Here is a 288358-nt window from a genome sequence, read left to right on the forward strand (position 1 = left end):
ATCAAACTAGAAACTGTGAAGAAAGAGTGAACTGAAAAATAAAGAGGGTAAGAACACGCCCTGGTTGTGAATATATGCAACATTCCTCCTCTAAAAAAATTTCAGAAAAAATACATCCCAAAATGAACTCTGAAGAAAACAAACCCTAATTTGACGAAAAATTGGCATGCAAACAGAAGAAAGAAGGAGAAAGCAAACCCAGTTGTGTCTCTGGTGGAAGACAGTACCACGAAAAGAAATCATAGGGGTAATGGTTGGATTCTTGATGGCATTTGGTATTTATACCACCACCCTCAAGTCCATCAAAATCCCTTGCCCATTAAAATCCTAGCAAATCTTTGGTATTCTCACTATCATAATCGATTACCCTTAGATTTGGATGTATTCTTTAAAATCCTCTTAAATCCTAATTTGATTACACCATGATTTCAAAGTCTTTAAAAATCCTCTTTCAAAATTATGATTGACTATTCCTAGATTTTAAACTCTATTAAAATCCTACGAAATCCTAATTTGACTACACCCTCATAAATTTATTAATTGAATAGAAATTAGAAGTTGAGCTTTTTTGGTAGAAAGATGTGTCTACTCAAATGAAGAGTTGCAACTTTTGACTCTTCATGAATAGTCACATACTTTCCAAAGAGGTATCTCACATTCTATAAATAGGAAAGCCCCCTATAATCACAAAATAACTTTTCATTGTTTTACATAATCATACATAGAGTGTACTAAATATTAGAGAGTCTCATTGAGTCCATATGAGAGAGTTTTCAACACAATCGTGGTTCATGGAGCTTTGTGATTTGGAGTGCTACTATTACAAGGATGTGGTTATTGTATCTTGGGAGACATGCACTGATCAACCATGAGCACCGTAGTGGGGCGTAAACTTGTTTTAAGGATAAAGTGTCTAACACTTGCCTCGACCGTATTTTCAGGTTTTTCTAATCCATTATATCATGTTCATTTAACATTGGTTACTCATGTGCATGCATTATTGTGATATATAATTGCATGAATTATTTCTTGATTTTCTATTGATTTATTATAGCAATTAGACCCTAATTTTTCCAACAATCTTAAGTCCCTTTGAACCTAGATCTTGGGATCTCCAGTCAGCTAGGTTGGGTTGCCATTATGGCGATTCTTAAGACGTAGGCTTTTAACCCATTTCTTTCGATGATACAACTTACTCTCTAGTCAAACCTTTAAAAATTGGTACCACTACGTTGACTACTCATTATATAGCCATCACAAACTTTATATAATTGCATGAATAGTTCTTGATTTTCTATGTGATTTATTATAGCAATTAGACCCTAATTTTTCCAACAATCTTAAGACAAGTTTATTGGTTTAACTTGCTATAATGTTATGGGAAACGGTTTTCTCAATTTGGTCTGATCATTTTCCAAGCAAACAAAACTTGATTTGGTTTTGTTTCACATATTTGATTCATATATTGATGTATGCATGGCTTTTATATTAGACTCATTAAAACAAGGATGCACATAATATTCGTGCACCATTTTATCTGTGTGAAATGTTCAATGGTGTATTATGAAATCTGGGAAATCATTCACGTGGATTTCGTATTGATGATTCGCATATATGTTTATATAACTGATGAAATGACTCACATATTCATAGATGACCCGTGTAGTGTGTATAAACTCATCTGGTTTGTTTAATAGTTAAGTTTATGCGTCTAGCGTTCATATTTGGGCCATGGCTGACAATAAGTGATATGCATGATGTTTGTAAGTTCTTGCAAAATTAAGAAATGTTGGTTTCAATTGGTATATATCTGAGGAGCGATGCATTGTTTGCATTCTAAATGCAGACACCTACTTGTATACCTTCTTGTGAATGCATAGTGTCGCATTCATCTGCTTTTGACTCGTTTGATGTGTCAGACATACTGCAGTTATATTAAATACTGTGTTTTGACTCAAGGCATGTTGCATAAAAATTCGTGTTTAACAAGCATCACTAAAACTTGGAGTGGTATCATGAGTATGGTCATATTCTTGATAGAATTTGACAAAACGGCATGATCGCTTCGATCGTGAGTCATTAATTTGGTCCGTCTCAAACTGTAACCTTCGGTTGCAGTGTTGGTGCCGTTTGAATGGCATCAGTTAGCTTTGTTGTACTTGAAAAGTCACTATGTGAAAGTTACATATAATTCTCTTAACTGTAAAAACGGAGGTTTTCAGTATCATCTTTATGCCAAAGACGTAAACGGTGGTGCATCACACTCATACATGTTATTGAAATGTGGTATATATTCACACTGGTGCCCTTTTGGAATTAGCTTCAGTAGTGGACACATCTTTAATTGTAGTCTTAACCATTATTATAATAATGTTGTGATTAATTTTATGAGTGTGGTTCTTGTTTAATTTCAAGAAACAAAAGGTCTGGATAACTGCATAAGGATCATTTGAGTTCGGTCATGTATCAAGCATCTGCAGACTGTGCAGTCACCTAACAATTATATAGTTGGTAAAGAGAAGGTGTTTGAACATTTTTAGGACAGAGCATGATAGTAGTATCTTGTATATTTGTTGCTAGTTATCATAATAAGGTGATGATGGTCACTAAAATTGAAGCATAAAATGCCTATGCTCTTTTTGCCATAAGGTGTTGCAGGGCATTAGAAGGAACATTTGCAGACCGTAACTTTGTGGCACTATAAAATGTGCAGACTACATCTTGAGACTAGAAATAATAGTAAAAACGTCAAGTATTATGAACATCATAATAGAGTCTTGCAGTTACCCCTATTAGTCACGGTGAAAGTCTTGCATTATTTGTTTATGTTAGTCATGGTTAGTTCAACAAATTTGATACCGGATTATGATCACGAAGAGTGATGTTGTCCTTCATCTTGATAGTTTCCTACTTCTTAAGTTTGATTAATGAGTTACTAATAGCATTAAAGCAACCGTAATATGTGTGAATTGTGTTGGTGGCTTAGCTATTTTGAGCAATAGGATATACTTAAAAGTAATGTAAAAGTAATTTGCTTCTAGAAAGAGACAACGATTATCTCTTATAATTGAAGTTTTAAGGTATTGAAAGGTTGGAGATCTTCTAGCAAATACCTTAAATGTGGGGGAGTTTACCCAAATGTTAACAAATTACTCAGTAAGTCCTAATATATGTTTGGAGGACTTAACATTGAAAAAAAACTACTTTCAAAGGAAATAATTTACATGCATGGATATAAAGTTTGTGATGGCCATATAATGAGTAGTCAACCTAGTGGTACCAATTTTTAAAGGTTTGACTAGAGAGTAAGTTGTATCATCGAGGGGAATGGGTTAAAAGCATACGTCTTAAGAATTGCCATAATGGCAACCCAACCTAACTGACTGGAGATCCCAAGATCTAGGTTCAAAGGGACAACCAAATTATGGATGATTCAATGGGAGCACTGCAGAGATAATCTCCTACCTATGTCCTATGATGAAACAGTGTTATCTGCAACGTATTTAGGATAAGCTTTGCTTTTAATGATTCCTATACTTGGAAATAACAAGTGGGGTATTGCATGATACTCTTAATGGGAAGTCACCTATCTTGAGTGAGGAATGAGGCCGCTCCTGTGAGAATTTTTTGAAGAACTTAGTTCTCTAAAAGCACTCATGAGAAACCAAGAATTGTTTAGGGCCAAAATGAACACAACCGAGCAACCATGGGGTGTCTGGAAGGGTATTTTGTGATTACTATTGTCTTAGTTTACACAAACGGCTGAGCAGTTCAAGACATCGCATTCACTGATTAGCCAAGTAAATCTGATAGTAATTCACTACGGAAGGTTCAAAGCCAAAAACCACTTATCCCAATGCGGTACTTTTCCTACTGAATTCTCTATCTAGTGTCTGCATTGTCATTTGCATGGTATTGAATCAATTTTCATTCATGTGGGGCATTGTTGGAAAATTCAAGAATAATAATATTATATTAAATGTATTAATTGAATGGAAATCAGAAGTGGAGCCTTTTTGGTAGAAAGTTGTATCTACTCAAATGAAGAGTTGCAACTTTTGACTTTTCATGAATAGTCACATGCTTTCCAAATTGGTATTTCACATTCTATAAATAGGGAAGCCCCCTATAATCACAAAATAAATTTTCATTGTTTTACATAATCATACATAGAGTATACTAAATATTAGAGAGTCTCATTGAGTCCATATGAGAGAGTTTTCAACACAATTGTGATTCATGGAGCTTTGTGATTTGGAGTGCTACTATTATAAGGACGTGTTCGTTGTATCTTAGAAGACATGTGCCGATCAACCATGAGCACCGTAGTAGGACGTAAACTTGTCTTAAGGACAAAATGTCTAACACTTGCCTCGACCGTATTTTCAGGTTTTTCTAATCCATTATATTATATTCATTTAACATTGGTTACTAATGTGCATGCATTATTGTGATATATAATTGCATGAATTATTTCTTGATTTTTTATGGATTTATTATAGCAATTAGACCCTAATTTTTTCAATAACACGTAATGTGAGATGATAGTTAATCGTAACGTGATACGGTACCACAATTGAGAAATATCTTTTTTTTCCAACATTGGTAAGTAAATTTTACCATTAATGTTCACGCTAATACGTTGGGTTTGACTAAAAAGGAAAATTGATAAAGGTAGGATTCCTACCGTAGGAAGGATATGATTTTGGAAGGGGCGATGGACCACGTCGTGCGATCAGTGGTAGATAGGCGATGCCAAATTGCCAAGTGCCAACCAACACCGGTGAAAAATCCATTCAAATGCAGAAAAGCAATTTTCCAGACCTTTCCAAACGACTCCACCTCTGCCTATCCAATTCGTTTTGTGCCGTCCCACTGAAGCACCTTTTATTGGGATAGGATGATGCCAAGGAGATTAAATTTAGTGATTAAATTTTATAAACTAAACGATATGTAAGTTTATGATTGATTTATTATTTAAGCGTTGATAAATGAGCTCATTCCTATTGGTAACATATCATTTAGTTTGCAAATTTAGTCTCCAAATTTAGTTTTCATAGCATTATTCATTAGAATAACAACTTACATAGAACAGTAATGTTCCGATCTAATAATATATTATTACTGTTCTGATCTAATAATATATTATTATGTAAGGAAAAATTTGCATATGACAATGGGATAAGGATCTTTTTAGGTAGACCTGGCATTTTCCACCCGACCTGATCCAACCCGTTAAAATTAGTATTCGGATGAGTGATAAAGAGGTCGGGTGGTTAATGGGTCAACCTGTTAATTACCCGTTAAATAACGGGTCATTTTGGATGAACCAACCCGCTAACACCCGTTAATCTTTTGACCTTCTTGCAACTGCGATTGCCCACCTCCTTTGGTCTCGGCATTTCTTCAAACACCTGAGCTGCACTACTTTGGTCTTCATTTACCGTGGCAAATAACCCACCATCCTTCAAAATTTCCACAACAAAAATCGAAAAATTACATTAAAAAACTTTAGCAATTTCTCAAACAGAAAGTGGGTAACAGATATATCTGGCATTCATGTCGTGTTTTCCGTGTTCGTGTCGTTTTCATGTCATACCTGATATCTTAACGGGTCGTATCATGTAATAGCTGTTAAAATAAACGGGTAAAATGACTCGACCCGAAATTGATCCGATAATATTAACAGGTAATATGACCCAACCCGTTACTCCGTTAAGGAAAATATATTTTAAACCAATAAATAATCAAATGAAAAACATAACACTAAATAAGTATATACATATCATATTGTCACATCTAAAACATAAAAACACATTTTTCTTTTAAGTATATTTTCACTTACCTAAAGTCTTTAATAGTTTTTTAATTAACGTAGAAGTGTAAAAAAATATAGAAAAAAATATATAAACGCTCATAATGACAAGCTTTACAACTTTCATGAAGAGCTTAACTTCGAAATTCGCCACTATAATCATATAAATCATAAATAAAAATTTAACCGTTGATTGTTGTTTACATTTACGCTTCATTGTTCTCATCAAATTTTGCTTTTTCAGATTTTCTTTTTTGAAAACTTGATCTAATAGAGGATGCAGGAAGATGAACGGTTCGGATCGTTGATATTATATTCAGAGTTTTACAGTTAGTGAAAATATTGCTTGATGTTTATAAAGTTTCTACAAACTATATGACATCGACTCATATTTCAGTTAACCGTAAATATCAAAACGTGATATCAAAGATCTGAACCATTCATCTTCTTACATCTGCCAGATGATCATGTTTTCAAAAAAGAAAATTTTAAAAATGAAATTCAGTAAGAAGAATAAAGCGTAAATGGCAATCAAAGGTTAAATATAAATTTAAGGTTTATGAATTATATTGTTGGATTTCGAAGCTTATCCCTTCATGAAAGTTGTAAAGTTTGTCACTATGAGTGATTGTATATTTTTTTTTTACATTTTTTACACTTCTACAATAATTATTATTAATTTTATTAATTTTTCCCTCAAATAAAAACATTATTCATGAAGGTTTGGAGGATTTTAAAAATCTAAATGATAATTTAAGTTTAACCATTATCTACTCGTGGAGGAATAATGATGAATCACGAGTGTTTATATATTCTTTCACATTTTTCATACTTGTATATATGTCTTCTTAGTTCTTGCCTATACATATACTGTATTAGTTTATTTTAATTTTGGACAATATGTTAAGTAAAATTTATCCTAGTAATGATAATAAGGAACTCTCATAATAAAAATAAATAATAACAAAAACTTTTTTTTAAAACTTATATAGAATAATAATTCAAAACTATATATTTAATATAGAATATATTGTATATATTAATATGACTATTGTATTTTATAATAAATCTTTTAGTAATTAAACTTTAAAATTATCAAAATAATTTTTTTCTTAACGGATCGAAATGGGTTGCCCACGTGTATACCCGTTAAGAACCCGTTAATAACGGGTTCTTAATGGATCACCCGATAATGACCCGATAAGTTATCGTGTTGACTCGAAATCCGTTATTTTCGTGTCGTGTCACTATGTCGTGTCAGAAACTGCCGGGTCTAGTAATAGAGTCCATAACCATAACGTCAAATTTTAGTAACGAATTGTTGAGAATTGCAAAAGGAGAGCGAATAAACCCTAAATTGCTAGGAGATTGGGAACTGAAATGAAAACAAAGAGAAATTGGGAGTGGAGAGAGCGTACCAATCTCCTCGATTTTGAAGAAGATCAAATGACATAAATTAACAAGAGGTGTGGGAGAAGTAAAAATGGGTGTGTGTGGATAGCACACCCCTTTTGAGAAAGGAGAGAAGAAGTCGTCGTCTAATTCTACAAAGTCCTTGCGCTTCATCTCTGCAAATTCAAAAACCCTAATTTGAATCTCTCTCTCGTCGTCAGCTTCCCATGTTTCGCATCATCTGGTTCTTCGTTTTGGGTTTATGTATTTTGTTTTGGTTATGGCGGGTGGTTTATTCTTGGTGTTTCTTCAACCTTCTTCCAAAATCCATGTTGGGTTTATTTATTTGATTTGGATGAAATGTAAAAAAAAAAAAAAATGTTAACGGGTGAAATGGGTGATCTATTAGTTTAACGGATTCGGTTTGAATGACCCGTTAGGTTAATAGGTTGTGTATGGGTGACCCGTTAAATTAACAAGTTGGGTTGAACCCAATCCAAATCCAATAAACCTGACTCGTTTACAGATCTATTTTTAGGATTCTCTTTGTAAGGATTCTAGGGATCTTCACATCCTATTCGTTCATCGTACATTATATATCGTAAGATCAGTTTTCATTAGGTATTGTTTGTGTTTAATTTTAAATAAAAAAATTTCAAAAAAATTTCTGACCGCACGATGTACGAAGGACGAATATGATGTGAGTAATCATAGAATCTTCAAAAAAAGATGGGATCCAAATCCATGACAGTATATTAATGAACAATAAACACTATATGATAGTGGATAAAATTTTCATTGTGATGTGAATATGGGGGTACACCACTTTTTTTATGCAAGTTATGAAAAATTTTGTTTTTTAAGTTATTAACTTTTTAACACGCACATTGACACGTTCCTTTCCCGATATTCCCCAAATACCAGGATAGACACGTGCTGGCCGACACCCAAGGGTGACGAAAGCCATTTATTGAGTGCAAAAGCTAAGAATAAGAAATAAATAAGGGTTATAAATTTAAAATACAATGAATTAATAATTTAGGAACGTGTTTAGAGCATACAACTAACTAGAGTTCTAAAAGAATTGATGTAAAATTTAATAAATAAAAGGATGTGGGTCCTACACCGAGAGGACTCGAATAAGCCAATGCGAAAGTATTGACGTTGGGATCGTATACCTCAATTCTAAATCCTGAAAGGGGGTGCAAAACAAGGGTGAGTGAACCAGGTTTATATATATATGCATAATACGAAAACAGCTATGAACATACTAACCCTTAGGTTTATAAATAATGAAAACTACCAGCATAATAAGTGATAGGTTTTCTGAAACTCTAGCATGCTGTAAATCATCTCAAAAGATATAATGCGGAAAAACATCATATAAATCATCGCATGCATCGTCTCGTAGATTGTCTCGTAAGCGCGGTGTGCTGCTGGTAGGATCACTGAATAATAATAATAATACTCTCGGCCCAATGCCTGCACCTAAGTCTCTGTGCCTGTAGCCAAAGATACCTCCCTCTCGGCCCAATGCCTGTCTCCGTGTCCCCCAACCTTTCGCTAAGGATTATTTATCTCGGCCTAACTGCCAACACCAGATCCTCGCCCCAGGCGGCATAGTGTCCACTAGGTACGCACAAATAGTTATGCCTCTCATAAATGACCACTTCATAGTATAAAATCATCTATCGTCTATACTATAAATAGGGGTTTCTAAAACATGTTCTAGCATTCTATCGTCATCTATCAGATAGTCTACCAATTCATGGTTTTTATAGAAAATACGATATTTTAAAATATAGCTCAATATAGGCCAACAATTAATTCCTCACAAAAAACACGAGACGAAAATTAACAATTTCAATAAACATGCTTAACATAAAATCAAATTATAAACTCGTAAGGCATGCTATTTGTTAGTACCATATTATATTGGGTCTTGTTACTTGGGCTTCCAGACATTGAGCCCATGATCTATGTAAAAGGGGATGAGCCCTTAGTTTATAAAAGGGACTCCTCACCCTCACAATCCTCAGGCCTCACATCCCCAAACAGAGGCTCTCATATTCAGAGCAAAGCTCTCTCAAACTCTCTTTCTCTAAGGGACCCCCCCTCACACTTGTAATCCATACATACAGTTACAGAGAAATACAATCAACATCAGTGTGGACGTAGCCCAAACATTGGGGTGAACCACGATACATCTTGTGTTCTTTACTTTCTTACAGGTTCACGGTTGGATTTACGTTGTTCCAAGACCCCTCCGGTTTTGTGCATCAACACTATTCATTTATGCAATTGAATTATAAAATCATGTAATTTTAAAAGGGGTCCACTCACAAATACTCTGTAGCGGTAGAATTGTGCGGAGAATGATTAAGGAAATCCTCACTAGCAACATCACCTAAGCACAAAAATGTACAATTTATCAAACTACCCAACTATAGAATTTCAAGTAATGGAAAATGGGTCTTGGGTTTAGATCCGGATTAGGGTGTAGGTTTAGGTTAAATAAGGTTAGGACCTATTGGGTCTTGGTTTTGGATAGGTTTAGGAACAAAAAGGGTGGTTTGGGCTTGAGCCCAAACCCACACACAATACATACTCACACACAGCAGCACATACACATGTATGCACATCACACATGTACACATGCACAGCACACACGCAACACCCACACACGTTCACTACACACCACACGCACACGCACACGCACGCGCACGAACACACACACACACAACACACACACACATGGACACATACACACACACACACACCATATACACAATACACGCACACACCTACACACACTCACGGCCCAACATGCCACACACACACACAGCCCACATACAAACCACACACACACACAGCCCACATACAAACCACACATACATGCATACATACTCAGAAATTCGTACTAACGTCAAATTTAAGACAGGGTAAAACGATTTTCTGAGGCTCACCTACTCATAAATAGTGAAGTTCGCCAGAGTTCATCATTGCACCCTCTCGGTGCTTGTCATGGAAAAGGGAAGAGAGAGAAAGATGAGGTTTTGATGGTGATGCCGTCGATGGAACGATGGTGTGAATGCAAGTGCACTCAGGTGATCACGGGAGAGAGTGTGAAAATAATGAGAGGGTTTCGAGAGAGAAGAAAGTGTGGAGAGAGAGAGAGTGAAGAAAGTGAGAGCTGAGAGAGGTCTCGAGGTGGGGGAAAGGAAAGGGGGTGTGTTGTGGTGCTACCACGTGGCAGTTTGAGGGAGTTTGATAATCAAGATAAATGGTCCAGATTTGGTTAAGAAAAGGGGACTAAATACAAAATTTCATTAAACTTTTGGGGAAAACACATACTTATACATATAATTAAAGGTTGGGTGTAACACACATCACATCACTAGTATAATGACACATGGTGTCTTATTCCATCTTCCGATCACACTGAAAAATTTCACATAATAGTGAAACCGTTCTATGTAAGACATTCTCTTGATTAGGACACATCATACAAACAGAAGGCCCCACAAGTCCCCATAGGACCACCCCAAGTAGGTCTGAACACGTGGCGCCATCCTACACCCTACGATCTCCATCACCATTTTTCCATGATCGCATTGTGTTTGTGAAATTTGCAGATATAAAAAATCAAAAATAGTGGGGCAGTGATGTGTGTGGGGGTGGCGGGGCCTCCATTCTTTTAATTTCTTCTCTTTCCGTTATATTTTTTTATTTTACAGTTCGATCCCATTCTTCCTTTCTTCGCGTGTTTGGATATTGGATAATATAGAACAGCAGAAAAAGAAACTGATCAAAACCCTTATCATTTTCCCGCAGTTTCTCGGCAACCAAACAATCCAATTCTCTCTCAAAGTTTCCTTCGATACAAATATTTTCCGTTTCTTCTGATTCAGGTTGCAAGAATGACGTCGTATTTGGAGGATCAGGACGAAAACGGAGGTGCCTCTGATCTCAGCACCAGCACCGGAGACCCGGGAGACAACGATCATACCAACGGAGACGGTGTCGTTTCGATGCAACCCAACTGCGAAGAAACGACGGAGTTCCATTCGCTGAAGGAGGAGCCCATTGACTCCGACCCACAACAACCGCCGCAGGGTCACCCCATCGGAATGCTCCCGGACACGATGCAAATGCCCGTGCCCATGTCCGTACAGCTTCCCGTCTCTGCCCCGACCCGACGATCCTCCACCAAGGACCGCCATACGAAAGTTGAGGGCCGCGGCCGGCGGATCAGAATACCCGCTACCTGCGCTGCCAGGATCTTCCAGCTGACACGGGAACTCGGCCACAAGTCCGACGGAGAAACCGTCCGTTGGCTGCTCGAACACGCCGAGCAAGCCATCATTGAAGCCACAGGCACCGGGACCGTTCCCGCCATCGCCGTCTCCGTCGGAGGGACACTCAAGATACCCACCACCTCATCCACGTCGGTCGAGGACAACTCCTCGCCAACCTCCGCAACCAAGAAGCGAAAACGCCCCTCCAATTCCGAATTCGTGGATGTGAGAAAGGACGCCGTGTCACAGTCGTCGGGCCTTGCTCCGGTGGGTCCCGCCGCTCCACAAGGTCTTGTTCCGGTGTGGGCAGTGGGCGGCGCCGGGTTGATCGTTCCGGCAAATGCGTTCTGGATGGGCCCGGTGGGGTCGGGGGCGGGATCTCCTGGTCCACAACCGCAGATATGGGCCCTATCTCCGACGATGACACCGGTTTTTAACATGGCGGGAGCAGCCGGGCCCATATCGAGTTTCGTGGTGAACAGCGGAGGAGGAGCAGGAGGAGTGGATGTTCGGGCTCCATCTCCAGCGCTGTCGAACTCGGCGGCGAGTACGAGCACGGTGGGAGCGAGGGCAGCCAAGAGGTCGTCAACGACAATGGCGCCGCCGAGCGTGAGCTCCTCGAGCAACAACAGTAACGGCAGCGGAAGCGGCGCGACGACCAAGACACAGATGCTAAGGGATTTTTCTCTGGAAATTTACGATAAGCAGGAGTTGAAGTTCATGGGTCAACCCATTGGACCGGCACATCAACAACAGACCCAGTGAAATTGAACCGAAACCGGTTCACGTCCGATTGAGTAATTTGGTAAGTTAGTTTTTGTTCCGAAAATTCAGATGTGAATGATTTGTGTTTTTATTTTGTGGTTTAATTTCGATCTAGCGATATTATTTTCTCAAACAAATTTGAAAAAATGCATGCAAAAATAATTGTCGACTCAAATTAATGCCGCGATGGGTATGAGTTCAGGAGTAGCGGAGGCGGAGGTGGAAGTAACTCTCCGTGTTTCTGGACAACCTTTTTTTGCGGGACGACCGTACGCACATGTGGTAAAAAATAAATTCAACCCCGCAAACACCCCGACGCTCCTCTAAGTTGCGTGTCATGTACGTTTAGTGTTTTTTCCCCAATACGGCCGATGTTTTATGAAAATAATATGAAAATATGGTATTTCATCTCGAAGAAATTATCAACATATATCATCGGTATTTCTAACATGTATATTAAATATTAGATAAATTTTTATATTTTGTTTAAATTAATATTTGACAATCTTTAAAATTTCATTTTAGTTTTCCATTATCTTCATTGAAAAAACCGATATCGATAATAATATTCGATTTATCTATCGATATTTTTACAAATCTGCACATCGATACTGATATTTTAATCAATATGTACGTTGCATTGTTATCGCGGTTGGGATGTGTAAAACACGCTCCTTGTGAGGGCGTTGATAAGGAAGGAGCATCAACGAGAGAGATGTGATCCCCGTGGATGGTGGGCCATCGTTGAAGTTGTCAAATATAGATGGTTGGGCGATGAGGTCGCGTGCACCGAGGGATGTGGTGGGGGTGGGGTTGGCGGGGTCCATTCGTTACACTTGGAGGATTATATGTTTACTGGGCCCACATTTGCACTCTTCCAAGTTGGGTTGGTTGCTCCGATCGAGATGGGGAGTGCACACAGCTTGGGGTCCACTCCCCTTCACCTCCATTCATCAACTACATTTATATGGGGCCCTTCCGTCCTACTATGGACGGCTCCCATGTCTGGTGGCCCATCACTAATATTTTATTTGTTTTGATATCTTCTGATTGATGAGTGGTTATGAACCGTTGATGTACAAATCCATGTTCACTACAGAGTCATGATCGGTGAGTGATTGTAAATGCTGTTTACATGAAGGATTTTAAAGCTTGTTTGAAAGTACTTCTGAAAGGGTTGAAAGCATTTTTGAAGAAAAAGACTAAAAGCGTTTTTGGGAAAAAGGTTATTGAATTAATCTTTAGTAAAAGTGCAAGTGAATTCTGGAAAGATACTTAAAGTGTTTTTTGTAACAAGCACATAACTGATGTTTTTTTATAAGAAGTACTTCAAATGCTTTTGGAAACCAAAACTATTTTATCTAAAAACAATTTCAATCACTTTAAAAACATTTCTAAACGAACCATTAGAGTCACGGAAGCACTTAGCAACTGAACATAGCATTTATCTATTAGGAAAAGGACTTTCATGCGTGAGAATAACTAACGTCGCATATTGTGTCCATGATGTCATATGTGAACTTGTGCATGTAGTTTTCTATACTCTATGATGGATGATGACCAGATCATGTTGATCATTTTAATCTTGAGTTCACAGAGAAAAATGAAGGGGAGTGATTTTTGCATTCTATTTTTATCTTCTAGGCTTCTACAAAGTTTCATTTAACTGCGATTCATGATTTTATTTTGATTTTGTTCAATTTAATACCATTTCTAAAAATAAAAAAGAAAAAAAAGGATAATTCCTCTCACACATTACATGTTTTACTATTTTGGAGGCCAAAATCGTGGCACTCATGTAGGAGCGATTTCTTTCCAAATAAGGGTGTCATGACGTACAGCCTATCACTGAGACGTTGTGATACCTCTAAGGGCTTGTTTGGTGGACTATATGAGATTGGTCCTTAGAAATATGATTGGATTGACAAGGATGGGTTACATAACCCAAGTGTGTGGTTGGGTTACATAACCCATCATATTTCCTTTATTTCGGGTTTGTAGTCAATCCAGTCGGTGTTACAATTTTATTGTCTCTTTGTGGCCAGGTGGCTTTGTGTTTCACATGAGGTCCATGGGACCGGCAGTTTGACCGGCCCAAGAAGAAAGAAAAAAAAAAGTGTTACAATTTTACTCATCAAAACATTGACTAGGTTACAAGTCTAATTTAACTTTTATGATCGACGATAATTAATCGACATGAGGTATTAGAGGAGGCCTTAATTGGTTCATCTCCTAGGAATTCTTGTTTCATTATCCAAACCAAGGTCTGAAACTGAACTCTATATCGATAGAGATGCCTTTGATACATAGGACACCGACCTAGCTTTATTAAATTATGCCCTCAAATTGCTTCATTATTAGATTATGCCCTTGCAAATTGATTAGGTACGTAGTTGGGCACATAATAAAAAATAATAAAAAAATGAAAAAACTAGAGTTCATATATTGTAATGTGTGGTTCGTTCTTTTCTTTTTTTAATTAAACCAGGGCAATGGTGAAAATATAAGGAATAATTGGAGACAAGGAAAGATGGCATTAGCTTACTATTAATTAAAAAAAATACATTAATTTTATACCTAATGAACAAAACATTAAGTTAATACTTAGTTTAAATAGTTTAATTTAAGAAAATAAATAATTTTACGTTTCAGCTTAGATTAATAGTTATTTAATTTTCTACTGTAGACATTTAAAATATTTTCTAAACCATAGATTATATACTTTTAACCTAAATAAGTTTTTGAGTAGAAATGATATTCAACCCAAAGGTCCAAAATTTCCCTTTCTTCATGCAAAATTCCGTTTGGAGTTCATGCTGCACAGCAGTATTTAATTTGGTGGGCCATCTTTACCATTTTAATTGTCCAAGAGGTCTACCATTTCAATATCTATGTAGTCCTTGTACGTGGGTTTATACACTAAGTATCCGATGAGTATCTATACTTTAAGAACTTACTTTCCAACTAATTAGAGATTCATTTTGTCCATATATTTGATTTTTACTTACTTTATACGGTGATTGTCCCTATATAAGGACTCCATTGGAGATGCTCTAAAGACTGCATGCATGGTGGTCTTTTATACTTGATACCCAAGTCAGTCTTCACTATTTTCAATACACATTGTTTTTGTTTTTATTTTTTGAACAATTTCAATACACATTGTTAAGAAACGTATTCTATATAGTTAATTTTGTTGGATTTGGCATTACATCAACATGCCTAAACTAAAAAGGATAAGGATATCTTGGACGCAAGATATTTGGATTTATGTTTCCTTGTTGGTTTGGGATTTGGTTTTAGTATATGTTTTATTTCTTATATTCTAGGGGCTGTGTGTAAACCTTGGACATCTATTACTATAAATAGATGGATGTGGGATGGAGTTTTGTGTGTGAAAGTTTTTGAGAGGCATAAGTTTATATACTTGAGAACACTTTGTGTTTATGAGTTCTCTTGTATTTGTTGGAAATCAATAAAACTTCCGTTGTAGAGACGTAGTCCTATATTTGAGGAACTTCGAAATTGTTATGTTTTGTTTATTGCTTGATTGGTTTTTGGTTTAGTTTATAACAAGTGGTATCAAGAGCCAGGTTCTTACGTGGGTTGTGACTATCAAGCAATGACGAAGACTGGTGATTCCACTAGTAGTGATGATGTTGAAGAAAAGTCTGACACTAGTGGAACCAAGACAAAAGTTCAGAGTGCTAGGTTTGAAATTGAGAAATTCGAAGGAACAAACAATTTTGCTATGTGACAATGTGAGATTCGAGATGTTCTGATACAACAAGGTTTGTCATGAAAAAAGACACTGGAAGAAGAACTGCCCTAAAATCAAAGAAAAGATTAGAAAGAAAAAGGATGACTCAGAAGCAAATATGGTTGAAGTCGAGGATGAGGAATTTGTTTATGCCCTAACTGCATCGAGCATTGTGGATTATATGAAAGAGTGGGTGCTCAACACACGTTATACCCATCACAAGACTTCTTAAAGGCATTGGTTTTCAAGCTTCAAAGGTATGAATGGAACTGTGTATATGGGAGATGATAACTCATGTACAACTCAAGGAATTGAAATAGGATCAAGCATCATGATGGTGTGATTTTAGAATTGCATGGTATAAGGTATGTTCCAAATCTAAAGAAAAATTTGATCTCACTAGGCACTCTCGAGTCACAAGGCTACAAGTTTTACTTCAATAATAACGTGCTTAAAGTTGCTAAAGGAGCACTTGTTATCATAAAAGGGCCTCAGAATGGCTTACTTTATATGCTACAAGGAAAGACTTTGGAAAATGGGGTGGTTATGGTAGCTGATGAAGTGCAAAGTGATAAAAGTGACTTGTCTGCATTTTGGCACATGAGGTTAGGACATATAGGAGAAAAAAGATTGCAAGTATTGATCAAGCAAGGATGTTTAAAAGGAGCAAAAATTGGAAAGATAGAGTTATGTGAGCATTGCGTTCTTGGGAAACAAACAAAGGTGAAATTTGTCTTAGCTGTTAATTAAACGAAAGAGATTTTAGACTATGTTCACTCTGATGTTTAGGGGCCTGCAAAGAATGCTTCTTTAGGTGGAAATAGATGGTTTGTATCTTTTATTGATGACTACTGTCGCAGATCATGGATATATATGATGAAACGAAAGGACGAGGTTTTTGACATCTCTTGGAATGGAAGAACATGGTGCAGGACAAGATTGGAAAGAAGATTAAGATACTGAGAAGTGATAATGGAGGGGAATATACCTCTAATCATTTCTTCAAAGTGTGTAAAAAGGAAAGGATTATTAGACATTTCAGCGTTAGACATACTCCACAGCAGAATGGGATTGCAAAAAGACTAAATAGGACCTTGCTCGAGAAAGTTTGTTGCATGTTATCACAAGCTAAGCTGCCAAAGAGATTTTGGGCAGAAGCTTTGAGCTATGCATGTTATGCGCTTAATCGACTACCGTCAACATCATTGGAGGGTAGAACACCCATTGAAGTGTGGTCTAGAGAACCAGCTCAGGACTACGATAAGCTACGAGTGTTTGGATGTAATGCCTACTTTCATGTGATGGAAAACAAACTGGATCCACGAGCCAAGAAAGCTATCTTTATGGGATTCAATAGTGGTGTAAAAGGCTTCAGACTTTGGTGTCCCGAGTTGAACAAGATTATAGTAAGTAGAGATGTGACATTTGATGAAAGTCACATGAAATTGAAAGAAGATGCTCAGATGGTGGAGCTTAGGGAACAAGTAATTGTGAATTCACAGCCAAGCAAGGAAATTGTAGAAAAAGAAAGACAAGATGATCAACTTGAACATGAAGAAAGTGATCACGAAGAAGAAATACCATCAGAAGAACTAAAGATACAAGATGATTGCATAGCAAAAAAGAAAGGAAAAAGAGACATATCCCTACCTGCGAGATATAAAGATTGCATGGCATGTATGGTATATGCATTGCCAGTAATTGAGGTTGAAATTCCCACTAATTTTGAAGAAATAGTAAATAGTGAAGAAGAGAGTAAATGGCATGATGCAATGGATGATGAAATGATCTCCCTTCACAAGAATAAGACTTGGGAATTGGTAGAGCTGCCTAGAGGAAGGAAAGCGATTGGCTGCAAATGGGTTTATGCAAAGAATGATGGAGTGGATGACAAGAGCTTGGTAAGATTTAAAGCTATGCTAGTGGCTAAAGGATATGCTCAGAATGAGGGAATATATTACAATGAGAAATTTTCTCCTGTGGTTAAGCACTCCTCCATTCAAATATTGCTTGCCCTAGTTGCACAATTCAACCTTGAATTGGTATAACTAGACGTGAAGACTACATTCCTTCATGGTAATTTGGATGAAGAGTCCTCGGTATCAAGTGAAGGGCAAAGAAAGATTGGTTTGTAAGTTTAGAAAATCTCTTTATGATTTGAAGCAGTCGCCCATGCAGTGGTATTTAAGATTTGACAAGTTTATGAAGGGTCAAAACTATACAAGAAGTCACTATGATCATTGTGTTTATCACAAGAATTTGAAAGATGGTTCGTTTTTGTACTTGTTAATCTATGTGGACGACATGCTCATAGCCTCAAGCAATATTTCAGAGATAGAAAACTTGAAGGAGCATATGAGAAGGGAGTTTGAAATGAAGGATCTCGGTGAAGCCAATAAAATATTAGGAATTGAGATCACAAGGGATAGACAAAAAGGTTTGGTGTGTTTGTCTCAAAAGCAATAGATGTTACAAAAGTTTGGAGTAACAAAAGACACTAAGCCTGTAGGAACTCCATTAGGTACACACTTCAAATTGAGCAGTCAACAATGTCCCAAAACTGATGAAGATGGATGGTATTCCATATGCTAATTTGGTCGCAGGATTAATGTATGCTATGGTGTGTACTCGTCCTGATATAGCACACGTAGCTGTAATTATCAGTAGATTCATGCATAATCCTATGAGAGAGCATTTGAATGCTGCTAAGTGGATATGAAGGTATTTACATGGAATGAGGGACAAAGGTATTTGATTGAAAAATGTGATGAAGGAATTGATAAGTTCTCAGTTGGATATGTGGACTCAGACTTTGCTGGAGACTTAGACAAGAGAAGATCGATGACTAGGTATGTGTTTACTATGGCAAAGGATCATATATGCTGGAAATCAATATTACAACCAACAGTGGCACTATCAACCACATAAGCATAATACATGGCGATCGATGAAGCTATCAAATAAGCAATGTGAACTCTGGGGTTGTTAAGAGATTTAGGTGTAGAACAACACAAGTTGGATGTATATTGTGACAGCCAAAGTGCCATTTATTTTGCCAGATATTAGGTACATCATGCTAGGACTAAGCACATTGATGTACGATATCATTTTATGAGAGAAATGGTAGCTAAATGTGAGATTCGTCTAAAAAAGGTTGCTACAAAAGATAATCCAGCTGACATGTTGACAAAGGTGGTTAATGCAGCCAAGTTTGAGCACTGCTTGGATTTGGTGCAATTAAAGCAAGTTTGATCTTGCGATATGGTGGAGCAACGGAAGTTGTTTAATGCCTCATTATGGATTTCATGCCAATGTGGAGATTGTTGGATTTGACATTAAATCAACATGCCTAAACTAAAAAGGATTAGGATATCTTGGACGCAATATATTTGGATTTGTGTTTCCTAGTTGGTTTGGGATTTGGTTTTAGTATAGGATTTGGTTTCCTATATTCTAGGGACTTTATGTAAACCTAGGACATCTATTAGTATAAATAGATGTATGTGGGATAGAGTTTTGTGTGTGAGCGTTTTTGAGAGGCATAAGTTTATATCCTTGAGAACACTTTGTGTTTGTAAGCTCTCTTGTATTTGTTGGTAATCAATAAAGCTTCTATTGTTAGAGAGGTACTCCTATATTGGAGGAACTCTGAAATCGTTGTGTTTTGTTTATTGCTTGATTGGTTTTTGGTTTAGTTTATAACAACTTTTATTCCTGTTCTAGAATTATTTGAGTATAAGGCTGTCTTTAACAGGGGGTGGGAAACCAAGAAAAAAAGAATATAAATTACATAATAACCCCTCAGGTTTGAGGTCTATTACAATCGCATACAATATCTTCAAAACATTTCACTTTCATACCTCAATTACTATTTTATTTCAATATAGTACCTCCGTTACATTTTCCATATATTAATCCGTTAAACGATGACGTGGCTGCCAACTGTGTGCCACGTGGCAAAAAAAAAATATTTTTTTATATTTAAAATATTATAATAATTTACCCTAAAAATAAAAAATAAAAAATAAACCCCAATTTGAAACTCCCCACCCCTGCAAACAAACCCAGAAACCTTCCCCCCGACCCACCTCCCTATCCTCCCATCACCACCGCAGCCCTTCCCCATCACCATCGCAGCCCCAGGCAGTGTGATGAACACCGACGATCCTCTCCGGCGACACTGCAGCAAGAATAAATTAATGATAAAAAATACACTCTTTCTCGCACGAGGGAGATCTCATCGATGGCTGCCATTGTTGTGCCATTCAAAAACTCTAAACCGGCGAACCCAAGGCCGCATCTCTCATCCCCTCTACGTCACGGCCTCCAACCCACCGCTCTGAATCGACTGGAGCTTCAACGTCGTTGGTCCTAACCTAGACACAATCTCCACCGCCAGCAGCGTTGATTTGTCGACTGAAGATAGCAACGACGCCATTTCGAGGCATCGTCTTCCTCGATTACTCTGCCTCCCTCAGTCGCGCTTGAAGCGCTCATTGTTTTCTGGTTAGATCAACGACCTACAATCATCCTGCACACACAGTCGCCCTCATTGTCGATGTCGGAGCAAACCCCAACAAGCTAAAATCAACATGTTGTGGTTTGGGTTGCCATCAACTCCGCTTTCTTCCTCACTTCGAAGCACCCACCGCCACTATAATCTCAGATCTTACACAACCTAGCAACCATTTCTGGCTCTCTCCCACCCCAACATCCCCAGCTGCAAATTCCTTTTCCTGTTGAATAAAGTCCCAATTTGAATGAGCTAAGAGAATATCAAAAAACAAACGGCAAGACTCATAAGGAATTTAATTGGGGTGGGTTGGGCTGAAGAAGACCGAAAAGATGTAGGGGGTGGTGGTGGGTGCATCGAAGTGAGTGAGGGAGGAGTTGAGGGGAACAGAGAGTTGCAAAGGGGGAGAAAGTGAACTGTTTTTCAGTTTTTTTAATTTTTGTTTTGTTTTAAAAAAAAAAACTTGATTCCCTACGTTTTTCAGTTTTATTTTTTATTTTTAGAAGATTCAAGTTTTTTTTTTCAAATTAAAAAATTATTTTTTTGCCACGTGGCACACATTTGGCAGCCACATCAGCGCTTAATGGATCAATTGATGGAAAATATAACGGAGGTACTATATTGAAATAAAATAGTAGGTGAGGTAAAAGTGAAATGTTTTAAAGATATTGTATGAGGTTGTAATAGACCTCAAACCTGAAGGACTACTGTGTAATTTACCCAAAAAAAAAAAAACAAAACTCAAATTTGGGGTCCAAATCATCTCTGTGGGCGAGCACACAATCTTTCAACAGTTGAGATTGGCATATAGTAAAGACCCTTATTTTAAATATATATATATATATATATATATATATATATATAAAATAATAATTAAAACTATTTGCCATTTATGAGGGTGGAGTATTTTTGAGAAATCACCAATGTGTATTATATAGTTATTTTTTACTAGATTATATTTTATTATTATATTTGTCTTATAATGTGTCAATTTCCCAAGGTAACCATTAGTAGGGAAAAGGATCATTGCCGGATCTTTTTCCTGAGGATCATGTGGATGTTATGATCGTGACCGTTCATCATATATCGTGCGATAAGAAAACATTTTAAAATTTAAAACTAAATATAAATAGTACTAATAATAACTAACTGCACGATGTACAATAAACGATCATGATCACGGGATCCTCAGGAGGATCCTTTTCCCATTAGTAGTGCTTACTAAGCACTCTTTCAAGTTGGACGTGTTAAGTTTATGAATGAGGATGGCTGGGGTGTCGCCAACAAGGTGCTTTAAGTGCTTTTTCGGTACTCTAAGAAGCTGCTGCCTTCTCCGACTATAAATAGGGAGCTGCATCTGCATTTTTTTCAAACATTAGTATCTTGCGGGGAAGAGAGAGAGAGGAGAAACTAGAAACTGATGGTGGCATGTGTGGTACCATATAGAATTGGAACTAGGTTTTCGAAGGAAGATGAAGATAAAGAATTGGACTATGAATTGATGAATCCAGTCGTCTGTATTCGTCTGGTTTTGTATGTAGGAGGATTGAAATGGGATATCTTTAATAGAAGCAATCAGCCTTGATTCGGAATGACAACTTGGCCTGGTATGGGTTGATTTATTGTGTGATCCTCTTTATAGTATGGAACCTACAGTATAGGTAACGATTCTCAGCTCACTTTGTTCTTCCACAGTTAGTTTTGTATCAATCTTTCTTATTACTTGCAGTCACTATTCTAAAAATCCTCACCTAACGCCGTCTAGCCGCTAGACGGTTGGTCATCATTCTGATTAATGTCTCGGCATTTGAAAATTATGAAAGGGTGCTAGACCTGCTGAGGCGCCTGCCTAGACCTGCTGAGGCGTCCGCCTAAACTACCTAGGCACCCACCTAAGCCACCCAAACTCGCCTAGGCACCCCTAAATTGCGACTCACTTAGACAAAAAGTAGATATCTTTCATTTTGCATTTTATTTTTTTCAATAAATTGTGAGAGACTTGTTGAATACTTAAATTAATACACATTATATGCATGTTCCCCTTGTTTTCATTATGTTCCAAAACTTCCTAATATATATGTCACTCTATTTTGTAGTTTATAATGAAATTATTTATATTTTAAGTATAAACACACTTATTTACACGAAATATAATAAATTTACTTAAATCCACCTAATCTGCCTAGGTGCCAGACCCCAACTCGCTGCCCGACTAGCAACTAGCACCTAACGTCTTTTAAAACCTTGCTTGCAGTTTATTATAATATGTATCATGTATTAATTAGTAACTGTTATTAATGCAAAATTAGTTTTATATGCATATACCTAAACCCTCTTTCGGTATATTAAAACTGGTATTCGTATTTGGTTATTATTTTCTAGTACTCAAAAGGCTATACATATGATATAAGTTTATCATTTGTTGGATATTCAGCTGGGGATATCTATTTTCCCGAAACTACAAACACGAAACATATCTTTATACTATTTGAAATAAAGCAGTCTATTGCATATATAGAAAGAGTTTAATATACAAACTTTTACATATCATTCATATTAGTAGATATATCCAACGTATTAATGCTTTTATCTATCATATATCGCTTGGCTAAAGTTGTCACATCTTGACCTGGGCTCCACCACATCTCGGACTCGACTTCGCCGTAGCACGATATTGTTTACTTTGGGCCCCAACCACACCCTCACGGTTTTGTTTCTAGGAACTCACACTAGCAGAACTTCCTAGTTAGTCATCCATCATAAAAATGCTCTGGCCCCTTTCTCGCTTAACTTCGGAGTTCTTATGAAACCCGAAGCCAGTGAGCTTCCAATAGGCCTCGTGCTATATGGAGGTGGGCATGTACATATAAGGCATAGATGATCCACTTCTCTGGGTGACGTGGGATCTAACAAAAGTATTTTAACATACGTATGTATTTAGAACTATACCTTTACTTATTTTATAAAAGTATTTTGGCACAAATGTTCCATCAGTGATGACCATGCTGTTATAAATCAACCAAATGTCCTTTTGATTATGAGTAGTGTGGATTTAGTATTCCCAAGTTATTTTATTAGGAATGGATATGCATTTGGTGATTTGCTTATACTTGTGAATATGATTTTATCAAGGTCGTGAACTCTTGTTATATAGAGTTGAAGTAATGCTTTGGAGTTCAGGTAGGGGCAATACAACAGACTTTTACAGAGATTCGTTTTATTAAATTTCGTGAAATATTATATTATTATTATGGATCTTGTTGGTTGATTAATGTGATCTAGTTGGCAAATTGGATATATACTGCTCTTGGATGTTTACTTGTTATTGGTCATGAAATTATTGGTGAAATGCTATTCGTTGAGAATATATTGTGGTACATGTGAATGATGAAATGAGATCACTTTTGCATCACTCATGTGTGAGAATAGTTGGAAGTTCAGTGTTGAGAAAGGAATTCTAAAAATGAGGATAGTTGGAAATGATCTTTTGTGTAGTTAAACCAAACTCTTAGCAGGTATCAAGTCTCAGGCGAGCCCACAATGCACGGATTCTTTAAGGGTAATTCAGGACTGGCGACGAAGAGTTTAGGTAAGATCAAGGAAGAAAATATCGATGATATCGGAAATATCGGTAGTCCGAGAATACGGAAATATCGATGGAAATATCGGTAAAATATCGATATCGATAAAAATTACATGGAAACCATGGAAATTGTAAGAAAAACTTGGAAATTTTTAATGAAACTTTGCAGAATGTTTATTTAGTCAATTATCTATTAGTTTATCACAAAAAATTGGAAGGAAATGCATTGCATGATGGATTTAACTGATTTAAGTTGATTATATAGCGAGCTGGCAAACATTGTGAGTGTAGAAAATATGTAGTAATTAATGAAAGAAGTTTAAACACACCATAATCATTTATATATAATTAATTAGTACAATATTGGGAGGTTTTATTTAGGATATTAAAAAAAATTGAAGTGAATAAAATGATGAAGAATAATGTGCCGAATTTGATACTTTAAATTTCTTACACATAAGCATGCGTCTAGGCGTTGAAATTCCAAATTATAGTATATCAATTAACGATTGAAAATCAATACGTTGAATAAGATTAAACTTTAATTTGGATGCCGATTATGTTTTTTCAAGTTTATATAAAGTAAAATAATTGAATTTTGAAAGCCAGGAGTGTGTCAATTGTATTATAATTCGTCTGAATACATATATCAGGTTGCTACTCAACGTAATTTGAAAGTATATCTAGTGCAAGGACTTGTCTTTTTTTTGTTGATAAGCAAAGGGTTTGTAGCTTTTTTTGCTGAGCAGTAGAACATATTATGTTTGTTTAATCTTTAGAATTTGATGAGTTAATGAACTAATAATCATAGTTAAGAGACTAATAATCACAAGTTTTTAGTTAATAAACTATTTCTCTAATTAAGTTCAAGTTAAAAGACTATTGCTATAATTTTCGCTAAAAGCAAAACCTAACATTCAAGATTTACTGACAAACAAAGGGACCAGGGTATCAAGTTGTAACCATGAAAGTGACTTTTGCCAAATTTTAAAACATAGGGGCCAAAGAGTTACAAGCCTCAAACTACGAGGGTGCAAACTGTAATTAAAATTTATTCAAAGGTCAAAAGGTAATCTTTCTTTTAATCAAAAGGTCAAAAGGTAATCTAAGCAACGCAAATGTGCAGGTCCCTCTTCTCCCCCAATCGACTCGGAACCGGTTAGCTCTCGTCATTTTTCACTTTCCCAACGACGGAACAGAATCGAAGAGTCGGATTGTTCGTCTCCTTCACCACCGGCGAGCCGGCGTACCCTTCGTGGTACTCCGTCGACGGCATCGTCATCACTTTCTACACGCCGTCGTCTCTCTCTCTCTCTTTCTCTCTCTCCCGTCGCTGCGCAACTCGACGAAACCCCAAGAATCTCCGGCGAGTTCTTCATGGGTTATGGTTAGGTAAGCCTCGAACCTCTCTTTCCGTGTTGGTTTGTTGCTTGGATGTGATTATTGAGGTTATTATGTCCTTTTTACCAAGGATTTAGCACGGAATCAGCCCGGAATAGGCGCACTCATCTCCGGCGAGACCGTGGGTGTCGAGAGGTTTTCCGACCACCACGGGTTGTTTCACGGCAAATGGAAGGTATAAACGCACTCCTCTCGTCTCGTGCTTTTGTTTGATACCTAGATCGGGGTCTAGAACCCTTGTTTGTGGTCGGCCGGAGCTGTAGCAGCTCCGGCGTTCTTCTCCGAGTAGCACGGTTAACAAAATATCTCGATATTTTCAAAATATCGCGATATTATCGAAAATATCGGTAATATTTTCGATATTATCGATAATATCGCGATATTTTGACGAAAACCACACGGATACCTATTTAAATATCCATTACCCGAAAAATCGATATTATCGGCGATATTTCGCCGATAATATCGATATTTAAATCCATGGGTAAGATGACTAACAAAAGGGGAAATTGGGATGATTGAATTACATGGGGTTCATTTGTATAATAGGACATTCGAACCATCACTGCAGAGGTAAAATGCACGGTATGGGACGTGTAGGTCCGCGTGTTTTATTATATGAATTAACGGGAATAGTCAAAGAGTTTGCATTACACTTATGCATTATTATTGCTAAAAAATTGATGTTTAAATATATGATTTCAGGATAAACACTTAATTTAATATAGTCAATTCACTGTGGTAAGGCTATGTCAATATGCCGTTGAAGCTCACCCCTCTGTTGTTATGCCGTTTAATAACTAAACTGTCAAGTGGGTAGACAGAATGAGATTGAATTAGATGTGAGGTTAGAATTTATGTTTATTTATTATTAGCCTTGTAAAGAAATATTGAATTATTTTAAATAAGAGGAATTTTATTTTCCACCTCGTTTTAGTTTCATTTTATTTATTTAGTTTTTAGCTTACGTTTCGGACGCGGGGTTATTTTCCACTGACCCCAGGTCCGGGGCACAACACATATGCTGTTGACATCCAATGGCCAGAGTGTACTCCTGGATTTTGAATTTTTTTCAACGGTTATTTTTTTAAATCCAACGACTCATATCTAATTTAATTAATTTTAACAATAAAAAATCCAACGATTAAAATAATAATATTAATCCATCCAAATTAAAAGAAATAAAACCACACCATTACATTAATAAAAAAACAAATTAAAGTAAATAAAAACACATCATTGCATTAATAATAAAAAAACAAGCTAACGTAAACAAAAACATAATATGACTAAATTCAAAAAAAAAAAAAAATTACATTACATTACTGGTTGGTTTGGGATTGTTTAATTTTTTTTTAAAAGTAGTTTCTTAAAAAGTTAGGGTTGTGTTTGGTAAATGAAAAATAAAATGCTGTTTTTTTTTTCAAACTCATAGCTCGAAAACAACATAAAAGTAGAAGCAACTCTACACGTGCTTCTAAAAAAAGTGTTTTCTTCATTGGAAACAAATGAACAGTATCAATTAAGGAAATTATCATATTAGCAATCTTAACCCCATCTTTTTTTTGGCCAAATCGGATAAATGGTCTCTTTGATCATAAGGTATTCGGAAGATAGCGTTTGTGCTAAAAAAACTCGGATTTAAACCACTGTTGTGTACTCCATTAGCAAATTTAGTCCAAATTTTTTTTTTTCGTTAACTATCTGTTAATACATAGATAAAATTATACTTTGACATCTTATTCGACACCCAGCTGTCGGATTCATCAGCGTTCGACTGTGACCCACCCAAAAAACTACCTCCTCCTCCTCGCTCCCTCCTCTCAAAGGAATTTCCCGGCATCAATTTCTTCACGGCGGTTGTTAGTAGCTTCTCGGACATGGTGTTGTTAGTAGCTTCTCGGACATGGTGTTGTTAGTAGCTTCATGCAACTGAGAATAAAGACGAGGCAGAGGTCAGTCCAGCCCCAGCGAGTGATGGAACCGAAACCAAGGGCCTGAAACCCCTCATCTCGCTCTACTCCAACTGTCTCTGGAACCACGTCCGCCTCTTCATCCCCGCTTCTGATTCCAATTTTCTCCGGAAAATTCCAATTCTTGCCGGGGCCGGGGAATCCAGATCACGGAAACGACGAGAATGTCTTCCCCTTCCGCTGCCTTTTAATCCACTGGAATCATCTGGGTATGCCTCTTATTACATTACATTACTTTACTCTCTGTTTTGGTTGCTTTTATGCATTTTCTGCACTTTGTGCTGGACACCGTGTAATCCCAATACACTAGTATACTAAACCCGGATTTACATATACACGTATAAATATATACATGTATACATACACGCGCACACGCACACAAGAGCCGCTGCTTCGTCATGATCACAAAAATTGGACAGTATAAAGACGAGGAAGTACAAATTACAGACCTTGTTCTTATACATTGGACAGTATAAAGACGAGGAAGAAGAAGGTGCACACGTCAAAGTACAATTTTACCTCGATATTAACATATAGTTAACGGAAAAATCACTTTTGGACTAAATTTTTTAACGGAGTACACCATAGGAGTTTAAATATGAGTTTTTTTAGTACATGGGCTATCTTCCGAATACTTTATGACCACAGAGATCATTTATTCGATTTGGCCTCCTTTTTTTCTTTTTTTTTGCTAAAAACAATCACATTACAGCGTACTAAACACTTAACTTTTATTTCACATCTGTTTATTCTCACAACACAAGGAAAAGATTTTTAAAAATACAAACAACCCCAAACTACATTACGTTAATAAGAGCACTTTGGTGGTACTTATTCATTCATTATCCACTACACATCTGATAGAACATCTCCTCTGTGATTCCAAAGGTGTTCAATCAAATCATTTCGAAGAGCGTGGTGAGCATCTGCATTTTGAATCCTATTATGCCAATCCATATTCTCCCCCAATTTATGCCTATCGTGGTGGGTTGTGGACATGGTCTTCACTCTCACAACATGATCATACACATACTCACTTTCATCTTTTGCTTCCTCATACTCATTCTCATGAATCATATAGTGCAATATTATGCACGTCATCATGATTGACTGTAGGTCGGCTGGTGCGCACAGACGGCAAGGCCCTTTAATAATTGCCCATCAAGCATGAGTCTTTTGAAGGCTCTCTCCACGTCTTTCCTATACGCTTCTCATTTTTTAGCAAAGAGTTTTGTCTTGCATGTATCAGGTGAAGGAATCGTTTTCACAAGTGTAGCCCACCTCGAGTATCTACCAAGTAATAACCCAACATGTAAGGAATACCATTAACCATATAGGCTACCTATGGTGCAAAACCTTAACAACCTCATCAAATAGAGGAGATTTGACCAACACATTGATGTCGTTTAGTGATCGAGTGATCCAAAAAACACATGCCATATCCAAGTATCGTAAGATGCCACAGCCTCAAGAACCACAGTCGGCCTACCATGGTGCGTAGTAAATTGGCAACCCTAACCGGAAAGGAAATTCCTCCACTCCCAATGGATGCAATCAAGACTCCCATGATGCCTGGAAAAACCAGGCGATCACCTTTCCTTGGTAACCTTTCAATGTCAGCGGGATTTGGGCGCCGGAGGTACCATTGTCCATAGATCTCTACAATGGCCTTACAGAACTTCATGAGAGCCTCAATAGTTGTGGCTTATCCACACCTAGGGCCAGTTTCGGATTGATGTGCTTTATTTTAAAACTGTTTTTTCTTTGCTTTAAGAATAATCAGCTACAAAATGAAGCAGTTCAACGTTTGATAAATTGTATTTTTAAAAATGTTGTGAGTAAGAAAAGGAACATAAAAGCATTTGGTAAATTTTAAAGTAAAAGTGATATAATGGTATATAATGACAAAATGGACATGATCGTGTGGGCAATGACGACAACAATGGTGGTGATGGTGGTGCCAATAAAGGGGTGTGGTGGTTAGGTTGCAGAAGTAGGGCGGCGACAACAACAATGGTGGCAGTTGTTATGGTGGTTGTGGTGATAGTTGTGTTCATGGTGGTGGAGTTGGCAGTGGTAGCAATGATGGTAGTGGCAATGGCGGCAACGATGATAGTGAGTTATGGTTTTGGTGGTAATGGTGGTAGGTAGGGTTGTGGTGGTGGCGACGTGATTGTGGTGTGGTAGTGGTGACAACAATGGTGGTGGTAATGGCAACGGTGGTGAAAGAGGTTAGGTTTGTAGTGGTAGGTGGTGGTTGGTCACTTTATGGTGGCTGGTACTTGGCGTTTCCAGGGCTGTTTGTCGGTGAAGTAGGTTAAATTGCTTGCTGTTAGGGAGGGGCTCAAGCTTGCATCTCAGTTTGGTTTTCTTCGAGTGCAGGTTGAGACAGATTTTGTTGAAGCTGTTGAGGCGTGCAAGAGTTATCTCGTGGACCTCTCCAACATTGGTTTTATAGTTACTGATATACAGGAGCCATTGACGGAGTTTTTGGAATGTACTTTTTCATATATTTCTCGTGCTTGTAATAGTGTGGCTCATTGCCTTGCTAAATTAAGTTTGGTAGAAGGTGCTTCAGTTAATTGGTTTGAGGAACCCCTGATGGTATCATGGTGCTTCTCAACCACGATATGTACCTCCTTAAGTTATTTTCAATAAAATTATCGTATTCACTTTAAAAAAAGAAGTTAATCAGCGTATTATAGAAATTAAAAATATTCATTGAAGGCTGAAATTGGCTTTTTATTAAAGCAACTTTTAAAAACAAGATGTAGGTTGCTTTTAAAAGCTTTTGTCTAGATAGTATTGCTTTTAAAATAAGTAGGTTATTTTATTTTTATCAAATACTTTTTTACTGCTTGAATCAACTTTTGATGAAAAATGCAATACCGAATTGCGCCCTAGTATATTGATCGGTGGAATCAGCTAGGAGGTTGTATACAAGCTGTTGAAAGATGCTCGTTAGTTTATGTCCTAACAACAACAACAACAACAACATCCCATTGATGGTTGTCTTCCTCTGTATCGAATGCTTCTAGCATTTGAATTCACTTGCCACGACTTGAAAAATGAAATGTTTAAGCAAAAGTAAGAGATTTAAGGAGGTGTGTGTGCGCGCCTAGAACTCCTTTTGCTCATAAAGAAGGAATTGAAGATAGCAAATGTGTAGAAAATCAGACGAGACGATAAAAGAAGATAGGAAATCAGAAAAGTAAGAGAAAAAATCTTAAAGATTAGATTTTCAGTGTGTAGGATATCCAGACAGATAGTTCACAATATATCAGAAATAATTGCAAGATGGATTTCAACAATATCCAACCAAAACATATCTAGACAATTTTTTTTTTTTTTTTTTGGAATTCGAATTTTTTTGCATCAAAATGTCTGTAAAACTAAAACAAGATAGATTATACAAAAACTAATTCCAAAATTATTAGCAAAAAAAAAAAAAAATCAAAGAAAGAAAAAGGTTTAACAAATTATAAAGTTGGGTGGGAATTATAGGTCCCTTACCCAAAGAGGATAAAACTGACTACCGCATACGTATAGATGAACAGTTGAAAATACGAAGCTAAATTTTGGGATTTTCCATCCTTGGGTTGGAGATTTCCTAAGTAACTTAAAATCTAGCCCAACAGGATTTAGAATCATAATCTGATTCTCCTAATATTCTCCGGTACACTTAGAGGGATAAGACAAACAAGTTTGAAACGAAAAAAATAAAAAGCTACTTGGACAAACTCTCAGTGAGAAGATTGGCCGGCTGATGAACAAAGGGAATAATACTGCTAGAAATTACCATTTGCCTGACGAAAATAAAAATTACCATCAAAGTCATCTACGTGTTCTCTCGTAACCCAATGCGTACTGTCTATGTATTAGGCTTAAATAAAATTTCACGTGAGGGAGCGTGCTAAAATGAACCACGCATAAAAAAAAATAAAGGGACCTTTTTTAACACACAGTTAAAAAGATTATTTGTGGCATTTCAATCTTATTAAACACCATGTTAGACCTTTGTTTGGAGACAATTACAAAACCAGAAGCATTAAGGACAGGCCTGCCTGCAACTGATTTCTACGAGGGAATTTGCAGTGCAGTCCGACCGGCGAGCAACGACATTGCAATCTTCCAAGTTTGTGATTATATAAATACACAATGGAGATCTTACAATCCAACATATCAACTTGTAAACTTAAACTAATTAAGTTGGTTACCAATGGCCTAGGCAACTCTTCTTTGGCTCATCTTAATAGCAACTAATGGAGATGGAACATTTGACCTTACAGTAAACTCATTGGAGCCCGGTTCTACAATAGTGAAGGAAACGACGACACCACTGACTTCGAATAGCCAAGAGACTCCGAAGGGCATGGAAGCCACACTGCTTCGATTGCTGCAGGCAGGGAGGTGCCAGCAGGTTACTTTGGGCTAGCTTCCGGAACTGCCAGAGGCAGTGTCCCCGATTCTAGGATTGCTGTCTACAAAGTTTGCTGGGTATCTGGATGTGCCAGTGCCAGATATCCTTGCTGCATTTGATGATGCAATAGCAGATGGAATCAACTTCACTTGGCTCTGACTTTCCACTCGAATACTTGCTGCTTGGTTTCTGACCTCTGCGGGAAACTCTGGGCCTCTTCCGAAAGCGGTTTCCAGTACCAGCACCATTGACAGAGTTTGTTGCGAAAGCATACTTGGGAATGCAGAAATTTACAGTGTGAGTTTGACACTGATCTGCACCTTTTATATCTAGCTGTACCATAACAAGTCATCGTCTTATTAATACCATACCATTATTGTTCAATGATGTAATGCAGGGAATCTCCGTTAACAATTTCGACCTTCTTAGGAAGTCATATCCCCTAATTTATGCAGGAGATGCTGCAAACTGCTAACCCAGCGATACCAAGCTATTGGATTAATGGAGTCATGAATTCACACAAAGTGAAGGGAGAGATTGTTTTCTGCGAAGCCATCGGGACTGGTTTTGGCATCGTAGTAGCTGATGGCGCGGGTGCAATTATGTCTGATTCGTTTTACACTGATTCTGCATTCAGTTGCCCCTTACCAGCAACTCTGATCACCACATGAGGACACAGTGTTTTGGACTATATCAGATCAACAGGGCAAGTATATATAAACTTACACAATTAAAATTCCTTTTTCTGCATCATGCATTTTAATGAAAGAAAACCGACCTGTTTGTTTCAAGAATCCAGTTGCAACAATTCTCGTTGCTGAGAAAGAGGAGGACATCATGGCACCGTAGGTTGTATCGTTTTCTTTTAGAGGACCCAACTCATAACCCCAGATGTTCCAAAGGTGACAAAATTCCGAATGAATGTCATGATTTTCATTTTCGTCATCGCTTAATTGCCTTTTAACTAGGCTTCTGAACACATTATATGCTGATTAGTTGTGATAAATGATGTACAGCCTGATCTCACTGCCCCGGGTGCTGATATACTTGCTGCTTGGTCTCCCATGGCACCGCCATCCACTGACTTCCATGACACCAGGGGTGTCGATTATAACATAATTTCATGGACTTCCATGTCCTGTCCTCATACTAGCGGTGCTGCTGCGTATGTCAAGACTGCCCAGCCAAAATGGTCGGCTGCCGCAATCAAATCTGCCCTAATGACTACATGTATGAACAGTCGTATAAACACTAGTTTTTGTTTTTCTGGAAACTAACCAGTTCCTGGTGTTTTCGACGTGCCTCTCTCTATTAAACTACTACCTTTTGTTTTTCCCATGAAATGAATAGCTCATGTCATGGACCCAAACCAACACAATGAACTCGAATTTGCTTACGGGTCTGGTCACACCAACCCTCTGAAAGCAGTAAAAAATGGGCTCGACTTTGATCTATCTGAGGCAGACGACGTGCATTTCCACTGCAAACAGGGTTACAACAGCACCACATTAAAGCTTATCACCGTTGACAATGGCAGCAGCTGTGGCAGAACAAAGCCAGGAAGAGCTTGGGCCGGCCAATTAATGCCGTCTTGACCGAAACCGTCACCAATGTTGGCTCCCGAAACTCGGTCTATTCCATCATCAATGTGGGATCTGAGTTACGCGACTCCAGCATTTCTGTAACACCATAATCGCTGCATTTTTCCGCAGTTGGCAAGAAGAAATCCTTCACCGTGAAGGTACCTAGTCCGCCGCTGTCACGGCACCCAATCGTATCTGGTTCAATCGTATTGACTGATGGGTCCATGTAGTGAGAAGCCCAATTGTTATATACACTCTCCTCCCTGGTGCTGCATTTTACTCCTTCATACCTGAGAAAACGCCAAGCTTCAAAGGCTCTTCCCTGTACGATATAAATGGGTTCCTCAGCCGCAGCCAACTACTAATTCCTTTCAAATCATAGCAACAACTCCGTCGGAGTGAACTCAAAACCCGTTTCACTCTCTACTGCCACCAAATGATTTCTTTGTAAGCCAATTCTTTTCGGAGTAAACTCAAAACTCAAAACCCGTTTCACTCTGCACCTGCCTGAACAAGATTGAAACGAAACAGAACTGGATATCTATGGTTGTACAACCGGGGACACTCGGACAGTAAATCACAGTTAAAAAATATAACAAAAATAGCTCCAGGCAATAAACTTTACTGCCAACAAGTAAATTATCAAGGACTAAACTTTATTTCAGTCGCAACATTGATCACACTAATCAACAGAATCAAAAGACTAAACCGGCAAATTCAAATGCGATAAATACATTGTCAATAACTTGAGGAAGAAAAAAAGGTTTGTGCTTGGTACAAACTTGTAACTAGTTTATTGATCGAGTTATTTCAAATACAACATTCCAATACAAACAAGGCAGACGTGAATGCCACCCGGGAGAAGGCGCTGTATAATGGGGAGATCACATGAACTGAATTCAATTAATAGCAACATGAATACCAAAAATCCAAACCTAAAAGCTTTTAAGCTGCGGCAGTCTTCTGATTTGGCTTGAAAACGTTCTTGATGAGCGATTCCTTGATCGACAAGAGTTCAGGGAATTCTTTCTTCAATTTCGAGGCGTCGAGCTCATTGTTGCTTCTAGGAGCAACGATCACCTTTGCCTGCTCCTCAAGAGTAAAGTTCTTGTAAGTGAAGCTGGGGTCAATGTATTCCTTGTACATCTCCAAGATCTCGTTGTGGCTGACCACTCCGGGGTTTGTGAAGTTGTAGATTCCGGTGAGGTTTCTCTTTGCCATCTCGATGGAAATGGGGAGGAGTTCGTCCAAGATTGTCATGGAGTTTGGAATGTCGACTACCTTCTCGTATCGAGTGATCTTCGTGATGAAGTTACGGGGGTTGGATAAGTCGGATGAAATCGGCATCCGAACGCGCAGAGTACAAACGTTCTCGAAATTGTTGAGCAGATCTTCCACCTTTCAAGTATCATCAAGTACCAAAATTAGTAACTCCCACTTTTTAAGCATTCTTATAGATCATGTTACATATTTGAAAACTGAAAAATTGTCAATGACATCAATATTCTACTACAAATTTTACGATATCTCGTAACGATAATGCTACATGTAACACGTTAGTAAGTCCGATTTTGATGGTAAAAAGTTACAAAGGCGAATATTTTTAACAATTAGTTGCATTAGTGGCAAGTCAGAGTTATCCATCACTTTGGATCCGGAGAGGCTACGAGAAATTACATCATGTTTCTGACCACAATTAAGCAGCCTCACCAGTTCGGAGCATCAAACCTGAACCTCTCACATTTATTTATTTATTAGGAAGCCGCATCCTTACTACTGGGTCCCTCGCTTGCTCTGTTAACCGTTGCGATTAAAAAACACAACATTTGCAATCCAAAAGGTTCACAACATTACAGATCCAACAGTAAAATCTTTAGATCTAAGACACCCAGATGAGATCCTACCAAGGGTAAATACGTAATTACAATGCAAACGTAAATTGGTAAATGTGAAATGGTAAAATGCGATTGACTCACCATGGCCTTTGTCTTGGAATAGAAAGATCCGATAAAGTTGGGGGTGTCCTCCTCCTTGAACCCGACGCCCGACCCGAGCGGGTGACCCGCATCGTACTCGAAAATGCACCCGGTCGCATAGTTAATGAGGACCAACCCCCGCTCTCTGCATACGTCAGCGAGGGTCAGGGTGCCGACCACGTTGGTCCGGATGGTCTCGACCTTATGGGATTCGCACCAGTCGACGTTGGGGCGGCCGGTGACGCCGGCGGCGTTGAAGACGTGGGTGGGCCTAATATTGGCGATGTCGGCCTCGAGCGAGCTGCGATTCTCGAGGCGGCCGGAGCCGTAGACGTAGTCGATTGATTGGGCCTCGCAGAGCTTGCCGAGGAGGCCGCCTATCCAGCCCGTCCGGCCGTAGATCAGGAACTTGAGCGGTTTCTGGGCGCCATTGGATGGGAAACCCATCAGTGCCACAACCAGAGAGAGAGAGAGAGCTGAGGAGGGTTTGAGATTTGGATCTGGGGATTGTGTGAGAAATGGAATGAGGGGTGTGGGTGGTGTATATAGGCAATAGAAAAAGAAGGAACACGAGAGGAGGGGTCGAGTGCGACTCCATCGGACACTGATGGTGTATCTTTATTTCTTCGCCTGAATATTATAGTTGGGTTGGGATGTGGGAGACCCTATAGAACCTTACCATGGACTTCACTTCTTTTTTTCACTTTTGATATTAGTGGAGATTTCGAGTTGACAAGTGATTTCTACACACGTATTTTTCTTGTACGTATTTATGTTTGTTTATAACAATTAGATTCATCAAATAGAGAATATTAATAGAAAAAGATAAACGTAAGTGTATAGAATCATTTGCAAATTTTTTGCTTAATAACTTGTTTTTTGCAACTTGGAAGAGAGTAAGAATGGAGCTTTCATTTAAAGGAGACTAATGAAAATAGCTTGAAAACTTTGAGTTTTAACAAAAATGACAAAATAAGGGATAAAGTGAATAGTATCATGATTGATTTTTCAATGTAAAAATGTGGTTTTTCATTAAAATGAACAGTACCGGAAACTTTTCGTTAAATGTAAGCGTGAATTATACTTAGGGGTGGATTTTTTTGCCAAATTACCGTGCCAACCGAATTACCAACCGTGCCATACCGATTTTATGCCAAATTTTTTGTGCCAATCGGTAATGGTACGGTATTGTACCGTACCGAAATTTCTTGGTACGGTATTGGTAATGGATATCATTACCACGGTATTACCTTACCGTACCGAACATATAATATAATATATAATTTATAAATTATATAATATATAATTATATAACACATATTTATAATATTCTAATAATTTGATATGATGAAAGAGGCTCAACCTCGGTTCAAGATTCCAAATAGGAAGAAGATTGCAGCCAATGTGTGGGATTTATATGTGTTGGAGAAGTCTAAGTTATTTGAAGCAATGCATAATCAAAAGGTAAGTATCACAACCGATACTTGGACATCGGTACAAAACATTAACTACATGGTAGTTACCGCTCACTTCATGGATAGTGAATGAAAGTTGCACAAACGGATCATAAACTTCATAAAGATCACGGGTCATAAGGGAGAAGACATTAGGAAAGTTCTAGAGGTGTGTTTGAACCAATGGAGGATAGAGAAGATCTTTAGCATGGGGGAAACTTCTATTTGTTTTGGTTCGTAACTTCTATTTGGATTGTAAGCTTAATTTTCATCATGAATCTTGATACATCATTTGAATTATTGTGTGTGTGAATTGTAAATTATGAATAATAGATGAATTTAGGCTACAATGTATGAGATAAAGGTACAATAAAAAAAGTTTTGCCATTGAATTGGGTTAAAAAAGCAAAAACAATTTTTTTCCCAAAACAAAGTGGCAATTACCATTGCCATACCATGCCAACCGAACATTTGGCAATACCGAACTTCGGTATACCGAAAGTTTGATATGGTAATGGTAATAGATTTTACCAAACCGAAAATTTGGTACGGTAATTGGTACGAGGGTTTTGGTACGGTAACCGTACCGAAGCGACTCCATCGGACACTGATGGTGTATCTTTATTTCTTCGCCTGAATATTGTAGTTGGGTTGGGATGTGGGAGACCCTATAGAACCTTACCATGGACTTCACTTCTTTTTTTCACTTTTGATATTAGTGGAGATTTCGAGTTGACAAGTGATTTCTACACACGTATTTTTCTTGTACGTATTTATGTTTGTTTATAACAATTAGATTCATCAAATAGAGAATATTATTAGAAAAAGATAAACGTAAGTGTATAGAATCATTTGCAAATTTTTTGCTTAATAACTTGTTTTTTGCAACTTGGAAGAGAGTAAGAATGGAGCTTTCATTTAAAGGAGACTAATGAAAATAGCTTGAAAACTTTGAGTTTTAACAAAAATGACAAAATAAGGGATAAAGTGAATAGTATCATGATTGATTTTTCAATGTAAAAATGTGGTTTTTCATTAAAATGAATAGTACCGGAAACTTTTCGTTAAATGTAAGCGTGAATTATACTTTATGAGTGAAAGGAGGGTAAAGGTAAGTGCTTTTACCACTAAAATTTTATACAATTAGATCAAATTATATTGTAAATGGGAATTCAAGTATGAGCATTTAGCCATTTAGTACTACAATATAGTGATATTCCTTTTCACTTGTAAATGAGAGATCTTATGTTTGATTTTCGTCAAAAAGGAAAATTTGAACCACATTATTGCTAGCCTATTATGAGGTTTAATCCACTCTCTCACCCCTTAGTGTAAATAATATCGTTTATTCAAAAAAAAAAAAAAGTACGGGTGTTTTTGTTTTTTGTTTTTTGTTTTTTGTTTTTTGTTTTTTGTGTATACTGGTGACAAAAGTTTGATAGTTATTAAATTGAGTTTTACCTATTTGGAAATTAGAATTGTTGTCTTAAAATGTAGGCACATTGGTAAGTTGGCTTCCTATTTTTCATTTTTGGTCCAAGTGAGTTTTCCAATTTGGTCATTCATTAGTTGATGCATTGTTGTGCCTTCTTTTTCATTGTTGACAAGTTTCGACTGTAAACGCCGATCACGTTAAGAGAGTAAGTTTAAAGTAATTAAGGGAAGTGGCAATAATTTATGGAGATTAAAGGGTCTATTAAATTTGAATTTTAAAGGAGTTAAGAAATTTAAAGGTATTCAATATGAGTTTTAAAGAATTCAATAAAATCTAAAAAATAAAAACCACATAAATTCATTAACTTTTAAACTTACCGAGCTGACCCTATGTAGTTGCCCAATGGATTAGAAGAACAAAGCCAGAAACTACGTGAAATTTCATGTCCAGGGTGAACAATCATTCAAATAAAAACAAAACTTTTCCTTAAAAAACAGATCTAATTAATGGGCTCGTGTTGGTACAAATTCATAATAATTCACGACTTATAAACCAAACTATCATGCTCGCTCCTGCAGAGAAAATTTCAACAAATTACTGATAATAAAAAAAATGGAAAATTAGGTTCACATCCTTCGTTTTGTTACTCCATTGATTAAAATCCTATTCATTTTCAATTTTTGATCAAGGTCATTAGGTATTAATAACATCATTAATTATTTGAATAATAAAATATTTTTATTTTTAAATATATTCATTTAGTGTTTAAAATGTTACAATTAGTATATTTATATTTATGGCTAAATTTTTTATCATATATTTTTATTTTTAGTTTCTACCTATTTTTAATTTGCAAATATTTTTTAATTTGTACCAATTTTCTTTTCATTTTTAATTTGTACCCATATATTAGTTTCTTTTTGTGCCCAATTTTTTTAAGTTTTATTTGTATTTGTACCCATGTGTATACCGTCATGTGATATTGTATATTTAATCAATGATAGAAAAATTACATATGGTATATTTATGTTTTATGTCTAAACTTTGTATCATATATTTATATTTTTAGTTTGTACCCACTTTTAATTTGCAACATTTTTTTGTTATAATGCACCCATTCTTCTTTATTAATTTTCTTTTTAGTTTTATAATGTATCCATTCTTCTTTATTAATGTACCACTTTGTTATATGTGAAATGTACCTATTTTTTTGTAAAATGTACCAATTTTTTTAACACTATGGATGTCACAGTCCGTCCCGAGATTTTCATCGGGAAATGTGAAATGACATAATTACCCTCGGACGTTATTTGGGGTGTGACTTACGTTTGATTTAATTTCGGGATCTTTGGAACCAATTAGAACTAAGATCCTTCTTAGTTTTGGTTGGTGGCTTTTTGGACCACACAACTCCCTATCACTCTCTCTCTCTCCTATCCCGTGTCTCTCTCTTCCCTCTCAGTATCTCTCTCTTTCGAACTGTACGGACACACTCACCATCGAGCCTCCAAGCACGGATCGAAGGTTTTGACGGCACCATTGTGCTCGTGAGGACCCTACGAACTCACCCATACCCATTTCAGGTAAGAAACCTTTCAATTTCACGTTGAAAACTCGAGGTCCGATTTGAGTACTATTCATGAACTTTGTAATTGTTGGTTTTTAGGACAATCCAAGCTCACAATGAGCTTTAAGAGGTTCTCACGAAGCTCGGGGACGTTCGTTTGAAGGTTTTGGACGTCAGGATCACAAGGTTCGAAGGTGGCCGATTTTGGTGAAATTTCCCGACGTGATTTCGAAGGATTTGGAAGTTTTTAAAGTATAGCCTTCTTCCTCTCGTAATTTGTGAAGTTTTGGTGAAAATTTCATGGAAAATGGTTGAGAATCGAGCGAGAAAATGACGATTACAGGTCTGCCCAATTTCCGGCGCCGGCGAGTTTTTCCGACGTTTGGAGGAAGGAGATGACGCGTGTGGGGGCGCGTGGACTCGTGCCTATCCTGGCGCGTGGGGGCGCATGCAGCATCGAACTTTTTTTCTAAAAATACCTTGACGTCCGTGACGTCGAGTAGGTCACTGTGGTATATTCATATACCCAATTTGAGCATCGTATGAGAAGTTATTACGTATTGTCGGTTATGTGCTTTAAATAACGTTTTTATAGTTGTTTCACATATAGGTGATACCTATCCCAAGGACGAGCACATTCAAGGACGTCACGGGGGTTACGACCCTTCGACATACCAGTGAGTGGGCAGCATTTTCTGTATTTACCTATATACTATTGATTTTTCCCAGAAATTGAATTTAAATGAAAGTATGTTTTAAAATGCCATGCATACATTATATGAATTGATAATTGTTGCATATATATGTTAAATGGTGTTGTGGACGCACACGTGAGTATCAGGTGAGTTTTATGTTAATCATGTGATTTATTGTGATGTGAATTATGTTGAGAGCTCATAACCTGCACCCCTGGTGTTAGTGCTTATATTATTCACCCCGCACCATACACTCACCTTGGATCCAAGTAGGTGCATGTCGTACAGACCATTAGAAGGTTCCGACATGTCGTACAGACCATTAGAGGTGGTTCCGACTTATAGGTGATCTTAGATTATTATACAGCTGTTGATGAGAGAAGCACTAGAGCGTATTCTTACACCATTCTTATCGTACAAACTACGTTAGGTAGTTCTGATTTATGTGCAGAGTATCGCCGTACAGGTCACAGTGGTGACTCCGGTTGGATTGGATATTGAGCTATAGAATTAACTGTACAGGACCAACTGCAGGGTCTCCGGTTGATTCCTTATTTCACCTGTTATAATGTTGCATCCTTATTATGTTATTGACGTTTATAGCATGGCATACTCTCTGGTTTTTTATAAAGATTGGTGAATTGAGATATTTGAAGAATTATATGCATATTATGTTATTTTCTGGAAAAGTATACAGGTTTTACAGTGCGGGGTTAGAAATGTTATTAAATGAAATGTTTTCGAAAAGTTTTGTTTTACTGACCCACTCAATCTTGTTTTGCGCCCCTCCAGGTTCTAGTTAGCGGTGTGGTGGCTCACGAGGATTCCCACGGCATTCTAACAGACTACATAAATGTAGGACTCACCTTCGGGTGTTGTAATTTGGTTATAGTCCTACTTGACTGCACCTAGTACTTATGCTCTGAATATGTGTGTTTCACACTTAAACTTACTCTAGCATGCTAGTTGGATATTATTGCTAGTAGTTGGTTTTTATTCCTTCGTATTTCTCTTATCTTTTGCTTCCGTATCGCACTTTTGGTTACGTCGTACTCACATGGCGGCTAGCACGCCTTGATTCTAAGATCGGGGTGTGTCAGTTTGGTATCAGAACCTAGGTTGCAGTCCTGTATAAATTGTTAATGCTCTAATGATCTTTTGGTGTCTTCTGTCAAAACTATGCCGCCTCGTAGGGAATCACGTCGTACTTCTGAGCCTAATTTCCCTGATATAACTCAATTAGAGGAAGCGATGGCCCATGCCTTTTAGAATGCAATCCGTCCTCCTCCTCCTCAAAGAACACCCCTGGAGACTATGTATAATCTGAAATTAGACCGTTTCTTGGGTAATGAAGGTCATGAAGGGGCAGAAAAGTGGTTAGACCATATTGAGAAAACTTTTCAAGTGAAGCAGAGTCAAGGGAATCTTCCTGCTAGTAGATGGGTTGAGACCACTACTTGGTTTTTAGGACGAGAGCCAGTAGCTTGGGCGGTAAATCAAACTCAGTTTATGTCACCTGAGATGGCATCTAATTGGGAAGTATTCAAAGAGAATTTTAAGAAAAGATTTGTTCCTTTGGAGTACATTGATCGTAAGAAGCAGGAGTTCACTCAATTGAAGCAAAAGAATATGTCGGCGCATGAGTATTACAGGAAGTTTACAGACTTATCTCGTTATGATTCTGATACAGCTGGTAATCAGGTAGAGATGTTTCATCGTTTTAAGTTGGGAACTAAAAGGAAATGGCGGACATTTGCTAGTGCGATTCCTTGCACCACTTATCATGAGTTTTCTGAGATTTTGGTTCGGATGGAGGATTCCGACAACCTTCCTAGTAATAGTGAGAAAGATGAAGATAAGAATGATAATCAAAAGAAAAATGATAGGGGTAAAGGTATCTTCACTCAGGGACCCCGTAAGACACATAATTTCAAGAAAAGTGGAGCGAGCTCGAGTTCTTCCAGCGGAGGATTTAGTGTCACAGGCCCAAGGAGAGGTGGAAGATTTACTGGTGGACCCAGGTTTCAGAGGCAGAGGGACTTTAGTGGTGCTGGTGGTTCTGGTGCTCCGTTATGCCGCCGTTGTAATTTCAGACATCATGGATAGTGTAGGAGAAGTAGTGGTAGTTACTACACTTGTGGACAGATGGGACATAGAGCTGCTCAGTGTCCCTAGAGTCAGCAGAGGTCTTAGCAGTCTGCTATGCCACCTCCAGCACCGATTCAGCAGAACTTTGAAGGATCAGGCAGTTATGGTCAGACGGGTCGTGGTGGTGCTTACCACTATCAGGGTGATGCTGCTCCCTATGCTTCTGGACAATATCAGTATTCTCAGGATCCTTATTTTCAGACTGGGTATTCCCAAGATCCTGGAGGTTATACTTCATATATTTCCATACCAGCTAGTGGATCTCAGTGGTATCAGGGAGGTCAGCCCCGACAGGAAGAGGTTGCTGCTAGTAGTGCAGGACCGTCTAGGCAGTCTAGCCAGACAGGACAGGGACATACTTCTCAGGGACGAGGTAATCAAGGTAATAGAGGTCGTGGTGGACGACAGCAAGCCCAGGGACGTGTTAATCACATCTCACTGCAAGATGCTCAGAATCATCCAGACTTGATTATGGGTACGTTCAATATCCTTGGTCACTTTGCTAGAGTTTTGATTGATTGGGGTGCTACACATTCTGTGATTTCTCATACATTTGCTCAAATGACACAACCTCACCCTTCACCTCTAGGATTTGATTTAGAGTTTGCTATGCCTAGAGGGGACAAATGTTATGTTGATAGTGTTTATCCAAGGTGTCCAGTGATGGTATATGGTGTGGTTATGCCAGCTAATCTTATCCCGTTAGATTTTGTGGATTTTGATGTGATTTTAGAGGCAGATTGGTTGCATTATAATCGTGCCCATATAGATTGTTACGGGAAATCAGTTACTTTTCATCGTCCTGGACTACTAGAGGTTACTTTTGTGGGTGAAAGAAGTGGGGTGAGACATGGTGTTATTTCTGCCATGAGAGCAAAAAAGTTGTTATCGAAAGGTTGTCAAGGATACTTAGCACATGTGGTGTTAAATTATGTTGTTCTTAGCAGTGTGGAGGAAGTTGGAGTAGTCAGGCACTATCCTGATGTATTCCCAAATGATTTGCCTAGATTGCCGCCAGACTGAGATGTGGAGTTTTCTATTGATTTGCTTCCAGGTACGGATCCTATATCTTTGACTCCATATATAATGGCTCCAACTGAATTGAGAGAGTTAAAAATTCAATTACAGGAATTAACTGATAAAGGTTTCATTCAACCTAGTACTTCACCTTGGGGAGCTCCGGTGTTGTTTGTAAGAAAGAAAGATGGAACTTTACGATTATGTATTGATTACAGGCAATTGAATCGGGTAACGATTAAAAACCGTTATTCATTGCCTCGTATCGATGATTTGTTTGATCAACTCAAGGGTGCATGTGTGTTCTCTAAGATTGATTTGAGATCTGACTATTATCAGTTGAAGATTAAAGATGATGATGTACCTAAAACGGCTTTCAGGACCCGTTATGGACATTATGAGTTTGTGGTGATGCCATTTGGATTGACTAATACACCTGCAGTTTTCATGAGGCTAATGAATGAAGTATTCCAGCAATATCTTGATAGATTTGTCATTGTTTTTATTGATGATATTCTGGTATACTCTAAGTCGAAAGCAGATCATATTCGACATCTTAACTTGGTATTAAAGAAATTGAGGGAACATCGGTTATATGCCAAGTTTAGCAAATACCAGTTTTGGTTGAATCAAGTGGCATAATTTTTGGGACATGTAGTATCGGCACAAGGAATTCAAGTAGATCCTCAAAAGATTGCAGCAATGGAGAATTGGGAACAGCCACAAACCGTCACTGAGGTGCGGAGTTTTCTTGGTCTAGCAGGTTATTATCGACGGTTTGTTCAAGATTTTTCTATGATTGCTTTACCACTAACGAAGTTAACCAGGAAGGATGTTAAGTTTGAGTGGGACGAGAATTGTGAGCAAAGTTTCCAGCAGCTGAAATATTTCCTCACTCATGCTCTAGTATTGGTACTTCCTGATGATAGCAGTAACTTTGAGATTTACAGTGATGCTTCCTTGAATGGTTTGGGATGTGTCTTGATGCAGCATAAGAAAGTGATCGCCTATGCTTCTCGACAGTTGAAGATTCATGAAAGGAATTATCTTACTCACAATCTTAAGTTGGCAGCCATTGTCTTTGCTTTGAAGATTTGGAGACATTATCTCTATGGTGAGAAATGTAAGATCTTCACAGATCATAAGAGTCTTCAGTATCTTTTTACTCAACATGATCTTAATCTTCGTCAGCGAAGGTGGATGGAATTACTAAGTGATTATGACTGCACTATTGAGTATCATCCGGGTCGTGCAAATGTGGTAGCTGATGTACTGAGTAGAAAACCTCAAGGTTGACTTAATGCTTTGTATGCTTGTCGTGTTCCTCTTCTTGCAGATTTGAGAGCTACTAGAGTAAAGTTGGAGATCGAAGAGCAAAGAGAAGCTTTTCTTGCTAGTTTCCAAGTCAGGCCAATTTTAGTCGATCATGTACTTGAAGCTCAGATGGTTGATGAAGAGATCCAGGAAATGATTCAATTGAGAAATCAAGGGAAAAAGAAAGACCTCAGAATTCGTAAATGAGATGGCATGCTTATGCAAGAGAACAGAATGTATGTGCCGAATAATGAGGAATTAAAGAAGGAAATTTTGGATGAAGCACATTGTTTGGCTTATGCGATGCATCCAGGAGGAACTAAGATGTACCATACCATTAGACCATTTTATTATTGGCCGGGTATGAAAAGGGAAATTGCAGAATATGTAAACAGGTGTATTGTTTGTCAGCAAGTCAAAGCTAAAAGAAAGAAACCTTTTGGGTGGATGCAACCACTTCCTGTTCCTCAGTGGAAATGGGAAAATATAACTATGGATTTTGTGTATAAGCTTCCACATACACAGAATGGATTTGATGGCGTTTGGGTGATTGTAGATCGACTTACCAAGTCAGCACACTTCATTCCAGTGAGGGAAAAGGACCCCCTGAATAAATTGGCTAAATTGGTCATCACGAAGATTGTGAAGTATCATGGAGTTCCAGTGAATATTATTTCTGATCGAGATCTAAGATTCACTTCTAAGTTTTGGATAGCTTTTCAGGAAGCTCTTGGTACGAAACTGCTTTACAGCACTGCTTATCATCATCAAACAGATGGACAATCAGATAAGACTATTCAGACATTAGAGGATATGCTGAGATCTTCAGTGTTACAGTTTGGTGATTCTTGGCATGATCGCCTAGACTTGATGGAATTTGCCTACAATAATAGTTTTCATTCGAGCATTGGTATGTCACCATTTGAAGCACTTTATGGTAGAGTTTGTCGTACGCCATTGTGTTCGTCAGAAGTTGGTGAAAGAGTGCTAGAGGGCCCAAAGATTGTGGATGAAACTACTTAAAATGTTTAAGTGATTAAGTCTAACCTGAAAGCGGCCCAGGATCGACAAAAGAGTTTAGCAGATAGACATGCTACTGATCGAGTATATGATGCGGGTAATTTGGTATTCTTGAAATTATCACCTTGGAGAGGTGTAGTGCAGTTTGGAAAGAAAGGCAAGCTAAGTCCTAGGTACATAGGACCTTATGAGATCACTGAAGGGATTGGTGAAGTTGCTTACAGATTGGAGTTGCCTCCGAAGTTATCTAAGGTACATAATGTGTTTCATGTCTCGATGCTTCGACATTATGTTTCAGATCCTTCACATGTGATTCCTCCTCAACCTTTGGAGATTAATCCGGATTTGACGTATGATGAGGAACCAGTTACTATCTTGGATTGGACAAACAAGGTTCTAAGGAATAAGACAGTGAGCTTAGTAAAAGTATTGTGGAGGAACCACTCAGTGGAAGAAGCTACTTGGGAGATGGAAGATCAAATGAGAGAGATGTATCCAAGGTTGTTTTATGAGTATTAAGTGGATTGATTGGTTGTATGAATTTCGAGGGCGAAATTCTATAAGGAGGGTAGATTGTCACAGCCCGTCCCGAGATTTTCATCAGGAAATGTGAAATGACAGAATTACCCTCGGACGTTATTTGGGGTGTGACTTACGTTTGATTTAATTTCGGGATCTTTGGAACCAATTAGAATTAAGATCCTTTTTAGTTTTGGTTGGTGGCTTTTTGGACCACACAACTCCCTATCACTCTCTCTCTCCTATCCCGTGTCTCTCTCTTCCTTCTAGTATCTCTCTCTTTTCGAACCGTACATACACACTCACCATCGAGCCTCCAAGCACGAATCGAAGGTTTTGAAGGCACCATTGTGCTCGTGAGGACCCTAAGAACTCACCCATACCCATTTCAGGTAAGAAACCTTTCGATTTCACTTTGAAAACTCGAGGTCCGATTTGAGTACTATTTATGAACTTTGTAATGGTTGGTTTTTGGGACAATCCAAGCTCACAATGAGCTTTAAGGGGTTCTCACGAAGCTTGGGGACGTTCGTTTGAAGGTTTTGGATGTCGGGATCACAAGGTTCGAAGGTGACCGGTTTTGGTGAAATTTCTCGACGTGATTTCGAAGGATTTGGAAGTTTTTAAAGGTATAGCCTTCTTCCTCTCATAATTTGTGAGGTTTTGGTGAAAATTTCATGGAAAATGGTTGAGAATCGAGCGAGAAAATGATGATTACATGTCTGCCCAGTTTCCAGCGCCGGTGAGTTTTTTCGGCGTCTGGAGGAAAGAGATGACGCGCGTGGAGGGCGCGTGCAGCATCAAAATTTTTTTCTAAAAATGCCTCGAAGTCCGTGACGTCGAGTAGGTCACTGTGGTATATTCATATACCCAATTTGAGCATCGTATGAGAAGTTATTACGTATTGTTGGTTATGTGCTTTAAATAACGTTTTTATAGTTGTTTCACATATAGGTGATACATATCCCGAGGACGAGCGCATTCAAGGATGTCACGGGGGTTACGACCATTCGACATACTAGTGAGTGGACAATATTTTCTGTATTTACCTATATACTATTGATTTTTCCCAGAAATTGAATTTAAATGAAAGTATGTTTTAAAATGCCATGCATACATTATATGAATTGATAATTGTTGCATATATATGTTAAATGGTGTTGTGGACGCACACGTGAGTATCAAGTGAGTTTTATGTTAATCATGTGATTTATTGTGATGTGAATTGTGTTGAGTGGTGTTAGTGCTTATATTATTCACCCTGAACCATATACTCACCTTGGATCCAAGTAGGTGCACGTCGTACAGACCATTAGAGGGTTCCGACATGTTGTACAGACCATTAGAGGTATTTTCGACTTATAGGTGATCTTAGATTATTAAACAACTGTTAATGAAAGAAGCACTAGAGCGTATTCTTACACCATTCTTATCGTACAGACTACTTTAGGTAGTTCCAATTTATGTGCAGAGTAGCGCCATACAGGTCACAGTGGTGACTCCGGTTAGATTGAATATTGAGCTATAAAATTAACCGTACATGACCAACTGCATGGTCTCCGGTTGATTCCTTATTTCACCTGTTATAATGTTGCATCCTTATTCTGTTAGTAACGTTTGTAGCATGGCATACTCTCTGGTTTTTTTATAAAGATTGGTGAATTGAGATATTTGAAGAATTATATGCATATTATGTTATTTTCTGGGAAAGTATACAGGTTTTACAGCAAGGGGTTAGAAATGTTATTAAATGAAATGTTTTCGAAAAGTTTTGTTTTACTGACCCACTCAATCTTGTTTTGCGCCCCTCCAAGTTCTAGTTAGCGGTGTGGTGGCTCATGAGGATTCCCACAGCATTCTGACAGACTACATAAATGTAGGACTCACCTTCGGGTGTTGTAATTTAGTTATAATCCTACTTGACTACACCTAGTACTTATGCTCTGAATACGTGTGTTTCACACTTAAACTTACTCTAGCATGCTAGTTGGATATTATTGCTAGTAGTTGATTTTTATTCCTTCGTATTTCTCTTATCTTTTGCTTCCGTATCGCACTTTTGGTTACGTCACGCTCACGTGATAGCCAGCACGCCTTGATTCTAGGATCGGGGTGTGTCAATGGATACATTCTTTTGCCATTTATTATTTCTTATTTTTACATAGTTTTTATCCATTTATTAAATCAAAATGTTTGAATTTTTTTATTGTAACCGTTTCTAATAGTATTATAATGAGGGATTTTAAATTTATAGGATTATAAATCACATAAAATATCAAACAATTAATGTCAAAATTATAAAAATATTAATATTAATAGTAATATAATGAGGTATACAAAGTCAAGGGATTTTGATCAAACTTTGAATACTATTAAGCTTTTAATCAAAGAATGTTAAGTATTAAAGACCGCATCCAAAGTATCCCTAAAAAAATACAATAATAAAACACCTCTTTTCTTCTTTCAAGGATGCAAAGGGAAGGATGGGAAAACATGTTTACCAAAAACATATGACATGGGAAAGCATTTCACACAAGTTTACCATCTTCGTATGATGTATCTCCCATTTACAATGTAAAACTTTCAAGAATTTGTCAGCACATAAGAGCTCTTTTAAGAAATTGTCTTTAAAACAAAAATTAAAACTTTTTTTCTCGGAAAACAAATTATACAGATACAAAAACACACGGTTGTGAGACATTTTTCAGTGTGACTGGAACACGGAGTGGAATATATGTGCTAAAAAGTTAATAACTTCAAAAATACAATTTTTCACTACTTATATAAAAATACGTGATGTATCACCTATGTTCCTGTCACAATAAAAATTTTCTCCACGGTTGGAAAATTTTATGTCTACCTTACACAAAAGTACGACTAAACAGTCCATGGAAAATCCCTTATGGTTGCACCTTAAACTTCTGAACTCTAGAAAAACTTGAAACTAAACGAAAAAACTTGATTGCCATAAATCCCTTTTTCCTTTCTTTTGTTTCTCACACATACTTGGGCTTGCAAAGTTCTTTTTTGCAGGCAATACACTCCTAAATTCTAAAAACATTGAAATCAAACGAAAAACACTTGCATAAATCGATTCATACCTTAGTTTGATGATTTAAAATTTCAAAATCACTATCCATTAGTCGAAAAGAACTTGTTTTTCTCTATGAGAGCGTCTTAGGGGTTTAGCCAAAATGAGCATAGGTAAAGATTGTGTAATGGTATGGTTTATATCTTAATTCAAAATTTTCATAAAATCAAGCCACTTGCTAGTTGTGGTATAAGAATAATACTTACATACTCACGAGTGAGTATTCACCTTTTAGTTTTATCCAATGATATTTTAAGACATGTTTTGTTGTTTAAAAAACTAATGCACATGTTATTAGTATTTTCGTTTTAAAAAATAAAAAACACGTGACATTTTTTAGTGGAACCAAATTAAAAAGTGAGTCCATAGTGTATCCATTATTGAGCAGTGACTACATAAGTATTATATGTAGTATAATATTTATTAAAGTAGAGAGTGGACTCATAGTTTCTCATGAAAGAGAAAGCCTCATTTGCATTGCATCTTGAACAAATTGCGTAAGCTTCAGCTCTACATGTTCTAATTAATTGAGGTATATTAATATCCTTCCTTGCTTACCTTTTCTTTTATTTTATCTTTTCTTCTTTCACTTTTATTTTATTTTATTTTTGTTGCTCTTTACTTTCACTTTCTTTATTCTAATTCCTCAAGCAGTGCATAAATCTAAGGGACTTAGATTGTCTGCCCTCCCATTTCGGTGCCCTTCCCGTGCCCTCCTGTTTTGTGTGATCACGGTTAAGTCACGTCAATATTTTATATTATTTTTTTATAAAAATAATAAAACAAAAAGAAATAGTAATATAAAATGTTGACGTGGCTTAACCATGACCACAAAAACAGGAGGGCACAGAGAGGGCACCAAAATTAGAGGGCAGACAATCCAAGTCCAAATCTAAGATCCAAAACTTCCAATGCAGTAAGGTTCCATAAAATCTAAAGGCTAACTCCAATAGGGGGTGGGAAACAAAAAAATTCTAAAATGAAAGTTCGAGTGCGGGCGAGCACACAACAAGCACTTTTTCTATTGTCCAGATACATGTGTTGTTCAGATCCAGTGACTAGCTCATCTCCTGGATTTTGATCAAATATGGCGCGCATAGTACATCCATTTTTAATTCCAACAACTCAAATCCAATTTAATCAATTTTAACGGTAATAAAAAGAAGGCTTATTATATTAGCACCCCACAAATTGTTAAATAAACCCCACATACTTAATACACCTCACATTTATTTTTTCAATTAAAAATTATCTTAATACACCCCACTTCCTTCCCCATAATACCCTCACACCCCACATTCTTAATATATACCTTACATTTTCTATACACACCCCACATTTTTTATACACCCCACATTTCTCAAATTTTATAACAGTCATTTTAAATTTTACCGAATGATTTCAAACCATCTAAACTTTATTTTGCCGAATGATTTCAAATTGAATGATTTGAAAAAAATGTTTAGGTTCATTTGAATGTTTTTTCAATATCAATAATAATGATTTTAAAGCTTTCGAAATATCAATTTCGTGTTGTATTCGTCAAAAATAATTTTTCTTAATCAACATGTTTGTAGTTTCATTGCTTAATCAACATGTTTGTAGTTTCATTACTTAGGGTTTTATTCAACAATGGAGGGTGTGAGGAGTTTTGAGAGTTGAAGTAGATAAATAATGTGTTAAAAGTTTTTTTATTTTTATTTTTTAAACCTAATAAGGTCAAAATTGTCATTGCATAGTAGAGTAAATAAGTCATTAATATTAAATTTTAATATGGGGTGCATTCAACATTTTGTGAGGTGCTAATATAAAAAACCTAAAAAGAATCCAATAGCTCAAATTCAATTTAATTAATTTTCATGGTAATAGAAAAATGCAATGGCTCAAAATTTAATTAATCCAAATTGGACCCAACACCAAAACTCCTCCAAAAATCTTATCAATTTGTTCACTAATCCATAAAAAATTCAATTTTCTCAACAATTGTTTTTTTAAGGTAAGATACAAAAACTAATTCCAAAATTATAAGCCATAAAAAAACCAATGAAATACAAAAGTTTAACAGATTATAAATTGGTTGGAGTGGGAATTATAGGTCCCTACCCGTTGAAGGAAAGAACATATAACCTCATACATATAGGTGAATAGTTGAAAATATGGGCTTAATTCTGAGATTTTAGCCCTTTGCGTTGGAGATAGCCTAAAAATCCTCTATATATTTTGTCTTTTGGTAGAATTCAAACTACTCATTCAAAAAAATTAACATAGTTTATGAAATCAAGATATGCTAACTTTTATATCTATCGATAATTTATTGGGGCTGGATCAGTAGCGCCACTTTTTTTCCACACATTTTTTTTTACTCACTCCGTAATATATTTTAACGATCTGAATCATCTCTCTTTTAGAATGTTGTTTATAGATCATCCTTGCAAAATATTTGACAAATCCAAAATCATTAAGACATTCACCTCTAGTCAAGAAAATAGACAAATATGATTATACAAAGAAACCCTAAACCATTAATCCAACAGTTATATGATTTTAGATTTGAGTATTTGTAGTAGACATGAGCTGTCACATCCCGGCCCGGGGCGAATCACTTCCAGGGCCCGTTCCACTACCGTGACACGATATTGTCCGCTTTGGGCTTACCATTCCCTCACGGTTTTGTTTTTGGGAACTCACGAGCAACTTCCCAGTAGGTAACCCATCCTAAGAGTGCCCTGGCCTCCTTCTCGCTTAACTTCGAAGTTCTGACGGAACCTGAAGCTAGTGAACTCCCAAAAGGCCTCGTGCTAGGTAGGGATGGAAATATACATTTAAGGATCACTCCCCTGAGCTATTGTGACATCCCACATCGCTCAGGGGAGTGATCCTTAAATGCATATTCTCATCCCTACCTAGCACGAGGCCTTTTAGGAGCTCACTGGCTTCGGGTTCTGTCGGAACTCTGAAGTTAAGCGAGAAAGAGGCCAGAGCACTCCCAGGATGGGTGACCCACTGGGAAGTTGCTCGTGACTCGTGAGTTCCCAAAAACAAAACCGTGAGGGAATGGTAAGCCCAAAGCGGACAATATCGTGCTACGGTGGTGGAACGGGCCCGGGAAGTGATCCGTCCCGGGCCGGGATGTGACATGAGCTTTGAGGGAAGATATAAAAGATAGACGGTTTAAATCGTTAAAAAAACATTACAAAATGGTGCCCACAAAAACGTATGTCAAAATTATATAAAAAGTGATGTCACAGATCTGTCCCTTATTTATTTAAGAGAACTCTTAAACTTGTGAACTGGAATAACAACATATTAGTATGTTCTACATTCACCTAATTAGTTCAAATAACAAGTTTATAAGTAGCATTTGGTCTAATATCTTAATGGATATAGATATAGTGTCAAGTTCTACATACGCGTCTCAGGTTCGAAACTCCCTACTCTCTTAAGTTATTGTAATAATTTCGAACACTCCCCTTCCCTTGGTATTAATACTTTAAAAAACAGTAGTTATCGAATTACAAAATCATCCCACATCATTTTAGCTAAGATATTGATATATATATATATATATATATAATATTAATTATGTATAATTGTATCAACCAATACAGATGACTAATGTGTACAAAATGTGGATGATTGTTGTGACTGTAGCTACAAGGGCAGGATGATTGTTGATGCACCTGCAACACACTGTAATCATACCTCGTCTGATGGTTAAATAGGATACGGATCTTTTTGTCCAAAAGAATGGGTGGTTTGAGGAAGAAAACACACACACCTTTAGCTCAAGTGTGAATCGTGTGATAACGAAGGCAAACCATGTAGGACCCGATTTTCAGCTACCACAATTACTCATGATTTTACTAATTTTCACGGCTCTGTTTTTCTTCTCCATCATTCTCAATCACATTATGGAAATAAACTACATGTATGATTACACGATAAGAGCGACAGACATAAACGAGATGTATCTGTACTCGTTACATATATTAATAAACATTTCAGGATTATAACGACTAAATTGCTCATTTGTTAATGTTTTACTCAAGCAAGGACTTTATTTTTTGTATACGAAATATTTCATCATACATTGATTACAAACTAATTATCCTCCTCTCTATGCAGTCTCAGTACCACATCAGGCGTAATGTACTTTTTGCATCTAAATGCAACAACTCGTCAAAGCAGAGCTAGTGGGTCACCTAAAGAATGCATCTTTGGAAGTTCAAACTCGAGCTGAGAGTTTCAAACTTTTACTCGCTTTCCACTTAACCAACCTCTTACGGTTAAAAAAATTGATTTAATCGAAAACCATGATGAAAATAAATTATAAGCTCGATTTCCTTTGTAAATTAAAAAATCTAGAAAGTGATTTATGCATGCCATTTTCCCCACTAACACCTAAGGTTTGACAGCTTGAGTATAAAATACCTCCACGCAGCAATCAACAAAAGAAAAATATTTAGTATCCCTTATATTTGTGATTCATAGTTTTGTTTTACTAGGTATTTTATTCTAAACAGCCCTAATTTATAACGAGAGAATTTAAACTCAAGTGTAAGGAAGATGACACATTACTCTAGCCAACTGACTTAACCTGCATTCAGGATTCAAATTTTCACCCAAAATTATTTCAACATTCTAAGCAGAGTTGGACAAACTAACTCACCACCAACCATATACATTACAACGCATGTGGGACAATGCATGTTCAAATCCTACCTTCCAATGTACAAGGAAAAATAGACAAGTTGGTGCCACATACTTGTGGGACAATTCATATGACCAAGAATTTGAGGCAGAAGCATACTTATCAACTGGGACTTCAAATCTGTACTGAAAAATCTGTTGTGATCAGATGGTGAGATTTTCTTGGATGGCTTTGAATGATCCCAGTATGTTGCCGCCAACGTCTGGAAACGTTTCGCAGCCCGGAATAGCCTTCACCTTGCCCATTGGATCGACTTCAACCGGATATTTCAGGAGGTGAGCCTTCATTTCTGTCATCTCATCCGTAACGTATTGCCTCCAGTTCTGCTCGCTCAAGGATCGCACCCGTCTCACGCATTCGAGACTCTCCGGCTTCTTGAAACATTCTTCAAGACATCCTGTATGCTCTGCCCACAGTGACATTCTATATCCATATATCTGCAATCATATAGACAAGCAAATTATTACAATTTTTCCCCTGTAGCCTACCATTTCCATATGTACGAATGGTGAACTCTTCCAAATTATAACGGAAAGTGATTTCCACGCACCACTTTTCTCCCCCTGCCCTGTTACTTCTCGCATTTGGATTGAATAAATAAAAAGATCAAGGGAAAGAAATAAATAGGGATGTGCAGAAGGAGAAAAAGGTTTCGGAAATCATTTCCCAATTATTCGACAGACAGAATTGAAAATCTTGCAGTTATATCTTGTGCTTAACACCAAAATCTGGACACTCGGACAACATATTTATGTTGGAAAATTTGAATAGTGCTATATGTTGCATTTTATCATGATTCAGAAACTTCTCTCAACCTTAAACATTCAGGAATCAGGTAGGATAAAACGATGCACCGGAAAACCTCTAGCAATATGGGTACAGAAAGCTTTGACGAGTAAGGCTTTACCTTTCCATGTGGACTAGAGAGTCTTCTAGCCCAGGTGTGATGAGGCTGGTATGCTCCCATTGCTATTTCGGTATCCCGGGTACCTTCCAAGGATCGCTGATTGATATTTGCAGATCCTATTATAACATATTCATCATCCACGATCATTCCTTTAGAATGGACATAAATCATAAAACGCCGATTCTTCCGAGTGAGTGCCTGCATTCCAGAAAACCAGCACAAGCAATTGAAATATATCGGAAAACCTAGCTTCATAAGCTAAAGGTGTATTCAAGAAAAAATTTAGGGGACATACCAGGGGAGTATTTGCTTCTTTTTTGTTTGCAGCACTAGTTTCTTCACCATTCGGTTTTTCGCGATTCCCGAGGCAAAAGAAATTCAAGTAGTCTTGTGGACAATACTTGTTTTCAAGTCCAGCCTCTTTTAGAGCCTTGTAAATCATTTCGTACATCATTTGCATTGTTTTATTCTGCAGAGAAGAAAAAAAAGCCATGGGAAAAACAAAATTGTGCTGCATTGTTATTGTTTTTCATGGATGTTTCATCTGATTGGTCACAAAAATGCCTTGAAATTGTTCTCGTGTTATTACGGCCTAGAAAGCTTCATAAGGCATGCTAGAACGCTAATGAGTCTCAAGCCAACGATAACTGCTCGAGTACAAGTACTTTCTTACACAGTAATCAGATTACCTGCCAAAAGAGAATTCTTTGAATAGGAGTGCTTGAAGGAACACCTTCTGGCCACATGGGGATAACAATATATGCAGAAAACCTCTTATTTTCTTTGATTTTGTTTACGATTTTAAGAGCAATTTCCATTGGTATTAAATTGTTTGCACCTGCATAAAAAGGCCTCATCACCGATGTCTCTACGACAATAAATCACATGGAAATACAATACAAATTTAGCTTCAAAAATCCCAATGCTACATTGCTGCTACATGGTGGAAAGGGAAAAATAGAGCACCGACATGTTTATGAACCACCTATATTCATTTTTCGGGTTACTTGCTTCAAAGGTTAGAGTCCTCACCCAAATCACTGTATAAGTTCCAATTATATGATGACCCAAGGAAGTACTGGTTTTCTATGTAAATGAAATGTTGAGCCGCACGGATTGCCTTGACATATGCTGCATGTATACTCATGTCTATTAGCACATTCTTCCCACAAACCAGGTTCTGTTGCAGAAATGGTGAGACATTAGTGTAAAGTGTGAGATACCTTAAATTAGTGCAAAGAAGTGAAGCCAAATTTCTCACCTTGCTTGTAGCATATTTTGAGTCCTTCGGGAATCCTTTCACAGAATTGGAATCAATTGAACGGAAAACCTTCAATTGTTTGGGGGGGGGGGAGGGGAGGGGGAGATTAAAAATTGACCAATTTGTTTAGAAATCATAGAAGACATAAGATAACCTCACACAGCTGATTGAGATCCAATATACCTGAATATCCCAAGCTTCTGGATCATCGCCACTCAGGCAAGGAACTTCCGCCATCCCAATAATTTCAGGAATTCTCTCAATCCTTAGTAGTGCATCATCATGCGGTGTTTTAATTTTTTGAAGCCCGTGGGGTTTTGAAGCCTTCAACCAGCGCTCCTCAAAATTGGCAAGGATGTCATATGCTGCTGGACCATCAATTTTACTGTGCAAATCATGCCATGGCTGCCTTGGACAACCAACAGAGCGCTCCTGTTTGTGTTGCAAAGGTGAATATGGTAAAGAAGAAAAATATTCGACATAACTATACTATTTATTGAATCAAATCATCAAGGTGATCCTCTATCTTTTCATGAAAACTCGACAGGGAGCTCGTAAACCAGTAACATCAATGACTTACACACTTCTTATAGGATCACAAAAGTATGAGAACTTTTTAAGAAGAGGGCATGTAATGCACTAATACTTAATAAGTATTCTTGCTCATGTTCCACAAAAAAAAAATGCTTATAAACTATCAATTTTTCATTGTGTGTACATCATCTAGCAATGGATGTTAATCCAACAGAAAAATAGGAAATTAATACAATGATTACCGAGAAAGTAGGGTTACGACAGTCATCTTTGTGCACTGTCTGTAAACTCCTAAAGATTGGATGATCTGGAGTGTCATAGCGCCCCAGGCATACATCAAGACCTCCAACAAATGCAATGATCTTTCTTTTAGAATTGCCTGCATCAGCATCCACAAGCACTGTTTTCTGATGATGGGTGTAGATAGTTTCGGCTTCCTACGACCAAAGACAAGAAGTATAAAGGTTAAAAGAAGCACTCACGCGGAACATTAAGCATGAAAATACAAAGAGATAGATACATGCAATTATACACCTGATGATTTCTTTTGATAAGTATCCGAACAGAACACGAAAACATAAATCAAATCTGAGTTGTGTTATATATATGTCCATACAGTTTTAACGTACTACTTGTGAAAAAACAAATTATTTGCACATATTAGCCAGAAAAAAAAAAAAAAAAAAACGACGATTTGACTTAAGCTTTAGAGCTCGCCAGCCATAGAAGATATCAATTCTTGTTTTCGCAGTTGATGATAATATCACCATGTCAAGAATAAGAAGCACTGATTCCTAGTCCTCCAAAAGATTGTGTGGGATTTACTTGATGTTCAGCCCCAAATTAGTTGAAGTGGGATAATTGTAATTGATATGCAACTTGGCATATCATAACAGAACTCTGGATTTTCAAGATTTCATTTTACAAGGTCCATTTACTGGTGTAATAAGTGAAGAAAACGCAAAATTTTAGCACGTATGAAAAACAAAATGACATGAACAATGTTCGCCTCTCAATTTGCAGCATAACTGAGGTGGTTATTTTATCTAACCTGCTTTTTGACCCAGCTACCCTTCCCAACAGATCGAGGGCAAAGCAGCACTTGGACTGAAGAGTGCTTGAAGAAACGCCGAGTTTCCTCATCAGAGGTTTGCATGACCCCTTCCTGCATCATATAGTCAATCAAAATGGACATTGATGTACAAAATAAAGATTAGCCTTCCCAAGCATTTATTCAAGCTATACTTTGGTGTCAGCCGGATCAAAAGCATAGCCTTTGTATCCCGTACATGTATGACAATCAAAATCAAAATTTAAAAAGTACGAAGGGAAATACGAGACTGCAGAAAACGGGCAATGTGTAGATGCACCTTAGAGTTACTTATTATAACGTTTTGGTTAATTAGCTTGGTACATCATACATAACTGCATCTGCTTTGAAGTACAACATCAGGCAAAAATCAAATGAATCTAGTAGTATTTGATAAACCTTATCCGAGCTCTCTATCATCCTCTCCTCCGTCCCGCTCTCATCAAGATTCGAGTTCATCTTCAGCTGCCCCTACATTGTCTCTATCTTCTGTTTTTAGTATTTGCTTCAACTTCTTATACACAATTCTCAACTCAAATAGTAAAACATTTAAGTGAAAGATAATTTTTTTTTTTTTTTTTTATAGAACAAACACAAACTTTGTTCTGTTTGTCATTTCGATGTTTGATGATTCGATCACTTTTATGTCTTGTAGAGAAATGAGGAAGTAGAACAAAGCATAACAGTCAGTATAAGTAGCAATCAGTATTCTTGGCGCCTAAGATGGACATATTTCAGATTTGCAAAAGCATTTTTTAGAGCTTCAACAATGAGCCAATAATAACTTGTTCAATCGAAGGGAAAAACTCATAAAATCATCCTTATATGTAAGAAAAGTATGATAAATTTGATGCGAACCGAAACTATGCTTCAGTGCAGAATGCCGAATTAATATATTTACTAATCTCGAGGGCCTTACCATTTTATATCCCAAAATTCTCCGGGAAGTTGGATCATCCCAAACAAGAAGCAGCACTCTCACACCTTCCTGTGATTTGGCCTTAAGAAGATCACCTAACATGTAATCCGAGGCATCATTCTTATCCCGAACCAATCTAACTCTGTGGTACACAGACCACCCTGCAATGTATATCAAGCGACGGGCCTGACTTATTGCATCGAACATGTCTTGCCAACAATTCCCTTGCTCATACTGAACACCGCCGTCAAGCTCCAAATTGGGAAGGCGACCATCATGAACATGTGCATCTTGATACAGAGTCACCTTACCGCCTCTCCTAAGAGGAAAGTAAGTGCCGGGGACGCCTTGATGATCAGGATCCGAACCTACTCCCTGATCATAAAATGTCAGTTTTTCAATTGGGATATACTGAATTGACAAGCTCAAAACGGCTCCAGGCTTACACGCTTTCCCGCTCGAATTAAGTATCGGAAATGTTCCCTCTACTTTCATGCCAGAAAGTAATTGCTCAACCGGGATTCCCACAGCACCCATGATCTGTGATCCCACAACATCACTATCTTTCACAACAAACTGCACCTCCGAAGCATAATGCGCGACTGGAACATCAAAATGCTGCCCCCAAACCGGGTTTTCGCTATTACTAATCACAAAAGTCCTCCCAACCACAGCACCTGACACAGAAATTGTTACATAGGGATCACTGGTTATCTTCTGCGGCGCTTGCCCTTCGGTCTTGCCGCCAAACTTCCCGGGAAATTTAGCAAACATGTCGCCGAGAGTCCTATGAACCATGTCCATGTTAGGAAGGTTTCTGGCCTCCATTACCCATATAACTAAGTTGCCATGTAAAAGACAGACCTTGAGAGACCCTTTGGCAGTCTTGAATGGCAAAACTTGTTGGCCCTGCCCATGCTCTGAGCCTCCAAACGATAGCGATTCGGTATACGCAGGATACGCCATATAATCAAGAGTACTTGCTCACCACTCAAAGCTTTTGAACTTGATGATATCTATATCACTTATATGTCAAACAAACTCAGCCAACTAAATACTTTCGCTATACAGGATTCGAAATCAAAAAATGGCGATAACCCAATTCAGAAAACACTCCAAAGATTCTTGTTGCTCCACCAGAAAAGAAAGAAACGGATGAAGGAATAGGCCAAAAAATAAGAGTAAACGTGGGGTTTAAGGGGAGGACAAAATAAATAACGTGGTGGGTTGGTTTGACTGAGTAAAATAAGGTGGCCTTGAAAATATGAACATTATAAAATACAAGCAGCAACAGTTGAATTTGAATGAGTGTGAAGAAAAAGGAAGAAGAAGACGCAGCCTTTCCCATTCTTTTAATTATTTGAAAAATGGAGAGTTATTGAATAATCAACACGACATTAAAAAATAGGGAGATACTATATATGATTGTCTTCGGTTTTGCGTGGAAAGTTCCTTCAAGTTTGGAATATTACATGAAGAACCCCTTTGAGGTTTTCAAGTTATTCCATGGTAATACCATGCTTGATAATTGATATAATTTAATTATTCTATCAACACTCTCTCAGGTTTTATCATGAGATTTTAAAAATAACACGAACACATCCTAAAATTTCAGAGAAGCATCTCATGCATGATATAGTCTAATTATTACATAATACGAGCAATATTAAAGAAGAAACAATCGAACACAAAATCTTATGCAAAAAATTGTGTTATAACTTATGTAGTGAGCATGTGATGTCATATCTTTAATAACTAGTGGAGCACTAGGACTCCTCCATTCGATGTTAATGAACTTTTATCATGCAGCTTATAAGGACCAAAGTATCCAGTGATTGGTGATTGTACATCTTTCACGTACTAATCCGGCCAACCGCGTGACACATCTCTTTGCTTATTATTGACGTAATTTGTGCACATGTCCTTATATCTTGTGACGTGATCAGTGATTTATGAGAACATTACTAGTGTTGGATGGTCAATTCCCATCCCTTTTTTTGCGTGAGTGTAGAACTCTGTGTTAGTTTAAGGTGCCTTGTCAAAGCCTTGAATAGGCCTTTAGGCTCTTGTAAACAATTTGATTTCTTTAGGCGTGCCACTGTTGCTAAGACTAACAAATTGATTGTTTCTTAAGTATTTGTCGAGTTTGTCTGCTTGCGCCCCAGGTAAACTAAGCTTCTTATCAAGGATTGTTCCATGAAGAGGTTAAATCCATGTTAAGTTCTTTTTATGCCTTGGTGACAAGGTGTGAAAAGGACTTTTATTTTCTTTTATATTGATGCTAAGAGAGAACCACTAACTGATCAAAAGTGATCTAAGTCAGTTTGCAATCTTTGTTATAAATGTAAAAACAGTAAGTGAAACGAAACAAAGTACAAGTAAAAAGGTGAAAGTAGGAAGCTGTCAAGAATTGCAAAACACTAATTAAAGGCATACTAAATTGCATGAAAATATAATAAATTGAAAATAAACAAATAATACAAGTGATCGGGCAAAGATTAAACCTATTAAGGCAAGTTTTATCCACATTTAGGCATATTTATCCACCGATCGGGCAAATGCTAGTACATGTAGAAAGTGTTTGTGAAAGAAATTTTAATACAAGGAATCAATACTACAAAGTAATGTAGCATAGCTATAAAGGTAAACGGTGCTTGAAGTACAAAAGAAATTTGTAAAAGTAGGCTTACAAATCTTTGAAGTCTTTTATATGTTGAGTTGAGTGCATTGTTTCTTCCCTTCTGTTGCCTTATATAGAACCGTCTTCTACTTCTGAGGTAAGCCTTTCTCTCTCAGTCCGTTCGCTCTGATCCAAGTTGCTAATGTGATGGCTAGTAGTGGATGAGTTTTCACTTGGTAACTCAAGCTTTTATTCTTTCCAATACATATTTTCAAATGTAAAGCACTTTTCTTCTATTAAGAGCAAGTCCATCGGGGCTTGATAGCCCGGCACCCAGCTAAAACCCCCCAGCCCAGCCTAATAGGCTGGCACCCAACCCAAGCCAGGCCATAGGTCGGCCCAGAATCGACAGACCAAAAAGTGGGGCCATCTGACGTCAAGCTTGTATCAGCCTGATGTCAAAGCCCACTGATATTTTTTTTTTGCGTCAGGCGCGTGTGATACACGCTCAAGTGGGGGCGCGGCCCAGACAAAAAAAAAATGGCATGGGGCCCACTGTTGCAGAGCATTAATTTGCGCCCGTGACTGGTCACGTGGCTCATTATGGGCTGTTGGATTTCCAACGGCTAGTTTTCTTGATCGTTAGATTTCCAACGGTAAAAAAAATTTGAAATTTGAACGTAACGGCTAGTTGACGTGGCTATTTTTGGGTCGTCCAATCCGAGATCAACGGCCGGCGTTTTCATTCCAAAAAATACAAAAAACAAAAACAAATGGTCAGAAATATGACCGTTGGTCCACGTGTCAACATCTGGGCTGTTGGATTTCAATCTTTTTCAACTCCAATGGTCCAGATTAATTAAGTTAATAATACATAATATTTTTTTTTTCCTATAAATACCTAACCATCTTCTTCCACCTTACACCACATTTCAATATTTTCAACACTTTCAACCAAAGCTTTCAAATATTTTTTTGTGAAAAAAATGACTACGTGGAAGCTCACCAAAGATGTTACGTTGTGTGAATGCTGAGTTCAAACTACTCATGACCTAATTACGTGTAATGTGATGGATAAGCGAGAAATGTGGAGTAAAATTACGGAAGTATTTTGCGATGTACATGGAAAAGGCGCCAAAAGTAGTCAAGGTCTTCAAGGTCGTTGGAAAAAAATTCAACGCATCATTTACTTGTTGGAAAAACGCTATCTCTCATGCTTCCGGTAATCTGCGTAGTGGAACAAGTTTAGCAGATCAAGTGACAATATTTTTATTTATTTATATGTATTTCACCCTCATCAATATTTTAATTTATTTATTTGTGTTACACCTACATTATAATATTGTCTTATCCCACATTAATAGACACTACAAGCACAAGCATTCTACAATGCGAAGAACCACAGCAAATGAGAATGTTGGCAAATTGTCAAAGATTGCCCTAAATACATAATTGTGGCAACAGGTCCAGAAGTTGTCATGCACAACATGGGTCTACACAGTTCGCCAGAAGCAGACATGACCGAACAAGAAGGCAGCACATTTGAAGATACGAAAGGGACACCTGAAGAAGTGTCGGAGACCCAGCCGACTCATCAGTCCCTCAAGCCTCAAGGTAAAAAGGCAGCAAAGAAAAAAGGTAGTTCTTCCGAAAATGACTTCAGTAAATATGTCGACAAACTTGCTCGCCATAGTGAACTGAACATGGCACGAGAAGCGGCTAGAGATGAGGCAAAAGCTGCAACTATGGCAGCAATATTAGCAACTATTGAGAGACGTGATGCGGCTAATGAGAGACAAAGAGAAATACTTAATCAAGAAAATCAAATGCTTAGAGAAGAAATGAAGGCTCAAGCAGATTGTGACACTATGAATAAGTCTCTAGTAGGGATGTCTCCAAACTCTAAATATTTTGACATCGAAAAAAAAAAAAGGACGTGGTGCGAATGAGGCGTGCAAGAGATGAGGAATCAAGTCGAGAGGGTGCAAGAGATGAGGCGTGCAAGATCCTAGCACCACATATCCTAGCTCCTCAGACTTTGTATAATTTCTTATTTATTTTTAGTACTTTATTTAATTTCTTATTTATTTGTAGTACTTTTTGTAATTTCTTATTTATTTTTAGTACTTTGTGTACTTTCATATTTATTTTTAGTACTTTGTGTAATTTCATATTTATTTTTAGTACTTGATGTAATTTCATATTTATTTTTAGTACTTTGTATAATTTCTTATTGATTTTTAATACTTTATGTAATTTCAAATTTATTTTTTGTACTTTATTTAAACACATCAAATAAGATTACATAAACTCACCAAATAAACTTCAAAAAAAAAACACCAAATAAAATTACATAACCTCACCAAATAAACTTTAAAAAAACGCACTTTATTCTTCAATCACAAGCTCATTTTAATTATCTTCACCTTGTTGCAATCCTCATTGATGCTCAATCAAGTCACTCTGGCAGCTTATGTGCCAGTATGACTCTTGCACTGAAGTGTACCGCTCAACGATCAATTGATTGTAACGTCCATCCCATTCCAACGACTCGTGTTGCACGGGATCTTCAATCCGGTCATGAGCATAGTAGTTATGTGTTCTTGAGTTGTTCATTGTATCCGGCTCGTATTCATCGACGGCATCATAATCATACTCATCTTCCACAATCATGTTGTGGAGAATAATACACCTCATCATGATGGATCGAAGAGCCTTGACATCAAACATTCTAGCAGCAACCCTGACAATTGCCCAACGAGCTTGCAGGATACCAAAACAACACTCCACATCCTTCCTACACCCATCTTGACATTTTGCAAAGTGTTTTTCTTTTTCACTCTATGGACGTGGCACTGTTTTGACAAACGTTGTCCAGCTTAGGTAAATGCCTTCTGCAAGGTAGTATGTTCCGTCGTATTTATGGCCATTAACCTAATATGTGCATCTTGATGATTTTCCTTGCAGCAGTTCGTTGAACATTGGAGATTAGGCAAAGACATTTAGGTCATTATGAGCTCCTGGAACGCCAAAAAAAGCATGCCAAATCCATGTATCAAATGAAGCCACGCACTTGGACAGTTTTTCCAAGTCCAGTGCATGCAATCGATGCTTCCAATCATGTCAAGGAAGTCTCGCATCTCACCCTTCCTCAGAAGCCTTCACATGTCCCTTGCCGTGGGTTTCTGAAGGTATCATTGGTGTATAAGGCTTCAATTGCAAAGCAAAACCACATCAAAGGACTCCAGAACAATTGTTTATGCAAGTATTCGCAAGGCAGCCGTAATTTTTTACTCAAGAAGAAGACATAGAACATGAAAAGCATCTTCTTTTTGCACAAAGTATGGATCATGGTTGCAAAGAGCACTTATGATTTTGTCGAACAAACTTCGTTGCATTCTAAAACAATGTTTAAAAATATGATCGGGGAATACACTGTCGGGAATAAAATAATCTTCCAAGAGATCTTTACCTTGTCTTTCCCTTTTTCTATCGAAGTTTGAGGCACGTCTAGGTTTGGCTATCTGACCCACAACTTCCATGACAGGATGGGAATGTGAGGCCTGAAGCCTTCTATGTTCATCATCCTCATCCTCTTCCATTGCAAAAGCCTCATCTCCACCTTCCTTGAGATTGAACAATTCTTCTTATTATGCTAATACTTTTTTCTATTGCTTATACAATCACCTTGACAAAGGCATTGTAAGAACTCAAGATTTAAAAACGATGAAGAAGGATTCAAAGCTAAAAAAGAAGGATTGAGTTTGTTGTGTGAATGAAAATGGATGTAGGGATGTAGGGTTTATATGGACAAAAAAAATAAAGGATGATGTTCTGGACCATGCCACGTGGCACTACATGATTGGTTGAAAATCTTATCGAAATCTTGGCTAAATTATTGTAAATAGATAGTGGCGCGTCAGGATTGGTTGACAATCTTATCAAAAATCTATTCCTCAAATAATATGTTCGGATAAGGACACGTGGCGTGACAAGATTGGTTGAAAATCTTATTGAAATCTTGGCTAAATTATTGTAAACAGATAGTGACACGTGACACGTGGCACGTCGGGATTGGTTGAAAATCTTTTTGAACATCTATCAACAAAATAGTATTTTCGAATCATGACACATGATGTGATAAGATTGATTAAAAATCCTATCCGAAATTAAAACTACATTTTTTAATTTGTTATTTTATAAAAAAAAACTAATAATATTTTAAATGGGCTGGGTGCTAGTGCATTTTGTAGGGTTGAAGATCGTTTATGCCAGTGCATTTTTTAGACTTTGCGCCAATGCATTTTTTAGGGATGAAAATGCTTTTGACCAATTCCTATTCATTGGGTCTATCATTGTTCACTGAATGATTAAATGGGTTAAGTGCTGGAGCATTTTTTTAGGGGTAAACTTGCTCTAAAATGGCTGAGCAACCTCTTCTCAATGTGAAAGTGGTTTTTTCGCCGCCCACAATACTACGTCATAAAGTGCTTTTCAAAAATTGGGCTGGGCACTGTTCATTCTGGTGAAAAATAAATACACATTAAGCTTTTACACTTACAAGTGTTTTGGGCCTTGGACAGCCCCGCCGCCCTCCTTGATTTCGGTCCAAACAACTAGTCCTTTGATGCCTGAAATTGGTCCTAGCTCGGCGCTCGGGGTCTTTACCCTACCAACAAGCATCACGCAGCCCTTATATTTGTAAATTTCAAAATGTTGCTCCAATGTAAATGTTAGAAAATGTTGCAGCAATTTCACAGAAACAAATCAACAACCAATCTACATTTGTGAATCATGTTGCAGCAATTTCACAGAAACAAATCAACAACCAATCTACATTTGTGAATCGTAAGTAGTGAAGAAATCAACTCAGACAAAAGTAAATGGAAATATAGTACATAAAGAAGAAGTACCATTATTCTACCGATCGAAATTTGGAAAACATGAATTTATACAACCTCTCACATGTAATTAGTTGGCCATTTGTTACTTCAATTTCTCTGTTTTCAGAGCGTTGGCTAATTAGACTATATATACTTCCCCAATGTCACACAATTCAGCAGACACAAAAGTCATGAGTTCATCAGTTTCTCCGATTATCAAACAAGATCCAACGGTGGTTATGGTGTTTTTGTCTATCTTTTGCGCTTGGACTTTAAGGAGGTGACCGATTGAGAGTTGCTGTGCCAGTTCCGCTTCCTTTGGTTAATGAACCAATTGTTTATTTGCTTCAGCTGCAACCCTGTCTCCTCCACAAGCTTTGCCTTGTCATCTTCCTGCATATATGATGTCAATCTTTCAATAATTCTTCGAGGAGTCAAATGACACTATTGTTATAGCAAACATTCAAATTATATCGCTATCATCTCGACACGATGTAAAAATGTTACCAAAATGCACTATTATCGTAACAAATAGTCTCTTTATACTGGTATCATCTAAATATGATGTTGATAATGTCACTATTAGACCTATTATAACGAATCAACGATAGTAACTAGTGCCACACATTCTTGGTATATCACATATAATGTATCAATATGCTGTCAATCTTGCCAATGTTGTTGATTCACTACAGTATTAGTGAGCTTCTCCCTGATTTCTGCCATCATTTCTGAACACTGTAGTCTAAGCAGAATGAGTGTGTGTGTGTGTGTGTATATATATATACATATACATATACATATATGGGTGTGTGTGTTTGTATGGAGTGCAATAAAATCATATATGAATGGTGAATTTGTTTGCTTACAGTTGGGTAGGGCCACTTAGAGTGTTGCTGCCACCAATTCTTCAGCACCGTAGTTGTGTCCCCCGGTAATTTCCCTGCCCTTCTTTTTCTTAGAATTTCCTCTCTTACATCTTCAATTCTTGACTTAAATCCCTGCAAATTTTTAACAATGCACGTTTGTTATATAAGATAGGAAACAGAAAGCTCAGTTTACATCCCGAAAGCAAAACAACTTAATTGCAGCAATGGTGTAATTTTTGTGTGCATATGTTTTACCTGCTTCAGCTCAATCTTCAATTCCTGTCGAACTCTTTCCATTAACGATCGTTCAGATTCAGTTGGGAGTAGGGGGCCAAATCCCATCATATCATGCCCTTCGCCGCTGGATTGATCCATTGTGAAATCCATCGGCATGTCATCCTCATCATCGGACATTGTTGCACCCGAAACTTCGCCCAGACTCACTCCTGAAAGAGATGAAACAGAGGCAATAAAGCCTTAAATATCAGTGATTAATTCTACTTTTTATTTGGGCTGGCTCATGTGGCTTTAGCCTAGCTTAGCTAATGTTATGCTAAACAGTTATCAGAAATGAGTCAACTGACTAAGAATTTCATCGACCGTTTGATAACTATTTAATTTTGAGTTTTTACTTTTTGTGTTAGAGATACAGGAGAAATACATAGAGAAAGTAAGGGATGAAGAAGAGTGAATGAATGATGGTGGGAGAGTTGTAGAAAAATGTATAAGGAAAGACACACGAAATGAAGGCTTTCCCATAACCATATGCACAAAATGTACAAGGAAAAATGTAGAAAAAATGTACAAGGAAAGACGTACAAAATGTACAAGAAATAAAGGATATGTATGATTGAGCTATGACTGCCGTAAGAACTCATGAATGATATATTCAAGATGATATCCCTTGGTGTATGTTTTTAGCAGATGATATAATGTTGAAAGATGAAACGCAAGACGGAGTAAATGCGAAGCTTAACTTTTGGCTGGAAGTGTTGGAATCTAAAAATCTTCGCCTAAGTAGGTTAAATAAAAAGTATTAAGAGTGCACATTCAATGCGAATAGGGGCCTAAATGAGATAGCATGAGAATTGGAATCAGGAAGTACCAAAGAGTGACAATTTTGTTATCTTAGATTATCTTGCGAAAGAACAAATGATTGGATGGAGATCTCAACCAAAGAAAACAAGTTGGATCGATGAAGTGGAAGAAGACATGGGTTGTATTTTGCAACCGTCATATACAATTAGAACTCAAGGGAAACTTTTATAGGACGACAATAAGGCTAAAAATGCTTATGATAAGGAATGTTGGGTGGTCACACTACAAGAAAACAGCTCATTTACCATGTCAATTTTACCACGAACATTATGTGCCCGTTATAAAAAGTGACCATTTACCACGGACTTAGTCAGCATGTTGTGAATAACAATGTTTTACAATAGGCATGTAATGGTCCGTTATAATAAAATAATTTACTACCACGGTCTTAATCAGCATGTTGTGAAAATATTAAACCACCACAAATATTAACTGTGGTCAATATTGTTAGTAATCACACCAAATTTTTTTATTTATCACAGACGTTAAATGTGATGCAATTACGCACATTATTTAAAAAATAAAATAAAAGTTGGCGGGACTAGAAAATTTTCGAAAATTTCCCAAAATTTGAAATCTTTCAAATTTCACACTATTAAAAAACAGATGCAAGGCGTTACTTTCCCTCGCTGCAAATAAACATACCGACAACCTCCTTCTGGTGGAAATCAAAACCGTCGTCAAAATCAAAGCCCTCAAAAATGTTTTTTTTCTTCCCTTTTTAATTGTCATCTTTAATTCATGTTTCTGATGCATAAATCCATCAGTTTTCCCTGTAATTCTCTTTCGGAGCCCCCAACAGAGGAAACGCTCTTACTTTCATCTCTCTCCGATCTTTAGGTATTATCGAAATTCCTCTCTCAATTGGTGCTATTGTATTTCTTAAAATTAGATATAGGGTTGGGTAAATTGATTTTAAGGATTTTGACTGTACTTTGAGTTCTGATTTTGTTTGAGATAGTCTCGTGTTTGGTTTAGATGTAAGGCCTGAAGCTTTTAGAGATGAATCTTAACCAATGAGGTCTAAGCAAACCCTAGCAGTCGTCACATCATGCTTCTGTCGTGGTGCCAAAGTTCATGCCAACCACCTGGAACTGGATGCAATGGCCGGCCCTGTTTTGGGAAAGATCTCCCTTAGGTAGTCATGCTCTCATTTTCAATTTTGATATCCTTGAAGACTCAACGATGCTATATTTTTGTGTCCCTAATTTTTTGCCATTTTGTAAAGGAACTGCTATTATGTGACTAATAGATGTAGAAAAGAAGGAAAAACATGTTGAAATTTGGCTTATGCTGCCAGTATAGATGTTTTTGCAAGTGGCTGGGTTATGCAGAGAAGGTGAATGTCGGATTTATTCTTGCTGAATGAGGTATGAATTAGGGAAACTCTGAGGTGCTTAGCTTGAATTTGATATGTTATTGTTCCTTTTGAGTGTGGCCTGATAGAATTGGATTTGGATTTATTATGTCGTTTCATTTTTTAAAGAACAATTTTGATCAGGTTTTCCATTATCAGTGAATTTGGTGTTTGATATTCTCAAATATTTTAGTATGGGGATCAATATTTGCACTGTTGAACTTCAAGCATCTAAGGATTCCAATTTTAAGGACTCATGTCTGTTGTTCTTTAAATACAAATTTCGTCGCCTAATTTGTTATTAGCTTAAAGGTATTAATGCCTCTTTTTCTTTTACTGTTGCTTTTGTTAATTTAGGGTTATACAATTTGCAAGTTACTATTGAATTTTATTTGATACAATACAAGGTACAATAATAAATATGTACGGTTCAATAATTATTTGGATTGTGATGATTCCTTTTATATTCTTGTGACTTGACATCGTTGTGTGAAATGTAGGTAAGAATGGCACAAGTGCCATGAAGATTATACAATTAACACAACGACACCAACTCTTTCACTTCACTGCTTTCTGAGAGCTCTCTCAGGTACTACCACTTTATTTCTCTATTTTGGGAGATTTTTTTTTTATTAAGACGAACCTCTACTCGTTTGTTTGCATACACTATTTGAATCCTAAGTTATGTATTTACTCCATTCATTGTATATGCAATGTTAATTTGACACTCATGCTCTTGTCAAAGTTGTTCTGTATATTTGTTCGAGTCTTTATTGGTTAATTTTTTGCTTCCTGTATGACTGTTGGAGACTTGTACATCTGTTCAAGTCTTTACTGGTTAACTTTTGGCTTCAAGGTTTGTATATCTATTCACTTTTCTTGATTGAGATCGAATATATAATTCCACTTGTAGATCTATATGCTTATGTCCATGCAGATAGAGAGAGGCAACAATTGTTGAGGCTCAAGCATTGGGGGCAATAGTTCACTCTGAAGGTCCTTTGTTTGGAGGTGTCAAAATAAATGTGAAGTTTTCAAGTGACAATGTTCTTGTTATTATAGGCATATTTGATACTTTGTGGGTAGTTTGGTATTTCTTAGTATAACTTATCGATTTTGTTGTTAGCTTTAGTGTATAGCTTGTAATATTTGAATCATGATTTTTTATGAACTTATTAAATCGTAGTAAATGTGCAATTTTGTATATAAATAATATATATATATATATATTTAGTAAATGATTTTATATTTTTTTTACTTTTGGAAATTTTTGTATAAAGGGCATTAGACATGATCAATTTGTAAACCACAACGGCCATAGTGCATGTGGTTTTAGATCCCAATTTATCACAGTCACAATCTGTGGTTATATCACATTTGACAATGGACATAGCTCGTGATAGAAACCGAGACTTTTTATCACATCTAGATGACTAACAGACGTAGTGCCCGTGGTGGATTGCAATCTATCACGGGCATTCACCGTGGTAGATGAGCTTTTTTCTACTAGTGTCAAACATCAACACGTGCATAAAATTAGGGTAGATGAGGTGAGAATGTTTTGTTGGATGTGTGGCCACATGATAAAGGACATGATTAAGAATGAGGATATCTGAGGTAAAGTAGGAGTGGCTACAAATGAAGATTAGATGAAAGAAAGTCAGTCAAGGTGGTTTAGACATGTGAAACGAAGACCTATAGATGTTCCAGTTAGAAAATGTGATTATGAGACAAAGGCTTGAGATGAAGAAGTAGAGGAAGACCTAGGAAGACTTGGAAAGACACTTTAAGAAAAGATATGGAGTACTTGGAGCTAATAGAAGATTTGATGCAAATCATAGCGCATTGACGTTCTAAGATTCATATAGCAACCCCACTTAGTGGGGTAAGGCTTCTTCTTGTTGAAAGGTGCACAAAACAAAAAATTAAAACAAAAAATTATTTCATTTAAGATTTTGTTTTCATTTCTTCCTCAATTTTTTTCCTTCTCCCATCATCCTTCTTCATACCTCCCCTACCCTATATACCTCACTCAAATCTCATGCATAAAAGGTGATAATCAAAAACTCAATCAAATGGTTATCAAACAGACCCTTAATTATTTGGGCTCAAGAAAGTCGTCAAGTTCTTGAGTCTAATCTTCTCACAACATGTATAAATATTTTTTATTTCATTTATCGAAAGCAACATATATAAATTCCATGTATAGTCATTTTTACGAGATCTCAAGTTTACATCACATGAATTGTTTGTTTTGTTAGTGGTTTAAAGAAAACAATAAAGGATACATGATATATAAAGGTAATATTGTAGTTTTATTCTTTAATTGCAAGTTATATCTTTTCCCTTGGTAAACTAGAATATATTTCCACGTAAGAAGAACGTCACATTAAACTGGTGGGCAAAAATTGAACTAGATAACTTACTAGATTTTATGTATGTTGGAATGACAAAATAGATGTCACCAAATTTTTGTCTAAGTTGGCCACAAGTCAAGTTATTATAGGTTCCTCCATCCCTCCCCGCCCCCTCTATACACATATATAATATACATATGTATATTATATATATGTATATAATCACCAGTTGGTTCTAGCTAGAAGGCATATACATTATGATATTCCGCATGCATGCAAGAATTGAAAAGAACAACAATGTAGGATTCTTCTTCTCTTTTTTCTTAGGTCTTGGTAAAACCTAGCTTGATCGAAATTTGTATTACATAGTTAATTAAATAGATATACTCGTCAGCGTTTGATAGTATATATCAGTAATAATTTGTCATCTTCCATGTTTGCTACTAATTTGTCTTTTACTTTACCTTGATAACAACTAAAACTCTTGTTTTATTAAACCCTTGTCAACATATCATCACTTTAAACTAAGGCAAACAGACAAGTCTAATTTGGACCATCCCAGTTAGCTTTATAACTCAGTGGGCTTTGAGTTTTTGTTCTTACCATGTATATGCAGCCTTCGATGTCATGAACCCTAAAATTGGCTTGAAAACAAGTAATTAATTAACCAATAATACTATAATCTACAGAGACTGCAAAGAATATATGAATTTTTCAGAGTGAGAACAAAACTTTTAGGGTTTATCTTTGATGTCTCTAGGCTCTAGCATTGTTGAAAATATCTTGTGCAACTTGTATTCTACCTTTTATTCAGTGTGTCCAACCCTAACAACCAATTAATCAGGATATAAATCCGAAAATGTAGTAGTAAATAATATTTAGAGGGAGAGAGGAGAGGGGTACGACAGAGAGATGGGAGAAGGGACTCAGATGTCTAATTTGATTGTAGTTTTTCTGTTCTTGTGTCGTTATTTATACTAATCATTATGAATTTTACTTACAAGTCATACAAAAAAAAATCTTTTAAATCATATAGGGTTCTTACTGGCTAGAATACTACTAACGAGGCATTTTTCCATAATTTAATAATTTATTGAAGCTTCGTAAATCTTATTTTATTCTTTTGGTATTAATAAATTTAGTGAAGAGACCCTGTACCAGTTTCAGCTACCGTCTCCACCTAGCAGGCCCCCCACAAATCCAACCCTTCTGTATAATCATCATTAACTAATGTAATGTGATTGGTTAATTATATGCACTTAGTTATACTCCACCACCAAATTAATCACCAAACTTCCAACATATGGATAATCCAACAAACAAAAAAGTTCATACATTCTATATTTATATTCCCAAAAAAAAAAATATTAATCGCTGCAATCATCAAAACCAAATATTCTACTGCAACCTTGTTAGTTAGGTCATGGAGACAACTCATGGCAGAATGCAAAAGTTTCTTAGTCTTGTCATCAACACGCTAAACACTACATAGAATTATCAATTTATTCATATTATAACATGTTTATTATGTATCTATAATTGATGATATTATATCTTAAATTTATCATATAACAATATTTTTGTCTACTCATATTATAATATATCGATTAATATTACTACATCACCGGTTGAACCTAATTAGCCAACCTCTATCCAACACTTAACTTTGATTAATTAGTTTTGGTAGACTCTACCCCATACCGCCCCCACTTCTTACAAGGGCAGTACTCAAACCTCCAGAACCCCAGAATAGCTGGTCCAGGTCCTTCTTATCTTTATGCCTTCCAAACACATTAAAACATCACAAAACGTCCCAGCACAGATAACAGAAGCAAATTTCATTCCCAATGACAAAACTAAACAAATATTCTAAACATTTCTAACACCAGCTGATGATAAAGCCAACATTTATACTTGTAACTCGTATATTCTAAACATTTCCAAATCAAACATATATTACGACATCTAATGTTCTTTGTCAGGTTTATAATACAAGTTGAACCACATATCAACACGATTAATAGTCGAGATTCAGAGTCTGATAAATTAACAATAATAGCTAGGAAGGTGAAGTTTTGAGAAAAAGCGAGGAGGGCATACCAGTAAGAGCCTGCAAGTTGCTTTCGATTTCACGGCAGGCCATTACAGCTTCAACCGCATGGACTCTGACATGTTGTTGAAGATGTTCTTTGAAAGAGCACAAAACTATCAGATATTGTGCCTGCAGTAACAATTAATAAACCACCATTAACCAAAAAAAAAGTAAATCATTAGCTAATAAAACCCAACAAGTACAAATTCAATTACTCAACAAATTAAACCAGATTAAAAAAAAACATAAATACAAATATATTAATTAGACAGTAACAAATTAATAAAATGGACAAACCAAAAAGTTGTCAAGCTCTTGGCGCTCGTGTGGGGAGACTGACTGGCCATGCTGCGGCTGAGAAGCGTAAGAGCGCAGGAGGTGGTGCGACTGAGACAGCTGAGCGTCTATGAGCGGCAACTGATCGATTGGCGTCGCCACCCTGAGACAGGACACGTGTGCAGACAGGAGCTGCTCGTAAAGAGGGTGCGTGGCTATCTCAGCTTTGAGCTGCCGGTTATGCTGGTCATGATGACCGTCGCCGCCGCCACCAATCATCATCCCCAACCCGGATTCTTGCATTTCTAGACGACCCGATTCAAATCCGTCGGAGATTCGGAGAAATGGGTTTTGTAGAGATAGAGGAGAATTATAAAGGGTAATCCAGAGCTTGGACCACAGAGAAAGTAGAAACCCTTGTGGTTTGAGAGTGGGACTTTTATGCCGTTATGGTGTATAACAGTGTGTTGGAGAGAGAAAGGAAGAAAGAGAAAGTAATTGATATAGGCTTTGAGAACAGTTTAAAATCGTTAATGGTGTAAGAAAGATGCCGTGGGGGAAGAGAGCCGTGTATTGGGATCTGAGACACACAACTTTCTGCACCACGTCTGAGAGAAACAAAGATTTTACATAAACACAGAGAAATAAAGATTTTAAAGCTTCGGTGTTGTGAGGTTTTCAAGGTCTTGTTTTGTTTTGGTTTTTGGGGGAGAGAGAAGATTTCAGAAATATGGGGCAATAGGACGAATCATTACCATGAAAGCTGTTGGAGGAGAGCTCGTAAAAAGAACAACAAGATAAAGCTGGTTGCTTCTGTGGCCTGACAAATGAAAGATTTTCCTCTGATTTTTGTTTTGGGTTTTAATTCAACTTTGGCCAGAGGTTTGATTGAGGTGGTTAAATACAATTAATTATAACTAATCTTTGGTTTATTAGGGTTTATTTTATTTCTGAACAAATGATACCGGCAGTGAGTTAACTTGTTAATTGTTATGGTAAAGAAGAATCGGTGAGAGTCAAACTCGCAGAAGCATTATTTCTTTTCGTCCCTGCGATAAAACACTATTGCTACCAAAAGTGAATTTTGATTAGGTATGCATCAACAGACAAATGAATTATTTTTAATTTGCCCTTTTCAAAATGACAAGTAGGCTTCAACCATCTATTTAAAGAAGTGATTTGGACACTTCACAGGATAATAAACGGAGCACTCCTTACCATCCGATTATTGTTGATTAACACTACACAGACACCAGATCCTTCTATCTAGCTCTTGCGGTCATACAGTATAAAGTTGTAGAACAATAAACAATTTACAATACCAATTAACTTTTAAAGGATTGGATGAAACAATAAGCATATGAATATGATACTAAGTTGTATATGTGTGTACAATCGGAGCTGTCCAACTTATTAATTTTCATTTTGAAGATCATTCTTAAAAAAAATCATCAAATTGTATATCGTTTTATCCTTCAAACGTATCAAATAAATGGACAGCTTATTATGAATATGTTATTTGGTACCTACACAGTTGATTTGTTCTATGTGAATGACTAAATGATCTTCGATTAATTATTTTTTGTTAGGGTGACCTACAAATAAAGATTAAGAAATTGAACGGTTCCCATAATTATTTTATTCGATCAAGATACATTATTTGCAAATGGATGCATATGTGCATCACCACATAAGAATGCAAGTATTATCCTTTTTTATATGTACTCATGCTCATACTTAAGGTTTCATATTTAGATTCATCATTGTGTATCGAATTTGAGAGGGTTGTCCCATAAGAAGAAAAATGAATGGAAGTAATTTTTTCACGTTCTTTCTCACACAAAACAATCATGTACGTCATCGCATAACATAATCTATCATCGTTTTATTTTCTCTATGATTATGTATTCCGTTTATAGAGTACCCAGAACGCATATATAATTGATATAAATTATGAAATATAATATTGTCATTAGCAACCCATAAGTGATTTTTGATCGTTCATGCCCTATGAAACATATGTGCATTAATGACCAAAATTTATTCATCCACGCGCACATGTACAGAGTTCACAAAAAGTTCTAATTTTTTAACGTTACACCCGTGATGTTTAAAATCCGGCCAATTTACACATTCTGATAAATTGTAGCCTTTGTGGTCGAAAGGGACACCGGAAAAGGACATGCCATATACATGTACAACCCAAAAACAAAGCCACATCAAGAGCAATGTGAAATTGAGGAGCATCATGACTTCACACCCAAAAATAATAAAAAAAATCCATAACAAATACAACAATGTAAATTAAACTTGGATAATGTGAAATGTACTTCGTTACGAAACGAAAAAGTTTGCAAGTACCAAACAAACTAGTTGATGTGGGAGGGGCGCTCCATTAATCAACACATTGGCACCGTTTGTTGGTACCAAATCCTTTGCAAGTCTGCATTTTCTAATGTTTTGTTATTTAAGAAAGTCGGCTGAGGGTTGAGCTGTCACTATTGACGCTTCCTTCCCTGCTGTATTAATATTATTATGCTTTTCATATTTTCAAATTTATTTTTTGTTAATATTATTTCCCACATCTGTCAAATATTTTGATTATTGTTGGGACAAAAAGAACTCAATAGAAAAACTAAAGGCACTCGTTTGTTGGGAAACAAAATGACCCACCACCAAGTACCAACTATTTCTATACAATCTACGTGGCATATTGTGGGTCCAAGCGATGAGTTGCCAACCCTTCGAATTTGTTTGTTGAAACTTTAAAAAAAAACAACTTGCCTAAAACGATTTAGTTTACCGCCCCATAATGTTCTAGTTTAATAATATATACTGTCGTTTGCGAGAAATATTTAGTTGTGACAAGAATACGGATGATACATTATGTGTTTTTATGTAAGTTGTGAAATTTTTTAAATTTTAAGTTATTAACATTTTAACACACATATCTCATTATTTATATAAGAACACGTGGTGTACTATATCGTGTGATGATCACACTGAAAAATCTGTCGTTGTTTGCCGACAAATTCACACATAACAATACATTATTAATATATTTGAGACCATGTCTAATCAGGTGACGTCGGACCCTTTGCATATAATTCATTATTATCTCTTATTTGAGACCATGTCTAATCTTTGAGTGTTTTCTTTTCTTTTTCCTTTTGGGTTGAGGATGTTAATATATTTGTTCTTATCTGGTTGGAGGGATGCATGAATTTGTACCAATAACAAATATATAAAATTTAGGCCCTAGGGGATGCTTGAATTTGTACCAATAACAAATATATATATTTTAGGCCCAAAATTTGTAGTCACATAAAACGAACACCTATAGTTATGAAGTATTTAGGATTCTGTGTTGGAGAATATGTTTCATTGATGTACCTAAAACTATTTAGTTTATGGCCTCTATAACATTCTAGTTTAATAATATAATGTCATTTGTAGAGTAACTTACATATAACAATATATTATTAAACAAGGACGTCAAGTGAAGTGGGACTCGTTCCATATAAATCATTATCTCTTATTTAAGATTATGTCTAATATTTGAGTGCTTTGTTTTCTTTTTCCTTTGGTAGTTGAGGATGTTAATATATATGTTCTTATTTGGTTGGAGGGATGCACGAATTTGTACCAATAACAAATATATAAATTTTAGGCCCAAAACTTGTAGTCACCTAAAACGAAAACCTAAGGTTATCAAGCATTTAGGATACTGTGTTGGAGAATATGTTTGATTGATAAAACTATTTAGTTTACCGCCTTTATAATGTTCTAGTTTACCACCTCTATGTATTATCAGACTAGAACGTCAGATGACGTTACACTCGTTTCATATAATTCATTATCTAATCTCTGAGTGCTTAGTTTTCTCTTTCCTTTGGTGGTTGAGGATGTCAATATATGTTCTTATTTGGTTGGAGGGGATGCATGAATTTGTACCAATAACAAATATATAAAATTTAGGCCCTTCTAACTTGTAGACACATATAACGAACGCCTATGATTATGAAGTATTTAGGATATTGTGTTATATATGGAGCCAAAAATAATCACAAGGCGACACGTGGATTTTTTAGTAAAAGATGAACAAACTAACCTTGAGGCACACCGGGATTCCTACACGCGAGCAGCTAAAAAATGCTCCAAAAATGTAACAATTCAATATTCATCTCATCAAATCCCATAACCTCCAAAATATTTATTCCAAAATTATATTAATTGGTTAATTAATGGATTAATTACCCAATTAACCCATTAAACATCAATTAAAACATCCAAATAACCACAACACATATCCCACTCAATCCCAAAACTAGTGATTGACCGGCCACCCCCTTTCTCCCTAGCTTTTCACACTTTTCTCCATTTTTATTACCCTATTTACACAACTATTCAATTTTGTAACCTCCTATTTATTTCTTTTATACTTAATTAGCCAATAAATTGGCTAATTAAGCCAAAACTATAACCACCAAAACCCATTAGTGGCCAGCCACACATTGGGAAAATTGGGCTAAGCCTAACCCTATAAATAGGCACCCATTCTCACTAAAAAGTTATTCCAACACTTTGGCAAAAATCTAAAAAAACTCTCCAAATACTTTTCTCTCTAAATTCTAACTTTGGCATCGGAGGTTCTTCGGCCAAAGCCCCCCATTCATCGTGGGGGCGTGAGGCTCTTGGCCTTGATCTAAGGTGTTAATTGTTTTGTAGGTGCAATTTTGTCCAAGAAGAAGAAGGCGGAAATTTGCATCCACATTATAAACTATGTTTGATTGATGTACCCTAAGTGGTGGTGATTGAGCCATCATGAGGAACAATGTGGGACCTTAATTTAACACAAGAAAAATAATTCTTGTTGGGGAGATTTGCATAAAATTATAACCTAAAGGCAATTAGCAAGATAAATATGGTTCTAATGTTGCTTTTGTTTTACGTGTAAACATTATGTTTGAGTAGGTAGCAAGGAAGCATTTTTTCCATATTTGATTTTCTGTAGTTTAACAGGTAACCACTCATTTCCAGTATTTCAACAAAACAAATGCATACAACAAAAAAGTATCGGTATCACCAGATGCCTATTTGGCACCAAGGAGGTGGAATGTCCGCATATAGTTTTTTTTTTTTCTTTGGAGATATGTGCGGACAATCCACCTGAATTGGTACTCTCCTCATCTTACATGTGGTGTACACAAGAATTTAAAGAAGAACTTTTTTATAATGGTCTACATTTCAAATGTGGTGTGGGTGTGACCAAGTGTCCATTGTCAGTGATACAAGGCCATGTGTAAAAAAGTTTATACATAATATTATAACATTAGCACATAACGCTACGATGATGGTGTAATTGTCAGGGCCGGCCTTGAGGGTAGCCCAAGTAGGCACCCGCCTAGGGCCCCCACTCCGAAGAGGCCCCCAAAATTTTTTTATATCATGTAAATAACATATAAATGGAGAAAAAGTAAGAGACATCATAATTCATTTGTTGGCGCAGTGGAAATGTTCAGCTTTCTTTTTCTTTGGGGTGTTGAGTTCAAAACATGGAGATACCTTTTTCAGTCATTAAATTTTTCTTGCTTTTCAAATTTACTGCCAATCCATCTGTCCAAATGCACACTACTACAAAAGGGTTTTATAGTGTCAGTGGGTGGTGTCGGTTTAATCTAATATAGTGGTAGATAAGACAGTTGCGACACTAACTGAACATGACGTCAGATTTACTATCGCTTATAAGTGTCATAAAATGTCTATGTCGCTTTTAAACCGACGTAAACATACATTTTAATAATTTTTAAATACTGGTGTCGCTTTTAAGCGACATAAAGTATGAGTGTGGATTGAAGACTAGTGTCGCTTTTGACAATTTTATACCACTAAAAACTATAATAATTATATATATATATATATATATATATATATAATTAATTAAATTTTAAAAATTGGTGACCATTGGATTGGCTTAAATATACATATCATTCAATTTCTTAAGTGTTATTATACATACAAAATAAATAAATTTAAATCTACTTAATAAATATATATATATACACACACCATTGAACTTGATTGGATACGAATTCTACGAAACTAATTTCGACGGTTATAAACGAAAAATCATGATTTAACGGTTATTTTAACTCTGATTTTGATTATTTTTTTACAGCTACACTCTTTGACCTTATATGAATACAATGAATGAATTCGATCTTCAATTTAAAATATTTACACTAGTGGATACCACAAATCTTATGTTATACTTAATGAAAGTATAAATAAACTCTAAGTGTTAATGAATCTATCATTTTGATGAGATACGCATCCTACAAAACTAATTTCAACGATCCAACCGTCAGACTTGTTTGTATATGCTTCGAGATCGCATACGCCAAAAATCGTAAAAAACAAACATTCAGAGATCAAGTAACGGGACAAAACTTTTTGACGGTTATAAACGAAAAATCACGATTTAACGGTTCTTTTAACTCCGATTTTGATGATTTTTTACAGCTACACTCTTTGACCCTATATGAATACAATGAATGAATTTGATCTTTTAATTTAAAATATTTACACTAGTGGATACCACAAATCTTATGTTATACTTAATGAAAGTATAAATAAACTGTTAAGTGTTAGTGAATCTATCATTTTGATGAGATACGCATCCTACGAAACTAATTTCAACGATCAACCGTCAAACTTGTTTATATGCTTTGAGATCGCATATGCCAAAAATCGCAAAAAACAAAGAGATCAAGTAACTGGACAAAACTTTTTTACGGTTATAAACGAAAAATCACAATTTAACAATTCTTTTAACTCCGATTTTGATTATTTTTTATAGCTACACTCCTTGACCCTATATGAATACAATTAATGAATTCGATCTTCAATTAAAATATTTACACTAGTGGATACCACAAATCTTATGTTATACTTAATGAAAGTATAAATAAACTATTAAGTGTTAGTGAATCTATCGTTTTGATGAGATACGCATCCTGCGAAACTAATTTCAACGATCCAACCGTCAAACTTGTTTGTATATGCTTCGAGATCGCATACGCCAAAAATCTAAAAAAAAAAACATTCAGAGATCAAGTAACGGGACAAAACTTTTTGACGGTTATAAAAGAAAAATCACGATTTAACGATTCTTTTAACTCCGATTTTGATGATTTTTTACAGCTACACTCCTTGACCCTTTATGAATATAATGAATGAATTCGATCTTCAATTTAAAATATTTACACTAGTGATACCACAAATCTTATGTTATACTTAATGAAAGTATAAATAAACTCTAAGTGTTAGTGAATCTATTGTTTTGATGGGATACGCATTATACGAAACTAATTTCAACAATCCAACCGTCAAACTTGTTTGTATATGCTTTGAGATCGGATACTTGACAATGAAAATTTCCTTACAACGTGGAAGAGACTCATTTTCATGAATCATTACCGTTGCCTACTAAATTTGTTAATTATGCCAATACCGACGACGACCTAACAGATGATGACTTGGAATAAATATATTAATTATTTTATATAGTGTAAGTATTAATTAGACTATGTTTCAATTAGCATGTGATGATATTTTATAATAAAATTATATTTATGTTTTTTATTACGTATTTTATTCAAGTTAAATTTTATTTATTAAAATTTTAAAATGTTATATGAGATAACACCGATGTGAAATAATCCAACACTCAAATTAAACCCTCTTGTTGACAATTGTAGTATGGATAAGTAAGGATCGTTCTGGACTAGGGATTAGGAGGGATTGCTAATCTACTCTAAACTGACTCAAAAACACAAAAATAAACTTATAAACACCTAACTAGACTCAAAGAACTCAAAACAAACTGAAAAGACTCAAAACTAACTAGAATGACTCAAAACAGCTTAAAACAACTAGATAGACTCAAACTAGACACTAGGAAGTGATTTAGACGAAATTGAATTAAACTTGACTCAAAACACTTAAAACACAAACTAAGACAGATTCTAACTAATTTGGCACACTAAAGTAAAGGAGATTGAGCTTTGGACGAATTTAAAGTAAAACAAGTAACTAAAAACTTAAGACAGATTTTGGACGAATTTGGGATAAATGGATGGGGTGATAGGCTAATTAGAGGGTTCTTCTCCACACATGACACACTTGTACATGAATCGATTCCCAATTGGTTTTCAATAAATTATGAATCTCAACACCCCAGATTAACCATGATGCACTAATTAACACTCAGATTTTCCTTTACTCATTGAATTTGATGAATGCATGCGACAACCCAAATCATTCTCCAAAGGTCCTCTACATGAATGCATAATAGAGATACAATCAGAGATCATTACGTTCCATGAAAATCATAAGTGTTGACGAGACATTTGTAACTATGAATGCATGATACGTTTGCCAAGAATGCAATTAACTCGATTGTGACTAGCAACATTCACTACTCATGAATATAAATTTATAACGATTAGGTGAAACTCATTTATATTCTAGCATCAAATTCATGCATGAAAACTAAGTATGCATCATTAATCAACATATAAGAATCAGTTTTGAAGAAAACAGTTAATTGAATTGCATTCACAACTTATCAAATCACAATTGGAAGAAATCAATTCATATTGCAAATATGTTCATGGCTTTGAAATTCCCCCTAGCCAAAAGGGGTTTAGTTCCTCATACTTGCAATTAAACAAAAACAATTGAAATTAAACATTGAAAACCAAAGTAGAATACACCTAGAATACTCCAGCAATCCAAATTGAATGGCTAGCACAACTCCAAGCAATCCTCCTTCCGTGCAAATATGTGGCACAAGGGTGTGAGTGGTGAATGGATGGTCTAAGGGTTGCGGTAGGTTATGTAGAGAGGGTTAGGGGTGTGTAGAGAATCTATGGTGATGGGTGATAGAGGATGGATAGGTAGATAGGTGGATGGAATGGCTGAGGAGAAGAAAAGAGAGCCCTAAAGGGTGCGGCAATATGTTATTTATAGGGCTAGGGTCGGAAAATAATAGGAAAGGTTTAGAACTTAGCTAATTTGTCCTACAAGAATTAAAAGTCAGAAATTAAAGAGAAAAGGAAAGGGATATGAGGCAAGAAAAGGGAAAGGCATTTAATTGTCAGAATTTAGGAGAGAAAAAGGAAGAAGGTGAGGCTGGGATTAGGAAAGAAAGGGAATGTGTTTTTAAGACATAAAATAGGAAAGGGGAGAGTCCCCTTCAGCGGCAAGAGATGAAAAGGAAAGGGAAAGATGTAATTAAGTGTCCTAACATATTTAGGACACTCCTTTGCAGCTGGAACCTTGATAAATTAGGATTAGGAAAGGTCAAAACCAAAGTAGGAAACATTGGCTAACATTCCTTCTTTGAGTAGGAATCCTTATTCTTCTAGGAATCCTCATTCTTCTACGAATCCTTCTTCAATTAGGAATCCTAGCATCTTTAGCTCTTCAATTTCGTCCATACCCTTTGCCCCAAGCCTATGTTATCCATTTCATGCCCAAAACTGCTCCAAAAGACTCCAAAATGCACTTATTTGCCACATTAACCCTTTGAACCTACAAACACACGAAAATAGCTTAAAATACTAAAATAACTAAGAACTAACAACATAAATGCAAGAAAACAAGTTAACTAAGTCGCATAAATATGCTCCTATCAAACACAAAAAAAAAAAAAATAGTTGGTTTTTTTTTTTTCTTTGGGTTAAACATTAGGCGGGAAATGGATGGATATCTTGAAATATTAGGAGGGAAATTTCCCAAAAATTAGACGGGAAATGGATGAATTCGTTGAAATATTAGGCGGGAAATTTCCCGCTTTGTACGGTTTTAACCGACACTATCATATTTTAATGCGACACAAGTTTCATTAAACAGACGCTATGTGAATTTGAAAAAGTGTGTCAAAAGTTGGTGTCGGTTAAGACCGACACCAACATTAATTTAAACCGACGCCGTATTTTTAATAAAGAGTGTCAGAAAGTTGACTGGTTAGAAAAGTGTGTCAGGTTGGCGTCGATTCATGTACATTTACTTCGACACCAGTGGTTTTTAATTCGACGTCAGTCAATCCATTTCGATTTAAACCGACGCCAACTAAGTACCCATATTTAAACCCCTCTCTTTCCCATTTCATCTATGCTTTCATTTCTCCCCCAATTTCAGTCCTTCTTCTTCTCCTTCCCCATTTCATCCTTGCGTCCCTTTCTACCTCCTTTTCAATTTTTCCTCTTCTCCTTCCCGATTTGCTATGGATCACCATTTTGAAGATCAACATTCTGAGGAACTCCAATCCGAACGTTGTCTATAGGGGAAAGCTCAACAATGGCCGCTTAATCATCGTCAAGCTATTCAACAAGCTCGCCTCGCTGGACAATCGCCAATTCCTCGTCCGTTAAACTCAACCCTCCCTCCACTTTTCAACATTTCGATAAATCTCAGTCTCAGATTTTTGTTTTTTGAAAAAATAAGGAAAGATTGAATCTTTTTTGTTTGCAGGAGGAGGCGAGGGTGGCGCTGTATCTTGCTCAGGCTCTCGACTATTGCAGCAGCAAAGGTCGTGCCTTGTACCATGATCTCAATGCCTTTAGGGTTTTGTTTGATCAATGAGGTTATAAAGTCTTCTGCTTTTTGAATTGGATTGAATTTTTTAGGGGTTAATCTGTTTTTTTTTTTTTTTTGTTTTGTTATAATCGAGTAGAAGGGAATGCAACACAAGGAATTTCTGAGAGGATGTGAATCGTAGGTTTATCTGTTTTTATTATTTACCATTTAGGTTTTTGATTTTGTACACAAGATGGTAATCCCAGGCTGTCAGGCTTTAGTCAAAAAGCGTTTATCCTTTAATTAACAGACATTTAACGAAAAAATTACTTTTGGACTAAATTTGCTAACGGACTAGCACCACGAGAGTTTAAATCCTAATTTTTTTACCACGAGGGCTATCTTTCGATTACCTTGTCACCACAGGGACCATTTATCCGATTAGGCCTAAAATTGTTTGTTTTTTCAATGACATATGGTGGGATTTACTTTTATATAATTTTTTTTAATTATTATGAATTAAAAACAGAAAAATGTTTTTTTTTAATTATTCATATATTTGGTGTCGCTTATGGACGACAGCAGCTAAGTATTTTATTTATCGAGATGGAAGGTAATGTCAGTTACGACCGACAATAGCTAGACTATTTTATTTATTTAAATGAGGTGATGTCAGTTTGGACCGACAGTAAGTGTGATATTTTAATTGTTTTTTTGTTAGTTAATGTCGGTTTGGACCGCCATCATATCATATTTCCATGTCGCTTTTAAGCGACGTAAGCACCGATGTCGCTTTTAAGCGACACTGTTGTTCTTTTTTATTTTATAATACTTTCCTTCTTGGTGGCGGATTAAGGGGGATAAGCGACGTCAATACCCTTTTTGTGACAGTAGTAATGGCATCGGTTTCACTATGCGACATTGCACGATTTAATGTCGGATTTTTACCAAAAATCCAACAGTAAGTGGTGTTACTGATATCCCCTTTTGTAGTAGTGGCATATAAAGTTATAAAACTCAAGTCCCTTTGCAATCATTGTTTCTTTCAACTTCCCAATCTCTCCATTTCTATCGAATTTTTAAACCATCACATGGTTTTGAAGATTGTACTTTAATGTAATCAAAACTTTGAATTTATATTTTGCTTTTCAATAATTTTTTATTGAATGGATTGTTTTAGTATTTGATTCGTTAGTGTGATGTTGATTTTAAGGATAAAACACAAGAAAAACAATTGGCGTTATTGAATTTATTATACTCATCAATCAAGTTTCATTGTTCTTTACTTCCTTGATCATCAAGTTTTATCGTTCTTCACTCTCAATCTTGGACTCTTGACTACAAACATTTAGCACTTTTGCATCTAAAAACATAAGCCGTGTAATGTTTAAGTAATGTTTGTGTATTTATCTTTTTTTATATTAATTTTTAATGATATTGGATGTGGAAATATAATTTTTATGTATTTAGCGAATTCTTTTTTATACTTATCAATGTACAAAGAACCGGAAATCAAAGAATTTAAGGCCCTATTTCAAAAACTAGCCTAAGGCTCCCAAATTCTCACGACTGGGCCTGGTAATTGTATTATAAAAAAGGAAAACTAATGAAAAAGGCTTGAAAACTTTGAATTTTAATGATAAGGACAAAATAAAGAGTAAAGTGAATAGTACCAGGATTGACTTTTAGTGTAAAAATATGGTTTTTCGTTAAAGTGAACAGTACCAGGTGCTTTTCGTTAAAGTTTCCTTGTTTCTATTGTGTAAGAAAAAAAGCCAATACATGGATCAATACTGTTATGAATGACATTAGATAGGTGATGGGAGTCATCAACCTGTCACCCCCGGCGTACCTTTGATCCATCAAGCGAATAGAAATGAAACCTAAGCTGATACGAGAAAGATTTTCATGTCATGATTCGGTCAATGACACAATATCATGTGAAAGCCAAGAAAAACCGGATGCACCCTCACGGTATGTTACTCACTCACTCTCTCTCTCTCTCTCTCTCTTCTATTGATCAGTTGTGGTCGTAACGTCGTCGTCGGTGGAGGTGGTGGTGGTGGTAGGAAAAGGAAAACAGGTAGTAGGAGTGGGTTCACCATCACAGCTGTAACTTTGTCGTTTTCTTATCTCCAACACCTTTTTAAAAATAATATTAGGATTTGAGGATTTTAGAGTGGTCCTCAATCTTCCATATAAAATTAATTTGGCAAAAAGAAAATACTTGGAACAAAAATTAGAGGAAAAAAACAAAAATAAATTGAGAGCGTGGTCCTGCCAGACCAGAAATAAAAGAGAGATATCCGGTGTGGTCGCTATCAGGGTAGGCCCCCACGAATGCTTGACCTTTCTTTTTCTTCCCCCCCCTGCCGATTGATCTTTTTTCAGTCTTTTGTCCTTCATCAATTCACTTCATCCAAAATTTGCCCCAGAAGTCAATCCGTTCTCTAATCATCTTCAATTGCGGATACATACCGAATTTTCATGTGTATTAACGGTCAGAAATTACTCAAAACAAGCACAATGATCCATTTTAATATGAATACATTTATTTTTATCTTTTATACACTCATAATCATTTTCATCATTTGATATTTTTTAATACATTCAATTCGATGATAAAAAATTAAACTACTTGAAAAAAGTAAGATAGCACCACTCTTTTAGCATAGTTCATTTTGATACATGATCAACTATTAGAGCCACCCATGCCAAAATTACCATGGCAAGGCGCAAGACTTGCCCTTAAACCCAAAAAAAACACAAAAAGGCTCTAGCGGTAACAAAAGTGAGCCCTACTTTGCTCGACCTGGAGCCAGAGGCAAATCCATCTTGGGACAAGAGGAGTTAGCTGAACTCCCAAACTCTAGAATTTTTTTATGGAAGACCAGGGTGCAACATTTTGAAAATTTGAAATGCCTTAGAAAGCTGCCCTCTAACTGTTCGACTTATGGCCTATATGGACACTGGGCAAGGTATCTGCTAGCCTCTTGCCAATGTCTGTTGTTGCTATGTGCATCTTTCAATAGGCATGCTTGCTCAAAAGTTATTGACATCAGTTGATATGCTTATTCGAAAGATGTTAGCTTATGTTAACAGGTGTGCAATATGACTTAGCAAATGATCTCAGACTTACCAAAACTCGATGAAATGCCAATTTTTCATGCTATACCGCTACGTGCACTATTCTTACTGACTCCCTAATAATATTTCATGGATCCGCCACTGCTTGAAGCCTAGGCAATTATAGCCTGAGCTGCTCCCTGCGGGCAATGCTGAATCAAGGCTAACATCTCATTGTCCATTCTTTTATGTCCACTTTTAAACGGGATGAAGTTGTACTAGGACAATTAGTATTCAAAGTGAGTAGTAACTGCCCTCCCTCTGCCCATTGCCATGGTAGAACGGATGAAATTGCTCTTGGAGATCATGCTATATAAAATACTTTCATTCAGCTTTGGAGAAAACGATTGGCTTAAGCACAACTCGATTGTTTTGATTAATGTCACCAAATATGGTTGAGTAGGAAAAGCTTACAGTGGAAGATGATGACTGAGCCTGAGGAGCAAGGTCAAGTTGATCAAGAATCTTGAGGGTTGCCAAAGTTGTCATTGGTTGGTTGGTGTGTGGATGTGGATCCTACGAGGAGCAAATTGGCCAATTATTGGTTTTTTTGGGGCCTCTCTCTCCAAAAAAATTATCACACCTTCCACGTTTAATCATTTATGTTGTGGTCCAAGCCTAGTATAGCTTAAGTCTAGTCTAGTCTAGTCTAGTCGAGTAGGTAGAAAAGACAAGACATTTGACTCGTTTTCAGGACCAAAAAGACCGGAAGTAAAATTTTATTGTTGACTAGTAAAAAGTAAATATAAACGATAGAGAAAGATTGACGACATAACCATTAGATATCAATGACATATTTAAAAAAAAAAAAAAAAAAAAAAAAAAAAACTAACCATTTCAACATTTGTGATTTGAAAAAACATGATAGGCCAATTTCCCGTCAAGTTATTCATTTACCTACCCATAAATTCCCATCACCTCAGCATATGAGATTGTTCTCAACATTTAAAAAGCAGAAAAATTGACTGCGAACAAAATTTCAATCGTTGAAATGATCTTTTCAACATTTCAAATCAATACAATACGTCGTCAATACTGAACTTTGATCCGTTCAACCATGGAAATTTGCAAGATGATCGTTTCCGTCGATACTTCAAAAGTGGTTTTGTGTTCCCATTGTGGTGATATTGAATGGTACTCAATCTCGCATTGCGTGAGAAGGTACGAAATTTGGCAGAAAATACAGGAAGAGTATTTTTCCAGATGTGGCTCTATGGATTTCATTAAGATTGATAGGAAAACATGCTACAGCGGCTCAGAATGTTAAGCGAACAAGAGCCCAGTTTCACCGTTATCCGATATTTCTCTGAACCTCTCCGACGAGTTAGAACACGGCCCTCATTCATCCGGTTTGAACAACTGCCAAGCTTGGGGGAGGGCCGACAAACGATTTGTTTATCTACTTGACTATATACAGTCAAAAACTTTCATCTAAAAAATCACATAAAAAGTTGGAGGGGGTTGATTCATGTCGTAAATAAATCGGGGCCAAGACAAACACCATTTACAATACAAACTTGTAAGACTGCTGGCTGCCGGAAGTCACATCAAAGTACACTTCTCCTTTTTTGCTTCGGGTCTTGCAGATGCGGATGCTGACGAAGTTCTGGCTTTGTTTCTTGTCGCCTGCATAATTTAAATAGTTTGCTCTTCAAATTCATATGCCAACCTCCGAAAATAAAAACCTACAATACTTCATCATGCTACGACTGGCTGCACCAACCCTATGTAATCTAAAACATGGATCACTGTGTTTATCAAAATTAGTAGGTCAGACGCCCTGGCACATATGTGATTGGATATGCTTATACAAAATTAGTATCTGACTAGTTCAATTGTTGTAAGATGGAGCATTACAATTATTTTCCCAAGTTTTTGCGGCAAAACTTTGAAACGGCTAAAACAAAAGAAATATTAGAACATATATTGAACAAGAAACTGTACCTGGGGACCTACAACCATCCTTGAATTGCCACTAATAGATGGTTGCTGAGAGTTTTGACGCTGCTGTGGTTGTTGTTCAAACTCTTGCTGCTGCAGAGCAATTGCCAACTGCATATCAGAGCTGCCAGAACACAATTTAACATTATTAGTACATTTTCAACTCTATAGGCCAAACCATATTTTAAATAGCAAGCTGTAACTTGTCTAATTGCAGAAACAGGCAAAATCATATTTTAGTGGGCAATATCCCTAAAACTTCATTTCTCCTTTGGTTTTAAACCACAGATTGTAAATCAACTACTAATCTCCAAGTAGAAGCAAAGTAAAATAGTTACTTCATATCGAATCCCGCTTGTCCTGCACTATCCATGCTAGCAAGATAGTCCTGAAACATTGATTTCATATTAGCATCCCAGAAAACTGTGCAGAGACTAAATATAAAAGTACCAAAGGTACTGCATACCGCAGTGCTGGTGACAGCATTGTTTTCATCCCACGTATCATTTGTATGACTTTCTACCTTAAACTCTTTGAAGTTGCCTGTCATAAACAATGTATCCCCATTGACCTGAAATGCGTAGGGAACCATCATTAGGATACTGAAAGCGGGAGGGAGGGAGAGAGAGAGAGATTGACAATATGAATGTAAGAATACCACTTTAAAAGTTTAAGCATCAAGGCACCCTACTATTTTGAACATCTCTCTACAAATGGAACTTTTATATTTCTATGGCAGAAAATAGCGGGATTGTTGATGAACTTCTTCACCTAACATTTCAGCTAACTAGAAAATTTAAGGGTAAAGTACAAAAAACTACCTCAACTATTGGTGTCACGACACTTTCATACCTCATCTTTTTAAAATGACAATGTCATACCTCATCTTACGAATTTGTGTCAATGTCGTACCTCCGTCAGTTTTTCTGTTAAATTTTATGTTAAGTGCTAACGTGGCTAGAGATACGAGGGCCACTCACTAATCCAACTGGATTAAAATATAATATTTTAATAATTAAAAATTAAAAAAATAATTTTTTTTTTATATTATATCTCTCTCCTCTCTCTCTCTCTCTCTCCCCCATCTCTCTCGCCTCTCTCTCTTCTCTGCATCCCCAAAACCCCTTCCCACCTAACCCCCCCCACCCCTTCCCACCCGTCCCCCCCTAACCTTCTTCCACCACCCTCTCTCTCTCTCGCCTCTCTCTCTCTTCTCTCTCTGGACACCCACCTGCATCCCTCAAACCCTTCCCACCCGTCCCCCCCTAACCTTCCTCCTCCTCACCCTTTCTTCCCCTCACTCTGTCTTCCCCAAACTCAAAACCAAAACCACCCAACCCAGATCCCACCCCGCTCCTGTCTTCTCTGTCTTCCCCAAACGGTTTGGACCACACCCAGAGGTGTACACCGTCCCATCGTTCGACACTGCCAATGCATTCACGGCGTCCTCATGTGCCTTGACCGACTTAACGTAGCGAAGATCCGAGTCCCGCCAAATCTTCAAGCTCAAAGCAACGAAGATCCAGAGGCATTTCTCGATGCGGTGTAGAAGAGGTTGTGGTTGACGGTGAGGCAGGTGATTGAGGGAGGGGTGGCGGGGCGGGAGTGGCGAAGTAGAGTTGGGAGACGGAGAGGTCGAGGGGCTCTAGAGGGGAGAGTTTTTGGAGGGAGAGGTTGCGCAGAGAAGATGGGAGCGATGGGAGCAGGGGGAAGAAAGGGTGAGGGGGAGGAAGGTTTGGGGGGGACGGGTGGGAAGGTTTTGGGGATGCAGGTGGGTGTCTAGAGAGAGAGAGAGAGAGAGAGAGAAGAGAGAGAGGCGAGAGAGAGAGAGAGGGTGGTGGAGGAAGGTTTGGGGGGACGGGTGGGAATGGGTCGGGGGGGGGGGGGGTCAGGTGGGAAGGGGTTTTGGGGATGCAAAGAAGAGAGAGAGGCGAGAGAGATTGAATAAAAAAAAAATTTAATTTTTAATTATTAAAATATTATATTTTAATCCAGTTGGATTAGTGAGTGGCCCTCGTATCTAGCAACGTCGGCACTTAACAGAAAAATTAACAGAAAAACTGACGGAGGTACGACATTGACACAAATTCGTAAGATGAGGTATGTCATTATCATTTTAAAAAGATAAAGTATGAAAGTGTAGTGACACCAATAGTTGAGGTAGTTTTTTGTACTTTACCCAAAATTTAAACTAACCAGGTTGGGCCAATGGGGTTCCTCAGTTTAAATATTTCCCTTAAAATGGTTAGGTTCCACCATAAGTATATTAATATAAAAAACATCAGCATGTATCTACTTTTAACTGAGATCAAAACCAGTGATCATTCTTTAAATACCTCCGAGCAATTCTGATTTGTCAATAAAAATAAATGCGATTTATTTTTTATTTTTCATTTGTTTAGCCAATCTATCATGATAAGTAAAAAGGCATAATGGATAACAATATCCTTTACTTAAAAACATAGGAATTACAGATCATACCTCATTTAGCTTTTCCCACACCAAATCAGGCTGATTTATGTAACCCTGATCAGTGGCCAAAAGATAAAGTTCACCATTGAACTGCAAAAGAAATGAGATCTGGTAAATATTTTCCCTAAAAGAAATTAAATCATGTATTTCAATTTTTTTTTCCCCACCCAAATAGATGATCCTGGCAGTTCAAGAAAAGCAACATCAGTCATTAAACTTCCAATACATACTAACCTTAAACAGGGTGCTGAAGTGATTATTTCGAAAGAAAACACATAGCTCACGCTCTTTAAGACCCTCTTGTAAGCAGAAAAGGCTGCACAACCACAATAACAATAAGTTAATTGAGAGCATGACTTTAATCCAAAAGGATTATAGGGCTACAAAGGTCAAAGTAAGCCAGCATACCCATAAAATGTCAACTGACTAGCATTATTCTTCAAAAAAGTCCTGACCAGTTCACCTGAACCCAGTTGGCAATTGCAATGGGAAATGGTTTATATCAGAACATTAAAAACATTAACTGAACGCAAATAGTCACCAAATTTACAAATGAAATAATGAGATCCACAAATAATCATTTTTCCGCTCTGATATGGTATAGTACTCACCTTGGTGTGGGGTGATTTCACCATTGGGCCTTGCATCTAAGGGGTTTTTGTCATCTTGTTTTGCAAGTACCACCTCACCTTCATATACAGGCTCTCTGTCTTCTAAAACTGGAGTTCTCGAATCCAGAATGCGCTCCTCTCCTTCATATATGGGCTCACCGCCTTCAACACTTGATGCTAAAGTTTCTGAAGCATCACCTTGCTGTTGCTGCATTCTGCCAGAAGATGAATTCAAACCCACATTTGAAGCAGATGAGCAAGATACCTCTGTCACGTTGCTCTCATTTTGCTTATCCAGATGTCCATGAGCATCAGGTGTAAGCTTGGCCTGACTCTCAAACTTTTCACCCCCTATTGACACATTTGTAAGGTTTTTCTCCACTGACTCAGTATCTTTCCCAGGAGAAAAAAAATTTCCACTTTCAATCTTGATTGATTCATTTGTAGTGCTTTTCACAACCAGATCAGAAGAAACAAGCTCTTCTGATTTCATATAAGCTGGCTGATCAGTATTTTCTGCCTTAACAGTCTCTGACAAAGAGAATGCTGTTTGTCCTGGAGTAGTACTGAAAGATATCACATTACTACTCTCATTCCTGGAGGCATTGCAATCTTCTGGTACAGACAGTTCTGACTGATGTACATTATTGTATACAGCAGCATGATTCTCTAATTCATCTACAGAATCTACAGGCATAACCTTCTCAGGAAGTGTACTTGCATCTGAGCTAATTGACAGAGGGGCTCTGTCAGTAGACTCAGTACAGACGACTGCACGTGGATCACCCGCTGAGGTTGTCAATTCGGCCACAGACATTTGTAAAGCCCTCATCAACTCCTCTTCTTCTTCACGGTCACCTTTTCTTGCCTTTGGTTCATCAGAAGCTGAACGTGGAGACTCGTCAAAAGATCTAGTTTTAGAAAGGCATGGTGAAGGGACTCCCAGGGTTGCAGTTGTTGCAGCAGCAAAATCAACGCAATCTTCTTCTGGAGTGCTCTTACATTCACTCTCCATATTCTGTGTTTCCAGTGCAACAAGCTCCCCCATGAGAGCATTATAAGACTTTGACCCAATTGCATTGGCAGTACAATCATCCTGGTTAGCATACACTAGCAAATTGATTACAAAAACAAAGACCATGATGTAAATACCAGATGGCATATTATTCAACAAAAAACAGAACAACATTCTAATGAAAAAAAATTATGAAAGAAACCATATAATGTTACAAACCAGGGAATAAAGGATGTGTGCATTGTAGCCTAGTAGCCTATTCAGAATATCATGAATTTTCCCGACATAAAAATTTAAATAATAAAATAAAAAATGTAGAACCATAGCATATGGTATCAGTAACAAGTTTCCCGAAAAACTTAAATCATATTAATGACTAACGAGTTACACCAACACAGAAAAATCATCAGAATTTTCAAACTATATGCTGTTTTCCCACCCCAGAAATTCGCAGAGATGAACTGCATGTCAAAATTCCAATCAAGTGATGACCAATTCAATACCTAAGCAACAGATTTTCTGAATTTGTTTCCAGTTATGATGTGATACATGTCATTTCATTACTGGAATTTTCCATATATACGAAGGGCTGGTTGAGATTAAATATATGTATGCACACAGACCTCAAATCCTGAGTTCAAATTCCATCGCAACCCCTTTGGTGGCCACCACATAAATTTTATCCCAGTAATTGCCTGCTGCATGTGGCACACAGGGACTACAAGTACCCAAAATCAACCAGATACCACCTTAGCAAAACATAAATGACACATGCATACAAATGTGCAGGACCTGTACATATTATGCAAGAGCAATTTTGATGTGTGGCTCTCTTGTGCTTGCCTGCGTAAGATCCAATTGATTATTCCTACCCATAAACTCAATATACAATCTATGTTCTTTCTTCGGCCAAAAAGTTTGTGACCCATCTTTGTGGTGAGGCTTTAGTCGTTTTATGAAGACACAAGATATCTTCTATTGTGGAGGCACACATTGTCATTCAGTATGTAGACACACGTGATGTACCTCAGCACAAGCACAAATCTATTTTGTTTAATGCTTTTCATTTAATTATGTCAGTTTCTTTTACGTTTCTAAGTTATTAATTAAATTTTTAAATTATGTAACAGGTAGGAGAATGATCATCAACCATATCCATATGCTACATCTTTGGGGGTATATTAAAGTATACCATAATTGGGAAATAAGAAGATTTTCTTTCCTAATTTGTTTACGGTGTTAAGTAGTTTCTACTTTGCATAGTATGGTCGTGATTTAGTATCTTATTGTGAATCTGTGACCAGAGTTAAACTATATTTACCCTTCAGGTTATGATTAGTTCATATAATTCTCTTCCCAATTTCTTAACTACTATATTATGTGAGGCAAATAAGCATTAAGGGAGCCTACCACACCAGACCCAATTGCATGAACCTCCAACAAATGTCAGACTTTTGCAATAAACAAAATTAGTGCTTGAATAACTCTACTCATGCTACATAAGGATTGAGAACTAAAGAAGCAAACCTGCGGATCAACGATCCAACCATGATATAGTGGAATGTCTAACAGGTCAAATATGGCACACTCTGGAGTAAACTCAAAATCATCTATCCTGCAATCATTAGTTAAATTTCAATTAAAACTCACAATGCAGAACATCACAATAAACTACAGGTAGAAATAAACAATGCCAACCTTCTGAATTTTATATTTACATCAATCCCCGTTGCAAGTCGAGGGAGAAGATCAATAGCATCAGCAATGTTCTGCTGTTGGTTTTCTACATATCCAGCATCTTTATTCTAAATCACAATAACAACATAGTTCACATCAATTTACAAAAAGAAAGAGAGAAACTCGGAAGTGGCAATGAAAGAAAATTGTTGTTAATTACATCGATATTACTGTTAGAATCAATCAGTCTTTCAGCAATGAGTGAAAGTAGTTTCTCCTGTGAGACTTCTGACGTGTCTGGACTCAAATTCAAGCTGTTCCTCAGCGAGAGAACGTTACCTGTAAGAAACTCAAATTTAAACCAACAAAAAGAAGGCATGAGTCTATTTCCCCAATAAAATAATAATCGCAGTATGCGTATCTTTCCCTAGGTGTAAGTCACAGGATTATTCATGTTCAAATTCACTTGCATGCATGATATTTTTGTTCCTACATAAGGAATCCATCCAGAACACTGTAATTTATCATAGGCCTGACCTCATTAAAGATTTTTTATAGCTAAATTGAACCATTCATTTAATTAAAATCAAATAGCAACGGCGCTTAAGATTCATAAAGTTATCCATTTAATCCGCAGATCTCCCAGCAACAAAAAAGCTAACCAGGGAATTAACAATCGAAAAATAATAACAATAATAATTGACAATTGATTAGAGAAACAGTAATAAACGGCGCGATTATTCCTTCTCAGCTTGACAACCAAATAGAGTAGTCATTCAATCCAAAATTCAAATCTAGTTAATCAGATATGTTATATGTCACCATTTTCTCAACAGTCAATCTGAGAAGGGGAAAAAAAAAAGAATTGTGCACATGGGAAAACATAGGGAGCTGCTATTGCCACTCCAAAAAAGTCATCCCTAGCGAAAATAAAGGAGAGAAGTGCATGATGACTATTTTGGAGCGCTAATAATTATTCCCCAAGCATAATTCAAATGATCCCCCCAGGCGTTAACTAGCAAAATAGTTCGGAGGGAGGGGGACGAACCCTAACATCAATGCACATTTGATTAAGGCTCAAAACCTAAATTCCTTGATTTCTTTTAGTTTGGTTCGATAATTGACACGATTGACGATCAGAAAACCCTATAAATGAACTGAAAATTTGATAACAGAACCCTCCAATCTTGAGTACATGAAGCATGATTAAGCAATATTTGCAAGGACCAAATCTCGATTTCGGACTCAAAAAACAGACCAAACAAATGAAGAATTCAGGGTATTGAGTGATCAAGTCGGTATTTTTCCTCCATGTTTGTTTGTTTGCCAAAAAACCAGCGTACGAAAAATAACAGAAATTTCGAATCTCAGTTTCTGACTACACTAACACACCTGCAACTCACACTTACAGAAAACCACGAACCAATTTCAGATTGCGAGTCAAAATACCAATCCCCTAATCATTTTCCTCTACTTTCTTGGCAACCAATCAATCCGAATCAAAAAGCAAGAAAAATCAAAAAGCGAAACCCTAAGCGAACGAGAGAGAGAGAGAGAGATGAATTACAGATAGCGAGGAGCGGGCAGGGACCATTGTCGTTCTGGAGGACGATAGGAGTGGAGCGTCCCAAAAATTGGATGAGCTTGGTCTTGTGGACACACTCTTTCACTGATTGTTGTTGCTGCTGCGGCGGCGGTTGTGGTGGCTGCTGCTGATCGGGATTCGATTCTTCGGTCGACCACGACGACGCCATGGCTCTAATTGAATTTTGATCACCACCTTCTCGGTTTTTCGTTTTCCTTTCTGTTCGTTAGATAGTGAGAGAGAGGAGATTGTGACTGGTGGAGCATTTGCATTATTTGTTTTGGTTCGACGGAACCGCCTGAGCTAAAGTTCTATTATTTTTTTGTCCTTCAATAATATTTTTATTGGAAACTTCATATTTAATTAAACAGTAAATTGTAGTGATGGTGCCTGAACTTTAATTAAATTAGAGTAATGGTCCCTTAACTAAAAACTCATTATCATTGGTCTCTCAACTTATCAAAATGTATAGCTATAGTCATTTTCATAAATTTCTTCAAAATTTTGTCAAAATAAGTTATGTTGGAATAACCATTTATATAATTAGGGTCCGTCAACTCATCAAAGTGTGTAATTATGATCATTTTCGTCAACTACATCAAAAATTTTGGGAAAGCGAGTTATATTGGAATGACCATTGTTACAATTGGATTAAAGTTAAGGGACTATTTCTCCAGTTGAATTAAAGTTGAGAAACCAAAGGTAATGAATTTTTAGTTGAGGGATCATAGCTGCACGTTTTGATGAGTTGAGGGACCAATGGTAATGGATTTTTAGTTTAACAACCATTGCTCCAATTGAGTTAAAGTTAAGGGACCATATCTACAATTTACTTTTAATTGAAATTAAATTTTTTATGATTGGCGTTATTTTCACATATTTGTTTATTTTATGTCATTAATCTTCTTCAATTTATTCAAATTCGACAGTTCAAAATTTAGAATGTGTGTGAAAAATAAAAATAAGCGTGCGGCACTATTTTTTTATTTCGCATCTAAAAATGAAAATGAAAAATTTCCAATAGTGTTAGGTCCAAGTCCAAAGACGTGATAGCAGCGGTATATCTCTACTAATTAATAAAACACTCATTGTCAACCAAAACTCTGTGAAATTGTCAGTTTAACCCTTTAATTAAAACAGAACATGAATAAGAAATATGGAGTAGAAATGTAATTCACACAACCAAATTTTACTATTTTTTTTTTCAAAAGCTCATCTACATGTAATCCTAATGTAAAATATAAGAGGCAAAAAGTCATTCGATAGCCCCCTTGCAAATTTCTCTCGTGATTTTTTTTTTTTTTTGTGAACAAATAATGGGGTGGGGGACTGGGCTAAACCGCTAGAAATAATGTGATTCAAATTCGCCATCAAATATAATCGAACCTAAAACCTCTCACTTATAAGTAAAGAATAATACCACTAAACTGTAGTATTAAATGACAGTCGTGATTTTAGAAACTGACATTTTTGGAAGAATGTGGTATAATATGGTAAGAGATCATCTCCGGATCTCTTCCGCCAAAGCCACCTAATCAAGTGATTCGGACTCGTGAAATCTGATTAAACGGCTAAAATTATTATAACCTTTAAAAGTAATCCCTGTGTTTAGCCGTTTGATCAAATTTCAAGAGCTTGGATCACTTGATCCGGTGATCTTTGCAGAAGAGATCTAGAGAGAATTTCTTTCCGTATAGTATGGGCTTCTACAATACTGTTTAAGAGCAGAGCCTTGAGGATGTGCAAAAGGTGCAACCGCACAGAGCCCTCAATTCGGAAGGATCCCCAAAATTTCTTTACATGTACACATATACATATAAATATATTAAATGTGCAAGAGAATACCAAAGTTATTTGCAAACGGTAGTGTTTTAGGCTTCCTACTCTTTCACCCAGGAGTGGGGTTCGATTCCCTACGTCCTTGCTTTGGAATTTTAATTTTTTTTGCATATTATAAACTTATTGAGCAGACAAATTTACACAAAAACATTCACCTTGTTTCGAATTCAAGACCTTTTGAAGATAGGAAAAAAAAACTCCTATAAAACAAACTTATTTTTTATTCCCTAATTTATAATATTTCAATTTTATTGAATAAATTGAAAGTTAAGAAATAATATAAAAAAATACACCATTAGAAAATAAAGGCCCCCATCTAAATTTTGCACATGGCCTCTAAATTCTTAAGGCCAACCCTGTTTAAGAGTACCCTTAAAAAAAAACTAATGGTATCTTCCTAACAAAAAATTGTACCATGAATAATTGTATAACGTTAAAATCATCAAATTCGTTGGCTTTATTTGGTCGTTAAATAACCCTTTAACTATAAGGCGTAGAGTGAATTCATATAGAAGTAGACAAGGAATCCGGCTTCTCTCTTAAATGTAGTCTTGTCTTCATACATCATTAGGAAACACAGCTTAGCTTACCAAATTGGATTACTTAGTATACGTAGGTCGCCACATTCTTAACGATTAAGATATGAAAATGTATATAATATATATTTGTATATGTTGTCAATAGTATTTTAGTGATCGTGTAAATTTAAAGTAAAATCTCAATAGGATTTGGAGATCAAATCCTCATATATAAGCTTTGTATTACTTGTAATGTAAAAAAGTTCATCATTATTAGTATAAGTAAAGCTATAAGATTAGGGGGTGAAGACACAATTCTTATACACCTGAGCCCTCTCTCTCTCTCTCTCTCCCCCCCCCCCCCATTTTTATAAGGGCTTGTTTTCACAACTGGTCTCTGAATTTGGATGTTGCAGATCAATATCATCATTTCATTTGTATTTTATTAAAAAAATATGTTAGTATTCTGACGTGACATATTATGATCCTCCACTCCACAATTATGGCGTCATGTGGATATAATATTTCAATAGTATATGAAACCACATAAAGCAGATAACTTCACATCGTATGTGTGGGGGAGTCTTCTAGACTCGTCATTGGATATATTTGAGCTTCAGGCCCAAGTATCGGGGCATGGGTATGTATGGTATCAAGCACATTCCAAAACCAAGGGGGCGCAGAACCAAATAAGGTTCGGAGGTTCCCATAAAAAACTGGGGATAAGGGGTATGTTCGGCATCCTACTACCGAGCAGGAAGATCAAGTTTGATACAACCCCATCCAAAACTAGGCGTGCAATTCGGTAGGCTCCTGTCCAAGCAAGGCACTTTGATTGGTACACCTTTGCCGAAGCACGGCATTCCCTTTTTGTGGACCACAGCCGAAGTTGTCAAGGTCATTTGATAGATTTCTGTCAAAGCAGGGTCTATATTGTTCGGTGGACCACAACCGAAGCTATCAGGGTCCTTTCTTAGACTCTTGCCGAAACATGGTCTATACTGTTTGGTGACTCCCAACTGAATCTCTGAAGAACCTTGCTCTTGTCGCGGTTGTAAGGCTAGCCGTTCCAAGCGGCGTCTGGGTTTCTGAGGTTGAGACAGAGGCTCCAAACCTCACCATCAACCTTAATTAGATCGAGGGAGGTGTTTTCCAGGCAAGGCTCCAGCCTTGGGCTCACAGTGGAACCCGATCTTTCACCATGGAGAAATCTCGACATCAGAGGGTCTGCAGATTCATCCCCATGGTTGTCAACGTCTTTGACGGATTATGGTGGTGGTTGAACGAAATTTGGGTCAAGGGTTTTGATGAGATTCAAAAGGAATCTCCTTGATTTCATCACCGAGGTAATCCCGAATCACAACCACGACAACTACATGTGTCAGAGATGGGTGCCATCACCATTAATGACAACAAAAGTCATTGGAGGTGGCTCGGGATCGCAACCCTCACGAATACACAAGGCAGGGAGGCTAAGGAAGAAGAAGATGTGTCAAACGAGATGTCATGCAACCTGGGCTTGGGACTGGCGCGGCTGAACGACTTAGCTCGGCTTGAAAGCAGGCGCGCTTCAACCTGCGACTTCTGCAATTTAGGGTTTTGGAATCCCTTCATTTTTCCTTATTTTTCAATATACCCCCACATATAATCAACATATAACATGCATATAGCATAGAACAATAATCATAGTATTCATGGCATAAATCAAACTGAAATGAAATAGCTTAGGGTTTAAGATTACTTGGATGTTGATGAAGATGGTGAAAAGCTTTCGCAAGGTTTCGTTAAGGGATTCTCTTATTCTCTTAGAGACAGGTGATTCTGATAATGTGTTGTAAACTAAATTTTAAAATGGGCGAGAAAGACAGATGACGACACAAGAGAAAAGAGCTCTCCTCACCCCTTGGCCTATACCTTTATTTATACCAATCATGATAGACTTTTTTACATTGCAAGTAATACAAACCTATAAGAATTTGATCTCCAAATCTGTTCAGAATTTTTCAAATTTATACAATCACATTTGTAATTAATAATACTATCTACAACAAACTGAGTTATTGTAATTTTCTTCCCATCTCTCTTTTGCTAACATTGGGAGAGAGTGTGTTTGATTTTATTCAAAATGTTGAAACTCATAATTTTTACATGAGGCAAAATATACAAAATGAGTTTATACAAACTTTAGCACTTCTAGGGGTTGGGATGGTGTAGCTCAACTAATTAAGAACATTTACCTCTAGACTAAAGGTTCTAAGTTTGATTCTCTTCCCCATTATTGGTTGTATAAAAATAAAAACTCTAACACTGCGTTTGTATATGGAGATTTAAGATTACTAAAAAAATTTAAAATAACAGAATTTTATTTTCTAGAATTTGTGAATTTTCTTGTTTAGTTAACTTAAAAACACAGTGAAATTTGAATACATAATTTTTTATTTTTAAACTCTCACTCGTAGAAATTTGAAAATGACACCTAATTATATGTAATTTAAACTTTGGGATTGAAGGTCCCAAATTTTAAGTTTTTTTTTCTTTTTGGGTGAAAATTTATGAGTTCAAACAAGGAAATTGGTGTATGCCAAAGTCTGACTCTCGTCAAAATTCCAAATTTATTTCTCTCGTCCAAACATAGTGTAATAGTACAAAATTATTTAAACTTCAGTCGTAGTTCTCCATACGTTTCGATAAAAATAAAAAAAGTTATCCATATGCTGCAAGCCATCAAACCAACTTTCGACAATTGAGATGCGCTTTGTCATGGTTCTTTCTTTTTTGCGCAAACCATGACGAGGGAGAAGCCCATCAAAGACATGATCACAGTCTGTAGACAACAGTAAAAATAGTGAATATCTTAAACTTAATGCAGAAGTTTAGTGCTTGCAGAAGAACCTTTCTGCTTGCAGTAAGATTAAGTGACATGATTTGAATTGGTGTAAAAAGAAAACAAAATTGGTATTTAAGCCAAAGATATTGATTCATAGAGATTGCAGATCTTGGAAAACTCTATTTGCAAGGGCCAGAAGATTTCTTTGCATTCCTGCAAAAGCGAATGATTAATAGTGCCATAAATTCCTAAATATTATGTATTGGTAAGTGATAAGAGAGAAAGGTAGAACCTGTCTCATAGGATAGTGTTCTTTGTAGAGCTTTAACATCAGGTGTCGTATGAAAGACCACGCCAGTAAGAAAACAGCCAGCTATAAAAGCCGTCAAATAACATGCGATAAAGAGCAACAAAACGGTTAGTCCAAAAGGAGACATAGCAGGCTCAATGTTAATGGCAAGTGGTGCTCCAACACACAGATAGTGGAGGCAAAAATGGCCGAATAGCATCACATATTTGGAGACGAAACCTGAAGGTGCAATATATAAGACAAGTCAGAATCTCTCCAAATGTACATTGTGTTAAAATCAATATTATCCAGAGTTGGTGTATCATCGATTCAAAAGCAAGCCTGCAGCAACTGGAAGTGACTACAATCTGCGGAATGCTGGACACCATTCCCCTTAAGTCAACAATCTCTTTCCAATGAGAAATAACGATAAGAATGGTGTGATAAATACTGCAGAAGCAGTAGATAATGATGCCATGACAATGCTCAGAGGGGCCACTGTCGGGTCCAGTCAGAAAAGTAGCATAGTTTGAGACTGGGCACCATTAACACAATATTCCAATATAATCCCAGCACCTGATCACAGATATAAGAAAAGGTCACACTTCATTCTAGTGTTCTGACAGGGAGGCAGGGTGAATCTTCTTACCTACTGGAGTTGGAAGACCAAATATTGCTACCGCGATAAATCCAAAAACATATCCAAGGAGTGGCTTGACAAGAAATTGACCAGTATAACCAGCTAGAACAGATGTCGGTCTCTTAAAAGCTTTGAGGAAATCCTTCTCACTGGAATTAACCCCAACTGCAAACATCAAAAACCCTAATGCAGGTGCATAGTACCTGGGCCGTAGAAAAAGGTTTATGTTACTTTAAAAATGAGAAAAAGAATCCACTTCTTTTGTATGCATATCTTTCCACCTACCAAAAAACATAGTCTACAAAATATTAAGATGAAAGGGGATTCTACAAAATATTGGCTGAATATAGTTGTTTAAGTCTTGGCATGTAAATCACCTAAAACTCAACCTTCTGTGGAAGTAGCTCACTTTCACTAAACACTTTCCAAACAAGGTTTAATGATGACCAACCAATTCATTTAAACAAGGTTCAAGAACCTGTTGGTAAACCTTGTGAAAGTAGGTGGAAGGACAAGAACCAATGTGTACCAGCAAGGGTTACATGTGCATGCGCACATTGTCATGCCACCATGGCCAGTCATGATCGACTTGTTTAAGGGAACAAGCCCAGGGTTTGGTGCCCCAAAAAAATGCATTGCAGTAGTTGCAAATCACAATGCTGTTTTATCGACAGCACAAAACGTTTAAGTTGATAAAAACCATTAAATGCATTGCAGCCGTTGCAAATCAAAACGCTGTTTATCGAGAGCATAAAACTTTAAGTTGACAATAATACCATTAGCTTTTCTTAGCATCTCTTCATCTGATTTCAGCGCAATTAAAGATTCAATTTTCTAGCATGAAAGAAAGATTTGAGTTTCTATTATTACTACAAGACATATATGTTTGCATCATCCTAATGATGATAAATTTGATGTAAGGACGTGAAAACTTTGTCCAAGTAGTAACCAAGAAACAAACAAAACCAACGAACAATGTCAACTAAATCTCTGTCACAATGTCACTTAGTACTAGATTAAATCGTCTGCTTGGATTACTCTCAATAAGTTTTATTTTCTTCCAATTAAGCACGTGAGCTCATTCCCACAGTTACTTATAACGTATCTTCACTGTAAAACTTTCACAAACGGAACTATTTTAATGTTCTAATCTTCATGTGAAGATCAACCCTAGGGCATCAGATATCATTTAGTCGTCCAAATATATGAAATAAATCTATGGTTCATCATGAATATGCTACTTGTTCAAATGATTTTCTGTAGGGATACAAATGAAGATTAAGAGATTGAACGGTTTCGATTATGAAATTTCTATGGTAAAGATACGATATTTTCAAGTGAACGAATGGGTTCGTCTCCTACTGGGAATGCAAGTATTATCCTCAATCTAATCTATTCGCGTCCCGACGTGCCACATTCTCTCTTCCCACTCTCACCCCATCACATTGCATAACCAATGCTCATGTGAGCCTTCTATCTAGTACAATCATGTGAGATGAATGCAATACCAAATTAATAATGATGGCTTAGTCCAATTTATATCTAGAGTAGAATATATTTGTATCAAAACAAAACGAAAACAATATTGGAACAAAAAAAGAGTCAGTAACAGAAAGAAATGCATCTGCGATGGTCCGGATGCATAATTGACCCGAATGCGAATGAAAAGAATCCGACAAGTTCTGCAATCGCATTGTACACAACAAACAAAAAATGATATATCTAAACGAAAAGATTATATTTTTTTATTCAAATAAAAGAGCAGAAAAATGCGAAGATAGCTACTTACACGGAGATATCGACCGAGAACGAAGGGAGCTCAGAGACTGTGAGATTGGGATAATGGAACAAAGATTTGGCGGCTGGGTTTGAGGTGGATGGTGTTGATTTAGACGTCGGTGAATCTGTAATTGGTAGTTGTTATTAAGAGGAGCATGCAGTTGCACTTGCAATTGCAAAGCCATTTTTGTGCATACTCTCTGCACAGCAGGGAAGGAGAGAGCTGAGATAAAAGTATACAGTCAGTCCACTAGCCAATACACTGCCTATATTTGTGGGTCAACGAATTCCGGGCCGGATCCAGGTCTGCCTCCCGGCAAATTAGGGTGGGCACATTCGTGGGTTTATAAACCAGCTCAATGAAATTTGTTTGGTTCGGTTGGGTTGTAAATTAAAAAAAATTATTTTTGAGGAGAAACACCACCATCCGTACAGTAATTAGATTGTATTAGGTTGAAGTATTATTAATCCTATTGAATCCGACATCCGAATATCAACAATTCTTAAACATAGATCTATTTTACATACACATATATATAAATATAATAGTTATTAAACACGCTTGGTTTATTTATATTTATGAAATTTAAATATTAAGTAATAAATAATGATTCTACAACACCAAATTCACAAGATAAGTTTAATACTACATTAGGGAATTGCTATTTGTATTAAAAAAATCTCATTTTGTGCTCCAAACTTTCTATAATTAAAAAGAAAAATACACTTGTGAAGAATGTAGAATTGGATTTTAAAGTGCTAATAATAGTTTTCTTACATTATTACATGAATATTTAGAGTGCTAATTTCACTTCACTTCGCTACATGTATTTTAGATTATTTGTCACTTATACTCTCTTTAGGAATAAGAAATAAAATAAATAATCAAAACCCGTTGAACCGCTCAACCCAACCCACCATAGAAATTAGAATCGTTTGAGTAAGTTGATTTGCACATTTTCTTGAGTAAAAATGAGTTTCAATAATGTAAAAATATATTATGAAGTAAGCCACCAAATATATGTCCAACGATCTCAATCCATAAATATATAAAACTAATCTTAGCTTAATTACGTGCGTAGCCTCAATTTTAATTTTCAAAATCTTTTATGGCCGCAACTTGCTTAATGCTTTACCATTCCTTTGACAAAATAAAACAAAAGAGTAAGGTCATCTCTAACCGAAGGGTCCAAAGGGCCAGAGGGCCGAAAATAGCCCTAAAACCGTCTCCAACCAAGGGCTAGGCCAGAGGGCTCTGGAATCTGGAAGGGCCCCACGAGATCGGAGAGGGCTGGAGGGCTGGCTGCTTTCGGCCAGCCAGCCAGCCCCGGGCTGGCTATTTTTTTTTTTTAATGTTTTCCTATTGCTGTCGGTTATAACCGACAGCGTTAAAGAATAATTTTTAATACTGTCGGTTATAACCGACAGTAATAGTTATTCAAAGGAAAATTTTTTATTTTTAATTACTATTAGTGTCAGTTATAACCGACACTAATAGTTTGAATTTTTTTGAATATAACGGCTTGTATTAACTTTTTTTTTTATATATATATATGAATTTAAACTTCTTTTTTTCCCCTTTTTTTCCTTTTCATATGAATCAAATTTTGTTTCATATTTTTTTTCAATTCTATTTTACAAAATTTGTTTCATTTTTTTTTAAATTCCATTTTTTTCCTATAACTTCTATTTCACAAAATTTGTTTCAATTTTTTTTAAATTCTATTTTTTTCCTATAACTTCTATTTTACAAAATTTGATTCATATTTTTTTTCATATAACTTCTATTTTACAAAATTTGTTTCATATTTTTTTAAATTCCATTTTTTTTCCTATAACTTCTATTTCACAAAATTTGTTTCATATTTTTTTTCAATTCTATTTTTTTCCTATAACTTCCTAGGCCATTTATACAACATTAAATTAAATTAAGTAACATGAAACAACATTAAACAATATGAAACAACATTAAATAACATTAACCAACATACAAATTATACAACATAAAAAAACATTTAGCCGTTAGATTTGATTTAAATTGTAGTTTTTAAATAATAAATTATGTTTGGCCCTCGGTTGGAGACGGTTTTTTGTGACAGGGCTAAAACGAGTCATCTGGCCCTTTGGCCCTTGGGTGGAGACGGAGGCCAATATGACCCTGTACTGTTCATTAAAATATTAATATCTTGGGGAATCTTGGAGGGCCAGAGGGCTAAAACGAGCCCTCTGGCCAGCCCTCGCTTAGAGATGGCCTAAGGGAAGTAGATATAGATTTTGGTACAATTGTTAGGAACTTAGGACCATTTGGCCAATGTATGTACTGCGCTGAAGGTTACTTAAAGAGTTGTCTCGCGCCCCTAGGTATTCTCTATCTACTTACATGTGTCGGTTTCAGGTACAAGTACTCTTTTATTGAAGGTTGTTCGATCTTTTATTGAGAGTATGACATAGGTTATTTCAACGTCGTGGCGATTGGTACTCCAACATTGACTCGATGCATTTTCTCTACCTCTTCTTACCTTGAAAAATCAGTTTGAGCAGCTTGTTCCTTTGGAACGTTAGCATCATCTTTCTGTAGTTCTGGCGTTCTACATTCTGGTGGAAAAGTCATATATGGTTTATTAGACCCCCTGCTAATTTCGTCGTTAGAATTAGATGGGATTAGACTCTTGTCCAGCTGAATCCTAGTAAGTAATGCTATTTTACTACGCAATATTTTAGATTATTGTCCAGGCCAATCCTAAATACTAATATATGTTTGTTGGAACTCTGGACTATTATTAAGATTATATTACATTTTAAGTATCACATATACTTTTAACTTAGTTAAAAAAATCATGACACGAATTTTTTTTTCCAAAAAAACTCCTTCGTGCTTACCCGACAATCAATCTTCGAAATTCTTTCAGGTTGTTACAAATGGATGACAATCCAACCCAGAAATTTCAAGATAAGGAAAAAATTTCTAAGAAAAAGAAATCTTAAGAATAAGAACCCAAGCCAAATGATGAAGTTGCTCCGTTAGCGGCGGGATTGCGCTTAAATAGTCCCACTTAAAGCTGATTTGGTATTGCTGTGCTTTGAAAAAAAAAAACTGTTTCTGCTACGCTATGAGAATAAGCTCATTTTTGTTGCTTCACGTTTTCAGTTTTATTTTTCACCAAAAACTATGAAAATAAGCTGTTTTTAAGTGTTTACCAAACATTTTTTTGAGCTCAGTTTTTTTTATACCCACTTTTTATAAAAGCACCTTAGTTCCAAACCAATACTTAAACTAAGAACCAGCTACACCAAACGTGACCAAATAAGGCCTCTATACAAAATATAGTATTACAATTTAGTAATTTTACTCTCTACTTATAAGCAAGTAATATCATATTTGACTCACATAGAGTACAAATTCGACACCTAATTATAACTGATTGATTATGTATGAAAAAACATAAGGAAAATAGCCATATATAATGACCACATATTAATCATATATCAATGCCGAAATGATGACATAACAACAACACAATGATGATATAATGACAAATAATAAATACTGATTATTTTTACAACGAAATGTCAAATATGTTTATTGTAGTTAATTTTCTCAAACATTTGTCAAAATACTAGTCCAATTTACTTAAAATAGAGGCCAACCTTCCAAGTAATCATCACCTACAAATAAGAAAATCTTTGTAATATATGATATTATATGACAAATATTTATTGAAAGAATGATATATTATTTGAACAGATGATAATTATCTATTGCGTTGGCGATACTACTTGGAGAAGGTTGAATAACAGGAGAAAGTTAAAAAAAACGCAACCAGAAATCCAAAAAATTCGAACAAAAAACACAACATTTAAATATCAGGACCAGCTGCAAGCACCTTAACAGAAAAGAAAAAAAAAGAAAAAAAAGAAAAGCAAAACCCAAACAGAGGAGACCTTTTACACAATAATGTCCTGCATTGAATGCCCTGTCTCTTCACATACTAGTTACCTTTTGCCTAACCATTTATTTTAACATTATTTTTGTGTGGCCTTGATTTGGTAGATCTCAAAATATCAACTCCACCAAGTCAACACTCATCCACTTGAGAAGGTCTTCGCCGAAGCTACCTTATATTGCAGGGTGTACCATGCCCATGGTTCCATGGTCATAGGGGTTTTGGATCACGCAGGTGGGACACAAATGTGAGATGTGAGGTCTCACCTGAAGCATAAGGCAACACACGTTAATGCGATAAAGAGATTTTTCAGGGACAAGGATTGTCTGCCCTCCTAGTTGTGGTGCCCTTTCATGCCCTCCTATTTTGTGCGATCACGGTTAAGCCACGTCAACATTTTATATTAATTTTTTAATGAGATAATAAGACAAAAAACAATAAAAATATAAAATATTAACGTGGTTTAACCGTAATCGCACAAAATAGGAGGGCATGGAAGGGCACCACAACTAGGAGGGCAGACAATCCTTGTCAATTTTTCAGTGTGATCGTTATAAGAGATAGTACATCAAGTGTTATTATATAAATTGTAGGATATATGTGCTAAAATATTATTAACTTAAAAAATAAAATTTTACACCACTTTTATTAAAAGATGTGGTATACCATTTGTGTTTCCGTTTCAATAATTTTTTTCTCTTTACAGAAGGCTAGCTATCGTGTGAATGATGGCATATTCGATATTTTGCATATACTAAAATTTCTCCTTTTTGTGAGTGCACTACCAATTTCGCCCCAAACTTTGTCCGCACAAAAGAATTCTTCTCGTCCCCAAAATGTTCCAAAAGATATAAAGTGGGAAAACTATTTCTTAAACTAATCACCGCGTGTAGATTGAAAGGGCCGGAGTGGTTTTTTGGGAGAGGGGGGATTAAATCAACAGATTTAGAGACGATTGTTGTATTTAAACGGAGGGGAGGAGTTCCCCGTCACACGGCAGCTCCTTCGTGTGGTCCCCGCTCGCCTTTTGCACCTGATCAAAAGATGGGAAAAAACCTGACACACCACACCCCTCTCAAGCAGAAGCCACGTGACAGACCTCGTGATGTTGACAACCGTCGACGCGTGGCAACACCTTATTGGACGATCACTCTATCCAATCGTACGGAGAAATTTCATGCCTCGGCCCCTCGTACGGACAAAGACTTTTAAAATGAACCATTTTTACGTTGCCCAACCGGTGCTCCAAATTTACCTGCAACTTGTTGTCACAGCGACGGTCCGGATATAACTGGCAACAGACAGGAATGTTCACTGTTTTCGCTTTAAAGCTCGTCACAGCCGAGCCGGCCAGTACCGGCAACAGTTGGTTGTCGGTCACTTTTTCCACGTGTCACCAAAAGACTTGATGGCATCGAGTTTCTGTGCACCCCAATAAAGGGTTTCAAATTTTTTTTCACCGTTGGGTGAAGAAATAGTGAGTGGGTGACATGTGTAGGCTGGGCAATTTATTCCCTTGTTTTTTACTTTTTTGGGAGGTGTCCATTAATTACCAAAAAAAGAAAGGGAGATGATGGATTAGGTTCAAATCAGATGGCCTCCTTTCCCTTTTCATTTTATTCCATGCTTTTTATATTTCCTCAAATATACTAGTTTACATATGTTCATAGGGTTCTCCTCTTAGACTTTGAGACCTAAAAAGGAAAAGAAGAAAGTAGGGCAAATCAATCTGTCTCTATTAATCTTTACTAATAATTCATCTTCTTCCTCCTTAAATTATTTTCCAGGGTTGCAGGGTTCTCTGGTCTGCCCCCTTTCCATATTTAGAAACCCTTTTTCTTGCTGTTGCTTGAGATTTTTCGGGAAATCGGCTTCTGGGGTTTTCCGGAATTCGATTTTCGTGTTCGGAAAGGTGAGAAAATGGTGAGGGGGAAGACTCAGATGAAGCGCATCGAAAATGCAGCGAGCCGGCAAGTGACTTTTTCCAAGAGAAGAAATGGGCTGCTGAAGAAAGCCTTTGAGCTTTCAGTCCTGTGTGATGCTGAAGTTGCACTTGTGATCTTCTCCGCAAGAGGGAAGCTCTATGAGTTTTCGAGCACTAGGTACGTTTAGAACACAACCATAATTTTATGTTTGATTTTGTTTTCTAAATCTGGCATTTTATTACGATTTATATCTTGTTGAATCTCAGTTTTTGACTGTAATCGATGGATAAAAGCTGCTTCTTGTGTAGTACGTGCAGCAGATAATAGATAGGAAAACGTCTATACTACCAAATATTGATCAGGCCTTAGATGTATAGGATCTTTTCTGATTCAATTTTTTGGTGCTACTTTTGTTTCATTGTTTTGCGTTTGGGTTGAAAGTTTTCTGGGTTTTAATTAATTGGGTTTGCTTTTTTATCTTTTGTTGCTGATCTTTCGCTCACTATATTTATTCAAGGGCCGCAAAATTTCTGGGTTTATTGAACAATAAAAAATAAATCTTTTAGATGTATTTCTCTCTACCGCATGAATCTGAGGACATAAATATGTACAGTAGTTTCTGCTATATCTATTTGTCATCAGTTTTGATTTGTTAATTACTGAATCTTTGTGTTTGTAGATCTTAATTTATTGAATCTAAATCAGTGATATACAATAGATGGTGTAAATGAACCCGAACAGTGGAAAAACAACTGATAATATAAGGTGAAATAACTGATAAATAATCTTGGAATTTTGTTCAGTACTGTATCTGAGGGACCTCTGGGCAATGGCTGTACTTGTCTTAAAAATCAGTATACAATTACCTTAATTTCATTTCTTAAATTAAATGTCAGTGTATATAGCTTTAGTTCCTGGCCTCCCCATTTGGTATATTGATTAGTACTTAAAATGAAGGGGTCTCTTTTCATAATCTCTACTGCAAGAGATACTCTAATTATGCAACGAAGACTTAGTTTTAATGATGTTATCGTCTAATAAGTACTTATAACGTTTTAAATAAAATCGCTACATGTTTAATGACGATTGAGACGTAATATCGTTTTCCCTTCAACCAAAAAAATATAAAGGGGTCTCTTTTAATAATCTCTACTAAAAGAGATTCTCTAATTATGCAATTAAGATTTAGTTCTAATGATGTTGTCGTCTAATAAATACTTAACGTTTTAAAATAAAATCACTACATGTTTAATGACGATTGAGACGTAATAAATTATCAATGATTTATGAAAGAATCTCTTCTCCACTCAGTAAATACAATCTGGTAAAGTTAAATTAATAATCTTGTTTGAAGTATAAGATGAGGTTGATTTGTTACCAACAATGATTTCTTTAATATTAGTGTTGAGAACTGCATGAATCTTGAGAACTGATTGATCCACATCGTGTACCCTAGAGCACACTCCAAAATATTTGTTCATTTAAAAAGTTTAATATTATATCTAAAGTACTTTTGCTAAGAGAATCTTCTTTGTGATTGAGAAATAATAGAAAGAAAAAAATATTACGTATGTGTTCGAACAAAATAGCATATAAGGATGGCTTACAGTAAAACTAATGCAGAATTTGACTATAATGGATATACAAATGTGTTCCAACTAAAATGAGTGCAAATATACCATTTGCTAGCTTCATTTTATCATATTGCATGCTTAATTAGGACAAGAGAATTAAGATCATCATTCCGGTGTAATCAAATATTGGTAAGGACGATCCTGGGTTAGGGAGGATTGAACTTAAAACCTCATGTACATGAGTGGTTGCTCTTAGCTACTTGAGCTACAATCTCTTTGCATAACAATAATTTTTGTTAACCATGCCTACTAAGAAGTTGTTCAATATGGAAAGTGATGTTCACACTCCATTTCTAACTTGTCACACTCCTCTTTATTTCTAACCATAAATCAAGCGAATTCAACCGCCAAAATTAATTAGGAGCGTTTGAAAGACTAAAAATGGGGTATGTTTATCATTTCCCATTCAATATATAAACAAGAGTACTAGGTTTCTTTGTTATTTTCATCAACAGAAAAATGTCCTTTTAGGTTATAAATAAATAACATCTAGAAACTATACCAAGTTAAGATGTTTCCATCTAGTAGACTAGCGCTAGGCGTATGTATAGTTTAGTTTTTTAAATATCCGTACTTTTTAGATATGTTATATCTTTACTTTTAGATAATTCTTCCATTCTCCAGGGATGACCTCATTTTCCCTATGCAAATAATATATACTTACCATACAAATTTTCTAATCGTAATCATGAATTTTTTTTAATCTTCATTTAAAGATCACCACTACAAACAAATTATTTGAGTTGGAAATCATTTAATCATTCAAATGTATAGAAAAAATCAATGTTGTTGGTACTAAGTAACATATTCTTGATGAACCATTCAAATGTGAAGATTAAGAAGTTGAACGGTTCCCATTATGACACTTCCACATTAAAAAAACATAAAACATTCTCCAAGGGGGAATGCAAGTATTATTATCCAAATAAATAATAACTAAACAATCATTTACCATGCAGACGGCGCTTTACTGTAGATTCAAAAAACAATAATGCCTATTGCGGGTTCAATACCCACCCATCCCCTCTTCCGTAACATTTAACAATTTAACTCACTAACGCTAAAAAAACAATCATTTGCCATGATCTCTCTCCCAACCTCTACCTTTTCTAACATCTTAATTTACATTTGTACTTCTAAAACTTAACTCAAGTCTCATTTTAACCTTCTAAAAATCAAATGTTTTTGCCTTAACTCCATCGTGTCTCAATTTGCCCATATCATCAATTTCATTAATAAATTATTCAAAACTATTTACCCGTCACAAATGACACATATATCAACTACAATTGGTCCTATTTGTGCAATGTAAACAATTTAACGAATTTCTTAGTAAACTTAACGTTAGGGGCACAATGAGACATGATTTGAATTTCATAGAATTAAGACTTGAGTTGAGTATAAATATGGCTTTTTTAAACACATTCCCAACGAGTTGTTAGAATCTGGAGAGATTTAGTTTTTTATTCTTTCTCTACTATAGCATGGCCTTCAACTCGATCTAACCTTTTCTTAAGTCTCTGTAAGTGTACTTTCACCTTGTTAAAAAACCTTTTGCATAACTTGAGTAAGGGGTGCCCGGCGTGGCCTTCAACTCGATCTACCCTTTTCTTAAATCATTGTGTGTACTTTCACCTTGATAAAAAAACCTTTGGCATAACTTGACCAAGGGGCTAGCACTGTGCCCGACCTGACTTCCCTTTGGCCACTGAATTATGATATATCCTCTCTTTCCATACTCGATATATATATATATATATATATCCTCAATCCATAATCTTATATATATATATATAATACTTAGTCATCTTATTAGCTTTTCATTTCAAACTCCAAATCACGACGTCCATGGCTTGTCACTGTTTATGAATTATGAATACATATAAATCTATTGCCCAACTTGAAACTTTTATTTGGGTTTAGTTTTGAAGAATTACTTTGAAAAATCTTCATATATAATTGAAGAATTAAATGAATAGTGGATCATCAATCTCACATCTGGACTTGCATGCAATTAGTTAATCTTGGTTAACATATTTAACTAGCACTGTTGGTGGTATTCTCATCTCTTCTTGTGCTTTCAGCATCAGAAGCACAATAGACCGTTACCAAATGAGAGTGAAGGATCAAGGCCAGCTCACTACTAAAGCATTTCAAGAAGATATGGAGGTAGTTCGAGTCAACTGCCATTTACACACTCGTTCTAACAATCCTTTCATACAATTTAAAAACATTAATTCTGGTGCTATATAATTGGCTAACTTTTATTGAAGAACTATCTTTATATAAAAACTTAAAATTAGACGGTTCAAATCATAACTGAAAAAACGCAGCTGACTCCACAGGGGAGATGGTTATCCTCTCTGGAAGGCTATTACATATATAGCTTCTTTTATCTAAGGCAATGCCTTTTCATTAAAACCTGCATCTGCATGCATGATAAACGTTACTAAATTTTTGACAATTATTGGACTGCATGCAGCATGAGACGAATGACACTCAAACCTTGGCCAAAAAGATCGAGTCTATTGAAGCTTCTAAAAGGTTTAATTCGCTTCTTAACTTGAAATATTATTTTAAGCTTGTTTTAATTAGTTATGTACTATATACTGCAGTCAGATTTTCATTTTGGTCGGAGATTATAGATAAATGCTATACGTATGGTGTAGGAAGCTGTTAGGTAATGATTTGGAATCATGTTCCATGGAGGAATTACATCAGACAGAGAACCAACTGGAGCGAAGCTTAAAAAAAATTAGGGCCAAAAAGGTACAGATTACATGAGTTCTATATAATGCATTCTTTTTCCTTCTTATGCTCTACACATCTGGTTTTCTTTATAATTATCATTAATATATAGGTCATCAATTTTTTACAAGCAGTGATACAGATTTCATTAATACGAACATAACAAGCACCAGATGGTGCCAATCGGTACATATTCTTGAGTGATCATTTTCCTAATCTGAAGGTCATATCGAACAATTAACAATAAAAGTAAACACCTATGCAGCCACCAAACCACTACAGTAACTATTAGACACTGGTGCAAATATACCACAAAGATGATGACAAACGCCTGCATCCATAGCCCACACAAAGCCACCACTGAACATCGAGGCCACAAAAACACCAAAAATACTAAAATCTATGCCTAGAAGGGTTGACACCGAGGGCGAAGAAGGGAGCCAGTGATTATGGGGGAGGATTGTGGAGGGGAAAACTCACAGGAGGAGTGCGTGATGTACGTGAACAAGGATAGGAGGTTGAGGAGACGAGGGGATAGGGCTTTCACCAACCCCAGCAAGAGCAAGGGATCGTTGCTGGAGGCACTAGATCTAGGGTTTGGGTTGGTGGACAAGAGGGTAGTGTTGAGAATGAATCTCATGTGTAAAGCCCAACGGCCACGCATGTTTCATGTCTTCCCGTTTGTGTTGCCCACATGTTAGGCTTGAAAATTTACCATACACGAGGGCTTGTTGAGAATGAATCTCACATTGATGGGAGGAGATACCATGTGAGACCATGATTTTCTAAGCCCAATACACCTGGCACTTAGAGTGGCTAAAAGGATTGAAAAGCCCTTGAAGTGAGATCAGAGGTACATGGGTATTCTGGATCGGATAACCACATGCCAAGATAGTCCGGCACGGATCCATTAGCTCTAAGCCCATTACTTATTTTCCAAGTAAGGAAACCCTAATTCAAGTCAAATTACGATATCTTGGGATTATGCAATGTAATCATAAGCCTATTAGGATTGGATATCTTATTCAAGATTCCCTCCTAGATAGTCTCCCAATTTAATTGGGATTGCGTCTTCCAAGATCTCTGTAAAATACCCTACCCTAAGTATTATTCTCTCTAAGTTTGTTATGATCCAGGACTCATTCTCTACGAAGGATGCACATATTCTCTCTACACACCGTTCGTCTATACATAGAAATGGATGAGCATCTCCTCCATGTCTAAGCCAATGCACCTTCACCGATGATGTATTTTGATGCAGCACACATTATACATACTCACTTTCTTAGAACTACACTAGTGATTTGATTCTCCATCCCCGCAGATATGTAGGCAGTCCCATCAACCCCCTTCCCTCCCCTCCCCCCAAATCAACCTTATTCTCCCTTCGCATGAGTTAAAGGGAAATTCCTCCTAAATTACGCCTCCAGTCGTGGAAGTGCGCAATTTTGGTTCCAAAAATTGGTGCTTTCATTGAGATATGAACTCATATTTCTCTGACACACAACCTCTACCAGGACTAACGACGAAAGCCTAAAAATCCCAATGGAGCTTTGATTAATGCTCCAGGAAATGAAGCAAGGGCTCTTTTCCCACATAGCGTTCTTCTACGTATTAGAGCCAAGTGTTTAATTCCTACCTTTTGTTGTGAAAGATTTTTGTTTTACGTAGTATTGTTATGAAGTTTGCGGCTTGGGTCTGGTTGCCAAAGGAGCAAGTTTTTTATTTATTTATTCAACTAAATATTTCCATTTTCTTCAAGAGGATCTTCTTGTGCATAGAAATTGAATGACAAGCCTAGGCGATCCTAGACTCCTGGGCCAACATGATAGGAGGTAAAGGTAGGTTTGGCTCCGTGTGGACCAACACCTCAACACACAACCAACTCGTAGACCTCTCGTTTGAAGTCTACAATCAGCTTTCATGAGTGGCAATGAAGCTTGGACACCATTCCATTCTCCACAAGCTAAAGTGCAAGTATTGGTTAATTCATAGGACATGAAAAGTGTGTTGGCAACTCTAGAGCAATGAGGGACTTATCCCAAGAACATGAAAAGTGTGTCTGTAATTGCAAACCCCCTAAGCATAGTTTCAACGCGGAACATGAACCAACTTTGGTGCGGAGTAAAAGGCAATCAACAATCTGCCTATGCACAGCAATCCACTTTGTGGACTAAACTGGAATTCCTCAAACATAATTGGACATAGAGGCTTATATCAATGGAAAGCTACCGATATCTTTCTATAACATTTTCCGGCCTATGATTCCAGTCCCTAATGAAGAAATATTGTCATTTAACTACGAGCAGCACAAACAAAGATTTTCTACGGATTTGCATAGTTCACCTTTTCAAGTTCAAATTGCGATGTAGAAAATAACTCGAAGGCCCATCTGTCAAGTGAACAACCTTGGCACAAGCTATGGTGGTGCTCCAAGATGTAAGTACCTTCGATTACTTAATTGTATACATGATTAAATTTTGAATTTTACATGATTTATAGATCTCATACAAAGACTGGGGCATGGAATCATAATGAGCCACGCGCATGAGTTTACACTCTAACTTGAGTTAGCCTTAATCATGTGTGGCTCACACCAAATCAGCCTCTAATTGGTTCAATTATAAATTCCATCAATCCACCACAAGCAAGTTTGCTTGGTCAAAGAAATAATGTCACATGGAATGAATCAGGCACATAGCATGGTCTAACATCGTGAATTGCATATTTAGAATAGAAACCTCAAATCTTAAATTGTCGCTACAGATGACCTAAGGAATGTGAATCCTTGCCACCTAACAACAACTAGCATCCCTTCTTGCATGAATGTGCACGTTTTGATCCTCGAATGACTTTGTTCTTTCTTGCATCATATTTTTGCTGTACACAACATCCCTCAATGTCCCAAATATCACACAGCTCTGCAACTTTGCAATAGTGCAAGTATAAAAATTCAAAGTAATAATGTCATAGGAGTCTCGTGTGATAAAGCCTATTCCATGGTGTTCCGGTTACCAACTTAGGAAACTTGAGTCATATTAAGCGTGGTTACGTTAGGCGAACTATGAACATTGGAACATCGCCCCGTTGTCCAGAAGCTTACAGTGCACCATCTGGCTTTTGTAAAGTTTATGCAACCTAAGAATTGTGGGTTACACACTCAAACCTAAAGTATGAATACTTCTATCCCGGATCATGTACTAAGTTAAGTATGTTTTGCGGCGATCTTGTGCCTAAAGTAGGTCCGAATGAGGCATCTAGATTAGGAAATCCTCAAGTGGAATTTTATTGCAGTGGAGCTTGATTCCAAGAAGTAGCTTAGCAAAGTTAGCTAAGTGTAATATGATTAGAAACACTTAGGTTTGACTCATATAGAGTATGTCAAAAGGATTCTGAAGGTTTTTTCAATCCCACGTGCGAGTGACCAAGCCCCCAACGAACTTTTGATTCAAGATTCATTACAAACAAACATGTAATTTGGGCTGGAAAGGGAACCCCTTCTTGGTTACACGTTGCTATAATTAAAATCCTCAGACCTAGAATGGGGCAAAGTTAAAGAATAAACGGAATCAAAGTCATGCTCAACCTTTCATACAACACTTAGATTAATCTTTTGTAAGTGTTAAAACAATCATCATTACTTAACCAACAAGGTTATTGAAACATATCCAATTGACATCAAAATCTGGAGGGCATTTTGAACAAGATTTGTCACTTTCTCATCCTTAATCCGATTGATGCATCAAAGAAAGTTTCGGAGCAAGAGATTTTTCATGGGCCTTAGACCTGGTGTTGGAGGACTGTGGTACTCTGATCATCTCAGTGGATCTTTATAAACTTTTATAAGTTTATGGATAATTGTTTTTTTTCAATGTTATCAAGGGGGTTTGAAGCTACCTAAGCCTACAAACTTATTTGTGTTTGACACCACCACCTATTAACTCTGAAAAGATTATTAGATTAAACTATATTATGTTAAAGGGAATCGAAGGATGACAAGCTCTTAAGTATTTTACTCTAACAAGATTAAAGGCTTGAGTGAAATAAACTTATTAAAATATCTCTAAAAGCATCTAAGTCCTAGGGACAAATAAAAAATGGTGCATTCCATCTAGCATCTAGCTTTTCAGCTATGCATTCGAAACTCTGACTAGGGCTCTACAATATGGTTGGGAACTCAGAAAGATCAAATCTTTGAGAGATAAGCAAGCAGGACTAGTTGGACTTTGCTAGCTTTGGATCATTAAGTTGTTGAAGTTCAAAGGTCATTCCAGTGTGTATTACAGAAAAGGTCATTTTGGCATGATTCGCTCATGTCCATTGATAACTATCCATCTTTGAGCGGAACACACTCTCAGAAGCATAGCTAGAGGCATTTGTGGGACCATTTGGTGGCACTAAGGGTAGTTAGAATGACCGAAAAAACCCTCAAAGTGAGATTAGAGCTCCATGGGTATTCCAGATCGGATTACCATAGGCCAAGGTAGTCCGGCATTGCTCCATTAGCTCTAAGCACATTAAAGATATCACTTGTCTCTCAAGTAAGGAAACCGTAATTCAAGTTAAAATTAGGTTATCTTGGGATTGGAAAATGTAATCATAATCCTAAGAGGATGTATATCTTATCCTAAATTCTCTCCTCGATAGTCTCCCGATTTAATTAGGATTGCACCTTTCAAGATCTCTACGAATACCTTAGTTTGGTTATTTATCTCTCTTAGTCTTTTATGATCCAAGACCCTCTCTAACATCTCCAAGGAACTTTGATGACACAATAAACTCTTTCTCTACAAGGGATGCATATATACTCTCTACATTCGTCTACGCGTAGGCATGGAGGAGCATCTCCTACGCACCTAATTCAAGGCACCTTCGATGAGGATATATTTCGATGTAGCACACATCATACATGTTCCTTTCTTAGAACTACACTAGTGATTTGACTCTCCATGCTCAGAGATATGTAGACAATCTAATTTGGATTCAGTCACACCGCCCAATCAACCTCATTCTCTCCTTGTCAGAGTTCATGGGCAATTCCGACTACATTACGCTTCCATTTGTGGATGTGCACGATTTTGGTTCCAACAAGCCTCGCATGGGTTTATAAATAAGTTGGACTACTCCTCATATTTTCAATTGATTTTATGATGGAACCTCAACTTTCTTTAATAAGGGTTTCAAAAGAGAGAGATATTGAAGCTGACTTTATTCACCTTTTGTAGTTTACATAATAGGTCCCCAATTAGGTGTACTTGATATAGCAATCGTTCTGGATAGGAGGGGAAAAAATAAATAATTAGTAGTTCTAAATGGCAAACGTTTAAGTTAGGTATGTTTTATTTGTTGAAAGTGTGAATCTCATGATAGGAATAAAAGCACACCACAGAGTAGTGCACAAATGTCTTATTAATTTTCTTTATTAACAATAGGATTTGTCAATTATAGTATATGAAAATAAGGATCTTTCCTGCAGAAGATTGAAACTTAACTACTTAAAGTATCACAAAAATTGGGTTGCTGTTCCTACTGATTAGCCACCGAAAAATAATTATTAGACTTACACTTATCTAAATTCAATGAAATTTTATATGTAGGCACTAAACACACACAGGCACTCACAAATATTTGAGATTTTTGGAGTTGGTTTGCTATTTAAATTAAATCCAACAAAAATAGAACAACAATGATAAAATAATGAAAACAAAGTTTTGTCACAAATTAAGAAAACGAGTTAGGGGTAGTGCTATCTACCACCAAATAATCATGCAAACATGTAATGTTTCGTTAGAATCCTTCTATTTCCGGATGAAGATGCTCAAGTTGGCTCACTGTTAGAACTCAACTTATTACTCTCTCTCTCTCTCTCTCTCTCTCTCTCTCTCTCTCTCTCTCTCTTACGTAGTATGTTAAGAGAATGATGTTTTCAACTTAACTTAGTTCCTAGCATGCAATCTAGAATGGCGTGTTCATAGTTTAACAAATAGAAATCATTAAGAAAAAAATGAGCTTGAGTCATCACAAAGCATCATAAGTACTGACATTGTCTTACTTGTCTTAGAAATTAGTTTATTTATTAATCACAATTAACAAGGTACTACTTTAGAACATATGTAAGTCCTCATTCGGTAAGAGTTCATAACCTTCAAAAGGTGTTATAGTTATCACCAACATGACTATTCAATTCTAATCAAAGCCAATTAGTAGTGAGAGTTGTGGTATCCTTGGCTAGTGGTAGACTTAAAAGCACACCACAAAGTAGCACACAGATGTCCTATTGATTTTCCTTATTAACACAAGGATTTGTGAATTGTAGCATATGAAAATAAGGGTCTTTCCTGCAGAAGATTGAAACCTAACTACTTAAAGTATCATAAAAAATGGGCTGCTGCTCCTACTGGCCAGCCATTGAAAACTAATTATAATTCAAAGAAATTTTATATGCATATACTAGACACAGAGGTACACTCACAAATATTTGGGATTTTTGGAGTTGATTTGCTATTTTAATTATTCAACAAAAACATGACAAACGAAAATGAAATAATAAAAATAGATTGTAGTTCACAAGTTGAGAAAACGAGTTAGGGAAATTGCCATCCACCACCAAATAATCATGAAAATATGTTATGTTTCATTCATATTCCCTTTACTTCTGGATGAAGATGCCCAAGTTGGCTCACTGTTAGAACTCAACTTACTACTATTTCTTATGTAGTATGTTAAAAGAATGGTGTTTTCAAATTAACTTAGTCCCTTGCATGCAATCTAGAATGGTGTGTTCATAAATTTAACAAGTAGAAATCATTAAGAACAAAAAAAGTTTGATTCATCACAAGGCATCGTAAATACATGCGTTGTCTTACTTATCTTAGAAGTTGGTTTACATGTATCGCAATTAACAAGTACTACTCTAGAACATATGGAGGTCCTCATTTGGTAAGGGTAGGCACACACATATTCATAGCATTAGAATCCTGAATATGTTTACTAAGTATGCATCCATAGAAAACACAAAGAATTCATCACTGACATAGGTAGTGAACTAATTTTCATCTTTCATAAAAGAAATTCAAACAAAACGTCATAACAAACTTGCAATCATAATCGGGACTTCAAAACAACCCCTAACTTTTGAAAATTTAGTTGCACATAATTCTTAAATTAAACCAAAAGAAATTCATGAGTTTGAGGAGATAAAACCAAAAGAAGAGAATGAGGTCTCTTCTCTTCTTTGATTCTCCTCCCTGCTGCCTTGCTTTCTCCACATTCTTGCTGCCTTTTTTCCTCCTCTGTCCACTTAGCTTCCTCTCTTTTCTTTTCATAATCTTCTAAATGTGTTATGTTTCCCACCATCATGACAATTCAATCCTAGTTAAAGCCAATTAGTATGGAGACTTGTGGTTTTTTAGCTGCAACAATTGTGGCTGCTAGGATTTATTATGTTTATTGCTTTCATTGCTTTCTTGTCAGTTACAAACTGCTTAGCATTTTGGAATCCTTTTAGTGTTAAAACGGACATAACTTCTGGAAAAATAATATTAACAAGCTGTAAAGTGCTCCAGAAAACAGACATCCGTAGCTTTCCAAGCATATAAGGCTCATTCTTTGATTCATTATGAGCTATTTGAAACTCGCAGCCAAAGTCAGCTGATCTGCACAGGCAGTTTTGATGAATTTGCTATTTAAAACCCCACTTGTCTCTTTTCCTCTACTTTGGTTGAAAAATCCTACAAAACAAAATAATAAAGTAAATAGCTCAAAAATATAAGTAACTGAGTAAGAAAAGACAAGTGAATTTGATGTAAAATATATATAAATATGAGCTTATCAGCTACATCAATTTTGGCTGCTAGGATTTATTGTGCTTATTACTTTCATTGCTTTCTTGTCAGTTACAAACTGTTCAGCCTCTTAGGAATCTTTCAGTGTTAAAACAAGCATAACTTCTTCCAGAAAAATGATATTAACAAGCCGTAAAATGCTCCAGAAAGTAGACATCCGTAGCTTTCCAAGCATATAAAGCTCATTCTTTGATTCATTTTGAGCTGTTCGCAACTCACTGACAAAGTCAGCTGATCTGTGCAGGCTGTGCAGGCAGTTTTGACGAATTTGCTATATAAAATCCCACTTGTGCTCTTTTTCTCTTCTTTGCTTGAAAAATCCTTAAAAATACAAAAACAAAGTAAATAGCTCGAAAATATAGGGAACTAACGAAGAAAAGAAAAGTGATTTTGATGTAAAATATACATAAATATGAGCTTATCATCTCACACCGGTGAATTAACCGACCTTGCATATTTTATAAGGAGTTGGGCCACCTTTATTACTGCCAATTGGTTTTGGTGTGTAACCTCAAATTCTTTCAATATGTGTTGTCTACATATCAATCTTAAAATGGCCTCTTACTTGACATGAGAGAGTGTGTTGAGATTGAATCTCACATCGAAAATTAAGGGAGAGTTGAGTCATATATTTTGAATCATTACTAAAACTTACTGACATGTAATGCACTTTGTTTTTCCTTTATCAGCATCAGTTATTGAGGGAGCAAATAGATAAGCTGAAGGAAGAGGTAATCACCAGTAGAAGTTTCTGTTACATATTATTACTTGCGTGCGTGTATGTCTATTTGTCTGAAAGTGCTGATGTGCCATGTTCTTAACCTTGCCATGTTCAGGAGAAAAACCTATTGGAACAAAATGCAAAGCTACGGGAAATGGTAATATTCCAGATTCTCTCTTAACAATGTTGAACATCAATATTGTATACACTCCTATAGTTAATGCGATTCTTGGCCACTTTCAATTAGGGTTTCATGATCTCCAATATCAACAAATGAATCACTTTGATATGCATAAAGGCTACTGTTATCATGGTTAAGTTATATTGTTGAACTGTAAATTTGATCATACATGCATTCAAATGAAAATCAACATAATTCAAATGGCCATGATTCGTAATCTAACAATATAAACATTTTATATGCCATATATATAGCATTATAAATCGACTAGAACATTCATTGTTGTCTTGGAATAAGATGAGTATTATTATTAAAACTTGACATTGGATATGTAGGTGTTAATTTTGGTACGTAATTAAGTACAATATTCTTGGTTAACTTTTTGTAGGCATAATGAACCTAATCAAAATCAAAATCTAATCTAACTATACTTGGGAATAGTAAAAAATAGCATTTTGTGAAAGGATGGAAATTCGAATATATACATAAATTTTATGACTATTAATTGTTTCAGTGTGGCATGCAACAACTTGGTCCTTCGAGAAAAAGCAAGCATGGAGATGATCGTGAAGTATTCCAGCCTCAGACACCAAATGTGGACGTGGAGACGGATTTGTTCATCGGGCCACCTAAAAGACAACAAAGTGGCCGAAAGCCATAGGATGACGACGATGATCTCAAATTCAACATTGTTAATAATAAAAGTTTGCTTCAAAAATCTGCCGCAGCAGTTCCACAAAGCTTCCTGATGGCTGTACGTGATTTTGGGCGTGCGTCTAAAATAATTCTGAAGTAAAACAGTTAAAACATCTATATAGTGTATGGATTCACGGAAAATTCTAACCAAGGCTAAATGCATACAGTTAAATGCGTGATTATTTGTTTTCTTAACACAGTACTTTAACTGAAACAACATACATTTATATATAATGTGTGTGTGCAACTGTATTTTAAGTAGTAAGAGGATCCTCTTAGGATTCACTTTGTGGGAATCCAAGAGATCTCCACATCTTAGCCGTTCATCATACATTGTATGGTCATTTTTCGTTAGATATTATTTGTGTTCAATTTTAAATAAAAAAAGTCAAATGATTTTTTACCGATACACTAAATAACTAGGATGTGGGATCTATCCCCACAAAGTAGATCCGGATGGGATCCAATTCCTTTTAAGTATGTTAAATTGAGAAACGAGATAGCTAACCTAGCCCAAGTTCTCGAAAAAGAGTTCCATTCCGCGTACTCGTATTGCAAGCAAATCCGTAGTTCTGGTTATCCCACTTGCCGGAGCACACTATCAAGAGTCTCCACCTGTATATCTAGATCCATTTTTCTGTTTGGATTGTACCAACTACCCTCTATGGAGTGCCCAGACTTTACGTACCGCTTCTCCGCAGCCGCAATTTCATGGAGTTTATTGGTGGTACCAGCACAGTCTGAGCAAGCAAAGGAGGTAGTTGATACGATCCAACTTGACAGATAAATACTGGTGACATTAGAGATAGTAGATGGAGGTTGAGACGTTAGCCATGAGGAAGAAACAAATGGTGAAATTAAATCTGGGCGAGCAAAAAAAAAATGAAGTATTGAATGTAGCAGGAAAGATGACTGAGGTTAGTGTTGTGTTCACTTTTATAGAAGGGACTTGCAAGATAGAGATGGTTGACAAGATAAACAGAATACATGAGATAATTACAAAATTATTGAGATGAACATCAGATATGGTGGACATATTTAAGAGATTTCAGATATGGAGCAAGAACTTCAAATGGATTAGGACGAATTTACCTTAAAATTAAAAATTTTATTCAGTTTAAAAATATTTAAGAGATTTCAAGTTCACATCCTCCTGTTTGAAAAGAGAAATGTTAGTTCTCATCCTCATCCTGCAATGTTTCACGATGATAAAATCATCAATTTTCGTTGTTCTTTAAAGATTAATTCTCTCAAAAATCAATCAAATTCAAAATTGTTTTGCCATCTAACGATTATCTAATAAATACACAAACCATGGTATTTAGATTAAAAAAAACAAAAATTTGACTTCTTTTTGGTTGATTCTTTAAAAGGTGAATTTTAGTAAGTAAAGATTTTTAAATTAAACTGCTTTCGGAATACAATCATGACTTCTTTTTTTTTATGGTCAAATAAAACACACTTTTTTTTTTGTCAAATAAAATCATAATATTTTTTTGAAAACATATTAAATTATCAAACGTCCTCATCATTCAAAACTGACTTAAAGGTGGTCTGAATTTCAACTGGTCGGATTTGTCTAACTCAAGGCCCACTCTTAATTGTGGTCGTATTATTTAGGCAATTATCGTTGGGAGATTAGTAATGTGGGCAGCTTACCAAACACATTGAATTGGGTGGGTTGTATGATAGCTACTTTAGTTTACTACTGTGTTTAAGAATGCGTAAATTTTAATAAAGACTTGAATATCAGTCTATCGTTATACGCGATATTTTCTTTACACTAAGTAATACTGAGTGGTTTGAAAAAAACTAATTGTTAGATTTTATATATAGTGATTTAATGAATTTTTACAACGGTCAAATCCAGCATAAAATTCATACCATTAAGTAGGATGTAGCATCTATTGAAATATCTCACATTGATCGTATCTTTAAGAAAATAAGAGTTTAAATATTCACATTCCCACTCATACTAAGACCTTTTGTGATAAAACCTCACATCTAATGGATTGTGTAGTTGGCAATTACAAAGTAAGGGACAATATCGGTATTGTTAGAGTGGGTCTTAGGCCCATCTCTTTGATAATTTCATATGGCATCAGAACCAGGGAGCGGCTCTGTATTGGCACGCGATGGGTGGGTCCTCTTGGCTCTGCGCGATGATGATGGGTCCATTGGCCCTGCTTGTAGGGTAAGTTTCTTTGGCTCCGCGAGGCTTGGCTTCTTTTCTTTATGTCCCACATGAAGGAGTGTATTGAAATATCCCACATCGATCATATCTCCGACAAAAGAAGAGTTTAAATATTTTAACCACACTCCAACTAATACCGAGACCTTTTGTGATAAAATTTCACACCTGATAGATTGTGCAGTTGATAATTATCAAGTTGAGAACAATATATCGGTGTTGTTGGAGTAGACCTTAGGCCCGTCTCTCTGATAATTTTAGAGCATCAGAGCTGGACCTTTTTATACAGCAAAGAAAAAAAAAAATACTTGAAATAAACTTGCAATATTAACTCTTCTTTTTCTGATAAACTATAGTTGGATAAGTTGACATAAACTTTTCTTTTTCTGATGTTGATAATTCATTTCAGTATATACGTGAGCTTTTGTAACTTGCAATTAACTCCTTAATTATAGGGAGTCGAGAAGTGACTTATTAGGAAACGTAAATCCATTTTGGTAGGAAAATCATTTTGTTTGGATACAGACTAATATGTAATGAATACAAGTATTATAAAGTATAGGAAGCATTTAGTCCACAACACAGACTACGTGTGACTAGTTGTGTACATAACACTCCTAAAACTTAGACCAAAACACAAATAATTTATTTGGTCCACAAAATATTCAAAATTATGATGGCAAGATAAAATTACACATCTTCAAAAGTATCTATATGAATTTCCATATCTAAAATATCTATTAATGGAACTCTGTTTGCGAAATGTTGAAGTCTTGAAGTAGTCTCGATAAACAATTGTTCTAGGATTATGTTGGAGAGATCATCTACTTGAACTATATTTTCTAAACCACATGTGTCAGTTAATAGTTAGACTTCTTCTTTAAATCATTAACGAAAGATTTCAACCACCAACCGCCACAATAAGGCGCGCCCAAAAATATGATGTGGCAATTGATGGCAGGTTTACAAAATATGATTTCCTTAGCATGCCATGTTTTTATGAGAACTTTAACGAAAAACTTCTGGTACTGTTTATTTTAACGAAAAATCATATTTTTACACTAAAAAGTCAATCATGGCACTATTCACTTTACTCTTTATTTTATCTTTATTGTTAAAACTCAAAACTTTCAAGTCATTTTCATTAGTTTTCCTTGTTTTTATTAGCATGCGATTGCGTGCAGGTGCGCCTTGAGGCAAGGAATCTCGAACGCCTTAGACACAACCAGAAAACGCACATGCTTTTCCTGTTCAGGCGTGCACAACTCCGGAAAAAGCACATGCTTTCACTGAGAAAGCATAAGGGCACTCGCACCAAATCTGAAGAGTGGGAGATGGAGTGAGTTGCAGAAGCAGACGATGTTGTGCAGGGCCGGCCCAGGCCCAGTGCGGGCATGGCGACCGTCCAAGGTCCAAAATAATTGGGGGCACCAAAATTATTAAGGTGGTATATTTTTATATGTTTTCATAAGAGTATAAATTTATAAAATTTGGTTCAATGACAAAGAAGTTTAACTAGAATTGGTGGTGATTTTGTTGTTTGAAATTAATGAGGAGGTCGTAGGTTCAAAACACCATGTGTGCTCGTGCCATCAAAAAGTTTAATTTTGTACAATTTATTACTTATACATATCAATTAAAGACTAAAAAATATCATTATTTTTTTAGTCTCATATTGACAAAGTTAGTAAATAAGAAAAAACACATCACCATTTATACAAAAACACTTAAAAGTTCATATGGAAAACAAAACTCATATCTATCTACTTGTAAACCCAGAGTTTTTTTGTTTCATTCTCACGATACAAAATAAATTAGTTTTTCCTTGTTTCTAAATTATTAAGTTTGAAGTGCTTTTCTAAGTATAATTTTATCGATACCTTACGTATGAAAACAAATAATTTTCTTATATAAAATGAGGGCACATTTTTTAACATCGTCTCGGATCTAAAAAATCTCTAAACCGACCTGATGGCAATCATGCAACTGACCGAACCAATTGAAATTGTTTGCTCCCTAAATCCGCCATGGGGCCTCGCGGGCATGTCGGAGATTTGCTCACATACGAGATTGGTGGGGTGCGGGCGTGCCACTACTAGATGCCGCTAGTAGACGGGATTTGAATGATTGAAGTTGCGCCTGAGTTTGACTTCGAACCAAGAGATTGTGCCATTGAGTGGGAGTTACTCAAATCAAGGTTCTTTCTTTGCCTTAAAAATAAGGACTTTACTTATATGGAGAAATAGAACAATATGTAAATGACAAGGTTGCTTGGAAATGTAAATGACAGAGGAAAGTGACTAATATTGCAGATTGCTTGTAATTTATATGATGGAAATGAGTACATAAAAGCTACAAATGAGATCGATACTACAAGTGAGTAGCAGAGCTAATAAACACGAAAAGCAAAGGATGCTTGGCTAAAAATAAATGTCTACAAGGAAGCTGATGAGCTAATTTGAGTAGAGTTTTGATTGGTTGTTTTGAGTGTCTTTATTCCTGGTTTCTCTTTCTTCTTATATAGACAACTCGGCTTGGCCTTCTGTAGCAGCAGCCTTGCCCGAATGCGGTTTGAGGGTGATGACTCATCAGCTATTTTACATGTAATGCCACCATAAAGTGCTTTATGGGCTGTGTAGCTGATCAGTCTACACCACTTGGCCTTTGGGTAGGTAAGCAAGTGGTCTTCATGAGCTGCACCGAGTCAGAAAAGGCATTTTCTGCCTTCTGGGCTTTGACTGGGCTTCGGCTGTCTTTCCATTCGGGCCTCCTTTTGGGCCAGCTCCTTTCTTGAGCCCAAAGTTCAAGTTTTGATCCAAACAGTGCCCCCTTCAATTAATGTTAAGGTTGGAATCCCAGGCGCCATCATTGATTGAATATCCGCATGCGTGTATCTCAATCTTTTGGAACTTCGTGTTTTCTAGACAGGATGAAGGCAACCCCGTGCCCCTCGCTCTTCTCACGACCCCTGAACTACCCTCTGGGGCTCTATAAATTCTGGCTCGGAATTTCTTCTATCAAGCCATCAAATCCTCTTCACTCTTTTCTTCCATCTTCCTCGAGCGTTTAGAATCTGAGAGATGAGTTCCTTAGGCTTTGAGTGGGGTTTCCTAAAACTCCATTTTCGTGAGAAAGAGGGCTTTCATCAAAGGACTGCTATCTCTAACACCCTTGGTCGAATACCCCGCTATCTCCAACACCCTTGGTCAGGCGGTTTCCTCTCGAAGGCTTGTCTTCCTGCTTGTTGCGGTGATAAGTCGGGCTTGACCATCACCTACAGTGATGGTCCTGTCTGAGGATCCTCTACCAGGCTCATGTTGGCCGTACAACCCGATCACCTGATCGGGTTCCATCCATGAAGACATCGGAAAATCAGCTGAAGATACCATTGCATCCAGGAGGAGAATTGATTGTAATACGTTGGCTTTGAATCTTTTTTAAATTTCATCAATTTGTCGAAATGAAATATACATTATCTCAGCAACTCTTGTCTTTCCATCTTCTTGAATGTTTGATAAATACACACTGCACATTGATATCCCGAAACTTGCTTTACCTTGCATCATCTTCAATATAACAATCTCTGACATCCCACAACGTAGGACAATATTTCTTTAAGAATTTAACGTTAATGGGATGTTTATACCTGTTTCCCTCAAGGTCCGCCAGGTAGTATCCCCCTTTATCTAAAACGTGACTAATAATGAAAGGACCTTCCTATGTCGGGCTCCATTTTCCAAAACCCCTGAGCTGAGCTCCTAGAGGGAGGATTGTCTTCCATACTAAATCCCCTTCCTTGAAAGATTTCATCCTCACCTTTTTGTTATAAGCTCGGGCAACAACTCGCTTTTCTTCTTGAATCTGGTTCAAAGCTTCAATTCGGGCGGCATCCAAATCTTCAATCCCTTGACACATGGCTTCGATATACTCTTCACTATGCAATCCAAACTGATTTTGAATTCTTACAGAACTTACATTGATTTCCACGGGGAGCACTGCATCTTGCCCGAAAGTTAAAGTATAAGGGGTTGTCCCTGTTCCTGCTCTCTTAGAAGTTCTGTATGCCCACAAAGTGTTCCCCAGATTTTCATGCCATTTTTCTGGACTATCAATCACCATCATCTTGATAATGTTGACCAGGATCTTGTTGCTGGCTTCTGCCTGACCATTTGATTGAGGATAGTACGGACTGGACTAGATCATCTTTATTTTGTACTCGCTTGCAAATTCCTCAACTTCTTTTGAAATAAAAGATGGCCCACGATCCGTTACTATGGTTTCGGGCACCTCATATCTGTGCAGAATCTTGGTCTCGATAAAATTCTTGACTGTGGCTGAGTTTATGGATTTTACTGCTGATGTTTCCACCCACTTGGTGAAGTAATCCGTTGCTACAATTACGAAGGTATGCCCTTTACTAGAAGCTGGATATATTTGCCCGATGAAGTCCATCGCCCATCCTCTGAAGGGCCAAGGCTTGACCACTGAATTTAAAGGCACCGAGGGCACATGCTGGAGAGGTCCGTGCCTCTGACATTCTTCACAACCTCGGGCATAGGACTTGCAATCTTTTTCCATGTCGGGCCAGAAATAACCATACCTCCTAAGCAACCATCTCATCTTCGTTCCATCCTGATGTGCTCCACATACTCCTTCATGTACTTAGGCCATCACCCTCATGGATTGTTCTTGGCCCAAGCATTTCAACAGTAACCCATCTGGAGTTTTTCTTAGCAAGTTCTTCGCCCATAAGACATACTTGGTTGCTTGCTGTCTATCCTTCTTGCTTGTAGGCGAAGAAGGATCCTTCAAATGATGAACGATATGTGACCTCCAATCTTCTATTTCGGCCTCTAATACCATTATATCTAGACTGAATCCCCTTTCTAAGATGGAAGGAAGGTTTCTTCTTTGGATCTCGACATCTACCCCATATTTCCTCTCCTGTATTGGCACTCTTGAGGCTAGTTGTGCCATCTCGTTGGCCGCTAAGTTGGATCCTCTGGGAACATGATTGACCGATATCTCAGAATCCCAGAAACTCAATAATTGCGTAGCTGCCAAGTAATACCCCGCCATGGTAATATGTCTGCACTTGAACTCCCCATTTAACTGGTTTATTACCAACTCTGAATCCCCAAAGACCTCTACCTCTACTGCCCCCAGATCCATCAAGATTTCCAGACCAATAATTAAGGCCTCATACTCTGCCCGATTATTAGTATTTCCTTGGTAGTCCAAGAGAAATGAATAATAATGATAAACTCCCTGAGGGTTTACAATTATAATTCCCGCTCCTGAAGCCTTCTGAGTGTGGGATCCATCGAAATACAACTTCCAATGAGTGATCCAGAGACCAACTACTCTTCTTATCTCTTGCTGGACCCAGTCTTCTTTGCCCGAAATATCTTCTCTTGGCGGGATCCAAATGCTAGTAACCTCTAAGCTTCCCGGGATATTGATCACCTCACTTGGAGATTCTTGATGCTCGGTCAGGAAGTCGGCAATTGCTTGACCTTTGACTGCCCTTTAGGGTACGTACTGAAAACTGAATTCTGATAATGCTAGAATCCATTTCCCAATCCTTCCTGTGAGCATTGGCTTTGACAACATGTACTTTATCACATCTGTCTTGGCGATGATGTGCACGTGACAAGGTAACATGTAATGCCTTAATTTACTGGCAGTGAAATATAAAGCCAAGCATAATCTCTCTACCGGGGAATACCTTGTCTCTACCTCGGTCAGAATTCTACTGAGGTAGTACACTGCCTGCTCCTTCCCACCTTCATTATTTTGGGCTAGCAAATTCCCGATTGACTTTTCAGAGGCAGAAATATACAGCTTCAAGGGTTTTCCCCTTTGAGGGGGCACCAACACTGGTGGAGAAGTCAAATAGGCCTTGATGCTGTCAAAGGCCTGTTGGTGTGGTGGTCCCCATTCGAAGTTCTCTTTATCTTTTAATCTTAGTAAGGGAGTCGGCGGCTGGATCTTGCCTGCTAAATTAGCAATGAATCTTCTCAAGAAGTTAATTTTGCCCAGTAACCTCTGGAGTTGCACCTTGTTGGTGGGTGAAGGTGACTCCATTATTGCCCGAGATTTGTTCTTATCCACTTCTACACCTTTTTGATGCACTAGGAATCCCAAGAAGTTGCCTGCTCTTACTCCAAACGCACACTTCTTTGGATTCATCTTCAATTTGTGGATCCTCATCCTTGCTAATGTCTGTTTGAGATCTTCCAGATGCTGTTCTTCTGTCTTGGACTTCACCACTATGTCATCGATGTATACCTCCATACTCTGGCCAATCAGATCATGAAAGATGGCATTCATTGCCCTCTGGTAAGTTGCACCAGCGTTCTTGAGCCCGAATGGCATGACCAGATATTCATATGCCCCCACATAACCGGGACACCTAAAAGTTGTTTTATGTATATCTTCTGGAGCCATCTTTATCTGATTATACCCGGCATTCCCATCCATAAAAGATAGGACTTTATGCTTTGCTACTGCATCTATGGATAAATCGGCCATTGGCATGGGATACTCATCCTTTGGTGTAGCGCCATTAATATTTCTGTAATCCACACAACATCGTACCGCTTTTGTTACAGCTTTTAAAACGGGTACAATGTTGGCCAACCACTCCACATATTTGGCTGGTCTGATAAAGCCAGCTTTCACTAGCCTTTCAATCTCTTCTTTGACTTTTTCTTCTATCTCATTTGACATCCTCCGTGGTGCTTGCTTGACAGGTTTATATCCCTCATTGATGGGCATTCTATGTTCCACCAAGGTTGGATCTAACCCTGGCATCTCGGTATAATGCCAAGCAAAACAGTCTTTGAATTCTTGCAAAAGACAAATAATCCTTGCCCGATCATCAACCCCCAATAAACCACTGATCTGTATTGGTCTCGGATCCTCATTTGTTCCTAAATTAATAACTTCCAGAGGATCCTGGACTTTTGGTGGTGGCTTATCCGGTTCTGTACACAAAAATTCGACCAGCTCCGGGCTCTCGGGCAAGTCGTCTGGCCCGTCTAGATCATATATGCACTCGGCCATTTGAATGGCCCTATCCAGTTCTTCTCTGCAAGATTCCTTGCTTTCATGCTGGCTGGTTGAAGTTCCCACCTGCCATTCCTGCTCTTCCTTGTCCAAGAGCTCCATTTCTTGTCTTCTTCCCTTCCTATATACCAGCAGTCTTTTAATCAGGGATCTGACTGCCATTACCTGATCTCTCTTCTTTTGTTCAGTCATTGATGTTGTAGGGGATTTGGGAGGATACAAGGTCTATCCCACTTCTCTCTAGTAAGGAGCATTCCTTGTTCCAAAAGCTTTTGGGCCGTCACCTTGGTAGGGCGGCCGTTCTCGTCAGCTCCTGAACATTTCAAGATTCCTACATTGGGGTTGTAGAAACTTTCTTCCGCAACATTGGCTGTGGGGAGAAATGGTCGTGATTCGGCCTCTACCATCTCCCAAAAGCCTGGTCCTTCTGTGCCCGCTTCATGATAAACAACCACTTGTTGATGAAGAGTAGAGGGTTGGCCAAACTTTGGTGGATCCAATCTCTTCCGAGTAAAGCCCCATAAGTGGAAGTGCAGTCCACCACAAAGAATGCCAGCATTATCTGTTTAGATCCCAAATTCACTTCTAGAGGCAATATCCCATGAGTCTTGGTGATAGCGCCTGAGAAGCTAGAGACCGTGAGGTATGTGGGAATAAGATCCTCCGTGCCTCTTCCCATTTTCTTCATCTGCTTGGCTGGTAACACATTAACAGCTTCTCCTCCATCAATTAGAATTCTTTTGAAGGGCACACCTTCTAAGTGAGCTGTAACATATATGGGTTTCAGATGATTGGCCAATGAGCTGTTCGGGCGGCTAAACACCATTTCGTCTGTGTAAATCCTTAGAGGACCACCTTTGGATGCTTATGAAGATTTAGCCTTATCCGAGTTTTCTTCTTCAACTACCTCTACATTGACATGTGCCATCATTGGCTCAGTTGTCAAGTAATCACCCTCCATAGTAGCGGGTTGATTAGGTCTGGCACCAAACGTGGCGGACAACACATATGTCATGTTGATATGGAAATTACTAGGCTCGGGCGGATTTTCTTTATTGCCCCCAATCTGGTCCATAAATTCATCCAACCAGGCCATCGCATCAGCTGAAAGTAATGGTTATGGTGCCCCCTCTTGTTGCTGTTGATTCATGTCCGCATACAGTGTTTATTTTGGAACTTCACCAAAAGGATCCACCAATGGCAGAGAAGGTGGTCTCCTTTCAGATGAAATAGTTCCAGCGCAAATAGGCTCTGGCTTCCACCCAGGGGTTGGCACCATGATTAGATCTTCTTGAGCTCTCTTCAAGATCCTATACTTCCTAGGGTGTTGGCTCTGCGGCACGTGATCCCCCTTGCCTTCCGTCTTGCTGTTGGCCTTTTCCACCTCTTTCTTACTTCTCCAACGGAGCTGACTACTTCCCTCAGATGATGTTTTCTCCAACTTTTGATTTTTGGAGGCTTCGGATGTTGTGGGGGTCTTCAGGGAATTCATGTAGGCTTTATGCTGCCTTTGAACCCTCCTGACCATGGAGGCTCCCATGGGTTTGGTAGGCTGTCCGTTCTTCCCGACTACGTACCATTTTCGCCCGAGGTGGACAGGATTCCCTTTTTTAACAGGATTGGTCATGCCATCAATCCTCTTGATTTCCCTCCCCATCTGGCCACATTGAGGATGATCTGTACCCCTTCGTATTTTGGCCTCCATGTCTTCTGCTTCTTTAGAAACTTCATGGTTTCGAAATACTTCTGACAAAGCTTTGGGTTGGGAATCACCTCCTAGTCGTTGAAAAACGCTTCGGGAAGTGTCCTTTTTTGTTGCCTGCTTAATCTTTTCGCGGGCTTCTCTTCTGACGTCTTCTTCCTTTCTCCTGATCAGTTCATGATCAATGAGGATTCCAGCCGGGGGAATTTCGAGCTCACACTCGCATTGGCACTTACTACACATAACCATCCCTTTGATTATGGCTGCTTTTGGATATTTGGGCGATTTAATCACCCCTCCTGTAGGTTTTTCAGCCAATCTCTCCTCTTCTGGTTCCCTTGTAATTCTTTCTTTTCCCTTCTCAGCCCATGTCATATTGATCATATTTACAGGGGCTTCGGTGAAGGGAACTACAGGTTTGACTATCACCGACTCTTCTGGCTGGCTGGCTCTACGTCTTTTTCCTTCGGGAGGAACCAAGCCTGTATCATTTCTGGAGCTTGTGGAGGCTTTCTCCAATCTTTGTAACATTTGTAGTAACGTGGTTTGCAAATCTTCTGGCATTTTAACATATATCTTCTGATCAAATGTAGTTATCCCACTGGGCATGCCAAAACTATGTTCGCTCCCTAAATCCGCCATTGGGCCTCGCGGGCATGCCGGGGATTTGCTCACATACGAGATTGGTGGGGTGCGGGCGTGCCACTACTAGATGCCACTAGTAGACGGGATTTGAATGATTGAGGTTGCGCCTGAGTTTGACTTCGAACCAAGAGATTGTGCCATTGAGTGGGAGTTACTCAAATCAAGGTTCTTTCTTTGCCTTAAAAATAAGGACTTTACTTATATGGAGAAATAGAACAATATGTAAATGACAAGGTTGCTTGGAAATGTAAATGACAGAGGAAAGTGACTAATATTGCAGGTTGCTTGTAATTTATATGATGGAAATGAGTACATAAAAGCTACAAATGAGATCGATACTACAAGTGAGTAGCAGAGCTAATAAACAAGAAAAGCAAAGGATGCTTGGCTAAAAATAAATGTCTACAAGGAAGCTGATGAGCTAATTTGAGTAAAGTTTTGATTGGTTGTTTTGAGTGTCTTTATTCCTGGTTTCTTTTTCTTCTTATATAGACAACTCGGCTTGGCCTTCTGTAGCAGCAGCCTTGCCCGAATGCGGTTTGAGGGTGATGACTCATCAGCTATTTTACATGTAATGCCACCATAAAGTGCTTTATGGGCTGTGTAGCTGATCAGTCTACACCACTTGGCCTTTGGGTAGGTAAGCAAGTGGTCTTCATGAGCTGCACCGAGTCAGAAAAGTGTTGGAAATGTGCCCTAAAACCAATCATATGATGATACTTTACGGACATTTCGCATGTTAAACTAATCTAGTTTAACTATAAAGGGCAAAGATTATTGTTTGAGCCGTCTCATATAAATGTTATATGCTTAAACGATAAAGTCCAAGGAATATGTGATTGGAAGAATGTAATCTAATGAAGTTAGATTCATGAGACCATTCTTTCGTAGACACATCCTAAATGTTCCTGATCATAGGATTGCCAATTGGGCATTGACAGTCCGTCAAGATCGGTACGTGCTATGTCTTCTCTCAGGGAGAGTGACTAGTCTCGAGTCATTGGTGTGTGTGACATCAAGACAAGTACGTAGGTGCTCAGTAAAGAATGAGTTCACTGAACGTGATCAACGAAGAGTTCTCATACTCATGTCACATGAGAACTCATGTTTGGGATAATGCAAATTAGTCCTTTGACCTGAGGCATCACAGTTGTCTTGTGGTTAAGTCCTTGATCTTTGATTATGTCAAAGTCACCCCATCGGGGTGTCCACGGCATCGTTGGGGTTAAGCCACTTAGCCATGGAGGCAAGTGAATGCGCAACAAGGGATCTCTAACCTTCAAACTGTTTGAGGGAGAATACTCTATGATATGATTTAGAATCTCTGGCCAGAGTATGAATGAGATTTAGAAAAGTCGTTCTAAATCACATTCAAGGAAATCAAATAAGCACACGAATCACATTGGATAATAGACATGAATAAATAAACTATCAAACCAAACAATGTGGTCAGAAGTATTAGATTAGAGAAAGACCGTATTGCATTTGTAATCCCAAACTGAATAGGTTTTCTCTACCTCTTCTGATTAGCTTGGGTAACCATGATATGCTGCAAGGTGTCACTCATGGTTTGTGGAAGCCCTAAACGTGTGTAATCACTAAAGGGAGAATTGAAAGTAAGTTTCAATTCACAATCGATATAAAATGGTTTTAATCGCCCACTGCCTCGCTAAAAGGAACCTAATGGATCGCACACCGTGTAAGGTGGAGATTGAAGAAACAATGGAGATGAGTAAGAATGATTAAATGGTTTAATCATTTATTTATGGCAAGGATTAATTAATATGTTAATTAATCAAACGAATAAGTTCGTTAAAGACCTCGGGATAGGTTTTGGACCTTAAGGCCCAATGGGCTTCGAACGTCAAGACCATTGACTTAAGTTGTATGACAACTTAATGAATAATGATTCACTAAGACCCAAAAGCCCAAACAACACCCCATGGCCGGCCATTTAGAGGAAGGGTAGTGAACTTGCTTTAATTACAAGTTTGCCACTCAAATGAATAAAGGTATAAATATGACTTTATAGCCTTTTATTGATAAGGGTTTCTTTTAGAGAAAATTGGTGAGAACTTGTCTCTCCATTTTCTCTCTAGGAGGCCGGCCCCTTGGGGGGTGCATCTTGCAATCCCACTACTCCAAGGTCACTCATTTCTTCTCCAATCTCTCCTTGGTGAAGAGACTTAGAGGTTCTCAATTTTGGGAACTTGGAGAAACCTATTCTTCCATCCAAATCCATAGATTTAAGATGCAAGGAATGAAGGCCCTCTCTTTGGGTGATTAGCCTTTGCTTATGCAAAGAGGAATCTACAAAGGTACAATTTCAACTCACTTTGTTTTGAGTTGAGTTTTGGTTCACCAATCTACTAGGCTTTGAATTTCTTGGTTAATGTTTTGTTTTTAAGTGCATGCTAGCATGATTCCGCCTTTAATTGTTAATTGCATGCTTATTGATGTTGCTTAAATGAACATGTTTCCCTAAAATGTTCCTTCAAAAAGGCCCTTTCTGCCTTCTGGGCTTTGACTGGGCTTCGGCTGTCTTTCCTTTCGGGCCTCCTTTTGGGCCAGCTCCTTTCTTGAGCCCAAAGTTCAAGTTTTGATCCAAACAGAAGTACCTATATGTCCAACTGCCACAGAAGCCAGACGTAATTACCAAAAAAAAAGGGCGAACGTAAAAGCAAAGCTATATAATCCTAAAAATAGGACAGGGGGTGGGTTGGTTTCGCATTGGTTAGATCAAATTAATACAAAAATTTGGGAGTTTTTGGTTTTTAGTCCATCCATTCTCGTTCTCTCACAAGGCAACCTCCTAAACACCCTCACCTCGAGTTCGGCGAGCAAAACTCGTCTCGGCATCCTGGCGCCTAATCTTTGAACCTAACCCATAAGCGGTGGCGTTCCAGGTTGATGATTCTGCGGCGGGCCAATAATTCGAGGGTGTTCATGTTCTCGAAGCGAGCAGGGAATTTAGCAAGGAGGTGCTGAATAGGGAAGGAGGGTTTGGGTTGGGTGCGTTTATAACAGAACCATCAAGACATGCTTTTTGATCCCCTTTCAAATTTTGTTTTGAATTTTTGGGTCTATAATTTTCAAAAATGTTGATGGTTTTGTGAAAAATTTGGAATTTTGAATGTTTTAATCACTAAAAATGTTGTATTGGATTTGCTTTACAATTTTGATGGCAATATTGTATATTTTTTATTTGAATTTCTCAAGCCTTGCACGTCAACTGTTTGGGAATCAATATCGTTCACTGTTCACCCTTGTGTGTGCGTGTACGTTTTTTTATTTTTTTTTATTTTTTTTCAGGGATCGTTGCTTTGTAGGTTTTGCTATGATCTTAGTCGCACCAAGGAAGAGAGAGAGAGAGAGAGAGAGAGAGACGTAGAACAGATAGAATCAGAAAGGGAGGAGGGAGAAAGAGAAAAAAATCTCCGGTCTCTAGAATTTGATGGGAGGGTGGCAATGTATGTCGACTTCACCGTGTTTCGGGAAATCAAAATTAGGTTTTGTGGGTTCGTGGATTTTAGGGTAAATTACACCGTAACTCTTCAGGTTTGAGATTTTACACAAACTCATACAACATCTTTAAAATATTTCACTTTCATACCTCACGTTCCATTTTATTTCAAAATAATACATCTGTTACATTTTTCATCCATTAATCTGTTAAGTGCTCACGTGGCTGCCACATGGTTGTCAAATGTGTGCCACGTGGCAAAAATATTTAATTTAATTTAAAAAAAAACCTAAATCTTCTATATAAAAAAAAAGGTTAATTAACCACCCCTGTAACCCCCACCCCACCCACCCCAGTTCGTCAAAGAAGAAGAAGAATGAATAAGTAGCCCCCCAAAACCTGCAACAAGAAGAAGAAGAGGGAGAAAAAAAAAAAACCCCAGTTCGTCCACCCCCAAAACCTGCAACAAGAAGAAAATTCCACCCGAGATTAGGTGGATCTACCACTAAACCAGTCCAAAAATCATCTCAAACTCAAAAGTATTTCCAAAACTCACCCACACTGAAAATCACAAGATCCTGGCGGCGGGGGGAAAAAAGGCGGGTCGCGGGGGGAATGGAGATGGGTCGCGGGTCGCGGAGGGGTGGGGGGAAGGGATCTGGGCTTTTTTTTTTCCCCTCTTCTTCTTCTTCTTCTAGATTGCAGGTTTTTTGCGGGTGGGGGACGAACTGGGTTTAAGGTTTTTTTTTTTTTTTCTTTTTCTTTTTCTTCCTCCCTCTTGTTGTTGTTGTTGCAGGTTTTTGGGTTCTGGGTTAGGTGGGTAGTCAGAGAGGGAAGGTCTCCGCGAGGAGGGGGGGTGTCCTTTCCAGATCTCGTTTTGTGGGGGGGGGGGGGACTTTTTTGCAATCCGGTTTTTTTTTTGGGGGGGGGGGGTTCTGCGTTTGGTTTTGTTATGGGGGGGACTTTTCTAGGTTTGGATATGTTGGGGGGAGGGGTTTCTTTCTGGGTGTTTTTGGTTTGGGGGGGTTCACGGGGGTTGGGGTTTTCTTTCAGCTTTTGATTTTTTTTTAAGAAGATTCAGGTTTTAAAAAAAATAATAATAAATTATTATTTTTGCCACATGGCACACATTTGGCAGCCACTTCAGCGCTTAACGGATCAATGGATGGAAAATCTAATAGAGGTATTATTTTGAAATAAAATAGTACGTGAGGTATGAAAGTGAAATGTTTTAAAGATGTTGTATAGGGTTGTAATAAACCTCAAATCTGAGGGGTTACTATGTAAGTTACCCTGGATTTTATCAATTTTTGTATTGATTAATTCTTTTTTGTTTGTTTTTTTATTAACATTTTGCAAAGCTGGCAGCCACATCAATAAAAATGTAAATTTATATTTGTCACGTTATTACTTAACTGTTAATTTGATAGATTTTATAATCGATGTAGGAAATTGAAATGAAATGATAAGTAATGTATGAAATTGAAATGTTTTAAAAATATGGTATGATGTTGCAATTGCACTCAAACCTGAAAGAGTAAAATGTAACCTACCCAAAAATATAATACATCTATTAAAATGTGAAACTTCAATCCCGGCCTCTCCTTATTATTGAATTTAGACAAAGCGAGAGCTATTCATGCATCATGCACATATGCATGGCCGGTCTAGAGATTTTTGAGGTCCGGGACGATGCCAAAAAATGTGCCTACACTTTATATAAGAAAATTATTTGTTTTCACACGTAAGACATCGATAAAATTGTACTTAGAAAAACACTTCAAACTTAATAATTTAAAAACAAGGAAAAACTAATTTATTTTGTATCGTGAGAAGGAAATAAAAAACCTCTGGGTTTACAAGTAGATAGGTATGAGTTTTGTTTTTCATCTGAACTTTTAAAGTGTTTTTGTATAAATCGTGAGATGTTTTTTCTTATTTACTAACCTTGTCAATATGGGACTAAAAAAAATAATGATATTTTTGAGTCTTTAATTGATATGTAAAAGTAATAAATTGGTACTAAATTAAACATTTTGATGACACGTTATATAATTTGCAAATTTGGTCTAAAAATTTGGTTAACGCATTACTCTTTGTGGAAGATTAGACTTGAATTGGAACAAACGTGAATCAACGCATTACTCTAGTTAAACTTCTTTGTTATTGAACCAAATTTTATAAATTTATACTCTTATGAAAACATATACAAATATATTACCCTAATAATTTTAGTGTCTTCAATTATTTTGGACCCCGGACGGTCTTCCTACCCGCACACATGATAGGTTCATGCATCGTGCGTAGATGATAGAATAGTTAGATACTTGTAAATTTCTTGCCATGATGCATCATGCATAGATGATATACTAGTTTGATACTTGTCAATTTCTTGACATAACGCATCATGCATAGATGACAGAATAGGTTAGATATTTGTAAATTTATTGGCATAACGCATCATGAAAATGCATGGCATTGGCAACCATGCAGCTGACCAAACCAACTGAAATACCCAACTGCCACAGAAGCCAGACGTAATTACCAAAAAAAGGGGCGGACGTAAAAGTAAAGCTATATAATCCTAAAAATAGGAGAGGGGGTGGATTGTTTCCGCACTGGTTAGGTTAAATTAATACAAAAATTTGGGAGCTTTTGGTTTTAATATTTTGTAATCATGCTTATGATAAAAATTATTTATATTATAAATTAAAGTCGTAAAAATTATTTTATAAAAAAATTAATAATATATAAAATCGTTCGGTGAAATAAGTCAATTCATGAAATAAGTTATTTCACCATCTAATAAAAAAAACACAAATCTATAGAAGTATTATTTATTATTGATTTGCTGCTGTTGTTTTACTAAACAACTTTAATTTAATTAAATTTTTATTCTAATGTTGATCCTTACAACTGTTTTATAATATAAGCAATTTTGATCACCTGCATAGATTCTAGTTTTTTTTATTCTAATGATGATCTTTACAACTAAAACTTACTTTTGGTCAGAACTCCACGTGACAAATTTGGAGGCCAACACATCACACCACACAAAAATGGTCCATGGTTCCATGATACAATATATAAAGGGGTGTGATATCCACACACCCATTTTTACTTCTCTCACATCTTTTTGGTTTTCGGCCGTCAGATCGGATGATTGAAAAAGATCAACGAACAGAAATTAACAAGGGGTGTGTGAGAAGTAAAAATGGGTGTATAGATAGCATAACCCTATATAAAAGGCTCTTTATACTAGCATCTCGCAAAATATTAAATGCACTTCGTATTAAAATTTAATATTAAATGATTTATTCACCTTACTATGCAATTGTAATTTTGACCTTATTAGGTTTAAAAAAATATTTTAAATACACCATAAATCACTTTTAACGTATTATTTATCTTCTTAAACTATCAAAATCCCTCCGACCCTCTATTGTTGAACAAAACCCGAACCAATGAAACTACAAACATGTTGATTGAGAAAAATTATTTTTGACAAATGAAACACGAAATAGATGTTTCAAAAGCTTCACATGAGGTAATACTTCATATTCTTTATTGTTTTAGTGATTTTGACGATATTGATAATTATTTAATCTTGTTTTTTCTGCGTTATTCAAGTTTCTATGTTTGTATTCATCTTTTAGGGATTACATGAAGAATTAAACACCTAAAATTACTACCAAATATTAAAACAGACGACATGAGTTTTAATGGTGGAATTGAAAACAACCCACATATGCTTTAAATCCTAGGTGACATCTTGTGTCAAAATTCTTGCCGGCATTTTTTGTCCAAATTAAAAGCTTTATAAGATTTGAGAAATGTGGGGTGTATAGAAATATGGAGTGAATGTAGAAAATGTAAGGTGTATATTGAGAATGTGAGGTGTGAGGGTATTATGAGGAAATATGTGGGGTGTATTAAGATAATTTTTCATTGAAATATCAAATATAAGGTGTATTAAGTACGTAAGATTTATTCAACAATCAGTGAAGTGTTAATATAATAAACCCATATAAAAAGGCCATAAAGAACTCGCTTTCTTGAAGCAACCGTGACCCCATCATCTCAGGCAAATATTGCCAAGCCGACACGTCACTAAGCTCAATTCTTTTAGAAATTTTTTATTATGACGGGAACATGGTATATCACGTGTTTTTATGTAAGTGGTGGAAAATTTTATTTTTAAGTTATAAATTTTTTAACACACATATCTCACTATTTGTATAGTGACACGTGATGTACCACCTCGTATGTCAATCACACTGAAAAATCTCTCCAATTCTTAACGTTTCAAATCGCTTAGCTCACAAGTTATTCTCGAAAGCAGAAGCAGAAGCAAAAGCAAAAGCAGAAGTACAAGCAAAAGCAAACTCTTACTCTTGTTGTTTACTTGATTATTAATAAAAGCAGCAGAGATAGTAGCTTCATACATAAAGTTTTACATAATTGGGTGCCTACAAGCTGAGAGGCAGAGAGAGAGAGAGAAAGATGGGAGCTTTGACTGCTGCTTCTGTGCTTCCTTGGGATTTCAAGCCTTCAGTCTCTCTCTCTCGTCATAGAGGCTCTTTGTTTCACTATACAAGAACTCCCAAGAAAAGAAACAGGGCCGTAGTTCCTGTAAGTTTCCTTTTACTTTTAATCATTTTATTCACAAATTCATACGAGCGACATTCAAATCTAATCTCACATGCGTAAGCGGGATTCTAATTTAGGAGCAAGGCTGACTGCCAACTTGATTACGCTCATGTCTACTTTTTGGTTTTCATTTTTTTTGTGTGGTGTGGGTTTTGATTTGATTAGGTTGCGAGGCTATTTGGGCCAGCAATATTTGAAGCATCGAAGCTGAAGGTTCTGTTTTTAGGAGTGGATGAAAAGAAGCACCCAGGGAAGCTTCCAAGAACTTACACACTCACTCATAGTGATATCACCTCAAAGCTCACTCTGGCAATTTCACAAACAATCGACAACTCTCAGGTTTTAAGAATTTTGACTAAGATTAATTTTTTTATTGATTACGTTAATGAAGAATTAATGGAAATCGGGAAGTTTGATGTTGCAGTTGCAAGGGTGGTACAGCAAGTTGCAAAGGGATGAAGTTGTTGCTCAGTGGAAGAAAGTTAAGGACAAGATGTCTCTCCATGTTCACTGTCACATAAGTGGAGGTCATTTCCTCTTAGATTTGTTTGCAAGGCTCAGATACTTCATCTTCTGCAAAGAATTACCTGTGGTAAGTCAGCAATTAATTAGTTATTAATAATTTTTATACCACTGAAATTCTAGTTCATCCCATTTTGTACGACAACTTTTTGTGTACTAGATACACAGTAGTGTATATTCTAGTTATAATATCTTTGAGTAGAATAATAATACGTGACATGAACAGTTATTTCGGTACATTAAATAATTATTGAGAGATCACACTAATGTAGCTACCCACATATTATTTATATGAATTAATTAATCGAGAATTAATTTCTCTTAATGGTTGATTAATTTGTCTCTATGATCTTTATTAAAACGTGATATTCCCTTTCCCTTGGTAGGTTTTGAAGGCCTTTGTCCATGGGGACGGCAACTTGTTCAACAGCTACCCAGAACTGCAGGACGCTATGGTATGGATCTACTTCCACTCGAGCATTCCCGAATTCAACAAGGTGGAGTGCTGGGGCCCACTAGTCGACGCAGCAGCACCTTCAAGTGGGTCATCAGGCGGTGCCCACCACCAGGAAAACAACAGCGGCGGGGAGGGGGAGGAGGCAACTTCTCCAAGCAACTGGGACTTGCCAGAGACGTGTCAAGAGGAGTGCAACTGTTGCTTCCCACAACTGACTTCGATTGCATGGTCCCAAGAGCTTCCCCGTATAAATCAAACTAGGGTTGGGACCCACCAGAGCTTTCAGGGGCAAACCCAGGAAACAAACTAAAGATTTTATTTATTTCTTTTGTTTATTTAATTAATGTAAATAGATATGTACCTATCTGTTAATACTATTGCAAAAATATTATTCTTGTCAGCTATTTGTATCATTATTTAAGTTATTTTTTCTTTAATTGGATTAAAATTTCCAACAAAGATTTTTATCAAGACCTTTAAAGCACACTATCATCAATTTGTACTGTGTTCTATAAGTATCGTTTGATATGTAGAAGGGACGAAACAGAATGAGACAGGACATGATAGAATAGGACCGGATGGAACAGAGAGGGAGCAAAGATGTCATCGGATGGAAACAAGGAGGAAGAAGAAGGAGACGGAGATGTTATAATTTTGTGTTCCACAAATGTGGAACGAGTCGTTCCCGAGGGTGAGGCAGAACGAAAATTCATCCAAAATTCGTCTTGTGGAATAGCGGTTTCCACCCGTTTTAGGTGCATCAAACGTGGGACGGAATGCCTTGTCCCACTCCGTTCCGTCCTGTCCCACGTAGCAAACGGTACCTAAGTTGATAAATATCGTACATTTTCTCCAAAAAGATTAAATACAAAAAAAAAAATCTATATTTAGATTTCTAAAAAAATGTGTAATTTCATGTACCCTCGTTTTGAACCTTAATCTATTGGGATTTGGATCCTCTCCTGAGCTAATGGAGAGGATCCTCCTAACCCATAATCGTGGGCCGTTGGATTTTTATCCAACGACTATCATTATTATAACTTTAAAGGGACCCCCCCTATTTGTAGCCGTTGGATAAAAATCCAACAGCCCAAGATGATGGGTTAGGAGGATCCTCTCCATTAGCTCAGGAGAGGATCCAAATCCAATCTATTGATACTTGTCTTTGTATTGAAATCAAAGCACATGATAGACTTGAACCACCAACACCACCACTTTAATTTCATGTAATTGGTTGGGGAAAAAATGAACCAGGCAAGATATGTGGAAATACTTTTGGAGAGTTGGCCTACAAAACCTACTTTTGGGGGTTGGTCGTCACTATAGTAGCGCCGCCTTGTGCGATCACATTTGTCCGCTCCACCTTGGCTAGAGTCATTTACAAAAAAGATGTTAAAAATGTCACATTGAAATATCATAGTAACAAATAACATACTATTTACATCATCTGAGATATCAAAGCTGACATAAAAAAAATACTTAAGCTGACATAGACAAAGAGATGTCAGATTTGAAGCTGCCTTTAAATATGATTTTTGCTATTTTCAAATGCATTTCATTTGCCTTACTTTAAATGCTAGCATATTTAAGTATTATTTTATTATTTTTAAACCAACAACAACCCAATTTTTATTATTTTTGTTTAAAAAAAATAAATGAAGCAATAAATTTTAGGAAAACTAATGAAAAGTCTAAAAAAACTTCTCTTTTAACGAAAGCCCTTTTTAAAGGTATAGTGAATAGTGCCAGTTAAAGGTAAAAATGTGGTTTTTCGTTAAAAGTGAACAGTACCGAAAGTGTTTTGTTAAAACTCCCATAAATTTGGCATATCAGGTGGAAGAAAAATATTGACAATATGTCAAATTGCTAAGTCAGCCATCAAATTAAAATTTGATGTTTTGAATTTGACATCTCCTTTAGAGATGCTCTAATCCTCCACATACATGAATCAAAAAATGGTTCCCTTCTTAGGGTGTGTAGCTTTTTTGTTGTCTTGCCGAGCGAGCGTTCTGGTCATGCTTCTACGATAGATCGCTGGATGTGGTCTTTCGCCTTTGAGCATTGAGTTATGTGCTCATCTTTCAGCGATGATTTTATGTGGTCTCACTCCTTTATGATGACTTTAAATGACCTTGCTCTTCAACATCTTCTGGAGTGTTCGCAAGTATGGATCTCTTGCGTCTATCGGTTTTGTGACAAATACGTATTGGTGGCATTTGTACGCTTGTGCATATAGTAGCCATTTAGAGATTTACTCAAATTATTTGGTCATCCAAATTCACTCAAAATCAATTTTTTGGCCATTGGAACAATTTATCCAATTGTCATTTCTGCATTTATTTGTGATGACAAAAACCAATTCTGGAATAAAAAAGCCTCCCACGTGAAATCTATGAGTTCTAGAATAGTTTAAATTAGAGTAAATTACATAGTAGCCCCTCAGGTTTGAGGTCAATTACAACCTCATACAACAACTTTAAAACATTTCACTTTCATACATCCAGTACCATTTTATTTCAAAATAACACCTCCGTTAGATTTTCCATCCATTAGTCTGTTAAATGCTGACGTGGCTGCCACATTTGTGCCACGTGGCTGCCAAATGTGTGCCACGTGGAAAAAATAATAATTTTTTATTACCCTATTGAACAAAAAAAAAAAAAACGAAACCATGTTCGTCTTCCCCACTCTCTCTCTCTCGAACCCCATACCCCTCAAAATCCCCAGATCCAAAACCCAAAATTCCCAGGTCCAAAATTCCCAGTTCTCGACCTTCAACCACCACGAGAATCTCATCCCGATTATCCACTCCCAAGCTCCCCAAACCGCCATTTTTCACCACACCCCCTCTCTCTCTCTCTTACCCAAGCCACTGCCATTATTCATTTCATCAACCCAAAAGACAAGAGCCACCCCCACTTCACCACTCGAACAGATGCAGCCACCCACCCACCCATTTTATCTCAATCCAAAACCAAAGCCTCTCTTAACCCACCCCAGAATCCAATAGTTTCAAGGAATTGCAGAACCTCACAATTTCAAAAACCAAAAACCCACTTCAAATTTCAATCTTCTCTCTCTTCGTCTTCTGGGTTTTTTTTTTTTTAATCAATTCTCTCTTCCTTTTCTGGGTTTTGCGGCAGAGGATGGTGGGTTTGTGCTTGACGGGAGGAATAGTGCAGGGACTCGGCATTATACATTGCCACCGCCCTCCCATTTGCTTTCGGGTAAGGATGGACAGAAAGCTTTGAGGAGTCCATATATGCCTCTGCGCCTGCAAAAAGAAAAAGTGAAGGAAGATACAGCAGCTGCCAAAGCCAAGGCAAAAGGGTTTTGCTTGTTGGGCTTTAGAAATTTGGATTTAGGGTGGGGAAAGATGGTAGAAAACCACACGGCAGCCATGCGGGGGAGGGGGCGATGGTCGTTTGGACGGGGAATGTTTTTGGAGGCGCAGTGGGGAGGGAAATGGTTGCAGGTGATAGGGGATAGGGGAAGGGGTGGGTGTTGGGGGGTGCGAGGGTGGGCACGGGTGGGGATTCTGGGGAAGGAGATCTGGTTTTTGTTTTTTTTATTTTTTTTGTTCAATAGGGTAATAAAAAATTATTATTTTTTCCACGTGGCACACATTTGGCAGCCACGTGGCACAAATGTGGCAGCCACGTCAGCATTTAACAGATTAATGGATGGAAAATCTAACGGAGGTGTTATTTTGAAATAAAATGGTACTGGATGTATGAAAGTGAAATGTTTTAAAGTTGTTGTATGGGGTTGTAATTGACCTCAAACCTGAGGGGCTACTATGTAATTTACTCTTTAAATTATGTGAATATATAATATCGCAAAATTGCATTAAACATTTAAATCTGCATCTCACCTAACGTGACATAATGATTGGGAATGAATTTCAGATCCGAATTCCACACGACATGTCTTGGGTTTAATTCTTAGTCTTGATGAATCGCATGCTGGTGGCTAGGAAAAAAGTGTCATGACGAAACGACCAGCTGGTCCTTTTTTAAAAAAGAAAAGAAAACTGCATCTCATCTTTCACGAAATTGCCCTTGGACATGCTGTCGTTCGTTACAAATCACACGGTGGCGATTCAATCTAGCTTTGATTGATCGGAGCGTTGGCACAAGGTTCTGAATCTGTCGCAATTCAGAAAAGAATAAAAGAACAGAACATCTTGAATCATATGATTAATGGTCCATTAGCTTAAGACAGCTTCCCTTTGTGAATTATTAACACTAATTAATCATCTAATTATATGTATCCGATTCCACAGTGACCGAAGGGAGAGCCTATATAAATCGAACACGTCCGAAAATTTCGCACGTGAGAATGCGATTACACGAACTAGAGTGGTAAAAAAAAATCACATAATGTTCAACTAAAATGTGAAAAAAATTGTGATCCATTTACAAAGAATGTGAAATAAACTTGCACCATACCGACCCGACTTATCTCCCAGTGCAGTGTATCCTCCTCTTTAAATATACAAAGTGAGGGAGCTCCGGGAAGGTGAGAATATTCATCACAACCCCTCTCTATACATTATATATAGTAGACTACTTAAGTGGGAAAAGAGAGTAAAAAATCGAAATCCTACCGAACCCATCACTTCATCTCTCGTCTTAGTCTTCTGAGGTCGCGGCATAATCTCCTGCACATCTATGGTATCATGTCAAAAAGAAATGGCATATCATTGCCCGGTTCCCATCCTCTGGCAGTCTGAGCAACTGTGAAGGTTGCCAAGTCAGTATTGATGTTATGTACAAGGTCACCGGATAACAGTTCTTCCAAGCGATGATGCTCCAATTTCACTTTCCGTGTTCTGCAATAACAATTTCATTCATATGACGTGAGTTGCATTCCTCTCAAGCTTGAAATACGATCAAAGGTAGAGGATATGAAACGGAACAACTGGATGCAATTTATTGTCTTAGATTAAACCAATTTCAATTCACATTATAGAATGTAAGATAACGTGATTAAGGATATAGAACCCAATTATTAAGCAATGCCAGGGAAGGAAAATAATCAATACCACCAAACTACCCTGTTATTCTCTAATGACCTTACTGACTTTGCATGCAGGTGGAACATCGACAGAAAATGACTTCTCAAGGAAGCATAATCAATTATGTATCCGTTATAACATACTCTGATGACTAAACAATTAAGGAAGAGCTATTAACCAAATCATTTGCATTAAACATTCCCATCAAGTATTGAATCTTTTACCTGGGACTTGGGGGAAGGAAACACATTCCAAAATCTTAGTGTTTCATCTCCTGCTCCAGTGACAATTGTCTGAAACAACAATCAATGACAGATCAGAATATTCATAAACAAATGAAAAGTAATTTGCACAACCATAAACAGAGGGCATGTACAATAAGAAGATTGGGTACAGAACCTGTCCATCAGGTGAGATGGCAAGATAAAGAACTCTGTATGAATGGCCCGTAAGAGTTGCCAGCTGCATCGTCAGATAGTGTTGAAGAATTAGAAACCAAGATAAAAGACATTTAATGGTTTTGGGGAATTGACAACACTTATTTACCTTTGACATGGTGGGATATCTCCAAACTATTATTTGATTTTGGGAGTATCCATGGGTGCTGACTAGTTCATTGACATTTTTAGACCACACAAGATTGCAAACCTGCAGATTACAGATCAAATGGATATAAGTATAGCTGCGCATAGTAATCAGAAAAAGGGACAGGTGAAAGGGAGGGATTTCAGTCACCAACAAAATTCATGTTTATGAACAGTGTATATCAACATCTAGCATCGTGAATGAGAAATCCTTGTAATTTTCACTGTAAAATAGTTTTCCTTTGATTTAGCACCTAGACGACGTACAGAGCGAAAGTAATTGGATTCAAGTTGTGAATGTGTTAACCCCTGTTTCCTCCTTTTATCAATCAATTATCATAAAATGGAAAAGGTCAAATTTAAAAAAAAAAAAAAAAGGGAAGATTTATATTTGTTGGAAATATCTACTCATTAGAAAAAGAACAACGTGATGAAACAACAACCAGGTTTGGAACTATTGAAATAATGACATTCACTGCAATCAGTTCAGGTTCTCTAAATATTTCTCACACGGCAAAGCTTCCATATTGCATGCATGTTTAAAAAAAAATCAACAGTAGAGTAAGCAGATTAAAACAAATAAGAAGTTTTTCACCTGACTTCCAGTGTCCATGCAGCTCAAGTGTGAGTTGGTGGTAGTATTCCAGAAACGAATACATCGGTCTGCTGTTCCTCCTCCAGATGCAAGAAGCCCATGCTGATGTGGAGACCATGCAATGGCTTTCACAGCTGCAGTATGCTCACAGTATTTGAGCACCGGTTGAGTTGAATGTTGATTCCAAACAAAAAGCTGTATATAGAGAGAGAGAGCAAACTATCAGTTATGAATTGGTAGCATGACCAAATTAAAACTGCACACAAAATAAGTCGGACTGAAAAAAAAAATTGCCATAACATACCCTGTTATCATTCCCGCCTGATGCCAGCTCACGATTATCATATGACCATTTCAGTCCACAAACCTAAAGGACAATCAAATATCTTCAGGGTGTGAAATATATAAATGAAACAAAATATGATATGCAAGATACATGGATAATAACAACACAACAAAGACAAATGGCATGTTACACGAAGTACAAGTTAGAAGAACTAAGAATTAGAATGAGTACACGAAATTTTAAAGTTAACAGTTTCTTATTGTACACAGTAGTTTAATCAAAGTGAACATGAACTCAAAAATTCTGACCTCTGACTTGTGTCCGGAAAGTTTGCTAACAAAATCGTCCTGAGCACGAATATCACGTTGAAGAATAGTTTTGTCCCGGCTACCAGAAGACAGCATAGATGAACTCCAGGCTAAGGCGCCAACGCGTAGTCGGTGGCCCTCCATGGTTCTTACCCTCCTACACCGGGATGCATCCCATATCTATACAGTAGATAGCAAGTGCATCAGCCAGTTATGCAGCGGCATATATACAATAAACATGCCACATATCTAACAGTAAAATTCAAATGGAAACAATTACACAAAAGTGGTACTAAATATGAAATTCCTGCTATAATGCAGCACAAAAACCAACGCATAAACTGCTGCCATGCAACTGTTGAATATCCAATTGTAACAATAAATACAATCCTAACCTGATTATCATATACACTGACCTGGTTCTGACAAAGGCCGAACACAGAAGAAGCATGTCGCATATAATCAGACCAGTAGTCAAAATTTTATTCATGTTTGAACAGTTGTGCAAAAAATCAAATTAAAGGAAGTCACCAAAATCAGAATCCTATTGTGTTCAGACTCATATAACCAAACATCGTCACAGATTCACAATGTAATGAGCAGGGCATGGAGGTTTCGACTTACCTATTCCTACTCCTATCTAAGGACCAGTAACATACATCTACAAAGCTGAACACTTAAAGCCAAGTTTGGAATCTGGACATCGGAACAAAACTTGGAGATTCTAGAATGAGTAAATAGATGACGTGTTGGTGGGACTGTCTGCACAACAGACCAGACAGGGATATGCAGCTAGATAGGACCTTGTTATTTGTATTAGTCTACATTCTAATAACAAAACATTTCCACAAATTCTGCAGTTCATGTAAGTATTTCAAGCATTATGTTGTTTGACGATCGTACTCCCCATACTAAAGTCACAAATTTGTTGCTTATACACCTATATTGTGGATGTTGTAGCAACTACACTTGTAATTCCACTTTGCAATATTATAAATATAAAATAACATCTCAATATCAAATCTCTAAGAATAAACCATGTCTATCAGATGTGAATAGGTCCAAGAATCACTTACTTGGACTTTCCCATTGCTAGTTCCAACCGCAAGATGAGTTCCACGTTGAGCCCAGCCAACGGAACAGACACTATCATCAATCCCCAAGTCACATAACTTAGTTACCTGCAAGTGACATCCAATCATAAAGTCAAAAAATATCACATCGGCAAAGATTCAAAGTGATCAATTTCATACATACACCAGGAAAAACACACACCACATGATCGAAAAGCAGTTACAATCATAAAAAGATAGAGACTTGTGACATCGAAAAACATCCACGTTTGCCTCAAATTACAACAACAATGTTAACATTAGAAATTTGTCGAAAAAAATGTTAAAATGTTAAAATTAGAAAGAGAAGCTAAGTTAGAGCTTACCTTGCTACTACAAGCATTCCATAAATAAACACAATTTCCCAACCCAACAGCAAGCACATTGTGCGAAGACCAATCGACAAGATTCAGATAGAAATCGTCCTGCAAAGCAGGTGCATCCAAAACCTGAACAAGAAACAAAATTTCCGTAAATAAAAAAAAAAAAAAAAAAAACCCAATTCACAATATCCAAAATCAAACCAAACCCAAATCGGCAAAAGACTAGAAAGTGATGAAAGTCACCTTATAAGGCGACCGGGGAACCTTCCGAGGAGCCTTGACGGGGCTATGGTGAACTCCGGTGACCACATCATCGAACCCAAAAGGGGAAAGCGAGTGCATTGACCGGCGAGTCTCGGTCTTGAACCGGAAGATGTTGGGGCTGGGCGGGTTCATCTGAATCGCGCTCCTTTTCTCGGGAGTCGCCGGAGGAACGACGCCGGCGGAGTCAGGTCCAAAGAGGGCAGCGCGTAGGAGAGTACCGTAGGCGCTTGACGAGTCATCGCGGCCCTCGGATGGAGTATTGGAGATGTCGAAGAGGGGGAAGTTGGAACCGGATCTACTGGGGATGAACCTATCGGAGTAGATGGTCCTGGACGGCGATTGGTGGTGGTTGTAGTTGATCAGGCGGTCGATGTGCCGAGATGGGGTTAGGGAATGTAGTGCCTGAGGAGTGCGGAGCAGAGCCGGAGTCGATGGGGTTGTGGGAGTGGTATCCTCCATAGAAGATCAGTGTGTGTGTGGGTGTGGGTTTGTTGTCTCTCTGTCTGTGGGAGAGCGAAGGAATTGGGATGGGAAGGGAGAGAGAGGATGGGAGGAGAGAGAAGGGGTTGATGGGTGCTGGTAATTTTCCCGGGAAAACGAGGTAAGAAAGCAGAGGAGATAATAATCCCGGGAAAATCGTAAGAGGGGGTTATATTGTGGTGCGTTTGGTAAGTCCTATTCGCTCTAGTAAACTCTTTTATGTTTTCTTTAACCAAAATTGAGTGGGACTTCCTTTTCCTTGGCAAAATTGGATTGAGATTTAACCAAATTTCAAATAATGCTTAGAATTTGGGTTTAAAAAACTTTTTTTATTTTGTTTTATAGGATTGACATTTACTTTAATCTAATTTAGATTGTTGGGAGGTCAGGTGCGTAAAAACATAAGCCTCGCTTTAGTAAATGCAACATGATGCTACTATTGCCTTATGTCATATCACATGTAAAATAAGGGGTTGAGAGCTTAAGATGAAAAGATGGATCACACAAGAAAAACTATATACCGTTAATTTACGTAAAACTTCTTGACTTTTTCAAGCCACTTATGTTTACAGGCAGGGGCGGATCCACAGTGGGGTCGTCGGGGTCGAACGACCCCTTGGAAACCATGGAAACAACCTTGAAGCTCCCATATGCGACCTCTTGGAGCTGGGGTCGTCGGGGTCGTCAGGAAGAGGAAGAAGAAGACTCGGCAGGAAGAGGAAGAAGAAGCAGCTCGCGCGACGTGCAGGTTCTGTGTAGAGTTTCTGACCTTTAATTCCCACTTCACAGAGACGAGAGAGAGAGAGAGAGAGGGAAGGAAAGTCCTCGGGGTGGTGGTGATGTAGACCTTCGTCGGGGTAGTGGTGTGGGTGTGCGTGGGTGTGGATTCGATCGGAGAGAGTGAGAGAGTTAAAGAGTGAAAAAGAGAGAGAGAGAGAGAGAGAGAGAGAGAGAGGAGAGTTCGGGGAGATGAGAAGGAGGACAATGGGGACTTTCCCCGTGGCAAGTTGTGATAGGTAGGAAATCCCAAAAAGGGATCCGGATAGGGTAAGTAAGTGGGGACCAAATTGTAAACTTCACTTAACTGTAGGGAAATTGTGAAATTACAAGGAAATCTTTGGGGAGGGGTTTTACAGAAACCCTTCTCAACACTTAAAAGCAAACTGCGTGCTTTTAATCAGGTTTGGCTCTATAATTGAACTTGTAACCATGCCTTTCCCTATGACGGAATTGTGATATGCTTTGCCAGATATTCACAAGGAATTCATTTTTCTTTTTCCAATTGCAAAATATTAGTGAACAAGTTGTTTCTTCTATGAGAGATCCAAGCATAATGGTTGGGTAGATGCAGATGAGGAAATCAGCAGTTGCTGTATTTGGCACAGTAAGATATTAACTCTTACATCTAAATTGAAAAACATGAAAATTTCCTAGTTCTCAAGGTCTCACGTGCATGCTCAGATACATTTGTGCTTCATATTTGTGTGTTTGATTCCGAGAAGGCCGACAAGTTGAAGCAATCTCTTCCTCCATGTTTGAACGTTCAGGACCTTTGAACAAGGATTTTGGAGTAGCTGGTTGCGCTATCCTACCAAGACCCGATGAAATGATGATATGCATGCCGTTTCTGTTAAAAAAAAATTTCGCGCTGCGCGCGCTATCTTTATTGACCCCCCAAACATTATTTCCTGGATCCGCCACTGTTTACAGGTATACAAAATGTTTGTTTTATGAAAGGTTTCGATTATAAGTATATATATGTCGTGGTGTAAAATGTTTACTTAATGTTAAATAGATTAGCCACATTTCACTTTTGTAAATATGTGTTTTGGCCCAAAACAACAGTTTGGGCTGAGGGAGGGATCACTTTCGGCCCTGGAAGACGTACGGCGAGAGAGTCATGGGGGCGTTCAGCTCATGGGCTTCTAGGCCTAGATCGGTTAAATCAGAGTGCAAGTCGAGTCCTAATACAATGGGGACCCTCGACGAGATCAGTAAAACTAGAAGGCGAATCCGGCTCAGTTAAGGACTAGATTCGTAGTCCTAGCAGAGATAGGACTGATTGAGGTAACGTTAATCCGGAGAGGGAAACCTAGTTCGAATAGGATTAGAACTCGGGCTCGGTGTTCTGCTACTATAAATACAAGACATTCAGCAATGGAAAAGGCCCCTGCAAATCAACACAAAATTGCCCTGCGCAAACTCTCACAACTTGAGATCTTTTTCTTTTCCTTTTTCGCTGACACATCTTCCGTTGGCATCAACAGCACTGTGGAAGCAACCGGTGATATCTTAAGTCGGCATAGATAGCTCTGTCACCGTAGAGTCGGTCGGTCTCGCAGTATCTTCCGTTGGCATCAACAGCACTGCGGCGAGAACGGTCGATTACCTATCCAAGTCTCGGTCGAGAAGGGTTTTCGAATCCTTGTTGGTCGAGGTCATCTCATTAGCCTTCTCGGCGAGGTGAGGTGTCATAGTTATTACATTCGGCACATTGCAAGCCGAATTCGGTTCGTGAACTTTGTAAGAAATAGCAGCCTTGTCTTCAGGCTCGAGAACCCAAGAGGCCGAGACGTGTTCCTTTCTCGGCCGCAACCGCAAGACGCAGAAGTCAGTAGCGCGACCCAACGCAGCATCATCAAATTTACTCCTCGGCCGAGCCTCGGCCGACGAGTTGGCACGCCCCGCAATCACCGAAGGACGTAGTTAGCTTAGAATATACTCGGCCTGCGCGCCACGTAGGCTTTGTAATTTCTAGGGTCAACATTTTGGCACGCCCAGTGGGACCCAGTGCTAAACTACGAAGTTCATGCCAATTGAAACACGATCGGTAAAAAAGAAAACAGCTATGGGAAAGTCGACAGCCGATTTACCGAGTCAGAGCATAGGACAGAGTGTGCCACAGGCGCAGAATCCCCTTGGCGTTGGTACACCTGAGTCCACGAGCGCGACTCGCCGAGAGAGAGAACTTAATCTCGGCGGTCAACTCCGTGGTTTAGAGATCCCCAACAGAAACACATGCGTTCTCAATGAAGGGATAATAGAGGAATGTGACGAGGACGGTGGTGAAGGATCAGACCCACCAACGAGGTCGTTTCTCCGAAAGCGACTGGACGAGCAGTCTCGGTCAGTCGAGCAGACGTTCAGTCGAGGCATTGACAAGCTGCATGACGCGATACTCAGTGCCAATGATCGGCAAACCAAGCTGCTCGAAATGCTGGTTAGTCAAGTTGGTGGCAACAGGCCTTTCGATCTTCGCCAACCTTGTTTACCAGGAAACAACCCGGCACCGATTGTACCGGCCGGGCCTATTCCTGCCCTGCCCAAACCAATTAACTTGGAGAAAGGAGGAGGGTCGAATAGTAGGTCAGACGGGACCGACCAGAGGGTCGAAGTAACACCTGTTGATATGACCGAAGTTCAGCGGATGATTGACTCGGCCATGAAGAAAGGGCCGAAGTTTCCTAAGTTTATTCATCCGTACCCAGCTTACGTGGAATCGTTTGGGTACCCGAAGGGTTTCAAGATCCCAGATTTTAGTCTTTTTGCCGGTGAATCGTCTTTATCTTCGTTGGAGCACGTGGCTCGTTTCACTGCGCAATGCGGAGATGTCAATAGTGACTTTCATAAGTTACGGCTATTCAACTTCTCATTGACCGGCTCAGCATTTGCTTGGTACATTAATCTACCCCCCAATTCCGTCCAGAACTGGGAAGAGTTGGTCGAGAAGTTCCATGAGCAGTTTTATCGACCAGGGATGGAGATGTCAGTTTCTTCCTTAGCAAGGATGGCTCAGGCATCTGATGAATCACCAATGGACTATCTCACTAGGTTCAAATCGGCCCGGAATTGGTGCCGAGTGCCCTTACCCGAAGTCGAATTTGTCAGGCTTGCATTGAACGGCCTCGACGTCGAATACAAAAAGAAATTCCTGGGGGCAAACTTTCGGGACATGTATGAATTAGCCCAGCATGTTGAACAGTACGACTACTTGCTCCGTGAGGAGAAGGTTTCGAAAACGCCATCTCGGGGGACGTTGTACAAAAATCCTACTGTCAGCTATGCGTCAACCGAGGATGAATGCGTCAGTGTGGATGCGGCCGAGATAGTGATAGATAAGCCATACGTTTGTAAGGCATTAACTCAGGTTGATTCTAGAGAAGTCAAAAGTCGCTCGGCCGCTGAAGGAGTGTTGAAACCATCAAAGGTCTACACTTTTGATATTACCAAGGCTGACGCAATCTTCGACCAACTGTTATCCGCAAGGATTATCAAGCTTCGGCCTGGTCACAACATTCCTAAGGCCGAAGAGCTTAAAGGGAAGGTGTATTGCAAATACCACAATTCAAGCAAACATACGACAAACAATTGTGTCGTATTTCGCGACAGCGTTCAAAACTGGATTGATAATGGCAAACTGAAATTCCCCGAAAAAAAGATGAGTGTGGATACTGATCCATTCCCCGCGGCAACAGTAAACATGGTCAACGCGTACCTGCCCAAGGACAAAGGGAAAGGCAAGGCTGAAGTGGTTGAGACACAACGCCCGCGGAATCAGAATGTTCGGCCACGGTTCATGGCCGATTTTCGTTCAAATAAACCACCTACGGCTTTAACGGGGCCCGCTATTGTCAAACCTATGGTGGATTATAGCGCCGGTGAAGACAGTGGGACGGCGGTTTTGTGCAGGAAATGTAGAGCGGAGGTCGACAGTGAACCAGAGGAGAAGCCTTCTTCGGAGCCTGTGGCCGCAACTCGGCAAAGGGTAGCCAGTGAAGGCCACCATCACGGGGTTTTTGAGAGGCTTGGTTCTAAAGTACGGATGGAAGAGACACCCCCGGTCAGGTGGCGCCTCGATTTTGATGCTTCATTTTATGACGATGATTACTATAAGCGTAATTCTAGCAGTTCAGGATCATCACGGAGTCAAAAGACTTTCAAGCCTCCCGAGCCTAGAGATCAACGTTGGTATACATATCATTCTTCGAAGGGCGTCTACACCGCGTTGTCCAAATCTCAGAAACGCCGGCATCAACGGATAGATTGCATGGCTCGCCGACAAGCAGCCCAAGAAACTTCGGCCCCTAAGTGGCGGCCGAAGGATACAGTTGCCAATGATGAGGAGCGACCACCTCCAGCAATTATGACAGAGTTGGCTCAGGGGAAACGGCTGGTCGATCAAGACATCGAGACCGTGTTTGAAGAAGCTGATAAACGGATTAAACTTCTTATTCGACCAGGGGAAATGAAGGCACGCCTTGAACATTTTCGGCAAGAGGCCGAAAGCAAATTATCCCCGCTAGTTATACAAGAGCCTTTGGTAAAAATTAGGCGGAATTTGCATCCCCCGTTCCTTGGGGAGTCTTTAGAGTATATGCGAGAATTTCATAAGAATCATTCGGCCAACGATCTGTATGGTTTGCCGAAGGCATGCCAGGACACCATTGATCTGATCTTGACTTGTCCGGATGCCGAGCGGATCATCCAGAAGACCTCAGATCCAGGATTGAAAGCAAGGTTCCAGCACATACGAGAAGCTCGTGTATTTGGATTTGAAGTTGACCCGTATACCGATATCGATGTCGCTGACCTTCCTTTCTCGCTGGAGGACCTTCAGTATTTACGGTATCACTTTGAAGTATTTTCGGCGGTTTCTCTCTTTGGCCTTACGACCAATGAGATAGCACGTATTGCCCGTTTGGATGCTTATCTCGACACTAGGGATGCTCGGCTACATTACCAGGAGCAGGTTCAGGTCTTGACCCCAAGTTCATTGTCAATCTCGACCTTACCTGAGGCGGTCACGCAGAACCAACAAATGGCCGAAGCAGCTCCGCCGAGTGACGTTGTTGAAGGGACGGAAGAATCTCGTTGTCCGACTCTGACGACAACTGAGTTCGTAGTCGCTGACCAACCAAACGAGGAGGGTCTCAACCAGATGGGCCCGTCGGTCCTGGATAATATGGAAATTAGTATGGTCCATGTTTTACCTGCCGATTTTCAATCAAGCACGGCTCAACCAAATTTCCTCGATGGAGATGTGGTTGTTGAGGAACCTGGCCATGTTGATTTTGTATCGATTGCTGAAGGCGAGTCAACAGCAAAAGATGATAGTCTAAAGGCCACTTTGGCCGAATTGTTCCCTCGTTTATCATCGGCCAAGCTTCACCATTTAAAGCCATTGTATGTAACGGCACACATCGAGGGATATCCGGTTTCTAAAGTTTTTGTCGATTGTGGAGCTACTGTCAATATCATGCCCCTGAACATCATGAAGGCTTTACGCCGTTCAAATGACGAGCTTATTCCGTCAGGGATCACAATGAGTAGTTTTGTCGGCGAGAAGTCCCACACCAAAGGTGTGCTTCCGTTAACTGTGAATATTGCCGGTCGCACCCATATGACCGCCTTTTTCGTGGTTGATTCCAAAACCGAGTATAATGCACTGCTCGGCCGAGATTGGATTCATCAAACTAGTTGTATTCCTTCCTCATTGTACCAAGTGCTTGTCTTTTGGGACGGCAAATCGGTCACTGTTCATCCGGCCGATAGCCAGCCCTTTGAAGCCAACATGATTCAAGCACGGTATTATGACGATCACGTCGGCTATATTACGTTGCAAGGCTTCAATGAAGAGGGACGGCCGACTCGGATTTCCGTTCAGAAAGCTATCGAGGTTGGCGCCGAGACTGTCCAGCAGGATTCGACGAGACTCGGATTAGCTAACTTTCTCCCCGAAACCGATGTTTGACGCTGATCGGGAAGCACGTAGGGCCGCGGTTTCATCTACTATGGAACGACTGCTGGCCCATTGGTATACGATATCTAAACAACCAAATTCGGGCGTCAACCTCGTCGAGTTCCTTGCTGAGGGAGATAATGGGCCTGTATTATCTTTTGATAAAATTCGAGCCGCCCCGGCCGAGCTCGAAGATCATCGGCCCCTTGTTAAGGACCCTTTGGAAGAGATTAATGTTGGGACGGCCGATGACCCACGACTTTTGTTTATTAGTGCGTTACTTCCTCAACAAATGAAGGACGAGTTGCGGGCCTTGCTTACGGAATTCAAAGATTGTTTTGCTTGGAGTTATCATGAAATGCCCGGCTTAGATCGTGCTTTGGTCGAGCATGAATTACGTATTAAGCCCGGATTCAAGCCTTTCCGTCAGCCACCTCGTCGATTCTCGACCGAAGTCCAACTCAGTGTTAAGGACGAATTAGTTCGGCTTTTGAAAGCCGGGTTCATTCGGACAGCTCGATATGTCGAATGGTTGGCGAATATTGTTCCTGTATTAAAGAAAAGTGGTGCACTGCGCATCTGCACCGATTTTCGCAATCTGAATCTGGCAACGCCCAAAGATGAGTATACAATGCCGATTTCAGATCTGTTAATCGATGCCGCGGCGAATCATGCGATCTTATCTTTTATGGATGGACATGCCGGATACAACCAAATATTTATTGCCGAAGCCGATGTGCACAAAACTGCTTTCCGGTGCCCGGGGGCACTCGGCACTTACGAATGGGTTGTCATGCCATTCGGCCTCAAGAATGCCGGCGCCACGTACCAACGGGCGATGAACACCATCTTCCATGATTTAATTGGCACCATCGTCGAAGTTTATATCGACGATGTTGTCGTCAAATCTAAACACCGACAGACACATCTGGACGATCTCCGACAGGCTTTCCTCCGTATGCGTCAGCACAACCTTAAGATGAATCCTGCCAAGTGTGCCTTTGGTGTATCGGCCGGGAATTTCCTTGGTTTCCTCGTACATCATCGTGGGATTGAAGTCGATGAGAACAAGGCACGCGCAATCATCACCGCCCCACCCCCAACAACGAAGAAACAATTACAGTCCTTACTCGGCCAGATCAATTTTTTACGCCGATTTATTGCTAATTCAGCAGGTAAAATGAAAGCCTTTTCCACACTTTTGAAGCTCAAGGACTCCGATAAGTTCATGTGGAATGAGGAGCACCAGGCGGCGTTCACACAGATCAAGGTTTCCCTTACAAACCCACATGTCCTGGTCCCTCATCAGCGCGGTAAGCCTCTCAAGCTGTACATTTCGGCGGCCGACGAGTCCATCGGTTGCCTCCTCGCGCAAGACAATGATGCCGGCCGGGAACAGGCTATCTTCTACCTCAGCCGTAATCTGAGTCCTCCGGAGATCAATTATTCCGCCGTTGAGAAGCTCTGTCTCGCCGTGTTCTTCGCTGCATCCAAGCTTCGGCATTACATGCTCCCGTCGGTCACCCAAGTCATTGCCCAGACCGACGTTATCCGGTACATGCTTACCCGGCCAATTGTGAAGGGCCGAATTGGGAAATGGACGATGGCGTTGTCCGAGTTTAGTTTGCAATACGTGCCGCAAAAAGCTGTGAAAGGACAGGCGTTGGCCGATTTCCTTGCCTAGCACCCTTCGCCTTACGATTTCGGGGGTGCTGATGTCGAGATTGGCATGGTGGTGACCCGCGACAACTATTGGACGATGTATTTCGATGGTTCCAGTACTTCGTCCTCGGCCGGTGCAGGCATCGTCATTCAGTCTCCTCACAACGATCGTTGGTATTTTTCGCTCAAATTGGATTTCGACTGTACCAATAATCAGGCCGAGTACGAGGCTCTGGTCATTGGTCTAGGCCTCCTTCTTGACCTACATGCTACTCGTGTCCTCGTCCTCGGGGATTCTGAACTAGTGATTAACCAAATTAATGGGTCTTTTCGCTGCATGAGTTGTACTCTAGCGCCTTACCACATGATCGCCAGCTATTTGGCCGAGTCCTTTGACGGTATTACATTCGAGCATATTTCTCGGGTTCATAATACCGACGCAGACGAGTTGGCTCAAATCGCCTCCGGTGCACAACTCCTGGGGGGCAAGCTAGGCCGGGAGATACCAATATTACAACAATTATACCCGGCCTTGGTTGATCAGCAAATCCTCCGTCGAGACAATGTGATATGCACCAGGGTCATGTCCTTGCCTTCGTTGTTGGATCGGCAGGACCAGGACTCTATAGAAATTTGCGCGGCCGAGGCAGTACCAGATGATTGGAGAAAGCCCATTATGCAGTACCTTGACAATCCTAACGGAAAACACAGTCGCAGGACACGGGCTCACGCCACGAACTATGTCACGTACCAGAGCGAGTTGTACCAAAAGGGCGAAGATGGTTTGTTATTGCTATGCCTCGGCCCTCAAGAGAGTGCTCGAGCGATCGCAGAGGTTCATGAAGGGGTATGCGGAGCTCACCAGTCTGGACGAAAAATGCGATGGCTACTCCGGCGACACGGTTATTTTTGGCCGAGAATACTGAAAGATTGTATCGAGTTTGCACGAGGATGCGTGCAGTGCCAAATCCATGGGCCTATACAAAGGGTCCCGGTCGAATCGCTACATTCGGTCATTAAGCCGTGGCCGTTTAGAGGATGGGCCATGGACGTAATCGGCAAAATCACGCCGACTTCTGGAGCTGCTAAGCATGCATGGATAATAGTCGCAACTGATTACTTTACTAAGTGGGTCGAAGCAAAATCATATGCCGAATTAACGTCTAAAGAAGTTTGCGATTTCGTGGAGGAACACATTGTGACCCGGTTCGGTGTGCCAGAAACGATCATAACCGACAATGGAACAATCTTCACAGCCGAAAGGTTTAAGGAATACACGGCCAATTTGAAAATTCGGCTGGAACAGTCCACACCGTATTATCCACAGGCGAATGGGCAGGCCGAGGCAAGTAATAAAGTGTTGATTGGCATCCTCGAAAAAATAATAAAAGAGAGGCCTGGCATGTGGCATTTGAAGTTGAACGAGGCATTATGGGCATACCGAACGTCGTCCCGATCGGCGACTGCAACAACCCCGTACGCATTGACTTACGGACACGATGCGGTGCTACCAGTCGAGTTGAGCATAAATTCGTTGCGATTAATTGAACAAAGTAGTTTGTTTAGCGCCGAATATAATCAGTCTATGAGACAGGAACTAGAAGATTTGGAAGAGGCGCGACTTGACGCTTATAACTTACTGGTGGCACAGAAACAGATTGCCGAGCGAGCCTATAATCAAAAGGTACGACAGAAAACGTTCGGCGAGGGTGAATTGGTGTGGCAAACGGTGTTGCCCGTAGGGATAAAAGATCCTAGGTTCGGCAAGTGGTCGCCGAATTGGGAAGGGCCGTTCATTGTGCATAAGGTATACGGTAAAGGGGCGTATCATCTTAAAGATCGGACTGGAGTAGTTCACAAATTACCAATTAATGGGAAGTTCTTGAAGAAATATTATCCGGTCACATGGGAAATGCGTGAATAAAAAGTTTGTTGTAGAAAAAGTCATTCCATTAAAATTGACAGGTATTACAAAAATGAGTAGGTCTAATACATTCAAGGAGATGAGGGAAGAAGAGTGCTGAGCAGAGCTTTCAACTCCAACCACCGCACGTCGGCCATGATGACTTCGGCTTGCCGGTTCTTTTTGTCCAGCCTCAGGCGCTCGACCCGTTTTTTGGCCGTCGCATACTCAGTTAGGCGATCCTTCCCGCCTGACTCGAAGTCCCTCGCAAGCTCAGAAGCAATGACCGACCGGCGTTTTGCTAGTTCGGCCATCTGACGGTCGAGCTCGGCTAACGCTTCTCCTTTTGCCCGTAGATCGTCAATCTTCGGACGGAGGGTGTCTTGAACGGCCGTGGCGGCTTGCAGGTCCTGTTCGGCCTGCAGAGCAGTCTGGAAGATGCTAAACGTCTCCCGAACGCGCTCCAAGGCAGACGATGCCCGAACAATGGCATCTCCGCTTAGGCGACCGTCGGCTCCAAGGTCGTTCAGACACACGCCGAGCAGATCAAGACCTTTGCGCTCAAGTACTTGCGATGGTGAGAGTGACAGGATTTCTCGCAACTGGGCTAGGGCGCTTGGATCGGTAGCCTCAGTCGGAGCGGCCGAAGGGCCGGACTCTGCGGTCGTGCTGGAGAGGAGAGCTTTGAATTCAACCTCCCATGAAGCCTGCACGAATAAACAAGGTTAAGCTTAAAGGAAGTCATGACAAGAATAGCAAGAGGGTGTCGTTTTTAACCTGCCGAGAGGAGACCTCGGCCATGTCCCCAGGGTCGTTGCTCGAACCTAAAGAACTCAATGGCCGAGCCCAGTGTCTCAGATTGCTTCTCACTTCACGCGGCCGATGGAGGTTATCTACGTTTGATGGCCACTGAGGCGGCCAGGAAATATAGATAACGCCCTTCGGCGCATAGAATTGACGGTGAAAAGAATGTACAGGCACCTGACATTTAGTTGTTCCTTGTTTAGAATTCTAAAGCAGAAAAGCAATCAGGAGGAAAATTGAAGGTACTTACAAAGGCCGAGGTAACCTCCTGTGGAGGGATATGGAAGCCTTGGTCTTGAGGATGGATCGGCGATTCCGCCGTGGCCTCGGGTTCCTCGAGCAGGCGTTTGCCACGGTCGGCTGCCGATGGGCCGACTGGCGCAGCTGCTTCAGTGGAGGCAGGGACGCCCTGGTCTTGAGAAGGAACGAGAGGTTCGGCCGCCGGGGTCGGTTCCTCGACCGTGCGCTTGCCACGATTAGCCGAGGAGGGGCCAGGTTGGACCGCCATCTCGGATACTGGAGGAGGTTGTTGACGAGTAGGAGGACGACGCGCCAGCGGGACCTCGTCGCTCCCCTCACTCTCTTCCAGCACGAAGACCGTGGGCTTTGGATTCTTGGGAAAGGTTTCCTCGGTCGTAGGAACCGCCTGGTGTGAGACATGGGCCTTCTCGACAGAGGGAGGTACGACTGATTCGCCGGCCACAGAAGCAGGCTGCGCTGAGACCGTCTCTATGGCCGAAGCCAGCTGTTTCTTGACCCCAGAATGGCCGGCGGCGGGAGAAGGGGAAGCACTGGGAGTCGTCGTGTGGCTGGAAATAACGTGGATCTCCCGTGCACCTTTCTTCGCCAGTTGTTTGACCCGCTTGGCAGGCGGGGAAGGCTCGATAGCCGGCCCGGCCTCTTGGCGAGGTCGTTTGATAAACCCGGCCCTACCAGCAGGTTTGTCCTTTTTGGACACGACCGATTTTTTCCCGGCCGTAGCAGCGGCAACTGCCTCCGTCTTTCTCAAAGGCCGACTACCTAAAAGGATAAAGACAATTCAGTAGGGCGTACAATATGCAAGGTTGAAGAAAAAGGGGGAATTGAACAACTACCTTGAGAATGGGGGGCCGGGGCTTTCTTAGGTCGGTCACCGAAGAGCCTGCTTAGCACATCTTCGACCGGCGCACCGAAGAACTCCTGAGTGTAATTTTCCCACCACTAACCGAAGGTGTCAGTGCAATGGGTTTCTGGGGTGGCCGGTCGTAGGCGAAATCTTTGGCAGTACTCTTGAAACTCCTTCGCGGCAGTCCTGCACTCGTTCTCTGAAGAGCGAGGCTCGCGTCCGCGGCTCAATACTGTGCGGGAAGAGAGAAGGGGGACGGGACAGCCCTGAAGATAGCCGAGCTGACGGGCAAGGAAGTTCGGATGATACACTTCCCACCCCGACCGTTTCCCGTCGCAGCCGAGAGGAAGGTCGCGAGCAAGCACGAACGACCCCCAGGTTTGGCGAAGAGCGGCATCCTCCTCTGCGGCCCACGCAGAGGTAGGCAGTCTGATGGAGGGGGGTAATCGCGACGACGACAAATCAGGAATTCGTCGCTTGAGAGATCGTCAAGGGCAAAGAGGTACCTAAATACCTCTTCGGCCTGATGAGGAGGCGTTGGTCGGGAGGCTAGCTGAGGACCAAGAGCCTCTGTTGCTGAGAAATCAGCTATAGCCGGCCGAAGGGAGGCGAAGTACACCTGCAACCAGAGCTGGAAGACCCAGAGAGGGCCATTCTGGTGGGGGTCCACCGTGTGGAGAGTCGCCTCGGCCAGGCAACGGAAGAGGTGGGCAAGAATATTGGAACTTAGCGCCAGGACGTGACCACTGGCCAGGGCTTCGGCCACTGGCATATTCTCGACCAAACATTTGTTTGACTTGGTACAACAAATGTATTTGTTGTACCAGTAGAAGAGGAAGGCTTCATGCTCTCCCTCTCGCAGGTCCTCTTCCCCTCGACCGGCGAAGTGAAGGTAGAGGGTGTTGTAGTTGAGAAAGTTCTTGTGGAGCTTCTGTATTTCATCCCTCGACGGGATGTGACCGTCACTGTTCAGGGTCTCGAAGGCTCGACGGTCGAAGAGCGTCTTCAGATCGATATTCGACGGGTGCCCGGAGAGGGTCGCGTCGATAGGGATCCCGGTGGCCGAGGTCCCCAAGATGGCGGTGATGTCCAGGACGGTGGGACCAATGGGACCAAGGGGAAGGACCATTGTGTTGGTGGCTGAGCACCAGAAGCATAGAGCGGCTAGGAGCAGCTCCTTGTCAGGGACAATGTCCATCGACGAAAGGAGGATGGCGTCGTAGATACCCAGGATTTTCCATTTTTCGCCGAAGAGCCGTTCCATTCGGACAACCCAGGTCGCCCAGGTGGTGGTCGTCGAGGGCCAGGAGCCTTGGGGCTTTGCCGCCTCCCATCTCGACCATTCAAACCCTTGGAGCAAGGGTGTAAGGCAGTGTTCCTGGAGAAGACCAGTGATGGTCGGCGGGATTGTTGCCTTGAAGAGAGGACCCAGGATTTGGTGGACGGTGCTCATGTCGTTCTCGAACCGTATAGTCTTGATCGAGCTCCGATCAAGGATCTTTTGATGATGGTCGCATTCCCGGGAAAGCTTGGAGATGAAGGAGGCCATTGTAAAGCACAGCGTAAGGAGGTTTTCTGGGTTGGGGATTTGAGGACGAAAACTTGGAATGGAGGAATGCACTTGAGAGCAAGGGTAGGGGATTTCAGGAAGTTTGAGAACGTAAAGTACAAATGAGGAAATTTCGGTATTTATAGAGTAATGGGAGGAAGAGCAATCGTTCGAAATTCAAAACAAAGGGCAAAATCGACCGGAGGAATCGTTGATCATGATGAGCATTTGGGAAATGCGGTTGAGAAGACCGACGGTTTTAGGTTTTGGGGGTGCACGATCGCGTGTGACGGCGAAGTTAATAACGAAAGACGGTTCGACGCCTGCACGATGACAGGTGGGCTCACGGACTGATGTAATGGCTCGCGGATTGAGATAGTGGTCATAATGGCGAGACGGTTCGGGCAGGCGCACACTTCAGACGTCATTATCGGGGATTGGCCATGTTAGGGGATGCCACGTGGCGAGTGGTTTAGCAGGATCAAGATCGTGCGATCATGTTCAATAAATGCGCCTTGGAACTCGGGTATTGGGATCCTGAGTGGTAGATTCGCTTCTTCAAGGCCGAAACTCGGCCGAAGGTTGCAGGCCGAGGACCTCAAAAGCGAGGGGGCAATGTTTGGGCCCAAAATAACAGTTTGGGCCGAGGGAGGGATCACTTTCGGCCCTGGAAGACGTACGGCGAGAGAGTCATGGGGGCGTTCAGCTCATGGGCTTCTAGGCCTAGATCGGTTAAATCAGAGTGCAAGTCGAGTCCTAATACAATGGGGACCCTCGACGAGATCAGTAAAACTAGAAGGCGAATCCGGCTCAGTTAAGGACTAGATTCGTAGTCCTAGCAGAGATAGGACTGATTGAGGTAACGTTAATCCGGAGAGGGAAACCTAGTTCGAATAGGATTAGAACTCGGGCTCGGTGTTCTGCTACTATAAATACAAGACATTCAGCAATGGAAAAGGCCCCTGCAAATCAACACAAAATTGCCCTGCGCAAACTCTCACAACTTGAGATCTTTTTCTTTTCCTTTTTCGCTGACACATCTTCTGTTGGCATCAACAGCACTGTGGAAGCAACCGGTGATATCTTAAGTCGGCATAGATAGCTCTGTCACCGTAGAGTCGGTCGGTCTCGCAGTATCTTCCGTTGGCATCAACAGCACTGCGGCGAGAACGGTCGATTACCTATCCAAGTCTCGGTCGAGAAGGGTTTTCGAATCCTTGTTGGTCGAGGTCATCTCATTAGCCTTCTCGGCGAGGTGAGGTGTCATAGTTATTACATTCGGCACATTGCAAGCCGAATTCGGTTCGTGAACTTTGTAAGAAATAGCAGCCTTGTCTTCAGGCTCGAGAACCCAAGAGGCCGAGACGTGTTCCTTTCTCGGCCGCAACCGCAAGACGCAGAAGTCAGTAGCGCGACCCAACGCAGCATCATCAAATTTACTCCTCGGCCGAGCCTCGGCCGACGAGTTGGCACGCCCCGCAATCACCGAAGGACGTAGTTAGCTTAGAATATACTCGGCCTGCGCGCCACGTAGGCTTTGTAATTTCTAGGGTCAACAATATGTTTTAAAGAATTCAAGCCCAAAGGAAAGTTACTTGTATCGAAAATTGTATGGACATAAAAGTTATTGGTAAATAACATATAAGTACAATTCATTGGTATAAATAATTATTTTGGATTAAGAATATTGGTTGGTATATGATGAGAATCACAAACGGAGAACAAAGATTATTATATTGCATATACAGATCACGAAACAATTAAGATAATTAAAATAACATAAAAAAAAAACAGCTAACAACTTAGAACACGATGCTACAATTCATTGGTATAAATAATTATTTTGAATTAAGAATATTGGTTGGTATATGATGAAAATCACAAACGGAGAACAAAGATTATTATATTGCATATACAGATCACGAAACAATTAAGATAATTAAAATAACATAAAAAAAACAGCTAACAACTTAGAACACGATGCAAGCATATGAGATGCCTCTCAAAATAACAAATGGGGAGTTGGAATCCTATTTAATTAAGGAATTCTTGTGGTTCCAAACAAACTAGGGATGGGAGAGTCCATCTAACGATGCTGGGCATCAAGTTTTCTTCGGTGCAACCACTGTGCCAAGGGTATCTCTAGTACCCCCCACTTGCACCCAAGAAAAATCAGCTGGTCGTCATCATTATTTACATAAGTTTGTTTTGAACTCACATAAAATTAAATTCATACGGTGCTTATATAATTATGAGCAAATCTGTTCTTACAAATATTGAGTAGTTTGAGGTATTGCTTATTCATTATGAGAATGTTATATAATTTTTTTTATGTCAAAGTTGTAACTGAATTGCTAGTCCATTGTGAGAGGTTTTAAGTTCAATTCTTGTAAAAAACGAATTTGAATCATATTATTGTTATCTCATTGCGAGGCTAAACCCCTTTCCCCGTTAGCATAGATAATATCGTTTGTTAAAAAAAAAAAAAAACTGAATTGCATGTTGTCTAGTATCTTAGTGAATAGGATGTTGGGTTTTTATCCCTGTGTTTTGGATTTGAAAAACTCGTCTATCCTAAATTATTGTAACAATTTATGTCACATCCTAGACCGGCTCCGCCGTAACACGATATTGTCTACTTTGGGCCACGCCCTCACGGTTTTATATATGGGAATTCATACGAGAACTTCCCAGTGGGTCACCCATTCTAGGATTGCTCTTGTCCAAACTCGCTTAACTTCGAAGTTCTGATGGAATCCGAAGCTAGTGAGTTCCTAAAGGCACATCATCCCACCTCCGTTAGTCGATGTGGGATGTTATAATCCACCCCCTTAGGGGCTCGACATCTTCGTCTGCACACTCGCACCACACAGCAAAGTGGCTCTGATACCATTCTGTCACATCCCAGACCGGCTTCGCCGAAGCACGATATTGTCCAGTTTGGGCCACGCCCTCACGATTTTGTTTTTGGGAACTTAGACGAGAACTTCCCAGTGGGTCACCCATCCTAGAACCGCTCTCGCCCGAACTCGCTTAACTTCGAAGTTCTGATAGAATCTGAAGCCAATGAGTTCCCAAAAGGCCTCGTGCTATAGGGAATTTAGGATATACATATAAGGCACATCACCCCCTCTCCGTTAGTCGATGTGGGATGTTACAATACATTTTGTCACATCCCAGACTAGCTTCGCCGTAGCACGATATTGTCCGCTTTGAGCCACATCCTCACAGTTTTGTTTCTGGGAACTCACGAACACTTCCCAGTGGATCACCCATTCTAGGATTGCTCTCGCCCCTAAGTTCCCAGAAACAAAACTGTGAGGGCGTGACCAGGGCCCAAAGCTTACAATATCGTGCTATGATGGAGTCGAGACTGAGATGTGACATAATGGTATCAGAGCTACTCTGCCGTACGGTGCGAGTATGTCGACGAGGAAGTCAAGCCCCTAAGAGTGGTGGATTGTAACATCTCACATCGACCAACGGAGAGGGGGTGATGTGCCTTATATGTATATGCTCCCTTCCTTATAGCACGAGACATTTTAAGAACTTACTGGTTTCAGATTCCATCGGAACTCCGAAATTAGGCGAGTTCGGGTGAGAGCGGTCCTAGGATGGGTGACCCACTGAGAATTTCTCGTCTAAGTTCCCATAAACAAAACCGTGAGGGCGTGGCCCAAAACGGACAATATCGTGCTACGGCGAAGCCAGTCTGAGATGTAACAATTTCAAACTTTTTTCTCATCTTTAATAATAAGGAATTAAAAAAAAAAGTCATGATTGAGGGTTGGTTTGAAATTGTGGTGTTTTAAAAAAAAACTACTATTAATGACAATATAAAAAAAATAAAAAAATAAAAAAGCTTTAAAAAATTGCTTTTTTTTTTTTCTTTCAAAGCATAGTAAGTAGTGTCATTTAATGAAATTTTCAAATAGCAAATATACCCCTACATGTCTTTGATAATTATTATATCACATTAAATACTATATATTTTTTAGTCATTTAACATATTCAAAGCAATTTATATAAAAGTTTACCAAACATTCAGACATAGTTTTTTTTTTTATTAAAAGCAATTTTACAAAAAAAATAAAATAAAGGTTTTCCAAACACTTAACAACTTTATTTTACAGCTGTTTATTCTCACAGCACAACAAAAACATTTTTTTTTTAAGCACATCAATACCAAACTAGCTCTGAATCATGGTTTAATGGTGTTTTTCTTTATTTGTAAGTAAGAGATATTAGATTTGGCTTAAATGATGATGATCCTTCATGGAAAAAGTTAAGGTTCCACTAAGCCTGGACAAAAGATACCGAGAACCGAACCAAACTCGGTCGGTTCAATTATTTTTTCGGTGCATTCGGTACCGGTAATAGAACGGTTCGGTTTTTTGCTTATTTGGTTTGGTTTCGGTTCTATGTTCGGTACTGAACCGTACCGAATCAGTTTTGCAATTAAAATTATCGCCCACGTGGCTTGTTTCTATTGGTTTATCCTGAGTTCACAAGCACTTGGTCACACTAGAGTGAATCCCTCTCACTTATCATGCCGTCACTCACTCACGGTCCTTCTTCTCAGTTGCCGACCCGCCGTCTTCCTCCTTTCCAATCTCTCTCACGATCTCACCTCCACCACAACCATTGTGACATCGGCTTCTCTCATGGTAAGTCAATCTCTTGAATTTGTTTGCATTTTATAAAATTAGGGTTTTAATTTTTAGATTTAGATTGGGGTTGGAATTAGGGGTTTCTTTGAAATTGTAGGATTTTGTTGAGGCTTTTGAGTTTGTCGTTGGATTTTGTAGTTTTGATGTAGTTAATCTCTTTTCCCTTTTGGGTTGTTTAGAAATTGGGTTTTCAATTTTTCATATATAAATGTAATAGGTATAATCTACACAATTTTAGATCTCCAAAGAACCCAGAAAAAACCAGCTTGGAAATGGATAATCTGCATGGACAATGGAAATGGAAATGGAAATTTGGAATTGCATAGACAATGGCGGATTGGTCCGTTCCATTTACTATTGATTCTATCACTTCCTTAGAGACCTAATAATCAACAACCATTTTGCATGATTCAGTGGATAATTTGCACTAATCTGCACTAATCTGCACAGATTCAGTGCTTCTATAATTGCTAGATTGACTTGTAATTGTAATCGTAATTGATATTTTGTATTGATTAGATGCAGGCTTCAGACCATGTAGACTCTGTAGAGGATGTAAATGATATGGAATATGAATCAAGGGGAAGCAAAAGTGAGTCCGAAAGTGAAAGAGATCAAGATGAGGTAAGTGTCTCCCAACTCCTAAAAGGTAAATGTAGTAAGGTTTGGGGGCACTTTAGGCCTTATCAAGTTAAGACCCTAGTAAGCCTCAAGGATCAAGAAGGGAATGTTGTAAAAGATGGAAATGATAAACCGGTATTGGTTCCAAATGTAAGACTTAGGGCTAAATGTGTCTATTGCCCGGAACATACAAGTGATGATGACTATGCCGCTGATTCAAGCACTAATGGTACATCCGGAATGAGAAAACATCTTAATCGACAATGTAAATATTATCAAGCCAACTTGAGGAAAAATCAAGAACTTTTTATGGGGATAAGAAAAGGGGTAAAAATTTGGTTACTAGGGAGTTTAACCAATCCAATTGTTTGGAAGCATGTGTAAAGATGATTGCTCTTGATAAGGTACCCTTTAGTACCGTTGAGAAGATCGGATTCAATAGATTTTGTAGTGTTGCATGTCCATTGTTTCGTGTGCCATCTAGGAGGACTCTTGTTAGAACTTTCCCTAGAATGTATGCCCAATCTAAGTATAGTTTGAAAAATGAATTGCATGCACACCGAATTTCTCTTACCACCGACACTTGGATAATCACTCAAAACATCAATTATATGGTCGTCAACGCACACTTTATTGATGATGAATGGAATATGCATAAGCGGATCATTAATTTTTGTCTCATTGCTAATCATTCGGGAGCCACAATAGCTAAGTTACTTGAAACTTGTTTGTTGGAATAGGGCATAGATAAAATACTCACCATCACGGTGGACAATGCTTCCGTAAATAAAGTTGCATTGGATCAACTTAGGCCAACAATGAATAGGTGGGAAAATTCACAAGCCATTTTGCATGGGGAGTATTTACATGTGAGGTGTAACACTCACATAACCAATTTAATTGTGAGTCAAGGGATGAAGAGGCTAACCAATGGCCTCTTAGCCATAATAAATTGTGTGAGATTTGTGAGGAGCTCTCCACAAAGGTTAGAGTATTTCAAGCAAGCCGTGTTTATGGAGAAGTTAACATGTAAAACAAGTGTTTGCTTAGATTGCCCCACAAGATGGAATTCCACATTTCATATGTTGGAAGTAACCATAAAGTTTAAGAAAGCCTTTGCTAGGATAGGGGGAAGTGATACTCCTTTTAGCGTGTACTTCAAAGAATTTAAAGAAGAAAATGATGATGATGGAATAGTTGCTACTAAAGGTCAAAGAAGGGTTGGACCACCAACTAGAGAAGATTGGGAAAAGGCGGAGGTGTTTGTTCGGTTTTTACGGGTTTTCTATGAGGTGACATTGCGGGTGAGTCATTCTTTGGTCCCCACAGCTCATACTACTCTCCATGATGTCATCAAAATAGAGACAGCTATGAATAATTTGGTTCCCCTACCTAATGTGCAAATCGGTTCACCAACGGAGGTACTTTTGATACAAATGGCAACTGACATGAGAGCAAAGTATGACAAATATTTTCTTTCTTACCTTCAATTGAACAATTTGCTAGTTGTTGCTCTTATTTTAGATCCAAGGTTCAAGTTAAGGCATATTACTCATATTATTAGAAAGCAATTGTTGGAAGTTGATGCTCATGTAAAAACTAAGGAGACAAGAGATGTGTTGGATGCCCCAAGGGTTTATGGGGGGAAGCATATGAAGGTCCCCACACCTCCTCGAGAATCTTCTTCTACTTCACGTATTGTTGAATCCTTTGAAGATGATTGTGTAGATGATTGGATTGATTTTGTAGAAGAGAGTGATGAGCAAGTGGTGGGAGATAAGGTGGATTCATATTTGTTGGATCCTTGGGAGAAGGTGGACAAAGAAACCAAGGGCGCTTTTAAAATTCTCTCATGGTGGAAGAATAATGGTTGCAAGTATCCTATATTGGCAGCCATTGCAAAAGACATATTTGCTATCCAAGCATTTATTGTGGCTTCAGAGAGTGCTTTTAGTACCGGGGGAAGAGTGATTTCGGATTTTAGGAGTTCTTTAACTCCTAAATCGGGGTAAGCCTTAATTTGCATGCATAATTGGATGAGGGGTGATGGTGTTATCACCTTAGAAGATGATGCACCTTCGTTGGAGCACTTAGAGTTCTACGAAAGTATTGAAGCGGGTAATTTCTTATACTCTTCTTAGTTCTTGTTTGTTATAATTTTTTAGATTTTATTCTTTTGTATTTACAAGTTGTGTATATTTTTGTATTATGTAGAGTTGTTGACATCAAGCATCTCTTCTCTCTCTATTAATAATCCAGAGCAACAAGCGTCATCTTCACAACCTCATACCCTACCTTCTCAAGCATCCGCTTCACAAGCTCCTACCCGACCTCATCGAGCTTCAAAATGCGCTCAATCAAAGGCCCCTTCAAAGCCTTACAAACCTCTAGCCACCAAAGGTGTCAAGCGTAAGGTCTCTAAGGGATAATTGCTTTTAGTTTATATTAATTGAACATATTAGTTATTAAGGCATTTAGTTTGATGTTTGCTATTACATTTGGATTGTATTAATGCCATAAGGCTTTGACTTGAACTTTGATTTTTCATTTTAGTTTGTACTAATGCCATAAGGCATTTACTTGAACTTTGTTGTTGGATTGAATTTTGTATGCTCAGATTAGTCATGTAGCAGAAGCATGGAGAACTCAATTTTTGTTGCATCAAATAGCTCAATTAGTCTGATTAGTCTAACGTTTACTTTTGTTAATTTTGATCTCCTTAATTTTGGGATGGATGTTTTCACTACATCCACATCTCAAAAGCAGGGACTATGTGGGTATGGATAAGCATCCAGAAAAACTGATTTAGTCGTGCACTGTGCTAGCTTTTGTAGGTATGGATGTTTTATTGCTTTTGCATATCAAAGTAATGGATGTTGTCAATAGGGAGAACTCAATAATGCTCGTACTAATTTAGTCACATGCACTGTGCACTTTGTTAATTTTGGGCCAAAAATTGATTCGGGCTTTTTTTTTTCTTCACGAAAACTGAAAAACACTAAACCAGGCCTTGTTCCTTAAAGGCCCAGAACCGAACCGAACCTATACCTGGACCGAACCAAACGAACCTATTTGGTTTGGTACTAAATTGGTACAACCATTTATACCATACCGAACTATACCAAAATTTTACTATGGGTTCGGTTTCGGTACTACCCAGGTACCGAACCGTGCCCAGGCCTATGTTCCACCATAAAACCAATTGATAATAAAATGAGTAGCTCAATTACTTATATGCACATGTAAGGTTCATTCTTCCTCTAATGTCAAGTTAATACTCTCAACACGCCCGCTCAAGCCTAGCATGTAGACAACACAGTTTAGGTGATGCGAATCACATGTGACCGTTGGACTTCACACATATGATAACCTGCTCTGATACCATGAAGAAAGTTGAGGTTCCACCATAAAACAAATTGTCAGTATGAGAAAGCCCAATTACTCATTACAGGTAATGCTAGGGATACCATCAATTTAAACCATATTTTGTCAACCATATGACGTGGTTGATGATGATTGGATTATTACTTAAATATTGATTAACGTGCTTATTTACTATTGGTGACACATAACATGGTTTGCAAATGTGGCTTAAAAGATTAGTTTACCTAACATTCCTTGATACTTTTAAGTACATGCAAGGTCCCTTCTTTTCCCAAATTAATACTCTCAATACTGTGACTAATGATTTTGCCTACACATGCTCAATTGTTTATTCAGTTTAACTCATGAAAGTATCGTAGAACTTATATCATTTACATGTTGTTTGAAAACTAATTCACATCAAAACAGGAAATCTCCCTACATCCGGATAACAGTATTTTGGTTCGTGTGGGTGTTTGAAGAGACGACGTTCTGACAGTGGTTAGGTCCCTCTCATCGCTTTGTGCGAATGGGAGGGTAGACTACTTTAGTAGTCCGATGACTTGGTCCTAGTGTGTAGTTCTTAATTCTTGCCTACTACTGTATTGCTCTCACTATCTATATATAAAGCCAATGGAAAAGGTGAATAGTGATTTTGGACTCACCAAGCTTCAACAAAAAGATTTGGACAAAAATGCCCTCAAGACAAAAAAACTTCAAAAGCATCCCAAAATAATGTATCAAATAAAGCAGGGGTGTTTTCGTCATTTTAACAGTGTTTTTTTTAATAATTAATTTTTTGTGGTTTTTTTTTAAAATTAGTATCTCACAATAGGCTAGGAATAATGTGATTCAATTTCTCTATTTTTAAACACGTTCAAAACATCTTAAGAGACGTGTAATGTCTGTTATAAATAAAACAGGTCATTCGCACGCAAATAATTATGTGATTAAATTAGTTGTCAAATGATTATTTTTTTTAACAAACGATATTATCTACACTAAGGGGAAGGGGTGAGCTTAGCCTCACAATGGACTATCAATAATGTGATTCAATCAATTGTTTATTAAATATTATTTTCTTTATTTTAAACACGTTCAAAACATCTTAAGAGACGTGTAATGCCGGTTATAAAAAAAGTATTTCGCAAGCGGATAATTAGTTGTCAAATGATTATTTTTATTTTTAACAAACGATATTATCTACACTAAGTGGGAGGGGTGGACTTAGCCTCACAATAGACTAGCAATAATATAATTCAATCAGTTGATTATTAAATATTATTTTCTCTATTTTTAAACACGTTCAAAACATCTTAAGATGCGTGTAATGTCGGTTATAAAAAAAAAATTTCGCACGCGGATAATAATGTGATTAAATTACGTTAAATTAGATGTCAAATGATTGTTTTTTTTTTAACAAACAATATTATCTACACTAAGGGGAGGGGGTGGGCTTAGCCTTACAATAGACTAGTAATAATGTGATTCAATAAGTTGTTCATTAAATATTATTTTCTCTATTTTTAATTGATTTATGAGAGGTTTCTTCTTGCATGATCTAAGATTATTCATTTACTTCAAATATTTGACTTTCCTTTTGTCAATTTACGCATATAAATACATTTAAAACGTTTAAGTCGCGCATAGAACGCCGTGTTTCAAAAAATACCTTTTGTGTGCAATGAAGGCTAGTTTCCTTAAAAAATAAAATAAAATCTCAGCTTTAGGAAATCCTTATAAGGAGTTTTTCTTTCACAATTTCAATGTAAAATGTTGGTTAAGATCATTTTGAAGTCTGAAGACATATCACGGGTTTTATGTAATTGCCTTTGACAAAATAAATTAGAAAGTGAAAAGGTGAGATTCAAGGGATTTAGGGATGATTTTGCTTCTATTTCAGGAGTGACTAGAGATTAAAGTATTGTTTTCTATTAGTTCTTAATCTGAACTAAGTAATGTAATAAAGCGATTTGATTGTACGGTGGAGGCTAATTGTCAAGTGAGTGAGAAGATCGTTGTCTTTTTACCATCACGATAAGGTCAAATTAAGCACATCCTAAACCCAGTTTGTAAGACAACTGGTAACTGCAGTTAAAGTTTTGTTAACCTGTGTCTCCACTCTGCAGTTTGACAAGTAATTAGGAAACATTCATAAGAAAAAGAAAAGAAACCTCATCCTGTCATGAAAATTGAAGGTAAAAAGAACAATGAATGGCCATGTATAGCTCAGAAAGTAGAATTTCCTTCTCCCAACCAATGGAGCCCTTGAAAAATTTGGTTAAATACAATTCTATCTCACAACAAATACCTTTCCATTTCAGCTAAATAATGTTAAAAAAGAATAATTTAGTATGAAAAACTGAATCCAATTCAGTGAGGAGGAGGTATATACTCATGCTCAATTGCTGGTGTTGTTCGAGTACCCGATGCGGTAGGAGCCCTCACATGTCCAACCATTGATACCTGTAAAGCTTCCTCTTCATAAGCCCTTCTCTCCATCTCCACCATCCTCGACTGCTTCTTCACCTTCACAAGCATTGCCACTAAAAGCAGTCCCAAAAGAAAAGCACCCAATGCAGATCCAACCGAGCTTCCAACCGCTATTTTCCACTGGCTCACTCTCTTCCTCAATTGCACCGGAATAGGCTTCTCGATGACCAACCCGAAATGTCCATGCCTTTTTGCAACACAAATGTAAGGTTTAGTTTCCCTTGCCAATGTCACTTTGCCATCACCTTCAAAACTTGCACATAATGGCCTTGTACCCAATTCATTGTTCACCCTTGTGATGTTTTTAAAATCAATGCTGATGGGTTTTTCTCCAGCTTCAATACCAAGCTCAAAAGGGTTGCTGAAGTTCACATCCGTACCGGCGTTATACGCTAAGAGGCCTAAAATTGGAGAAACAAGCTGATATCCAGATAGGTCATAGTTGGCATAATATATTGAGGACCAATTATATCCCAAATTTTGTCTAACTACCATGACCCTCTCAGCACATGGATGCACAGATACACCAGTGCCTAGATGAAATTCTTTTACCTGCGCGCCGTACCTTCGCAGACTGCCACATCTGTATCTTGCAGTATCAACTATGATGCCTGAGAAGTTTGCTGGTAAATTTACAGTGTGTAGTGTTCCTGTCCTGATGCGTGTGTCGTACGCCTTGAAGGTGACGTCTCGAATGAGAAGGTCGAGAAGACGGGCTGATTGGATCTTCTGAGCTTCAGATTTTGTGAACGCTACACATATGAATGAAAGAACAACCAATGTGAGATAGAAGGGAGAGCCCATGTGAGAAAATGAGCTTGATTTCGAAGAACGAATATAGTAACAATAAATCATAAATGTACAAAACGGTTTGGTTTGATTTTCTTGGAAGCTTGTACACTAAAAGAATGTGGCTTTGGCTTATCGAATTCTATGAAAAACTAGATCTAAACAGATACAAGGTTGCAAATTGTTAGGCTTAAACTGTTTGTGGACTTTATAGCTCAGAAAAAGCAAAGTTGGGTTAAAGAGTAAGCGAATAAAAAGAAAGTTCCTACTTTGTCTCTCCCTTTATGGAGGTCTTGGAGAGAATATATATGTTAATCCTAAACAAAACCAAGGTTCTACAACACCAAAATATATATGCCTGTTTGTTTCATGAGAAAATGGAAAATTGGGTTTCTGAGAAAGAAAGAAAGATATTGGGATGGCAAAGGAGATGGAGTAGTCATGCAGGATCATCATATGAGAAGGTTTGAAGAAATGATGTTGGAGCCTTTGTGATGATGGCACTTTGTGGAAAAAGGAAGTGGAAAAGGGAGGCTTGGCGTGCTTAGGGCAATGCAATGAGAGGGCATGGCTCTCTTTTGGGAGGGCATATTAGATAATACTCCTGATTGTGTTTGATAACATGTTCCCCACTTTAACCACTTTGTGTGTGGTTGTGCGTCTCACGATTATAGCAAGCATGGAAATTCATTTGATTCCTCTCCAAATGGCCCACAATTCACATGGATGAAATAGTATAAAAAATGAAAGACACGGTAGCAATGACCATTGTCTTGTCACTTGTGGGTGTTTTGAAGAAATAGTGTATTGACAACCGGTGACGGTGCAAAATATTGCGTTATCTGGTGAAGTTGAGTGTCTACTCTAGTTGTAAGTTTCAATTTAGGTTTTATTTTACACAAACGAAATTAGAGGAGAGGGGACGAGTATTGAGAATGAATTCCACATTGATGAGAGAAGACTTTGTATGTGCTTATAAGTAATGGCGCTACTCTTCATACTGCCAATTGATTTCATAGTGGAACTTCAATTTTCTTCAAGAAGAAAATATGACTTTAACTTCATGAATTCTTTTAACCAACCGAAACTCTTGCATTTTAATTTATGAGGGCAAACATAAAATCTTCCTCTTTTCTTCGATGATCATTTCTCAATCTGGCATCGACAATCTAGAGTGCTTTATTATGTGACACAACGAAAGTTATAGCATAAAGGGTTCACAAACGATCACACTTGAAGGTTCCTAGGAAGTCAGGGATTTGTGAGAGCAACTTTCGTTTTTTTGAATTTTATTGAATGAAAGACCGTCCAAAATACAACCATAGAGTTTGCTTAAATAATCTGACAGAAACCTTGACGACAAAAGGAATAAACGGGAAATAACTTAACCCAAATTAACAAAACAACCCAAATTAACAAAACAACCCAAATTAAATAAAAATGCAGTTTTGACCTTCCAAACAGCCTCGAATGCCCAAATTATCGTACATCGTGTCAAAGTAACGAGATTGTTTTGTCTCGTTTTTTTCTTTTCAAAAAGGTATCATGAAACAAAAACAGACACTAATAATCCGAAAACAGTAAACTTTGCATGTGCTATTGAGCAATTGTTCCACTTCTACGTCATTATTTGTTTGAGAAGTGCTTTTAGATCACAATTGACCAAAAGTACTATTAGATCACAAGGTCTTTTTCATGCCTTTTGATGCTATTTGCCGACAAGGCTGATGATGATGGTCATATCGGTATTTTGCAGGCCAACAGGATAGTCTTCAGATCCTTGGTAAGAATTTTGGAGATTCATGAATTATGTCCGTTTATTGTACATCGTATAGTTATTTTTTATTAAGTAATGAGTTTAATTTTAAAAAGAAATATTTAAAATAATTTTTGACTGCACGATATACGATGAACAGATACGATTGACTGATCTCTAAGATCTCCACAAAGAGAATACGACGACTAGCCAGATTCTTTTGCAGGGTAACAGAAAATGTTTTTTGAATTAAATATGTGATGCTTTAAATGTATTTCAAATATTATTGGGAGAAAAGCATTTTTCAAATTCATACACAACACAAGAGTGGAAATATATGATAGGAAATATGATATCAACTTCTACGTAGTAAGATGGAATTTGCAGAACACTTTTTTTTTTGTATGCATATAAAATTTTCAATTACACGTGATATTATTACTTTAAGCAACATTAAAAAGATCCTGAGACACATTGGGTTGAGAAAGACCTTATTCACTAGAACAATCTATTACTTGCAGAACACTTGTTTCAACCAAATAATACTGAAAACAAGCAATTGTACATATAGCATGTAAATATATTGTTCTCTCATTGTTGTGATCAGTAAAATTACTTTAGTAAGGATATATGAGTAACCAAAGGGAAATTTTCCAAGCCAAAGCTACAGATAAAGGCCTTGGGGCTTTATAAAAAAAGAAGGAAAATTAAGAAAAAAAAAAAGAGTGGCAATTAAGTAGGCATATTAAGTAATACAGAATCTCCGCATATTTGCGTGCTTTTGTGCATCAATGGAAGTTGGTATTTGAATTGTAAGTCAAACCCACATTCCAGCTTGAAGGAGCAACATTCCAAGCAATTATAGTCTCTTTGCTTGTGTAGGAAGTTAGCCTGAAAGAGAGAGCTTGGCCTTTCAAGGTTGCAAATGCCTGGTATGAAGCTCCCCAGTTATGGCTCATTTGAATCCACCCTGATCTGCTTCCTTTCACCCACATGCTTGCAATGTCACCTCCTCCTCCTACATTCATCACATACACCAACAACCAGTACCCGTTTCCTTGGAAAGAGAATCGAAGGCCGCCCGACCTCATGCACGGCACTCTGCAAGAAAATCACATAGAAGATTTATAATCCAATTGTGAAAATGTGATCATATAAAATCAACTATTTAGTTAAGGCCAAATCATGATTTTGGTTGCTATAATTTACGCAAAGTTTCATTTTAGTTTTTGTAGTTTACCAAGTGTTGCAATTTAGTAAAAAAAATAAAACCCTAATGTATCCTAAATTTTAAGGAGTACCTGCGATACATGACGGGAACAATGCCGGCCTTCCACTGAGCAATTTTCATGAAGGCAGGTTTGGCCATGTCGAAATGGGTGCGAGGAGGGTTGCACCAGCCTCCGGCATTGGAGTCCTGGGACCAGTTTGGCGGACAAAGGTTGGTGGCGGTGACGGTGGTGAATTCAACATTTCCAAAGCATGCACTTGCCCCGTAACATTTTATCTGGTAACAAGTTCCGCAAGCATAACCATTGTTGAATAGTGTTGAGCTCAATGCTGCTGTATCTGTACCATACCCATTACTGAACAAGTTTCCATAACCGCAAGCTCCTCCTGTACCAAGAAAACAGAATAATTAAGAATAGGGATTATTAATTAATTGATAAAGTACTTTATTTGAATATATATGTATTCATCGTTTTTGCTAGCTACACTTTTCTTGTGTGGCAAGTCACCGATATAGTCAATCGAGAGAAATTTATACGCAATTAGTTCCAACAAAAATAGTGTTGCATATGTACTATGTTTACTGACATATAAATGAAAAAATGGATAACTTATTTTATCATGTGTTTGAATATGCAGTATTAATTTTTAGTTGGATAATATAACATGTTAGATATTTGAAGGACAAATAATTTTCTCAACATATGTGAAATGAACATCATACATACCCATAGTCTCGGAGGCTGTCTCATCGCCGTAAAAAGTAGCGTGGGCAAGGTTCCATGGACTCGGCCGGTAAATGACCTTTGCAACCACTGTTGTGCTAATGGTTACCAGCATCAATGACATGAGAAGGAAGCTGAGGCTCGACGAAGGAAGGAAAGAAGCCATGTCTGTGTTGGTAGAGGTTCCTTTAAGACTCTGTAGGATGATCGAAGTACAAGTGCAATGCCAGTTGGTCCGTTTTGCATGCCTTATATAATGTTCAACTACAAAACATTTCATGTAGCTAGAAAAATGACTTCGTGGCCCCAACGATGTTTATGCTGAACAATTAGTCAAGTAGGAGTGTTATATTATTTGCTTATAAAATCAATAGTTTCAGTGAAATGTTTTCGTGGTATCTAACGTGCTGGCATGTATGGCTGTACTTGCATTAGGTGGTTGATATTTTAATTTTTTTTATATAATTTAATTTTATTAATCATCCAAAGGATTTTATGTTTATTGAAAGAATTAAGTTGGTGACTAATTGCATGAAAAAGGATACATTGTGTTTGATTACAATAGTATTATTTGCTCATGTTTTAAGTCAACGGACAGAAGACAAACATAGATTTGACTTATTATATTATAGAATAGTATTATAATGTCTGGAGGTTATCTAGAATGGAAAGGGATCTATCCCTTCCATCAAATCCATTTAGTTCATGAATCCGAGTCATTGAAATTTGATACAATAGCCAAAATTATTATAACTTTTAAAGAGACCTCTTGTTTTCCGCCGTCAATGACTGTGTGGATTTAGTGGAAGGGATCAAGAGATGATCCATTTCCAGATCAAATATAATTAATTGCGATCAAGGAATTTTAGTGGTTGTAACCAGAAAAGTTGTTGTTGGATAAAGAAAGTTGAGGTTCCACCTATGGGGAGTAGTCCAATATGTAAGGTCCCTCATCTAATTAATGTTGGATTCATTCTGGACACGTTATTTCGCGGCGAAATTTTAAACCTAACACATGGATAACACAACTCGAGTTACGTGGAGCATGTGTGACTGTTGGGCTTCACACATGATTTCCTGAGATTTTGTGTTAAGCTATTTGTAAGAAAACAGGTATTGTAAATTTTATTTTTCAAAATGGCAATCGTGTTTTTAATTTACTAATTTTTTGCTCTGTTTAATTTCTAGAAGTTTTAATTGTCATGAATATATAGCGTATATACAGAAGTCAAAGTGTATAATGATCATTTTGGATTGCCTACAACAATTTGCTCAAAAATATAAAGGTCAAAGTAAATATATGTATGAAAATACAATTATGGGTGTAGATGAGTCGAGCCAAACCAACTACAAAAGTGTTCAAACTAAACTCAAATGATATTATTTGTCCAAGCTCAAAAAAAAAAAAAAAAAACTTATAAATGTATAGTCAAACTCACCTTGGCTTGACTTAGGGGTGGTTTGGGAGTGAGGTACTTAAAAGAAAAAGCACCCATGAAAAAAAGCTGTGAGGGTTTTAGGTGTTTGGTAAACTGAAAAAAAATGGCTTATTTTGGAAGCTGCTGTGAGAATAAGCTGAAATCAAAGGAAAAAGTTGAAGCTGCTATTTGCAGCTTTGGAAAACTGGCTTTTTTTAAAAGCACACGGAGCTACAATGCTCATTTAATGAAAATACTCACTATCAGCCTGCTTATTTTTCCAAAAGCACTTTTACAAAAAAGTTTACCAAACATTTTACTGATTTATTTCACAGCCGCTTATTCTCACAGCACAACCGCTTATTCTCACAGCAGTTTTTTTTCAAAGCACAGTAATACCAAACCAGCCCTTAGCTCATTTGTAAAACGGATTCGAGTTTTTATTTGGCTCAACTTAATGAAAATTGAATTTTTTTGAAAATTGAGTAAATAAAAATAATAAAAACAAACTTGGAAATGATTACATGTCCAATATATGTAAAAAAGTGAAATGCTCATGGGTTTTATGAGCTGAACATACCAAAGCTCAACACTGACTCATTTTTCTACCAAGCCTAATAATTTGTTTGAGGTCAACTCGTTTAATTTACGAATCAAGCTTGAACGAGCCAAAACAAGTTGAACACGAGTCAAACTTGAACCGTTTGAGCCGATTTGTACCTCTAAGTGCAACCTATATGTTATTGAGTTTGGGAAAACAAGTCATTTTTCACATAAGTTTTTATTTTGCTTTTGGTATCTCCATAAAACTTGAATAATAATTTTGGTTTAGACATATTTGTCGATTTGTCCCCCAAACTTGCATAGAGCTGCCAATTTCCTCTTTAAACTTTAATTTTAGCTGATTACCCTTTTAAACTTTTATAAATAGCCAATTTTCCCCTTGACGCTAGATTTTAAAATTTTCATCCATTTTTTATCACGCAGGCAATACATGAAAACTGTATGGGGGGAAAATAATAGAAAATTGGATGAAAAATTCTAAAATCTAACGTTGGGGGGGAATTGGCTATTTATAAACTTTTAGGGGGTAATCAGCTATAATTAAAATTCAAGGAGAACATTGCCTAATAGTGAAGTTTAAGGAGAAAATTGGCAGTTCTATACAAGTTCCCGGGGGGTTGGGAAACACCCCTTTGGTTCATTTATTTCTTTATTGGGTTATATAGTGGTTGCAGACTTCTTGGGCTTTCTTGCCTTTTGATTATTTGGGCTGAGACCCATGACCCGTACCTATTTCTTTGTCATGACCCATGAGCCGCATAAATAATCAAGTCTCGTACACCACAAATTTCTGTTACATCGACCCCAAAACCCGAACAAAAAACCCGAAATCGTTCTCAGGCAAGGACTTCGACAATGGAGAAGAGAAACAGAGACGAAAAGATGGGCGGGCCCGGTCCCCAGACGCGAGGCCCACCCGGAAGACAACTTCCGCCACCTCCTCCTCCGCCTCACTCCAGGGGTCCGCCGCCCCCGCCGCCTCGCCCCCGCTCCGAACCCATCGACCGTGAAAAGGTACTCTCTTTAACTTTCAGCTCTGCTATTTACATCTTTAGGGTTTCTATATTTTTCATTTTTTTTTAAATTTATTATTTACTTTTTGCTAGCTGGTTTATAGGCATATATTTATGAACAGCTTTGTATTTTTGTATGTAATGCAAGACTTGCCCTCTGCTGCTTCGGGTTTTCACTAAGGTACGTGCAACTCCAGTTTTTTTCTGTTTTTAGGTTATTTTTTGCAGTTCTGGTATTAATTTTTAGTATTTTTTTAATCTTTTATGCTTGTGAAATTTGGCTTCTAAGTAATTGGAGTTAGTGATTTTTGTTGGAAATTCAGATTTTAGAAAAACCCATATCTTATTTTCTTTAGTGGTGTTCGATTCGAAGCAGGTTTTGCTGATTTTGTTGCAGAGGATAGACTTAGGAAAAATTTGGTGTTGGGGTATTTTTTGTTTTTTTGTTTTTTTTTGCCCAATTAACGGAGCGAAGGGAGAAGAATTGAAAATTAAGTTGGTATAATTATATGTCTCTCAATTTCTCTTGGCCTTGAAGGTCATTGCTCGATTTAGACTCTGAAATCAGTTCAGTAGAAGGTTATGGTGGTGATTCTGAGGTAGGTGTTAAGTTAGGTAATGAGGAGAACGAAGTACATTGGGTTTCTAATACCGTTAAGACTTTGTTTTGGAATTATGGGGAAGCTTTGTATAATTTGGAGCTCGTGTTACTAATGAGAAGATAGGAGAAGTTGGCGGTATTGGAAGTTTGGGAACTTGATGTTAATATAAAGGATTGGGTGCTGTTGACATTCCATTTCAGCCTTTTACATTTTCTTTTAACTCTTTTTCTTTGGCAGATTGGAGCTCATCACAGTGAGGTGGACTTTGCAGTGAGAGGCAATGAACCCAAAGATGAGGTTCAAATTTATACATGGAAAGATGCAACACTTCGTGAGCTAACTGATCTCGTATGTTATCTGTCTTTCATAATGTCATGGGTCATGACATCCTATCCTCTTTCCCATATTTGGTTGAATAACATTATATTACTTGCTCCGATGATGATTCTAGTTCTTTGTCAGGTCAAAGAGATTGCTCCAGAGGCTAGGAGAAGAAATGCTAGACTGTCTTTTGCTTTTGTATACCCTGACAAGCGCGGTCGTTTTGTGGTGAAACAGGTACTTGCTTCCTTCTCACGTAGTGATACATGCATGTATCACAGTACACTATTACCCTTTCTATTTTCAAATCTAGCTATCAAGATGAGGTAGATACCCGAGGACTGCTCTCTGTATCCTCCACTCGACAGATAAATGAGTTCCCTTTACTGCTTCAACTCAAACTTATGCTCATTCAAGTCAAAATAATAAATCATCTCAATAGAAAAAGCAATATTCCTTTGTACATTTTCACCTCTTTTCAGTAAAGAAAATTATGCTTACACCAACATGTGAAATTATATTTCAACCGTCGTATGCAATTATTAGTTTAAAATTCACCGTATGGCAAATTCCTAACTATATTTCATACTGATGTGATCCCAAGAAATTAGTTCCAGTTGGTTGGTTGACTTCTCTCTTTTCTTGTTATTTTGAAATTTATTTTCCATTACAATTGGAGGTAGTCTACGGGTGTGTATGCAGTATGATTTTACGCATTTTCCAGCATATAGCTAGGTGGGAAACAAAACAATTTTGCTTTTGTACATATACAATTGAGAAGTACTTATGCACATACAATTATGAACTACTTTCCCCCTCTCTTTTCTTTTTGTTAAAAATCGTGTATTTCTTGGATTTCTAAGGTTGGGATGACAAATTCTCATGGAAACGGGAGACAAGTGGATGAAAGCAAGGCACTGAATGATCTTAGCTTTCAGGTAAACTGAAATTTTATGTCAAAGTTTGTTGGAGTTTGACGAAAAAAGGGTTGTTCTCACATCTTTTCATTTTTGTAGATTGGAGATTATTTGGACGTGGCGATTCTATAGAGAAGATGGTTGTAGCATTAGCACTGATGTTTCTTCGGAGGCAGCATTTTGGATGGATCGAGTGGGAAGGAGCGTGTCACATGTTTTGTTGCCGTTAGAGTTTGATGCGATGCCCATTTTATTGGATGTCTTAAGCTTTAGCTGCCTTTACTCAACTGTCTTGTGGAGGCCGTTTGGTATGTTGTAAGGATGTTTAAACGCTTCGGAAGGATTTCTGCAATCTTAGTACTGATTTTAGTTCTTGCTGGATGTACAAGCATTTCGTATTTATTGAAAAACAAACCCAAATAGAAATGCTTTACAACTTGAGTTATTTTCCAATTTTCTTGCATCGGTAACTCTGTTTCCGACCCACAAGCCTCGTTTAGCATAGAGGGTCGGATTGAAATGGATACCCTCTAACCCTACCATTTGCTGATAAGTTTTCGGACAGAGTAATTCATCTTCTATCTCTGGCATATCTAGAAAACAGCAATTTCATTGATTCCAATCCAATTTTCTATACCGAACGAGAGAACTTGAAAACAATGCGCACACAGGAGCTGAAGACAACTGATAATGGAAGGCATAAGACTAGATCTGAACCGTCCGATCATGCTATCTTCCTCTTTCCTTGTATTCATATTCACAATCAACTGTTGAGATGTTCCAAAGAGACCCCAAGAACCAAGAAAATTACATATTCTTCTTCTGCACAAGAAAACGCTTACACAATACACGAGTGCTGATTATTCGTTAATTACATTTATGCTACATTTTATTTGAGCTCCCAAATTCTCATCATGCATTGCTTCCATCTGGCAACGTAATCAGGCGCGACTTCGAATCATATACCAGTGGAGTTCCGCAGCTGCAGTCAAATGTTACTCATCACAGTTCAAATTAAATGGAAACACACCTTTTGTAAATCATGTCCAAACAAACACAAAATCCAAACAAAGAGAAAAGTATAACGCTCGGCTCATGCCATGCCTCCTTCAATGGCAACGTGGACATCATACTTATCGTACAAATGTCATAATCAGAATGTTTCATTTTTATGGTCAACCGTCAATTTGTTTGATTCATATGAATGACTAATTGGTCTACAAATCCAATGATTTTTTTTCCCCATAAATGATGTTCAGATGATGGCAAAGAGAATGAACGATTGCGATTTTAATATTTGTATAATGAAATGATGCCACTATCATCAATGAAGGAGCCAAGTAGAGTCCAAGGGATAAAAAGCACACAAGTGGAAACAAAACAAAGAAACGTCAATAGTAGAATAAAATGCTACAATCAGTCGTTCACGCACGCTTGAATGATTTTTGACTATTGATGCACGTGAGCTCCGTTGTGGAACTTACATGTATCTAAAGACGGTCAGAAATCACCCACGTGTGCATGACGGATTGCAGCACTCATCTAGAATCATGATTAGGTTTATACTCACTTTGAGCATTTAAGGTTGTTGGTGGAACCTCCATTTGAAATGGAAAGTATGGTCCCAAAGAATGACAAGTTCTCTGTACCACAGTTCGGACAAGGGCCCTAGGCAAACAAATGTGAAATGTTAAAAACAATACAGTATCCACAATTTACGTACGTATTATTTTCAGACATCCCTAAGAAATGGCATTTGACAAAACGGAATCCTACCTTCAGGATCAAAACATCCTTGATAATTAGCTTTGTCAGTGCCTGAGCTAAGTAAACTACGGCAGGCACAGCAGCAAACCATGTAAAAATGAAGCTGAATGGCTCCGGCAGCTGCAATCCAAGAATTTACGAAAGGTTGTTTTGAAAGAGCGTAAAATGGATACGTACAGCAACCAAAACTTCATGTAGTTACAAGTTGTGTGTAATTAAAACAATATACCTCCAAAAGATATGTGATTTCAAAACCGGTCAGATCATCCAAAAAGAAGAACCTAGCAGATGAGGAAACAAGGGTGTTGATTAATTGGTAGATTAGATATCATCTATGTAAACTAGACGAAAATTTCGGTGACAAGAAGCTATTAGCTGGTTAAGCAGTTGACTATATTTCGTTTATGTGCACGGAGCAAGCAGGTTTAAGTAGATGACTTACGCTGCAAGTGCGACAACAGTCGCAGGGACATTCAGCAGGAACATCTTCAAATAATCAACAGTCAGGTCACTGTAAACCTGTTGGAAGAAAGTTAATCAGTACAACCAGAACTTAGTTAGCCTTTTATCCCCGATTTCGCAACCAAGGTATCTCACAGAAATTGTATTAGAGAATGAAAAAAGGACAGTAAAACATCCATGTAAGCTTAAGAAAACAAATTGTAGACAACTTAAACAACTCTTTCCATGGTAAATCAGCAGAAGTGCAGAGACATTTGGAGGACAAGCAAGAGAAAAATCTTTAGATCCGGTAATCAGTAATGGATTTTAATCAATACTTCTATAATCAAACATGCGAATACGAAAAACTAAAGAACTATTTTTTCCTAAAGAGATAATCCTTGTGATATTGGGTAATTACATTCACATTTTGCAGTACTTCTTATGAAACCACAAAATGAAGGGTGCACAAGGGTAATTCATACATGGATATATAGAGAAAGAGAGTGAAAACTCAGCGTTACGCACCTTTCTAGTACGGAGACTGCATCTTGGACCCTCGACTACAATATCACTCCCTTCCGTCTGAAAAGAAGAAAATTATGTTCACCAACTGAAGCAAATGGAAACGATGGATGGAAGAAACTATACTATTAATCATATTATGCGCGCCTAAACATGAAACCAACACACACTCACCTTTAGCCTCATTTTCAGATCATCATACTCTTGATCTGTCAGAATTGGTTTCCCAGACACATAGGCCATTGAGGCTTCCAGAAACTTCTGTTCATCAGAACCTGCACGTTAAAATTAAACACCAGAAACCGAAATTGTATCTTAGAAATATTACCATTATGAAATCCCAAGATATTGTGGTGCCAAGTCTCATTAAAAAAAAAAAAAATGAAACACTACGTACTTAGCATGACAACGCTGCTGCCTTCCCACATGAGTTCTTCCTTAAGGTTATCAAATTCCTCATTTGACATAATAGCTTTTCCGTCATAGTAGAACGACTTTACGAGCAAAGAGAAGAAGAAACCATTTAGTATCTCAAATGCGAACATCTATTAGTGCTTTGCATCCAATTAATCAAAACAATAAGTAGCTGACTTCTAGAAGAAGGTAACGAAGGAGCCATGACAGATTTTGCCGGCATAAGTTGTGAAAGTGGTCCAAGAACTAAGTCGGAACCTTGGTTGAGATCCAGAACTAGTACTTTCTTGTATCGGTTTATCTATGGAATCATAATGTGTTTAATAGCAAAACACTACAGTACTATAAAACATTAAAATGTAGAGTAAAATTACTTGTAGAGCTTGAAGAAAATCTTGTTCAAGTTCACCCAAAGACTTCTTCTTGTTGTCTATACTACAATATGGCAAAATTTTACTGTCCACAACGTCATCCTTTTCGACCTTGCCTGAAAAAGGACATTGGAAATGATTCAAGAAATATTCCAAAAACAAACCAAGAAAAGAGTAAATTTCTGAAAAAAAAAAAAAGAAATGACTTTCAAGAACTGACTGCAAAAGAGATCAGTATACGTGGTCTACATAGCATTACTCGTTAAATTGTACAATAAAACTTCGTATGCAAAAACCTTGTCCACACTTCATGGTGTCAGATAACATAGTTTAAGACTGAATCATGAATAAGTCCCTTTCAATCTGCATTAAAACTAAGAAAGTAAAACATCAAATTGAGCATCTTGTTTTTTTTTTAATTATTAAATACTATCATGGCTACTGAGACTTAAGAATTAACTCATTTGTATACTTAGGTTGGTGGTCCTATTAATCTGCCCCTACCTATGCAATGAAGTAAAAATTGTATCTTCCACATAATATCTGTTTACTAATTAATTAGCACACCCTGTATCATGAGTATGCCAGTTGGCTGGAGCAGTGTGATAGCCCCTTTGCACCCAAGTTCCAATTTTCGCCCTCATAGATTGGAATAGTTTAGAATATCGCCATATCGAACATAAAATATTAGGTCACCCTCTATAGTAAGCAAAGTGTGAAATTACCAAACCCCTGTAGTTTTGGTGAGATCAATACTGCACTGAACTTGATATGATTACTTAATCAGTTTGTTTCAATTATAAAAAAAATGCTCAATCAATTTCATTCACTGATTAATCAACACTGCAATCAAAGCAGGTACCACAAAAATATAATTCAAGGCCTTATATGGACAGATGATCCTGACCTTGTTGGTCAGCTGTAGCCCTAGCCGGAAGTACCAAAAGGCGGCGGCGGCGGAGGCGGAGGCATAGCTGTCTGCCACTGATCTGAAAAGACTCAACCCTAGTCGAGGAGGAAGAAGAAACGGAGACAAAGGGTCTCTGAATAGAGGGATTAAAAGGGGTTGTAGATGTTAAGGTGAACCCTAGTTTGGTGGCCATTGGAACTGAGAAAAGCCACTAATTCTCTGGTTACAGAGTGAGCTGAGTAGTAAATGAAGACAGGACTTTTTTGGTAATCTGAATTTTGGATTCATTTTTTTGGGTGGGGTGGGATTGTTTGGAGGGAAAGCAAAGAGAAACAACATATGAAGAGATAAGGTGAGTGGGGAATGTGTGGAGGGAAATGCAACGGCTCTATTGTCCTCTAATTTCAAAGACACTGTCAAAACTCGAAATAGTATCAAACAAAACACTTACAGTTCGACAGATGTTTCATCATCTTATAAAATCTGCCACGTCCTTATAGAAAACAAATAATTGTGAAGATTGCGTGAACAAGATATCCAATGCCTTGTCAAAGGAGAAATTAGGATGGGAGGATGTAGAGTGTTGTTCCATCTCGAAAGTTCAAAGACATTGCATGTGCTTCTAAGAACTAATCTCAATATTGTCAATTGCCTTGGTAAAATTCTTTTTGGGTAACAGAGCAACTTAATGTTCCATCTTACTTAGGGGTTGTTTAATAACCATCACGCTTTAGTTTGCGCGTTCTTCAGTGCCTCAACCCATTAATTCATTAGTCGTTCCACCACACTCGTCAACCCACATCTTCATTTCATCCTCATACCACACTAGGTCTGGCAAATGGGTCGTGTTTGCCGTGTTTGTGTCGTTTTCGTGTAACACATGTTATCTTAACGGGTCGTATCGTGGCACACCCATTATCTTAACGGTTCTTAACAGATCGGATCATTTTACCCAACAGGTAAAAATGACCCCTTAAGAAAATACTCTATTTTTTCTTCTTCTAAATTTGAACATACCATAAATGAGCGGTAGGTCGCACTTGGTGTGATGGCAAGTGCCTTCGCCCATGAGCGGTAGGTCTCGGGTTCGAGACTTGGGAGCAGCCTCTCCATAAATGGGGGTAAGGTTAGCCGACATTCACCTCTCCCAGACCCTGCGTAAAGCGGGAGCCTTATGCACTGGGTACGACCTTTTTTTTTTTTTTTTTTAAATTTGAACATACCATATTGCCACATAAATATTACTTCAAAATATCTTAACATTGCCACATACCACATTCCCACAAAAATATCTTAACGAGATTCGCTTGATCTAGAGAGAGAATCGGAGACAAAAGTAGTAGATTGACTGGTGGTGAGTTACTAGGTTGTATGTGGTGACAGTGGTGTGGTGGAGGGAGACTGAAGAGGGTGGTCGTGGACTTGTGGCTGGCCGAAGTTGAGGTTCGAGAGTGAGATTCAAGAGAGATATCAAGCGACTGCTTCGATTCGAGCCTTCGCGAATGAGAGAGAGTTTGATATAGGACTAAGAAAAACATTGGATGACTGGGTTTAAATCTTAGTCGATCCAACAATCATCAATTTTCTAAATTTAATTTGAATATATATATATATATATATTGTTTATTATAGTATTTTTTTAGTGGTATAAAATTATTAAATTAATATTTTTCTTATCGTGTAACAGGTTATCCACGTGTATATCTAGATTGATCCGTTATCTTAATAGGTGCATATCGAGTTACTCGATAATGACCCGATTCGTTATTGTGTCGGCTTGAAAACTTGTTAATTTCGTACCGAATTAACGAATTGTGTAAAAATTTGCCAGACCTATACCACACCATGGTGCTATGGTGAGAGCGAACCATCCTCAGTCATGATTCAATTTTTTTTTTCATTAGATGTTTTACTTTTAGTTCTTTAGTTGCATTACATCCTTTTTTTTTCCTTTTTTTTTAAAATTTTTTTTATCATAACATTATATCCTTAGTCATTACTAAAATTTGAATTTTTTTTTTTTTTGATGAAAGGTAAGTTCATTACCAAGACAACATAATTACAAGAGAGAGGCCCAATTACAATATCCACACAACACAAAAGTGGACTTCCAAAGTAAAACAGAAAACCCAAAACTAGGTTATGGGCCCAACACCGTCGGACCGCCTACCTACCATCTCAGACAGTCGCCCCCAAAAAATGCCTAAGATTAGGCTAAACATGGTCCCCGAGCTGGATGAAGAAGAAACACTTACATCCTCCAAAGAGCACCACCGAAATCTCCACCACAAATCGAAAGAAACACGCGGGAAGAACTAGCCTACAAATACTAATGCCAACAAAAGCAAAGAGAAGGAAGAAGGTGGTGGTGTGAACACTCGAATCGAAGCATTACGCACCTTCCAGGGAGATCGCAAGAAATCACGTTGAAGATTTGTGTGTGCAGACTTGGTTGATATCGATGAAGGATTGATTTTATGAAGAAGATTATGGAGTGGGTTGATCATGGAGGTAGAGGGAAGGGGAGATTTGGCCCAGAGGATAGTGAAATTAGAGGAAAGCAGGGGTGATGGATGAGACTTATCCAGCCAAATAGAGGAAAAAACAAGTTGAGGGAGAAAGAAAGGGAAGAAGAAAGAAGAAAAAAGAAACGAAGGACTGCCATCAGCCTTAGACAGAGCTCTGTCTAAGGTCGACGACTTCGAAATTGAGGATGAACAAATAAACACTCACAAACCAAAACCAGTGAGAAACACTCTCAGGGAGAGAAGGGCTCTCACCAAATGGGAGAGAACTCATATTTGTATGGAGTTAGTTTGGATGTAGTTGATTCAATAAACTTTCAAATGTTGACATATGTCTCAAAGATTGATTAATTTCCATAATTTTGGTGAATGTTGATGTTTGGGCCCAAAATACAAGTTTGGCCTAAAACAAGGAAATTGGAAGGAAGACCCAACATCGATTCTGCCGGGTAGAAGCGTTCCAATCAAAGACAATGTTAGCCCAACTGAGTCCTTATGAATGAAGGACCGTGGAGAAATTGCATTTGAGTTGGGCCTAGTTCTAGATAGACTAAGACTGTTGAGTATTGGCAATCAATTCTAACTAGGGTTGTTCAAAGAATCATAATTCATGGATTAAGAGTTCGTTTGAATATGCTTTTAAAAAGATTGAAAACGTTTTTAGTAAAATTGATTTGGGTTACAAAAAGAACTAAAAAAAGCACAAGATATGTGCTTCTAGCAAAAAGCATTTAAATTTTTTTTTAAAATCTAGGTGAATTTTTATTAAGGTGAGCTTAGAAATATTTTCACTAAATACGCTTTTAATTATTTTAAAAACATTTTCAAGGCAGATAATTTTAAAAAAAAAAAAAAAACCTATCCAAGTCTAGTCTTGTTCAAAAGAAATAATTTTTCACAAGGCAATAAGCTATATGTTGTGGCGGTAAAAAAAAGTATGGGGTGTGGATGCAAAGAATCAAAGCAAAAACCCAATGGAGGGCTCGCACGATCACAAGGTCAGCAAAGAGGAGGTGATCGGCTCAAGGACGTCGGAGACTTCGACAGACTCCGCCGCAGCATCATCCAGAAGCTCAAAAACAATGTCCGTCCCTTTCTCTCTCTCATCTGTCCTAGGATAAAAGAATTTTGCTAGTTTATGTATTTGTCTGTGCTAAATTCTTATGTATTTGTCCAAAACGTAATTGTAGAAATCAAGGCTTTTGTAAATTGTACCGATTCAGTTTTTTTTTTTCAAACTAATTTTCAGTGAATTATCTAATTACGCAATGATATTCGATTTGTATGGGGTAGATTGAAAGTATGTTTGGATGGTTGGAAATTGTTTATAATTTGTATGTTTTTGAACCAAATTTGTGTGGGTTTTTCTGAAAGAGGGGCAATTAATTGCAGGAAGAACTGCGAGAGGTTATTACTTTTATTGTGAAGCAATCGGCAGCGCTTAATCTCGAAGGTGCTGAGAATGTGAAACCCAGACACCTTTCTGAAGGTATTTATCTGGAGGTTGGGTAAGTAACTAATTTTTCACTTTCTTCGGGTGATTAAAATGTGACTGGTGACTGTTTAGGTTTATGTGGTGGTGGTTTTGTATTTCATCTAGGTAAGGAGATTATAGGGTTGGCCAGTAGAAGTTAATTATTAGATTTATATCAGCCGTTTTTTAACTGAACAACTAACATACAACCTTAAGTTGGATGGGAGAAAGTGCATTGCGTTATGAGATTATTTTTACCGTTTAGTCTTTGGCATCTATTTTGCACCATTCTTCTTTTTCCACATCGCGTCTATTGTTGTTAGTCTTTATTATTATATTTATGTTTTAATTATTTTTTCGACGAGAAGCAGATCCAAGATTTCTATATCATATACCTGGTATGTGAGGTTTATTTCTGTCCTAGACTTAGATTGTCCGAGTCGATATCTCCTTTAAAATATTGCCATGTTATTGAAGGAAAACATAAGAAAATGAGTACATTTAAGTTTGATCGCATAGAGCTCCATGAAGTTTGATGACATTGCAAGTCACCAGATGCCCACTATACGATAAGCATCCATTACTCACTGTAATTTAACAGAAACCGGACTCCTAACAACATATTTAGCAGAAACCCACGTTAAGAATCCTCGAGTGAATTCACCAGCTTCACCTTTTGAACCAATATGGCTGAATGTCACTGAATACGACATCTTCTGGTTCACCTTTGTGAAGTTAAGTGTTTTGGGCTTGACACTCACATGTACTCCTTCTGGTGCATTAACCTTGACTGCATAAGATGAATATGCCTCACCAACATTTGTCAGAGTTCGTGTGAATGTCTCAGATGGTCCCAGTGTGACAGAAAACGAAGGGTAGTTCAGCTCTCCTTCAGGTATGCTCGATACCATTGAGCATTTTATTTGTCTATGCACAATGATACTGATTTCATCATCTTTATAGCCCAAGCCACAAAGATAAGGGATATAATCATCAGGTTGAATATCATAAATTAATCCCGGGTCATTTGCCTTTGATGGGTTGACCTGGCCTGCACCAGTGGCTAAAACATCTGCAGGCTGAAGTTGTTCATCGAGAATAGGTTTGCCTTCTAAATTTAGAAGATCAGCAGAAGTCATTATAGCAGATTTAATGGCAGCTGGTGACCAGTAAGGGTGTGAGCTCTTAAGCAAAGCTGCAATTCCACTGAGATGCGGGCAAGACATTGAAGTTCCAGACATTATGTTGAAATTGATTTTTGATTTTGTGGTATTGTCAACGGGGAATGGCCATGCAGCAAGAATGCTTACTCCAGGACCAATAATGTCTGGTTTCAGAATACCTGGACTTGCCAGGCTGGGGCCTCTTGAAGAGAAGGAAGCAACCACTGGAGTAGATGAGTCTCCGATGACAGTTCCTTTGAATAAGATTGTTGCTGTTGGTGTTACTGTTGAATTTATATATGCTTTGATCTTCAGTCCAGCTGCGTAGCTCACATGTGTTGCGGGAAGAACATGAACATCAGCTGAAATACTGACACCGTCAGTTTCTTCATTCAAAAGAATCATGGCAGCGCCTCCAGCGTTTTTCACTTCTTCTCCCTTAGCAATCCTTCCTATACCTCCCCCTCGCTCACACACAACTACCTTACCTTTAACAGGGAGACCTTTCAAGGATCCTTCAGCACACAATGCCGAATCATTACCATTTACTCCAGCATAAATAAGAGGCATTAATGTTGAAGGGAAATCACTGGGCTGAAAGAGAGATTCGCCATCAAATACTTGTCCATTTCCAAGTTTTGCTGTGGCTACAACATGTCTGTCTATTGTGCTTGCTCCAACTGTTAGCATCCAGGGGGCTTCATTAGATAGTGTGCCGTTAAATGGGCCAGAATTTCCAGCTGCACAACTTACAAATATTCCTTTTTGGATTGCTGCAAATGAGCCTATTGCAGTGGTGTCTTGGAAAAATGGAACTGACGCTTCACCAAGGGAGATTGAGATCACATCAACACCATCCTGCACAGCGGCTTCAAGTGCAGCTAATATATCAGCATCTGGGCAGGGGTCTCCGAAGCACACCTTGTATATTGCTAGGTGCGCATGAGGTGCAATCCCGACTGCCGTACCTTTGGCATTCCCTAAAACATCAGCATTCTGCACAAATGCACCAGCAGCGGTGCTTGCTGTGTGGGTCCCATGTCCATCTATATCGATCGGTGCCTCAGGCTTCTCTCCTTTCAACGCCTTAGCTGCAAGATTGAAAGCCCTTGCACCGATTAATTTGTTGTTGCAGTCTGATGCGTTAAAGTCACACCTCCCTTTCCATTTAGCAGGTGGAGGTGGAATTCCTGCACCACTAAATGAAGGATGGTTGGGCTCAATTCCACCATCCAGCACTCCAATGATCACGCCCTTCCCAAAATTTGAATCCTTCCATATTCCGGTTTGTTGGTGCAGCCCCAGGAAGTAGGGTGTGTGTGTAGTTTTCCGACGGAATACTCTTTGAGGATATGCTGCAACAAAGCCATCCATCTCCTGCATTGCTTTTACTTCATCCTGAGTTAGTCTAGCAGCAAAACCACTGATCACTTCTTGGTATGAGTAAAGCAGGCGTGGCGGTTCATCGGCGCTTGCTGTGGTAACGGGCAGAAAAGATTCGTGCCAGCTCTTCAGGTCTTCTGTTTGAGCAAAAACTCTGCCCTCTGGTTGCCTTACATGGACAATGTATGTCTGTAAATTGCTTGTTTTAGTAGTTGCTGGTGAGAGCTCCTTTTTCTGAGCGGTAACATAACAGAAACTAAGTATGAAAATAAGAAAAGGCATCACAGCCATGGTGAATAAAACCCTACTGAATGAAGTAGCAAGGATAGTCAGAGATGCCTGTGTTTCTGTTATGAGTTGATATTCTCAGGAAAGCATCATATATAGTTGAAGGAAGCGGAGAATGGCCGGCATTTTCAGCAATATATCTGTTGGAGCTTTATGATCTGGGTCCGTGCAAATTTGATCCTATTCTAGCCTTATTATCGTCTTCTGTCCCACGGAGAATTTTATTTAGTGATTCTACTTTTCCTCAAGGCGGCTACACGGATCTGTGCAGGTTTTATTTCTACTTCAAGTGGTACTGCTTTATTTGCATATATTGCTTAGCTGGTTTAGTTTTATGCAATTACTGCATGTCTGACCAGTTCAAGGATTGAGTGAATGAGTCCATTTTTCCTTCCTTTTTTTGTTGTGAACCGGACGGTTCTTAGCATGTGTGGAGGTTATTCTCTTATAGCAGGAAGCCATTATTAATAAAATGGATGTCACATTAGCGAGCCATTTGCATGATTTTTATTGCGTTTAGACGTCGCTGTCCTTTTTTGCTGGGTTATATTTTGTCCATACTCTGTGTACAATACAATACCACACTTTGTGTGATTTTGTCTTTTATCCTCCGGAATATTTTTCTTGACGCTTCTATTTCATGCTGTTTCTTCAATGGAATAACAAGCCTGATCTAAACAAACCCTCATTCTACAAGGCTTTCTAATTTATTAGTATTTATCAATTTAATTTGTTCTTTTTCCTTTTAGGTGTCACCCTCCTCATCTAGTTATAGTTAGCATGAACTGTAAATGGTGAAGGTTGCTGGAAATGAATAGGTTGATCCTCGAAGGTTTTTCGTGGAAGGCAATGATGGTCTTTCTTCCGGGTATTATTGTGAATATCAATAATGAGTACAAAGAATAATCTTGCCAAGTCTTTAGAATTAAGACTAGACGAAAAACTTGAAAGAACAAGAAATACACACTTATTTTTTCTCTCGCAAACACTTTGCCCTTACAATATTCTCACTCTAGTTATGAATCCTAATTGGGAATACCACTCCAATTAGGAGAACAACCCCAAATAGGAAAACAGTTTAATCCTCTTAAGACTATAATTCATAATAGACTTACGACAACTCATTATGGGCTGGAAAAACCCAACAATATCCCCATCCAAAATATGAGGAAGGTATTCCAAAATAGGATTGCTCCTTTTGATCAAACTTCCATTGATCGAACTTCTCATAATTAGGCCCACCTTGATTGAACTACTCATGACCAAACTCTCTCTGATCGAAATTCTCTAGACCAAGCGCCTCTTGATCAAACTTCTGTTGACTAGGCTCAAGTATTCATGATCGGACTCTCCCTGTTTGAACATCTCTTGACCAAGATCTCTTGATTAGACTTTTATTGACCAGTCTCTCATGATGAGAACTCTCCTCTTCATTAGTGTTGGAGCCCAAAATTGTACATGCAAGCCCAATTATGTCTCAAAGCCCGATTGTTGTAAAATAACCCAAGCCAAGCTTAAACATATGCAAAGGTGTGGAATCGAGAATATATACGCCACGTTAATAAAATAAAAATTAGGGAGTAAGTGTTTGCATAATCACGCCAAGCTCATGCCCATGCATATTCATCACACCAAGCTTTGACATGACATTGCTGTCGTGTACAAATCATGCTAACTACAATACATGCTCACTTAAGCCCAAGCTACGTGGCGGGGCTTGCTTAGTGGATTGTGATGTGGATGATTACAAAAGTTTATCGGGCCTATGTGGAATAAACAATATGGAAGACTTTGGGCTAGTTAGGAGTACCAAAGATCGAAGCCCACAACCCTTGAGCTCCACGTAGGTGAGTCTAGGAATACCAATATTTGTGACCTTATACTTAACCCATCAGCATTTATAGTACCAATATTGATTTATTTTGTAAATATTCTTACACAAAATGCCAATTATTTACTTGGAATTATGTAGATGTGAATTGTGCATAGTGAACAATCGTACACTCTATAGCCTCGTTCGTTATCCAAATAAGTTTTCTTAATGGCTAATCTACTTTATACCTTCACTTAAACGAAAATTGCAAGTGGACAACCAATTCTCCGTTTGTCATTCCATTAAATCTAGTGGGTTGTTCTATCCAAACCAATCCTAGACTGCAAATTGACGCCTACGATTATCTTTTAGCCGACAGCATATTTATTCTTGTCATGCATGGAAACCGTTGCTCGCAAATGAAGATACTGTCCATATAAACAAAGTTCAATTTTTACTAATCTTTGTAATTTGTTTATATTTTCCATTTCATCCCCATTTTAGTATTTAGTTAGCGTGAATGCTAAATAGTATTATCCTCTCAAACATCTCAATAGGTTTCTTGCATCCCAAGTACCGTCACCTGTTTGAGTACATGTCACAGAGAACGTTGCTGTTTGCTTCGTCTCCATGAACGTAATTACAATGGGCACTACACGGTTGTCAAATCCTTTGGCGGAACAACCCATAGTAAGGTGAGAAAGCAGAGCCAACATTCGTCGCTGTCCTTGTAAATGTCTGAGGACTCGGATCAAATGCAACGGAAGATGAAGGATAGTTGTGCTGCAGGTATGCCTTTTGGACTTGACATTTTATGCTTTGTTGTGTGATCATGCCTATCTTTCACTGCCTGTAAGATTCAAATCACATAAGTAATTGACATACTCATCAGGATAAATGTCACAGATTTTTAGTCAATTTTTTCGACTTTTACAATTCTAGCCTCTAGAGGGCGCACTCAGCTTTTCTTGAAGGGGGTTCAAGGAGCGTTGCTCAAGCGGGGATTGGAAGTGGCCTGGAGTTGCTATATTTCTAAATCACGAATGAAGGTAAACTTGTTTAGTCATTAATATGTCATCCATAACCTCTACTCTGAACTCTGGAAGTGAAGAGACTGATGGAGCAGACCCCACTGCGATATAGCAGAGGGTGTACCTGCATTGTGGAACGTGGGCTTCTGAAACTCAATTATCCAAGTCACCAGATCAGCTGCTCGGTTGGCTTCTCTACACACGCTAGAGGTACGTATCATCTAAACCTTTGAAGACTTTGCTTGAAGCTCTTTAGTTTATTTTTTATTTTTTATTTATCATTATGCTAGACAATCCCCAAATTTGTATGTTGGTTAATGCTGTTAGATTATTAGTTCTATGTGGAAAAAAAAAAACCCGAAGAACTGTGGCCATCAGCTGATACAACCGCAAACAATCCATTTATCCATTTACTTCTTTTATCAATTTCAATTCTAGTATGTAAGCAATGATACAAAGGGCTTGCAAATCAAAAATTAAATCTTGAATGTCTAAAATGGCACCGCTGGAGTATCACTAATTTTTTGGGTTCAATTCCTTCTATCGTTCTCTGCAATCTTGTGATGTCTTTTCCTATGTGTCAAAGATACAGATATGGGGATAGTAACAGAATGCTGATCAGAAACCCATCTCAGGTACCCCCGATCAAACAGTATACCATCCTTCCTAGCCCCGTCTTGTGCAATAAACTCCACACTGAACGTAATCTCCTGGTTAACCTCTGTGAATGTTAGAACCTGAGGATTCACACTCATGTCCATTTTATGTGGCACATTAAGATCCAGCTTGTAAGTTGAACTAGCTGTCCCAACATTCTTCACTGTCCTTGTATAGTGCTGAGACTTAGACTCGTTAGATGGCGTAGTTATAATAGAAAATGAAGGATAGTTTAGCTGTGCTTTGGGGATGGCTCCCACTTTAGAGCAGTTCACTGTTTGTTGGGTGACGATCTGTATGGGTTTGTTTGTGTAATTCAAACCGCACATGTAAGTAATGTAATCCGCTGGTTTTATGTCATAGATGAGCCCCGGGTCATTTTCTTTTGAAGGGTTAACATGGCCTGCACCAGTGGCAAAAAATCTGCTGGTTTTAGTGTTTCATCAACAATAGGCTTTCCTCCAAGGTTATTTACTTCTGTGGTTATCATGATTGCAGACTTAATGGCAGCCGGTGACCAGTCTTGGTGGGAACTCTTGAGCAAGGCTGCAATGCCACTTAAGTGAAGGCATGACATCGAAGTACCTGAAACCATGTTAAATGTTGCCTTAGGATTAGGAAGTGTGGCATTGTCCACAGAAACGGGCCATGCTGCTAGGATGCTAACACCAGCTCCAATGATGTCCGGCTTCAAAATTCCAGGGCTTGCAATGCTTGGTCCCCTTGACTAGGAGCTAACGGATCTCCAATGACAGTGCCTTTGAACAAGACTGTGGCTTGAGGTGTTGTGGTTGAGTTTATGTACGCTTTGATCATCAACCCCGCATCATAACTCACGTGTGTCGCGGGAGGACATGAACATCAGCTAAGACGTTGTAGCCATCAACCTCTAGGTTCACAAGAATCATGGCAGCACCACCAGCTCTTTTTACTTCTACCCTTTTGGCAACTCTTCCTCTTCCTCCCTCGCACAACATTATTTTCCCCTTGACATTTCCAAGGGATCCTGGGGCACACAAAGATAATGATAGGTTGTCGTTCATGCCTGGATAAACAAGAGGCAACAATGTTGAATTAAAATCGTTAGTCTGGTTCAAATATATGCCGTCAAGTTCTCCGTGATTTCCAAGGAGTACTGTTGCTCTTATGCTTCTGTCAATGGTGCTTGCTCCAACTGTGAGAATCCACGGGGCCTCGTTGGATAAAGACTTGTAGTCAGGACCAGAATTTCCTGCTGAACAGCTGACAAAAATTCCCTTTTGGATTGCTGTGAATGCACCGACATCAATTCCTTCGTTATAGAAAGGAAATGAAGTACCAGCAAGTGAGAGGGAGAGGATGTCAACGCCATCTTTGACAGCAGTATCCATAGCTGCTAAAATGTCAGCATCAGAACAACCCTCCTCACCACATACCTTGTACATTGCCACGTGAGCATAAGGTACCATGCCAGCTGCTGTGCCATTGGCCATTGCAAACGCATTGGCATCTTTCACAAAATTTCCAGCAGCTGTGCTGGATATGTGTGTGCCACTTTCACCCAAACAATGTAAGTTTGCATGCTACTTTCCCCCTCGTGAGTATCAGTAGCTGCTGCAACCGATAAACAAAACAAGAAACTTAAACCGAGCAGATATACAATCTGCAACAACTTTAGACACTTTCTTTTCGTTTAAGAACTACTACGAAGTGCAAGTGTTTTGTGTTAGTCTACCGCACATGAGCAACTATATATAGTCGATAGCAATCGATCGAGCTGGAATGTGCCTGCATTTCTTATACAGATAATTGAAGAGATGCCAAATGGTAGCTGTTGAGGAATATGACTCCAAAAATTGGGAGCTAGAGTTGTTCGGGCTAGACCTGTCCCTCGCACAACTCCATTGGGTTTTGCCTGTCGGGCAAGGTTTACTGCTTGATGTACTGCAATATGAGTTTGTTATTAGTTTGAATCGTGCATTTGTGGGGCCTTTGTTAGGCCTTAAGACTCACAATCAAAACTAATATGGGTCCAAGTGTGCCACCGTTATCGTTGTATAACAAATTGTTCTTTTTTTGGTTATTAAATGGGTTGATTACTTGCACCACAAGTTATTTAGACTTCTTAGTTCGATTGGATTGTTTACACATTGGTTAAGTCTGTATAAATTTCTTTTTCTTGCCTTGTAAATAAGGATTTTTACTCATAATATCATATGTCCAATTAAAGGGAGTTTAGGGCCCTTCAAATTATTTCTTTGGTTACGGTTAATACTAAAGAAGCAAGGTTAATTAGTTTAGCAAGATTAATCATAGATGAAACTTTGAACGAATAGAAAATGATATAGGATACAATGAAAGATGCATAAATATAAAAGTACAAACAAAAGAGACTCGGGCAAGATTATGATCTTGTCAGGCAAGGTTCGTCTTCTTGTAACCACTTTTCTTTGTGTTTTACAGGGGTTGTAATCTTTGGAGAATGAAGTATAAATCGGGTTTATTAAAGGGATTCGATACTACAACATAGGGGAAAGGTAGAAGAGTTTCTAAAACTTGATAAAAAATGGCTTTCTATGATGGACCTGCGACCAAAAAGGGTAACTAAAGCTTTCTGGTTTCTTGCTTTTTGGAGTGCAAAGTTGGATGTCTTTTGATTGATTGGTTAAGTGTTCTTCTTCCTTGTGTCCTTTGTTGCTTTTATAAACTCTCTAGCCCGATTGTCCAAGCCTCCCTTTTTGGGGATGACCTCTAGAGTATGGTGAGTCACCATCTACTTTTGTTATTTACCTATCCATACCTTGAAAAAGTACTTTTTGCTGGGGGTGAGCTATCCTCTGTAACCTGTCACTTTCCACATAGGCTTGCTGCCTATTTCTTGGCAAAAATAATTTTTAATTCTTCCTGGGCTGCCAATTGCCCAAGCCCAATCTTTCTCCTACTTTTTGCATTCTTGGACCTCCAATCACACTAAGCTCGGTATTAAATATCCACTCAAACATGGGTTATAGTTAACATGAATGTCAAACAAACAGGCTCAAATAGTTGAGCCTATTGGCTGGGACGGCCTAAATAGTCATTTGGTAGGAGGTGACCGCATGAATACAATAGTCAAAGCTTTATTTTTGGATGGGGTGACCTTAGGGATATCATATTTAGTAGATTGTAGACCCATTTCTCTAATAAAGATAACGTCTACAAATATAAGTATGTCATACCTCTATTAGGGATGTGATTTACATGTAGTCTACTAAATTGATCTCGTTAGCATTTTCCTTTTAAATAAAACACTTACGTAATCATGTATTTTGAATTTGAATGATTTTTTGCAGAAATAATTTCAAAGTGTGAGAAAATTAAAGGCTTGGATTAATGAAGCCACGTCTTAGGTGGAATAAAAAAAGGGGTGTGTGTGTTTTTTTATTTTTTGAGATTGAACAAAATGATGATTTTTAAACTTGAATTACTGAGATGATCAAATCTTTTAGTATGTCGTTAATAGCTGATAGCTATACCGTCAATCTTTGATCACTATATGGGTTTATATTTGATCGATGTGTCATCTATATTCAATTTTGATCGGTTTAGTAATTAGAATTATATATATTTTTTTATCCTTTTAGCCTTTTTTTTTTTGGTTAATATCACATTATTATATTATGGCATGTGTTTCAAAATTTGTTTTTATATTTCTCATTATGGACGTGCCATTAGCATTACGATGTAATGATATTTTTCTCATTTTTCTCAATGTATAAGTAGAAGATCTCAAGTTCAACTCTCATCAATTATGAGTACGATACTTAATGGCTAGCTCATTGTGTGGTTTAACGCGACACCTACCCTGATATTATTGCATCAAAAAAAAACTCTGGATGGATATCAAATTAGCCAATCGCTTAATTTCTTTAAACTAAACAAATTACAGTTGTTCGGATCAGTTTCAACACTATAAACGTGTAATCTTGGACCAAATCGAACCAAACCAAAGCTTAATTAGATTGATTCGGCCTATATGGGAACGAGGGCTGTCCCTGGCTAATTGGAGCCTTGGGGCAAAAACTGAAAATAGGCCCATGAAAATTACCATAATACCCAAATTTGTTGGGTCACCATCTTCAACCTGTATTTTTTTCATCTTTTTTGTCCCACTTCCAACCTCCAAGATCCGAGGGTGGGTATTTGTCAGCCACCAAGCTGGTTCGTGATCATGGCTAATACTCATACGGTGAGGGACTTTGGGATGGGCTGAGACATAAATTCATGGCCACTATTCTAAAAATCTCCGCCTAGGTGCTAGGCAATTGGCTATCGTTCTGATTAGCTAGACATTTAAAAATTAAAAAAGGGCGCTTAAACCTGTTGAGGTGCCCGTCTAGACCTGTTGAGGCACCTGCATAGACTGCCTAGGCACTCGCTTATCCTGCCCAGACTTGCCTAGACACCTGCCTAGGTTGCAACTCACTTAGATAGAATATAAATAACTTTCCCTTTGCATTTTATGGTTTCCAATAAATTGTAAGAGACTTAATGAACACTTAAATAAACACACATTATATGTTTGCTCTCCATATTGTTATTATTTTCCAATACTTCATAATATATATGTCATTCTATTTTCTAGTTTATGATGAAATTATATATATTTTAAGTATAAACAAACATTTATTTATACGAAATACAATAGATTTACTTAAATCCGTCTAGTTCGCCTAGGCGCTATGCCCCAACCCACTGTCCGACTAGTGCCTAGCGTCTTTTAGAACTTTTTTCATGGCTACTTGGTTTTCTTTATTTATATGTTAAGACTAACTTATAGAGTCACTTAGTATTACGATTTAGTGATATTCATCTCACTAGACATTTTCTTGTTGGAATGAACATTACTATTATGTTTCATCGCACACATTAGAGACTTCTAACATAATTATCCATGTAGTTTGTTATTTTAATGGCTTGTTTGTGCTAAAATTTTATTTATTAGAATAGTGAATGCAATATTGTTAAGTTTGTTAGGTAGACGATTTTAGATTCAGAATATAACCACCTTTTATTTTTTTTTCAACTTTCAAGTTGACAATGACAATGCTAAAAAATCAAAATGTTCAAGGATTTGAATTGCATGACTGGAATTGCTCTTATTTTGGGCTCTGTTTGCTTCTGTTATTGTCTGCAAGCTTGTGATAACTGTTGCTTGTTCATTTTCCATTCGAGCCGGTGTCAAAGATGACTGATATTGGACTACTAACAGAATGCTTATCAGAAACCCATCTCAAATATCCCTGAGCAAACGGAACTCCATCCTTTCCAGCGCCGTCTTCTGCGAGAAACTCCACATAGAACGTAATCTCCTGGTTAACGTCTGTGAATGTGAGCACCTCAGGATTCACACTCATTCCCATTTGACGTGGTACATTAAGATCCAACTTGTAAGTTGAGTTAGCCAAGCCAACATTCTTCACTGTCCTTGTATAGTACTGAGACTTAGACTCATCAGATGACCCAACTATAATAGAAAATGAGGGATAGTTTAGCTGTGCTTCTGGTATGTTTTCTACTTCAGAGCAGTTTACTGTTTGTTGGGTGATGACTTGTATCTGTTCGTTTGTGTAGTTCAATCCACACAAGTAAGGAATGTAATCCGCTGGCTTTGTGTCGTAGATGAGCCCAGGGTCATTTGCTTTGTAAGGGTTAACATGGCCTGCACCAGTGGCAAAGATGTCTGCCGGCTTAAGTGTTTCATCAACAATGGGCTTTCCTCCAAGGTTATTTACTCCCGCGGTTGTCATAATTGCAGACTTAATGGCAGCCGGTGACCAGTCAGGGTGGGAACTCTTGAGCAAGGCTGCAATGCCGCTTAGGTGTGGGCATGACATTGAGGTACCTGAAATCATGTTAAATGTCGCGTTAGAATCCGTGGCATTGTCCACTGAAACGGGCCACGCCGCTAGGATGCTAACACCGGGACCAACGATGTCGGGCTTCAAAATTCCAGGGCTTTCCATATTCGGTCCCCTTGATGAAAAAGAAGTGATTTTGGGAGCAAGTTTATCTCCGATGATAGTTCCTTTGAACAAGATTGTGGCTGCAGGACTGGAGGTGGAGTTTAAGTAGGCTTTGATTCTCACACCTGCAGCATAACCCACATGCGTTGCGGGAAGCACATGAGGGTCAGCTAAGGTGCTATCACCATCAGTCACTGCATTCACGAGAATCATGGCAGCTCCACCAGCTCTTTTCACTTCTGCCCCTTTGTCGATTCTTCCTATTCCTCCACCTCTCTCACACACCACTATTGCCCCTTCAACATTTTCAAGTGATCCGGAAGAGCAGAATCTAGATGATTCCTTGCCATTTGCGCCTGCATACACCATAGGTAATAACTCTGAACCAAAATCTTTAGGCTGGAATAATGATTCACCGTCGTATTCTCCCCCATTTCCTAGCTTTGCTACTGCTCTTATGCTTCTGTCAATGGTGCTTGCTCCAACTGTGAGAATCCACGGAGCCTCGTTTGATAAACTACCATAGAAAGGACCAGAGTTTCCAGCTGAACAACTGACAAAGATTCCCTTTTGAATTGCTCCAAATGCACCAATTGCAATCCCATCAGCATAGAAAGGAAATGATGGACCTCCAAGTGAGAGGGAAAGCACGTCCACACCATCTTCGACAGCAGTATCCATTGCAGCTAAGATGTTACTTTCAGAACAGCCCTCCTCCCCGCAGACCTTGTACATTGCCACATGTGCGTAAGGTGCCATGCCCGATGCTGTGCCATAGGCCTGACCAAAGACGCTGACACCTTTGACAAAATTTCCTCCAGCTGTGCTGGACGTGTGTGTGCCATGACCTTCATCGTCAACTGGAGGAGCTCCTGTACTTTTCCCGCCTTGGAAATTTCTTGCCCCAATAAGCTTGTTATTGCACACTGTTCCATTAAAGTCACACTTGCCTTTCCATTTTGCTGGAGGAGGGGGCATTCCTTCATCGCTAAATGATGGATGATCAGGTGTTATCCCAGTATCAAGAACTCCGATTATTACACCTTTACCGTAGTTTGCTCCTTTCCATACTCCCAGTCCTTGGTTCAATCCCAAGAAGTTAGGACTGTGAGTAGTGTGCAGAGGTAGAATTCGCTCTGGATGAGCGGACACAAACCCCTCTTTCTTTTCCATGGCCTTTACTTCCTCCGGAGTGAGCTTTGCTGCAAACCCGGTGGCCACATTGCGGTATACATGAACCATCCGTGGATTCACCATCTTGTTTGAGCTTGATATAGTTGTCGGCAAAAATGTGTGATACCAACTCTCCAAATCTTGATGAGATTTTGAAAAAAGGAACTTCTGCACTGGTTGGTTTACCCACACAATATAAGTTTGCATGTTTATATCTTCGTCATCTGTCTCAGGTAGTGATTCTAGCGCTGCATCTTCATGAGCACCTCCTACAGATAAGTATAACGCGAAACTCAAGCCAAGAAGGAAAGCCACAAACCTTTTGCTTTCCATCTTTCGATTGAGAAGAACCCGAAAGTGGAAGTGATTTGTGTTAGTCTGCTATTAGAGAACCTATATATAGATATATAGTAGCTACACAAAAGAGATGGAGATGAAACGCGGGGTTTGAAGGGACATTCGCCGGCATTTCTTGTACCGATCTGACAATGACCCTCGAGGTTAAGGTATGCTTGTTGCGACTTGATTGACTAAGGGGATGCCAAATGAGGCTGAGCATAAGAGTCTAAAAATGCAGGATTTTGGAATTAAAATACAGAACTTGGTAATACTCGCTAATCGTTTCAGTTATACCAATGTAGCGAAGGATCTTATGTAAATTAAATAATACCAATACCAATATTTGTTTGTTTGGATTTTGGAGGTGCTATGTTGGTCTGGTGTCAACTTAGTTGGTTTATTGTTCTTCTTAATACCTGGATTTTGGATTGATTAGTAGTTAACATTCTTTCTTGGTTACGACTCTCTTATCTGGCTCTATCTTCGTGCTTGTAATTTCAAGATGGAATAAAATAAAAAATAAACAAGCTGTCCCCATAAGTTAGTCGGGAAATTTTTGGGATTTAGGCGCTTTTAGCTATTTAGCCCGATTGTACACAATGGACTTTTCTGTGTGACCGTAGATGTTACGACTCGTTATTCACCTTTTTGCTTTTTTAGTGAAATATCATATTTTTTTAACTCCTCAACTTGCGTTCATTTTTTTATTTTTTTGTGCATTACAAGTATTTCTAACATTTTCATCACTTCTTTTTGCTTTCATTGGAAAATTTTGAGATTTTGTTGTATTTTGATGAAAGGAAGGAAGGATTTGGACTTGGAGAGGAAGAGAAGTATCACTAGATTAAGACGTAGTTGTAAACCTCACTCGTCCAAGGCATGATCACCCCTAAGTATAAATGGCCATAAGGATCCCTCAATGCAGATTAACCAAGTGCGATCCATATATAGTATGGTCCCCCAATGCGGATTAACCAAGCATGACCACTAGTGACCCCCCAATGCGGATTAACCAAGCAGGATTATAGTCCCCTACTAGCCCTCAATTTACAAAACATTTCAATATGCAATTCGAATCACCTTTTTCACAAATATTACCAATCCATGAATCAAATCACATTTAATAAAAATAGATTGATGGCCAATTATAAAAGAATCACATTTTAACAGAAAACACATTTATAAAACCATGTCATATCCACAAAGGATATTAATATAAAGAATCGGGTAATCACCATATCACATATATTAAAGTCACTCATCGAGAGAAGTCCACAAAGCTTCACTGAGTCTCTAGTAATACTAATTTTAGTAATTCAAATGGTTCAAGACTTGTTGACCAAACGTCAACGGTGGGGTCCACACCCTAGCAATTTAATCCGGAAGATCCACACATCATAATCTAGATCTGTAACTTCCTAAGGTCCACATTACGCTCAAAGAACAACATACCAAAATCTCATCGCGATTCAACGGTCGGATCTTCACCAATTGCTAGAATTAGGTGGCGGTTAACAATTAATTTTACTAAGTTAGAAATCTAATTCTGGAAGATCCGTCCATCTGATTCCCGATCTTTAAATTCCAGTTATCCTCAAATATTACGTACTATAACATATTAAATTTTGATGACGATCCAATGGTCAGATAGTTAAATCATAAAATGATCAAGTAAATTACTTCACCATACTAGGTTCAGACTATCTAACTATATCAAACGGTCATCAATTTTGGAACTAGAACATTGAATTCAACTTAAAAAGACAATGTTGGTCCATTGGCCCTGTGCCGCCACACGCGCCGCTGCACGTGGCTACGGGCCGACCTGGTTCATCGGAAAAAACCAACTATTTCCAAAATTTACCAAAATTTACAGAAATGAAGATCTCAATGAGTATAACAAGTTTTATACCAGTGGAAAAGTCCAATTTGGTTGGGAAAGGCCCCAACTTCCCTCGAACCCGCTGGAACCCTAGAAAAGGGTGTGCTTCGATTCAAGCTCCATACTTGCTCTGATGCCTCCACCATTGCTTGGGCTTTGTTCGTGGGAATGGGAGGAGTCTATTGGTGTGGTAATCTAGGGTGAGGTTTCCAGAGTGGCGGATTGCTGCAGTGGTGTCCCCGGAACCCACGATTTTGTTCTTTGTCATATGGGGCCAAAACCCCATCGATCTTGGGTGAAAAATGGAGAATGAAGGTTGGTGAAGAGTTCTCAGGTGGTGGCTTGGTTAAACTCGTAGGAAAATCGCAGGAATTTGACCGGGAACCCAACGGGTTCCATTGTTTCACCGGGTTGGGTTACCAGAAATGGGTAAGGGATCCATGATCCCGTACATCTCCACTCTCTCATTTCCCTCCCTATTCTCCTTCCTGATTAGTCACCCTCATTCCTGATTAGTCACCCTCATTCCTCTATCCTTTTTCCATTCGTCAAGCCCCTAATTTCCTCCGTCTTGACACTCTCCTTCTTCTTTTTCCCTCACTGCCATCAGGCAGCTTCTATCTTCTTTTTTTTTTTTTTTTTTTAAATTTTAAAGAAACTTCTAAAACGTTCGTAACCTTCCTTTCTCGTCCCGATTCACATACAACATTCGCCTAAACACTCGTGGGGTCAAGCCCAACTAAGGAACATTAAAAATGACCCTCGAAGGTCTGCGGATTTAATAACTATTTTAAAATATTCAAATTTTGTAATTAAGTAATTAAAATCTAAAATTAATTTAACTTCACGAAAATACTATAAATTTAAACATTAAAACAAAGATAGAAAGCACCTAGAAACGCTCCACAATCCAAGCTCCTTGAATGGCATGCACGGCTCCAAGTTGTCTTCCTTCTTCTCCTTGCAAACTCACGGCACACAAGGTATGTTTGGGTGAATGTTGTAGTGAAAATATGGTAGAGGATGGTGACTAAATGGTGCAGCAAAGGATGGTATTTATAGGCTGAAATTCGCAGCCCCTATGTAGCAAAGGAAAAGGATTTAAAGGCCTAATTTGTATAGGATAATAACACACAATCCTTGAAGGAAAAGGCTAAGGCTTTTAGAAACCAAGGGGGAAAGGAATAATCAGTTTTCTAGAAGTCCTAGAAAGGTTTAGGGCGCCAGATTTTTAGGAGAGGAGATAAGGCCTTCTAGAAAGCTTGTTTTGTGGCTGATTTCCTAGAAAAACAAGGGATAAGGTGCAACACCTTTGTAGGAGTGGATAAGGCTTCTAGAAATCAGGTTTTAAGTCTCCAAATAGGAAAAGAAATCCCTTTTGTAGCTGAAATATAGGTAGATTAGGATTAGGATAAGATAAGATAGGATAAGGTTATGGATAATGTTTTGGATAAGGTTTCTTCACTTGAGCTGATTTCTTATCTTCCTTGACTTGGATTTATTTCTTCACTCATTTCAGCACATTCCTAGCCTCTTGAACTTCAAATTCGTCCATCCATCTTGCTCCATTCATAAGCTATCCATTTGGTGCCCAAAACTGCCTCAAAATGCTCCAAAATGCACTTTCTTGCCAACTTTGTCATATGAACCTACAAACCCACGAAAATAGCTTAAAACACTATAATAAACATAAACAAACTATGAAAATGCAAGAAAACAAGCTAACTAAGTCGCATAAATATGCTCCTATTATAGATTACAATAGTGAAATCCAGGAACGGGATTTCACAATTATTGTATGTTACATGCTGTATTCAGAACAAGGTTATAAAAAAAGCTAGGCGCTAGTCGGGTGGTGAGCAGGGGCCTAGCGCCTAGCGCCTAGGTGGCTAGGTGGGGCCTATGTAGATTTATGTAAATTTATTATATATCTTGTAAATAAGTGCCTATTTACACTTTGAGAAAAAACTATACTTGTATGGATAATAAAAGAATGATAAAATGCAAAAATAGAAGTAGAAAAATACACAAAGTACATCCATCCAACTAGTTCAATATTTATAAAACAGTAAGCATATAATCATAATGAGGAGTATTCTTGGATGATAGATTAAATTCTTCTTGTTCATGATCCTTGCATTGGATTGGACATGTACTAAATTATTTAACCCTGTTGTATTTAGTTTATTTCTTTTCATTGTATGTATCCCCTAAAAAAATGCTCCAATTCATTTCACAATTGGATGAACTTGTAGTCAATCCATTGTTTACAAATTAGGTACATCATTTCCATAAGTATACCACCATGAAACTAAAAAAGAAAAAAAAAAGCACACAATTAATAAAAAAAAAAAAACAAAACCAAACCGCCTAGGACTGCCTAGCTCTAGACCGATTTTTTGAAATGATTTGCCTTAAATCACGGCGGGCCTTCACTGCCAAGGCTGATTTTTAGAACACTAATTCACAATGTGAAAGGTTTTATGTAAATTACATGTACTCCATTATGATTTTACATCTGACATGCATATTTTTCGATTTCTGATGAATTAACAGCTTTTAGTAACGGTAACTTTTTTAAGGGAATTGCTATTAGCACTCTAAAAATCTTATTTTGCACTCCAAACTTTCTATAACCAGAAAGAAAAATCTACTTTTGGGGAGTGTAGGATGAGATTTTTGGAGTGCTAATAACTATTCCCTTTTTTAATGTTTCGATTATGACAGTGGTAGACCCTAATAGAAGAATGTGACCTAAAATCATCAGCTAGCTACTTAGAGTTAACTTGAGGAGCAAGGCTCCGAATAGCCTTGAGTTTATTATGTTCATTATTATCAAATCATAAATTTACATGTAGATTTTCATAAGTTATCTACGTAAAATTCAAATTTCACCTAGAGCCAATGACCACAGATATTGGACTTGTTACATTATAACTTGCAGAAAACCATCTCAAATATCCTTGTGTCTGGATATTATTATCGTTGTCAAGTGCAGTAAATTCCACCTAGTACATAATCGTCTGGTTAACCTCCGTGAATGTCAGCACCTGAGGGAGTCACGTTCATGATCGTATTACTTGGTACTAAAAGATCCGAGTTGTAAGCTGAATTACCCAGGCCAACATTCCTCAGCCTTTGTGTAAAGCACAGACTTGGTGATGCAATACACGACATTAAACATAGTTTTTATATTAAATTTGATTGTTTGCGGCTTTTCATATTTCAAATCTATATTTTATTAGGTTTCTAGTAACTATAATCGTTAGTAATAAGTATTTATCCTACCAATGTTTGTAATCTCTCTATTTAAAGGACTCCGTATGTATGTTTAGGAAGACTTGAATGAATTAAAATATATTTTGCATTGTGAAGTGAGTGATTTCTCCTTCCCCAATCAAGCATTTGGCTCGGTCGTGTGAGCGAATCCACGATTAGCGACGTGAGCTAGCTCCGTTGCCCTTGGTTGAGCGAATCCCAGGTTATCTATTCCCCTCTCCTTGATACCTTGGTTCTGTCCTGCATCAAGTGGCATCAAAGCAGGTTTTCCGCTGCAGTTGAAGACCATGGCTGTGATTTACAATCTGTTTGAAGAGCACACTGTCGAAGAAACTAGTTTCGTCGATTGGAATTTACCACCAATTTACGATGAGTACATTGATGAAGACGAAGTCAATAGTTGTTTTGTGAATGAAGTTGATGAGGATGAGGTAAGCAAGTTATACTCCTCAAGTTTGTATAATTTCTTAGAAGATGATATTGTTATTCACGTGATCAATGAGATTCTTGAATGCAGTTTCTTGAATGTTGAGCACCAAGTAAAGATTGTGGATGTGAAGGAAACTTTACGGTTTATGAGCGAGGTGGTAAATTCAGACTTAATTAATGCACAACTTCTACAATGATAAAAAAATGATGAATAATTCGGTTGTGTTTCTTCTATGGTGCCGATTTGAGAGCAGTTCACTGTTTCTTGGGGCATGGTGGTTATCTATTTTTTGGTGTAATTCAAGCCACACAAGTATGAATGCAGTCCTCTGGTTGTAGATCGTGGTTGAGCCCCAGACCATTTGCTTTCGAAGTGTTGACATGTCCTGCACCAATTGCAAAGATATTCCCAGTTTTGTTCCATTAATCAACAACGGGCCTGTCTGCAAGATTTAGAACATTCGCAGTTGTCATGATGGCGGATTTGATGACCAATCAGGGTGTAACTTCTTGAGCAAGGCTGCGATTCCACCTAGGTGAAGAGTTAAAGTTGAGGTACCCGAAATTATGTTAAATGTTGGCTTAGGAGAAGGAAGTGTGGAGTTGTCTACTGATTCGAGCCATGCTGCCAGGATGTCAACACCAGGTCCAATGATGTTAGGTTACAGAATTCCGTGGCTTGTAGTGTTTGGCCCTCTTGATGAAAAGGATGCGATCTCGGGATGAAGTGCGTCTCTGTTGCCATTGGACAAGATTGTGGCTGTAGGTTGTGAGTTTATGTTTAATATTATGTCGGTTGTTCTTGTTCCAACTGTGAGAATCCGTGAGAGCTCATTTGACAGAGAACCGGGTTCAAAACCAGAGTTTCCAGCTGCAGAGCTGACAAAAACTCCCTTTTGAGTTGCTCCAAATGCAGCTTGCAATCACATCCTCATACAAAGGAATTGTGGGACAGCCAACTGAGAGGGATAGCACGTCCACTCCATCCTCAACCACAACATCCATTGCAGCCAAAACATAACCTTCAGCACACTCAAACTCAGAGACTTTGTACATTGCCAAGTGAGCATGATGAGCCATGCCAGTAGCTGTGCCATTGGCCTCTCCAAACATGCTGGCACCTTACCCGAAATTTCCTGCAGTTGTGCTAGATGTGTCGCTCCCATCGCCATCTTGGTCAATTGGAGGTTTTGGATTAGGTATGCCTTTGCCTGTGCCAATGAAATTTCTTGCACCAAAATTATGTTAGGGTGTGATCTCTTGAGCAACACTGCAATGCTACTCAGGTGAGGACTTAACATTGAGGTACCCGAAATTATGTTAAATGACACCTTAGGATTAGGAAGTGCGACATTGTCCACTGATTTAGCCAAGCAGCTAGGATTTTAATGCTTAACGTCGGGTCCAATGATGTTGGGTTTCAAAATTGAAGGGCTTGTGCGGCTTGGTCGTCTTGATAAAAAGAAGGCGACCCTAGGAGCAAGAGCATCTCCAAGTACAGTGTCATATGAGTTGAGCTTCTCATCTTGTTATTTTAGTATTGTTTTAGCAGTACTTGCTCCAACTATGAGGAACGATAAGGCCTCATTACTAGACTTTCCAATTCCATGGCTAACGAGAATTCCTCTTTTCGTTGCTACAAATGCACTAATTGCAATATATCATCGTAAAACGGAAGTGTGGGACCTCCAATTGAGGCCAGCTAAGATGTCACCGGACCTACAATGCAAAATGAGCACAAGGTGCCTTGCCATTTGACTTTCCAAACATGCTAAGCCCCTTGCACAAAATTTCCAGCAGATGTGTTAGATGTTGCAGCATAAACATGTTGCTAATGAAGATCAAAGGAAGTGAATTGCATCACATTGCAGTTCAAAATGAATTGAAGTGTTCTTAGTTTAAGTTTGAACTTATAAGTTGAATGTAATTGATAACTAGGATTAAAACATCCAAACGATGGAGAGCGTGCCATCTATCCAAATCTGTTAAGTTTTTAAGTAGTCCCATGTGGAGCACGTGAGCACTCTTACACGAGTGAGGTGTTCTGTTCATTTCCTTCACACCTTATGTATCTGTGTGTGATCGAATGCCTCTGTAATCGAATCCAAGAGGAATAGAAAGAGAGCAATGTACTCTCCAAGTTTTACAGCACCGCTGTTCATCTTAGTGTGCTTCATTTTTTTTTCCTTCCAAAAAACTCATTTTTCTGAGTGAGGTCTATGCTAGATGCAATATGTGCATTTCTAAACCAGAAGGTTTTGAAGAAAAAAAGAATCAGACATGGGAGCTTGTTGATAGGTCTATTGAGAAACAATGATCGGTGTAAAATGGGTTTTCAAAACCAAATTGAACTTGGATGGTACAATTCAGAAGCATAAAGTCAGATTGGTTGCCAAAAGGCTATTCATAGAAGCCTGGTATTGGCTTCAACGAAACCTTTGCCCCAGTTGCAAGGCTTGACACAATCAGAACCCTGATTGTTCTTGATGCACAGAGAAATTGGAAGCTATGTGAGTTGGATGTGAGTCTGCATTTTTGAATGGTGTTCTACAAGAAGAGGCTTATGTTAATCATCCAGATAGTTTGGTAAAGTCTGGAACTGAAGACAAGGTGTATAGATTGAAGAAGGCTCTCTATGGGCTAAAACAAGTACCCAAAGGTTGGTATGATGAGATAAATACTCATCTACTAAGCTGTGGTTTTCAAAGGAGTCCTAGTGAAGCCACATTATATATCAAACTGAGAAATGAGGAATCACTGATTGTATCCATCTATGTGTATGACATTGTGTATATTGGAAGCTATGCAATGTAGATTGAAGAATTCAAACAGGATATGATGAAGAAATATGAAATGACTGATCTTGGATTGCTCTATCATTTCCTTGGAATGGGAATTGTCTAAGGTGAACTAGTATATTCATAAACCAAAAGAAGTATGCTCTTGCTCTTAGGGATAAATTTGACTTGAAGGATGATTTTAAACCAGTGAGTATACCTCTTCTTGTGAATGAGAAAGCGAAGAAGAAAGATGGAAGTGAAACTGCAGATGAAGCTCTTTATAGGAAAATGGTTAGTAGCTTGTTGTACTTGACAACTACTAGACCTGATATATTCTCAAGATTCATGCACAACCCTACCAAAAAATACTTTGGGACGGCTAAAAGAGTACTAAGGTACATTAAGGGAATCTTGAATTATGGAATTGAATATGTCAAAGGTAAGAAGGCAATGATTGTTGGCTAATGTGATAGTGATCGAAGAAGTGGTGAGAATGATTTGAAAAGCACATTAGGATATGCATTTTCCTTTGGAAGTGGCATTTTCTCTTAGACTTCAGTAAAGCAACACAACGTAGCACTCTCCACTGTAGAAGTTGAGTATGTAAGTGCATCTGAAGCCACAACTCAAGCAATTTGGCTTATGTTTGTCTTGGAAGATTTTGGTGAGTTGCAAACTAAGGCAACGTCATTGTATTATGACAACAGCTTTGCCATTGCCATGACAATGAACCATGTTGCCATGACAAGGAACCATGTGTTTCACTAGAGGTCCAAGCATATCAACCGAAGGTATCATTTCATTAGGGAAGCTTTGCAGAACAATGTGATTGACTTGGTGTACTGCAAATCTGAAGAACAACTTGCAAACATATTCACCAAAGCTTTACCTAAAGAAAGGTTCAATTATCTTAGAGGAATGCTTGGAGTCAAATCAGCAACAACCTTAGAAGGGAGTGTTGTAGCATAAGGATGTTGCTGATGAAGATCAAAGGAGGTGAATTGAATTCACAGTGCAGTTCAAAATGAATTGAAGTGTTCTTAGTTTAGGTTTGAAGCTTATAAGCTGAATGTAATTAATGACTAGGATTAAAACATTTAAACGATGGAGATGTGCCATCTGGCCAAGTTGGTTAAGTTGGTTAAGTTTGTTAAGTATACCCGTGTGAAGCACGTGAGCACTCGTACACGAGTGAGGCGTGTGGCTCCCCAACATTTATATTTTGTCCTATTCATTTCCTTCACAACTCATGTATGTGTGTGTGACCAAATGCCTCTGTAATCGAATCCAGGTAACGTTATCTCGGGATGAAGCGTCAAAAACCCTTCTTTGTTTTGCATTGCTTTCACTTCCTCCAGTGTCAGTTTTGCTGCAAATCAAGTGACCACACTGCGTTATGCATGAGCTATCCTCTTCTGGCTTGCGTTTGTAGTAGCTAAGGCAAAACTGACTGATACCAACTGTCTAAATCTTATTCTACAGAAAATTTCGAAAAGACTGGCTTTTCGAAAAAAAACAAAGTAAGTTTGGAGGTTATTTTGCTCCTATTGTGGAACTGTTAGGATCCTCTATGCTTCTTTACTCAATGTACAAGGAACTGTAACTTTCTATTAAGCAATACAACTTTTACAATGACTTCTTTTATGTAAAAGACTTACTATTTATAGTAGCAGATAACAACTTAGCTACTAAGACCTTCTTATTAGTTACAATCAGTAACTAAGCAATATTACAACTGCCACATTGTGATGATGCCAAGTGGCATCATCTCAGAAAATACTAGTGATGAAAAAAGCATGATCAAAATAAAACCTTTTTAGAAATATATGACATGCAACGTTGCGCCATTTTTCTTCTCCGTCTTTTAATTTGGTCAAAGCAAAAACTTGGATGAATCAGGGCTTGTTTATATAAATTAAGAGTGGGTTTCTAAATGCTTCTGTGAGTTTTTATACGCCAGATGGGGATCAATGCAGTTTCAAGTTCTGGTGGTCAAGTTGGACCTGGATAAATTGCAGAAGAAAGTTAATTGCGTTACATGTTCGTATCATGCATCATTATTCTTTGTAGAAAATCGTAGGTACATTACCTACGAGTCTACGACATAGGTCATAGCCCGAATGAAATAGTGAGCCTTAACAGATGGGCTTCTACAACTATAAGACCAAATTTTAATCTTCCGGAGTGTCAAAGATGACAGCTATAGGGGTAGTAACATTATGCTTATCAGAAAACCATCTCAAGTATCCCTGACCATAAGGTACACCATCTTTACCAGCACCGTCTTGTGCGATAAAGTCGACACGGTATGTAATCTCCTGGTTAACCTTTGTGAATGTAAGAACCTGCGGATTCACACTCATCCCCATTTGGTGTGGTACGAAAAGATCCAAGTTTACGTTGAAGTAGCCGGGCCAACGTTCTTCACAGCCCTTGTATAGTACTGGGACTGAGTCTGATTGGGACCTGCTTTAATAGAAAATGAAGGGTAATTGAGCTGTGCTTCTGGCATTACTCCAACTTCCGAGCATTTAACAGTTTGTTGGGTGATGATCTTAATCGCTGTTTCATTGTAATTCAAACCGCACAAGTAAGGAAAGTAATCCTCTGGTTTTATGTCGAAGATGAGCCCTGGGTCATTTGCCTTTGCAGGGTTAACATGGCCAGCACTGTTGTGCGGAAGCGTCAAATATGAAACCAATAAGCTAATACGGTAAAATATGACAAGACAAATAATCCAAAGAACACAATAATTTATACTGGTTCGGCGTAAGCCTACGTCCAGTTCCGAGACGGCGAGGAAATTCCACTAATATCAAAAGGAGATTACAAATAGAGTTCAACACTCAAACCCAAATCTCACATACACCCAATAGCTCTCACTCTCACAAAGAACAAATGGAGAAGATGGAAACATATACCAAATTCCTTCTCTCCCAATAGCCACAAAATGTAGTACAATTATCTTTGGTTCAGTGATCACTAACAAAGGGAAGAATAGAAAACAGCAACCTTTCTATTTTTCTCTCTAATCTGCCATTTTTTCTTTTCTCGGCTTCTCCTCAAACATATAGCAGCTGCTGCCTTGAAAATACCAAAAGAAAAGCTCTTGACTTTTCTTCCCTGAGCCAACATCCTAACAAATTACATCATTGCTGCCTTTTCTCTTTTTTGCTTGCTTTCGGCTGCACTTCTTTTCTGCTACCTTTCTGCTGCTTTTCTGCAGCTTGTCTTCTGACCAAAAGGCATGAATTGCCTTATATAAGGCTGGTGCCTTTTTAATTAATACCCTAGCTGTCATGTGGCTTTCACATGGGTAACAAAAGGCCAAACCTATTTGGGCTTGAGACAAAAAAAAAACTAAAGGCCCAAGAAGTATTGAGCCACAAAATCCAACAATCTCCACCTTGGCGAAATTCCCGAAAGCAACTCAGAGTTGACTCAACAATCATCATAAGCACCCAAAATACGAACTACAGACAACGGAAGCTAAATCAAATTCACCAAACTTTCCGGTACTCATAACAATTTCCACCTCGACTCAAACTGTACCAAAGCCAAAGAAAGTGAACATTTCTCTACCGTCTTCTCCAAATTTGCAAACCATAAGTGCCTTGATCAAAACAAAAGTGATTCAAACGAAGAACTGAAATTCTTCAATATCACCAACAAAAGATCAAGCACACCATACCAAAATTGGACACACAACGAACTCCACCTGCTCACAAACACCATGGTTTTAAACTGCACCAATAGACTCATTCACATAGCATGGCACATTCTCCAAATCAAAACTGATTACAAATTTGGCAACAAGGTCTCACATACCACATACAAAAAATATGCCCTTCACTCAAGTTTACCATCATCACATGAGCACCAACAGGACAACCAAAATTTCAAATTCAAATAATCAGCAGGAGATCCAAAACCATACCTCAACTGGAGTCTTCAAGAAAACTAATTGCAGATGATGGAGACCAACAGACCAAATAGCAGTGGCAAACAAATCCAACCAAATGTCCATAGACCAAAGTTAGAAAGCATATGACTTGCCTTCTACAAGAGGGTTCCACACAAATGTTCTGCAGTGCATGTGGTGTCTCCAAAATAGTGTGGTGTCTCACTAACCAAACTTGCAGAACTTAACAAATTGGCCCTCACTAAATTCAACTTTACCAAAAAAGCAAAACCATACCAATATCCAAAACAATAAAAACACCGATGAAGAGCAACTGACATAACACAAACATACATAGAGGCTACTAAGCAACTTTCTCAAATCATAACAAAGAGTCCTTACAAACTCTTAAATCTCCATATGTAGCAGAGAGATTTAAGAGTACCCACAACACCAGATTCCTTTTTTTTTTTTTTTTTTTTTTTTTTAATTTCAAATCTGGTGTAGCCAACTGTCATCATAGAACAAAGTCGAAGTCGTCATCGACGACATTCGCACTCGCACCAGCATTATCTTTCAGTTTTGGGCAATCAACTTTCCAATGCCCTTCCTTGCGACAATAGTTGCATGTGTTGTTTCTGGTCTTAGACTTCGATCTCAAATTTCCTTTATTACTCCCTGAACCATATTCCCTATCTCTGCCTCTTGCTATCAAAGCCTCAGAATGAGAATCATTCAAATTTCCAAATACTTTGTTCTTTAACTCTCTTGAATTCAAAGCAGCTTTTACATTCTCCATACAAATAGAATCTCTCCCATATAACAAAGTTTCAACAAAATTCGCATACGAAGGAGGTAAAGAACACAACAAAATCAAAGATTGATCCTCATCATTAATTTTATTATCCATACTTTTCAAATCCATAATAACCTTATTAAACTCATCAAGATGGTTTTGAATAGGTGTACCTTCAGTCATACGGAGAGTGTACAAACGTTGCTTCAAATACAAACGATTGGTGAGGGATTTGGTCATGTATATACTCTCCAACTTAAGCCACAAACCAGCTGCAGTAGTTTCATTTTCCATCTCACGAAGAACTTCATCAGATAGTGATAACATAATTGCACTATGTGCTCGATTCAAAGCGTCTTCTTTTTCTTCAGCAGACCAATCTTGTGGCAAGGCTTCCACACCCTGTAGCGCCTTAAGCAACCCTTGTTGAACTAGCACAGCTCGCATCTTAACCCTCCACAGGCTAAAATCATTCCTCCCATTGAATTTTTCAATATCATATTTCACCGACATATTCGAAGGTTTCATAGACATATTAGTACAAAGCCCCAAGTCGAAACCCGGAGCTCTGATACCACTTGTTGTGCGGAAGCGTCAAATATGAAACCAATAAGCTAATACGGTAAAATATGACAAGACAAATAATCCAAAGAACACAATAATTTATACTGGTTCGGCGTAAGCCTACGTCCAGTTCCGAGACGGCGAGGAAATTCCACTAATATCAAAAGGAGATTACAAATAGAGTTCAACACTCAAACCCAAATCTCACATACACCCAATAGCTCTCACTCTCACAAAGAACAAATGGAGAAGATGGAAACATATACCAAATTCCTTCTCTCCCAATAGCCACAAAATGTAGTACAATTATCTTTGGTTCAGTGATCACTAACAAAGGGAAGAATAGAAAACAGCAACCTTTCTATTTTTCTCTCTAATCTGCCATTTTTTCTTTTCTCGGCTTCTCCTCAAACATATAGCAGCTGCTGCCTTGAAAATACCAAAAGAAAAGCTCTTGACTTTTCTTCCCTGAGCCAACATCCTAACAAATTACATCATTGCTGCCTTTTCTCTTTTTTGCTTGCTTTCGGCTGCACTTCTTTTCTGCTACCTTTCTGCTGCTTTTCTGCAGCTTGTCTTCTGACCAAAAGGCATGAATTGCCTTATATAAGGCTGGTGCCTTTTTAATTAATACCCTAGCTGTCATGTGGCTTTCACATGGGTAACAAAAGGCCAAACCTATTTGGGCTTGAGACAAAAAAAAAACTAAAGGCCCAAGAAGTATTGAGCCACAAAATCCAACAAGCACCAATTGCAAAGACGTCCACGGGGAAAAGCCCTTGGTCAATGATGGGCTTGCCTGCGAGGTTTAGTACATCAGCGGTTGTCATGATGGCAGATTTAATAGCAGCTGGAGACCAGTCAGGGTGTGATTTCTTGATCAAAGCTGCAATGCCGCTTAGGTGAGGAGTTGCCATTGAGGTACCTGAAATTATGTTAAATGTTGCCTTAGGATTAGGAGGTGTGGCATTGTCCACTGATTCAGGCCATGCTGCTAGGATGTCAACACCGGGTCCAGTGATGTCAGGTTTCAAAATTCCAGGGCTTGATCTGCTTGGTCCTCGTGAAGAAAAGTGAGCGACCTTGGGAGCAAGTGCATCTCTGATTATACTGCCATAGGTGTTGAGCTTCTCATCTTCCGATTTAAGTATTCTATCAGTGGTACTTGCTCCAACTGTGAGAATCCATGGGGCCTCATTTGATAAAGATTTATGGTGATTTCCTGCTCCGTTATTTCCAGCCGCACAGCTGAAAAATATTCCTTTTTTAATTGCTGCAAATGCACCGATTGCAATCACATCATTGTAGAAAGGAAGTGAGGGGCCTCCAAGTGAAAGGGAAAGCACGTCCAAGCCATCTTCAACAGCAGCATCAAGACCAGCTAAAATGTCGCCGTACGTACAACCACGCCCATAACAGACTTTGTACATTGCCAAGTAAGCATAAGGTGCCATGCCTACAGCCGTACCATTGGCCTCTCCAATACGCTGGCACCTTCCACAAAATTTCCAGCAGCGGTGCTAGAAGTGTGGGTGCCATGGCCAACAAGATCAAATGGATTTCCTGTAATATTCCCTTCTTCTGCACCTACGAAATTTTGTGCACCAATGAGCTTGTTGTTGCACACTGTTCCATTGAAGTCGCACTTGCCCTTCCATTTAGCTGGAGGAGGGGGTACTCCTTCATCACTGAATGAAGGATGATCGGGTCCAATGCCTGTATCCTAGAGTCCTATTATCACACCTTCACCGTAATTTGCTTGTGGAAAGTCCGCATCCTTGGTTTAACCCCAAGAAGTCAGGACTATGAGTAGTTAGCAAAGGAACCGTTTTCTCGAGATGAGCCGACAAAAACCCTTCTTTGTTTTCCATTGCTTTCACTTCCTCTGGTGTCAGTTTAGCTGCAAATCCAGTGACCACACTGCAGTAGGCATGAACGATCCTCTGCTGGTTTAAGTTTGCCGTAGTTTCAGGCAAAAATGACTGATACCAACTATCTAAATCTGATTCTTCAGAAAATTTCGAGGAGGCCGGCTTTTCGAGAAAAACAATGTAAGTTTGAAGGCTATTTTTTTCCTCTTGTGCAACTGCCTTTGATAAGTAAAACATGATCAAAGTAAAACCAAGAAGATATATGACATGCGTTGGTGCACCTTTTTTGTTCTCCATCTTTTAATTTGGTTGAAAGAAGAACTTTGGAAGTAAAAAAGATGTGTTAGTCTACCATTTAAATACGTATTTATATTAGATAATTGTGATTAGTAGAGATAAAAATGTGCAGGACTTAGTAAAGCTCGCAGGTGGTGGCGATAGAGCTTATGCGACCGTTCTTGCATAGTGCGTTGCTAACTGGTTTATCATTCTTGTTAAAACCTCGAACAAAGATGGTTGCAAAAATTCATTCTTGAGAAGTGTTGAGGATAAAAAAATGTATACGTACCAAAACGAAAAAAAGAAAGAAAATGGTCCCTCCATTGAAGGAGAGAGGAGTGTAAGAGCAACCATATAAGCTCTATAATAAACTAGCCAAGAACATAAGATTTAACCAACTAAATCACAATCATCACTCCAAATATATTCTGTATACGCAAATACTGAAGTAATATCTGCAACACATACCTGCAAACTGTTTGCCGAAGTCTTTCCTGTGTGTTCTATCATAATAGTCCTTCATAGTTTGTTGTATGATCTTCCTATCCCACACATGGTGAAGATTGGATTTGTGTCTGTACCAACGCAAGGCTATTGAGTTTCCTCTCTCATCTGATAGAACCCGACATGCATTGGCTGGTGAATATCTCCCACAACAACACACATGTTCTTCACGGCATTGATCACAAGAAAGAATAGTGCTAGACACCATATCATAACTATGTTCAACAAATTAGGATTAAGAGCCATTAGAGAAATTTACACACAACCTTCTCCTCTTTGTAAAACTCAATGCTCTCGAAGTTATAGGTAATTGGAACAATAAGAACGTATTTTTGTGAGAGCAGGGGCTTGTGGTTTTATACTACAAGACCTGGATGACCCTATAACAATCCCACAAGAAATACAAGACTGCATTCCTTATATCAATATGAGTCCTATAAACGAGCAAACACAAGAGTCCTCAATATACCAATATGATTGGATTAACTCTTGTCAACATGATTTAGACTTCTTCATAATATCAATTAGGGAGTTTTAATGAAAAGGGCTTGAACTAAGTTTATTTTAATAAAAAACCACCCTATACTATTATTTAACCAAAAGGGCTTCATATTTAATCATAAGGACAAAACTAATTTATATTAGACCCACAAACATTTAACACACACGGGCTGAACTAAAAACCCAAAACGAAATGATTTTTTTTTCCACCTTTGCCCCTAACAGCGATGCTATTCTGTCAGCCAAATCTGTTAGAAATAAACTTTCCCTTATTTACAAGTATGCCATTATGTCAGCCAGTTCTTTCTTTCTTTCTTTCTTATTTCTTGTGGCTGTTCGTTCCCCCTTCAGGTTTTGTATTTTTTTTCTTCTTGTCGTCCGCCTTCCTCCTGAAAGGGAGGTAAAACTCATCGTGGGTGATGGAGAGTGGCCACATCCTCAAACCATTTTGCACGTTTAAAGAAAATGGGAGCAATTGCTTCCCCTTTATTATATATATTTTAATATTATTTTATTAATTGATCACTTATTTGTAATTAGGTGGTTTAGATTCTTTTGTTGATCAATTTTCACCCTTAATTTTGCTTACCACATAGAACCCACTTTCCTAGAATGCAGGAGCCACTTCCATTGAAAATTATCCCAGTTTCATTTTTAGTTTTTGAGACTTTGTAGATTTGCCAGTGGGGTCTCAACTCTTGACGGATAAAACAATGGTCTTGTAGATTTGCCTGTAAAGCTTCGGTATTTTCACCGCCTCGGGTGTTTTCAACACCACCACCTTCTCCTTATTATCTGCCTTTACCGGAAGTGTTGCTTGTGGCTTTGTTCTGTCCCAGCAACAACAACAAATCAACAAAAAATGCATTGATATCATACTAACAGTTTGATACTTTACATCTTCAAATAAAAAAAAGAAAAAAAGATCAAATAGCTACAATATTTCCCCAAGTAAACAAAATTATCAATTATAAACATTGAACACTAACTATTTCTCGAATTGGATAGGGGTACCGTTACTATATCTTAAATAGAACACTACTACTATTATATCTTAAACTGAACACTAGCTCTATCACTATTTTTTAAACTAAGCACTGGTACTATCACTATTCTTAAATTGAACACTAACTATTTCGTAAACTGAGCACTGGTATTATCACTATTTCTTAAACTGAATACTCACTATTTTGTATACTGAACACGCGTATTATCATTATTTCTTAAACTTAACACTAATATTATTACTATTTCTTAAACTGAATACTGATTATTTTTTAAGCTAAACACTAACTATTTTTAGAATTAAACACATGTACTGTCACTATTTCTTAAACTAAATACTGATTATTTCTAGAACTAAAAAATTACTATTTATTAAATTGAAAACTTGCTCTATCATTATTTCTTAAACTAAATTCTAACCATTTTTCAAATTGAACAAGAGTACCATCACTATTTCTTAAATTGAGCTATCACTAATTTTTAAACTAAACACTGACTATTTCTTAAACGGAACACTAGTACTATCACTGTTTCGTAAACTAAACACTGACTATTTCTTAAACGGAACACTAGTACTATCACTGTTTCGTAAACTAAACATTGACTATTTATCAAACGAACACTAGTACTATCACTGTTTCGTAAACTAAATACTGACTATTTCTTAAACAGAACACTAGTACTATCACTGTTTCGTAAACTAAACATTGACTATTTATCAAACAAACAAGTACTATCACTGTTTCGTAAACTAAACATTGACTATTTATCAAATGAACACTAGTACTATCACTGTTTCGTAAATTAAACACTGACTTTTTATCAAACGAACATTAGTACTATCACTATTTCGTAAACTAAACACTGACTATTTCTTAAATAGAACACTAGTACTATCACTGTTTCGTAAACTAAACATTGACTATTTATCAAACGAACACTAGTACTATCACTGCTTCGTAAACTAAACACTGACTATTTATCAAACGAACACTAGTACTATCACTATTTCGTAAACTAAACACTGACTATTTCTTAAACAGAACACTAGTACTATCACTGTTTCGTAAACTCAACACTGACTATTTATCAAACGAACACTAGTACTATCACTGTTTCGTAAACTAAACACTTAATCATATCATCTTCTTAAAATCTCACTTGAAAAAGATATGAGTAAAATATTGCAAAAGGCCAGAAATAGTCAACATAATCAAAACTAGAAGACCCCAAATATGCAGAAAATAAATAGAGAAAAAAACTTTTTAACAAGAATGATTATAATGATTATAATGTCAAAACAAAATAAATGTGGGAGAGAGAGCAGTACAAACATAATTCCTATAATTAAGTATAGTTCAATTTGGTTCTTCTAATAATCTGGAGAAGCATCTCCCAATCTCATTGACATTGCACAGCCCACAAAAACAAAACAGTAGAAAGCATTGCCTGCCGGCAGTGGCAGCAGCCTCTAACCCACTAGCGGTGCTAAAAAACTGACGTTTAGTGCACGGAATCCACCAATGGTGACGGACCCAACCTAAATTTTTAAGAACCAATAATTATAACAAAAAAATATATGAAAAAATTAAGTTAACTACCATAAACAAAGAAAAAAACAGAATAATAATTCTGGAATTTGTCCAATATTTAGCAGCATATTTTCAAGATTTCAAGCAATATATTTCGCACCCAAATGCTAATAACCAATTAATAATCCAATTTATCTTTTGCGGGCAAAGATATGGAAGGAAAAAAGAAAATTGTATTGTAATTTGTTTCTGGGAAATACAAATCCACATTTTTTCACAAATTCGAAACCAATGTTAGAGGTACCTCTTGGAGTCCATCTTTAAGCCATCTCTGATGATTGTCAGCACTCGCTCGAACCTCTATTTATCAATGGAAGACTGGTCGGGAGCATCGCGAACTTCTCGAACACTTCTTGGTCTTGGCTTCCTCATGGATCACAAGGGTGGCGTCATCTCCATCGTCGATGATCATATCAGAATTATAAATTGAGAAAATAGCAGAGAGAAAATGACATGAGATATGTAGAAACTTGTAGAAACCGTACAAAAGCATTTTTTATTTCGTCTGAAGTGAAACGGATTAAATAAACAGGAGAAGGTGTTGTCAGGGTATAATTGAAAACTCATTCTTTGGATCAGTTGTATTAGGCTGATTTAATGTTGGGTTTGTCCTAACCATTAAATAAAATTAGTAGGTGGTTTTTGGTTAAGATTTAAAGTTGTGAAACCCTTTTCATTAATTTTTCTTATCAATTATCCCAAGACTTGTAAGAAAGGAAAACTAATGAAAATGGCTTGAAAACTTTGAGTTTTAATGATAAGGACAAAATAAAGGGTAAAGTGAATAGTACCAGATTGACCTTTTAGTGTAAAAATGTGGTTTTTCGTTAAAATAAAACAGTACCAGGTGCTTTTCGTTAAAGTTCCCTTGTAAGAATCATACTCATACTCTTACAAGGAGATGATAGTGGCAATAAAGATTAGGTGGAGATTAAAAAAAACAAAACTGAAATGGGAGTTGGCTCTTCCCATCTCTGAAAACTACAACAGATCGGAGGTGGTTCCAATTCCACTACCAGACCCACTTTCTTGCATCCAAACTGTCAAGAGAAAGTCTATAAAAGACTTGTCTCTGTCAAGAAAAAAAAGGAGGAGAAGGCGCAGAAAACACAGCAAGGGGGAGACGGCAAAGAGCTGTTAGAGGGCAGGGAGAGTAACAGAGGAGAGAACACAAGGGGCTGCTCAGATTCAAGAAGGTTTGCAGAGTAAAAGTGAGAAGAAACAAACTGTTTCTCACAGTCACCAAGGCGAAGCACTTCAAGCAAGCAAACAAATTGTAGGAGGTTGACTCCTCGAAACGGAAGGTACAGAATTTTCTTTGTTCCTTGTAGTGCAGTAGACCAACGCTCGCTGCTCCCAACTCCCGCTCCACGTTGGAAATACCAACTCAGGCGGTCAAACAAGGCACTCTGCAACCAAGCATCATCGCTGTCAAACTCTCCGACAAAGTTCAAGGCCAAAATCTCCACTGCCCCCTTTAACCGTTCTCCAGTAATCAAAGCCGCTGAGCAAGAAGAAAATCAGCAGCGAACAACGACAAAAGAAGCCCGTCTCCGCTGTCCTTACTTGCACTTGCAGCAGCTCCTCTTCGTGCTCTCCTCTCCCAAGTCGCAGCACCACTGTCACAGCGATTCCGAACCCGAGAATAAAGCCATTGGCCTTTGGAAATCTGCCACGCCTCCGTCTTCTCCATCTTTGCGATTTCAAAACAGAGTATAAAGCCGTAGGCCTCTGGAGATCCGCGACCTGCACCCGCAACCGCTGCTAATCTGCACTGCCCTTATTATGCCATCTCAGCACCGCTTAATAGGATTTTTACTACTCATGTGAACAAGCTTAAATCTCCTATTTTACTTGCAAGAATCATAAGGTTATTGTAGTATAAACGGATCTCGCAATGTCGTCTACACAGGGACTATTAAATAATTCGAAACTAATCAGATTCTATTTAATTATTGTAAAGTAGAAGTTTAGGTGATTGATTTTATAACCTAATTAAAATAAAAACGAAATTAATGAATTAAAATAAACAATCTGCAATATTAGAACAGAGAGAAAAGAAAACAGTTGTGGGAGAATCAAATTAAGAAAGCACTAGGGTTCCACCATCACCTATCAATCCTATGAACTTTTACTAATTACTCATGATCTACACATGCCACTTTGAAGGTTATATTTTCCTAATTCATATTCTACTTGGAACCTCCAACATAGAACGTATATCTAATATGCAACCCGTCCGGACGTTCGGATCAAATATGAACATGAAAGACTCATTATGCTTTATGAAAACCCTTTGAAAGACCATGCAACCCTTAAGACGTGGTGTTCATCCTAAGCGAAATTACAATTATTAATCACAAGAAGCCAGCGTCAATTTCAGGGAACCTTCCGACCAAAATTGCATCAAATTACTTTTCTAAAGATCCTAATGGTGATCAGATATTAAAACAATTAGATAGTTTTTATCCTGGTGATTAACAATTCAAAGTATGCATGAAATCAATCATAAGCAATTAAATAAAAATCATATAATCATGCTAAGGCTCAAGGCTTCGCCCTAGCAAAAGAAATTAGTTACGCATATTCATAATTGAAATCATAAAAAATATTATTAAGAAAAGAATTGAAAACACCTTTAAGTAGAAAATCTCCAAACCCCTAGCAATTCTCTTTGTCTCCAAAATTTCATAAAATAAAGCGTAATCCAAAATATGGTAGACGGCCAAGCAATATATCTGCTAAGCCCCCTCACAAACCCTAAAAACAGGTCCTTTATTCCCACTAGGAAACTAATAATAATAAATAAAAAAAGAAACATAACCCTAATTTAAATGGTAAAATTCGTCTAAAAGCTGAACAGCCACGTTTTGGACCCATAAGCTGCTCCAAAACTGGCCCAATATAGCTGGATTTAATGTTTGGAATATTTTGAACACTTCTCCAGAAGGCCACGAACCCATCTGAGGTCATCTTGGGCTCCAAAAACGCAATTTAAGCCCAAAAACGTCATTTTCCAGCACTGCGCACTGCTTCTTTATTCCATCGCCAGAAAATAACCGTTTGGTGAAAAAATCCCAAATTTTGATACGATCAAGCTAAGTGACTCACGAACGTCCTCCAACTAGAATTACTCCAAAATTCATCCATTTGGTTCTGTTTTGCTCCAGAGGAAGTCGAAAGTCCTATATTGAAAATACAATTCTAAGCATCAAAATTCTTCCAGAATATTAACCAAAATATACTAAAAATAGGGTAAAATATATAATATAAAATCTACTCATCACCGCTCTCGTCACAATGAGAGCAGGCAAAAAATGCAACACCAATCGCTGCGAGCCATTCCCCTCCCACCGACAGTGGCGAGAATAAGACATCCGAAGGCAAGAAAGCCGAGAATTTGAGGAAAGATAAAGTCCCCTGGTCCAAAATCGTCTCTGCCACCGTGTCGGTCAAAAAGTAGGGAATTGAAATGGCATTCATCCTATTGACGCAAATACAAGCTGCAGCAGAAGTGGCTCTAAAGTTGCACTTTGAAACAGATTGCAGAAGCTCAAAAGCTCTCTGTGAAGTTCCTGCAGCCATACCCGACAGCCGTGCAGTACTATTCGAGACTTGGAAAATTCAAGTCTTCAAAGATGAGAAGAAAAAAAAAAGCTTGCTGACAAATTGGAGATAAGCTCGGGACAAATGGGTTTAAAATCCCATGTTAAATGGGATTGACAGTTCAAAAGAAGAATATAAAAAAAAAAGGGGGCTCTTTTGAACAGAACCTGTGTGGGATAAATCTAGGCATGATAATTCCTAACATGACTCGATAATCTGACAGGACACGACACGACACGATACGAAGTTAACAGGTGTTTGGGTTGACACGATAATGAATTGGGTCGTTATCGGGTAACCCGATAAACATCTGTTAAGATAACGGGTTGGTTCGGGTATATATGTGGGTAACACAATAAGTAAAATATTAATTTTATAATTTTATAACCCTAAAAAAATACTATAATAATTATCTCTACTAATTAATGAAACCCTCTTTGTCAACCAAAAGAGGGTGAAAAAATAACTTAGTCTTCTATCACACAAAAAAAAATGATGGACAATAATGTAATTTCATAGGTCCAAATTTTATTGTTTGTTATTGAAACCTCACCTATATGTGATATTAAAATATCTCCAACATTAAAAAAAAAAAAAAAAACAAAGCCTCCCACTCCCCCACGTTCTCTCTCTCTCCCTCTCTCTTCTCATTTTCTAAAAAAATGTGTTCATACACACCAAGTGTGTAGGTAAATGCTAGTATATATTAATTTAACAAAAACTATAATAATTATTATATATATATTAAATTAAATATTAAAAATTGGTGACCATTGGATCGGCTTAAATATACATACCATTCAATTTCTTAAGTGTTATACGTACAAAATAAATAAATTTAAATCTACTATATATATATATATATATACCATTGAACTTGGTGGCATACGAATTATACGAAACTAATTTCAACGATCTAACCGTTAAACTTGTTTGTATATGCTTCGAGATCGCATCAGCAAAAAATCGCAAAAAATAAACATTCAGAGATCAAGTAACAGAACAAAATTTTTCAACGATTATCAACGAAAAATCACTATTTAATGGTTATTTTAACTTCGATTTTGATGATTTTTTACAGCTACACTCCTTGACCCTATATGTCACAGCCCATCCCAAAGATATATATTCTTTTATTCTCAAGGATGTGAAAGGACGATTTTACCCTTGGACGTTAAATTGTGTTGTGTGGTTTAAGTTTAAGTTTTTAGACCTATCCATTATTTTTCCTAAGTTTTTGGAACACTTAGGACTTAAAGTGTTTGTTTTGTTTGGTTGGAAACCAAACTGGGACCACACACACACCCACACATTACTCCCGTGCTCTCTCTCATCCCTATCCCTCTCTATTTTTCAGCTATTTCCGTACAACCGTACAGACGACACCCAAAACCCTTTCAAACTTCACGGATCGACGTCAAAAAGGTAAGATTCTTATTCCTTGCAAGCTTCTGAGTTCATTGGTACCATTTTTGAGAATGGAAAGCTTCGAAAACCCGAGAAACCCTAACCCCGACTTTGTGCACTGTTCATGCACACGTAAATTTGAAGGTTTTAAGGAATTTGGAGCTCATAGGTAGCTTAAGGAGGTCCTTACGAGGCTAGGAGTGGTTCGTTGGAAGAGTTTGGACGTCGGAATAGCGAGAACGACGAGTTGCAAGTTTGGCCAGAATATCGAGGAGTTTTCCCAACGAATCTCGTGGGATTTCGGTCCTAAAACTGGTATGGGTTTGTTCTAATTGTTCTAAGCTTCATTTTGACATAAAATTCATGAAATTTGGTGAGATATCAAGGTTTCAAGTTTTGCCCAGTTTCAGGCGCCGGCGACGGTCGCCGGAGTTCTGAGGTTAGGGATGACGAAATATTCCGTCAACTTTGACGGAATACTCCAACGTGTTAGTTAACTTTAACGGATTCCGTTACTATTTAAAAGAATATTCCTAACAGCGTCACTGTTGCCGTGGGTGTGCCAGGCACGTGCCCGCGCGTGGGCGGCACGTGGGTGGTCGGAAAATTTTTCTAAAAATATGGGGATGTTCATAAGGTTGTGTAGATCACGTTGGTATATTCAAACACCCCATTTGAGTATTGTATGAGAAGTTATTAGCTAGTTTTGTCTATGTACTTTAAATAACATTTTTATAGTTAATTCGCATATAGATGAGACTTATCTCGAGGACGAGTGCGTTCAAGGGTGACTCGGGAGCTACGACCCTTCGACATACCAGTGAGTGGGCTCTTGGTTTTCAGTATATATTTATATACTTGATATTTTCCTAGAAAATATGTTAAATGAGATTATGCCTTGAACGCCATGCATATAAATTTATAATTCGTATATGAATTGGTATATGATGCATTATATATATAATTGTGGTGTTGTGGACGCTCATGTAAGCTCAGGTGAGTTATGTTTGGCTATATGAATTATCAATGATGTGATATGTGATTGAATAACGTTGAGCTCATAAAACTGCATCTAGGGTGATTGTGATTTAGCCAGAGATATGGCACATGTCTATTTATAATGTCACCTCCCGCACTATATGCTCATATTGGATCCAATTTAGGTGCATAGTCTTGTCGTACAAACCTTTATTATGGTTCCGACAAGTAGGTGACTGGCAATTTATCCCCTAGCTATCATGTGAGGGTAGTATTGAGCATAATTATATTACACCTAGTATTGTCGTACAAACCTTTTCATTTGGTTCCGACTCTTGTGCAGTATAGTGCCGAATAGGTCATTGTAGTGACTCCAGCTAGATTAACTTTTGAGCTATGAATTCAGCCGTACAGACTACCATAGGGGTTATGGCTAATATGTTATATTTCTATGAAGTTATTCTCACCTGACTTACTTACTCTGTTATATCTTGGCATGATATACATATGAATATGATTATGTGAAGCATGATTTGAATTGATATATTTCATATATATTTATGTATATGCTTATACTCTGATTCTGGGAAAAATTATACATGTTTTACAGCGAGGGGTTAGAAATGTTGATAAATGAAATGGTTTTGTAAAACATTTGTTTTCGCCCACTCACATTTTATGTTTTGCGCCCATCCAGGTTTTAGGTAAGCTTGCTATTGGTGGCCTTCAGGACTTCGGCGGTTCTGCATAATAAAATAATTGTAGGACATCTTATGGTACTGTATAATTAGTACTTGTCCTACTGGACTACACCTAGACTTTCTATGCTCTGATTAGGAGTACTTACTTTTGGATCTTACTCCTAACACTTCCTGTTTAGTAGTGCACTCTAGTAGTTTTGGTTTTTAATTATTCATAAATTTCTTATCCTTATTGCTTCCGCACTGTACACATGGCTACGTCACCCTCACGTGACGGTCAGTTGATGCGAAAATTAACTTAACGCACAAATTAAACCCTCTTGTTGACAATTGTAGTATGGATAAGTAGGGATCGTTCTAAACTGGGGATTAGGAGGGATTGCTAATCTACTCTAAACTGACTCAAAAACATTAAACTAGGCTTGAAAACACTTAACTAGACTCAAAGAACTTAAAACAAACTGAAAAAAACTCAAAACTAACTAGAATGACTCAAAACAGCTTAAAACAACTAAATAGACTCAAACTAAACACTAGGAAGTGATTTGGACGAAAATTGGATTAAAGTTGACTCAAAACATTTAAAATCACAAACTAAGACAAATTCTAACTATATTGACACTAAACTAAGACAAATTCTAACTATATTGACACTCTAAAATAAAGGGGGATTGAGTTTGGACGAATTTTAAAGTAAAACAAGACAGAAATTAAAACTAGACAGATTTGCACGAAATTGGTTGAATTAAATGGATGATGGGCTAGCTAGAGGGTTCTTCTCCACACATGACACACTTGTACATGAATCGATTCCCAATTGCTTTTCAATAAATTATGAAACTCAACACCCCAGATTAATCGTGATGCACTAATTAACCCTCGGATTTTTCTTTACTCATCGAATTGGATGAATGCATGCGACAACCCAAATCATTCTCCAAAGGTCCCCTACATGAATGCATAGTAGAGATACAATCAGAGATCATTACGTTCCATGAAAATCATAAGTGTTGACGAGACATTTGTAACTATGAATGCATGATACGTTTGCCAAGAATTCAATTAACGTGATTGTGACTAGCAACCTTCACTACTCATGAATATAAATTTGTAACGATTAGGTGAAACTCATTTATATTCTAGCATCAAATTCATGCATGAAAACTAAGTATGCATCCTTAATCAACATACAAGAATCAGTTTTGAAGAAAACAGTTAATTGAATTGCATTCACAACTTATCAAATCACAATTGGAAGAAATCAATTCATATTGCAAATATGATCATGGTTTCGAATTTCCCCCTAGCTAAGAGGGGTTTAGCTCCTCATGTTCACAAAACAAAGATACATATATTTAGACATTGAAAACAAAGATTGAAAACACCTAAGAATGATCTAGCAATCCAAACTTGAATAGCAAGCACTCCAAGGGTCCTCCTTCTTTTCTTTGTTGTAGCACAAGGTATGGGTGAAGGTTTGAGTGGTATTTTGTATGGGAGAATGGCTGAAAGTATGTATGGTGGTGAATGGATGAATGATGGCTACGGCAAATGATGGTTTGACGTGTTTTTGATTGTGTGAATGGTGGATGGTATGGTGAATAATTGATGGCTTTTCCTAATGAAATGCACGGCTATTTATAGGGAGAGGATGAATTAGGTGAGTGCACATTCCATTCAATTTAGGTAGGTTAGGTGAGTGCACCAACAACTCAAATTCTAGTAGGTTAAATGAGTGCACCAACAACTCAAATTCTGGTAGGTTAAATGAGTGCACCAACCATTCTTGCAACTTGCACTCCAGATTTGTAGCATGTTTATAGCCTCATTTAAGCACCAAAAACGTCTATCCAACTTGCTCCCCATGCATGCACTCCAATTCAATCCAAAACTGCACCAAAAGGCACCAAAATGCCTTTTCTTGCCACTTTAGCCCTTTAAACCTACAAACACACGAAAATGGCTTGAAATACTAAATTAACTAAGAAATAACAACATAAATGCACAAGAACAAGCTAACTAAGTCGCATAAATATGCTCTTATCACCAGCATGCCTTGATCTCGGTCGGGGTGTGTCACTATATGAATACAATGAATGAACTCGATCTTCAATTTAAAACATTTACATTAGTGGATACCACAAAATCTTATGTTATACTTGTTGAAAGTATGAATAAACTCTTAATTGTTAGTGAATCTATTGTTTTGATGAGATACGCATTCTACGAAACTAATTTCAACGATCCAACCGTCAACTTGTTTGTATATGCTTCAAGATCGCATACGCCAAAAATTGTAAAAACCAAACATTCAGAGATCAAGTAACGTGACAGAAGTTTTCGACAGTTAACAACGAAAAATCATGATTTAACGGTTATTTTAACTCCGATTTTGATGATTTTTTACAGCTACACTCCTTGACCCTATATGAATACAATGAATGAACTCGATCTTCAATTTAAAATATTTACACTAAATATTATGTTATACTTAGTGAAAGTATGAATAAACTCTTAAGTGTTAGTGAATCTATTGCTTTGATGGGATACGCATTCTACGAAATTAGTTTTAACGATCCAACCGTCAAACATGTTTGTATATACTTCGAGATCGGATACGCCAAAAATTACAAAAAACAAACATTCAGAGATCAAGTAACGGGACAAAACGTTTCGACGGTTATCAACGAAAAATCACGATTTAACGGTTATTTTAACTCCGATTTTGATGATTTTTTACACGTACACTCCTTGACCCTATATGAATACAATGAATGAACTCGATCTTCAATTAAAAATATTTACACTAATGGATACCACAAAATCTTATGTTATACTTAATGACAGTATAAATAAACTCTAAGTATTAGTGAATCTATCGTTTTGATGGGATACACATTCTATGAACTAATTTCAATGATCTAACCATCAAACTTGTTTGTATATGCTTCAAGATCACATATGCCAAAAATCACAAAAAACAATCATTCAGAGATCAAGTAATGGGACGAAACTTTTCGACGGTTATCAACGAAAAATCATGATTTAACGGTTATTTTAACTCCGATTTTGATGATTTTTTTACAGCTACACTCCTTGACCCTATATGAATACAATGAATGAATTCAATCTTCAATTTAAAATATTTACACTTGTGGGTACCACAAAATCTTATGTCATGATGATCGATGAAAATTGAGGATTTTGTAAAAGGAATAACATGCAAGCTTTGAGTTCCATTGGCAAGGTTTAAACTTTTGAGAAAAGGCTTCACAACCTTGAAAACAAAAACTCTTTCACTTTGCATATCCTTGCACATTTCACATTTTGTAATAGACTAGTAGTGTATGGATGTTTGTTTATTAGACTCTTAGTTTCGAGTGTAGATGTAGTACTTAAACGATAAATGTGTTTTAATGTTTTGAAGTAATATTTATGTGGCAATGTGTGGTATGTGCAAATTTAAGAAAAAATATATTTTTCTTAACATGTCATAACGGGTCAGGTCACTTTACCTGTTGACATGACACGACCCGTTAAGATAACATGTGTTACATGAAAATGACACGAACACGACAGACACGACCCGTTTGCCAGGCCTACATAAATCCCATGAAGGAATCAGAGGAAATATTTTCTCTATTCCAAGCATGATTCTCTACAAATTTGTCAGAAGAAAGAAGCTGTAAAAGAAGAGAAATAAAATACCTCTTACGTGGGCTTTATGAATATAGCCTCCGTCAAGTTAAAATTATTCATGAAGCTAGAAATGCAAAGACAAAAGATGTAGCACGAAGCCAAAGTCAAATGCTAAAACTAAATATTAGTGGGTTTATTACAAATATATCCGTTAATTTCATTTGACGACGAAGTGGTACAAAACCACGAAAGCTCTTCAATGGTCATCCAACCATCAAGTCTTCTCAAATGGCACAAAGCCCCTCAAAAGGCACGAAACCACATCAAACATCAAATGACATAAAGCCGATTCAAATTGCAAATGGCACAAAGACGCCTCAAATGGCACGAAGCCACATCAAATTTCAAATGGCATGAAGTCGCATCAAATTTGAGAGGCATAAAGCCAAGTCAACTCTCAAATGGCACGAAGCCATGTCAAATCTCAAATGGCACAAAGCCCCGTCAAACTTCAAATAGCACGAAGCCGCAACAACTCTTAAAAGGTACGAAGCTGTGTCGTGCTCCAATGGCTCAAAGCCCTCGCCCACACGAGCTGAAATTGCGTAAAGCACCAAATGTTCCTTGCTTGCACGAGCTGAAACTGCACAAGGCAACAAATTCCCACAAAATATTTTCGAATTGTGCCGATTTGATTTCGTCAAAGATATGTAGGCAGTCTGGTACCACATTCTAGATGCAATCGTGAAGCCCAAACACAAAATCTAATCCCTGGTTCACCACAACCAAATTCAACACAAATTCAAATTGAATCCTTGGTCCATTTAACCCAATTCACCACAAACTCAAACCGAATCCCTAGTTCATTCAACCAAATTCACCCAAAATAAACCAAAACACCAAATCCTTTTAGTGGGTCATTCACTCACTAAAAATGCAAACCAAATCAAAAGAACTACGAGTGACTTGATACCTCGAAAGGGTATGTAGGCAATCTAGGGCTCGACCTAGGTGCAGTCACAAAATCAAACAAACACACCAATCCCCAAATTTCATATTTTTCATGTTAGAATTAAAGGATATTCCTTTCCCAAACAAAAGGTTGTAATTAACAGGCGCGTAGCCTATGATGGGTCGAACTCAAAATAATAAAACCCTCTTTGTAAAAATGAACGAGGGTGAAATTGTGTCGAGTAAATTATTTGTTATCGTGACAATTTTTGCTCAACAAGAAGCATTCTAGTTGGTATAAAAGTTTTGTTTCCAAATATTAAATTCAAATTTGATCATTGACTCACACACCATCTTTATCCTTCTACACAACTTTGTTTATTTTTGGTCATCGGATTGGAAGAATCATAGTAAAAAAAAATTAACAAAATTAAACAGAAGTGTGTAGGAAGTGAAAAAGTGTTTGGTCATTTGTCCCTATTTATATATTGAGTGGGTAATTACATGTTTCATGGCCCTACTTTCCCTAACCTAGATCGAGGCATGTTGGCCGTCACGTGAGGGTAATGTAGCCATGTGCACAGTGCGGAAGCAATATTAATATAAGAAATGCGAATAAACAAAAAAACCAAACCAACTAGAGCACTAGATAAGAGAAGGTGCAAGTGCGATATTAAGTGTGATTGCACAACCAGAGCATAAGTAGCCTAAGTGCAGTCCAGCAGGACGAATACTAATTATACAACACCCAAAGATGATCCTACATCGGCGATAATCTATCATAACCTCCATCAAATCCTCGTAAGCCACCAACAAGCACTCCTACCTAAAACCTGGAGGGGCGCAAAATAGAAAGTGTGAGTGGGCAAAAATAAAGTTTTCCAAAACCATTTCAACATCAAAGATAGTAATCCCTCGCCGTAAAACCTGTATAATTTCCCAGAAAATAGAATATATACATATCTCAAAACCATGCTCAGAATAGTAATATTCAAAAGTATGCCATGCCAAATATCTCAAAATAACTGAATAAGTAACTTAGGTGAATAAACTCATGAGAAATAACGTATTAGCCGGATCCACCTAAAGTGGCTTGTACGGCTGAATCTATAGCTTAACAAGTATGCCTGCACATGAGTCAGAACCACCTAAAGTGGTCTATACGACAGGACTGGGTGTAAATAAATACGCTTTAGTGCTACGATCACGTGAAGACTGTACGAATAATCGCGGGTCACCTACGAGTCAAAACCACCTATAGTGGTCTATACGACAGGACTATGCACCTAACTTGGATCCAAGGTGAGCGTATGGTGCGGGAGGTGAACATCACGTGAAGAACTGTGCCCTAACCACAGGCGGGAGCACTAACACCGGGGTGCAAGTTTATGAGCTCTCAACATATTTCACATAATCATCAATTCACATAAACAATCTACAACTCACCTGGTACTTACCTGAGCGTCCACAACATCAAATCACATTTATGCATACCATACAAATTCATAGTCTAAGCATAAATCAATAGGCATGGCATTTCAAAACATAATTTCATTTAAACACATTTTCTGGGAAAAATATCAAGTATATAAGTATATACTGAAAACTAAAAGCCCACTCACTGATATGTGGAAGGGTCGTAGCCCCCGAGTCTCGCTTGATTACGCTCGTCCTCTGGATAGGTCTCACCTATATGCGAAACATCTATATAAACGTTATTTTAAAGCACATAACCAAAACTAGGTAATAACTTCTCATACTTGCTCAATTGGGGTGTTTGAATATACCAACGTGATCTACTCAACCTCACAAACATCCCCATATTTTTAGAAAAATATTCTGAGCACCCACGCGCCCTCACGCACTGGCCAAGGCACGGCCACACGCGAGGCCACGCGCAGGCACATGGCTGGCACACCCAAAGGAACAGTTAACGCCATTAGGGAATATTCCGTTAAATAAAAGCATATGCAGTTAAATATACCTAACACCGTTAGGAATATTCTGTCAACTTTGACAGAATATTCGCCTTCTTTTCTGGCGAGTCTCCGAATTTCGTCACCGTCACCGGAAATTGGGAAAAACTTCAAATTGTCAAATCTTCTTCATTTCTCAACCAAAATTCATGAAATTTGTACCAAATTGAAGCTTAGGATGAGAGGAACAAATCCTTACCACTTTTAGGTCCTAAAACCTACTAAATCTCACTAGGAAAACTTCAATACTCTGGCCACCTCTGTAACTCCACGAACTTGGACTTCTTAACGTCCAAAACCCTTCAAAACCATTCCCTAAGCTTCATGAAGCAATTATAAGGCTCCCTAGACCCTTAAAACTCGAAGAAATGTCCGTGATCACGTTAGATGAACAGTGCACCAAATCGGGGCACCTTGATATCTCGAGTTTTCGAGGTTCTTAAGTCCAACCAAAGCTATGGTTCGATTCCTGGACTTGCAAGGATTACAAAAACACCAACTACAACCTCGATCCATGAGAGATGACGAGAGTTGAGGACATGACTGTACTAGTGTACGGACGAATGGAAAAATCCGAGAGGGAGGAGAGAGAGAGGGTCAACGGGAATGGTATGGGTGTGTGTGTGTGTATGGTCCAGGTTAGGCTACCACCCAAAAACAAAGAAAAGCTTTGTTCTAATTGGGTCCAAACAATTAGAACTTAACATATTTGGTCCACAACCAAAGTGCATGTCACACAACACCATCTAATGTCCAAGGGTATATAAGTCATTTCACACCATCGATAAAATATTTCGGGATGGGCTATCACAATTAAGCAATGAAATCTTATTAACCAAGCATATAAAGGGGCGTCATAGTCCACATAACCCTCTAAATTCGTGGTACATATATTAAAGCTAGGAGAGAATATTTTTCCTAGGAGACTAGAATAGGATCAGAAATAAAGAAAAGTTTTTCTTTCTAATCCTATCATTTTGGGAGGGATGAAATTGGTAATTTAATTTGGGAATTGTTATTACCACTTCAAAAATCTCATTTGGCACTCTAAACTGTCTATAATTAGAAAGAAAAAAATACACTTGTACGGAGATTATAATGAGATTTTTGGAGTGCTAATAACAGTTCCCTTTAACTTTTATACAATTTCATAGGTCAGGGTGGATCGGATCAACACTTAACATGTAAGCCAACCCATCCTGGTTGGGCCATGATTCGACGAAACCGTACTTTGACTCACCCAACCCAACTAGTTTCGGTTTGGGTTGGATGAGTTTGCGAGTTGAATATGGACTATGAGTTTCGAAAATCTTGAGATTCTTAGAGCCAAAATGGTTGAGGATGTAATTAGAAACTTGGATGAAATTGGCCGTGGATTGATTCAATAATATGGACAACCAATAACTCACTCCTTCCTCAAGTACAATTCAACCAACAAACAAAACCCATTGGAGACAAGTCACAAATGAAATACTTTTCATGGTTGTAATAAAAAGTAATAGGTCCTTTATGCCATTTCCAACCAAAAGGGCTAAACATAGCCTTGTTTAGAATTTTAGCTTGGAAAACATTAGTTTTACAAGAATTGTGTTAGGCCATACTGATATGCCATCTCCAACCAAAGGAGCTAAACATAGCCCCCTCAATAATTTAGTACTTTTAAGTTTATACTTTAAATTTGTTAGTTAATTAATTAAACTACGTTAGATGGTTTCAAATCTACTCGTTGAATTTGAATCAATTATTGCAACTGAGGAGCTGGGCCCAAAAAAATGGGCTAAAGGGGGGACTACATTTGACCAGCCTGATGCCCATTTGGCCAAATAAGGCCATCTCCAACCAAAAGGGCTACGTTTAGCCCTGTCCATATTATCGCTCGACAAGAAATTATTTTTTAATGAACAGTGCCATGCCATATCTATATACAATCTCCAACTAAAGAGGGTTATTTTTTAGCCCTATCAATAATTTATTATTTTAAGTTTGTTATTTAATTTTCTTGGTTAATTGAATTAAACTACCATACTAAAATATGGTTTCTAAACATATTTTGAGGGCCACTTGTCGCTAAATATTTTTTCAAGTTTCATGTTATTAAATATTTTGATTTTACTTGCATGTTAACAATTTAGACATTAAAATGAGCTAAGATAGAATGAAATGGTGAAAATGATGTCAGAAATGGTGTAGAAATAACTTAGGTATTTATACGAAAAAAGTTAAAAAATTAGAAATTAATTAATTTTTTTTTAAATTTTGTCTGAGGAAAAAAAGAAGAAGGTTACATGACGTCAGCTAGCACCACAGTTGGGCCCAACTTTCAGGGCTGGTTGGTTGGCTATGTTTGGCCAACCCTCTGGCTATTTGGCTATATTTTGGCCTAATAGGTCCCAAATTTTTTTGGCCCAGCCCTCCATTGGAAGATGGGTGATGTGTCCAAACGGGCTATGTTTTGGCCTATAGCCCTTTGGCCGGCACGGTTGGAGATGGTCTAATGGCCTAGTGAGCTCCATAGAATTATACTCTAGCCTTTAGTTAGAGGTAAGTTGTTGGACAAATCAGGCCATTTTTTTTTTACATTTGAACTTTTAGTCCTCTCCATTGGAGATGCCTTAGCTCCTCTTGTTTCTTTCTCTTTTGTGTAGGTATCCTTGTTGCACTTGCCCACAATTGGCCTAGCATCCTTGAACTTTTCCTTCCCGGCTCATATGTGTATGTATATTTGTTTTTAGAAAACCTAGGTAGTACGAAGGGTATTTTATTAATAACGAAAAAAAAGTTAAATTTAGTCAAGGGGACATAAATCTTACCCCTCATAATTAAAAAAAAAATGAGAAAAAGAACATGAATAAGAAGGGGGCACATAGACCTTACCCCTCTAGAAACCAAAAAAAAAAAAAAATGATACAAGGAAAAGAGGGGGGAAGGGGACATGAAACCTAATCCCTTTAAAGCCAAGCCTAAAAGGTCTAAAATTAGCAAAACAAGTCAAACAACACCACGAGGTTAGGAAAAAAAAAAGAAATGGAGACATACCTGCATGGTGAGATGCACATTAGTTTGAGAAGCGGAAGCCAAGCAAGCCAACATAGTCTGAAAACAAAGCAACATGAGCTGCTAGTGGAGGGGAGTCATGCCACACCAAAGTTGGAGAAGACAGGGCCATGTTAGCAAATTTATCCGCAACAACATTTCCTTCGCAATATATGTGAGAGGTGTAAAAGGTCATATTCTGAAAGCGATGCAGACAAGTAGACCATTGTGTACAAAGAGGTCAAAGAGAATCAAAATTAGTTGATTGGAGAGTATAATAACACTAGAAGAGTCACTTTCCAACCAAAAGCAATGCCAAAAATGAACCTGAGCCCATAACTAGCAGGCTTGCAGCCTTGCTGGGCTTTTCGCCTTCACACTGGCCTACTTCCAGCAAGCCTGATACTTGACGGGCCCTGTCCCCACTTCACGACTTGCCTGTAGTAGCCTCTGCACTGCTGGGCTAGCCCTATCTCGGCCCATGATAGAGGCTAGCCTTTGGTTGGGTTTCTCACGCCATAGACCCATAGCTAGCAACTCCTTGTTAATGGGCTTGTCCAAGACCATGGCCCACTAGCCTGCAACCAGATTTGGGCTGTTAGGCATCTTTTCCATGGCCCAACAGGCCTGCAGCCACACATTGTAAGGCCATGCCCTGTGTATTACAGCCGGCCCAACTAAGTTGGGCCGTGTTATTTTTTCAACCCGATGCCATATTTTGGCATCCCCACTTCATAACCATACCCATATAATTTTTTTGGATGTTTTTGGTTAAAGCCAATCAAGCTATAATTTCATTATTGCTTGGCCTGACTTGCAAAGCATGCCACTTGGAGAAATTGAATACTCAGCCCTCATTTACAAAGATTAATCAGAGTCTTGCCAAGTTTCTTCAGAGGATTTAAGGGGATATTTGTGGACCTATCTAACCAACATGTGGACCATTTAGATACTTCATGGTGTTGGTTGATGCATCGACATGTTGGTCATATGTTTACTTACTGTCTTCACGCAATGCTACTTTAGCAAAACTCTTAGCTCAAATCATTAAGCTTAGGGCTTACCACCCAATTATCTGATTAAGTCAACTCGACTAGATAATGCTGGAGAGTTTACGTGGCAGTCTTTTGATGATTATTGCATGTCAGTTTGGATTGAAGTTGAACAACACGTACCCCATGTTCATACCCAAAATGGCTTGGCAGAAGCTTTCATAATGTGCCTTCAATCGATAGCTTGTATGACATGCCATAACCCAGATATCTAAATGACATTTGGATGGCATGTGCTGGCTGCCACTCAAGAGTGATAAAAGCCATGAAAATATGAATATGCGAGGACAAGAGGGAACAAGTGATTCAAAAATCATGCAACAAAAAATAATCACAAGGAATAAACAAACACTAAGAGGCAATAATAATAATCCAAATTAAATATGAATGAAAAATAATGTTCAATGGCCACAAATCTGAAATAAAAGATGTACGAATATGTCCAGAGCTTACCACTAAACGGAAAGACTAGTGAAAAGTAAGACATCAAGTTACAATGAATCATAAAGGAAGCCATACGCAAGTGGAAGAACGCAAGATCACTAGTAGGGAAATGCCTCGATGCTCGAGTCGTACTCCTCGTCACTATGTCCTGAGGGGGTGCAAACACAAAAGGTGAGTGGATCATAATTTATATTAATACTAATAATAATGAAAATTGATTTCTTTTTTAACAAACTAACCCCCTATTTTGAAAACTCATATAATACTACATATAGGTTTTTCTAAAACTCTACATGCCAAAGATATTTGTAGTAAGAAAACTATCTCTAAAAGCAGTATCGAAACAATGGTACTATTGTCGCCCGAAGGCAGTACCTGTCCATCATCTGTAGGTGAAGCTGTACGACACTGGGTTACACTAATGAAAAAACATGGTAGGCCCCACCTCCTGAAGGTGAAGCTGTATGACTCTGGGTTACGCCAGAGAAGAAACATATACATATAACATCACACACCGACACTAGTTATGGCTAGTGAAGCTGTCCGACATTGGTTTCGCCAGTGAAGCTGGGAGTATGGCATAAATATCCTCAACTATGTACTATGGCCATAGACGTCTACATACCCATGTTGTGTGGATGTGCTGTATGATAACCCATTAGATAAGCACCGAAAACATATCTCAAAATCTCATATCAAATCCATAATAAAACATATTCGTACATCCATAGAGTTTCATATATGAAAATCCAATAATTCATAACCTTTTGTAAAACGTAAATTCGATAACTCATAAATAATGCATAAAATATAAAATCATAAAATCATACTTTTCTAAATAACTCATAAATTCTCTGTAAACCATAATTATCGAAATGCATAAAACATAATATAAAACATAATCAATTCGTAAAATACGAAATGCATAGAAGCCTAATATTTTATAAAAGAACATGCAATTTTAGAAGGGGTCCACTCACAGGTATTCAGCTACCGAAGAGCCACTCGAAATAGGGATAACTGGGTCACTTTCAACCGATGCACCTAAACACAAATGGATACCATTTAATAAAACTCTACTAAAATGATGGAATTTAGGAAAAAGAACAACAAATTTGGATTCGGCACGTCGAAAAACCTAACTTGCCCCCCTGTGGCTGTGGCTCGGGAGGCCACGAGTCGAGTTAGGTTACTAGAAAAGTCGTCAAAATATTCACCGGCGCCACTGTCCACGGCGGTAGAGCACGGTACATCCGGTAAAGGCGCGTGTGCTCCACGCACTGGCCCAAGAAATTGAGACTGGGTTCGGGTCGGGTCGGATATGGGCTTGGGTTGTTGGGTTGGGTCAGTGATGGGTTGGCCTTGAGTTATTGGGTTAGATCTGGGTTAGGGTCAATGGGCCAAGGTTTTGGTTAGGGTTAATGGATTGTATGGCCTAAAGATTTGGGTTGGGTCTTTGGGGTTACGGGTCTGGTTGACCCGGTTGGGCTCACGGGTGAAAGGGAAGGCTGTATTCTAGAATTTTGGCCAGGAAACTTCCTCGGCTCTGATTTAGGGTGAAAACTTAACCAAAACTCGTCATTCAAAAACCAAAATAAAGCTAGGAGAGTGAGGATTTGAGTCATACCAAGATGAGGTTGAGTTGAGGTCGGGATCAGTCGAAAAAAGCTTGCAACGACTGGGTTCTTCGTAAAAAAATTAAGGAGTGTTCTCCCGAGTGGTTTCAGCATCCAACAACCACAAAACTACTCAAAAACATCCAAAACTTACTCCTAAACACGATCTACAAAGATTTAAGAAAGTTTTCAAACTTACCTCGCTGGATTAGCTTTTTGCACAGTGAAGGTACTATGCAACGAGGAAGAGATAGAAAATGAGGGGTTTTTCCTCGTTCTGGGCTCGTATGACTCACAGGGGAGGGAGTGATGGTGGTTACTGTAAACATGAAAATTGTATTTAGAATGAAACGAGAACACGTGTACAAAGTAGATTTGTATTGATTTGAATTTGTAGGTTACAATCTCTGTTTACAATTTTCCTCTGATTCAGTCTTCAATTTTGATGTAGATGCGTAGGTTGTTGATCCAAGGGTCACGATGACTTGATCTCGAACGAACGATTGAACGATTGCTTCAAGTTTTGAGCTTGAAACAACGCGTGGATAGTCTTCACCTCAGGTTTAAGGCTACAACAAATGTAGTGTTGATGTAGGATTTCGATGATTCAAAGGTCTTAGCGATTTGATCTTGAATCGAACGTTGTTACAAGTTTTGAGCTTGCAACAAAGTCTTGAAGGAATCAACACGAGTGCTTATTGATTCTTCAAGGGAATGCTTCGTCTTTGGTCGAATGAAAGCTTGAGCTTTGGTTGTGCATTCTTCAAAAGGAGCTTTAACAATGTATTAGTCTTCAAAGATTTGGCAGAGGTTCTCCTTTTGTGAGAATTTCGGCCCTTCAATGTATAAATTGTGGACCTTTATGTGTGTCTTGGGACCTTGTATTTATAGACTTCTCAAAGCTTGCCTTTGTATGGATTTGGCTTTGATTTGTGTCTTGATTCATCTAAGGGAGAATTTAGGCATGTTTTGTGTCTTAAATTCAACCACTTTTCCTTACCTTGGCCGAATTATAGGGCTTATTACCTATTTTGTGAGCAATCTTCAATTCTTGCTTGTTTTATAAAGAGTGTTTTAGCTTTCATTCTGGTTTTGGGAGCAATTTGGGCCCCTTGCCGATTTTAAGGAAAGATCCCCCCACCTTTTGCAGAAATTTGAGGAAGGTCTTGTACTTCCTTTGCTTGATTTGTGCCAAATGTCATTGATGACTTGTCCATTTGTGATGAGTCGTATGCCACGTGGAGCTTTGTGATTTATCATTTGTATGCAACGAAATTTACATGTCTACAAATGCCCCCACTTCAAGGTGCGTTGTAGGCATGTGCTTGTCACTTGTAGGAAACGTGTTTTGAAGTCCTGCAATGTGAATGTTCTAATTCAAGGGTCGTCGAGACTTGATCTTGTATTAGTTTACTTCTTCAAGGGCTGTAGAGGTGTGTTTCTTGAACGAAACATTTCTTCAAGGGATGTTGAGGCTTGGTCTTGAATTGAAGTGATGAATTTCGTCAAGAGCCATTGAGGCTTATTTCTTGGACCAAACATTTCTTCAAGAGTTGTAGAAGCTTGATTTTGAATGAAATGAAAATTGTATTAAAAAGCTGTAGAGGATTGATCTTGAAAGAAAGTGAAATTATTCTTCAAAGGCCATAGAGGCTTGATCTTGAAAGAAAATGAAATTTATCTTCAAGGGCCGTAGAGGCTTGATCTTGAAAGAAAATGAAAATTTTCTTCATGGGCTGTAGGGGCTTATTCTTGAAAGAAATGTGATTTTTTTTTTCTTCCAGGGGCGTAGAGGCTTGATCTTGAAAGAAATTTTGAAAATGGATAAATTGGCACATACTTATTGTGCGTATTGATTTTCCATAATTTTGACAAAATACATTTGGTGTATTTTGAGACTTGGATTTTTTCCTTGTGGTTGTGGGAAAAAAATGTTTTTCCTTTCTTAGGTAGGAACCTCCTTCAATTTTGGTAATGGGGGTGATTTCCTTCAAAGTGTTGGAAAGCTTTGGTGATTTCCTTTAAGGTTTTAGAAAGATTTAATGCTTGTCCTTGTGTAATTAGGATGTGCATTTTTTCCTTTCCCTTTCCATTTTTTCGGCCAAGGGAAACTTAAAGGCTTGTCCTTGCTTTGGAGGGATTCCCTTTTGCGTTTTGGCAAGGAAAGGTATTTTCCTTTGATGTTTTTGAAAATTTGAAGCCCTTTCATTATTATATTTTTTTGTTTCCTTTTCTTCTCTTTGCTGATTTTTGGTGCAAAAACATGTATTTCCCTTGTTGTGGCCGAAATCACCTTCCTTTTTTTTGCTTGGAATTTACATCCTTCTTTTGGTTGGAATGTACTTCCTTCTTTTGATTTTCCTTTTGCTATGTACTTCCCTTATAGCTTTACGAAGCAATTGACCCTTATTTATAGGACAATTAGGTATGTATTTTTGGCACAACAAACCCTTGCCATGCACTGCCATTGTGCTTGCTACTGCCGTCCGTTTATGTGTTTAGAGCTTGTTGCAGTATGTCACTTTTTACCCTATGGTGATTTGCAAAAGACTGTAGCAGGGTTACAATGTGTAGTGCCTTTTGGTCACAGTTTTCCCTCGGTGGTGACGTTGCCGTGTAGTGCAAGAAACTGCTTGCGTAATCAATGAGGGGTTGCGTAGTGCGATTGCTTAGCATTTGGTTTTCTTTGCTACTATAGCGTGCTTTGAAGGACCGTCTTGTAGCTGGCCTCTTTGCCGTGCTATTCAAGCTTTGTGGTTGATTTCTTTTTGTCGTTGTGACCTTGTCATTATTATCTTCCAACATTCATGAGGTTTGTCTCGCATGTCTTTTGTTTGGTTTAGGGGTAGTAATGCTTCAAGAATCTGCCATTGATGGGGCCGATCTTTAAGCCATCTTCCACAATGATTAAGTAGGAGCGTTGGTGTAGACCTCTTGTATTACATAAGGTCCATCCCACTTTGATGTGAACTTGCTTTTTATCTTGTGAGTTGTGATGATATGCCTTCATAATGCCAAGACAAGATCTCTAGTTTGGAAAGACCTTGGCCGGACCTTCTTGTTGAATGCCTTGGATAGCCGTGATTGGTAGCATTCCAAATGTTGTTGAGCTTCGAGCCTCGTTTTGTCGAGTGCTTCCAACTCTTGAAGTCGCAGCTTTGCATTTTCCTCTTCAGTCAAGCCTTCTTGTATAGCCATCCTTATTTGACTTTCGAGTGGCAGAACAACTTTCACGCTATATACGAGAGAATAAGGTGTAGCTTGGGTATGAGTTCTATGTGTTGTCCTATATGCCCAAAGTGCCTCTCTTGTTCTTTCGTGCTAGTCTCTCTTTGTTTGGCCGATTACTTTCTTTAAGAGGTTGCACAACATTTTTTTGAATGCTTCCACGAGACAGTTGGCCGAAGCATGATACATAGAAGACTTGTGCTGCTTGAACTTGTATTTCTCACATAGCTTGTTCATGAGTCAGTTGGAGAACTATTTTTCGTTGTCAGTGATGATGTAGCGAGGCACACCATATCGGTGGATGATATGCTTCTTGATGAAACAGACGACAATTTCCTTCTTGACTTCCCTTAGGGGTACAAGTTTAGCCTTTTTGGAGAAGTAGCTTGTTGTTGTTAAAGCACCATTGAACCACCAACCATTTTGAGTTATGACTAATATCTACAAATAAAGGCCACAAACTAAGCCAAATAGAAGACCGTTTATAATAAGAGCATACTTGACCTGTACTAGTAAAAAACCGTGCAAGAAAAAAATAGTAGCCATTGAAGTAGTAAAAAAATCTCAAAATTTCTTTAAAAGAAAGGCCTTATTAAGAGCTTGAAATTCCAAACTTCAAGACCCCTTTCCTAGGGGCACAACATTTCTTCCAAGAAATGAGGAAATAGGCCTAAGAATTTGTACTCCTTGTCCAAATAAAATTGCGAGGCTAGTTGTGAACTTCTCATAAAACAGTCTTACGCCAAGCATAGAAAAACTGTGAGATAACATGATGACAAGTACAGAAAAAATGTGAGAAAAAGGTGTACCGAGTTACTAAATCATTGGAGGATTTCACGGAGGCTTATATGAGCAACCTATAATATGCCTTGCATGTGGTCCAACACTCTAGTGGATATGGTATTGGGTTTCCACCCATGCATCCATGTTTGAATCTCTCTCATTTCTTGAATTATTGTAATAATTTCAAACCTCCTCCTCTTCTTTATAATAATAATAATAATAATAATAACAATAATCTAAAGTACCTATTAAAACCAAAACTTTGGAAAATTATTATTTTAACCGTTTCATCAAAACTAAACAAAAATATAAAAAAAAAACATGGGCAATTTGGTAATTACATACAACATAAATTTGATTAAACTTTATAGACAGGTAAATATAAGGGAGCCTTACATATAAAGACACAAATATATACCATATTTCACACAACTCCACACCTTTTAAAACATTTCAAGGAGGGATAAAAAAGCCAATAACAAAAACCCAAGCCCAACCCAAAAAGAAACGGACCAACTAAATTACGGCCTGTGCCCCTCGACTATAATCGTTAATAAACGGACATGTTAACCACTACATGACAAAAAATAAAAAAAAATAAACGAACTGGTTTCCCTTATTCAATACCGCGAACTGACAGTTTCATCTTCCCCAAACTTATCATTTCAAACACTATCACACAAAATATACTTAGAAAAAAAAAGAACCCTAGAATCTCCATAGATTCCAACACTTTCAAGCCGGATTTTCACTAAGTAATACACATGTCCAACCAGATTTCTAGAAGATCAATGTTTCAAAGGTTTTTCTATTACTCAAAATCGTTCTTTTGCAATATTATATTTTGAACTCTGTAAAAAACGAATGCATTATCAAGTGTTTTTGCACTTGTCTTTGCAAAAGACACTTTCAGAAAACTGTAAAAAACGCATCCATTATCAAGTGTTTTTTGCACTTGATTTTACAAAAAAATTCAGTGTTCCAGTTCGAGAAAAAATAATTTCAGTGTTTTAGATGTTTCAATTTTGCTTTTTTAGTTTATATGTATGCTGATTCTTTAACAACATCTAAAAAAAATGAATATGCTTCTAAATTTTGTGAGTAAAAACATTAACCATCTAGCTTGGTGCTGTACTTTATACTGATGCTACACTTTGTAAATTAATTATGGTTATACTTTTTGTTTTAAATTGGTTCTGCATATAAATATGTTGTAGAAAAAGAAAAAATGAATCTGCATCAAGCTTCTGTTAAAAACAATTATACATCTACATTGTGTGTTAACAACCAATTCTACATCTACCTTGTTTGCTAATTGATGATGCATCTACTTGTGCACTAAGTGATGTTGTATATAGCTTGTGTGTTAAGTGATGATGCATCTAGTTTGTCATTTATATGACATCATATTATTTGATTAAAAATTATGCTCATTATCATTTCATTTTTTATGAAGATGCCGCCAAAAGTAAAATATTTAGCAACCAAAAAGAAATCAGCTCAAAAACCTCTTGTTGTAAAGCGTCGACCAACAGATGATAACTATGTTCAAATAAGACTGATTCTCATGGCCTTCACAGAAATATTACAAGAGCTCAAGCCAAAACTTGATGAAAAACCAGAAATCTTGGCATTCATATATAAGTCACCTTTTAGTAGACTTGTGAAAGCTTACGTAAAAGGTGAATTACAAATGAAAAAAATCAGACTGGGATGTCATACATATAGTGAACTAGTATGATAGTGAAAAAAGGATGTTCAAATTCAAAAATGGATATTGCTAAGTAAATGCTGATGATGTTCAACGCATAATTGGGATCCCAAACCGAGGTAGAGAACCTCTCAATCAACAAGAGACTCAAGAATGACAAGAATCGGTAAAAGAGAAATTGCACAAGCAATTCAAGTTACATTTGATATTGGGACAACATAAGGGAATCAAGATGCAGCTTGCCTTATAATTCTATATTTGCTCAACACAAATTTGCTTGGGAGCTCAGCAAGGAAACTTCCTTTGAGTTTGGGCAAGAATTGTAACTCCATCAATAACATAAATTAGTACAACTAGGCCAAGGAAATAACAAGATACTTGATGAAATCAATTGATAGAACATAGAAGAGGAAAAGAGACAAACAACCAATCGTTAGTGGCGCTGTTGTACTTTTACTGGTAAGCAAACAAAAACTAATAAAAAAAAAGTTTTTGTCTTATTTTACAAAAATATACAAATCTTTAACTTTTAATTTGTCTACAATATTGGCTTTGTGATCACATCCCAATCATCAAACCAATATAAGGAAAGGAGAAATGCTTGCCAACAACAGTGAAGTGGGATTTGGCAGTTTTGCATGAAAAAATCTATAAAGAAGCAAATGAAAATTTGGACGTAAAGCTAATACTGCATATACTTTTATGTAAAACATGATTCTACATGTACTTTGTGTGAAAAAAATATTCTGCATGTGTGATTCTGCATGTGCTTGTTGTGTGTTGTTTTCAAAGTATCAAACAACATAACTCTTAAACCTTTCACAAATGGACAATGCAAAACCAATTGAGGAGTTATAAACTGAAGCTTTGTCATTATAATCCATAACTGATGTTGCATACTAAATCTTTGTATAAGTAATCATCCATACTAATTCTTGATTTTGAATACTATTAGGAGGAAGAGGGTGGAGAACAAAATGAAAATGAAGATCACTTTGACACACTGGTTGATAGTCATAGTATCTTTGGCACCCAAATTCCAAATGAGCAAGTCCAAGATGACCAAAATGTTGCACATGATTTTGCCTATCCAACTGTTGAAAATGAAGAAAGAAATGCAGACATCAAATACTAGTAGAAACAATAGACATCTCCTTCTTAGCATGAACATAAACATCAGCAACTAGATATATATATATATATATATATATATATATATATATATGCATTTTAAAATGTAAATATAATAATCAATAAAAACTGATTCTCCACAAAAGCTTTCAAAATGATGAAACTCTTAGAATATTCTGTAAAATTGATGCTATACAAATGACAATAAAAAAAAAATGTATAAACACTGATGCTACATAAAATGCCAAAAATGATCAAATAATCCATTAACTAGTTGCTAATCCATTGTCTTTTCAATAAACCAATAACAATCGATTCTTTGTGATTATATAAAACTGATGCTGCACAAGTATTACGTTGAAAATTATTAAATATTTATGGGGGTGCCCCCCCCCCCAAAAAAACTTATGCCAACTGATTCTGCACAATTCTATGAGCTGATACTGTATAAATATTAATAACCTTCGCCAAATACTAAACTAACTCATAATCCATTTCAATTCTAACAAATATACATGATAACCATATTGCAAAAAACAAAAGGAACTTCAATGAAAACAAAAGAAGCACAATGAAAAATCACCTTCGCCAAGCACTCGATCAAATAAAAACTGAATCAAAATCTTCAAAACTAAAACACCTTGCCCACAAAAAACAAAAACAATCCAAAAAAACTCAATGCGACCAATAAAAAATTGAAAAATCAAAGACTTGTTTCAAAATCTAAATCGAAATAAATTTAAAAACACACAACACTTCAAAAAATCTAAATCGAAGCAGATAAAATTCAAAGAGATAAACTTGAGATATACACTTACCTTCAAAGAAAACTTGAATGATTCGAACACAAATTATGGTGAGAGATAATTGAGGGAGATGACAAGATATAAATCGGAACATAAAAACTTCAGAGAGAAAGAAAAATAGCAGAGAAACGGAAAAAAAAAATTGAATGATTTGAATAAACGAGAGTAAATTCTGTCAATCACCGCCGATCACATTTAATAGAAAAAGGAAGAGCAAATACATAACTCTGTTTCTAATGGAAAAACAGGACATGATGTCATCTTACGCAAATTTAAAAAATGTCCTTCCTTGAAATGTTTAAAAAGTGTAGTCTCAATATATAATTAAGTATTGAAAATATACTCTAAGTGTAATTTTTCCTAAATATAACACACTCTATTTAAAATAAAAATTTTGTTGTAAACATTCCTAGTTTAAGTGTGATTGTGTAAATCCTAGATTAGATTTGATTCTAGCTATCCTTTCCTATTTTATCTTGTATTCCTTGGGGAAGAAGGAATATTGTGACATCCCGTCCCAAATTTTACATTTTCATAAATTTTAAAAGCGTGATTTTACGAAAATGGCCTTAGAGGCGAGGGTATTGACCTTGGTGGACCAATGCTTAGTGAGACGTACGAAATATTTCTATAACGATCCAAGGTGGGTATGTTACTATTTTATATCTTTCTTTATATTTTTTCATTCAAACTATATTATTATATAAGGTTATAAAAAATAAAAAATAAAAAGAGAAAATGGAGGGATGGAAGCTGCCTGAGGGCAGCGAATGAAAGGGAGGAAGAAGAGAGTTATTGGAGAGAAAGGGGAAAGGCTCGGCCAAGGGGAGAAGGAGAGAGAAATGAGGTGACGAATGAGAAACCAGAGAAAGGAGGGAAAGAAGGGAGAAGAAAAAGGAGAGGAACGGGCTGGGTTACTTTGACCCGCGCGATGACTCGGTTCCCTTAGTGTTTTCCGAGGGTTTTCCTCCCAAATTTCTGGCTTTCTTCAACCTCCCATCACCACCAAGCCTCATCAAAACATCTTAGCAGCTAATTGTAAACAAAATCGATGAGTTTTAGTCCCAATATTGGAGAAAACCCACCGACGGGTCCGAGTGATTCTTGGCTTCGAATCACCATTTGTGAAACAATTTCCTTGGATCGCCAACACCAATAGACCTTCCATGAACCTAGAAACAAAGCCCAATCAACCTTGGAGACGTCGGAGCTTGTATGGAGTCGAATCAAGAAGGGTGCCGACGGGTTTTAACGAAATTGAACCTCTTCCCGGCCTAATTGGCCTTGGTCATAGGCGACGATGGTTCGTGATGTCTCGATATGCGTGCTAGGGAATCGTAGCGCGGACCTCATGTAAGTGGATCTTTTCCTTTTTATCGTATATTATATATATATATATATATATATATATATATATATATATATGTGATTGACAATTCCACAACGTTTATAAATTGCTTCTTGCGTATAATTACTGTGAATGCTTTGAAGTACTAATGTGAACTATGAATGGCTTGATCCTTGTTTAGGGTACATAGGCAGTCTAACGAGATGTTAGATGCAGCCATACAATAATTGAAACAAAAACCTTGTTTGGGAATTGCGCAATGTGAAGGAAATTGGTGAAAATATGAGATTTAACCTTATGTTTTTAGTGATTGGATGTTGGTCATAAATCAATGTGGAAGGAATCAAGAAATTGAAATATGGAAACGTAAGTAATGATAGTTAATTAAACTAGTGTTTAGTTGGACTTATCCCCGATAATTATTCCTGAAAATAAATAATTCGGGAGTAGGGCGTTATAGTTATGCATTTTTATGCCACATTATATATATATATATATGTATATAATTGGAAATGCTATAATGTGGTTGAGTATCAGATTTCATCATAGTTTATCAATATGTATATTACCTGGACACAATTATTATGAACGCTTTGAAGTGCAAAGGTGAACATAGGACACCTAGGTAAGTTCAGGTGAGTTTCTAGTATTAGTTGAAATGATGGGGTTATGGTATGACTACATGTATGTTTAGGGAACTCCGACCTTGTTGTGTAGGTTGCAATGATAGGCAACTCCGACACTGTTGTACAGGTTGCCTATGAAATGTATATATGACAATAGATACAATTAGAGCTAATAAACCTGAACCCCAGTGTTAGTGCTCCCGCCCGTGGCCAGGGCACATTCCTTCACGTGATGTTCACCTCCCGCACCTTAAGCTCACCTTGGATCCAAGGTAGGTGCACAGTCTTGTCGTACAGACCACTATAGGTGGTTCCGACTCGTAGGTGATCTGCGATTATTCACACACTCTTCACGTGATCGTAGCACTTGAGGGTATTTATTTACACCCAATCCTGTCGTACAGACCACTTTAGGTGGTTTTGACTCGTGTGTAGGTATACTTATTGAGCTATGGATAAGTTGTACAAGTCACTAGAGGTGACTTTGACTTATAAGCTAGCATATATGATGAGATATGTGATGAGCTAGCATATATGATGAGATATGTGATAAGCTAGCTTATATGATGAAATATGTGATGAGCTAGCATATATGATGAAATACATGTGATGAGCTAGCATATATGATGAAATATGTGATGAGATAGCATATAGGATGAGATATGTGATAAGCTAGCACATATGATGAGATGTGTGATGAGCTAGCATATATGATGAGATATGTGAGCTAGCATATATGATGAGATATGTGATGTGCTAGCATATATGATGAGATATGTGATGTGCTAGCATATATGATGAGATATGTGATAAGCTAGCACATATGATGAGATATGTGATGAGCTAGCATATATGATGAGATATGTGATGAGCTAGCATATATGATGAGATATGTGATGAGCTAGCATATATGATGAGATATGTGATGAGCTAGCATATATGATGAGATATGTGATGTGCTAGCATATATGATGAGATATGTGATGAGCTAGCATATATGATGAAATATGTGATGAGCTAGCATATATGATGAAATACATGTGATGAGCTAGCATATATGATGAAATATGTGATGAGATAGCATATAGGATGAGATATGTGATAAGCTAGCACATATGATGAGATATGTGATGAAGTATGGATAAGTCGTACAGGTCACGTGAGGTGACTCCGACTAGCATGTTGATGAGATATGGATCAGCCGCACAGGCCTCTATAGGTGGATCCGACTAATATGCCATTTCATATTGATTTATTTCACCTGAGTACTTATTCTTATTGAGATATTTGACACGGTATAATTGTGAGACTATTATTTTGGTTATGGTATTGATTTATAGTTATGCCTTTTATTTTCTAAGGATTTATACAGGTATTACGGTGAGGGGCTACTGCTCTTGGTAGTTGGAATTGGTTTGAAAAGTTTTGTTTCACTCACTCACCTTTTCTATTTTTGTACCCCTTCAGGTTCTAGCAGCAGAGTTCCGTATTGACGAGGATTTGTGGCATTTTTTGATACAGATGTTTTCTTGTGATTGTATGCTCTTTGTCTCACCTTACTGTACTATACCTATGCTCTGTATCACGCGTGAAATGGGTCCAGATCCGCTCACCGCGTACTCGTGTACTTAGGGACTTTTAGGTTTTAATTTATTCACATTTTATACATTATCACACTTTATGGCTTCATCACCTTCCAGGTGTCAGCCAGCACAGCTCGATTCGGAGTCCTAGTGGACATCCTGGGTCGGGGTGTGTCAGTTTGGTATCAAAGCATAAGTTGGGCAGTATTGCTTTCATCACATACATGATGGGAGCATTCTTGGTTCTCGAGTCTAATGTTTGAATCTTGCCACCTCCTCGAATACGGAAAATATGTTAGTTGTTCCTAAGTTTTGGGCAGATTTGACGACTCGTTGATCTCTAGAAGATCATTTTAGCGAGTGTTTCTAAAGTATAAGCAAAGAACTGTCTGCTAAGGAAAGGTGTGGGATTGAGAATAGTTGACGACCCTAACATGGGGTTAATGTATTATTATTGGTGTATCGACAGGGATTTATGGGTCAATCTCATCACTATTGTTAACCGTCATTATTAAACCTTTTGAGAGTAGAAATCAAAAATAGTTTTGATTCCTTGGCGATATTCGGGAGAATGCCACCATTTCATTTTTTGTACTACATTAGTTTTCTTACATCTTTTCGCACAAATCCTATTTCAAATTGGTGGTCTATGTAACAAACTTTTGAAACTCGGAGTTTTCTCGTGAAGCATGTTGAATTCATAATAGTCTTATCAATGTATGGAGTCATTTGGAATGAACTATTTTATCCGTGATTTAAAATTAGCAATTATCATATTTGCTTGGAAATCGAATGACATTTCTTTATGGAGAACGTGTCTAAAATCTTTATCCACCTTAGAACTTCTTAAATACATTTACTTTTTGAAAAGGACATATTTATTCTTAAACACTTTCAGTTTATCCTATTCTATTTCAGTTGGAAAATACGAGTGTCGATATGGAATTACCTTTAACCTATCGAGAAATGGTTTGAATGATTATAATCATTTTGTTATATGAATGGATTTGGGAAGTACCATTATACAACTTTCAGTAGGAAATATTTTGTGCGTGTTGAGAATGTGAAAACCAATAATCATGATGCTGAACCAATGCTATGCTTGTGTGTTATTCAATTGGTGGTAGCTTTACTTAAGTGGAAAGCTATGTTCTTCCAGTCTGAAAGCTTAAAGTGTTGACGATGATTTCTTTCCTTAAAATGGGCGTTGAAATTTCAACAACAAGACACTTGTGAGAACAACTAAGATAGAAGTGGAGTGTTGTTAATTTATCCGTGGGACGTAATCTAAAAGTCCTCTTTCGTGACATGATCAAATGTGGAAATAAATTTTTGCAAGGATAATCTATGAATTGAAACTTACAAAATAGACGGCTCGGATTGTTAAAATTTGATATGGTGTGAGCCCCACACCTAATCCCCATTTAAAAAAAAATAAGGATCCCTTTGCATAAAGAACATGATATATATATTTTATGCTCCTATTTCGAGTGTAATATAGCAATGAAAATTTTAGGGATGAAATTTCCTTAAGGGGGTAGATTGTGACATTCCGTCCTAAATTTTACATTTTCATAAATTTTAAAAGCGTGATTTTATGAAAATGGCTTTAGAGGCGAGGGTATTGACATTCGTGGACCAACGTTTAATGAGACGTACGGAATATTTCTATAACGATCCAAGGTGGGTATGTTACTATTTTATATCTTTCTTTATATTTTTGCATTCAAACTATATTATTATATAAGGTTATAAAAAAAAAAAAAAGAGAAAATGGAGGGATGGAAGTTGCCTGAGGGCAGCGAATGAAAGGGAGGAAGAGGAGAGTTTCTGGAGAGAAAGGGGAGAGGCTCGGCCAAGGGGAGAAGGAGAGAGAAATGAGGTGACGAATGAGGAACCAGAGAAAGGAGGGAAATGAGGGAGAAGAAAAAGGAGGGGAACGGGCCGGGTTCCGTTGACCCGCACGATGACCCGGTTCCCTTAGTGTTTTCTGCCCAAATTTCCAGCTTTCTTCAACCTCCCATCATCATCAAGCCTCACCATAACATCCTAGCAGCTAATTGTAACCAAAATTGACGAGTTTTAGTCCCAATATTGGAGAAAACCCACCCACGGGCCGGGGTGATTCTTGGCTTCAAATCACCATTTGTGAAACAATTTCCTTAGATTGGTACCACCAATAAACCTTCCATCAACCCAGAAACAAAGCCCAATCAACCTTGGAAACGTCGGAGCTTGTATGGAGACGAATCAAGAACCTCCCACTTCAAGGGTGCCGACGGGTTTTAACGAAATTGAACCTCTTCCCGGCCTAATTGGCCTTGGTCACAGGCAATGATGGTTCGTGATGTCCCGATATGCGTGCTAGAGAGTCGTAGCATGTACCTCAGGTAAGTGGGTCTTTTCCTTTTTATCGTATATTATATATATATATATATATATATATATGAAAATTCCACAACGTTTATAAATTGCTTATTGCGTATAATTACTATGAATGCTTCGAAATACTAATGTGAACTACGAATGGCTTGATCCTTGTTTAGGGTACGTAGGCAGTCTAACGAGACGTTAGATGCAACCATACAATAATTGAAACAAAAACCTTGTTTGGGAATTGAGCAATGTGAAGGAAATTGGTGAAAATATGAGATTTAACCTTATGTTTTTAGTGATTGGATGTTGGTCATAAATCAATGTGGAAGGAATCAAGAAATTGAAATATGGAAACGTAAGTAATGATAGTTAATTAAACTAGTGTTTAGTTGGACTTATCCCCGATAATTATTCCTGAAAATAAATAATTCGGGAGTAAGGCATTATAGTTATTCATTTTTATGCCACATTATATATATATATATATATATATGTATATAATTGGAAATGCTATAATGTGGTTGAGTATCAGATTTCATTGTGGTTTATCTATAAGTATATTACCTGCACATAATTATTATGAACGATTTGAAGTGCAAAGGTGAACGCAGAACACCCAGGTAAGTTCAGGTGAGTTTATACTATTAGTTGAAATGATGGGGTTATGGTATGACTACATGTATGTTTAGGGAACTCCGACCTTGTCGCATAGGCTGCAATGATAGGCAACTCCGACACTGTCATACAGGTTGCCTATGAATTGTATATGTGACAATAGATACAGTTAAAGCTCATAAACCTGCACCCCGGTGTTAGTGCTCCCGCCCGTGGCCAGGGCACAGTCCTTCACGTGATGTTCACCTCCCACACCTTACACTCACCTTGGATCCAAGGTAAGTGCACAGTCCTATCGTACAGACCACTATAGATGGTTCCGACTCGTAGGTGATCTGCGATTATTCGCACACTCTTCACGTGATCGTAGCACTTGAGTGTATTTATTTACACCAGTCCTGTCGTACAGACCACGTTAGGTGGTTCCGACTCGTGTGCATGTATACTTATTGAGTTATGGATAAGTCCTACAGGTCATTAGAGGTGACTCTGACTTATAAGCTAGCATATATGATGAGATATGTGATGAGCTAGCATATATGATGAAATATGTGATGAGCTAGCATATATGATGGGAAATGTGATGAGCTAGCATATATGATGAAATATGTGATAAGCTAGCATATATGATGAGATATGTGATGAGCTACCATATATGATGAGATATGTGATGAGCTAACATATATGATGAGATATGTGATGAGCTAGCATGTATGATGAGATATGTGATGAACTAGCATATATTATGTGATATGAGATGAGCTAGCATATATGATGTGATATGAGATGAGCTAGCATATATGATGAGATATGTGATGAGCTAGCATATATGATGAGATATGTGATGAGCTAGCATATATGATGAGATATGGATAAGTCGTACTGGTCACGTGAGGTGACTCCGGCTCGCATGTTGATGAGTTATTAATTCAACCGCACAGGCCACCATAGGTGGATCTAGCTAATATGCCATTTCATATTGATTTATTTCACCTGAGTACTTATTCTTATTGAGATATTTGACACGGTATAACTGTGAGAGTATTATTTTGGTTATGGTATTGATTTATAGTTACTCCTGTTATTTTTTAGGAATTTATACAGGTATTACGGTGAGGGGCTATTGCTCTTGGTAGTTGGAATTGGTTTAAAAAGTTTTGTTTCACTCACTCACCTTTTCTATTTTTGTCCCCCTTCAGGTTCTAGCAGCAGAGTTCCGTATTGATGAGGATTTGTGGCACTTTTCGGTACAGATGTTTTCTTGTGATGGTATGATATTTGTCTCACCTTACTGCACTATACCTATGCTCTGTATCACGCGTGAAATGGGTCCAGATACGCTCACCACGGCCTCGTGTACTTAGGGGCTTTTAGGTTTTAATTTACTCACATTTTATACATTATGACACTTTATGGCTTTATCACCTTCCAGGGGTCGGCCATCATAGCTTAATTCGGAGTCCTAGTGGACATCTCGGGTCGGGGTGTGTCAAATATCTTATCTCCTTTTACTACTATAAATAAAGGCACAATGTAGGAGGGATAACAACACACACACATTCCCCTACAATTCTACAAACACCTATTTTCTCTCTTTTACAACATGTTATCAGCACGCTGCTACTGCTGTGCTTAGGAATTTGACGTTGAAGAAATTTTTTGCATCAAACCAGTTCATCCGTATCATCACACAATCATGTTCTTTCAAAACAATGATTTTTATCTCGATATTTTTGCAGCCCTAATAGCATGAACATTCAGCATGATGCATGACCCAACTTTACACTTTACGAATTTTAGATTCTACATAAATTATGCATGCATCATAATCATAATTGTTGAATTATGTGAATTTGATATTTGCATGAATTGCATCAAATATATATGAACATGCATTAAACTATTGCATTGTATATGCATCAAATTGAATTAAATGAACATATTATTGTTTTGAATATGCATATAATTGAATTACATATGAATGAAAAAAAAAAGCAAATTTTTGCAATCAGGAAACCTAGGGTTCATTTGAACCCGTGCCATCACCCATCCCTGTCGATGGGCCCCTGAGCCAAAGAACACAACTGGAGCTTTTGCTCCTCGTCCAAAACCGTAACCTTGACACCCAAAAGGTGTCACCACCCCTCAGTCACCGTGTGATAGGAACATATTTTTGCGACTTAGTTAGCTTGTTCTTGTGCATTTATATTGTTATTTTTAGTTAATTATGTATTTTAAGCTATTTTCGTGTGTTTGTAGGTCCTAATAACAAAGTTGGCAAGAAAGTGCATTTTGGAGCAATTTTGGGCCAAGATTGGATAGTGCAAGCATGGAGACATGAGCATGAACGTTTTTGAAGATTAGAAGGCTAGAAATCAGCATGTGTGTGTGCAAGTGTGTTGACCTACAACCACAAACATCATAGCTGCCATGTGATGGCAGAAATTGTGTTGGTTGCTAGCTGAAACAAAGGGGAGCACGACACATGGAAGAAAGATGGACAACACACACATGCAAAGAGGTGCATGCACATGGAGACATGAGGATGCACGGAGAGAAAGGAGCATGGCAGCATACACATGGGAGAGAAATGAGTATGGTAGCACACACATGGGAAAGAAAGCCACGAGATGGACAAAAAGTGGGTTGATTTATGGCTGAAATGATAAAGAGCATATGTGTGTGCAAGTGTAACAGCTTGTACATGTGGAAATGATGATTAGATGACAGCAAACGCACATGCAAAGAGGGAGGAATGCACAGACAGCTTGGAGGGCAGAAAATGGGTTGATTTGTGGCTGAAATGATGAAGAGCATGTGTGTGTGCAAGTGTAACAGCTTGTACATGTGGAAATGATGATTAGATGAGAGCACACCCACATGCAAAGGAAAGGAGAAACATGGGCAGAAAATGGGTGGATTGGTGGCTGAAATGATGAAGAACATATGTGTGCAAATGTAAAGGGAAACATGGACAGCCACATTCCCACATTCACAAACACAAGTCAGCCATTATTCACTCCCTTGCCGTGACCTACACCTATTCATCCAGCCATTCACCTATTACATCCACTCATTACCATAACACTCACCCACTACACCCATTACATCCACTCATTACCACAACACTCACCCACTACACCCATTACATCCACTCATTACCACAACACTCACCCACTACACCCATTACATCCACTCATTACCACAACATACACCACTACCACCTTCATTAGATGGTGGTCCTCTCCCTAGCCTATAAATACATCCACCCTTCACCATAACCAGATCTATCAAAAGACACTACATTCATATCTCACAACTCCATACACTTACACTTTCATTCCTTGGCCGTGAGCACCATCCATTCATCCATTCATTTCCCATATATCTCAAAACACAACTCCATACACTCCCTTCCCTTGGCTGAGACAATACAACCTTCATCCAAACACATCCATTCATCTTCACATCCATTCCTCCATACAAACAAACTTTTAAGCGCTCACCAACACCTTGTGCCGTAGCAAAGGAAGGGAAGGAAAGTGCTTGGACGTGCTTGCTCTCCAACTTGGATCGTTGGAGCGTTTAGGTGTTTTTTTTTTTTTTTTCAATGTCTAAATTTGTTTATCTTTGCTTTGTGAGTATTAGGAACTAAACCCCCCTTAGCTAGGGGGGAATTCGAAACCATGTTTATGCTTGCAATATGATTTGATTACTTTTAGTTGTGATTCATAAGTTGTGAATTCAATTTACTTATCCATTTGAATTAAAACTTATTTGTGTGTGTTGGTTGAGAGTGCACGCTTAATTTTCATGCATAAATCCGATGCTAGGATATAAGGGAGTTTCACCTAATCATTATGAACTTATATTCATAAGTAGTGAAGGTTGCTCGTCACAACCGTGTTAAGTAAATTCTTGGCATAAGTTTCATGCAATTCATAGTTACAAGTGTTTCGTCAATGCTTATGATTTTCATAGAACTTAATGATTCTTGCTTGTATCTCTATTATGCAATTCATGTAGGGAACTTGTGGGAAATGCTTTGGGTTGTTATATGCAATCATCCAATTCAATGAAATTAGGAAAATCTGAGGGTTAATTAGTGCATTTCACAGTTAATTTGGGGCGTTGAGAATTCGTAGTTTATTGAAAAGCAACTGGAAATTGTTTTGTTTGCAAGTGTGTCATGTGTGGAGAAGAACCTCCTAGCTAGCCTTACATCCATTCAATTTACTCAAATTCGTGCAGATTTCATTAGTTCTTTAATTTACTTGTTTTGTTTTCAAATTCGTCAAAACCAAAACCCCCTTTACCTTGTTGAGTCATATTAGTTAGAAACTGGTGTAGTTTGTGTTTTTAAGTGTTTCGAACCAAGTTAAAACCAAAATTCGTCCAAAAGTGTGTTTAGAGTCCAAATCGGCCTAGTTTGTTTTTTAGGCAGATTTGAGCGTTTTTAGTTTGTTTTGAATCTTTTGAGTTTGTTTTGAGTTTTTTGAGTCTAGTTTAGTGTTTTTAACTTTGTTTATATGTTTTTAAGTCAGTTTAGAGGTTATTAGCAAGCCCTCCTAATCCTCGGTCCAGAACGATCCCTACTTACATTTTTTACTACAATTGATACTAGAGGGTTTAATTTGTGTGTTAAGTTAATTCGCATCACCGTGCTGCACGGCCTGTAACCTTGCCTAGCCACTTCGGCTACCTCCTTGACGACCTGAAGATCATCCATGGTGTCCTATGGTTGAAGATTCCCTCGAATCTCATTGGATTTCTTGAAATTCTGATTTTAATTTCTAGTGTTTTGGTTGAATCATTGAGATTTCCCAATCTTTGATTCGTAATTATGATAAAAAAAACACCCATCAAGGGTGCCCTGAGTTTCCCTTGTCCAAGAATTAGCTACTTGCAATGGCGGCACCGACCACCTTCTTCGGCGACACTCCCTAGCTTTACTAGGACTTCTTGGTTCAACCCAACCCTAGTTTGGGCTTGGCATGATCTCGGGCAAGACAAAAGAGGTTTTTTTTTCTTTCACTAGGCTTGTTATTCCTAGCCAACCTGTCCCCAAACTACTCCAGCCCATAGATGGCATCCTACTCCAGCCCGCTGAGCTTTGGAGCTTCCCTGGCTTGATGGAAAAAAAAAAAGAAAAAAAAAACAACAAATTTTTCTTGGGCTCACTTGAAGCGGCCCGTAAAAATGTTTTTGTTTTTTTTCTTGGACTTGCCTGCAGCCCCACCTGAGACACCCTAGCCCACTTTTAGGCCTAGGTCACACGGCACCATGTTATTAAGCCACCTCGTGGGCTTATATTTTTTTCTATTGGGCCCTGTGTTTTATTCGCCTAATTATTTTAGGCCCAATGGGTTTTATATTTTGTCACCCACACTTTAATTTGGCTTGAAGTCCAAATAATTAAATTCAATTATAATTGTAAACCTAAAGTTCTATTTTGCATATTCTTGTCGCATATATATATTTGTGTTTGCCTGCAGGAATATATAAACCTAAAGTTCATAATTATTTTGAAACCTAAAGTTTCATATATACATACCTTGTTTGAAAACTTGAAGTTTTTCATTTAAAAACATCACCCATGAAAACCCGTAGTTTTTCATGCAAGATTAAACCAAAACATGTCTATTAGAACCTGTATGTTCTACTCCTATGTGAATGGATTGATTTTTTCTCCATTACACTAACCACATCTTGTCCATCTATTTTATGATGGGAACATGTCGAATTTGAACAAACTCGACTTCACCGCTTTAGAGGTCTCAAGAAGGAACTACCTCAAATGGGTTCAAGATGTGAAGCTCTACCTCACTGCAAAGAATTTGCGTTCTGCTATTGAACAAGCAACGGACAAGCCTGTTGGTGAAGCTGAAAAAGTCACTGCTATGATCTTCATCCGAAGACATATCTATGACACTTTGCAAACTGAATATCTTGCTGAAGAGGATCCACGTGCACTATAGGTCACTTTAGCTGATCGTTTTGATCACCAAAAGGACATATTTTTGCTTGAAACAAGACACGACTGGCAGCACTTGTGCTTCCAAGACTTTAAGTCTGTGAATGAATATAATTATGAACTTTGTCGAATCCGATCACTTCTTAAGTTTTGTAACCAAACTTTGACTGAAGAGGATCTCATGGAGAAGACCTATTCGACCTTCCCTGTTTCTATTATTATCCTGCGGCAACAATATAGAGCTAAGAAGTTCACTAAGTTCTCAGATTTGATCTTTGTTTTATTTTTTGTTGAAAAGCTGAACCAGCTGTTGATGAAGAATCATTAAGCTCGATCTACTGGGTCGACTGTTATGCCTGAAACACATTATAGCACTAACCAAAGCCCAAAATGCCAAAAAAGGCATGGTAGGGGCGGCCATAAGCTATCCCACCAAGGCCGAAGCACCCAAACCTCACTCCTAAGTCCCCGAACTTCAAGAATAAGGGAAAAGCACCTGAAACCATGGACGCGGATATGTGCTATCGCTGTGGTTCAAAGGACCATTGGTCCTGTGTTTTCTGAGCTCTTAAGAAGGTTATAGATGAATATCATTCTCGTCGTAAGAAGTGTGAATCAAACTTCATGCAAGTGGACGAATCCGAGACTACAAAGATGGAGGTTTCTGACTTTCAAGAGGATACCACCCCTATGGAAGATTAGAATCTTAGACATAAACTTATTTTTTAGTTGAAATAAGACAATTGGGGCTGAGTTCCACCAAATGGCCGAACCCCCCTTTTTTTGGTTGATTTTTGAACAATTTTCCTTTATGCTTGGATTATTTGTTGGTGATTTGTTTTTGGATATTAAGTTTTAATTAATTACCATCCTTGAATAAATGAAATTATTTTGAATTGATATTTGTTTTTAAAACTTTTATGCATGTGACCGATTCAAATTAATTTTTCATTCTAGGTATGACTAGTGGGAAAGTTAGTTGTCTGGCAGATAGTGTAACCATGCACACTGTTTTACGTGAACACATCTATTTCACTAACTTCATACCTAAGAATGCACCTCTGACAATTCTTTCAGGCCCATCCAACCTAATAGAAGGATACGGTAAGGCCCTTATAATGTTGTCCAAAGGTACAATCTTGACCATTTAAGAGGCACTCTATTCTCCACGTTTCGGAAGAATGTTGTTGAGTTTCAAGGACATTAAACATAATAATTACCATGCTGAAACCCACTTAGAAAACAAAGTTGATTTTCTGTGCATAACTTCCTACGAATATGGCCAGAAGCGTATTTTAAAGAAGATGAAGCGTATCCTGAGTGGTCTATATACTATGACCATACGCCCCGTTGAATGCCACTATATGGCCGGCTCTACTACTGGGACCGCGCATGAAATTACACTTTGGCATGATCGTTTGGGACATCTTGGACGAATAGCAGTCTGCCGTATCCTCAAATCTTCACACGGGCATCCACTAACCAGAAGTTTAGGTTCGATCCAAGGAATCGCATGTCAAAAATGTTCGATGGGAAAGCTTATTACTAAGCTTTCTTATGACAAGATTCGTTCGAATCCTCCAATTTTTCTACAACGGATTCAGGGGGACATTTATGGATCAATTCACCCTCCCTGCGGACAATTTAGATACTTTATGGTTCTGGTTGACGCTTCCATACGTTGGTCACACGTGTGTTTGTTGTCCACAAGGAACATTGTATTCTCTAAACTGTTGGCTCAGGTTATCAAGCTCAGGGCTCACTACTCTGATTATCCGATCACATCTATTTGATTGGATAATGCTGGAGAATTCACATCTAAAACTTTTGATGACTATTGCATGTTGGTTGGGGTTGAAGTTGAACATTGTGTACCCCATGTTCACACCTAGAAAGGCCTGACAGAGGCTTTCATAAAGCGTTTACAAATGATTGCTCGATCGTTGGTCATATGTACCAAGCTCTCGATCGCTGCTTGGGGCCATTCAATATTGCACGCAACAAAATTGGTCAGCATGAGGCCTATTACGTCACAACCATTTAGTGCCATTTAGTTGGTTACCGGATACGAACTCAACATATCGCATCTGTGCGTTTTTGGTTGTGCGGTATATGTGTCGATCTCGCCACCTTTACATACAAAAATAGAGCCTCAGCGAAGGATGAGAATCTATGTCGGATATGATTCTTCTTCGATTATTCGTTACTTAGAACCTTTGACATGCGATCTGTTTACCGTTCGTTCTGAGGATTGTCACTTATATGAGATAATATTCCCGTCATTAGGAGGAGATAAGAACGTCAACATTCCTGAAGAACGACGCGAATTATTATGGACGACTCCCACTCTGTTTCATTTAGATCCCTGCATCACTCAATCTGAAACTGAAGTGCAGCGCATATTAGATCTCCAGAGCATAGGTTAGAGTATGCCAGATGCTTTCACGGATCTAGCGTATGTGACAAGATCACATATTCCAGCTGCGAATACGCTTGCAAAGATGGATGTTCCAAATGTACGACGGATTTCCCTCCTGGATGCCCGGGATGCCAATTTTGGTGATCCAAGTACATTAGTGGCTAGCCAATCATCTGCCCCTACACAAAAGCTTGGCAGACCCCTTGGTTCAAAGGATTCACACCCCTGAAAGAGGAAAACCATGACACAAGGTCCTGAAGAGCCTACTGTGAATTCGACTATCGCTTACTCATTCTACCTAACTCATAAGGAAATTCTAGATTATGGAAGCGTCCTTGAAGAGATGAATCATTCTCCTGAGAATCGTGAGATTTCGGTCTATTATGCTAGCTTAGATGATGTGTGGCATAGAAATGAGATGATTGTCGATGATGCATTAACATTTGCAGTAGCTACTGAGATCATGTTGAGCGATGACATTGAACCGCGTTTCTTTGATGAATGCCGATGTAGAACTGATTGGTCAAACTGGAAACAAGCAATCCAAGTCAAACTCGATTCGCTTGTGAAAAGTAAGGTGTTTGGACTTGTAGCTCCTACTCCTCCACATGTGAAGCTCGTTGACTACAAGTGGGTTTTTGTTCAGAAGCATAATGAGAAGAACAAAATTGTGCGTTACAAAGCTCATCTTGTTGCACAAGGCTTCTCACAACGCCCCAGGATTGACTATGACGAAACTTACTCACCCGTTATGGATGTGATTACTTTTCGCTACCTTATCAGTTTGGTAGTTTCCGAAAAACTAGATATGCAGCTAATGGACGTAGTAACAGCGTATCTCTATGGAGATCTTGATACGAAAATTTATATGAAAGTTCTCGAAAGACTAACATTGACTGGTTCAAATATTTCCAAACCCCGGAACACGCTCTCAATTTGGCTAAGGCGTTTACTCTACGGTTTTAAACAATCCGAAAAAATATGGTATAACCGTCTAAGTCAGTATTTGACTAGTCAGGGATATGTGAACAAAGAACTATGCCCTGGTGTGTTCATTAAGAAGTCACATTCCAGATTTGCGATTGTTGCAGTATAACCTCATCGAAACTCCTGAAAAGCTCGCGAGAACTGCCGCGTACCTGAAGTCAGAATTTGTGATGAAAGATCTAGGTAAGACTCGATACTATCTCGGTCTTGAGATAGAGCATTGTTAGGATGGAATTCTAGTACATCAATCGAACTACACCAAGAAGGCGTTGCACCATTTTAATGAAGATAAAGTGAAGCCTTCGAGTATTCATATGGTCGTTTGATCGCTAGATGCAAAACGAGATCCCTTCCATCCAAAGGAGGATGATGAAGAGATTTTGGAGCCTAAAGTTCCTTATCTAAGTGCAATAGGTGCTTTATTGTACTTAACTAAATGCATTAGACCCGACATCTCCTTTGTTGTTAATCTTTTGGGGCAAGATGCAGTAGTGCACCTACATGCAGACACTGGACTGGCGTAAAAGACATCTTCCGTTACCTTAAGGGTACTATGGATTTGGGCTTGTTCTATCCCTATGAATCCTTGAATGATGCCGCACCCTATGGTCCTCGAGTTGATTCTCGCCTTGTTGGTTATGCTGACGCAAGATACTTGTCTGATCCGCACAAGGCACGTTCTCAAACGGGTTATATCTTTACCGTTGAAGGCACCACAATCTCTTGAAGGTCAACTAAACAGACCTTAGTTGCCACTTCATCTAACCATGTTGAAATTCTCGCTTTACATGAAGCAACTCGAGAATGCTTTTGGTAGAGAACAGTAATGGGCCATATTCGAAACTCCTACGATCTTTATCCTGCCGTTGAGGTCCCGACAATGATATTTGAAGACAATGATGCATGCATTGAACAATTCAAGAAAGGTTACATCAAATGAGACAACACCAAGCACATTGTGCCGAAGTTTTTCTTTTCGCATCAACAACAAGAGCATCAAAAGATTGAAGTCACGCAAATCCATTCACAAGACAATCTGGCCGACCTCTTCACCAAATCACTGCCGAAGGCGATGTTTCAGAAGCTTGTTCATGGAATTGGTATGCCTAAACTTTTTGAGTTGTAACTTTGCTATTTCTCTTTGGAACTATGTCAAACTCAGGAGGAGTATCCTGAAGATACCTGCTTGATCTTAATGTACTTTTTTTTCCTACAATTAGGAGCATTTTTCCTACTGGATTTTTGCTACCTAACTAGGTTTTAACGAGGCACCAAGTTTGGGCTGGTCATATCCCTGATGACATCCCGTAGATGTTTCTTTTAACTTTGCATTTCCCACACATTTTTCCTTAGACTATGGATTTTGTCCCTCCTCGGGTTTTTGCCATAGCCTTAGGGTTTTTTTAGTGAGACTTACTACTTATGCAAGTTCCTGCCTTATTGAGAATAAGTGTTGTTCCTTAGAATCAGTGCCGATGAGTCGAATTCCTCAACTTCTGCATGATGCTAAATCTACCTTGAGTATTTACATACTCAAGGGGGAGTGTTGTAAACATTCCTAGTTTAAGTGTGATTGTCTAAATCCTAGATTTGATTTGATTCTAGTTATCCTTTCCTATTGAATCTTGTATTCCTTAGGGAAGAAGGAATATCTTCTCTCCTTTTACTACAATAAATAAAGGCACAATGTAGGAGGGATAACAACACACACATTCCCCTACAATTCTACAAACACCTCTTTTCTCTCTTCTCCTTGCCGCCGACCCTCTCTCTCCTTGTCAGATAAAATAGACGACAGCAAATTTTAAATAAAGAAGGTTATTTTTTTCCCACATCTCCCACTTCAAACCCCTCCAGGGTGGGGGGAAAGAAAACTTCCACGCCTAATTTTATTTCCGTTTTTTTAAATTTTTGATAGGAGCATATTTATGCAACTTTGTTATCTTATTTCCTTCCATTTACTTAGTTAATTTCCATTTGTTTTGGTAATTTAAGTTATTTTTGTATTATTTTAGGTCTAGTTGGTAAAGATGACAATAAATAGCCAAATGGAGCAATTTGGAGCAGTTTTGGACTTGGATTGGATAACATGCATGGATAGCATATGGGCAGGATGGTTTTGGTGTTTAATTGGTGCTAGATATGTGCAAAAATCTGGAGAAATTAAAGTTGAGGCTTGGAAGACAAGGAGTTACACAAGAAAGAGGAATCCTAGTTGGGGAGGAACATTATCTTATCCTATCCTATCTTATCTTATCTTATTCTATCTTATCCAACATAATCTTATCTTTTATTCTATCTTATCCAACATAATCTTATCTTATCTTATCTCCAGCTGCAAGAAGGAATCGTAATCACATTCCAACACTTTCTACCTGATTTTTAGAGTCCTAAAATAATTCAAAATGCCAAAACCCTTTCCCTCCTGGATTCATCCGTTTCCCCCTATATATATGAAATTCCTGCAGCGATTTAGGGGGTGCCATGCCTACCATTCATCCATTGAAGTTGCTAGAATTTTCAGAGTTCTTTCTATCTTTGTTTTAAGTTTCAATGTTTATTTTAGATTGCTTTTTAGTTATGATGAACATGTGTAACTAAGTTTCTCTTTAGCTAGAGGTGAATTTGAAGCCATGATCATATGTTTTATATACATTGATTACATCCAGTTATTGTTTCATAAAACATGAATGTGAGTTACTTATCTGCTTTATTGAAAACTTATTCTTGTATGTTTATTAAGGGTGCACACTTAGTTTGCATGCAGGGATTTGATACTAGAATATACGGGAATTTCACCCAATCGTTATGAACTTATATTTGCAAGTAGTAAAAGTCAGTAGTCATGATTGAGTTAAGTAAATATTTGCAAGTAGTAAAAGTCAGTAGTCATGATAGAATATAGGGCTAACTCACTGTGGTTTGGCCGGAAAACGGCTCAAAAGTGGCTGTCTTGGTCTCGAGTTAGCCACTTTCGAGCCATTTTCTGGCAAAAACACGGCTAGTTAGCAGTAAAAAAAGGTACCATTCTCTTAGGCTCGTCGAGAAGTATGATTTTTGTTTTTGAATCACTTGATTTCGTTGAGTATTGAAGAAGTTATGAACGTTTAAAGTTAACCCAGTTTCCGGTGAGTTTTCAAGTTTTAACTCGGACCAGTCAGCTTTGAGGCTATTTTCTGGCCATCTCTGGCAACCATTGGGCTTTGAAATAGGTATAATCTTATTCTACACTTTCCTATCTTCATTTTGATATATTATGGGTTGAAATTGGTTAAGAAACGATTGAGTTACGAAGCTTTGAAAATTGCCCAAACTTCTGGCTAAGAGCTCCGGGATACTTAATGAAGTTTTTAATGGAAGGACCAAAATGATGGATGGTGGACAATCTCAGGGATCACTTTTATCGATTTGCAATCTCAGGGACCAAAGTGATGAGTTATGCAAATCTCAGGGACCATTTTGGCGATTTACCCTTTTTTTTTCTTTAACAAAGTGACATAAATATCTTCATAACAAATAATAGACAAAATTAATTACACACGAATGTGCGGCCATACGACCAGTAGTAATAATAATAAGAAGAACAACAACAACAACCACGGATAAACGCCATGTTTTATTTCATAATGCATTATGGATGAACATTTGTTTTAATTGGACGAGGCACGTTCTTTTTTTAGGATGACTGCTGATAGCATCTAAAGCAACAATCTTAATCTTGCGGGGTGTCAAAGATGACAGCTATAGGGGTAGTAACATTATGCTTATCAGAAAACCATCTCAAGTATCCTTGACCGTATGGAACGCCATCCTTCCCAGCACCATCTTCTGCGATAAATTCGACATGGTATGTAATCTCCTGGTTAACCTCTGTGAATGTAAGCACCTGAGGATTCACACTCATTCCCATTTGATGTGGTACTAAAAGATCCAAGTTGTAAGTTGACGTAGCGGGGCCGACGTTCTTCGCAGTCCGTGTATAATACTGAGACTGAGTCTGGTTCGGGCCTGCTTTAATAGAAAATGAAGGGTAATTGAGCTGTGCTTCTAGTATGACCCCGACTTCAGAGCATTTCACTGTTTGTTGTGTGATGATCTTTATTGCTGTCTCATTGTAATTCAATCCACACAAGTAAGGAAAGTAATCCTCAGGTTTTATGTCGAAGATAAGCCCCGGATCATTTGCCTTTGCAGGGTTGACATGGCCTCCACCAATTGCGAAAACATCCGCGGGTGTAAGATCTTGATCCACGATCGGTGTGCCTGCAAGATTTAGTACATCAGCGGTTGTCATGATGGCAGATTTGATTGCAGCTGGAGACCAGTCAGGGTGTGATTTCTTGATCAAAGCTGCAATGCCACTTAGGTGAGGAGTTGCCATTGAGGTACCAGAAATTATGTTAAATGTTGCCTTAGGATTAGGAAGTGTGGCATTGTCTACTGATTCAGGCCATGCTGCTAGGATGTCAACGCCGGGTCCAATGATGTCAGGTTTCAGAATTCCGGGGCTTGAAAGGCTTGGTCCTCTTGACGAAAAGGAAGCTACCTTGGGAGCAAGTGCATCTCCGATTATACTGCCATAGGTGTTGAGCTTCTCATCTTGTGATTTTAGTATTCTGTCAGTGGTACTTGCTCCGACTGTGAAAATCCATGGCGCCTCATTTGATAAAGACTCATGATAGGGACCAGAATTTCCAGCTGCACAACTGAAAAATATTCCTTTTTTAATTGCTGCAAATGCACCGATTGCAATGACATCATTGTAGAAAGGAAGTGAGGGGCCTCCAAGTGAAAGGGAAAGCACGTCCAAGCCATCTTCAACAGCGGCATCAAGACCAGCTAAGATGTCGCCGTACCTACAACCAATCCCATAACAGACTTTGTACATTGCCAAGTGAGCATAAGGTGCCATGCCAACAGCCGTGCCATTGGCCTCTCCAAACACGCTAGCACCTTCCACAAAATTTCCAGCAGCGGTGCTAGAAGTGTGGGTGCCATGGCCAACGAGATCAAATGGATTTCCTGTAATATTCCCTTCTTCTGCACCAACGAAATTTTGTGCACCAATGAGCTTGTTGTTGCACACTGTTCCATTGAAGTCGCACTTGCCCTTCCATGTAGCTGGAGGCGGGGATACTCCTTCATCACTGAATGAAGGATGATCAGGTCCAATGCCTGTATCCAAGAGTCCTATTATCAAACCTTCACCGTAATTTGCTTGTTTCCATAGTCCGTATCCTTGGTGTAACCCCAAGAAGTCAGGACTATGAGTAGTTAGCAAAGGAACCGTTTTCTCGATATGAGCCGACAAAAACCCTTCTTTGTTTTCCATTGCTTTCACTTCCTCTGGTGTCAGTTTAGCTGCAAATCCAGTGACCACACTGCGGTAGGCATGAACGATCCTCTGCTGGTTTAAGTTTGATGTAGTTTCAGGCAAAAATGACTGATACCAACTATCTAAATTTGATTCTTCAGAAAATTTCGAGGAGGCCGGCTTTTCGAGAAAAACAATGTAAGTTTGGAGGCTATTTTTTTCCTCTTGTGCAACTGCCTTTGATAAGTAAAACATGATCAAAGTAAAACCAAGAAGATATATGACATGCGTTGGTGCACCTTTTTTGTTCTCCATCTTTTAATTTGGTTGAAAGAAGAACTTGGAAGTAAAAAAGATGTGTTAGTCTACCATTTAAGTACCTATTTATATTAGATAATTTTGATTAGTAGAGATAAAAATGTGCTGGACTTAGTAATACTTGCAGGTGGTGGCGATGGAGCTTATGTGACCGTTCTTGCATAGTGCGTTGCCAACTGGTTTATAATTCTTGTTAAAACCTTAAGGATCCATTCAATAATAATTTGTTAGATACAAACATAGTAACCTCGAACAGCGACAGCTGCAAAAATTCATTCTTGAGAAGTATTCTAGATGTTATAAATGTATTGTTTCCAAATATTAAATTCAAATCTGGTCAGTGACTCATACACCATCTTTATCCTGCTACATAACTTTGTGTATTTTTTGTCATCGAATTGAATAAATCATAAAAAAAATTAACAAAATTAAACAAAGGTATGTAGGAAGTGAAAAAGCGTATTTATATATTGAGTGTGTAATTACGTGTTTCATGGCACCATTTTCATCGTTTGCAAGGATTAAGCAATGAAATTGTATTAACTAAGCATATAAAGTGGCGTCACAGTCCACATAACCCTCTAAATTCGATGTACATATATTAAAAGTAGGAGAGAATATTTTTTTAGGAGACTAGAATAGGATAGAAATAAAGAAAAGTTTTTCTTTCTAATCCTATCATTTTGGGAGGGATGAAATTAGTAATTTACTTTTATACAATTTCATAGGTCAGGATGAGTCGGATCAACACCTAAACCGTAAGCTAACCCAACTAGTTAGGCCATTATTTTGAGAAGACCTTACTCCCACTCATCCAACCCAACTAGTTTTGGTTTGGGTTTGACGGGTTTGCGAGTTGAATATGGACTGAGTTTTGAAAATCTTGAGATTCTTAGAGCATAGGTCTTTTAGGCCATTTCCAACCAAAAAGTGCTAAACGTAGCCTCATCCAGAAATATAAAGGTCGTACCCAGTGCACAAGGCTCCCGCTTTACGCAGGGTCTGGGAGAGATGAATGTCGGCTAGCCTTACCCCCATTTATGGAGAGGCTGCTCCCAAGTCTCGAACCCGAGACCTATCGCTTATGGGCGAAGGCACTTGCCATCGCACAAAGTGCGACCTCTCTCATCCAGAAATATAGCTTGCAAAAAATTATTTTTACATAAACAGTGTCAGACCATACTCATATACTATTTCCAATCGAATGAGCTAAATATAGCCCACTCAATAATTTATTAGTATTAAGTTTATACTTTAAATTTATTTGTTAATTAATTAAACTACGTTGGATGGTTTCAAATCTAGTCGGTGAATTTGAATCAATTATTGCAACTGAAGAGTTGGGTCCCAAAAAAGAGACTGAGAGGGGAACTACAATTGGCCAGCCTGATGCCCATATGGCCAAATAATGGCCTGATAGATTCCAAAGAATTATAGCCGAGTCATCGGTTGGAGGTGAATTTCTGGACAAATTAGGCCATTTTTTGACTTTTGAACCTTAAGCCATCTCCATTGGAAATGGCCTTAGCTCCTCTTGTTTCTTTCTTTTCTGTGTAGGTATCCCTGTCGCACTTACCCACAATTGGCCCAGCATACAGGAACTCTTCCTTCCTGGCTCATGTCTATATAGGACCACCCTCTTAAATTGAAAACAAGTACATTTAGAAACAAACTATTGAAAATGAAAATCCTAAATAAAATGGTTGGAAAACAAGAAATGAAAAAAAAAAACGATGTGTGAAACAAAGTGAAAATTTGCATATGCTGTTAATGCTTGGTATGTATGGTATGGTATCAGTCGGGGAAACTAAAATGACTGATTTCGTCTAAATGATATTACAATTAATATAGGAAAGGATCTCCCAATTCTCCCTGGTGAAAGGTTTTTGTTCGTCATGATTTCCAATTAAAAAGCAAAAATTTACTTTCAGATATTCATTGGGTGATGCTTTTGTACTATAATTATCATCAAGGGAGGCTATTATTTTCCAGGCCGTAGAGAAATCATGAAAAATAATTTAAGAAAATCCTAAATAAAATCGTTGGAACCAAGAAATGAAAAAAAACAATGTGTGAAATGAAGAGAATATTACATCAGAAAAAAAGTTTCAATTTTTACTAATTTTTACCTAATTTTCAGTTTACTGCTATTATGATGCATATCATCTAACAATAAATTAGTCTTATACCTTTGTTTCTCTTTTCTTTGTTTTCATGAGAAATTAATTGTCATTAGCAGTGTTTGTACCATATTTAGGGTCTTTGTATTGAGACCTCGTATAAATACTCGGGGGACTCAAATCTAATTATGTAATAAATGAAGGGGCAAATATGTAATAAGTGAGGAGCCCTTATTCTATTAAAGGACTCCTCACTCTCCTCATTAGGGGAGGTCAAGGTTTAGGCCATGGGAAGAGAGAAAACATCTCAGAGAGGGCAAACACAGAAAATAGGCTAGAGAGCACACTGCCTCTAGCCTTCTTGTATATTCACAATTTAGAGTGAAACAATATCAACATCAGTGTGGACGTAGCCCAAACATTGGGGTGAACCACGATGCATCTTTGTGTTCTTGAGCGTTTGTGTGATTCACGACCGGATTTACATTGGTCCAAGATCCTCCGGATTTTGTGCATCACATTTGGTGCCGTCTGTGGGAAACGACACGAAAAGCTATGTCGTTTCTCTTTCATTTTTTCATCTCACCACCTTGAATCTGCAGAAACCCAAGAACCAAACACTTGCTCTGCCCGCTGGATTCTTCTTCAAAGTTCCTGCATCCTCCATTTGAAATCCAATTCTCGCGGTCGCAGAGGATTAGTGTAGGTTTCAGCGACGAGGCCGGCCGACGAGGTAGTGGTGGAGCCGTTGAATCAGATTTGCTGGGCTCAACCTGATGGTGAAGGAGCACAACCTGTTGACGGTGGATGAGCACAACTTGCTCAGCGTCGCCTACAAGAACGTCATCGGCTCGCTACGCATCCTCTGGTGCATAATCTCGTCGATCGAGCAGAAGGAGGAAGGCCGCTGCAACGAGGAGTACGTGGCATTTTTCAAGCAGTACATATCCAAGGTGGAGACCGAGCTTTCCGCCATTTGCGTCGAAATCCTGAAGCTCCTACAGTCGCACCTTATTCCTTCGGTTACCACCGAAGAGTCCAAGGTCTTCTACTTAAAGTACCTATGGGGCCCATTATAGAGAGGCAAAAATCTACCAGTCTGGAATAAGAACCAACTAAATCCCATATAAGACTATTCTTGGTCATCTTTATTACGTTACTGTCTCGTTCATCCTTTCCAAAAAAAAATGGCGCCACGTGTTGGCTAACCGAGTTCTCTCTCTCTCTCTCTCGCTCACGGGAACTGATAGGAGCATATTTATGCGACTTAGTGAGCTTGTTCTTGTGCATTTACGTTGTGTTTTCTTAGTTAAATTAGTCTTTTAAGCTATTTTCATGTGTTTTCAGGTTTTAAGGGCAAAGTATGCATGGAGCAAAATTGAGCTTGGAATGGATATCACATGCTTGGAACGAAAGGAATGGACGAGATTGAAGGAGTCCTAATTGAAGAAGGATTCCTAATCAACGGAGGAGTCCTAGTCAAAGATGGATTCCTAGAAGAATGAGGATTCCTACTCAAACAAGGTTTCCTACTTGAAGTAGAAAGTTAAGCCTAAAGTTTCTTATTTTGGGTCAACCTTTCCTAAACCTAGATGGCCTTAAGTTTAAGCAACATTGAAGGCTTCCTAAGCATTTTTGGACACAAAGAAAGGTTCTAGAACATTTTCCTATAAGTGTCTGAAGGATGTTTTTGTGAAAACATGTTCATTTAAGCAACATCATATAGCATGCAATTAACAATTAAAGGCGGAATCATGCTAGCATGAACTTAAAAACAAAACATTAACCAAGAAATTCAAAGCCTAGTAGATTGGTGAACCAAAACTCAACTCAAATCAAAGTGAGTTGAAATTTATACCTTTGTAGATTCCTCTTTGCATAAGCAAAGGCTAATCACCCAAAGAGAGGGCCTTCATTCCTTGCATCTAAAATCTATGGATTTGGATGGAAGAATAGGTTTCTCCAAGTTCCCAAAATTGAGAACCTCTAAGTCTCTTCACCAAGGAGAGATTGGAGAAGAAATGAGTGACCTTGGAGTAGTGGGATTGCAAGATGCACCCCCCAAGGTGGCCGGCCTCTTTAGAGAGAAATGGAGAGACAAGTTCTCACCAATTTTCTCCAAAAGAAAACCCTTTTTGAATTTTAGGCTATAAAGTCATATTTATACCTTTATTCATTTGAGTGGCAAACTTGTAAATAAGTCCAAGTTCACTACCCTTAGCATCATGGCCGGCCATTAGGATATTTTAGACTAATTGGGCCTTTGTGAATCATTATTCATTAAGTTGTCATACAACTTAAGTTAATGGGCTTGACGTTCGAAGCCCATTGGGCCTTAAGGTCCAAAACTATCCCGAGGTCTTTAACGAACTTATTCGTTTGATTAATTAACATATTAATTAATCCTTGCCATAAATAAATGATTAAACCATTTAATCATTCTTACTCATCTCCATTGTTTCTTCAATCTCCTCCTTACACGGTGTGCGATCCATTAGGTTCCTTTTAGCGAGGCAGTGGGCGATTAAAACCATTTTACATCGATTGTGAATTGAAACTTACTTTCAATTCCCCCTTTAGTGATTACACACGTTTAGGGCTTCCACAAACCATGAGTGACACCTTGCAGCATATCATGGTTACCCGAGCTAATCAGAAGAGGTAGAGAAAACCTATTCAGTTTGGGATTACAAATGCAATACGGTCTTTCTCTAATACAATACTCTTGACCACATTGTTTGGTTTGATAGTTTATTTATTCATGTCTACTATCCAATGTGATTCATGTGCTTATATGATTTCCTTGAATGTGATTTAGAACGACTTTTCTAAATCTCATTCATACTCTGGCCAGAGATTCTAAATGATATCATAGAGTATTCTCCCTCAAACGGTTTGAAGGTTAGAGATCCCTTGTTGCGCATTCACTTGCCTCCATGACTAAGTGGCTTAACCCCAACGATGCCGTGGACACCCTGATGGGGTGACTTTGACATAATCAAAGATCAAGGACTTAACCACAAGACAACTGTGATGCCTCAGGTCAAAGGACTAATTTGCATTATCCCAAACATGAGTTCTCATGTGACATGAGTATGAGAACTCTTCGTTGATCACGTTCAGTGAACTCATTCTCTATTGAGCACCTACGTACTTGTCTTGATGTCACACACACCAATGACTCGAGACTAGTCACTCTCCCTGAGAGAAGACATAGCACGTACCGATCTTGACGGACTGTCAATGCCCAATTGGCAATCCTATGATCAGGAACATTTAGGATGTGTCTACGAAAGAATGGTCTCATGAATCTAACTTCATTAGATTACATTCTTCCAATCACATATTCCTTGGATTTTATCGTTTAAGCATATAACATTTATATGAGACGGCTCAAACAATAATCTTTGCCCGTTATAGTTAAACTAGATTAGTTTAACATGCGAAATGTCCGTAAAGTATCATCATATGATTGGTTTTAGGGCACATTTCCAACAATCTCCCACTTGCACTAGAGCCAATCAACTTGGTCATCAGTGATGATACCTGTTCTGTAGTCATTTCATAAATGGCTGAATAGTAGGCCTAGACAATGGATATCTATATGTTATCCATAGAAGCAACCTTGAGAATAACGACGTCACCATTATACATGATTCTCAATCATGTGGTTCAGTCTCTCATATGAGTTCGGACCTTGATAAGACCTTGATTCCCTGGCTTGAGCTATCGCCCCATTAGTGTCATAGTGTCGATACACTAGATACACTTTCTGGTTGGAACCGAATAGAGAGTTCATGAATGAACTTTCAAATCCAAACAACATTGTTGTAAGCTTCTTTATGGCAATATATTTTGCATTCATAATGGAACACACTAAAGTCATTACTTTAATGTTTCCATCCAAATATCTCTTTAGTCATAATAAAGAGATATCCGTTTATCTCTTCATTCATAATGAAGAAACATCCAATGATGGATTAGATTCATAATCTAATACATTTACGCTTCCTTTACGTTACTCTAATTCTTCCTCGTTCTTTGAGGAATCTATCCTTTAGTATTTCTTAAATACTTAAGGATTCACTTGACAGTTGCCATGGTTCTGATCCTGGGCTTACACTGACATCGTCTTGTACCTGTTCTAGGTACAACTCATATCAATGTTTTTCATACAATATGAAATACATAAATCACCTTTCTGCGTATGCATAAAGGATTCTATTTACGCATTATTTCTTTGGGAGTCAAAGGGTACGTTCCCTTTGAGAAGAGCTACCTCCTAGTCTCACTAGAGTTGTTCTTCTGATTAAAGTTTATCATCATATGAGAAACTTCCTAGCATCTTTTGTCTATTATTAGGGATTGATATAATCAAATTATATCCTAAAATCTATCAATATAGATTTCCATCCCATGTATATAGACTATGTCTCCCATATACATTCTATCTTTATAGAATGTTTAAAGTCATAACTTTAACGAAGAAATATTCTTTTCATTTCCAAAATTAATATATCATATATACATTCATATATATCACATATATATATTTATATATATATATATATTTATATATATATATATATATATATATATATACAAATTTAGGAATATGATTAACTCCCACTAATCTTTTGTAAACCTAGTAAACAAAAGATTCATTTACATCTTTATGAGAAATCAAACGATTTGACCTTTCTCTCATAAGACGCTTATAGCTCCCACTAGCTTGCTAAGATCCATGATGGATGGATCTCTACAACTTACATGTCTTGTGATTCATAGTTTTAGACATATATTATCAAGACTATCTTAATAATGGTTTCGAAAAACCCATATATTATGTCCAAACATTGAATCACCATTTAGTGGTAGCTAGCAATCTTCGAATTAATTGAAACTAAGACTACGTCAAAAATGGTTCCTTCAAAGTCAACCATTCTCTTTGATTGTAGTCACCTTAAGCTACCAATTAGCTTATGAAGGTTTCATTATTTCGGGTCAAATGGTACTTTACCATTTCCTTGAGTATATATCATATATACACTCAATGTAGTCATAAGGATTTTCATTCTTATTTCTTTCGAATTAAGAGGTGCAACTCTATGACATAGTTATAAAGTTCAAACCATTCAACTGAGACGGTTTATAAATCCTTCTCGACTACCTTGGAGCTTTTGGTATAGGAGCTAGGTTGTTATATTTGTTGATTAATTTCTTGTCTCTCAAAGAACCCATTCTTTGAGTTCTATCTCTCGTTCATTTGCTCTTAGGCAAATCACATTGTAGGATTACAATGAACTATCCAACAAAACAACATTTGTTAATTGGTATATAGAAGCGATATCCAAAAGTTAATTTAAGGATATCCTACAAGATTGTTATCAAACAAATATTGCTTATAAGCACACAACCCCAAATCTTAACATGCTTAAGATTTGTCTTTCTTTCCAACTACATCTTATGGAGTCATGAAAAATTTGGAAGATCTTCTAATTGACAATCATATTGTCTTAGAAGCATATATATCCTATATATGGGTAATTGATAATATCCAACGAACTAAATCTTATTCAAGTTCGTTCTTCTCCTAATGGAGAAATCTATTATCTTATGATGCTTCTTTCCTTGATATCTTTCAAGAAAACTATTCTAAAGTGTTACCATTCCTTGGATCAAATCTAAGGATGTAAATACTTTAGACGTCTTACTCATCAACTTACATTTCTTGAATTCTTTGAAACCTTTTGCAAAGTATTCGGACTTGTGTTTATTTAAAATAAATTATAGTCCAACCGAGGGTGATCTTCGGTGAATGTCATACAACATGAGTAGTATTATGTTGTGGACAAGTGCCACTAACATCTAAGTGAATTAACCTCAACAACTTTGTGATTCTTTATTCTTTCCAAAAGAATGAAGATTCAAACATTTTGCCTCTATACAATTTTAACAAGAAGGCATTGGATCCGGATCTAACGATCCTAAGTATCCATCTATGACTAACTTGTAATTTATGTTTTTAGAGGTATCACAACTTTAGTTGGGATTAGTCACTACCTTGCAACCTTTTGGGTTTTAAGCATCGTTGTATTCTAAACAGTTAACACTACCATATCATCTCTACTATAGAGACAATCAATTAGATTACTATAATCCAATCATTGATTAATAAAGAACAATGTTTTGTCAAACAAAACATTCATCCATCTCTACTATAGTGACGGAATTAAATTCCTTAAAATTGGAATGTAAAGACAATCTTTGGTTTTTCCAATTTCTTTGGTAGTTCATATGAGGAAGTAAGTACCATCTGCTTTCGCAGAAATCTATATTTTATTCACTTTCCGAATGTGAAGTACTTTCTCTTCTCTCATTAATCTTCTACTTCTTATTAGCCACACTTTTACAACGATTGTAAAACATAGTTACTAATACGGAATCAAACATTCAAGTAGAAGAACCAATTGTTTTGAACTATTCAAGAACAATTTACAACACCTTCGAAAGGTGTGTTCTTGACACTTGCAAGACATTTCTTGCAAATACCCCTTCCAATGTCCATCCTTTCATAAAGAAAGTTTGTTCCCTTGGAGTTATTTCGCTTTCTTCATTTGACTTCTCCTTTGACTACTATAGTCAAGGTCCCTAAACTCCCACTATCTCTCTTGAAACTTATTTCAATTGTGTTATACACATCAAACATTTTGGAGAGCATGTGTTTATTGTACACTACATAGTTTACA

The 288358-nt window shown here is 38.0% G+C and overlaps 19 protein-coding genes and 3 pseudogenes across 23 annotated transcripts; 6 read left to right on the forward strand and 16 right to left on the reverse strand.

The window, feature by feature from the left end:
* Window positions 1–10889: 10889 nt before the first annotated feature.
* Window positions 10890–12698, forward strand: LOC103444756 (transcription factor TCP9-like). 2 transcript variants are annotated; one of them, XM_029100720.2, is made up of 2 exons: window positions 10890–12310; window positions 12473–12698. In XM_029100720.2, the coding sequence occupies exon 1, from the start codon at window positions 11128–11130 to the stop codon at window positions 12268–12270; it is 1143 nt and encodes a 380-aa protein (XP_028956553.1). In that variant the 5' UTR covers window positions 10890–11127; the 3' UTR covers window positions 12271–12310; window positions 12473–12698.
* A 17000-nt stretch (window positions 12699–29698) lies between these two features.
* On the forward strand, window positions 29699–33885 carry LOC103444785 (subtilisin-like protease SBT4.6; annotated as a pseudogene).
* Window positions 33886–34267: 382 nt separating this feature from the next.
* Window positions 34268–36222, reverse strand: LOC103444758 (bifunctional dTDP-4-dehydrorhamnose 3,5-epimerase/dTDP-4-dehydrorhamnose reductase). The gene is made up of 2 exons (XM_008383706.4): window positions 35480–36222; window positions 34268–34901 (listed from the first exon to the last, which is right to left on the reverse strand). The coding sequence occupies exons 1-2, from the start codon at window positions 35924–35926 to the stop codon at window positions 34449–34451; spliced, it is 900 nt and encodes a 299-aa protein (XP_008381928.2). The 5' UTR covers window positions 35927–36222; the 3' UTR covers window positions 34268–34448.
* Window positions 36223–54319: 18097 nt separating this feature from the next.
* Window positions 54320–60541, reverse strand: LOC103411956 (phospholipase D beta 1-like). 2 transcript variants are annotated; one of them, XM_029101030.2, is made up of 11 exons: window positions 59162–60370; window positions 58642–58713; window positions 58204–58317; window positions 57395–57589; window positions 56802–57050; window positions 56619–56687; window positions 56390–56537; window positions 56047–56195; window positions 55653–55826; window positions 55358–55555; window positions 54320–54887 (listed from the first exon to the last, which is right to left on the reverse strand). In XM_029101030.2, the coding sequence occupies exons 1-11, from the start codon at window positions 60125–60127 to the stop codon at window positions 54594–54596; spliced, it is 2628 nt and encodes an 875-aa protein (XP_028956863.1). In that variant the 5' UTR covers window positions 60128–60370; the 3' UTR covers window positions 54320–54593. The 2 variants fall into 2 exon arrangements, with proteins under 2 accessions (XP_028956863.1, XP_008348788.2); XM_008350566.4 differs by lacking the exon at window positions 58642–58713 and having other exon boundaries at window positions 59162–60541.
* A 6096-nt stretch (window positions 60542–66637) lies between these two features.
* On the reverse strand, window positions 66638–75154 carry HD13 (homeobox protein HD1-like). The gene is given in 5 exon segments (NM_001293846.1): window positions 66638–67057; window positions 67534–67665; window positions 67789–67979; window positions 74446–74566; window positions 74735–75154. Coding segments are annotated over 5 exon segments (867 nt in total). The 5' UTR covers window positions 75017–75154; the 3' UTR covers window positions 66638–66916.
* A 14475-nt stretch (window positions 75155–89629) lies between these two features.
* Window positions 89630–98055, reverse strand: LOC103444786 (uncharacterized). The gene is made up of 12 exons (XM_029101033.2): window positions 97707–98055; window positions 96360–96478; window positions 96161–96267; window positions 95990–96077; window positions 93448–94543; window positions 93245–93299; window positions 93071–93152; window positions 92846–92926; window positions 90831–90935; window positions 90703–90752; window positions 90368–90488; window positions 89630–90049 (listed from the first exon to the last, which is right to left on the reverse strand). The coding sequence occupies exons 1-12, from the start codon at window positions 97891–97893 to the stop codon at window positions 89966–89968; spliced, it is 2175 nt and encodes a 724-aa protein (XP_028956866.1). The 5' UTR covers window positions 97894–98055; the 3' UTR covers window positions 89630–89965.
* A 4851-nt stretch (window positions 98056–102906) lies between these two features.
* On the reverse strand, window positions 102907–105739 carry LOC103444763 (probable sodium/metabolite cotransporter BASS6, chloroplastic). The gene is made up of 3 exons (XM_070820326.1): window positions 105627–105739; window positions 103847–104040; window positions 102907–103773 (listed from the first exon to the last, which is right to left on the reverse strand). The coding sequence occupies exons 2-3, from the start codon at window positions 104010–104012 to the stop codon at window positions 103709–103711; spliced, it is 231 nt and encodes a 76-aa protein (XP_070676427.1). The 5' UTR covers window positions 104013–104040; window positions 105627–105739; the 3' UTR covers window positions 102907–103708.
* Window positions 105740–111239: 5500 nt separating this feature from the next.
* Window positions 111240–125702, forward strand: LOC103444762 (agamous-like MADS-box protein AGL19). Its single transcript, NM_001293849.1, is given in 7 exon segments — window positions 111240–111662; window positions 115204–115288; window positions 115602–115663; window positions 115789–115888; window positions 124401–124442; window positions 124548–124589; window positions 125128–125702. Coding segments are annotated over 7 exon segments (660 nt in total). The 5' UTR covers window positions 111240–111480; the 3' UTR covers window positions 125275–125702.
* A 6460-nt stretch (window positions 125703–132162) lies between these two features.
* LOC139194980 (uncharacterized) lies at window positions 132163–134673 on the reverse strand. Its single transcript, XM_070820145.1, has 2 exons — window positions 133229–134673; window positions 132163–133027 (listed from the first exon to the last, which is right to left on the reverse strand). The coding sequence occupies exons 1-2, from the start codon at window positions 134671–134673 to the stop codon at window positions 132163–132165; spliced, it is 2310 nt and encodes a 769-aa protein (XP_070676246.1).
* Window positions 134674–134971: 298 nt separating this feature from the next.
* On the reverse strand, window positions 134972–135397 carry LOC139194981 (uncharacterized). The gene has a single exon (XM_070820146.1). The coding sequence runs from the start codon at window positions 135395–135397 to the stop codon at window positions 134972–134974; it is 426 nt and encodes a 141-aa protein (XP_070676247.1).
* Window positions 135398–144657: 9260 nt separating this feature from the next.
* LOC103444765 (protein STAY-GREEN homolog, chloroplastic-like) lies at window positions 144658–146410 on the forward strand. The gene is made up of 4 exons (XM_029101034.2): window positions 144658–145013; window positions 145197–145370; window positions 145456–145623; window positions 145940–146410. The coding sequence occupies exons 1-4, from the start codon at window positions 144885–144887 to the stop codon at window positions 146318–146320; spliced, it is 852 nt and encodes a 283-aa protein (XP_028956867.1). The 5' UTR covers window positions 144658–144884; the 3' UTR covers window positions 146321–146410.
* Window positions 146411–150372: 3962 nt separating this feature from the next.
* Window positions 150373–155122, reverse strand: LOC103444764 (B-type cell cycle switch protein ccs52A-like). Its single transcript, XM_008383711.4, has 10 exons — window positions 154482–155122; window positions 154242–154364; window positions 153880–153984; window positions 152804–152983; window positions 152514–152576; window positions 152210–152404; window positions 151577–151678; window positions 151430–151492; window positions 151255–151323; window positions 150373–150844 (listed from the first exon to the last, which is right to left on the reverse strand). Exons 1-10 carry the CDS (start codon window positions 154959–154961, stop codon window positions 150791–150793), a joined length of 1434 nt encoding a protein of 477 aa, XP_008381933.2. The 5' UTR covers window positions 154962–155122; the 3' UTR covers window positions 150373–150790.
* A 24501-nt stretch (window positions 155123–179623) lies between these two features.
* On the reverse strand, window positions 179624–181112 carry LOC103444772 (uncharacterized). Its single transcript, XM_070820480.1, has 2 exons — window positions 180444–181112; window positions 179624–180292 (listed from the first exon to the last, which is right to left on the reverse strand). The coding sequence occupies exons 1-2, from the start codon at window positions 180472–180474 to the stop codon at window positions 179772–179774; spliced, it is 552 nt and encodes a 183-aa protein (XP_070676581.1). The 5' UTR covers window positions 180475–181112; the 3' UTR covers window positions 179624–179771.
* A 1803-nt stretch (window positions 181113–182915) lies between these two features.
* On the reverse strand, window positions 182916–184614 carry LOC103444771 (expansin-A7). Its single transcript, XM_008383718.4, has 3 exons — window positions 184395–184614; window positions 183738–184053; window positions 182916–183537 (listed from the first exon to the last, which is right to left on the reverse strand). The coding sequence occupies exons 1-3, from the start codon at window positions 184555–184557 to the stop codon at window positions 183225–183227; spliced, it is 792 nt and encodes a 263-aa protein (XP_008381940.2). The 5' UTR covers window positions 184558–184614; the 3' UTR covers window positions 182916–183224.
* A 2525-nt stretch (window positions 184615–187139) lies between these two features.
* Window positions 187140–189667, forward strand: LOC103444769 (histone deacetylase complex subunit SAP18). Its single transcript, XM_008383717.4, has 6 exons — window positions 187140–187387; window positions 187535–187567; window positions 188226–188336; window positions 188451–188546; window positions 189173–189247; window positions 189326–189667. Exons 1-6 carry the CDS (start codon window positions 187229–187231, stop codon window positions 189356–189358), a joined length of 507 nt encoding a protein of 168 aa, XP_008381939.1. The 5' UTR covers window positions 187140–187228; the 3' UTR covers window positions 189359–189667.
* A 151-nt stretch (window positions 189668–189818) lies between these two features.
* Window positions 189819–194044, reverse strand: LOC103444768 (PGR5-like protein 1B, chloroplastic). Its single transcript, XM_008383716.4, has 10 exons — window positions 193652–194044; window positions 192748–192860; window positions 192357–192453; window positions 192134–192234; window positions 191963–192019; window positions 191436–191512; window positions 191223–191274; window positions 191003–191113; window positions 190797–190894; window positions 189819–190208 (listed from the first exon to the last, which is right to left on the reverse strand). Exons 1-10 carry the CDS (start codon window positions 193845–193847, stop codon window positions 190139–190141), a joined length of 972 nt encoding a protein of 323 aa, XP_008381938.3. The 5' UTR covers window positions 193848–194044; the 3' UTR covers window positions 189819–190138.
* A 3030-nt stretch (window positions 194045–197074) lies between these two features.
* LOC139195259 (uncharacterized) lies at window positions 197075–206078 on the forward strand. 3 transcript variants are annotated; one of them, XM_070820483.1, is made up of 6 exons: window positions 197075–197263; window positions 197572–197668; window positions 202858–203089; window positions 203207–203349; window positions 203447–203541; window positions 204487–206078. In XM_070820483.1, the coding sequence occupies exons 1-3, from the start codon at window positions 197117–197119 to the stop codon at window positions 202932–202934; spliced, it is 321 nt and encodes a 106-aa protein (XP_070676584.1). In that variant the 5' UTR covers window positions 197075–197116; the 3' UTR covers window positions 202935–203089; window positions 203207–203349; window positions 203447–203541; window positions 204487–206078. The 3 variants fall into 3 exon arrangements, with proteins under 3 accessions (XP_070676584.1, XP_070676583.1, XP_070676582.1); XM_070820482.1 differs by having other exon boundaries at window positions 203243–203349; XM_070820481.1 differs by having other exon boundaries at window positions 202858–203541.
* LOC103444766 (subtilisin-like protease 4) lies at window positions 198102–201165 on the reverse strand. The gene has a single exon (XM_008383713.4). It carries the CDS (start codon window positions 200488–200490, stop codon window positions 198238–198240), a length of 2253 nt encoding a protein of 750 aa, XP_008381935.2. The 5' UTR covers window positions 200491–201165; the 3' UTR covers window positions 198102–198237.
* LOC103411967 (subtilisin-like protease 3) lies at window positions 203705–208192 on the reverse strand (annotated as a pseudogene).
* Window positions 208193–209165: 973 nt separating this feature from the next.
* LOC103444789 (subtilisin-like protease 3) lies at window positions 209166–211478 on the reverse strand. Its single transcript, XM_017334893.3, has one exon. The coding sequence runs from the start codon at window positions 211476–211478 to the stop codon at window positions 209166–209168; it is 2313 nt and encodes a 770-aa protein (XP_017190382.2).
* A 10547-nt stretch (window positions 211479–222025) lies between these two features.
* On the reverse strand, window positions 222026–227283 carry LOC108174631 (subtilisin-like protease 3; annotated as a pseudogene).
* A 50286-nt stretch (window positions 227284–277569) lies between these two features.
* LOC103415037 (subtilisin-like protease 3) lies at window positions 277570–279486 on the reverse strand. The gene has a single exon (XM_070820147.1). The coding sequence runs from the start codon at window positions 279484–279486 to the stop codon at window positions 277570–277572; it is 1917 nt and encodes a 638-aa protein (XP_070676248.1).
* Window positions 279487–288358: the final 8872 nt, after the last annotated feature.

The sequence above is a fragment of the Malus domestica genome, chromosome 04 (assembly GCF_042453785.1).
Source record: "Malus domestica chromosome 04, GDT2T_hap1".
Classification (NCBI taxonomy): Eukaryota; Viridiplantae; Streptophyta; class Magnoliopsida; order Rosales; family Rosaceae; genus Malus; species Malus domestica.

Bases quoted from the DNA above. Each gene is read 5' to 3' on its own strand.
- LOC103444756 (XM_029100720.2), top strand. From the start codon at position 11,128: ATGACGTCGTATTTGGAGGATCAGGACGAAAACGGAGGTGCCTCTGAT.
- LOC103444758 (XM_008383706.4), bottom strand. From the start codon at position 35,926: ATGGGTTTCCCATCCAATGGCGCCCAGAAACCGCTCAAGTTCCTGATC. The intron at 34,902-35,479 runs GTGAGTCAATCG...GATACTTGAAAG, and splicing joins ATTCCAAGACAAAGGCCATG to GTGGAAGATCTGCTCAACAA.
- LOC103411956 (XM_029101030.2), bottom strand. From the start codon at position 60,127: ATGGCGTATCCTGCGTATACCGAATCGCTATCGTTTGGAGGCTCAGAG. The intron at 56,688-56,801 runs GTATATTGGATC...AAACAATTGAAG, and splicing joins CAGAAGCTTGGGATATTCAG to GTTTTCCGTTCAATTGATTC. The intron at 55,556-55,652 runs GTATGTCCCCTA...TCTGGAATGCAG, and splicing joins AAGAAGCAAATACTCCCCTG to GCACTCACTCGGAAGAATCG.
- LOC103444786 (XM_029101033.2), bottom strand. From the start codon at position 97,893: ATGGCGTCGTCGTGGTCGACCGAAGAATCGAATCCCGATCAGCAGCAG. The intron at 96,268-96,359 runs GTAATTAACAAC...ATTGTGATTTAG, and splicing joins ATTCTAACAGTAATATCGAT to AATAAAGATGCTGGATATGT. The intron at 90,489-90,702 runs GTAACTATTTTA...GTGTTCTGGCAG, and splicing joins CAAGCGGGATTCGATATGAA to CTCTGATATGCAGTTGGCAA.
- LOC103444763 (XM_070820326.1), bottom strand. From the start codon at position 104,012: ATGTTTGCAGTTGGGGTTAATTCCAGTGAGAAGGATTTCCTCAAAGCT. The intron at 103,774-103,846 runs GTAAGAAGATTC...ATCTGTGATCAG, and splicing joins TGGTCTTCCAACTCCAGTAG to GTGCTGGGATTATATTGGAA.
- LOC139194980 (XM_070820145.1), bottom strand. From the start codon at position 134,673: ATGGAGCTCTTGGACAAGGAAGAGCAGGAATGGCAGGTGGGAACTTCA. The intron at 133,028-133,228 runs GTATTCCCCGGT...CGTACCCTAAAG, and splicing joins CTGACCGAGGTAGAGACAAG to GGCAGTCAAAGGTCAAGCAA.
- LOC139194981 (XM_070820146.1), bottom strand. From the start codon at position 135,397: ATGGTGTTTAGCCGCCCGAACAGCTCATTGGCCAATCATCTGAAACCC.
- LOC103444765 (XM_029101034.2), top strand. From the start codon at position 144,885: ATGGGAGCTTTGACTGCTGCTTCTGTGCTTCCTTGGGATTTCAAGCCT. The intron at 145,371-145,455 runs GTTTTAAGAATT...TTGATGTTGCAG, and splicing joins AAACAATCGACAACTCTCAG to TTGCAAGGGTGGTACAGCAA. The intron at 145,624-145,939 runs GTAAGTCAGCAA...TTCCCTTGGTAG, and splicing joins TCTGCAAAGAATTACCTGTG to GTTTTGAAGGCCTTTGTCCA.
- LOC103444764 (XM_008383711.4), bottom strand. From the start codon at position 154,961: ATGGAGGATACCACTCCCACAACCCCATCGACTCCGGCTCTGCTCCGC. The intron at 151,679-152,209 runs GTGAAAAACTTC...TGTAATCTGCAG, and splicing joins GCATGGACACTGGAAGTCAG to GTTTGCAATCTTGTGTGGTC. The intron at 150,845-151,254 runs GTAAAAGATTCA...TTGTTATTGCAG, and splicing joins TTCCTTCCCCCAAGTCCCAG to AACACGGAAAGTGAAATTGG.
- LOC103444772 (XM_070820480.1), bottom strand. From the start codon at position 180,474: ATGTGGCAGTCTGCGAAGGTACGGCGCGCAG. The intron at 180,293-180,443 runs GTAAAAGAATTT...CTCCAATTTTAG, and splicing joins TGCGAAGGTACGGCGCGCAG to GCCTCTTAGCGTATAACGCC.
- LOC103444771 (XM_008383718.4), bottom strand. From the start codon at position 184,557: ATGGCTTCTTTCCTTCCTTCGTCGAGCCTCAGCTTCCTTCTCATGTCA. The intron at 184,054-184,394 runs GTATGTATGATG...TTCTTGGTACAG, and splicing joins GACAGCCTCCGAGACTATGG to GAGGAGCTTGCGGTTATGGA. The intron at 183,538-183,737 runs GTACTCCTTAAA...ATTTTCTTGCAG, and splicing joins GTTCCCGTCATGTATCGCAG to AGTGCCGTGCATGAGGTCGG.
- LOC103444769 (XM_008383717.4), top strand. From the start codon at position 187,229: ATGGAGAAGAGAAACAGAGACGAAAAGATGGGCGGGCCCGGTCCCCAG. The intron at 188,337-188,450 runs GTATGTTATCTG...GTTCTTTGTCAG, and splicing joins TTCGTGAGCTAACTGATCTC to GTCAAAGAGATTGCTCCAGA. The intron at 188,547-189,172 runs GTACTTGCTTCC...TGGATTTCTAAG, and splicing joins GTCGTTTTGTGGTGAAACAG to GTTGGGATGACAAATTCTCA.
- LOC103444768 (XM_008383716.4), bottom strand. From the start codon at position 193,847: ATGGCCACCAAACTAGGGTTCACCTTAACATCTACAACCCCTTTTAAT. The intron at 191,275-191,435 runs GTAAGTCATCTA...CTCATCTGCTAG, and splicing joins ACTGTTGTCGCACTTGCAGC to GTTCTTCTTTTTGGATGATC. The intron at 190,895-191,002 runs GTAGGATTCCGT...TTGTTTGCCTAG, and splicing joins AGGATGTTTTGATCCTGAAG to GGCCCTTGTCCGAACTGTGG.
- LOC139195259 (XM_070820481.1), top strand. From the start codon at position 197,117: ATGGGGTGTGGATGCAAAGAATCAAAGCAAAAACCCAATGGAGGGCTC. The intron at 197,264-197,571 runs GTCCGTCCCTTT...AATTAATTGCAG, and splicing joins TCCAGAAGCTCAAAAACAAT to GAAGAACTGCGAGAGGTTAT. The intron at 197,669-202,857 runs GTATTTATCTGG...ACATCTCAATAG, and splicing joins ACCCAGACACCTTTCTGAAG to GTTTCTTGCATCCCAAGTAC.
- LOC103444766 (XM_008383713.4), bottom strand. From the start codon at position 200,490: ATGGCTGTGATGCCTTTTCTTATTTTCATACTTAGTTTCTGTTATGTT.
- LOC103444789 (XM_017334893.3), bottom strand. From the start codon at position 211,478: ATGGAAAGCAAAAGGTTTGTGGCTTTCCTTCTTGGCTTGAGTTTCGCG.
- LOC103415037 (XM_070820147.1), bottom strand. From the start codon at position 279,486: ATGGAGAACAAAAAAGGTGCACCAACGCATGTCATATATCTTCTTGGT.